The sequence below is a fragment of the Dama dama genome, chromosome 15, assembly GCF_033118175.1.
Source record: "Dama dama isolate Ldn47 chromosome 15, ASM3311817v1, whole genome shotgun sequence".
In the NCBI taxonomy this organism is placed as follows: domain Eukaryota; kingdom Metazoa; phylum Chordata; class Mammalia; order Artiodactyla; family Cervidae; genus Dama; species Dama dama.
The window spans coordinates 12404741-12693098 of NC_083695.1; the positions used below are offsets into that span (position 1 = coordinate 12404741).

Below are 288358 nucleotides of genomic sequence, written 5' to 3' on the forward strand. Positions count from 1 at the left end.
TTTTTTTTTTTTCTAATTATTAAGTGGGTTTCCTCTCAGCTCCTGGGGATAATATATGACAACAGCACACTGTTTAATGACTCTACATTATTCTACTGGGTTCCATTTGAAGAGGAGAGGAACATGTGCTTATTTTTATTAGCACTATTGGCACAGTCATGACCAGGGTCAGTAACCCAGCTTTTTGAACTGCAGCTTAACTTCTTTTGAAATTGCTGCAGAACTTGGCACTTCTTGTTTTGCTTCACAAGGCCATATCCTACCAAGTTTCTGATTCCATTTGGAAAGAAAGGTGAAGCATGCCCAGCGCGTGTCCACACGGGAGGGCTTCTCCTCTAAGAAGAAAACAGGCCTTGGCACAGATTAGCCACCCTATCTATACGTGTTTGTTACTGAAGTGAATCAGCCTGTGCTAGACTTCAGGGCGCAGCTGTCTCCACGGCGCGCCTCGCACAGCCACTTCCTGCGGGCTTGCCCTCCGTGCTTCCTCTTGCTGGGCGTGCACCCTTTCCCCCTCCTGGCTCAGCCAGTCTGATGCCCTGGGTGAAGCCTTCCCCGTGTGGCCCAAGCTTTTTTGCCCGCAGACAGTTGGCTCTCTTACTCTGCCTCTGGGCACCTCTCATTGGTGGTCCTGGAGCAACCTCTCATGAACTTCATGTGCTCCAGTGTACAGCCCTTTGGAACCTTCCAGTCTAACATAATGCACTGAGTATAGCACGCAATTAATACTTATTTGTTGCAAATTATGAATATTCATTTGACTTGAAATACTTAAAAAAGAGAGTTGACTTTAAAAGAAATACTTTTAAAAACAGAGTTAAAAATACTTTTAAAAAGCTAGGGAAGGGAAGAAAAAAAGAAATGAGGGTGGGACCCGAAAGCTTTACTTAACTTAGACTTAGCTATTCAGGACTATTACAGTACATGCATATCATCTGTAAGCAGAATCTTTCTGGAGTGTGTCAAGGAAGTCAAACTCCCGTTCCGCTCAATTCAAAGGTAAATAGATCCGAGTACCAGCCAAGGTCAGCCAACAAGCTCAAAATCTTGGAATGGGGTAGACAGCTGGTATGTCTTTGAACTGTGGGCTTCTTTTACACCTTTTAGAGGAAGATAGGTAAGATTGATGTTGGAGTTATTTCAGAGGGAGTTGATGTGCTGATTCAGAACTGTAAAGAGCATTACTCCCTTGAGTTTGTTGCTTTAGGAACTCTTAGGGTATTATGAATTCATAGGAGAAAAAAGACTTGAAACACAGAAGTGAGGCTTAGAGAACAAGGGAGTCTTGACCTGAGGGAAGGTGGAGGTAAAGTGATGAAATTCAGGATTGTTCACTCTGGCTTTTAGGCAAATACATTTTCATACTTCAGAGTTGATATTCTTCTTTAAAACTTCAGGGAAGTTTATAGCTTTAATAGAAAAAAGAATTTTTTTTTCAGTAAGATATTCTAAGGCCAAAATGATGAAGTGATGTATTAATGCATGCATGCATGCGGGCTAAGTCGCTTCAGTTCTGTCCGACTCTTTGTGACCCTATAGCCTGCCAGGCTCCTCTGTCCAAGGCAAGAATACTAGAGAGGGTTACCGTGCCCTCCTCCAGGGGATCTTCCCTACCCAGGGATCGAACCCAGGTCTCCTGCATTGCTGGCAGATTCTTTACCAGCTGAGCCACAAGGGAAGACCAAGAATACTAGAGTGGGTAACCTATCCCTTCTCCAGCAGATCTTTCTGGCCCAGGAATCGAACCGGGGTCTCCTCCATTGCAGGTGGATTCTTTACCAACTGAGCTATGAGGGAAGCCCACTTAGGGCATTTCAATTTGAGTTTGCAAGACTAAAGACCAAATCACTTTGCTGTACACCTTAAACTAATACAACATTGTTAATCAATTATACTCCAATATATAAAAGATGTTAAAAAACAAACTAGCCTACGGCTAACGTTTATATATATATATGAAATTAACCACTGATGTCCTCTCATAAGATTTTGGACATGCCTGGATTTCATATCTTTAATAGTTCAGTTATGCTTGATGCACTAATAAATTTCGTCTGTAGGCACTTTGCTTTAAACTTACTGTAGACACATTTTAAACTAAGGTATGTCAGAGCAGTCCCCTCATCACTGGTTGTATTTATAGCTTTTTCATAAGCATTGTTTATTTTCTATCAAAATAGGTTTTGGTTGTTGATCAAAAATAAAATACAGGCTTCCTTATTGGATCATTATGGACCTTAAGGAGTAAGTCAAAGCTTCTTCCTCATCTATCAGACAGTGGACGGTGCAGCCTCAGCACCAAGAGCCACCTTGGAGACAATCTGCAGCCTGGCGCAGACACTGCCTTAGGAGTCCAAAGGCTGAGGGGGTGTGGCTCTTTTCCTCAGGGCCCTTAGAACAGTGGGGAAAACGAGGACACGTGCAGTTCTGTGAAGAGTGAGAAGCACCGTGGTGTGAAGGCGGAGGTCTGTTCTCCCTCGGCTCCTGCAGGAGGTGTCCGTCCGTGGCTGCTCCCGTGTCCACACCTCTAGTAGAGTGTCTGCCATGTGTGGGCATGCGCACAGGTGAGAGGCAGAGCTGATGAAAGGCAGGGCCTAGTCCTCTGCACGTGTATATCCCCAGCACCTGTTGGAACATCACAGGGTCTCCACACATGTTTGTTAATAAAGCGCAAACTTGGTATATACTGCTAATGAGGTGACAGGAGAACACAGAGGTTTGGTCATGTCACAATATTGCTCTCTGGCATGTCTTATTAAATGCATTCCCATATTGTATAGCCCTCTTTTACAGAGATATAAAAGGCTGTACAATGTTTACATGCTTTAGATCACAGAGAAATATAGCATGGGAGGGACCGCCCCTAACTTTTAAGAGGGTTATGTTCTAGGGTGTGTTTGGGATAGGGAAGTACTGAGAACATTATCTCTCCAGGAAGAACCTCCAGAAAAGGAGGAACTGAAAACTCTGAATCCTGTGTGTCTCAAGGAACACAATCTGAGCAGCTGGGCCACGGTGAAGCCGGCTCAGGAAACCCAGCGGTGGGACTGGAAGGTAAAGTAGCCTCTGCCTAGCAGTCTATTCCTGTTACTGAACCTTTAGGCACAGTCAGCTCCAATATAGCTTCAGAAGTCCTCAGAGGTCCTTTAATCTTTTAGCAACCAATTCAAGTGTCGAGCAAATTACATAGTTTCAAGATAGTTTCAGGTAAAGCTTCCTGGGTGATCAACATGTCCTAGCAAAGTAGAAAAGGTGGGTATAAAAAGTTCATTTTCTCTTCATCGAGATCAAGATCTAAGAGCATTTCTCCTTTGGGTGGAGGGCGGCCTGGAGGCGGAGTGGGCGGGCCCGGGGGCTGGGCTGGGGAGCCTGGACCGCACGCCTCTCCAGCCCTCTTCCAGACTCGGAAAGGTCTGTTCTCCGCAGCATTCCTGCGCGCTGGCGTCGCCCGACCTCCCTTATGTTTCTCAGGGCATTCTCCCACCCCAGCTCCTGGGGGCACAGGGCCGCCGGGGACGTCTGGGGAGCCCTGGGAGCGGGCGCACGGTAGGCTCGCCCCTCCGGCCGTCTTCTGTGATCCAGCGATGCGGCGATCCTGGGGCAGGTGCCTGCGTAGGACCCGGCAGCTCTGTCGTGGGCCGGTGACGCCCAGCCTCTCCTGGGAGGTGTGTGTGTGGAGGGGGGTGGGGGTTTGGGAGTGTAGGGGGTGGGGACCCGGCGCCGTGGGGGTGGGGTGGGGTGGGGCGCGATTCCGGAGAGTGTACCGGCAGGGACACTGCCAGAGGGCGGCGCGGAGCCAGATTCGAGGGTGTCTATGTGTGTGTGTTTCTCACTGAGTCTTTGATCAGGTCTTTATTCAAAATGAGCTGTCCAAAATGAGTTGACCTTCAGGGGGTAAACACAGACAAGTTTGTGCAGCCGGATTCTTCTCTTCCGTGGTGGGTTTTCTGCGGGGCTTCCCAGTGGCCGGAGTCTTGCTTTCTGCAGCCTCCCCCACCCCCACGCCTCCGCCGACCCCCTTCCCTTCCTGCCCCCGCCCCCCGCCCAAGACTTCTTCAGTTTCTTTACAAATACAGCCTCCTCCTTTCTTTTCTTTCCTACTAAAGTCTTCTTGCCTGGAACCCCTCCCCATCTGATCTGGCTTCTAGGGCCACTGCTGCCCTAGCCTCCTGGAGGTTTGATTCTTAGCCTGCCCAGGTGCATGGCTTTTGCACGTGGGTTTAGTTAGATTCAACATAATTCTCAGGCTTCTCAGTGGATTCTTTTTCAGGACCCTGCGATGACTCTCCTTGCGTGGTGCTCTGGGACTTTTCAGAATTCTCCCAAGGTCTGTGTTGAGCATCTCGTGCATGGGAAGGTTGTAGTTACTCTTGAAAGAGTCAGGTGCCACACAGATCATTTCACTTGCTGAAAGCAAATTCGAAACGGTGCCCACCAGGCGGAAGTTTCAAAACGTTCAGTTTGTCTACATTAAGCAGAGTAATTCCTTTATGAAGCGAAGGGAGAATTAGGGAGCCAGCGATGTTCCTCAAGGCCTTGATACCATCTTCCCAATGATACGAGATGCCGGGTCCCCTGCCGTTCGCACACCATGGTTTCCCAGTTTGCGATTGCCAGCGCTCATCTGCTCAAAGACAGAGACCTACTGATATTATTCCAGGCCTTACGTTTCTGAAGAAGCCAAACAGCCCCCTTCCTCCTCTCATCGCCTTCAACATCATCTTCAACCAACAAAGGAAGTTCAGACTTCCTCAACACGGTGACCTTTAGCCGTGACCAGCCCGGTAAGGCCGAGGCAGCCAGGGAAAAGCAGATGGCACACCACTGCGGGGCCACCGTGCCAGGTTTGGTTGGCTCAACGTGCGGGCCCCACGACGCGTCAATTTCCCCAGTTAAGAATCACATTTCTCAAATTGTAGGAATTAAAAAAAGATTATGTCTTGCTCAGTAAGAATTTTCGGCAACTGTCGCTGAGAACCCAGTAAGACGCCAATTACGACATCACTGCAACAGATTTCGGGATTTTTAACTTATCGCTGCCAGAGGGGCGAAAACAAATCCCAAGGAGGACGGCTACAGCGTTCCCGGACCGCGGGTGCAGGTAGGCTGCCCCCCGCCTGAGGCCGCGGGCGCCGCGCCGCTCGCAGCCCCCTCCCCGCAGGAAGAGCGCCGAGCCCCTCCCGGCCGCGCCGCTCCAGTGCACCGCGGGGCCTGGGAACCGCGCACCGGCTGCGCCCGGAGCCCCGTGGGGCGGCGGGAAGGACGGCGCCGGCTCCCAATCGCGGGGCGGGGCCGAGGGGGCCGGCGGGCGGGGGCCAATGGGAGGCCGCGGAGCGGACGGGGGGCGGGGCCGCAGGGCGGGCGGGCCGCGGCGTCGGGAGCCGGCGCTGCAGAGTGGGAGCCCGGGAGGAGCCGGCGGAGCCGGAGGAGGACGGAGGAGGAGGAGCAGCGCCGCGCCCCCGCCCCGACCGCCCGCCCGCCCGCTCGCTCGAGCGCAGGCCGATCGCTCCAGCCGCAGCCGGCGGGTCCCGGCCGCCTCCCGCCGGAGCCCGGCGCGGGCAGGGTCCGGGCCGATGGGCAGCCCCGGGCAGCGGCGGGCGGCGAGGAGGCGGCCCCGGTAGGCGCCGCCGCGAGCTCGCGGGCTGCAGCAGGTCGCGGCGGACTGCGTCTCCGAGGTGCGTTCCGGGCGACGAGCGACGGGAGGCGAGGCGGGGTCCGCTCGGGAGTCTCCGGGTCGTGTCCCAGAACCGTCCCGAAGTGAGGGGCGGCCCTTGGGGGCGCCTCGGGGGGCCAACCGCGCGGCCGGGGCGCGGGGCGGGGGTCCGACTTGGCAGATGCGCCCGCGCTCTGGAGCCCGGGGTGAAAGAGAAGCTGTCGCCGTTCGTTCTCAAAGTTATCGATCGGCTGAAAGGTTATCCCGGTCTCGTTGACGCGAGCACTAAACGAGGACTCTCCGGGCGCGCAGCGACTCCTCCGTGACTAACCCGAGAAAAGAGAGAAAGGTTGCCCGGCGCGGCTCCCCGGCGCGCCGGGCGGGGTTACTTGCTGAACTTGCTGCGGGGTTTATTCCCCGGGAAGGCGGTGTGCCCGGGGCGCGAGCCCTCGCGGCGCCCGCCCCTCTTTGTAAGGTCCCTAGCGGCCAGCGAGCGCCCTTCCCTGGGGCTCGACGGCTCCCAAGCTCCCCTGGGTCCGCGGCTCGCTCCATCCTCTGCTCCCGGTCCTGCTTGGGGGCCCGCCTATCCTTGAAGCTAGTTTGGCCAGGTCCTGGGAGTATCCCCTTGAGCACCTACAGATTAATTTCAACCGCGCCGCAAACCCAAAGAATCAATCTCGGTTCATCATCTGTGAGAGAGAGCCGATGCTTCTCGGGAAGAGAAAACAAGTTGGCATGGCCCCTCTGGGAGATATTTGTCATCATTAACCTGCTTCAGTTAAATTAATTCTGCCCAAGATGACTCCAGCGTGAGTATTGGAAACATCAAGTGCATTGGCCACGGAACTGTGGTCACCAAAAACCTGATTTTGGCCAAAACGCGATTGTAGACTTTTTGAATTTTGTTTAGATTAGATACGGTTTTTTGATAAGGATGGCCTTCTTTTTTAAACAAAGAATTTTGGTGATTCTCATAGGTTTGCTCAGTAAGTTCCAAATAGTCACTTAGATTTTTCTTTTCTTTGCCTCTTTTGTCTGCAGTTTTCATTTCTAAATGTTAACACTAGATGGCTTTCTTATGACAGGCATTTAGTAAACTGCGCTTTTGAGTTGGCTGTCTGCAATCCAATCCAGGTTGTAATTTTTCCAGTTTTACAATCAGTAATGGGAGAAAAAAAAAATCTCCAAAACTGTTGCTTTCTTTGAAATATATTACTTCCTGTAAAACTAATATTTATGTAGATGTCATAAAGTGGTCTGTTACTTCTGGTGTTTCTAAAGATGTATTTCAGGAGACAACTTGGCTACTGTTTTTAGTCACAAATTTAAAGGATGTCTGTTTTTACTTGAAAAATTTAAAGTTCTACGGTGAGACTTATTAATTCTATTTACATAACATTTCTACTAAGGATGTTTTCTGCTTACTTTAGTAGCTGGTTGCTTGATTCAAAACAGTATAAAAGAATGTAATTCATGAGAAAGTGCAATCTTTCTTGAGTTTTTGGTACGCGTAATATTGATTCTTTCTAAAGACTCTGTTGATGCATTTTAGGGAAGAGATGTTGTTGCATTATACATGTGTGGAGTCAAACATTGTGTTGGGGCCATTTTTATTTCCCCAACTGATATTGGGTGTTTCATTTCTAAGCACAGCCCTTTTTTCCAAAGTACCATGACTTGTAGTTGGCCATTTAGGTAGCAGCAGGTTCTTCATTTTGTGTTTTCAGGACTTTTTCCTCTGAAGTAAGACCATGGCAGCCTGTCCAAATCTTGCCTAGGTAGGCAGACTTATTTAGAAGCTGGAGAAATATCTCAACATTTCTCATAGCTGTTACTTATTGTGTGTGTGTGTCTTACCCAGCTTATAATATGATGTTAAATTTGTTGGTTCTAAATTAGAGCATATTCACAAATAGCTGAAGAGAAAAAAAATAGACCTCTCTCTCGCAAACATCTGGGAAGTAGGGAATGAAATGAAATCAGAAACAGCTTTTATCAGTACCCACATGCTACCTATAGATGGGGTGAAATGAACTTGGATAAGAAGCAGTGTAAGCATTTGGTGTCGAAAATAAACCAAGAGATAAATTGCAGGTGTGGAAGTGGAGCTTCTGGCTTTATAGTATGGGCTGCACATTTCCCCTGGTTGATTTAAGTGTAAATTTTCCATCAAGTGCTTTTGATGTGTTTAAATCTTAGCCTTTCTCAAAGAGCTATAATTTTCTGGAATGAAAGAAGGAAATTGTCAGCATCATGATTTGACTTTTATGGTACTTATTGTAGTTAAAGCTGTGTAATACAGTTTGTAAGTTTTGTTTTATTTTCTTTTGAGACTGGAATGGTATTTAGAAGGGTTCCCTGATACCTGAGCTTGATAAACACCTGTCCACCTTGAGGGATCTCTTTACCTGAGGTCAAAGGGTTATAGGGTTATTCTTTTTGGAAATCTTATCTATTCTTCAAAGTGAAAATATAATAGCGAGATATCTTGAAAGGGCAATGGTCTGGTAACTGAAACTGGTTTTAGAGTACTGTGTTTGGCCATGAAAACTAGTTTAAAGGGGTTGTGTTTCCTGCATACTTTCCAAAGAACTGTGTGTTTATGTAGATATAGCCCCCTAGTCCCCAGTCATAATTGATAGATGCAAAGGGTTTTTGTGTGTGTGTTTTTTTCTTTTTTGAGATTGAGGAAGGCATTGTGTCTTTGAATTTATGATCTGCTTAAGGTGGTGGTTTAGGATTACAAATCCCTTCAAAGATTTGAAAGATTTGAATGTTGAATTTGAAGAAAATTTCTATTATTGTCAACTGAAAAGCAAAGTTTTTTTTTTTTTCTCCTCCTGTTTTGAACTTGAATGAAATATGAAGTACATGCCTAAAGAATATAGGGAACCATGTTCCAGATTTTCTCCTTCTATTAATGAACCTGTTCCCTTGCAGGGCGAAGTGACAGGAACCTCTGGCTTCCTGCTTCTAGGGTCTAGCACTGATGAGTTTGGATAAAGTTTTTCCATGATCCCTTTCAGCACCAAAATTTTAGGTTTCTTTATAATGTTTTAAATAAATGTATATATAGAGTAATGAACATGACTGATTGGGATAGCTTATATTTTTTCATGCTTGTCTTTTCTTTCTTTGATTTATAATAAGTTGGCATGGTGGTTTAGTGCCTGCCAAGCAGGAGACCTAGGTTCGATCCCCCAGTTGGGACGACCCCCTGGAGAAGGAAAAATGGCAACCCACTCCAGTATTCTTGCCTGGGAAATACTAGGGACAGAGGAGCCTGGTGGGCTACAGTCCATGGGATCACAAAGACATATATGACTTAGCAACTAAACAACAAAGCTGGCACATGAACATTCATGAGAGTTATACCTTACTTAGTTTACACCTGAAAATCAAGGATTCAGAAGTTGCTTTTCTGTTACAGACACATTTAGCCATGACTTCCTTTTGAAGGAAGGATAACAGTGTGATAGGAATTAAATGCCTCGTAAATTCAGAGATAAATTATTTTGATCCTTTGTGAACTTGATTCATAAACTTTGGTTCCAAAGAGTGGTCCAAGGAAGCCAGATCTTACAGTAGAGGTTCTGTTTCTTGGGAGGTTTCACATTTAGTGTAACCCAATTCCTTTATGTATGTGTGTATGTGCACGTGCATGCATGCTAAGTCGCCTCAGTCGTGTCTGACTCTTTGTGACACTATGGACTCTAGCCCACCAGGCTCCTCTGTCTATGAGATTCTCCAGGCAAGAGCACTGGAGTGGGTTGCCATTTCCTTCCCCAGTGGATCTTCCCAACCCAGGGATCGAACCAGCCTCTCTTATGTCTCCTGCATTGGCAGGCAGGTTCTTGACTACTAGCAGCAACTGGGAAGCCTCTTTGTGTGTCTGTGTGTGTTGTAGTAGTATTAGTTGCTCAGTTGTGTCCCAGCCCAGGGATCAGGTGAATTCTTTACTGTCTGAGCCACCAGGAAAGCCCCATGTGTGTGTATGTGTATGTATATGTATATGTGTGTGTGTGTGTGTGTGTATCTTTTTTTGCTCCCCATACAACATTGTATAGCTAATTTGGGTGATAGCAAGGAAGAAGATATGTGGTAAGTTGAGTTTCATTGTCATAGTATCTCTTTACCACAAAAATCCATAAGGTTATCCTTTCATGTCATTCCTATACTTTTTGTTTCTATCTACTTCTAAAATTAAAAATCAGAGACAAAAATTAAATTTTGCACGTTGTCAGATTTGCCACTTTTTATGTTGCTACATATATTGAAAATTAACAGCAGCAATTCCTGTCTACTGTCAAGGTATTTCATCAAGGTACACTGATATACCAAGAAGAGAAGAACAACAAAAGGGAGGACATGTATGTATGATATCATTACAGACGTAAGGAAAGTTCTTCGACCAGAGAGCGCATAGGTTAAATTACTCCCACAGGCGTATATACCACCATACACAGATACTTTTCCTTTTGCAAAGATCAGTGAAAACTTCACTGTGGACCAGGGTTTGGAAATCACTGACCAACTCAACTAAGCCTTCTTTGATGTTGGGGTCCCTTTATATACCCACACGTGGCCTAGTAAGGAATGGAGAGTTCCACCCTTCTGATGTTTTGATCACTGGAAGGTGGTATTTTACCTGTCGAGTTGAATTCTAATTCTGCCTGTGAATAGGAATTCCATCCCCTTGGTGGCCTCCAGAACTAAGCCTTCTGTAGAGGTGTTCTAGTTACGCACGGGACAGTACCCGTCCAGGTGAGGCCTGGAGCTGGTCTTCCCACTCACGACCTGTGCAGAGTAGAATAGGGGTGCCCTTCCCTCAACTTGCAGGTCCTATCAAGTTCACATTCACCTTTTTACTCAAACTCAGAGAGTTTCCTGTTCATACGAACCTCTGGTTCTTAGTCACATGCTGTCTTGAAGCCATGTCTTCCTGTCCTGTGCTAATGCAAGACTTAGCCTTCATTGGACTTTGTCTAATTTTATCTTGGCTGATTCTTCCCATAGTGCTTTTGGGAATTTGATGCTACTATCAAAGCACCTTTGCCAACCTTCCCAAATAAATGCTGTCTGCACATTAGCTATCTTACCTAAGTTGCTGGCTAAACTGTGAATGGTGTCTCTGGAAGTTTCCTTCTAGGATTGGTTGTGAAGTGAAAGTTGCTCAGTCATGTCTTAACTCTTTGTGACCCCATGGACTATATAGTCCATGGAATTCTCTAGGCCAGAATACTGGAGTGGACAGATATCCTGAAAGATCATGTCAGGCCTTCTTTGTTGGTCTTGCTGACCAAGGTACTCCAAGAACTGAGTTCATTTTCAATGTGTCCCTAGTAGCTTGAACCATGCTCTGCATGGTGGGGAATTGAGAAATAGATGTTCAATGATTGACTGAGGCAGGGACTGAGAAGCTAGGGCTATACTGTGACCTGTGACCTCTGGAGTCTTAAACACCAAAAAGATGGTGGGGAAAAAGCAGAATGTTGTGGACTTTCTTAAACACATCTTGCAGTCTGGTATTGTCTTATTTTGAATGGCTTTCAGATATTTGGGGACAGGGACCATCTTTCCCCAATTCCCTGTGTCTTAATTAGTTGATACTCTTTTCTTCCTGTTTCATAAATAATCATTTAGCCGTTAAGGGTGTCTTCAGTGCTGCCAATTGGATTACCCTATACTTTTCACTTTCGTGTAGTTGCTAAATCTTCCAGGACAAGCCCCCAGTTAGTTGAGCTGTTTAAGAAATCAGAGTAGTCTAAAGTAGGCTATTTAGTAATGTGTTCAAGTACTTTGAAGTGAAAGAAAAAAAAATCCAGGTAAAGAGCCAGTGTTAAAAATGGTTACTGTGGAAAGTAATTATGCTTGGGTGAACGCAAAATTATGTATGCTTAGATGAACCATCATGTAGACATTTTTAAAAAATCTCTGACTGTAATGCTTAGGGCACAGTAGCAGTGTGGTCTGCATGATTGCTTTCACTATCTTCAGGGGACTTTGATAATTGTTGTACCCTTTGGGACAGTGGATATTCACATGGTTTAGAAATAGGGTAGGGGTACAGTCCTCTTTGTATTGAAGTTTCTAATAAGTAATTTTAGGAATTATGCTTTGGGTTCTTCATACAAGACACATGCTGTTGTTTTGGAGTGTTTAGTGACTTAATCTAAAGAACAGTGATTTCTTTGTAGTAGGGTCTCTAAACTTTTTCCAGTGTGCATCCCGACTATCCAGAATATCCTGTGCTTAATATACATATGTGCACATACACGTTTGTCTATATGTGCTTGTGCGTGTGAGTGTTTAATATAGTGTGTGTAAAGAAGTGAAAGTGTGAGCTGCTCAGGCGTGTCTGACTCTCTGCAACCTCATGGACTTTAGCTCACCAGGCTCCTCTGTCCATGGAATTCTCCAGGCAAGAATACTGGAGTGAACTGCTGTGCCCTCCTCTAGGGGATCTTCCTGACCAAGGGATCAAATCCATGTCTCCTGCCTATATATATATATATATATATATATATCAAATGGTAAAGAATCTGCCTGCAACACAGGAGACCAGGGCACGATCCCTGGGTTGGGACGTTCCTCTGGAGAAGGGAATGGCAATCCCCTCCAGTATTCTTGCCTGGAGGATTCCATGGACAGAGAAACCTGGCGGGCTATAGTCTGTGGGGTCGCAAAGAGTTGGACACGACTGAGCGACTGACACACACACACGTATATATATGTGTGTGTATGTATATATACGTATACGTGTGTATATATATATATATATATATAAAACTTTACCATGTTAAATACAGACATTGTAAGTGCGTGCTCTGTTGCTCAGTCATGCCGACTCTTTTGCAACCCCATGGGCTATAGCCCACCAGGCTCCTCTGTCCTTGGGATTTTCCCAGCAAGAATATTGGAGTGGGTTGCCATTTCCTCCTCCAGGGGATGGACATTATAAAACATAATAATACACATTTTAAGAAGTCTGATAATAAACCTAAATGAATGTTGGAGTGTTTTGCATCTTAAGAGTTTGCTTGTTACGCTTTGAAATGTGTGGCCCGGGTCCTGAGACCACTGCTCTCTCACCCTCTCTGGTTATAGTTCAAGGTTGTTTGGAAACAGCTTCTCTTGGGCCTGCAGGGTCTTGTGAATGGAAGCATAAGACAGATGCTGCCCTTCATAGGTCTTCTGTTTACCGTAATTGTTCTTCATCCTGAGGACAGTTTTTACTTTGGCCGGTTTTCTTCCAGAATTGGTTGTGAGTTGCTTAGTGAAGTCGCTGAGTCATGTCCGACTCTTGCAACTCCATGGACGATAGCCTACCAGGCTCCTCTGTCCATGGAATTTTCCAGGCAAGGATACTGGAGTGAGTTGCCATGTCCTTCTCCAGGGGATCTTCCCACGCAGGGATTGAACCTGGGTCTCCCACACTGCAGTTGGACTCTTTACCATCTGAGCCATCAGGGAAGCCCAGTGGGTTGCTTAGCTTGAGGTTTCACCTTGGGGGTGGGGTGGGAGACTGATGACGTGGTGGAGGATACCATTCTCCTTGCAGAGTTTCTGGGGAGCATCATATTATTGAAGCATAGCTGACAGCAGACCCAGAATGAGGATAGAAGGACATCACTAAGCATGTGGTCATCTAGAAACTTCTAACTCAGAGAAAACCATAGTTCGGAAAGATACATGCACACCAATATCCATTGCAGCACTGTTTACAATAGTCGGGACAAGAGAACAACCTAGATGTGCATCAACAGAGGAATGGATAAAGAGGAGGTGTAACATAAACAAAAGTGGAATATTACTCAGCCATGTAAAGGAAAAAATTGGGTCATTTGTAGAGACGTGAATGGACCTAGAGACTGTCATACAGAGTGAAGTAAGTCAGAAAGAGAAAAACAAGTATTGTATGTTAACATGTGGAATCTGGAAAAATGGTATAGATCATCTTATTTGGAAAGCAGAAATAGACACAGGTTTAGAGAACAGATGTATGGACACCAAGGGGGAAAAGGGAGGGGTGGGAGGACTTGGGAGTGACACATATACAGTGTTGATGTATAGAATAGGTAACTAATGTGAATACAGCGTGTAGCACCAGGAACCAAAGCTCTGTGGTGACCTGTATGGGAAGGAATTCCAGAAGGGAGGGTGTAAATGTGTATGTACAGCCGATTCACTTTGCTGTGCAGTGGAAACGGAGACGGCATTGGAAAGCAACTATGAAAAGTGAAGAAAGTGAGAAGCAACCATACTGCAGTAAAAATTAATAAAAAAAAAAGAGCAAGAACAATTCTGAAAGTGCAGGTTAATATTGGCTGGGACTGAGTGCGAGGTCATGCCAGGTGCACGAGGGGCCAGGGTCCCAGCTTCTGGAGAGCACCTGGGCTGGAGGGGACGAGGGGAGCAGGGGAGGGCCTGGTAGCTGCCAGCTCTGTCCGCACTGCCCGCCCCACCCAGCCTCCCCGTGCGCTGAGCCGTTTTAATCTACCATCTACCGTGCTTCTCACTGCCTTACCTGATGGCACATTGGTTTTCCTGTGTTTATCTTCTGCCTCCCCTCCATGGAATGTAAGTGCCATATGAGCAGGGACATCTCTGGTCATTACTGCTGTATCCTTGTACTGCCCCGGTTTCTGCCACGTAATAGCCTCTTAGCAAACAAATGTTTGATAAAGGCAGGATTGAAAGCCCCAGGTTTAAACATGAAAGCACTGTGTGTCTTGGCTTTTGTTGAACTAAGGAAGTGTTGCCTTGGGGTTCTCATTATTTCTATTGTAAATGATCTACCCAAACAGCCTTTTATGCCTCATTTTATATCTTTTCTGGGTCACTTGAAATGACCTGTAATTGAACTCTGATATCAAAGTGCTGAAAATGGAGAAGTGGTTTCTGAAGAGGGTGAAGCGGAACTCCATCTGTTATATCATTATTGCCCCATTCCAAGGGGTGTGGTTCGGGGAGGATGGGCACCCTGGGGTGAGAAGGCGTGCTTTACACCTTTCCCAGGTTTCAAAGTCTGATACCAACTCACAGCTGCACGGCCTTGGCCTTATTGGAATCAGATGAAGCTGCAATTCACCTACAAGTCTGGTTTGGACTCCTTAATAAAGATAACTGGAAAGAGAGGATTTCTGAATTCTTTAGCGTTAACTTTTCTCTCTCAATTGATGATAATTTCTACAGGAAATAATGATTTTGTAAAACCCAAATAATGATTTTGTAAAACCGATCAGTAGTATAGTGTACACCTTCCGTTAACATAGTCCTTTTACTTTGAGGATTGCGGGGTATGTTGGAATATTACTTATGCCTTACGTGTAGTAGGTGCTCCCTAAGCATAGGTAGAAGCCTTTTATCTTAATATCCTGACCTAGTACTAATTCCTATAGTGCATGAATTCAGGGGGATGTCATTGTAACTCCTGCTTTATTAAATGGGTGTATTAAGGTTTGCTATGAGAGTTGCGGGTGAGGCTGAGAGATTAAATAATAGTAAAATCACCTAATTTACCAACAGCTTTGTTTATTTGAAGATCATTGGAAGTCATTTGCTTGGGATAATGGATCTGTTTAAAAGGTTTAATTTTTTTATTTTAAAAAATTTTATTGGAATTGTAAGTTGATTTACAGTGTTGTGTTAGTTTCAGGTATATAGCAACGTGAATCAGTTTTATATATACATATATCCACTCTTTTTTAGAAAAAGTTTTAAGTGAGAGGAGTGAGTGAGGGAGGTTAATGTTTTTGACGTAGGAACAGGATAAAGAACTGGGAAGAGAGATTCCTGAAGGTAGATTTCAAAACAGCCATTGTGCTTGAACTTTTATTTGTGGTCTCCTACAGACTGAAGGAGAACCTTACAAGGCTGATGCGATTTACAACCCCCCGCCCGCCGCCCCACCAACGATGTGAAAACTGAGAGTTCAGAGAGAACACACGTGGTTTTCTGAATCTTAGCTCTTAAGAGTTTAAACTCGCCTTTCTGCCCCCATGTGGGACCCTACGTACCTTGTGGGGTCCTATTGATCTCAATAAATCATAAAAGGAAAGGGGGACATGGGTAAAGAAAGTGTATTCAGAGGAAATAGCGAGAATTATCTCACTTCTGCCCCTGCAAGTGGGAAGTGGTAGCCAGGAACAGGCTGCAAAGCTATTGTTCTAGCCTAAAACCCTTCTATCAGCCAGTGGATCTTCTGTTATTCATGAGAAATTTTGTAGTTTAACAGTTCTGCTGATTGAACCAGGCTCTCTCCTCTCTGCTGGGAAGCGAGAGGGCTCTCCTGTGATCCTGTGGAGAATATTTCTTTCGCTCCTGAGTCTTTGCCAGGATGAAAAGAAGGATCAGAGGAAACCGATTTTCATTTTGCATTTATACTTCGCCCGATTTGCATTATCTTTGTTTAAGCCAGTTGAATGTGAAGCCCTAAATAAATTTCAGGCATTTAAATATTTGAAAGGATTCCTGCACCATACTAAAGTACTCATCCAAAGAATGAGTGCTTGCAACAAAGAAAATAACCCCCTCACAGACGTAGCCCATAGAGGCTCTGCTCACCTTGTCACTGAATTATAAAACATTAATAGCGGAGCGAGAATGGAAACAGCCGCAGAAATGCTTGGCTGGCTCTGTTCCAAAATATTGTTTCCCTGGTAGAGAAAGCAGGACGATTTGTTTAAAACTGGCAGTCGGCCAGTCAGAAGAGCTCTGACGCCATCCGTGCAGTAACTACTCTGCTCCGACTGCTAATTTTAGGCTAGTTAAATCTGGGTGATGTCTGATGGCTGTTGTCGCTGTGTGTCTGGCTATGTGGAGCTTTCTAAATCTATCCTCTCGGCCTGGCATCACCGCATCACAGCTCACACTTCTTTCCCAGACGCGCTGTAGCACAGAGGGGATGTTGAGTTGGCCCAGGATTCGTGGACGGAGTGAGGAGCAGGCCCTGGGAGGGTTTCAGGAGGCTCTGCCTTTCATCTCACGGTTTCCTTTGCCGCTTGGTCCACAAACGCTTATCGCGCTTGCCTTCTGCTGTGGGAGGCGTGGAGGAGGATGCAGAGAGGCCGGCCTGCAGGCAGCAGCCTAGGGACAACATTTGCTTGTTTTCTACCTATTCCTGCAAGCTCTGGGGCTTTCCTGGTGGCTCAGATGGTGAAGAATCTGCCTGCAATGCGGGAGACCCAGGTTCAACCTGTGGGTCAGGAGGATTCCCTGGAGAAGGGAGTGGCAGCCCACTCCGTTATTATTGCCTGGAGAATTTCCTGGACAGAGGAGCCTGGTGGGCTACAGTCCATGGGGTCGAAGAGTCAGACACGACTGAGTGACTGGCAGTTTCACTCTCACTGCAAGTTTTCCCCTGTTTAAAACTGACCTTTCTGGGAATTCCCTGATGGTCCAGTGGTGGCACTTTCACTGCCATGGGCCTTGAGTTCGATCACTGGTCAGGGAACTAAGATCCTATAAACTATGTGGCGTGGCCAAAAAAAAAAAAACACAACAAACAAAACACCTAAAAGCCCCCAACTGAACTTTCTGGAAAAGGTAAAACTAAGCAGGAAGATGAGAATTTTTGAAAAAGCCTTTGGGACCTCCCATGGAAGCGCAAAGCAGCATTTCTTTGCTGCGGAAGACGGAGGTGGGAGGGGTTCAGTGTTGTTGGCTGCGCCTGATTCTTTGGAAGTCGTGGGTCCTGGCAGGCTCCTCTGTCCATGCGTTCTCATTACATGACTGGAGTGGGTTGCCATTACCTTCTCCAGGGGATATCCCTGACCCATGGATTGAACCACACTGTAGTTCAGATTCTTTACCATCTGAGCCGCCAGGGAACGCTGGAGTGGTTCGGTGTCTTTGTCTGTCTTACTTTGCTTCCAGCCAGTTTTCAAATGGGGATGTGGAGCCACACAATCTTAGGTTCTCTTTAAACTCTGGCATCTGAGATTTCCAGGTTACCAGGGGGCTTCCTGGGGGGTGAGGCCCTGAGGGCAGGGATCTGGTAACTCCATCCCAGGCTTCTGGCCTGGGGAAGTGCATGGCACACTCAGCAAATGACCAGACTCAGTGTTTCAGGCCTCAGGGGAACCCTGAGATTATCTTGGAATCAGTCTTCCTCTTGGTACCAATTTATAAATAAGAGAATTCGAGGAGAGTGATTTGCCCCCTAGGCCCACTGTTTTTGGTAGAACGGGCTGCCGTGTTGGTGACCTGGCCTGGCTGATGGCCATTCATCACAGATATTAGAAGATTCCTATGTAAGAGGGACTCTTGGGTTGATGGGCACTGCAGCTTCTTTCAGAGTAAAGACTGTGGGTGATGGAGTGCGTGGTGTTTGGACGTATAGTCAGGAGAACATTCAAGGAAACGGTAGGATCTGGATTAGGCTTTGGAAAATGGTCAGGTTTGAACTTTTGTTGAAGGGCTCTTGTATGCAAAGCCACTCATGGCTCTGTATGGACCAGCAGATATAAGTTAAACCCTCTCTCTGTTAGTGGTTTCTCAGATCATAGTACTGTCTCCATCAATTTACTCTGCCTAGGACCAAACTTAGATCCCAGCCTGGTTTGGGTTTTGCAACCTTTCAACTGGATTTTATTATCAAAAGAAACTTTAGGAAAAGTGATGGACAGTATTTTCAGTGGTTGATTAACTTACTTGTCATGTAAGATAGTCAATCTGATTCCCCTCCCCCATTGTAATTTGCTAAAGATTATAGAATGTGTCTGTAAACCTAGAGGAGAAAATGCTTTGGACTCATCAGAGATGAAAAGCCAACATTTTAAAACAAATTGAGATGTAATTGACATATAACATGAAACTAGTTTCAGGTATAGAACATGATGATTCATTACTTTTTATGTATTGTCAAATGAATATCACAGTGTCTAGTTAAACATAGTCTGTTGCCATATAGAGAGATACCGATTTTTTTCTCTTGGAATTATGACTTTTTTTTTTTTACTTATTTATTTGGCTGTGCTGGGTCTTAGTTGTGGCACTTAGGATTTTTAGTTGCACATTTGGGATCTAGTTTCCTGACCAGGGATTGAACCCAGGTCCCGTGCATTGGGAGTGCCGAGTTTTAACCACTGGACCACCAAGGAAGTCCCAGGGCTTTTAAGATCTACTCCCTTGGCAATTTTCAAATATACCTTACACTGTTACCAACTATAATAGGTGCCTTGCCATACATTAATTACATCCCCTGGACTTATTCATCTAATTAACTGAAAGTTTGTACCTTTTAGCCACATTATTTTGGTATGAAATCACTGACTTTGTTTCATTTGTTTGTTCAGAGAATACCACACAAGTATTATATTTGAAATTCAAGGTCACATTGTTTTAAGACTTTCTATTTAGAAACTTATAACTTTTGGTAATTAATATACCAAAGTCATTTACTTTAAAATTATTTTGAGCAATCAAAGTGTTCAACTGAGGCAGCCTGAGGAAGCATGGCTGTGGACAGTGAGAGCTTCGGTCGCTCAAACACCTCATCCACCACTCTGGCATCCCTGGGACAAGTGTTCAGTTGCTATCCACAAGCTCTTGTTATGTCCTGTGAAGTAGTAGTAAGTGCTGAGTAAGATTCGCGTACTCCTTTACACTCTAAAACAAGACATCTCAGCATAATTAGCATATACTTTCCCTCAGCTTATTTTCATGCCAAATTTCACATAGGTAAGATGAAAAAATTATGTAGTATCCTGGACACGTATACTCACCACTTAGATTCTACAGAGTGTTAGCATTTCATTATATTTGCTTTGTATATTCCTACCCATCTCTGTCTACCCATCAATCCTTTTTTTGTGTGTGTGTGTGTGGAAGTGTTTCAAAATAAGTGGCTCATGTCAGTGTACTTCACTGCTAAGCACTTCAGCATACATGTCATAATTGAGTCTAAAACTTTAAAATTTTTTTGAGGCAAAGTTTATACAGTGAAATGCATGCATTTTAAGTGTATCATTCTAGGAGTTTAGGCAAATGCATGTATCTGGGTAGGGCTTCCCTGGTGGCTCAGAAGGTCAAGAATCCATCTGCGATGAAGGAGACCCAGTAGTGGTAAAGAACATTCATCCCAATGCAGGAGACATAAGAGTTCGATCCCTGGGTCGGAAAGATCCCCTGGAGGAGGGCATGGCAACCTCCTCCAGTATTCTTGCCTGGAGAACCCCATGGACAGAGGAGCCTGGAGGACTATGGTCCATAGGGTTGCAAAGAGCTTTGCGTGCATGCACACGTGTACCTGTGTAACCCATACTTCTTTTAAGATGTACCTGCCACCCCAGAAAGTTATCTCAGGTCCTCCCCAGGGTTCCCTCCCGACCCCCAACCTGGGCAGCCACTGTCCCTTTTTTTTGTTTTGTTTTGAGTAAGTTTTGCCAGTTCTTGAACTTCATATAAAGGGAATCCTGCCATAGGTACTCTTTTGTATAAGGCTTCTGTCTCTCAGCAAAATAATTTCTGCTTTCCCATCCACTTTTAAATATATTATACCAGGCTGGCTTACCTCTACCTTGGTCACATGCTCTTTTCAAAGATCCTGTTGTCAAGTGATGTTAGGAACAAGTTTCTTTGGGTGTTTGTATACTTTTCTTAAGTCTCACCTTTCCCAGCAGGGGTGTGGTTTTCACATCTGAGATGGCCGTTTTCTGAGTGGGTCTCTTGAAAACCAGCTGCTGCTTCTGTTGGTTTGCTGGCCGTGCTGCAGGGCTGTCGGCCAGCTCCAGGCATTCAGCCGAGCTCTCTGGCTTCTGAAGAAATGGACCCAGACCCATCATACGCATCATCCATTTATTGTATTTGCTACTTGGAAAACTTTAGGTAAAAGAAAGCACATCTCTTTATTTTTGCAAATCTATCCTTAGATGTGTGATTAACTTTTTAAAGAAGTTTGAAATAGAAAATAAGTTTTTGTAAGGCATCTTTGAGGAACAGAGTTGATCTTCTGTATTCATAGGGATTGTTTTCAGGACAATGCCCCCCACTCAGATACCAAAATCCAGGGATGCTCAAGTGTTGTATATGAAATGGTGTAGTATTTGCATATAATTTACACACATCCTTCCATATACTTTAAATCATCTCTAATTTACTTATACTACCTCATCTCTAATTTACTTATACTATCTCTAATTTACTCCTACTACATATACAGTGTAAATGCTATGTAAATATTTGCAGGTGTTTGGCAAATTCATGTTTTGATCCTTTGGAAATTTAAAAATATTTTCAATTTGCGATTGGTTGAATCTGCACGTGTGGAGCCTGGGGAGGCAGAGGGCCATCTGTAATTTCTAGCTCAAATGCCAGAATTCTGAAGACTAAAATTTCCTGACTTTTGTTTTATGACACTGTATAGAGGAAACTAACCAAATAAGGCTGAAATATTAGGAGATTTTAAAATCATCAGTGTTGAGGAGATATTTGCTGGCAAAATGAAATCCTAGTTGACCTAAAAATAAGATGCCAAGATTAACTGCCCCCTTTGCTCTGCCCACTCTTACTGGAGTTTCAAGTTGCTAAACCTCTCCAGCTATGATCAAAACCAAGGAAAAGTTTTCATCAGTAGTACTGGTTTAATATTTATATACAGTGTACACACATCCCCCCACACAATGCTGTCAATGTGTGAAGATTTTTTTTTAAAGCTGTGTTTAGTAGGGTAGTTCTACCTGCTCTAAAAGAGACGCCAGAATGCAATGTCAAACCAGAAAGAAGCTGACTCCTTTCCTGAGTGACAGCTCGAGGTCTGGGCAGGTGGACTCCTGACACTCAGGGACCCGGGTTCCCTGCCTCTTGTTTCTCCGCTTCTGGTCTTGTCCTCACTGGTTGGTGGGAACCCACTGGGCACGTCTGCACTCAGGCTGGCCGAAGGGGAGGGGGCCCTCAGGACGTGGTCATCCGAAGACCGCAGAAAGAACCTGTATCACTTCTGCCCTGGTCCTCCGGAGAGCTCAGTGACGTGATCATGGCTCACAGTCAGGGGTCGCTGAGCAGTGTCCCCGTTGATGCTGCAGAAGTGGCCGTGCCTTTGACATAGCGCATGCTCAGACTTAGTCACTTACTTGTCAGATACTTCCTGCCTACTCTGTCCTGCCAGGCACTGTCCTAGGGAGGGACTCAGGTTCCGGGGTGGGTAGGCAGAAGAGGGTGTTGCTCTTATGGCATGTTCATTCTGGAAGTAGAGTCAACCTCCTAGTAGTATTTGCTCTTGGTGGAATTCTCTTTAAATTGGAGCCAGTGCTGTCTTCTATTTTGATTTCCACTTCTCGACCAGTTACCCTTATTTTTTTAATGGCGTATCCCTGCTTTGCAATGTTGTGTTAGTTTGCCCCCTGCAGTGACATCAGTCAGCCGTGTATAGACATGCATCCCCCCCGTCTTGAGCCGCCTTCGCATCCCTGCATCCCGCCACTCCGGGTTGTCCCAGAGCACCAGCGGGGCTCCCTGCGCTATGCAGCTGCTTCTTCTTAGTGCAGTTCTGGGTGGAGGGTGGGAGGGAGAAAGTCTGATAATAACGAGGTTGCAGACAGATTCTGTAACTTGGAAAGAAATGTTCCTGGGGACATGGATTAGGGAATGTGATAAAGGACCCAGTTCCCCGTTTAAAATTCAATCTCATAATAGAAGGATTAAGAGACACTTGATGACTGGAACCCTGGTAATCATTTATTCAGGAGCCAGAGGGTTTCTGGGGAGCAGAAACCTCCCCAGCGAGTGCAGGGGCTCTGGCTCATGTGTCATTCAGAAGGCAATGCCATGGGGTCCTGGGGCCTCTCCAACTCAGAGAGGAGCTGTGTTGGGGTCTCGGGTGAAGCCTAAGGATGAGGTTGTGCTTGTGATTCCCCCTCTTCTAAGGAGCTAACATCACACTGTGTGTGCGCGCGTGTGTGTGCGTGCGCGTGTTAGTTGCTCAGTCGTGTCCCAACTCTTTGAGACCCCATGGGCTGCATTGCTCTAGGCTCCTCTGTCCAAGGAATTCTCCAGGCAAGAATACTGGAGTGGGTAGCCATTCCCTTCTCTGGGGGAATCTTCCCAACCCAGGGATTGAACTTGGGTCTGCTGCATTGCAGACAAATTCTTTACCATCTGAGCCACCAGGGACGCCTGAACATCACACTGCTTTCCCCTAAAATAACTCTGGTAGACTCTTTGCGAGCACCTTGAAAGGCTCTTCAAGTGATAATCTGATCAATGGGATGGGCAGCCTGAGGGACCCAGGGGAGCAGATGTGAGTCTGTTTGGACTCCAGGGGCCAAGGTCACTGCCCCCTGGGTGCCAAGCGTGGTGATGGTGGGGAGTGGTCACCCTGCATGGGCTTTGACTTCTGTGTTCTCTAGCCATCCTGTGGGTTTCCAAGGATGTGCAGAGTGATCCTGGGGGTACCAGACATAGCTGTTCCTTCCATGCGGTCACCTGATGACACCTGTAATGTGCTGGGACCGTGAGAAGTTCAGGGACTGCAGCCAGCTTTGAGTTTATTCACACTTCTGTATTTTTCCTGGAGGTTGGAGCGTTCATGTTCTTGAATGACAATCTGAGTGATAGAATTGCCTTCGTCATTTTCCAGTAACCAATGAAAAGGGGGGAAGTGAAACTCCTGGTTGAAATAAATGATGCTTGACTTTTTTAAGGCTGGAGAGGCTGAGCGGTTTTTCTTTCAGCAGGAACATCAGGGCCTCTTGACAATCTGGGAGTCGCCTTGGTTTCCTTTCACTGGCTGCTGTCTGTTCAGGCTGCGGTGCAGATGGCTTGTGCTGAGTTTGCTAGTTTTTGCCAATAACTTAAGCGTGGAAGGAATCAGGGAACCTCCCGAGCGATGAGAACACAGCTGCTGAGGATAACTTGGAGCGAAGAGGAGCGCTCCTCAAGCCTTTCACTGGCTTTGGGGGCAGTAGCTGTGGCTGAGCAGCTGCAGATGGTGTGTTTGCAGCTTGCACTGTGGCAAGTTTGGGGTTGTTTTTAACATCTTTTTGTTTGTAGTGAACAAAAGAGCCCCATGTGGAGCCTAATCAGCTAGATCAAGTGTATATAACTTCAGAGGACGGTGTCTCTCTCTTAAATGAAGTATTAAACTCCTGTGTAAGGGAGGAAAACTAGCCTGGTGATTTATTGGCATCTGGCTAAACCTGACATGCCTCCAAAATGTGTGCACTTTGACTTTCAGTTAATGGGTAAACATTTGCATCAGCCTTTGCTCTTATAAGTCACTATTCCGTCCACCCAAATCCTTCATTTTTTTCAGCCTGCACTATTGCACGAAGTATTTGGCAGCACCTGCAGGGAGTGTGGGCCTGTATCTCATATATTAAGTGAGTTTGATTTGAAGGTAGAATGGTTTGAAGGAAAAGGGAATGCTTCTGGAGAGGGTGCTGGTGTCTCAGGGCTTATGTCTTTCATGGGAAGAGTGGGAGAAGATGCCAAAAAAATTGTAAATATCCTAATAATTCTCACAGAAGTGGTTTTTTTTTTTTTTAACCTCCCACCTCCCACTTAGTTTCTTCTGTTATCTTTGGACTCAAAATAAAGACCTGTCATGCCCTGCTTTGAACCCTGGGGACAGTTCTTAACATTGCTGTGTCCAAAACCATCGTGGCTTCCTGGTGTTCAGCTGCTGTGGATTGAACAGGCACACAGCACCTGAAAGGTCCTGTTCAGTACACGGTTACTGGAAATTAACTAATTTGAGCCTCATCAAGAACTTCTTTTGCCATTATGTCTTTTCTGTTCTCGAAGTATAACTTCATTTGGAGGTGTCCAGATCCTTCTAACATTGTCTCTAAAGTAGTATCTTGATTTTGTTCACAGTTTTATATCCTTGTTGCTTTCTTCTGAATGTTTATTTTTTATTTTATTTAAATTGTTTTTAAATCTTACTAATTTCTTAACATTTGATGACTTGTTAAAATTTTGGATGTATTAGGTTAAAATGAATATATTATTAAAATCAATTTGATCTTTTAATTTACTTCAAAATTAGTAAAAGTTTAAACTTGGTTACACATTAGGCTCACTCTGTATTTATATGGACAGTGCAAGGCTAGGCTTGCTCATGATCCACAATCGTGTCATCTCTGAATGTTTAGATTACAGGTAATATCCCGAATTGTTGGAAGACAGTTCTATATTTGGTGCCTTTGGAGAACGTATAGACCCTTGTTACACCTAGAGGTCATCCCCCTTGACTCCACTGGAGGAGTGGATGACTGCTAGAGACCACCTGTAACTTTGCTTTTTGCCTCTGATCTAGGACTTCTGAAGCCTTGATCAGCATAGGTTTGAAGAAAATCTAGTATGAAGAGTCTTACAAAAATGCTATATTTTCAGCATAATACCTTTTGGAATAGAGACCTTGTCAAGTTCATTGGGAAAGTCCTGCTTACCATCCTGCTCATTCAGCTTCTCAGCTGAAGTTTAAGCTGAAGGTCAGAGAGCATCCTTGGCCCTCTGCGTTTGGGTCTTATTTGTTAGCTCATATAGCTTTTTTTAAAACTCCTTTTTAGAAGTGTGAGCCAAAGTTGCTTTCTCGACAGAGGTGCTTCCCCCAGTTGTATTGCCTTTATTTCCCTTTATGTATGCACTTTATTCTGCTTTTATCAGACACTTGCCTTAGTGGTGTGATGAGCTCAGGCTTGTGGAGACTGGTGTTGGAGGTGGGGGGCTCCCCTGAGGAGGGGGCCTGAGCCCTGAGCTGATCCTGGGACCTGGCGTCCCGTCCAGTTGCCAGCGTTGGTCCTTGTCAGTGTTGTGTGTGGCGTTGTGTCTGTTTGTGAGGTTTGAAGGCAGACCCCAGAGAGCTTATACATATTTTATTGTTCATTAAACTCAGTAGAATTTCTCATGTATTTCATTTTAAAAAATCTGTAGATATAAGCAAATCTCTCTCCTTCCTGTCATTTTTGATAGTCCTTAGACTTAACCCAGAAAATGACACTCCTATGAATGCGATCACAGTACATGTAGGAAGAAAGAAAGGCATTTAAAGAATTGTGCAGTTCATTCACTTGAAACTGAGCATTAGGGGATTAAAATGATGAGTCACAATTACACACGCCACATTTTCTTGTTCTGTAACTATGACCAAACAAAAGTAATGCAAAAAGGAGCAGTTTCCCATGGTAAGTGCAGTTAATTTCAAACAGAGGCCACTCGTATCAGTATTTAAAGGTTGTGATGTGGTAAGTGGGCTTGCCTATTTCTTATTAATTTATCTAGTCAGAGTCAGATTGATGACATACTATTTGCAGGAGATAATATATATCTAAATAGTTTCTGCTTTAAAAAAAAAATAGATTTATTTATTTATTTCTGGCTACACTGGGGCTTCCTTGCTGCGCGTGGACCTTCTTTAGCTGCACTGCATGGGCCTCTCATTGCGTGGTGTCTCCTGCCGCAGGGCCAGGCTCTGGGTGCTCCGGCTTCAGTGGTTGTGGCGTGTGGGCTCTGGAGTGAGGCTTAGTAGTTGTGGCGGGTGGCTGCTCTGTGGCCCGTGAAGTCTTCCCCAACCGGGGATTGAACCTGTGTCCCCTGTATTGGCAGGTGGATTCTTAACCTCTAGACCACTAGGGAAGCCCTCGGTTTTGTTTTAATAACACTGGTTATAGAGAGACCCTCTCATGGAAGACATGCATTTTTGCATTGATAGAAATGAAAGAAGAGATTTTAAAGCACTTTCAGTAAATTCAGTATATTCACTTTAAACTTTTATGCAAAAAGTAATCAAATTATGTATTCCACAACTTATCATTGAATCTGTCACTGGTGGCCAGTTTATTCTGTAAACGTATGGTTCGTTTGTCTTTTGGTGAACAAAACGGATTCTGGATTTTGTGTACGTTTATGTCACAGTTGACAGCTAACTATAAAATATCACAGCTCTAATATGCGTAATGGTCATGATTAGTCATGAGTCTCACCATACCAGTCCAGCAGCTTCCCAACTGCACCGAAGGTAGCTGACGTGGGTCATTACCCTGAGTTAGCTTTCAGAGAAGCGAAGTTAAATTGTGGAATACAATCCATTAGAGAGGGTGTCACTTTAAAATCAACCGCCTCTTTTAAAAGTGGGGGAATAGCATTAGGTAACATCTGACTTCATGAAGACAGGTGTGTAGTGCGGGAGTAGTTGGTGGATAGGATAATCTTTGGAAGAGTTCTTTTTTTTTAATTAAAATTTTTTTTTTTAATTTTTAAAAAATATTTAGCTGTGGCTGCACTGTGTCTGCATTGCTGCACTGGGCTTTCTCTAGTTGTGGCGATTGGGGGCTACTCGTCATCGCAGCGCGAGGGCTTCTCGTTGTAGTGGCTTCTCTCGTTGCGGAGCGTGGAGTCTGGAACATATGGACTTCAGTAGTTGTGGTGCACAGGCTTAGTTTTCCTATGGCATGTGGGATCTTCCCCGACCAGGGGTTAAATCCGTGTCCTTGCACTAACAACCTGTCCTGGTAGGCAGGTTGTTAACTGAAGCAGGCAAGTTCTGGAAGAGTTCTTTTGTGCTGGGAAATGAAGGTAGGGCAGAGGGACGTCATAGCGCTTCTGGCCAGGCTGGCCTGCCTGGTACTTAATGGGTATTTCTGGCTCGAGGGCTTGTCTCACCAGGAGTGCTGGTCAGCCCCTAACTGCACATGGACATCCTCGTGTTTGCGATACGTGCATGGGGATACAAATGTGCAGCAAGTACAGAAAACCTTTATTAACTTGGGTCATCTGACAGTACCCAAATGCAAAGATAATGTTTTAAGTGAGAGGAGGATCATATATAATTGGCTGAGGCTGTGTTAAGAGGGTAGGGCAAGAGAGATGATATTGAGAGCAGTGCACAGCCCACTTGTTTGTTTTCTGATATTTCAGTCTTTCGTACCTGTTCCAGGTGGTCTGTCCTCTGTGCCCCTCTTGCTGGACCTTTGTCCCCTTGTGAGAGGCTGGACCTGAGATTCTCTGTCTGTTCCCCTCCAGAGATGAAAGGTGGGGTCTGGGTGGGAGATGGAAATGGAAACATTCCCAGGTAACCCTGCTCCTGTGCTGGAAGACTTCAAACAAAGCTGCTCCTCCAGGGCTCTGGGTCAGATGTTAACAGGCCAGAGGGAAAAAGGGACCATGTAGGTTTCCTCTGTATTCCAGTCACTCCAGGCTGGTAGGCCAAGCTCTGTGCAGTTTTTAGTGAAGTAGGAGGTTAATAACTGTGTGGGGATTTGAGGTGGGGAATTTAGCCCAATGACATAATCACCGTTGCTCTAAAAGACTTATGTAGAAAGATGCTCATTTAGTATTAGTTACAGCGTGAGAAACTGAAAAAATATTGGCAGTAAGACATTAAATTATGATTCTCCATATGATCAAGTAATTTAAATCAATTAAATAGCTTGTTTTATAAGGCCGCTTAATGACATGGGAAAATGTGCATAGAATATTAAATGAAAAAATTTATTGCTAGGCAGTATATATAATAGATCCCCATTTCACAGGAAAATTAAGTATGCATATGCATTTACAGAATAGGATACATTAAAAAATTTACAGTGGTTATTATGATTGTGTCATGTCTAATTATCATTTTTTCTTTTTTGCCTTTTTTCCCCAGTCTTTTCTAAAATGAACATACTAATTTTATAACAGGAAAAACATAATATTAAAATATTTGAATTATAGAGACAGGTAAATGGTGGTGGTGGTTTAGTTGCTAAGTTGTGTCTGACTCTTGTGACCCCATGGACTGTAGCCCGCCAGGCTTCTCTGTCCATGGAATTTTCCAGACAGGAATACTGGAGTGGGTTGTCATTACCTTCTCCAGGGGATCTTCCTGATCCATGGATTGAACCCAGGTCTCCTGCATTGCGGGTGGTCTTCTATATTGATGGTAGATTCTTTACTGACTGAGCTGCGTGGGAAGCTCTCTGACAGATATATGTGTCCTTTAAAACTATTAGTATGTTTCTGTATAGTTTTTTTGGCTTAATATGTAAATTTGGTTTTATTTTATTATGTAATCTTTTTTGATTTGTATTTTTGAGTTGTGTTTAACAGAAGTTTTCATGACAAGTAATTAGCAAACATTTATTAGATACTTTTATGTCTAATAAATATGTTTTCAGTACATGTTCTTTACCATAAAGGCATTTATAATCTAAGTTGAGTATCATGTAAGTAGATGTCCTTTGAAAATTATTTGATCTCCTATGTTAGAGTTTAAGCATTAGATTTGTTTAAATCCTTTGACTGCCTTCTTTCATTTAAACTTGTTGCATAGGAAAAAATATGTACACTTTAAAGGCATTAAATTCATTCAGGGAATTTACTTTTTAATATTAATAATGTAATTTATTCATATGGCACTGAATTACTTCTGTTTATGTATATTATTTTATTTAGTTCTCACAGCTATCTTTCCATGACCATGGAGACATTTTCCTCAGTTGTCATTAAGAGTTAAGTTAGAGAGTTTGGTGTTTACTTTAAAAATACCATTCATACTCTGCCTATTTTTGGGAGGGAGGCTCTGGAGGGAGGGGGTATAAGTACACCTGGACTGATTCATGTTGATGTATGGCAGAAACCAACACAATATTGTAAAGCAATCATCCTTCAGTTAAAAATAAATAAATTAAAAAAAAGCTCTTTGCCTATTTTTGAGAGTAGTGATACCTTGACTCAGATAACATCCATGTCTTTTTTGGCATTATATTAGTAATTACTGGCCCTTTGATACTATGCTTTTTGACATTTACATTAAAAATAAAAATTAGCTAATTTGTAAGTTATAAGGTCTCAAAAAAAATAGTTCATTCTTCTTTCATGCCTGTTAGTGCTCCTATTAAAATTCTGAAATGACTTATTAAATTAAGTGCAGTGTCAAAGGCTAATTGTCTCTCTGTGAATTAGTCTACATGACTTATGAGAGCATGATTTAGGAATTATGTTTGACTAGCAGCTCTTGGAGTCAGCTTTTAGTATCTATCAAATTGTAATGATTGTCGATGAAGAGTATTAATCAATTATGAAGTCCATTCTCGTGCTGTTATGAAAGATGCCTCTAAAATACGTGCAGTGTTAGTGCCCTTGAATTTATTTCACTTGTGAGCATGCCACATCTGTGGCACAGATGTGTGGTCTGAACATGCTGTGTCTGGAGCAGCCTTCCCCAGTGGTCAGAACGCAGTGACCGTCTCTGGCTCTGAGAACAGTCAGTACCTGCATGCATGCATGTGGGTGTGTGTGTGGGGGGGGGGTGGTGATGGATTAGTAGAAAATCAGAGATCCTATATCTAAGTTTTTTTTAAAATTGTAGTTTCTGAAATTGTATTTAGAAAATCAGTGTAATCTCAGTGGGATGAGTGTGAAGTGTGGTGCACCTTTATTCAGCCTGTCTCTTGAGTACCTACCACAGTGGTTTGGGCGCTGTGGCAACCCTGAGTTTCAAACTCTGAGTTTGAATCAGAGTTCACTACCACCTTGGTGAGTTGCAACTTGGTTTGCACGTCTCTTAATGTTTTTTTAATTTTTTTTTTTATTTTTGACCATGGCCTTGGCATGTGGTCTCTTAGTTCCCTGACCAGGAATTGAACCTGTGCTGCTTGTGTTGGGAGTGTGGAGTCTTGACCACTGGACCACCATGTCTCTAAATGTGGTGGAACGTGGCCTGTTGTGAAAGCTGGTTTTGACATCACTGAGGATGCTTGTGCAAGTGTTTTGCCTGGCACATGGTAGGTGCCCAGTGACTTCAAGTCACTGTTCCTCATTGGCATTACTGAGTACCTAGTGTGAGCTGAGGCACCTACCTCATGTGTGGGCATGCTAAAAGCACAGGAGAGGATGTTCTGGCGAGGAAACAGATACTACTGCCTGCCAGCTTAAGCCAAAACACCCAAAATCAAGGATCTCTTCAAGGATTAGTATTCCTTTTATGAGTGATTGGGTTCTAGCGCTAGGTTGGGAAGCCCCTGGAGGAGGGCTTCCAGTGTTCTTGCACTCTAGTGTTCTTGCCTGGAGAATCCCATGGACAGAGGAGCCTGGTGGGCTACAGCCCATAGGGTCTCAAAGAGTCGGACACAGCTGAAATGACTTAGCACTCGTGAGTGATTGGAGGGTTGGAGACAAAGTTGATTGGAAGAAACTTGGCTGGAATCTTGTGGGGGAGGTTCCCTCAAGCTGAACAGCCTTCTGGAGTCCTTTGAAGAATCTTGAACTTGGCTGAGGAAGCATTGTGCACTGCGTTCTTCTGCTGGCTGGAATTAATCCCTGTATGGAGTCAAGTCAGTTAGCTTGAGGAGTACCATTCATCAGATGTAAAGAGAGAGTAGGTAGCTGACAGGTATAGGATGACCAGAGACATTTTGTGGATGGAGTTTCATGTTCATTCCTGTTAAACTTCCTGGTCACTTAACTTCCTGGATTTCAAAGGTGTCTTTTGCTGGATACCCTTTTACTTAGTCGGAAACAGGTAGCTACCTACCTTTCTGAATGCTTCTGTTAGGACCTAGAAGAGGAAGTTACGCTGATGAGAGTCTTGTGGCTGGTGTTAGGGTGGGGCCTGAGGGCCCCAGGTGCATCTGGGTATCACTGTGACCTCCCCTGTGACCCCATGACGGCAGTGCCAGGGCCTGGCCGCGCTCCTGGCATGCACGAGTGCTCCCATCCCTCTGGTCCTTCCCATCCAGCGTCTGTCCTCCCCCACACTCTGCAGCTCCCAGCCTCACGAGAAGCCCCAGCTTGCCCACAGGCCTGTCCTGTGTGCTTCCGCTGCTTGACCCCGGTGGACACCCTCATGTGTTGGCACACCTTCATCTTCCTCCCCTCAGCTTCCTTGGCACCCCTTTCTCGCCTTGCTTCTCTGGGTACGTCTAGCCATTTTCCCTCTGCCATTCATGCACTCTCCTGCCCTCGGTACCTTTGAAGTGTTGGGAGTCCTCTGGTCTTCTCCCTCTGGGGGACCCTACCCTCCTTGTAGCCTGTCTTACTGTCTCTGTGATAGAGACCTCTACAGACTTACCTGTCTGACCTTTTTCTTGCCACCTTCTTGCCATCTTCCCTGGAGAATCTTGATACATTTCAAAGTAGATGAGCCCATTCTGGAGCTTTTGTCTTCCCCATAAACCCTTTGTACACTCTCTTCTTCCCAGTACTCTGCTGTCTGCACCAGCCTGGTCTTCTGGTTAGACCAGCCTTGCTGTCCTCTTTAGCTCAGTCCTCACGCCACTCAGTCCAGTGGGTCACCATCGTCTTCTGCTTCAGAAGTACTTCTTGAATCTCTTTCACCTCCCCTGCTCCTGCCTTACTTCTGGACAGATTTTTCGTCTTAGAAGTAGCTCCTTAGCCTCTGTGTCCGCTATAGTACTCACTAGTCACATGTCCCCGTTTACATTGAAAGTAGTTAAAGTTGAAAATGGAAACTCAGCTCCCCAGCCTCACGAGCCGTGTGTCAGCTGCTGGGGAGCCGCGTGTGGCTGGTGGCTGCCGTACTGGCGGGCACCGCAGGACACTCCCGGCTGTGCTGGACGTCACTGTCCAGCTGGTGGACGGCTCTCTTGGACATCACTGTCCAGCAACTGACCTCTCTGTTGGGAGTTCTCACCCTCTCCATCTCATCCTTCTTATGGTCGCCCAGTGCTTGCTTTGTAGAAGCAGCGAGTCAGTTACGACACACTCCTGCCTGAAAACTTCTGTTGGATATTGACATGTGGTCTGTGCCCCTCAGCACGGCGTGTGAGTCCTTCACTGCCCACTAGCCCGCTCCGCCCTGACCTGCCCTCCAAGCTCAGAGACCCCCGCTTCTCTCCCTTGCCTCATCCCTCTCTGCTTGTAATACCCCCCTTCGTCTCCTTCAGACTTACAGGCTCATCGTCTTTTTCTGGAAGTGACATTTCCCCAGTGCCCTGCAACCTGTGTTTGCTGCCCTGACCCCCTCATTTGAGGGGTGTCTCTAGGGCACCATCTTCCAGTGTTTTTGTCCATGTACCTTCTGAAATAATCTTTTATAAACTATGTACTCCTTCCCATGGGAGTGCATATGTGTCTTACGTTTTATGTAAGTAATGTCAACTTACATTTTAAGTTGATTTCCGACCTTTTTTTAAAAAATCACAGGTTCAAATGATTTATTTTTGTGAACAAGAAGTAGAAAATATTAAACATTAAATAAGATGAAAATAATATGAGAATTGACTTAGTTGGGATACATCTTTGGCAGTATGACTTGAAAGAATTTTTGCATTTTGATTTTTAACCACCTTATATAGGTGATTAACCAGTTGTATGTACTTCAAGTATGTTTGTTATCTGTGCTATATCTCTAGCTTGGCTTTAACAGTTTGACATTTTGGGAAAAAATTCCAGGTATTCTTAGGAGAATTCATATCATTAACCTACTCTTCTCATTTTTTTTTTTTCCCCCTCTGAATCCAGAGCATCTCCAAATGGGCGAAATTTTGCTCCTAACAGAAAAATGCTTAGGCATAAAATTGGGAACCTTTCTGAGTTCAAGCAGTTGTGGTTAATCATTAAAGAGACTCCCTGATAATCATTATTTTGAATTACCCCCTTTGTTTGGTGTCTCAGAGGTTTCCGAACTTTGGAACAATGCATCAGGATAAGATTTCTGTGAGAGGGGAGCTGTTGGGAAGATAGGAGTGTCCTTTCATTGGCAGGTGGAGATCTGGAAATTGATTCCTTAAATCCCCCTTCAAACTCCTCCTTGAACTTTGCGCATGGACTCTTGAGAGTCTTTGGGGCCCTTGGGGCTTTGCGCCTTGCTTGGAAGACCACAGCCATGGGACAGGGTGGTCTCCATCATGCCTGGCTTTGGCAGGGCAGTCTGGTGTTCAGATGTGGCTGAATCCCATTTTCACTGGCTCTGGCCTGCCCTGGACTCTGCTGTTTTCCTTAGCAGCGCTGCTGGGGACCACAGCTGAAGCCCTCTCCCTCCCTGTGGGTTTGTCTCGGCCACCGCCAGCCGCAGGAAGCAGGTTCCTCGCCTTATGCTCAGGGAGGAATGGAAGTATTTTTGTCGTGGAAAACAACTGTGTTTATAGAGGCCTGCACGATTCTGTGGAACGTTACATAACCAGCCTGAGAGGCCTGGGAGGATGATCGTGTTCCCTCCGGCTAGCTGCAGGGCTGTGGTGTGTCCTGAGGCTTCTGTTCCTTCCTGATGTGACCCTGGGCCTCCTGTTCTGGCACCAGTAGGGGCTCAGGACCAGCCTCTGCTTGCTGCTTGGCCAGCTCAGACCTGGCTGTGTCGTCCAGCAGTCTCTCTCGTTAACATAGATTGTCATCTCTTTTAGGAAATTGTATAAACACCGCCCCCCCCCCCCCCCCCCCCGGCCAGGCAACAGAGAAAAAGCAAAAGTCAGTTTCAGGCAGCGAGAGTTTGATGCCGTCATCCTAGCAACTCACCCCCTCACCCTTCCCACTCACAGCTTCCACCTCACCGGGGGTCGGGCATGTGCCAGGATGAGGCGGTCTTGCCCTTACAAGCACAAAGCAACCAGAATACGTTAGAAATGCCTGATTGAAAATAAAAGGGCGTGTTGATTTTGGCCCTACCTTATTAGGGAGGGTAAAGTTAATTGTATGCTTTTTGTTTCCAGATTGTGCCTTCTAATTCTGTTTAACACAGCACCTCACAGATAGGCAAAGAGACGTTGGTTTTTCTTGAGGTGGGGGATAGCCGTAAGCAACACTGGAAACTCATAGTGGCTGTCCTGCTTATAGTTCCTTCCAGAGCTGAGCTGAAAGTTCTCCGCATCCCTGGCAAGGCTGATGAGGGATTATTGTCTTGCTTTCAGAGCCAGTTGAGGCCAAGAGAGGCGATAAACTCTGGCCTGGATTATTGCCATGGTTCTGGCAAGAGCCTTGCACAGATGCAAGCAAAGCCCAAGCGTTTGCTTTCTAATTCCTAGTGCAGTTTGTTGTTAGATTTTTCATCCAGTACATCTCACCTACCTTTAGGAAGGTGCTTCTTATCTCAGACAGGAGATGCCAACGTAAAGATGGGATTACTGCATGGTTTGGGGAGGACTTTTCAGTGGTGCATTTCTGCAGAGCCTGCTGAGATTGTGCTGTGGCCTCCCTCCAGCCTTGGTGCATGTGGTGACATTCGTTTTCCTGGGACACTTAGGCCTTGCACACAGGAAGCTGTTTTACCTGGATCTGCTTGCTGGGAGTCCAGGGGGGGTTATCTTAGGGCCCAAAGGGATCAGAGCAGCCACCCTTACCAGACAAGAAGCGTTCAAGGCTGCTTCTTGTTAGCAAGCCACTCAAAGAGTGGGCACCCAGGGACGCACACCATGGATTGTGGGTCCCCCCAGACCTGCTAGCACGTTGTGATCTGATAACATACAGAGGGGCTTCCCTGGGTCTCAGTGGGTAAAGAATCTGCCTGCAATGCAGGAGACTCAGGTTCGATCCCTGGATTGGGACTATCCCCTGAAGGAGGAAATGGCAACCCACTCCAGTATTCTTGCCTGGAGAATCCCACGGACAGAGGAGCCTGGTGGGCTACAGTCCAAGGGGTCGCAACAGGTCTGACACAACTGAGCACGCATGCATTCATTCAGTGTACAGAAGGTGATGCAACTTCCGGCAACAGGTAAAAGTTTGCCCTTGGCCAGAATTCTTGGCAGAGCTTTGCTGAAAAACTGTCTGCAATTCTGTTGTCCTGAATCCTCCTGCCAAGTGGTGCAGTTCGTGGGAGATACAAGGTGTCAGGAAACAGCCATTGGATGAGGTCCACCATGGAACGTGGAGCTGTTACTGGCTTTGGCAGAGTAGATAACTCTGCAGCCTGCTGTGCTCCAGGTGACCAACTGCAGCTCCCTGGGTAATTTATAAACAATGGATCTGTAATCCACGTCTGGAACCCCTACCCCCCAGCTTTCTGTTGCAGTCCAGGTATTAAAGCCTGTGACCTTGTGCTGTTCGCCCAGCGGACAGCTTGTACCCCTTGTTTGTTCTGCGAAGTGATGTTACAAGATCTGATAGATTTCAGGTCATCCAGGAAATTGCCCAGTCAGCAATTGTTGAATTAAATTTAAATGAGCAGGCTAAAAATCCCAAGGCTGAGAAGTCTTTTATTTGGGGTGGGCATGTCACGTAACTCAGGGACCAGCTTCTAGCCAGAGAATAAACTTGTTTTACAGAATGCATCACACTGACCACCTCCATCCCAAGAGGTCAGGGACAGTTTCAGAGTTGAGATGCTTCTGAAGGCTGATTGTCCTGGTTCATCTCTGAGTCTGGCTCACCAGTCTCTACTGATGCCTTTTGGATGAACCAAAGAACAACAGGTGTCTTTGAGTTGGGCACAAGTTGTCTTTTGAAGGGACAGTGGCACAAAGGAGCAACAGGTCTCTTACCCTTTGAGAGCCAGGAAAAGACAGTTGGGAGTTCAGGGCCAGGTTGAGGATGAAGGTGCAGTGATCAGAAAGCCTTGTCAATTTCAGGACTGGTGGCAGTGCACAGGCAATGTGTCTGGCTTTAAGAAAATGGAGGGGACTTCCCTGTCCTTCCAGTGGTTAGGATTTGACCTTTCTCTGCAGGGGATGCGGGTTCACTCCCTGGTTGGGAGCTAAGATCCTACATGTCTCCAAAAAACATCCCACATCCCACATGTCTCCAAAAAACCCAAACATAAAACAGAAACAGTACTGCAACAAATCAATAAAAAACTTTAAAAGTGGTCCATTAAAAAAAAAAATAAACCCAAGAAAATAGAGATGTGAAGATCTTATTGCAGAGAACAGTTTTGTGAAATGAGGTGTTTATTTGCCTTACAAAAGTTTTCTTTCAGATACCCCAGATTTAGCCTGTCTAGAAGGAATTCAGTTTGGAGTTCTCCTCTGAAATTTCTAAAGTCTTCACTGCTACTACAAAGCCAAGAGGTTATCTCTCTTGCCTGAATGGCTGTACCGGTATCCTGAATTCTTTTGACTCCCAGATCAAATCCTGAAGTCCAGACGCCTCCGGGCCAACCCAGAGGCCGTTGTTGCCTAGCTTCTGCTGAATCCATCCTCCACACTTGCACCTTCTCACCCAGAGCCTTCGTCCTGCAGTGCTTCTCCCTGGGGGTGGCCACTTCTCTGACTTTTCAGTCTGTGCTTGCTTGCTCATCTCTGCTCATCCTTCAGTTCTCCAGTGAGACCAGTGCTGACCACGCTTTTCTGACCCCCTTCCTGGCTTTGGACTCAGTCCTGCCCTCACCACGCGTTCTCGTCTTCCTCACCTGGCACATAACTGCAGCTCACTCTGCCTGCCTGGGGCTTGCCTCTCTTCCCAGGCAGCCTGCAGGCTCTGGGGGCCAGAGACCAGCTGACCGCCTTACTGGCCCGGTTTTCAGCACAGTTCTTAGACCTAACAGTCAGGTTTGTGGAATGAATGAGGATATAAGTGTTTCTTTAAAATTGTAACCTTTTCTAATATATTTTAACAGCCAACTTGCAAATAAACCAACCGTGATGCAAATTCAGCTCCCCTGATGGAGCGGTGTGTGTGTTTATAGATACCACATGTTAATTTTAGCTGTGTTCCAAGGCTCAAGAATGCTAGATCTCAGTGTCCTTTTGGAAAATGGAATCGCTGCTGTCACACATTCACAGATGTCGGGGTCTCTGACAGACAGTAAGTAGCGCCCTCTTCTCCCTCCCAGGCTTTGATGGAATTGGGAGCTATACACAAAGTAATAGTAAAGGCCAAAATACTCATTTGTCACTGGTGGAGGTTAAGTTGGAGGGCTCAGCTTGGGGTGAAAACCAAGCGGTTCTGCTTAGAGAGTCTCAGGGTTAGGCCATGTCCCCACAGAGCATGGGGCCCACCTGGGGCCCTGGGTCTGGGGGAGCTGCTGCCCCATCTGATCAGCTGCTCCACCTCAGGAGGAAAGAATTCCAGAGCCATATGGAAGACGCCCTCCTCACTAACAGTAGGCCTCTTCCAAACTCTCCTTCCCTCTAGCGATTGTTTTAATATCTTGAAAGAAAATGTTAGGCTCTGAGTTGTGTCCTACTCTTTATAACCCCATGGACTGTAGCCCGCCAGGCTCCTTTGTCCATGGGATTCTCCAGGCAAGAATACTGGAGTGGGTAGCCATTCACCTTCTCCAGGGGATCTTCCTGACCCAGGGATTGAACCCAGGTCTCCTGCATTGCAGGCAGATTTTTACCATCTGAGCCACCATGGAAGCTCTTTAATATCGTGTTTTTCCAAACAGATAAGCTTCGTTTCATAGGTTTTTGTTGAAGTCAAATAGTCAAGCAGCATTCCCTTTCTCCGTATGAACATAGCTACTTTAGAAGACGTTAGTTGACCCTAAAAAGGTGAAACAGCAATGTTTTTTATTTATTTAATTTTGGCTGTGCCGGGTCTTCGTTGCTGTGTGCGGGCTTTCTCTGGTTGGAGAGGCTTCTCTTGTAGGGTGGGAGCTCTAGGTGCATGGGCTTAGTTGCTCCTCAGCATCTGAGATCTTTCCAGACCAGGGATTGAACCTGTGTCCCCTGTATTTGCTCGCAGATTCTTAACCATTCAACCACCAAGGAAGACCAACAAGCAATGCATTAACAGTTTATTTTTCTGGGACCGATTTTAAATGTTTCCTGTTCGCACGAATAAGTTCAGTGACCAAAGAACGATGTTAAGGTCCTTCCCGATTTGCCATTTGGGACCCAGCCGTACTCTGCTTCGGTCCAGTGCCGACTTTGAGTTACTTTTAGCAAACCACGCAGCAGCGGCTGTGGAAATACAGAGTTCATTTCACGTAGTAAACACGTGGGACAGTTTTCCCGGAGCCGTGAGAATGTTGGAAGACTGTTCCCAGGAATGCTGTTCATGTTTGGCGCTCTCTCATTAGGGAAGACAGGTGAGTAAGACAGAGAGAGGTGAACTCAGAACACGGCACCGTGCTCTGGGCTTGTTCGAATGGAGCATGAGTGGGTCTGCTTCCAGACTCGCTCCTTGACTGACTGGAATCTGGTGGGTGTTAAGGAAGACCTTTCTGGCTTTTCTCCCCCGCTTCCTCTGTGTGTGGGCACCTCCCTCACCCCCACCCCCAGCTTAAGACCTGGTGTTATAAATAACTTTTCTTCATTCAAGTAGCCCTCTCTGAGCATCATTAGGGAATCAGAGCAGTTGTAAAAGCAGCGGTGAAACTTGCAGACAGTGGAATGTGCCAGCCCCCATGGAAGGCAGTGTGCACATTTACACTGACTGAGTCGGTGCTGAGGTTGCTAGTATTTGTGGATCCATTCATAATGAAACTAGGAGTTTTCCTTTGCATTTTTAAAAAGAATACAACTCAAATTGCAAATGTCTCTGAAAGTCAGATGTTCCTCTTTTATTTTGAGAGCATGTTCATTGAGCAGGGAAAAGGTCGTTGCTACACAGACTCTAGTCTGATGGATGGAAATATATATGAACATAGTCCCTCCCCATCCCGCAGCCCCTCATGGAAAACTTAACTTTAGACAGTGTATCTTAAAGTCAGGATTCTGCCAACCCCTATTGTGGTGGGAGCACAATAGATTACTCTCAAGCCCAGCTTGAGTTGGAGAGAATGAGGTTAGTTAGCTTGCAGGAGAGTGTCCGGCCACCCGGCCTCTCCCCTTATGAGGAAGGTGACAGCTGAGAAGAGCCAGGATCCACCCTCTGGCAGCAGTGACGGTTGCGCACACCGAGTGGTGTGCTCCTGACCTCTGCCTGTCCTTGGGCCCTGCTCCTCCACGTGGTGTGGGGCGGGGGGTGGGGGTAGGGGGTGGGGGTGGAGGGCAGTTGTTTCAGGTTGAAACTTTTCACTACATCTTCAGTTGTGCTTAGGGACCCAGACTTGGGCATTTTTCTCTTTGATGGTGTAATGTTTTTAGGCAGTTGATTAGAGTAAGTCTTCTGCTGCCCCAAGGCTTTGTGCTCTCTGGAAATTAAATGCAAGGGAGATAGTATTCTTTGTATGAATGAAAGGGACTGTGGCCAGAAACAACCCTGAGACCCAGCCTGACCCCTCCCTGGCCAGTCAAGCAGTGATTTCCACCAGCAGGGTGGATTTGTACGAAGTGAACAGTGGCCAGTGAGGTGACTCAGTGATGGACAGTGTGAGTGCCAAGCAGGAACCTGTTGCTTTCAGATCGGAGCTGGGCTTTGCTCATGTTTCTTTCGTGGGACCGCCCTTGGCCGCACACTGGAATCATGAGTGGGATGCCCAGGCCGCGCCCCAGAGACTTTGATTCAACGGGATGAACCCTGCCCTGGCCCCGAGGGCCACACTGCCCCAGGACTGCCTGAGGGAGCTTTGGGCGCTATCTGCTCTGAGCATCCTGGCTTACTGCCTCTCTGCCTGGTTTTCAGACTGGAAGCTTTTCTAAAAGTTAAGTGGTATTAGGTAATTTTAGGAGGCACTCTGACTAGCTCTCAGAGAGAGCTTATTTGGGACTGTTCTGATGGCCCAGTGGTTAAGGACCCATGCTTAATGGATCAATCTGCTAAGCAGGGGGCACGGGTTCAGTCCCTGGTCTGGGAACTAAGATCCCACATGCTGTGCAGTGTGGTGAAAATAAAAAGAGGGCACTTATTAAATTGAGGTGGCTGAGGGCATTTAGGGTCGTCAGCCTGGGAGAAACTGGAGCTGTTGAACAGTGGGCTTGATGTCCGTGGGCTCTGTGCCTGTGGGGCTCTGTGGGTGCGGAGCACTGTCTGGGAGAGCCTTGAGCATCCATGGATTTGGGTATCCTGGGCAGGGGACTTCATTGAACCTGCACCCCGTGGTGTGAGGGGTGACTGGTTAGAGCAAAGGTGGGAAACGGGGAATTGAACTCCTCTCCCTTCGGCCCTGATCCAAGGCAGTTCTTCCAGGAGGAGACTGAGGATGGAATTTGGGGAGCAGCAGTCAGTTATACTGCATGGTCTCCAGACAGAGCTGTTGGGATGTGTGGCCACGGAGCTCAGCGTGGGGTTGCCGTGGGAACCCCTGCGCCGGCCCCCCGAGTGCTAGCCAGCATCTCCCCTGATCCATGATCTTGGACACCAGCTCCCACACTCAGCTTCGTGTGTTTTCATTCTCTTCTGAGACCAGCTATTCAGTTTTATTCATTCCCTTTCCCCCTGTGACCCACTTCTTGGACTTTGCTGCTTTGGGCTCTAGCTATGATTTCCTTTTGCGTCTCCTTTGGTTCATGTTTTACACTCGCTTTTTGTGTAGATAGGGGGAGGTCGTGGGAGGGGGCGATGGAGTGAGGGGTTTGGAAAACCAAAGGGGAGTGGGGTATTGAGAAATAATGGGACTGGAACCAGCCTGGTGCTTGATGGGAGGCTGGGGCCGGAGGTCAGAGGTCCCGCCCTTGGGCAGAGGGTCAGTCAGCAGCAGCTGAACGGGGTTGACAGAGGGGCCTGAGTTTCCCTGTGTGCGCTGGTGCTGACCATTCCCTTGAGCTCAACGTGCCTGCCTAGGCGGGGTCTCTGCCCTTGATGTGTCCACAGAGAGAAGACACCCCTTGGGTCAGGTGGTCCAGATATTTGCTTGCTAAAAGTCAGGTTTTCAAAAGCTCATCCTTCTAGCTCTGAATATTACTTATTTCACAGGGAGGAGTCTTTTTTTTTTTTTTTTTCTTTAGTGGGATATCTTTATGTTGTTCTCTGTTTGGCTGAGAATTTCTATCTTTTCCTTTTATTTTGACAACTTGTTGGAAAATTCTTGCCGCTCTGATAACTTTCAAGATGCCTAGAAACATTTTATAGACAGTTTGGAACGTTTCTCTCTGACCAGTTTAGTGAAACCATAAGAGATCACTTTATGAAAAGCACCCTGGAGATAGTAAACCTTTCCTAAGAGTGATTTCAGAATTCCTTAGTTTACAGAGCTACTTTTTACAAAACTGTAATGTAGTCTGTGGGTCAGACCTTGAAAAGAACCCCCCTAGTTAATGTCCTGCTGATGCTCAGAATATCTCAAAAGGAGGGCTGACGTTTTAGCCATAGGCTGAATGCGTAGCCTGGCCCAGGCCACAGCAAGGACCTGGTGTATTCAGCCCATCATTACTGCTGTCATTAAGCAGACTTGCATGTCTTGACTGTCATATGAGAGTTTGACCAGATAATTCGGCGTGACATTTTACAGACATCTTGGTGAGAGGGTAGAATGTTCGATTTTGAACTTTCTAGAAAGCCATCGCCTTGTTTTTCTTAAACAAGTTGTTTTTGTATTTGCTGTGAGTGTGTGGGATGAAGTGTGACCCTCTAAGTAGCCCCAGAGAAAACACGCCTTCAGAGTCATTTTGGAACTGGTGTCTGATTTTCCGAAGTCAATTTAGATTTACCTGTGTAAGTTCAGCCCTAGGATTGGGCCGCTATCCTGAAGGTCTGAAGTCTTCAAGAAACGGAAAGTCTCTTGATGTTAAGAATTAAAAGGAGCTGGGTCTTTCCTGGTGGTCCAGTGGTTAAGACTTTGCCTTCTGAAGCAGAGGATGTAGGTTTGATCCCTGGTCAGGAAGCTAAGATCCACATGCCTCACAGCCAAAAGTCCAAAATGTAAAACAGAGACAATATTGTAACAAGTTCAATTTAAAAATGGTCCACATAAAAAAAAAAAAATCTTAAAAAAATTACAAGGAACTTATTTTATCTGTAACTGTCTTTGTCTCCTCTTCTGTTTTTCTAGTTGTAAAACAACAGAGAAGTCCAAACATGATTTAAGGAGAGAGGCATTTTCATTTCAGTTTTTTTTCCTTCTTTTTCTCAGAACATACAGAAAGGATAAACTCAAGTTTGAAATATTAGTGCTCTATTTTATATCAGAAATTAGTTGTTGCTAGTTTCCTAAGGTTCTTTAAGGAATAGTTGGAAAAGTTCTGAAAAAGAACATTTTTTCCCTAAATTCTTGAAGACTTATCAATTGACCAGTTTTTCCGTCAACAATAAACATTCTTTTCTTTGATGATTCAGGAAGTTTTTCTTAGTCTGCTGATGCCATAGGGCCAGAAGTGCAGAGACAGCTTGCTAAACCAGCTTTAGTTTTACTTTCACATATAAACCAAAGGCTATTTTGAATTAAGATCAGCAGTCTTGATTTATTATAGAATATGACTTATTTTTTAGATGTGAGCATTTTAGGTGGCCCACAATTGTTTTGGAAAACAAGTGGCAGGTGGTCCCTTTCAGCTTTACCAGTTTAGACGCGTTTACCTCCCTGAGATGGAGCGAAAGTAATTGTATCTGGCAGAGAGCAGAGTCAGATTGTCTTCATTGCTAATTATTCACCGACTTCCATCTCTGCAGCTTCCCATTTTAATTCAGACAGTAAGTGTCTGCAAATGTCTGTGCTAAATATTCTCTTGCTATCAGACAGCCTCTAAGAGTGTGTGTGCACGTCTGTGTCTAAGAATTGATAATTTTACTTCTTTTCCTTCTCTTTCTCTGCTGGTTTATTTGCAGTAAGTTAGTGGAAATAGATAATCACGTCATCTTTTCCCCCTGATTCTGGTGGCCACTTTCCAGCACTGATTAGTCCACTGAATTAGGAGGATGTCCCTCTTCTAGAAGCACCCATGGAAGTGGCTGCTCCCGGCAGGCGGGGCTTGGAGACCTCAGCTGTTACCATTTCTATTTTCTTAAAGAAGAGTCTCACTTAATATATTCTAGTAAATGAAATTCTCCTGTGACTTTGGATCCTCTGGAGTAAGGATCATTTAGATTTGTAACCCAGGCCCATTGGTAGTTTAAACGAAAATCACCTCCATCACTGACTACCTGCTCAGCTTGGAGTCTTGGTGCAAGGACCCTGAAGCATTTGCTCATCTCATGTCTATCAGGGACCATCCCTTTTTGACTTTCTTAGACTTAGTCCTTTTGTGGCCTCTCTTAAGGAGACTCGAAGACTGAGGGAGAGCCACACCAGTGTATAAACTGCACTGAGACGGCTTAAGGCCAAAAGGCAGAGGTGCCAGACAGCCAGGCAGGGCCAGGCTAAAGGTTAAGCTGGTGTCTGTCTGGAGACCCAGCTGGAGGCAGCCGCAGCCTTGCGCCCTGGGAGCGCCTTCGTGGCAGGTCCCCACACAGCCTGCTGTCCTGTCTGGGCCGATGGGAGCCCCTGGCCCCCACCCCGTCCCCCTGGTCCCCACCCCATCCCCCTGGCCCCGACCCCGTCCCCCTGGTCCCCTGCGCCCCGGCAGACCTGGGGTAGAGAAAGGTGACAGGCAGCACAGGGCCAACTTGTCCCCTTGCTTAGGACTGACTCCAACCCCATGCTCACCAGCGTGGAAAATTTCAGCTCTTCTTTTTTCCTTGTTTTTTTTTAAACCACCTCCCTGAAATGTAAACAGTTGAACTATTTTCCAGTTTGGTCAGGGAAGCAGAGAATCACGTGTGTAGTATTTTTGTAATAGGCAGTGTTACTCATTTTTGTTTTACTAAGTCTTTCCAGTCAAATGCCCTTGGCTGTTTTCTCCTCCTTCCCATTAGGGCTGAAACCTTCACACAGGACACCGGAGGGGCCAGCACGTCCAGGAGAGATGGAGACCACTCTGCCACCATCTCTGAAAACAACCCCAGTCCTTTAAGTTCTGACTCACCGGCTTTGCCTTTAAGTAGACTTTCGGCTTGTTCAAGGGTTAGTCCCTCTTTGTGAACTGTATGGAGGAGAGCTGTACAGAGCACAGCTGGCCCTGTTTGTACTGTTGTGGTTTAAATGATGCATTTCAGTTCTCTCTTTCAGGGCTTGCTTCTCTCTCTACTCTGCTTCCTCTAGTGCCTGGTAATGAGTTTGCTGTTTGTGACTTCGGTATGCTGTTAGTTGGAAGAGAGTTTTTCCTCTTTTGCGATGGTGCATGTGTAGGAGGGAAGGCAGCCATGACCTTGTGTGTGACAACTTCTGTGACCTGGGCCAAATCCTGCCAGCTTCGGGGAGCCAGGCTCCTTTTCAGGAAGTTGGTAGGGCTGGGCTCTGCATTAGCATCTGACATCAAGTCCATTGTGTTTTTCTCTATACCTTCCTCTTTCTAGAAAAGAATGTGTATGAACTCAAAATGTCCCTCTCCCCCTTGCAGTTTCGTTGATATTGATGCTTTCGCTGAGTTGTATTTCTTTTTCTTCTTCTTTCTCTTTCTTCAGGTTTTGAACTGTGGCTTAAATCATTTACTTCCTCCACCCTCCTGTTGGGCACAAAAGTAAATCGAGCCTTATGGAATCTCACAGCTCAAACTGGTGACAGCCACATTTTAGAGAACTTGAGAAGAGCCACGATGGGCATTCTTGAGATAAATTGTTGGGGCTGTGAGTAGCAGGCCTGATCAAACCCCTGCGATAGGGGTGGGAGAGTGTAGGGCCACGAGGACGGCATCTTGTCCCACTGTGTGGTCCCATACAGTGTCGGGGGACCTTGTTGCCTTGGCGTGAGGGGGTGGAGAGATGATGTTCCAGGCATGCACGGGGCTGGCATCCCTGGATTGCAGATGCTCTACGTGGGCTACAGAGACCTGCAGAGGAAGCCTCTGCTTGTGCAATGATGACCTTACTGTATTGCTTGAGGTTCTCAGTCCTAAAGTAGTGAGTCTTGAGCTGCTGCAAGAGTGTCCACTTAGCTGTGGGAGTATTATTTCAAGAATGTTCTCTTGTGTGCCTGTGTAGTCGCTCAGTTGTGTCCGACTCTTTGTGACTCCATGGACTGGAGCCCATTAGGCTCCTCTGTCCGTGGGATTCTCCAGGCAAGATACTAGAGTGGGTTGCCATTTCCTTCTCCAGAGTATCTTCCCCGGTCCCCACCAGAGACCCAACCCCAATCTCCTACATGGGCAGGAGGATTCTTTACCACTGAGCCACCAGGGAAGCCATGCTTTCCTAAGATAATGAATGTTCTTTGTTAATCTTCACGGACTTAAAGCATCCCACTTTTACCAGTGAAAACTTAGGCACATGCTTATAGTCTTGGGCTGAGTTTAGTACAACGGATTCATTCTAAGATCCCGTAGTGACGTTGAATTGTCAGAGAACTGAGAAAAGATCTAAGTGAAAAACAGCCAAGTCTGAAATCCAGTGGAAAATAGGTTCTTTGCCCAATTAAGTGTCTGACAACTGAGTTATTTGTTAGTTATATCAAGGGTATTTTTAGGATTCAGTATCTATTTCATCCTTAGATTTCCAGTTATTGTTTTGATTCTTCAACAGATGCTAACGGATACAAGCAACTTGGGACTGGAAAAAATTTTTTTCTACAGAGATTAGCCTAACTGAATCTTACTATGGTAATTAATTGGCAGAAAATCAATAATTCAACAAGAAGTCTCTCAGCCTGTGGTGGCAGAAGACAGTGCAGTGAATGCTGGTGAATTTAGGAGAATGTACAAGTGTCAGTGAGCTAATTGGGTGAATTTACATACAGTGTGCTGTTTTGTCAGACAAGACTAATCATTTGGGAAATTTGTAGGAGATTACCGGAGACCCAAATATTTAAATACTTTAACCATTTGTCTGTCCCTAAAGAGAAGCCTCAGTAAGTGCGTTATTTGGCTAAATGAGTAAAGTGGAACTGCTGTTTTTGCATTATTCTCTGATGATTAAGAAATGTTAGTTTATTTGCTTTAAAGAAAGCAAGTAAATTTTTTTCTCAACTTTGTTTTCTTGTGTGAGTTGCCATCTAAAGGTTACTTTTATTTATTTATTTTTTAAAGAAATTTTTAAAAAGTGTTTATTTTTGGTTGCGCTGGGTCTTCTTTGCTACGTGCAGGCTTTCTCTAGCTGCGGCGACTGGGGGCTCCTCTTCACTGCAGTGCGCGGGCTTCTCAATGCTGGGCCTTCTCTTAGTACAGAACTCAGGCTCTGGGCGCGTGGGCTTCAGTAGAGGTGGCTCGTGGGCTGTAGAGGGTGGGCTCAGAACTTGTTTCAGACAGGCCTAGTTGCTTCGAGGCATGTGGAATCTTTCTGGACCAGGGATAGAACCTGTGTCCCTCACATTGGCAGGTGGATTCTTATCCACTATACCACCAGGGAAGTCCTAAAATTTTTTTTTTAAATGTTTTAGTCTTAGAATCTTTTTATACTCTTAAAAATTATTGAGGGCTTTAAGGAGCTTTTATGTATGTAACAAATATCTTTTGGTATTTATTCTGTTAGGAATAAAATCCAAGATATTTTAAAGATCATTATTAAATTTAAAAAATAATAAACCAACTGCTTGTTAATGTAAATACCAGTTTTATGAGAAGTAACCATTTTCTGAAACGAAAGAAACCTGGTTGAGAAGAGCGCTTTATAATTTTTTGCAAAAATTGCTAATATCTGGCTTAATGGAAGACAGCTGCATTATCTCATCTGATACCTACATTCATTCTGATATAATGATTGTTTTGGTTTTCATGTATGAAGAAAATCCAGTTCCACACAATAATGGAGATGCACAGGGGGAGTGTTTTAATATCTTTTTAGATAAATGTGGATTCTTTAATGCTATGCTAAACAAGTGGTAGTTTCTTAAAGGTTGGTTGGGATGTAGATTTTGAAACCTGATCTGTGAACTTTTAAAACCCTATTCTATATACGATATTGAATATCATGCGTTGGCCATTTGGAAAATCTCAAATGTTGATATATATTATTTTTCATATATTTGCAAAAATATCATTTTGCAAAAGTTATATCACCAGTGAGAAAATGTATACAGGGAAGTTGTCAGTTCCACGTTTTTTCACCTTTTGGCTGTACCACATGGCATGTGGGATCTTAGTTCCCAGACCAGGGATCAAACCTGTGCCCCCTGCATTGGCAGCAAGGAGTCTTAACCACTGGACCGCCAGGGGAGTCCCCCTGGTTTAGTTTCTTTTCTAAAAATGTCTTCCAAAGAGCCATGTCTGAATTGCCCTGGTTTGTATATCATGCCTTCAAGTAAAAGCTGACGTTTCTTGGAAAAGTGGCTCATTTGCCCCTTGGTGTGGTCTCCCAGATGTTTTTCCTGGGAACCCCTGCTGTATGTGGCATGCAGCTTTTGCTGTGTGCTGCCCTTTCACGCACAGAATGTTGAAAAGCTTGCACTCCAGGACTGAGCTTTGATAAAATTGTTTTTCTTCTCTATCAAGGAGCCCCTCCTTTCACTGACCATTTTAACTGCAGCTGTGCCGTATACTTACACAGTTTGGCGCCACTGCCTTGCGCTGACGTGCCAGCAGCTTTACATGCTGTTGCTTCTGTACCGTGGATGCTGCCAAAGAGGCACAGAGTGTCTCAGAGTCATCATGGAAGTATTTTGACCTCGCAGATCCCCTGGACGAGCCTGTAGGATGCCAGCAGGGCCATAATTTACACTTTTGAGGGTTGTTGCCTTAAGACCTTTGGGAAAATTGCCAAATGCAGCAGGAGCTAGACCTGGCTTGTCCTAATTGAGGATTCCAGAAATGAGATGGATCACAGACAGTATGCTGGGTGGTGTGGGGGCAGGTGAGGCATGCAAGTTGCTGAAAAGTGGAGCTTTCATTGGGGACATCACCTCATGCATCCTCAATATCTAAGTCAGTGCCTGGTACCTTATGCAAGAAATATAGGTGGTCCTTTGAATAATTAGGCTGAGCGTAAATAGTTGCAGACTATTTTTTTGGGCTCCAAAATCACTGCAGATGGTGATTGCAGCCATGAAATTAAAAGACACTTACTCCTTGGAAGGAAAGCTATGACCAACCTGGACAGCAGAGTAAAAAGCAGAGATATTACTTTGCCAACAAAGGTCTGTCTAGTCAAGGCTATGGTTTTTCCAGTAGTCATGTATGGATTTGAGAGTTGGACTATAAAGAAAGCTGAGCACTGAAGAATTGATGCTTTGAACTGTGGTGTTGGAGGACTCTTGAGAGCCCCTTGGACTGCAAGGAGATCCAACTAGTCCATCCTAAAGGAGATCAGTCCTGGGTGTTCATTGGAAGGACTGATGTTGAAGTTGAAACTGCAATACTTTGGTCACCTGATATGAAGAGCTGACTCATTGGAAAAGACCCTGATGCTGGGAAAGTTTGAGGGCAGGAGGAGAAGGGGACGACAGAGGATGAGATGGTTGGACGGTATCACTGACTCAATGGACATGAGTTTGGGTAAACTCTGGGAGTTGGGGATGGACAGGGAGGCCTGGCGTGCTTCAGTCCATGGGGTCGCAAAGAGTCGGACACGACTGAGCGACTGAACTGAAACTGAATGGGTTTATAAATTCAGTGTTGTTTTTTTTTAAATCAAGTTTATCAAAGTACGTACGTACATGCTAAATTGCTTCAGTCATGTCCAACTCTGTACAACCGTAAGAACTGTAGCCCACCAGTCTCTTCTGTCCATACGATTCTCTAGGCAAGAATTCAAGAGTGGGTAGCTGTTCCCTTCTCCAGGGCATCTTCCCAACCCAGGGATTGAACCCGTGTCTCTTACATCTCCTGCATTGGCAGGCAGATTCTTTACCACTAGTGCCACCTGGGAAGCCCTATCAATGTACATCTTTTACTTGTATTTTATAGGTAACAAAAAAGTTGAGACATATTAGTTGCACGCCCTTCCCGTCCCAGGCTCTCCTGTGATACCATAATCTTCCTTGTCCCCTGGCCTTCGAGGTCTGCTTCCTGCTCCATGGAGGCCTCCATCCCAGCTGTGCAGACCCACCTCAGCAGTGATAACTGCAGCCTTGGTCGATTTTAGCTTAAACAGCTGACGGTTGTCTTTCCCAATTGGGAGATGCACCCCAGTGTAAAGGCTGGGTCAGGCTGCTCGTGAAGTCGGTTCTGCTGCATAGCAGTGCCCTTCTCCTGTGTCCCCGGTGTTCTTGCTCTGTGGCTAGGTGGCTTGGCGGTGTACTTTGTTTTCTGTGTGTGAGGTATCAGAAGTGTGTTTTTCTTGGGTGTTTCCAGAAGAGAGGGATTTCCCTGCCCAGAAGAATACCTTGTTGTGTCTGTCAATGCTTTTCTTTGTTCTCCCTTTAAGGAAGTTTATCTTGGTGATAATGAGGACGAATTTATACTGTCATGGGTTAGAATTCCTGCCTTTGGAGGCTTATGTGTGTATGCATGTGTGTGTGCTAAGTCACTTCAGTCGTGTCCAGCTCTTTGTGACCACATGGACTGTAGCCCGCCAGGCTCCTCTGTCCGTGGGATTCTCAAGGCAAGGATACTGGAGTGGGTAGCCATGCCCTCCTCCAGGGGATCTTCCTGACACAGGGACTGAATCCACGTCTCCTACATTGGCAAACGGGTTCTTTACCCAATGAGCCACCTGAGAAGCCCTATATATATATGTATGTATATATGTATACATGTATATGTGTATACATGTTTATGTATACATGTATGTGTATGTATACACGTATGTATGTACATATAAATATATGTATATATGTGTGTATGTATATATGTGTGTGTATACACATATATGCATATGTATGTGTGCATATATGTGTGTATGTATATATATGTGTGTATATACATATATATGTATGCATATGTATGTATGTTATTGTTGTTTAGTTGCTAAGTCATGTTTGAATCTTTAGGAGCCCCTGGACTGTAGCCTGCCAGACTCCTCTGTGCATGGGATTTTCCAGGCATTCTTGGAATGGGTTGCCATTTCCTTCTCTAAGGAATCTTCCCAATACAGGGATTAAACCTGTGTCTCATGCATTGGCAGGCGAATGCTTTACCTCTGAATCACCTGGGAAGCCCAATGTATGTATGTATATATAAATAAATAAATTTAAATCATCCAGGATAGCTGGTTACTAGTGAGTTGGTATTTTGCTCCATTTTATTTTTCTCTTCAGCTTTCTGATTTTGTGTGATGATTTGGGGCGCTCTTCCTGTGAGCCAGGAATACTCAGGTTGGAGTGAGTCTTTTAGAGCCTGTTGAGATGAGGCCCCATTTCCGTCTGGTCTTCTTATTAGGAATCCCCAGTCATAGAGGCATCATGAGATGATGCTGTTGTCTAGATAAAATTAAAGTATCCAATGAAGTATGAATGAATACCTTATTGGATGTCAACTCCTGAAGATGTGTACAAGAGAAACCTAGACATGCTATGTTATAACTGTCTTTTTAGTTGATTTCATTGTGATAAAGACAGGACCCAAGTGATGGAGAAAATAGCAGAGGACAGTGTGGACAGAACTGTATCGAACCCCACTGTCCTGCCTCATCATTGTCCTAAGCAAACAGACAAGGTTTTGAGGAGGAATCAACTCTTGTGTTTTTCTTTCATATGAAAATTTTCTGAATTAGCTGATGAAGCCAAGCTAAGTAAATATTATCTTCATTTTGGGTTGGTCTTTTGTTTTGAAATATCATTCCAACTGTATTCCCTATGTAGTTTGCTCTTTATTACTATTATTATTTTTATAGATTAGAGGTACTACCTTTTCCAGGCTCGCTCACCACATTTTTCTTCCTTTGAGCCTATAAAAGGTTTCATTCAGTCCAGCGAACCTGTGTGAAGTGTGTACAAGTCAATAGCTGTGAGTGACCAAGCCCCGCATCTCTGTGCTCCACTATTTCTGCAAGCCCTGAGATTTGCGTGTTCAGTACCAGCATCGTTTTGTCTCTGCTTTTCCCCTCATTTGGTTATTGGGATGAAGGGAACCTTGTTATAGAGAATGAGTCTCCCAGAACAGTTTCTTCCTGCTTGTTCTCTTTGTATTGTTTCATTGTTGTAGTTATTTACTCTTTCATTTGTGCACAGGGTCTCAGGTATCAAGTCGTTGGCTCCTTTGGAGTAGAAAGACATTTTGGAGGTGAGAGAAATAGTATGGAAGGGAGAGGAGGAGAAAGGATATTAGAGAAAAAAAGATTATTCCTCTTTGATCAGTTTCCATTTATGCAAAATTCTCAACCTTTGGCCTGTCTCTCCCCAGCCCACATTCCACTTAACTTAGAAACTGTACCTCTTCATCTCTGCTTGTATAATAAAGCCTATATTGTTCTGTGATGATATATAATATTATGATGACTTCCATAGATATGCTTGTAAAATAACTTCTTTATTGGAGAAAATAGAGACTTAGCTAGAAAATAAGCATTAGCCTCTAGAAAAGCACAGTTTTCTGACTCTTCTAGAAGTGTCACCTAAATATCTGATATGTTGGACTGAGAAAACCAATAGATGTTAGGTTTTCTTGAATACAGGGGATAAACTAAGCGGATGGGTAGAGAGGGTAGTCCCTTTTGTTACATTTCAAGTGGTTTCAGTGGATGTTTTTCTCAAAATTGTGTATCAGTTACAGGAGTTAGCTTTTGCATTTTCTATTTTTATGTATATAAAATAAAGATCTATATCTTGGTTGAATAGACACATAGCTGTTTAAAATCTGAACAATTTGAAGTAATGGGGCTTTAAGGAAGTACATCCTTATCACTTAGTAAATATTTGATACATATCAGCTATAATACTTTCCTTTTCTCTCCCAAACATGACAGCATAGTTATTATGTAACTTTGCACTGACAGATTTATTTCTTCTGTCCTAGATATGGCCAAACCTATAACAGATACATCTACACCAATTTATTTTCCCTCCCTCATTTTCCTTCTATCTGGTTTGCCCAGCTCATCATAGATTTGCATCTTGTGCATTATGTTAGTAATAATTTAAATATGATTCAAGGGATTTATCTGATAATGGGTTCTGTCCCTTTCAGTGGAGGAGAATAGAGACAGCACTCCTAGCAAAGTTATCATTTGGGACATTATTATCTTTTATGGATACCTGTAGTCTTTTGTTTGAATGTAGACTTTCTTAGCTTATTATGCTTGCTAACTGTATCTGTTTTCAAAAATAGAGAATGTACTTGAATTTCACAGGTTTGTTTAATTCTTTCCTTTCTTCATTGATTTAATAACTACTATTTCACCTGGCTTCCCAGGTGGTGCAGTGGTGGAGAATCTGCCTGCCAGTGCAGGAGATGCAGGAGACGCAGGTTTGATCCCTGGGCCGAGAAGATCCCCTGGAGAAGGAAATGGCAACCCACTCCAGTATTCTTGCTTGGAGAATTCCATGGACAGAGGAGCCTGGCGGGCTACAGTCGATGGGGTCTCACTGAGTTGGACACAACAGAGCATGCAAGAGTGTGCTTTACCAAGACACCAAGTTTTCATAATAGAGGATCCCCCAGTCTTAAAATGACATCCTAACATCATTAATGAGAACTGTGTTCTACCTGTAGAGAGTGTAGGAAGTCATGGGACTGTGAGTAGGCTCCATTTGGTCATGGGTGCTCCTAAAATTGGATCAATATTCAACTCCTAAAATAACTAACATAATTCATAGCAGTACTATTCACAATAGCCAAGACAGGGAAGCAGCCTAAAAGTTCATCAACAGATGTATAAAGAAGATGTGGTAAGGACTGCCTGGAGGTCCAGTGTTAAGACTGTGCCTTCCAATGCAGGGGGTGCAGGTTTGATCCCTGGACAGGGAGCCAAGACCCCACAAATCTTGTGGTCCACGTGAAACATAAAACAGAAGCAGTACTGTAACAGATTCAGTAAAGACTTTAAAAGTAGTCCGCGTTAAAAAAAAATCTTACAAAAAGATGATATGTATATATGTATATATACAAGAGACTATTACTCAGCCATAAAAAACAATGAAATAATGCCATTTAGAGATTATCATACTAAGCAAAATAGGCTAGACAGCCTAATACCTTATGATATCAAGTATTAAGTTATGTTAGAAATACATGTATCTACAAAACAAAAACAAACTCACAGATACGGAGAATAGACTTGTGGTTGGTGATGGGGAAGGGATGGATTTGGAGTTAGGGATTGGTATATGCAAACTACTATGTATAGGATGTATAAACAAGATCCTGCTATATATAGCACAGGGAACTGTATTCAGTATCCTGTGATAAACCATAATGGAAAAGAATATGAAAAAGAATGTATATATATTTACAACTGATTCACTTTGCTGTCCTGTAGAAATTAAACAACATTGTACATTATACTTCTGTAAAATTAAGTTCAGCAAAAAGATAATGAACATAAAACACCACCTTAAGAAATGATGCTTTCTTATTTGTAATGTCTTGCTTGTCTTCATGCAGATGATACTGCAGACTAGCCAGTGATAGAACAGGAATCTGCTTCAGTTGAACATACCGAGTTCCGTGTCCCTATTTTCCTGAATAGGTATCCTTGTGGGGATGCACATGAATTCATCATGTACGTCTTTCTGATAGTAAAGTTGTTTCTGGTTCCTATGTTAATATTATTTTATTATTCATTATGTTTTACACACTGGGTCGAAGAGAGCAGTGTTCATGGAATAGTGTCAGGACTTTCCGCTGCTGAACCCTCTACCTAAGCGATCGGAAAACAACTCTCTGCGTGTATGAGCAAGGGTGGAAGCGCAGGGGCCTGGAAAGCTGGCTGGAGAGATTGCTGGTGGCTTGGCTGCCTTGGCTGAGAATTTGGACTTTGTGGTGCTATGGAGCAGTTCAAGCTTTTTAGCTTTAATTAGCAGGAGGTGTATTGGCTCCCAGGGATCTTCCTTATTTATCTTATTTGTGGGAAATACTGAAAGATCCCGGATAATTTCCTCTACCACATCAAGGCCATTCTAGTAGTCATGGTAATTTTTTCTTCAAAGTTACAAAAAAATTAATGTAATAAATGTATGGGAAGGGATATAGACTTTGAATTAATTGTACCATATTCCTTGGCAAATGTAAGCTTATCCACTTTTGAGTATTCATTTCACCAACTGTTCATTGATTACCTGCTATGCCGAAGGCTTCTGCTCATCGAAAACTCACAATTGAATTTTTTGTAAATAAATCACATATGAGACAGACTGAAAAATGTTAAGAACAAAAGCAGAAACTATAAGCAATGATCTTCGGGAGGCATAGAGAGGAAGCACTGTCTAGGAAGCTTTCTTGGAAACTTTCCCCCCAGAGGTGTCTGAAAAAGTTCTGTGAGAGTGAAGGCTGCCGGTAATTTGGATGATGGGAACAGTTTGATAAAAGGGGCAGAATCAGGAGGCCTCAGGACATATTTGTTTGGGAAAGGTCGTTTACCGCAGGCTGTGATGGTCAGATCAAAGGTGCTTGGGTCCACCTTATATAATTATTTGAAGGTTATTTTGAGGTTGAAGTTCTGCATGGGGCAGTTTTGAGCAGGTACATTCATCTGGACTGTTGGTTATGAATGACAGAAACCCAACTCAAGTGATTGGGATGGTTTGGGAATAGCATGTTTTAGATGCTGTTGGATCTGGGGTCCACCACTGGCTTGGAGACTCTTTCTCTATTGTATCTTGACTCCCCTTCTCTGTTTTGCCGGGTTCTTCAGCGCTTTCCATGGGATCAGTAGGATGGCGGCCAGCAGCTCATATCCTCCTGGCTTAGCTTCCTCAGTAGAAACTGACTTCCATCTCTCAAGATCTCTGCGTGATCCCAGAAAACATGTAGACAGCTTGCTTTGGTTCTCCACCCTGATCTAGCCACTGAGGTGAAGGGGAGAGGTTGTTCCCTGAGTGGCTGGCCCAGGGGCAGGGGTCCCTTTTGGAGCTAGAAGATGGGGTGTGGGGCCAACAGAGCCAGCAAGTCTGTAGCGTAGGTGGTGCAGGCAGGCGTGTGAGGGACAATAGGACTGATATCCAGGCTGTGAGCAGGGATGGAGCAAGGGCTGGTGGGAAGGGTGTGAGCTCTTTTCTAAGCCTTGTTAGGGGTACTGGTGGGTCTTTCATGTGCAGCTGACGGGGCTCAGAGAGACGGGAATGGCTGGTGGTGTCCCCAAATAAGCCATTGGTGATAGACATAGATGTAGAGTAGGCAAGCCCACTGGGGTGGAGCGGATATTAGGGTGAGTCATGTGCAGCCTTTTCAGGCCGTAGTGGTGATTTCCTGTGGCTTAGCCTGTCCTGTGGGAATTCCATTTGAAAATGCCCAGTGTTTTCCTTAGGTGCACACCTACCCCTGTTCTTACTCTCCATTGCGCTCAAGCCAATAGCTTTCTCCTTTCCTCTTTCCTGCCTTTTCTCTTCTTTCCCCCTCATGCTACTCCTCCCTTCTATCTTCTCTGTCTGGAAAATATTTACCAGCTGCTTCTAGAGTGAAGAACATGGTGCTTAGTACTGGCTATGCTGTCATGAAGCAGACCTGACCCCTGCCCTCCTGAGGGCTTCCCAGGCGGCGCTAATGGTAAAGAACCTGCTGGCCAGTGCAGGAGACCTAAGAGACTTGGGTTTGACCCACGGGGGAGGAAATGGCAACCCACTCCAGTTTTTTTGCTTGAAGAATCCTGTGGACAGAGAAGCCTGATGGGTTACGGTTCATTGGGTTGAAAAGAGTCGGACATGACTGAAGTGACTTAGCACGTACGCACAGTCCCCTGAAGTCTAGACTCAGAAGCGAGTGTTTAGGGCCTGATGGAGTTCTCTATGAGGAGTGGTGGTGTGGGGTTTGTGGGATTTTCCGTGAGGTTTGCAGAGTCATTCAAGTCCTGAATTCTTCCTCACTCACCATTGGGCTGGGACAGGGGAGAGGAGAAGGCCTGCATGAATGTGGGATGCACATGTACGAATTTTCCTGACAAGATTGAGGGGTGAGGGGACAGAGCTCCCCTGGCTCCCCACACCTTTGCTGTGTTTCAGCTGCCTCAGTGTTACCTGGTTTCCCCCTTTTTTCTACATGTCTCTCCTCCCAGCTGAAGTTCGGCCTCCTCCTTAGTCCCCTCACAGTACCTACTAGAGACTTTTCCATTATATGCTGTTGACATCTGGTCCCCGTCTCCTGTGGAGTGGTCAGCTCCCTCCATCAGGCAGGAAGCTTCATGTGGCAACAGCTCCTAATAGCATTGAGGAAAGGGTTTGGGTGCTGGAGGTGTTAAAGGAATATTGTTAAATGTTAAAGTAACTGCGAAGGGACTCTGCTTCCAGTTTCTTTCTCTCTTCATATCTTTACCCAACTTAGAAAAAACAAAACAAAACACTGGGGTAAATACACAGTGGAATACCACTCAGCCTCAAATAGTTAGGTCATCCTGTCCTGTGACTGCATGGATGAGCCTAGAGGACATCATGCTCAGTGAAATAAGCAGAACCTGGAGGACAGGAGCTGCATCATTCCACTTAAAATAATCAAACTCGGAGAAACAGAGCAGGATGGTGGTTGCCAGGGGCTGGGTAGGAGAGGAAATGGGCAGGTACAGTCCAGTGGCTATAAAGGTTCAGTCACACACATACAAGGAGTAAGTTCTAGAGTCTGCTGTGCAGTGTTATGCTTGTAATTCAGTGTTGGACTGTGCACTTAAACATGTGTTGTGATAGTTGATCTCATGTTAAGTGTTCTTTTGTTGTTTAGTCGCCAAATCGTGTCCAACTCTTTGTGGCCCCATGGACTGCAGCATGCCAGACCTCCCTGTCCCTCACTATCTCCCAGAGTTTGCTCAAACTCAATGTCCATTGAGTTGGTAATACCATTCAACCATCTCATCCTCTGTCGACCTTCAGCATCAGGGTCTTTTCCAATGAGTCAGTATTCTTAGCACAGTTAGAAAAAAATATATATATATATATGACCAACCTAGATAGCATATTAAAAAGCAGGGACATTACATTGCCAACAGAGGTCCATCTAGTCAAGGCTATGGTTTTTCCAGTAGTCATGTATGGATATGAGAGTTGGACTGTGAAGAAAGCTGAGCGCCGAAGAATTGATGCTTTTGAACTGTGGTGTTGGAGAAGACTCTTGAGAGTCCCTTGGACTGCAAGGAGATCCAACCAGTCCATCCTAAAGGAGATCAGTGCTGGGTGTTCATTGGACGGACTGATGCTGAGGCTGAAACTCCAATACTTTGGCCACCTCATGCGAAGAGTTGACTCATTGGAAAAGACCCTGATGCTGGGAGGGATTGGAGGCAGGAGGAGAAGGGGACGACAGAGGATGAGATGACTGGATGGCATCACCAACTCGATGGTCAAGAGTTTGAGTAAACTCTGGGAGTTGGTGATGGACAGGGAGGCCTGGCGTATTGCGATTCATGGGGTCTCAAAGAGTCAGACACGACTGAGTGACTGAACTGAACTGGTGTGTGTGTGTGTGTGTGTGTGTGTGTGTGTGTGTGTGTATAAACCAAGGGGGGAAATAAAAAGCCCCTGATTGACAACAGTGCTTTGTGTTGGACACGCTGAAATCAGTGTGATTTGAGGGGTGAGGAAATGTCTCGGGTTGAGAGTCTCATTGCACTAACCTGATTCACAGTGAACACAGGCTCCTCTGACCAGCCAGTCATTTGCTCAAAGTTTGTAGCACATGTTTTAACACTGAGCTGACATCTTGTTTGTGATTTAGACATTGCTGTGGCCTGGACACTGGTATTAGACAGCACTGAGGCTGTGTGTGTGTGTGTACAAGTATCGAGACAGGCCTGGTTACTGGTACTGGTGAATGGTCACTGGTGTTGAATGCTGGACATCGACAGGTGAGCTGATGTCCAGAATGCATTTCCTGGAGCAAGTGGCATCATCTGACATTCATCTACAGAATCCCCCATGATTCAGAAGTTCTCTCCCTGTGTGATTGGCTGTTTGAATCTGGACCTGGGTGCGTGTCCATGTGGAGTGGGTGAGGTTTGGGTTCGGGTTCTTGGCCTACTGATGATGGGGAGGTGTGACCGTGGCTCCTGGCATTGGTGGAGGCGCTCCTACTGGCCCCTGGCCCGGATGCAAGGCAAGAAGAGGCGGGAACCCTGCTGCTCAAGACCAAAGGTCGCAGGTGCGTGAATGGAAATCTGCGCTGATGATTTGGCCCCCGGAGGCATCTCATTATTTTGAGAGGAGTTTTTATTTTTAAGTTAAAAATGCAAGAATAAAACTTGGTCATTCTCTGATTCTGGCTGGCTTGCTTGCCCTGAGTACTAACAAACGTGTCCTTATAGTCAACAGAGAAATGGTGATTTTTGAGCTGGAGAGAATATTTGTATTCTTTACAGTGGAAAGAAGATATTTGCCTTCACTTTCTCAGAAGCCGGTTTCACTAGGGAAACAGCTGAAGAACCTGCTGGTCGGGACAGAGGGCCGGGCCGCCCTTTGCCTGCAGACACAGTTTTGTGGCAGAGCTTCCGGCTGAGGTGTGAGGGGCCTCTCTGGGCAGCGGGTAGAGGAGGAAGGTCCCCCTTCCTGATCCTCTGACGGCCCCCGCCCAGGTCTGCGGCTTGGGAAGGCCGCGCTGCAAGAAAAATGTACTTTTTTTTTTTCTCCAGAGCCAAAACAATAGCTAGTTCCCTCATATAAACCACCTGCCTGGTAGGAAATGGAGCAAAACTCTCAATTCCCCAGTGCCACTCAGAGGATTTGTGGTTTCCCTTCCTGTCTGTAAACAAAAGCAGCTGGTTACAAGAGCCGGGCATTAATTGTTTACAGGATGTTTGCTGTACCAAAGGAAGGAAAAGTGCCTTTTACAGAGTTGCAGGCATTGTGTGGGGGGTATTAACACATAATTTAAGGGTGAAGAGAAATTAACTATATGATATTTAGTCATGAGACGCAGATGGTTTAATCAGGAGGATTTTTGAAGACTTATTTCATACCCTGAAGTTCAGGGTTTTATAGTAAATCAGCAGAAAAAATGTAGAGCCTCTGTAGAGGAAAAAAAAAAGATTCTTAAAAGTTTGAAAAATCGTGAGGCTCAGAGACTTGAAAATTTTTGTCATTGTACAAGTTCATGCTTTGTTAGCAAGAAACTTAGCATTTGTGGGGTAGTTGTGTCTCCCATGCAGGCTGCCTTTGGTACTTTTTGGTGTAAGGACTGCTGTGCCTGGGTGGCCTGGTGTGTGTGTGTGTGTGTTAGCGTGTGTGTGTGTGTGTGTGTGTGTGTGCCCCAAGGTGTAGACTGACTGTCTCCTACACCAGCTCCTGCCTAGCATGGGAGCTCATAACCAGGAGATGGGTGGTGAACATTTGCTGAGTGGATGAATGCATGGGTGAGTTTAATACATTTAGTGAAGATCGAAACCATATGATACCCATGAATACATTGTTTTCTGTTTATCTGATGAAGCCTTTTTGATGAATGCTGTTTTTGTTTTAAATTTATATGTATAAATTCCTTCATTTATTTAGGCTGTGCTGGGTCTTTGTTGCTGTTCACGCATTCTCCAGTTGCGGGGAGCGGGGAGCTACCCTTTACTTGCAGGGCTCCGGCTTCTCGTTGCTGTGGCCTCTCTTGCTGTGGATCATAGGCTCTAGGGAGCACGGGCATCTGTATTTTCTGCACGTGGGCTCAGTAATTGCGGCTCTTGGGCCCTGGAGCACAGGCTCAGTAGGCGTGGTGCATAGGTTTAGTAGTTGCTTGGCACATGGGATTTTCCTCAGAGATTGAGCCTGTGTCTTCTGCATTGGCAGGTGGAGTCTTTATCACTGAGCCACCAGGGAAGCCCGATGAATACTATTTTTTGGATTGTGGTAAAATAGATATGATGTTTTACCATTTTAAGTGTACAATTCAGTGACATTAATTTATATTCACTATGTTGTACAACCATCACCACAATCTGTCTTTGGAGCATTTCCACCTTACCAAACAGAAAATTTGTATTTATTAAACACGAACTCCCCGTCCCCCATCCCCAGCTTCTGGCAACCACTGTTCTTCCTGTCTCTAGAAATTTGACTCCTGGTTACCTCCTATAAGTGAAATCATGCAGTACTTGTCCTTTTGTGCCTGGTTTATTTTATTTAACAGAATGTCCTCAAAATTCATCCATGTTTTGGAATATGTCTCAATTCCCTTCCTTTAAAAGGCTGAATAATGTTCTGTTGTATGGATAAAACATAATCTAATGGTCACTTGGATCGTTTTTACCTTTTAGCTGTTGTGAATAGTATTGCAATGAACCTGGGGGTATAAATATCTGTTTTAGTCTCTGTTTTCAATTCTTTAGAGTATATATCCATATATGTCCAGAAGTGGAATTGCTGGATCATATGGTAATTCTTTTTTTTTTTTTTTTGAGGAACTTGCCATACCATGCTTTAGATTTTTAAATGCAGAATTGGTTATATTGGTTGCATAAGTTACATCAGTGAGAATTTCTTTCCTCTCTTCCTCTTGCACATAATCTTAAATTCAGCTACAATTGAAGGACAAGTAATAGTACCTCTTCACCCACTGTTTCAATTCTTCATGCAAATTGAGGCAGATTAGAAAAGGAGGCTTTTAGAAGCCAAGACCTATTACAGCCTTCTTGATAGGTGACCCTAAAATGTGTTATGGACACCACTCATACTGTGTGGGGACAGCAGGTGTAAGCCTGGCGTGGAGCGGGTGTCTTGCAGGCAGCAGAGAAGCCCAGTCAGTAGTGTTTCATCCAGGCTGCACTCACCTTGGTGCATATGGAGGCCGTTCAGTGTCATGTGGGAGAGTGGGCCCCAGCCACTTTGCCCCAGTTTAGTTTGCAGAGATTCTCTTGATTCCTTTTCTTTTTTTATATAAAAAATTATGTAGAATAAGAGATCATGGTCTTAGGAGCCAGGCTGACTTGTTCTCTGTGACTTGCTGACTTGATTTGGGCAAGTAACCAGTCTTTAGAGCACCAGTCTCCACTCCAGGGGTGAGGTGGAAAGGCTGGATTTTTTTTTTCTTTTTTAATTAAAGTGTACTTGATTTACAATGTTGTGTTAATTCCTGCTGTATAGCCACATAGCTCAGCTATACATGTATACTTATTCTTTTTTATATTCTTTTCCATTGTGGTTTAACAAAGAATATTAAATAAGGTTCTCTTGAGTTTTTTTTTTTTAAGATGATTGTGAATGTGTAAGTGACACACATATTTAGTAGGGCACCTGGCACATAGTGCTCTGTACTGACCACTGCTGTTCTTAAAAGCAGATGCTGTTTAATAGAAAGTGAAAAAAGTGAAAGTGTTAGTTGCTCAGTTGTGTCGGACTCTGTGACCCCAAGGACTGTAGTCCGCCAGTCTCCTCTGTCCATGGAGTTCTCCAGGCAAGAAAACTGGAGTGAGTTTCCACCTCCTTCCTCGGCGGATCTTCCTGACCCAGACAGAGATCAAACTGGGGTCTCCTGCATTGCAGGCATATGAGCCACTAGGGAATCCTGCTGTTTAATAGAAGTTGGCAGCAAAATAGTTACCTGGAGTAGCAGTTCTCAAAATTTTGGTCCTAGGCCCCCTTGACACTTAAAAATGACTCAGGATCCCAAGGAGCTCTTGATTGTGTAGCTTATCTCTACTGATACTCACAGTATTGTATCTAAAGTCAAGACATTTTAAAATATTTCTTCATTCATTTGAAACTGCAATAACCCCTGTACATTTTATTATAAATAATGTCTCATGAAAATCACTCTTTTTCAAAACAAAAGACATCAGTGAGCAGAATGACCTTGTTTTAGATTTGTTGCAAATCTCTTACATATCTGGCATCAGAAAATAAGCTAGATACCCCTCTGTTTACACTGTGATGTGTCTGCCTCTAGGAGACTGCACTACATTTTGTGTCCGGGTTTTGGATTTGGCTTTGAATTTGGCTTTTGGATTTGGATTTGAAAATGGCTTTGACCTGCGAACCTCTGGAAGGGTCTTGGGAAGCCCAGGGTCCTCAGATTACACTCTGAAAACTTCAGAGCAGGAGTTTCTCTGTGAGTCTGAGCTGGGTCTCTTTCTTCTTTTGCAGGATCTTGCTCTTGGCCGTGTGAGCAGGAGCCCACCACCCCCAGCCAGGTAAGCTTGCCAGCAGGCCGGACCTGCAAAGCCATCCTTACCTCCACAGCTGCCTCCAGTTTGAAAGTGTGCTTTTCAAAACAGATGCTTTCTGTTCCCCTTGGCTTGCAGATTGAATGTTCTGATCTGTTCCTCCCCCAGAGCAGACCGGACTGCCCAGGTGGCTCAGTGGTAAAGAACCCGCCAGCCAACGAAGAAGACATAGGAGACATGAGCCTCGGGTTCAGTCCCTGGATCAGGAAGATCCCCTGGAGGAGGGCATGGCAACCCACTCCAGTATTCCTGCCTGGAGAATCCCATGGACAGAGGAGCCTGGCGGGCTGTAGTCAAGGGGTTGCAAAGACTCAGACACGACTGAAGGGACTTAGCAGGCCCGTACCGCAGACGGGGGTGAGCATTCCTCTGAGAAGCCTCTTTGGTTTGGAGTTGCCTACACTGGGGGCCTCAGAGGAGTCGCTTGCAAGTTCCAATTAGTTTTCTTTCCTTCCTTCCTTCTTTACTTCCTTCTTCCTCCCTCCTTTCTTTCCTTTTCCTTCCTTCCTTCCTTTCTTTTCTTTCTTTCTTCCTTTCTTTTGGCTATTTAACTATCATGTGGATGCAGTTAAAAAAGTCTGTGTTGAAATCCTCATAGGGTTGTTTTAACATGGTTTATCTTTATACCCAATTGAAGGCAACATTGCAAATCTAATCAACAAATCTGTTTTAAAAAAATATGAGTGGAGTCCATTTGTTTTGACTCGTTCATTTTCTCTTTTGCATTTTTATTTTCTCTTTTATTCTCACACATTTATATGTAATGAGAACATTGTAATTGATGAGCTGCTTTGTTGTTTAGTTGCTAAGTTGTGTCTAACTCGTTTGCAACCCCATGGACTGTAGCCTGCCAAGCTCCTCTGTCCGTGGAATTTTCCAGGAAAGAATACTAGAGTGGGTTGTGATTTCCTTCTCCAGGGGATCTTCCCGACCCAGGGATAGAACCTGCATCTCCTGCATTGCAGGCAGACTCTTTACTGCTGAGCCACAAGGGAGGCGTTGCATAATCCTGTATAGATCATTTTATCATTCCATGTCCTCGTTTCACATTGATGAAGTTAGGACTTACTTAACCCTCATCCAGGCTTAGAAGCCTGTTTATCAGAGGATTAGGAGACTTGTTATGTGGGATAAGTCAATTATGATCATTAAGGGATTACTTAGAAAAATTTGGGCTGAGCTCCAAATTGTTATTCTTACGAAGATGAATAAAATTTTTCCGAGACAGCTGGTACCATGGTGTGATATTGGTGTGCATTTCATTTGTCCTTCAGATTTCTAGTAAGAATTTTTTAACTCCTTTGGCGTCTTCTTATCAGAAAACAGCTGTTTTGATGCCTGGACTGTTATCTTGTTCCTCCTTTCTCTACTCTCAGCTTCACATTCAACCTCCTGCCTTTCTGGAAGGAAAATAAATATTGTCAGGGTGGTGCTAGGCTTCTTTGTGATCCTGTCCTTTTTTCTTTTTGGCCAGTTTTGTTAAGGTCAGTAGAATTCTAGGACTCCATGGACCTCCAGAGGGACCATCATTTGTCTCCATTTACTTAAAATATTCTCAGACTGTTAAGTTCCTCATGATCTTGCCCAAGTTTCTGAATCAAAAGCCTAGTTTCTCAATTTGATGTTAGGAAACAGCACTGGTGGGTGCAGGGGGTGGGGGGCGCCGTCATTTGCTTGCTGACGGCAGCAACAATACCATATGTTGTCAGGATCCAGATGTCAAGAGTGAGGTGAAACTGTGATGCTTGGGCATCAGGAAGTGCATTAGCTTATGTGGAAGACTAATCTCATCCTCAGGTTTGTCTTTTTGCTCCTATATTCATGAAAGTTAATGAGGCATTAACATTTTCCAGATCATGTTTAAAAACATTTCATTTCACATCCCACTAGCAGCCAGATTTAGAAAGGCTCACCCACCTCAGGGAGATAATCTTAAAATCTGAAGACCTAAGGGGAGAGAAACCCTGGATCCTCCGGTTACTTGTGTCCTGGAGGGTGTTTGGTTCAGTAATTGTTTATTGGATAATTTCTATAAGTGGAACCCTCTGGTAGGTGCCAAGGGGAAGAAGATGATTAAAATGCTGCCCTTCCCTTTCAAGAGTTTACAGTCCTAACGGGAAGGAAAAAAGTATATACAAGTAGCTCTAACACAGGGTTCACATCCTGTAGGCATCAGATGCTGAGATGGTGCTGGTGAGCTGAGATGACCCCTCCAGGATTCCTGGCATGTCCTGGGCACTTAATACGCACATTTCAGTGGACAAATGATTGCATTTAGACATGTCCATTTTGGTGTACTTTTTTCACAGCAAAAAAAAAAAAAAAAAAAAGGATATGCAGAAAGAGAGGATTTGACAGATTTCATGCAACCCAGAGATTATGAGAATTTGCTGAGGTCTCCAAGGGCTTAGGGCAGGCAAGTCAAAGTCCCCCACATAAGATGCCTTGCTCCTGGTAGCCCAAGACCAGTCCTACTGGTTCCTGGCCTCCTCTTTCCAAGCCTGGGAGAACGCTTAATAGTTTTCTGTGTTCCCTGAACCCATCACTTGTTTTCAAATGATGACTTGAATAGAATAGGATTTGGTCCTGAATTTGATAGGTCTAGCACCTTGGTTTCTCATGGACTGGTTCATGGTAATCAGATTTAAAACACAAAACCAAACCTGCTTTGTACTAGGAATTCTTTTTCTTTAAAAAAAAAAAAAAAAATCAGTCACTTAATTAAGTCACTTCTGGCTGGGTGGGTCTTTGTTGCTGCGTGGGTTGCTCCGGTTGCTGCAGCGTGGGGTGCTCACTCGGCACGTGTGCGGGCTGCTTACGGTGGTGGCCTGTCTTACTGTGCGGCGCAGACTCTAGGCTGTGTGCACTTGAGCGGTTGCGGTACTTGTCCATGGCTCAGTAGCTGCAGCCCCCGGGCCCTGGGGCACAAGCTCAGTCATTGGGGCACACGTGTAGTTGCTCCGCAGCATGTGGGATCTCCGCAGAGCTGGGAGCAAACCCGTGTCTCCTGCCTTGGCAGGCACCCCTGAGCCACCACGGAAGCCCCTCGGAACTGTTCTTTTTAATGGACAAAATGACACAACTAGCGATTTCTTTCTTTCTCTATTTTCCAATTTCTTGTTCTTCCCATTAATTTCTGTCTGGTTGAATACATGACAGTGTGCCCATTATATTACAAATGATTTTTTCCCTTAAAATGTAATTCTGATCAATTTGATCACATGAGGGGGACTTCATGATCGAATAGTCTTATTGCAATGTATCTGCAGCCCATTCCCTTTTTCTTCTAATAATTATGGTTATACATTCTTGCAGCTTTATCTGCTTTCTCTTTACTATGTGGCAGGTACTGTTTAGTACTCATTTCATGTTCCAACAGCTTTGAAGTAGGTATTACCATTCCCCTTGTAGAAATAAGGGAACTGGGTCCAAGGGAGCATAAATGGTTTGTTCAAGGTCACAGAACTAGTCAGTTATGGAGCCCTGAGGACCTGGGCTGTCCCAACTCACTGTGACCGTGGCCCCAGGCAGGGTGTCCAGTTCAAGGCTGAGTCATCCCTTTAGTCTTATAGAGATCTCCCAGTGTGATCTCTTCTGCAGGCAGCTATGAGAACAGAAAGAAGAGTTTGTACAGTCGGATTGATAAGATGGCCATATATTGATCATCTGTAAAGATAAGCCTACTGATACTGTGTAAAACCAAATGGAATCCTAACATCACGTTAAGGATGTGTGGTGGAATAACAGAGAACAATTTTTGCATGTTCTGAAACTGCAGTGAATGCTGAGTGAATGACCCGCCCACAGCCTGAAGACCCACTTGTATCAAGCCTCTCAAAACACACTTGTCCTTACGGGTGATGAGGACCAGACCTTTGACAGCTTCGCTGGGCTTTTGGTGGCTTCTCCGTTTAAGTGATAATTCGGCACAATTTCTGAAGGGTGAATGTGACCAATATGAATGTCAGTGTATTAGGGATTATCATTAGGAAATATTTAAAATGCATTATGTCAGACATTGCGTGTGCTATCTACAGCGTTACTACTCAGAAAACACCCACAGTTCTGGGCTGTAAAGACTTTATTCCCTTGGTGACAGGCTGCTCACACCCATCTTGGTTCAGGAACCTGAGAGTCAACATGGCTTTTTTAGAGAACATGTAGTTTTGTAAGTTTTCTTTCCTTTTGTTTATTAAAAAAATTTTTTTTTAATTTATTTATTTGGCTGTGTCTGGTCTTGTCTGTGGCACACAAGCTTCTCTCTAGCTGTGGCTCGCAGGCTAGGTGTGGGATCTTATTTCCCTGACCAGAATCGAACTAACATCTTCTGCATCGTAAGGCGAATTCTTAACCACTGGACCACCTCCTTTGTTTTCATTAAACATTACTCTTTGGAGAAAATATCAGTGGAAGATTTCAGTGGAAGTGTTCCACATTGGAACAGTGGATGGCGTTAAGATCTGGATTCTAAGGTAAAATATTGTTTTTCCTTGATAAAAACAACTTTCGCTGGTAATTAGTAGAATGTCTGATAGAAGCAGAGAAGCAAAGCAACTGTCCCCTCTGAGAATCACTCCAAATTCCACAGTCCTCCTGCCCTACATTTTCTGTGACCTGGGAGGCTGTAGATGAGGCCCCTTTGTCCCCTTACACCTTGAGACACAGTAGGCGTCAAGGCATGGCAGCCTTCCCTTCTGGAAAGGAGTTTAGAGGAAGGAGGAGAGCCCACCCGTTTGGTGAAATGTCCCAAGTATCTGTATTTAGTAACCTGCTAACATGTGAACGTGGTTTTTCTTGGCTGTTGCGGCACTAAAGAGTCTCTCTGGTTGTGATGCTCTGGCTTCTCTAGTTGTGGCCTGTAGGCTTAGTTGCCCTGTGAGGCATGTGGGGTCTCGGTTCCCTGACCAGGTATTGAACCTGTGTCCCTTGTGCTGGAATATGGATTCTTAAACACTGGACCCCCAAGGAAGCCCCTGAACGCATTGTAAGAATCAGGTTCCTCGGTTCTGTCTGCTCCTCAGTGTGGTGAGGCAGCTGCAAGCCCTTTCTGTTTCAAGCTGCTCTTTCCTTCAGTGGGAGCAGCTCTGAGGTTGCTTCCCACCCTGTCGGTAAGGGTACTCCAAGGACAGAGGTGACCCAGACACCTCAGGAAATTCGAGCTCTCAGTTGCCCGAGCCGACTCCCGTGGATTTGTAGACAAACATCTGGAAAATGGACTTGGTGGAAAAACACAGTTTAGTGACAAGAACCCTAAAGAACCTTCGTTTTAAGGTTGGACAACAACAGGGTTTGCTGTCCAGGTGGTGAGCTTATTAACTTAATGTCACTGTTGCTGAAAAGACAGAAGGATGGTCAGGTTCCAGCTCATGTCAGAGTCCCTGGGACGGCTGCCAAGCGTGGTTTCTTGGCTTTGTGTGGGAAAGAATTCAAGAGTGAGCCGTATTAATGTGAAAGAAGATTTATTCAGGGAGGAAACACCCTGCATAGACAGTGTGGGCCACTGCAAAAGCTGAGAGCCGCACCAGGGTGTGGGGCTGTCACTTTTTATAGGGGTGGCTAACTTCATAGGCTAATGAATGGGGGAGGCATTTCAGCTATTCTGAGGAAGGGGTGGGGATTTCCAGCAGTTGGGCCACCACCCACTTTTTGCCCTTTTATGGCGGGCCTTAGAACTGTCATGGCACCGATGGGGGTGCCCCTTAGCTTGCTGATGGGTTACAGTGAGCATATACTGAGGCTCAAGGTCTAGTGGGAGTAACTCATCTGCCATCTTGGACCTGTTTGGTTCTAGTCAGTTTGTGTTTCCTTGGGTTAGGTCATTCTTTCAAAGGTTGTGCCCTGCTACCACCTTGGGCAATTCACTTAACCTTTTACATGTCACAGTTTGGATATGGGCAAAATGGAGATGATAACTTATCATAAGATTTTTATTTGAATTCATTGAGGCAGTGTTTGTTATAACTGATTTAGCTATTTTATTAATTTCCTTTTGATTTTATCTGATAAATGTACTTAAGTCCCTTTGTAAAACACTATTATTTATTTTCCCCCTCTCAGCTTTATCCTCCCCACAATAAAACTCTATGGTTGTTGTTGCTCACTGTGAGACCCCATGAACTGTAGCCCGCCAGGTCCCTCTGTCCATGAGATTTTCCAGGCAAGAATACCGGAGTGGGTTGCCATGCCTTCCTCCAGGAGATCTTCCAGACCTGGGGATTGAACCTGCGTTTCCTTCACTGCAGGTGCGTTCTTTGTTGTCTGAGCCACAAGGACGCCCTTGTAGAATCCCCTTTTTATAAATATATTGAGAAAAAAGGAAGGAAAAGGCAAATGCCAAATTAAAATCAGAGATTAAGGAGAATTAAAATTTGGATTTTAGTTTTTTCATGTTCTCATGATATTATCTGAGTTTTTGGAAGCTGCCTGTTGTGACTTGATTTTTATTCTGTCCAGCAGTGGTTTCTAGAAGAGCAGCACTCGTGGCCTCTGGGTGGCCCATCCTTTGCAGGCTTCATCCCTGGTGCTTAGGTAAGCAGAAGGGTTAGGGGTCCCTGGATAAAGAGAGCCAGGAATGCTATTCTCGACATGAGAACCCATTTTCGCCTAACCTAGTTTGTGATCTAAGCTGGGCCACAATGCTTGCCCTTGAACAGGCCTCAGTGATTAAGGGAGGAGATGCAGAAACTAGGGAAGTGAAGTGAAGTGAAAGTTGCTCAGTCATGTCTGACTCTTTGTGACCCCACAGACTATAGCATCCATGGAATTCTCCAGGCTAGAATACTGGAGTGGGTAGCCAAAACAATAGTGTCGGATTTCCCTGTTGGGAAGGACCTGCCTTCCCAAGGATGCAGGAGACATGGGTTCCATTCCTGGTCCTGGAGGACCCCACGTGCTTAGTGGAGCCACTAAGCCTGTGTGCCACAACTACTGAGGCCGCCCGCTTCAGAGCCCGCGCTCGGCAGCCAGAGAAGCCACCACGATGAGGAGCCCACTTGCCAAAGAAAGCCCTCACGCAGCAGTGGAGACCCAGCCCAGCCCAAAATAAATACATTAAATGTTTTAAAAAGAAAAGAAATAGTCGTCTCCCCTGGGGCAGGGTCCTGGTTCCTTATGCCTTTGAGTTCTGCAGATACTAAGGCCCATTCAGTTGGAGGGTGGAATGCTGATGCTGACCCTTCAGACTTCATCAGTTAAAGCTTGGACTCTCTTGACTTTTGCCCCAGTTCTATGCTGAATTCTCCTCTACTCAAGCCCCTTCATGAACTTGCATGTACCCTTGGCTTAAAATTTCTCAATTTTTCTCTCCAAGGAGACACTGATTTGGGAAGGATCCCAGTGTTCTCTTTATTTCTTGTGAGTAATTATAAATCCTTCCTTCTCCCATGCTTTGACTTGATCGTGTCTGTACTCACAGAGGTGAGCCCAGTTTGGGGATGACACTTACCCCCGCCTTCTAGGGTTTTGTTGGCTTCCCCTCACCTTGGGTGGCTTCCCTGGTGTCTCAGTGGTAAAGAATATTTCTGCTGTTGTAGGAGACACGGGTTCAATCCCTGGGTTGGGAAGATCCCCTGGAGAAGGAAATGGCAACCCACTCCAGTGTTCTTGCCTGGGAAACCCCATGGACAGAGGAGCCTGGTGTGCAATGGACCTGACTTGGCATAAAAACTTTGTTGTCTTAAGCAGTGGTTCTTAGCCTCACCAGAGAAGCTTTTAAAATTGTCAGGTATTTAACACTGATACTTAAAAACTGAATTGGAAACTAAATTTCTGATATCTGTATCTTTCAAGACTTCCACAGATGATTCTGATACACTTAAAGTGAAGACTGAGAACTCTGCTTTAGTGTAAGGGCCTATGGAAGGAATACAGGCAATAATCGCGATGATGTGGTCCTCACTTTCATGTCTGTGTATATGGGGGAAAAAGATCTCCTAGAGGTGACAGGTGGTGCAGTGCTAAAGAGTCTCCCTGCCAGCGTAGGAAATGCAAAGAGACACAGGTTGAATCCCTGGGTCGGGAAGATGCCCTGGAGTGGGAAATGGCAGCCCACCCCAGTATTCCTGCCTGGAAAATCCTATGAACAGAGGAACCTGACTGGCTACAGTCCATGGGGTCGCAGAGCCAGACACGACTGAGCGAATGCACACACGTAAAGGTGACCCCCCCCCCCCCCCCCCATTTTCCTGTACAGGTTCTTGGGCTAAATTGGTTTGCTGGGTGTTTGGACAAGGTGAGGAATCCAGGGAGGGAGGCAACCGCGGGGGCTTGTACTGCTCCGGAGTGCATTTGGTGTTCTTTCCACCACTTTGTCTATTGTTTGGAAGTTGAATGTGTAGAGGTGATTCCTCCATGTGATCTGCTTGCTGAACTGTACTATTTTTAGGCACTAACCCACACAATAGCTTTATAAAAAGGCTATTGAACCTTTTGAGGCTGCTGGATTTTGTCTGACAAGGGCTGAGTTACAAGTAGGCTCTCCCGCCTCCCAGTTCAGGCATGTTGGATTTTTTTTTGTTGTTGTTTCTTCTTTAGAAAGCGTCTGAATAGCTTCAAAATACAGTGGTTTGGCAGCCTGACAGGTGATGCCAGATGTCTGTGTAGTTCTCCTCCCTGCCCCTGCTCTCCAGACATAGAGTTTCGCAGGTGTATGTTGGGTTGCTAGTTTTTATTTTTTCTCCTTTTCCTTTTAAAATGTGCTAAAATATGCATAGTTCATAGTGCTGGGGGGAAAAGTGAATTCATGAAGCATTTTCTTATTTTTGAGTCTGTTTAAAAAGATGTGTTTTCCTCCGTCGAGGGGATCCCCTTGTCTGGGTCTGCTTAACAAGTGGGATTAAACAGATCAAGCCAGTGTGATGTTGTTGTAAATTTGTTTTAAAAATGACAGTCAGAGCTTACTGGTTCCTAATCCAGTCTCAGGAGTATGCATCCATCCATTATGAGGCAGAAGCACAGGTTACTATGTAGTGGAAGAACAATTACTCATTGTGAAATACTGTGATCCCCTCCATGTGTCCGCATAATAGAGTGGATATTGTTTGTGATTCTTTTCTTCCTTTTCTCTATCTCTCTTCATTAAAATGCTATAATAGGCAGTGTATTAGAGTTGCCCCTAGATGGCTTTGACTTTTTAAAGTACGTATCTTCGTAAAGTTCACTCCCATACTCCTTTTCTACCAGGCAGTTAGCCAAGTGAAGATTCCCTTCCCTGGTGCTTGGTGATGGGTAAACTCCAGCTTATCTTTGACAACATGCATGATTAACAGGGATGGTGTTAACTCCTTTGTGTCAACCTTATAAATGTGTGATTCTTCTTGGCACTCGAACTGTGCTGTTAGGATCCATGTCCTAGGTCCTATCCATGTCCTATCCTTAGGGATAGGCCTGGCCTGTCTTGATAAGGGGAGTGTTTTGGTTTTCCCAGATACATGTGGGTCACTTCCCCTACTGCGTCTCATCAGTATTGTGCTAGGATCTGGTACCCTTCAAACCTCCCTGGGGGGTTGTTGCCGATTTGGGCAGCTCTCCCCTGTTAGCGCCATGGTTATTCTATCAGAGTCTCTGGAGAGGTAGGAGCACTGGAGCCTCTGCAGGGGCTGACTTTCTGGTCGCCTTTCGCCTCCATCCCTGAACGGGCCTGCTTGCCTGCTAAGTCGCTTCAGTTGTGTTGACTCTCTGCAACCCTATGGACCATAGTCCACCAGGCTCCTTTGTCCATGGGATTCTTCAGGTGAGAAGACTGGGGTGGGTCGCCATGCCCTCCCCTAGGGGATATTTCCAACCCAGGGATTGAACCCATGACTCTTAGGTCTCCTGCATTGGCAGGCGAATTCTTTACCACTAGCGCCACCTGGGAAGCCCCTGAAGGAGTCTAGTCATTTCCAATCTTGCTCACTACTTGAGGTCTTTTTTTTGTCTGTGGCGTGTGGGATCTTAGTTCCTGACCAGGGATTGAACCCATGCGTGCCCCCTGCAGGGAAAGTACAGAGTCTTAACCGCTGGACTGCTGGGGAAGTCCCATCTGAGGTCTGTTTTGAACTAGCCATTTCCAGGCCCCCTCCCCACACTTCCCCATGTCTGCTTCTCTCCTGCCCCTGGATTCTGGTTGAGGAGGTTAAGATGGAGGCTCATATTGTAAATAGGATCCTTCTCCTGCAGTCATCCGAGTGGACCTTTGCATGTTTGGGAGTCGTCTTGTCATTCGGAGTACCATTGTATAGCCGGGGCCTTCCGAGCCCAGGGTGATGAGGAACTTAGGCAGGGTCCCACCTAAGCTCTGCTGGTCACAGGGGAGGACTGTCCGCTGTTCCTGTGTTTGTAGATGTGGCAGAAACAACCAGCAGGATCACTGGGCTGTGTCTCCTGAATGCACACAAACTGCTCTCCTGCTCATTTATTTTCCATCTCTGACAGGGAGGGACGTGGGATGACTATGTGATCTCTGTATTCAGCCAACCTAGGACCAGACTCAAAGGTAACCAGTGTAAGGTCCAGCTTGAATCCTTGTACAATGAGAGACTCACTGTCGAGTGTATTACTTGGTCCTTGCTGTGGTCTCATGTTTGTCTTGAGTGGGGACTTTGGTTACTTTGCCTGCTGAAGGATTCAGTTGCTAAGTTGTGTCCAACTCTTCACAACCCCGTGGACTACAGTATGCCAGGCTTCCCTGTCTTTCACCATCTCCCAGAGGTCATTAGCAAGTTTTATACAATGAAGCAGGATCATAACAGGGGCCCTTCAGAGTCCAGCCAGTCAAGGCCTAAATGTAGTCCTTATTCTGATGACGTAGTGACAGACCAGGTGCATATTTACAAATTCACTTAAAATAAGCAAAGCTTACTTCTTGAAATTTATGTGAAACCTCTATTTCCTTTACCCTATGACGTGGAGTTGGGAAGACAGTCTAGGAGGACGAGGTGGGCATTTATGTCATTAAAAGGTGAAAGAAAGGTCCAGGAACTCGTATTTGCCTGACTTGACCTTGGTAACATGGAGATTGTGATGTAGCTCCTAGAAACTTGGTCCTTATAGGAAATGTCTGTATCAACTGACTCCTTATACATGTGAGGAAATGTGTAAGACTCACAATGTATTTTTTATTTTATTTTGGCTGCCCTGGGTCTTCATTGTGGTGGGCTTCTTTCGTTGTGGAACGTGGGCTCCAGAGCGCACAGGCTCTCTAGTTGCGGCTCGGGCTCAGTAATCGTGGGCTAGTTGCTCGACGGCATGTGGTATCTTAGTTCCTTGACGGGGGATCGTACCTGTGGCTCCTGCAGTGGATGTGCAGAGTCTTAAATGCTGGACCACCAGGTAAGTCCCAGGGTTGTACTTCCTACCAGGCCTGTCCATTTGGCTGTGGAATGCAAAGCACTCTGCACCTATTGGATCCGGCTGAGCTGAGTTTATCTCATTATTTGCCTGTATCTGGAACATCCCTTTTGTATGAAAATGTCGAGGAAAAGTTTATCGAATGAGATGCTGGTGCCCAGTGATGGTTCTCTGCATAATGAAGTAGTTTTCCTCACTGGGCTGATTTCTGTGTCACCTTTTCATCCCCTGTGGGCTGGCAGGAGGGAAGCTGGGCTCTGACTCCCTGTGGGGCTTGGACAGCTGATGTTGCAGATGTCCAGAAACTTGGATGAATTCAGATCCTCCCCTACTTTACAAACTGGAGATCACTGACACCCCTTTCCTCTCGCCTCCCCCCTCCCGCCCCCGCCCCCCACTGGTAGGATGCGGACTCTAGAGTGTGAAATTAACACATCAAGGGAATTTATATCATGGTAGCCTTGGGCTGGTTTTTGCAAATTAAATTTTGCAGAAATTAGCCTCAGCTCAGTCCCAGCACTATTAATTTCATACTGGTGAAGCCAAACTTGTTTCAGTGACGTTTCTACACTGAGAGGTGAAGAGTCTGGTTTACATTAGGATGGTGAGTCTTGCTGAGCAGATTGTTGTCTCTTTTGTAAAAACTACTGTTGACTGAGAGTGATTACCCTTAGTAAAACTCCTTTGACACGGTGTAGCAATTTGAGGAGAACATGCGAAAGTATGCAGAATGGTGCGTCAGCTAGCCGAAGCGCCCGCCAACTCTTTCAGAGGACTCTTGTGGGTAATATTTATTATTTGGCATTCAGGAAAAAGACAAAACAAATTTTTCCCAGCACACTCTCAGACCCAGTTTTTTCATCATCTCAGACCCATAATCACATTAACCATGTTCACTAAGCTGAGTATGCACCAAAGATGCCCAATTAGTAATTTACAAAAGTAAATATAACCGTCATGGGACCCTGAATGCTGACCTCTTCTTGGTCCCCATGTTCACTGCCTGCAGGTAGGCAGAGGTCAGAAGGTTGCTGGGCACCTTTGCAGTGGGAACAGGGGAGAGGGGTGAACTGAAGGATTGCTGAATCCTGTAGAGACAATTAAGAGGGGATACCATGTCTAGTGGGCTTCCCTGGTGTGTCAGATGGTAAAGAATCTGCCTGCATGTAGGAGACCTAGGGTTGGTCTCTGGGTCGGGAAGACCCCCCTGGAGAAGGGAATGGCAACTCACTCCAGTATTCTTGCCTGGAGAATTCCATGGATGGAAGAGTCTGGTGGGCTACAGTCCATGGGGTTGCAAAGAGTCAGACACGACTGAGCGACTAACCCTTTCCACTCTGATTAGGTCCTTTGCCCATGGATGCTAGAATTTGCTATAGGTTTCTTCTTTCACCATATCTCCATTCCTTGACCAAAACTCTTTCTTTAATTATATTTTGACATTATTTAGACCTTTAACAGTTAAATTTTACAGGCCTCAAGGCTTCTTGTTCTTTTAAATTTGACTCTTGGTGGTGGTGGTGGAGTGGGGGTGATGGATCCCCTTGCTTCTCATGTCTCTGGGAAAGGTTCTGTGTTCCAGATGAAAGCCCATGACTGCCAGTTTCCAGGTAGGGTTCTGTTGGAACAATGTTGTTATGACGTGTCACTTTTTCCAGTAGGGCCATGCCTTTGTTTTGGCTTACTCTCCATACCAACATTGCTTCATTGATGTGGATGTGACAGTTTATATAAACACATTCTGCCTGAGTGTTGTGAATGTGGGGTTTGTCTGTCATCTGGTCACGTAGCGCTTCGTGTCCTGCTGGTGCAGGGTGTTTGGCTTGGTGACACTCGCCCGCTCTGAGCTGCCTGGCATTGTTTCGTTCAGCTGACAGTTTTTGTTTGTTGGTTGGTTTTTGTTTTTGCATTTTCACTGTGCCAGGTACCTTGTTAGGCACAGTGAGAGAATATGAAATTGAATAGCTTTCTCTGCTTTCTAGATTCTTAGTCTAGCAGGGGGACAGATAACATGTAAATAAATAAGTAATGATGTTGGGTAATGTTTGCCAGGATACAAAGTGGGTGAGAGCCACGGTCCCAGAGGTAGTAAGAACACAGGAAAGACTCATTGCCTGGAGAGAAAATGTTCCTGCCAAATATAGGGAAGTCTGAAGTGCCTAGGGTTTGGGGTAACCAGGGCTCAATGGTAGCGAGTGGAGATTCTTTTTTTAAAAAAGATCTTTATACTTATTTATTTACTTGGCTGTGCCAGGCCTTAATTGCAGCATGCAAGATCTTTAGTTGTGGCATGTGGGATCTAGTTCTCTGACCAGGGATCGAAGTCAGGCCCCCTGCATTGGAAGCGCAGAGTCCTAACCACAGGATTACCAGGGAAGTCCCTGGGATTGGAACTTCTGATTGAAGTCATAGTCTTGTAGGGTCTAGTAGCATCCTATGGGGTTAGGAGAGTCAATGGCATGCATATTGAAGAAACACACAAGAAGAATTTTGTAGACCCTAGACTAAAATTAAACACCTACCTCTGGAGTATAGTATGTCGCTTCCACAGCTGAAAAGCTAACTAAACTCTCTGAGTCCCTGATCTCACATTTAACAGGGATGTTGATAAGTACGTCATTGGATGTCCTACCTAAAATAGAATGCCTTAAACGGAGCCTGGACCAAAGCTGGCATTCAATGTGTTATGTCCTCCTGTCCACCTTGTAAGCCTCCTGATTCTGTTCAGTGGACTTTACCACCAGCACCTCTGGTGGATTTGATAGGCACTGACCTTGCCAGCCTCTCACGTCCTTCTGCCCTTTTCCTTTATTTAGCGGTTGTCTTTAGTATTTGTTCATCTTTTGCTGATGGAGCACAGGTGGAAACTTATGTTTGTTGGATGTAGGATTTTCTCTCCATTCTTGACTGTGGTCCCAGAATGGTCATAAGTGACTCTCTTGTATCTCTTTTGGCTATTCTGATTTCCTCCATTCTGTACTCTTTGAAATTTGGTGTCTGGATCTAAAAAATGGAAATGAAGTGACCTTTAAAAAAAATTATTTATTTAATTGGAAGATAATTACTTTGCAATACTGTGATGGTTTTTGCCATACATCTGTATGAATTGGCCATGAGGTAAATATGTGTCCCCTCCATCCTGAATCCTCCTCCCATGAAATGAACTTTTTAAAAGAAGTGTGCTAACTTTTTTGGCTAAGTCATCTTGTCTGTTGTTTTGCAGACCTAAGTCTGAGCCCCGTGTTCGTTAGCTCTGGGCCTTTCAGTCTTCTATTTTTAAAAAACTGTTTGTAGAAGAGACAGTAAAATGTTTTACAAAGCAGAAGTTCCAGATTCTCAAGTGTGATTGAAAATAGCTCCTGGTGACACATCCTTTCTCTGGACTTTATCTTGTTTCTGTCTCTGAACTACACACTTACCTACCCAGTTTTTCCCTATCTGGATGAAGTTTGTGTCCCATATATAGCTGCCTTCTAAGTGGCAGGGGTCATATTCCTGTTAGGGTCTGCAGCATTTCGAGCCCATTTACAGAGTTAATTTTCACCTGGTGCGTTAACACTGCACGGTGGCCCTACCTATCACTGGGGAGAGGGAAGGGAAGTTTTGGGTTTCAGTCTCTCTTTTTAAAGGTAAGTGGAGGAACTTCCCTGGTGATCCAGTGATGCAGACTCCCCGCTTCCTTTGCAGGGGGCCTGGGTTCTGTCCCTGGTTGGGGAACTAAAGATTCCACATGCCGTGGGGATGGCCAAAAAAGTAAAACTAAATTAAAAAAAAATAAAAAGTGAATAATGTTCACCAGTTGGATATCTCTGCTTGAGCAACAGTGGCAGCCCCACCACCTATAAAAAGCCTTGGGGCCCCGACACTGACCTGGGGCCGGCATTGAAATCGATGTGGAGGAGAATTGGAGGGTCTACCAGCTTAAGCCTTGATGATAGAGACTCGGTTTGGCTTAGTTCAGTTCATTCTTTTGTTGGTACATTGGTAAAGAATCTGCCTGCCAGGGCAGGAGATGCAGGAGATGTGGGGTTGATCCCTGGTTTAGGAAAATTTCCTCTGGAGAGGAAATGGCATCCCATTCCAGTATTCTTATCTGAAAAATCCCATGGACAGAGAAGTCTGGCGGGCTACAGTCCAGGGGGTCATGAAGAGTTGGACACGACTGAGTGACGAAGCACACACATTCCTTTTTTAGTTTCTAGAACAGGCCAGGTTATCAGCTTTAATCACAGGCTGCACATGAAACGTCTTTGACAGCGCAGCGAACCCTGAATTCTTGAGGCCAGTGCTTCAGACTGAGCGCTCGTGCTATCTTGGGTTGGAATGTCGTGGCTAAGAAATCCCATGTTAGCTCCTCAGGGACGCTCACCATGTGGAGGCGATCCTTGACCTGTTGGCAGTCCTCTGCTTTTACTTGGGCTTGTCTCTGCTGCAGAATGCTGTTCAAGGACATCGTTGCCAGGGAAGCAGGTTTTTAGTTAATACCCTTGTGATGGATGGACACCACCCACCCCCCCTTGCCCCCACACTCTTCTACAATGGAGAATTCATAGAATGGCTTCATTTAGAAATGGTTTTTGGTGTTTTCTAGGACTGAGACTGTGGTCCACTCTCTCCTGCTGTTCTGTCCTTTTCATCCTTTCATTTATTTGGAATTCCCAAAGACCCAGTGGGCTAGTTGGTGCTTTTTCGAATCTGCTGATTTTCTGTGAGGCTGATGTCATGGTCTAGAGCTTTATCCTTACATATGCTAATTATTAGATTACATTGGCAGTTGGGCGGCTTTGTTGGAGGGCGTTGAAAAAGCTGGATTATATATGGCTGTCTTCTCTGTCTTGGAGGTATTTCCGCCAGAGCCTGTGTATGGCAGAGCAGTGGAAGGATCTGCGGACTGCGGCATGTGGTTAGAGCCTGTCTTAGGACGTGGGCAGAGTGGGGTCTCCACGCTCACCCTTGTAGGGGCGTTAAGTTTGGAGAGTGTTCTGTGGATTCTCTAGCCCCAAGTTAGCATTAGTTAGGATCAGGGTCGTTGTGAATCGGGTTACCTCCAGAAATGCCTGCTTTCCAGCCCTGGCCTGCATACCATAGGGGTGCGTTTTTGAGTCTAAACACTTTCCTGTTTAAATTTGTCTTGGGGGTACCACAACTACAAGACAACACACATTTCTCTGGACAGTTTCCTTTGTTCAGTGCAGTGTTGCCTGTTTCCCCAGTACCGATGAGCACGTGCTCTGCGATTTAGAGCCTTGAGTTTTAGAGTTTGTGTTATATCTGACTTTCAAGCAAAAGCCTCGGGCAGCATTGACTGTATATCCTTTTGTTTTGTTTTGGGCCACGCCTCGGGGCATGTGGGATCTTAGTTCCTCAATCACGGACTGAACCCTCACCCCCTGCATTGAAAGCTCAGAGTCTTAACCACTGGACCGCCGGGGAAGTGTCTGGGCATCCATTTGTAAGTGCAGTTTCTCGTTTAACTTACGTGCTTTTCTTCCATAGGCACTTATTATTAAGGACACAAGTCAAATACTTACTAAGGAGAGAAAAGAGGACTTTTGGTTTTGCTAATTACAGACACTCGTGGATGCTTTGCAGCCTCACTCACATAGACTCTCATTGTTGGGGCAATTATTTCCTCATTGCTAGTTTAATAAAAATAAGTGGAACTTTTTTAGTCTGTTAGTTAAAATTAAACTGAGAAACTGTGGAATGCCTGGGGACGACATCCAGCTCACTATGACAGCTGCAGGGCCAGGGTGCACCCCAAACATGCCTGGCTGCAGATCCCATTTCTAGAAAGAAAAACATCCCTGCGTGTGCCATAGTGTCAAAATATGTCTGCATTACATAAATGGCACACTCCTTGAAATAAGTAATTGTTTCATTCTTCATTAGACCAGCCTTCTTGCAAAAGCAAACTGCAGAGAAATTGAAACATTATCCTGAGAGAGAATAAAGGAAACTAATTTGAGGTAAGCTTTGTAGAAAGGGTTTTCTATTGAAGGCGTCCTTATTTGAGAGGTTGCATTAAGGTAAATTTGTAAAAAATAGAAGTTTGAATGTAAATATTCTATTTCATAATCCCTTCTTTTAGCAGAACCCCTTGCTGTGACTTCTCCTGTGTGAGCCAGTCTCTCACTGGAACATCTTTGTCCTGTTACTGAAGTTCCAAAGCAATCTTGCCACTGATGTGCTTTATTTTACTTAGAGATTTCTCCTTTTCTGACTTTCTCTGATAACTGCATTTAAATAATTTTTGCATTTGTTAACATCGGTCACTCAGAAGTACAGAGAGGAAATCAAGATAGAAACTGAAAATCGAATGTATCCATTTCGGTCCTCAATAGTTACTCTGTTGGGGGAAAAAAAAAAACCCATATTCTCTAGAGAAGAAACTGAAAGTAGTGTTGTGGGAAGATTCCTTTGTTCATCTTGCCTGCTTGAGTGGATTGCAAGTTTCCTTAAGTCAGAGCCTTTGGTTTATGTAAATTGTTTACAGCTTGCCATGGGGCCTTTCCCATTAGTAAATGCTTAATGAATGCCCGATTTCAGGAATGAAGAGGTTAGTGGAAGTTTGACTTTGTTGATGCCTTATCTGTTCTTAATCAGAAAATTTTTATTGTGGTCACTCATTGATGGCTCCAGCTCCATAGTCAATGGAAATGTTATGTGTATGCTAGAAATTCAGAGTCTGATAACAGGGGGAGGAAATATTTACAGAGGTCAAATTTTAAAGTGAGTTTTATAGTTCAAGAGGATTTAAACATATATATTCTCTAATATTCAAGAAAATTAGAGATCCCAAGGGACCATTTCATGCAAAGATGGACATAATAAAGGACAGAAATGGTATGGACGTAACAGAAGCAAAAAATATTAAGAAGAGGTGGCAATAATACACAGAAGAACTGTACAAAAAAGATCTTCATGACCCAGATAGGCACGATGGTGTGACCATGCACCTAGAACCAGACATCCTGGAGTGGGAAGTCAGGTGGGCCTTAGGAAGCGTCATTATGAGCAAAGCTAGTGGAGGTGATGGAATTCCAGTTGACCTATTTCAAGTCCTAAAAGATGATGCTGTGAAAGTGCTTCACTTGATATGCCAGCAAATTTGGAAGACTCAGCAGTGGCCACAGGACTGGAAAATGTCAGTTTTCATTCCAATCCCTAAGAAAGGCAATGCCAAAGAATGCTCAAACTACTGCACAATTGCACTCATCTCACATGCTAGCAAAGTGATGCTCAAAATTCTCTAAGCCAGGCTTCAGCAGTACGTGAACTGTGAGCTTCTAGATGTTGAAGCTGGATTAAGAAAAGCCAAAGGAACCACAGATCAAATTGCCAACATCTGTTGGATCATCGGAAAAGCAAAACAGTTCCAAAAAAACACCTACTTCTGCTTTATTGACTAAGCCAAGTCTTTGTGTGGATCACAACAAACTGTGGAAAGTTCTCCAAGAGATGGGAATACCAGACCACCTGACCTGCCTCTGAGAAATCTGTATGCAGGTCAAGAAGCAACAGTTAGAACTGTACATGGAACAACAGACTGGTTCCAAATCGGGAAAGGAGTACATCAAGGTTGTACATTGTCACCCTGCTTATTTAACTTATATGCAGAGTACATCATGCAAAATGCCAGACTGGATGAAGCACAAGCTGGAATCAAGATTGCTGGGAGAAATATCAGTAATCTAAGATATGCAGATGACATCACCCTTATGGCAGAAAGTGAAGAAGAACTAAAGAGCCTCTTGATGAAAGTAAAAGAGGAGAGTGGAAAAGTTGGCTTAAAGCTCAACATTCAGAAAACTAAGATCATGGCATCCGGTCCCATCACTTCATGGCAAATAGATGGGGAAACAGTGGAAACAGTGGCTGACTTAATTTTTCTGGGCTCCAAAATCACTGTAGATGGGTGACTGCAGCCATGAAATTAAAAGACGCTTCCTCCTTGGAAGAAAGTCTATGACCAACCAACAGCAGAGACATTACTTTGCCAACAAAGGTCCATCTAGTCAAAGTTATGGTTTCTCCAGCAGTCAGGCATGGATGTGAGATTTGGACTGTAAAGAAAGCTGAGTACCAAAGAACTGATGCTTTTGAACTGTGGTGTTGTAGAAGACTCTTGAGAGTCCGTTGGATTGCAAGGAGATCCAACCAGTCCTTCCTAAAGGAGATCAGTCCTGATTATTCATTGGAAGGACTGATGCTGAAGCTGAAGCTCCAATACTTTGGCCACCTGATATGAAGAACTGACTCATTGGAAAAGACCCTGATGCTGGGAAAGATTGAAGGTGGGAGGAGAAGGGGATGAGAGAGGATAAGATGGTTGGATGGCACCACCGACTCAATGGACATGAGTTGAGTAAGTTCCGGGAGTTGGTGATGGACATGGAAACCTGGTGTGCTGCAGTTCAGGGGTTTGCAAAGAGTCAGACTGGACTGAGTGACTGAACTGAACTGATATATATGTATATTATATACATTTATAAGGGGAGGAAATGGCTTACCAGGTGCTGCTAGTGGTAAAGAACCCACTTGCTAATGCAGAAGACTTAAGAGACATGGTTTGATCCCTGGGTCTGAAAGATCCCCTGGAGAAGGGCATGATGACCCACTCCAGTATTTTTGCCCGGAGAATCCCAAGGACATAGGAGCCTGGCAGGCTGCAGTCTATGAGGTCGCAGAGTCCAATTCAACTGAAGTGACTTAGCAGGTATGCATGCCTGCTTTCGAGAAGAGGAAAACATTGGATAATTGCCAGAGAGGGGAAGAATGTAAATATAGTAACTAGTGCGGCCGTGCCTGTGTCACCATCTGGGTGGGCTTCTTTCCCTGGGCAGTGCGGCCACCTTCTATCTCGAGCTGGGCCTGGGGTGAGGAGTTGCACTGTTGTGTCCCCTGGAGCGTGTTACTACCAGGAATTCACTTTCCATTTCATCAGTCCTGCTCTTCCCCTCCTCTTTCTCCTGTTTTCTTCCCCTGACACCAGTTCCTGGGATAATCCATTTATTTATGCATTCTTTTACTCAGCAAATGCTTACGAAGTCCGTGAGAGCCACACTCTCTTGGTTTCAGCTTTATACCTCAAGAGTCAAGAAAAATGTGATGTTATTTATAGGCATGTTGTTATTGACACTGATGAAAGCTTTTTTTTTTTTTTTTTTTTTTGATGTGGACCATTTTTAAAGTCTTGAATTTGTTACAATATTGCTTCCGTTTTATGTTTTGTTTTTTTGGCCTCCAGGCATGTGGTATCTTAGCTCCCTGAACAAGGATGTAACCTATACACCCTGTGTTGGAAGGTGAAGTCTTAACCAGTGGCCTACCAGGGAAGACCTTGAAAGCTATCTTTTAATCACTGATTCCTCTTTGTCAGGTACAGGGCTAAATACTGTTTATAACTGAAATGCTTCTCTGACTTGAAAACCTGGGGCTTTCAAGATAAAGTTAAAATTCCTTGACCTTGCTATCAATGCTCAGCGCTTCTGCTAAATAGTCTTTCTAGCCATAGCTTTTACTGTTCGCTTAAACATGAATCATTTGCTCTGGCCGGACCTGTTTATCCATCCCCCTCTGTGAGGCTTTGCCCAGCCTGGAGTGTGCTGCCCTTTTTCTCTCTTTGAAGGCAGAGTAGAACCATTATTTGAGGCACCCTCCCATCTCCCTGCGCCCCAGGACCCGTGCCTCCTTCCTCTCACGGCTCGCGCTGTGAGGACCGCCTGCCTCTCCAGTCTGGCCCCGGGCCTTGTTCCCACCACCTGCTCAGGTGCTTGCTGCCAGGCGCCCAGGCTTGTGGCTGCCCCCAGCGCCTCGTGGAGCAGTGAACACGCCAGCACCCACGCTCAGCGTCCCTCTAATCTTTGGATACTAAAGGTATGAGAGACCCTCAGCTGTTTAGTGTTTCAGATCTCACCTTTCCATCTTGTAGGTGGAGAAGAATTTGTTCTGGGTCATTTAAAAAGCACAACATATTCAAGGGGAAAATGAGAGAAGAAGTCAACTTAATTTTTTCTTTGGCGGGCCAAACACAGGCATCATATTATCTCATTGAATCTTCCTGCCTGTCATACCACATCTTTTATTATTCCTTTATGAATGGGGAAGCTGGCTCAAAGATTCAGGGTAGTATCTCCAAGGCCACCTGGGTAATAGGTGGAAGGAAGAGGATTCCCCTTCCTTTCAGTATGCTTGTTTTCTGAAGTCCTTGCACAATTTCCGCTTGTCTTTGCCTGTCTCTCAGTTTTCTGTATTTGTGTAGCTGTTCCTCATCTACACTCACTACTGTAAGCTGGAGCCTGATTAATTGATTTAACAACACCTCTTCCATGTTGCCCTTTCCCCCCATTTCCATATTCTTGAATCTTTTTTCCTGAAGTCTTTTTTTTTTCGGCTGCACTGGGTCTTTGTTGCAGCGTGCAGACTTTTCTCTAGTTGTGGCACGTGGACTTCTCTTGTTGCAGCACGAGGGCTGCAGTGTGGTGTTCAGGCTTCTCTACTTGTGGGCCATGGGCTCTAGAGCATGCAGGCTTTGTTGTACCATGGCATGTGGGAGGGATCTTATTTTCCTGACTAGGGATTGAATCTGAGTTCCCCGCATTAGAAAAGTGAAGTAAAATGTAAAAGTGTTAATTGCTTGGTGGTGCCTGACTCTTTGCAACCCCATGGACTGTAGCCCACCAGGCTCCTCTGTCCTTGAAATTCTCTAGGCAAGAATACTGGAGTGGGTAGCTATTCCCTTTTCCAGGGTATCTTCCTGAACCAGGGATTGAACCCTGGTCTCCTGCATTGCAGACAGATTCTTTACCATCTGAGCCGCCAGGGAAGCCCTCCCTGCATTGAAAGGCAGACTCCTAACCACTGGACCCTCAGGGAAGTCCCATCCATGTTTTTGAATATTTTAAAGGACATTTTGAATACGGGCACTTTGGTTTGTTGTGGTTTGTCTGTTTTAACCCATTTACCTCTTGAGTTTTCTTGCCTGTACCACTTGCCCAGGTGGAAGAGAGTTTGCCCAGCAGTGGGTTCTATTATCTGCATTACGAAGATGACAGGGGTGTTGGATTCCTTGAGATGAGACCAGCAGAGCTGTGACGGCAACTGATTTTGCTTGTAGCGGCAGCAACAATGACCACAATTATTAATGCTGAGAAAGGCAGAATCAGCTGTTTTTCTAAAATGTTTTTGTGCTTTGTGTAATACTGTTGAACTGCTTTTCTGGTTGAAAATACTGCTGCTGTTAGGATTATTTCTTGTCTAAATGAAGTGGCTGCACAGACTCTTGTGACTGGCAATCCTGTTTGCCTGAGTGAAAGCTATCCTTGCCATTTCTATATTAGTTTGAAAATATAGAGAATAAAAATAACAAAAGAAAAGAAAGAAAAGGCATAGTAATTAAGGCTGACTAGTGATAGATGGCAGGGTAGGAATGTTCATATTTAAAATACTGAGAAATGTAAATATTTGACTTGATATAATGTGACCATACATTCTTCACTAGATTGTGATTATTTAAACCTTCTGTTGAGCTCTTAGACAGATGGTCTTTTGAGTAATGAACACGCCTTTGAATACAGCAAGATGCCATTTGGTAAACTGATGAAGTGGCATTATTAATATTTTATGCAACAAAAAACCCAATGTGAGAGTAGGTAGCTACAGATTAGAAAAATCCTAAACTCCATCTTATACATAGTTAAGAGTTGTCAGGCGTCTCAGCAGCCCTTCTGTTTCTGTGCAGGAATGAAAAAAAGACCCATTGTCACAGTCACCGTTATCCCGCTGTATTTACTAAGAGCCTGTGTGTGGCTGCTTCGCAGTGACCCTGTCTGCCTTCCTCCTTGCAGGTTATCATGATAAGACAACAGGATGTAGTGAGTTAGGAACATAAGGAAACAAAACTAAAATGATCAAGAAGAACGACAATACTGAAGAACAATAAAGAAGAACAACAAAATAACAATAATTATTTTCATACATTTCAAGCTGAAAATGTAAGCTTGATCTTTAGCTTAAAAAAAAAAAAAAAGGCTGTTTCTCTTCCCACGTTTGTGCCCAAGCCCCTTCCCTTTACCTCCTGTAATTTTAGACACGTGCAGAACCTCAGTGTTTCATAATCGTTAGGAAGAAGTGTCCTGTTTGAGTTTCCCAGATTATAGAAGCTCTCATCAAATACCATGCCCATCTTAATCACTTGGCGTGGTTTTTTAAATGAACATCGTCATGTTTGTTATAATTTATGAATACATTAGAAATTGACGTGGATCCTGTTACTCAGATATCTGGGCTCTCAAGGGCATCTGCTTTCTTTGTTTAGAAATAATTTTTATTCTGACCGTGCTGGGTCTTTGTTTCAGTGCACAGGCTCAGTAGTTGCAGTTCATGGGCTCTCTCGTTGCGGCTCATGGGCTCTCTATTGCAGCTCATGGGCTCTCCAGTTGCGGCTCGTGGACTCTCTAGTTGCAGCACGTGGGCTTAGCTGCCCCATGGAATGTGGGATCTTAGTTCCCTGACCAGGGATTGAATCCTCATCACCTGTATTGGAAGGTGAATTCTCAATCATCGGACCACCAGGGAGGTCCTCGGCATCAGCTTTCCACTGTTGTGTAGTTAGAGAATCCACTGCTTACTTGAGAAGGGTTTAAAAAGGCCAAGCCATATCTTGGTGTCATTGTGAGAAGTTTTCACCTGGTAGGAAAGCTGGAAGGGTCTCCGGGCGTTCCTGGTCAAGAGACTATAAGGTTTTCGGAGACCTGCCCACACTCAGGTGCCCTCTGTGATTCCTCATGAACTGCAGTGGGCACGTGGCCAGTAGAGTGTTCTGTTCCTCTGCTGATGCTTAAGGTGCAGTTCCAGGGTTCACCACTGTTCTCAAACTGAACATTTTCATACTGTCCAAGCTTATCTTCCAAAAACAGTGTGCTTTATCATGCTCCTGCCCGAATAAAGAACCAAAAGCTCTAAGTGTTAGCTGCCAAGATGTTAGATGAAGTTCCTCTTCTCTGCCCATGTCAGCTTACTTGCAATCCTGAGCAAATGCTATAAAACAAGGCAGGTAAGAGCTTAATCCAGTAGTGCAGCAAAACTGATTAAAACACACTCTCATTCATGTTGGACCAACCTGGATCCAGCTAGATCCAGCCCCTGCATGGACCAGACTGTCCCCTTTCCTGCCTCTGCACACTCCACTGCAGCCAACGCCTTTGCTTATTTAGCACCTGGCCCAGGTGTCGGGAGCGGCCCCACCAGGACCTGGCTGGGTTGCTGTCCAGACTAGTTCAGGGAGCTGGAGTCCCGTGGGACAGTGCGTTCCTGTCGTCACCAGACCAGACAGAGAGGCCTGTCTGCGTCCCTCTCCCCATTGTTCCTGTGGGGCTTAGCTACACCTGCCCTACTCTAGGTGCAGAGTGAAAGTTTGCATAAATAATACATGGATGAAGTATGTCAGTTGAGCTGATCACTCTTGGAGGTTATGAACCAAATGTTTTGTCCTCCATAAGCCTTAATATTGTAGAAAGGCAAGCGCCAAACAATACATCTATTCTGACTTTCGTCCTGATTATGAGTTGAGAAAAGCATACATAGGGTAGGGAGCAAATAGAAGTGGTGAGTGAGGTTGTTTGTTGTGTCTCTGAGAATATTTCCCGGGGAGGGGGTGGCTCTTCAGCTGTGTTTGCTTATTCTACCAAACCCCGATCTTGTGAGCCTGCTCACAGGGCGGATGCAGGAGGAAACCATCCGGTTCTCGAATCTGTGGTTTACAGACTCTGTGAGCACCCTTGTGGTTCGGGCTCTGCTTCCAGTGTACGCGTGATTATTAATAGCAGTGTTCATACTAATATTTATTTTCCTTTGCTCGAGTAATTGCTCTGTAGAAAAACTTGTCTGTAAAAAATGGATTGTGTAATTACTTCTCTAGAAAATTGCCTTCTTACTTACTCTTAGGAGGATTGACAAGAATAGGAATCACATTTGGGGCCCACCAATCAAGTATCAGGGCTTCCCAGGTGGCACTAGTAAAGAACCAGCCTGCCAGTGCAGGGGACATAAGAGATGTGGGTTCGATCCCTGGGTCGGGAAGATCCCCTGGAGGCAGGTATGGCTACCTACTCCAACATCCTTGCCTGGAAAATCCCATGGACAGAGGAGCCTGGCAGGCTACAGTCTGTGGGTCACAAAGAGTCGGACACGACTGAGCCAGTAACAACACACAGTTTGTGTCAGGCCCTAGTGCAGGCCATTCTATGTGGTCTTTGCACAGCACAGATGTTAAACCACTAGCAGAGTAGTTTGTCCCTTCATCTGATTCACAATCAGCCACAACCCTGCAGGTGAGAGATCTCAGCCAGATCTGTAGTGTTTTGGAGAAAACTGCATGAAGACTGAGGAATTTGAAAATGAAATGTGGACTGTTGGTTCATCACTTATCAACAGGAATTGTTTCAATCAACACTGTAGAAGGCCTCCAAGAAAATCTTGATAATAATGTAATTCAGATGATGGAGGTGCTGACACTCTTAGATTGATCATTTTCATGGATTTTACTTTCCATCACTCCGCTCTGTCCACCCTCACCAAAGTAATCCTCAAAACACATTTTGAAAACGAGGTTCTAGTTACACATAACTAGAAAGAGACCTGTGATTCTGTCCCTTGCAATGACTGATGATCACACAGTGACCCCTCATCCAGAAAGACCTTGTGTCTTACAGGGGCTGTGTTCCCACATCCTGTGGTCATCTGGATGTGACTCAGAGAAGCTAGCTTCTTGCTAACCTGTGGATACTAATCTCCTGTTGTTATTTATTCCAGTGATGGATCCTGCATACAAAAATCTGTTTTCTTTTAGGTGAGGCGAGGCAAGGTTTGGGGCAAGAGTTTGTTTTATTTATTACTTATTTATTTAGCATTTTATTTATTTGGAGAGATGTATTCCCATGGTCCCAAAGCGTATTTGGTGAGATGTTTTTCTCTTACTTCCCTTCCTTGCAGCATCTGGTGCTGTCAGCCTCTCGCCCATCCTTCCAGAGATGTGTCACGCACATTCACGCAGATACTAATATTCTGTATGTCCAGTCCTAAAACGGTAGCCTGTGAACAGTACCTTGCATCTCTGTTTCTTAAATTTCTTAGCTTTATATAGAAGGTAAGTTGATTTGGAAAAAGGCATTTGTTGACCTTCTGTTTAAACAGTTCCGGAAGGCCAGGTGAGACCAGGCTGACTGCTGTCTTGGCAGGATACCTGGCACTTCTGGGGGTGAGACAGACCTGGTGCCTGGTGTGGCAACAAACCGTCAAGTCCAGGAAGCATTTCCTGACTAACCAGCCTTCTTACTCTCTCCTTGCCCATTTACTCAGACATTGTATGATTCATTGGCACACAGACAGAAAGTTCCAGACCATTTTCCCCTCTTGCCCCTGCCCCTTGCCCTGGAGAACACACCTCACCCAGCATGTCCTTGCCCTTGCTGACTGCCCACTCGTCTCTGACCACACTAGCCTTATCCAGTCTGTTGGCCCAAACTTACCGTTTAACTTTATATGGACCTTTATTGCCACCTGACTCATCAAAGCTAGACTGTGAGTTTGAGGACAGACACCCCAGCTTACGCGTTTTAGAGTTGGGTGATTTGGGGGTAAGTGGCAGTTTATCAGTAAACCTGTATTGGAATCGAGAATCCTGTCTCTGAGTCCCTACAGAAGACTTCCTGAATATTTGTTGGGTCCCTGTGTGACGTCTCCAGCCCCCAGCTTCCATGACCCCTTCCAGCCTCCACTGCCCCCCTCCGTCTCCTGAGGTGCCCTGGTGGCCTCCTCTTTCTGGTCCCTCATCTCTGGCCTCTTCCTGTCTCCCGTGCTTCACTCAGCCACATGTTCGTTCATTCATTCTTTCAGCAGATAGCACACACTTTGTGATGATCAGTTTAATATGCCCTGTGGCTAGACTGTGAAGCCTGGTTATCCAGTCAGGGGTGTGGCCCAGTGCTGCTGAGTAGGTATTCTGTAGACGTGACCCACTTCTACGGTCTTAGCTAAAAGAGACTTGAAGTGAAGAAGGTGCTCTGGGTGGGCCTCATCCCATCGGTTCCAAGGCTTTCAGAGCAAACCCGAGGCTCTGTGGAGGAAGAATGCGTTCTGTCTGTGGACTGCAGTCTCCGCGTGGCTGTCCTCTCCAGTTTCTAGCCCATCCTTGGAATTCACACTTGCCAGGACCCACCCCTCCCCCCAGCTGTGTAAACCAGCTCCCTCCCCTCCCCTATGTGTCTGCTCACTCTCTTCCCCGGGTGGAACCCTGACTGATCTGCTGCTGGAGGCCTCCTTCAAGGAAATATCCAGTCCCCCTGTTTTCCTAATAGTCAGTCTCCATGGACTCACCATTGCCTATGAAAGCACACGGCACAGACATGGATACAGCCCTGGGCCTTATGGCTTCAGCCTCCTTTTTTAAATTTTTTTAATTTTTTTAAAGGATTTTGTTTGTTTGTTTTGGCTGCACCACAAGGCGTGCAAACTCTTGAACTCCAGTTCCCCAAGCAGGGATCGAACCTGTGCTTCCTGCGTCGGAAGGCAGATCCGCACCGCTTGACCGCCGTTGAAGTCCAGTCCTCTCTCTTGAGGACCCTGGTCCTCGCAGTGGCAGCCAGCCCCCAGCCCTGGCCACGTCTCTGCTGCTCTGTCCTGCCTCGGGGCTGCAGCTGCTCCTACCGCCCAGAAGGCGGTATCCTTTGCCTCCTGCTCCTCCTTTATGTGAAGGAGCAGCTTTCCTGACCAGCCCCATCTCTGTTTTCTCCTGTCAGTTTTCTTCTCAGTGCTTCCCTGGTGCCATGCAGCTTGCTCTCCTAATACCCACAGCAGTATTGTAGAACTCTGTGCCTGTCTCCCCCTTTGCTGGACGGCATACTGTTTTGAGGAGCTGAGTGTGGTCTTCCAGAATGTCCACTGCCTGAGACTGGGTGGAGTGGCTGGTGGCCATTAGAGTGTCACGCTTGGGGCTTCCCGTTACCCCACGAGGAGCAGGCTGAAGTGCGTTGCATCACACCGGGTCGCACCTGGCACCTTCCTGAGAGCCAAGCGTGGGGCTGTCTGGGGCCGTGTGACCAGTCCTGTCACCAGTTGCTGGTTGGGCAGACTGCCTTCCACATCTCTCACCAGACGAAGCAGCAGGTTCATAAAGTCAGTGACTAACCAAGGAGGAGGGGGCCGTGGAAACCCTTTCGTTAAAGTAGATGAGAAGTGATACGTCGATGAGGGAGGAAATCTCAGAATAAGAGTGACCTTTTAAACGTTCTCTCTTCTCAGGGCAGTGGGAAAGGAAAGTCTTGTATCAAGAGTTGAGATATTTTTTGAGGTGAGAGGGACATCTTTACAGGCAAAAGTGAGATCATGTTGTGGATCAGCTGGCGGCAGGGAGCCTGGGAGCTGCACCCTGCACTTTTCTGGTCTTCAGGAGCATGGGACCACTCCATGCTCCTTGTCTGGATCCCTCCAGCTTCTGTGAGCCCCAGGATTTAGACCTGGCTCTGGGTCTGCTGGCAGATCAGAAGGATTTTTTCATTTTTGTGATCTGAGAGTTCCTAACCGACCTGCAGTGGGCCACATAAGGACACCGTGGCTACTGGTCTTCTCTATTAGTGACACCAGAAAACGGAGGGAAGAATGAAACCGCCATGGAGCCTGTAAATAATTTACGTTCTGAAATGTTACCCGACAATTTCGCATCATAAACTTTAGCTCTTAAAGGAAGCCAACAATCACTTATTAAAAGAAGTAATACGGCTGTTTATTGACTTGGAAAGAAATCATGGATATACTAATTGAAAAGAGAACACTATTGTGTCTATAGTAGTTATATAATACTGTATCTGTAGTGTGGTGAAATTCTATTATTGTTACATTGTGCACATGTAAATCGTTATTAGAAAACTAGAAGGACATCTTCATAATAGTTGAAAGTTTTTCCTTTTTCTGGACAGTTTAAATTTTTTTAGAAATAATATCAGAATCAAAAGGCATTATGACTTCTCAATTTTGGGGAGAAGGGAAGACAAGAGGTTAGAGGAAAATGGACAAAAATAAAAAGCCATTGCTTCCGTAAGGGTGGTGATCTTATGTATGATTACTGATTTTTCTGTCTGTTCCTAATTTTTTTTTTTACAGGTAACCAAGTTACTCATGAAAAACCAAAGTCAACTAGTTCTCCTAGGGTACCTAGCTCCCACCTGAGTCTGTTAGGTATTTGAGCTTTAATTTAAACTCTTGAATCACATGCCAAGATTAAATGAGAAATGTGTATGAGAAGTGAGAAGTCGGGAATCAGTTACACTGTCTGTGGCCCCAAATTCGCAGTGTTCCGCCGTAGGCAGCTTTGTACCACTGCATGCTTCCTGAATCCCTGGGTTGTCTGGTCAAAATCCTGGGCTTAACCATTGCTGCAGACTTCTTGTGACTGTAACACCTGCTTGCAAGTGGAACTACCGTGGTTTTTGTTTTAAGATTTGTGTACTTAACTTTTTGGCTGTGGTGGATCTCTGTGGCCGCGCGGGCCTTCTCTCGTTGCCGTGAGCACGGGCTCCTCCCCGGTTGTGGTGCACAGGCTTCTCGTTGCGGCGGCTTCTCCGGCTGCAGAGCACAGGCTCTGGGCGCACTGGCTTCAATACTTGGGGCTGGCGGGCTCCAGAGCGTGGGCTCGGGAGTTGTGGCTCACAGGTTTAGCTGCTCCACGGCATATGAGGTCTTCCCGGGCTAGGGATTGAACCGGTGCAAAGTTGATTCTTAACCATTGGACCACCAGGGAAGCCTGGAACTACCTTGTTGTAAAGTGTGAGAGTTTGAAAAGGAGCACACAGCCTTGTTGCTGGGCCTGGCCTGTGTACGGATGTGTGAATCCTGATAATTCCTTTAAAAGGAATGCACATGCTTACCCAGAGTGCAGAGGGCTCCCTGCTCACATAAAGGGAGTGGGTACACTACAGCCTGAGAGGAATGGGGCCTGTTTCAGGAGCTGTTTGTGATTGAGCTAAGAGCCTGAGAATATGCCAGGCACTGGGGTGCTTTTGTCTCTTTTCCTCTAGGAAGACTTGGTACCATTGCTGTGGTTGTTATTAGGTGCCTTTTGATAGTGAAATAGGCTGACTCAGCAGGTGGGGATGGATGTTTCCAGCTATCGTTATGATTCCCACTATCATACTTCTTAACTGCAATGACCAAGCTTGTTTTATGTTTGTCGGGATAGATATTATGTTGGAGAGATTAAGGTCACTATTGTCATTTAAGCACTTTTATATTTAGAAAATAAATGATGTAAAACATTAAATCGTGTAAAACATTCCCTGTGTCCCAAGATGTCCCAGAACCTGGAAGCAGTTCAGTGCCTCTTCCATGTAGACGAGGATAAAAATACAATTTTTATAGCAGAAAGAAGGAAGATTTGTGATGGGGGCTGGGTTTACATAAATGAATGCATATGCTTTTCTGTATCCCTCTGCATGTATGGTGATGGTTTAGTTGCTAAGCAGCTCTTGTGACCCCATGGACTGTGGCCCACCAGGTGCCTCTGTCCATGGGATTTCCCAGGCAAGAATTCTGGAGTGGGTTGCCATTCCCTTGTCTCGGGGATCTTCCTGACCCAGGGATTGAACCCAGGTCTCCTGCATTGCAGGCAGTCTCTTTACTGACTAAGCCACCAGGAAAGCCTGTAAAATGTTTGTTAAGAAAATATTAATGGCGAAGTTAGACATTCCAATCTTCTGAAGTTTCAATTCTTTTATTACATGGTAAACAGTATCTTTCAGTAAATCATTCAAGTTATGCTTATATATGGTACATTTTTCTCTTGTTAATTGGATGGACCTCAGGTGAAAACAGAAGAGGGCTGCTGTGGCTTTGCCGTGGTCTCTAGAGTCTGGTCGCCCAGCAGCCGACTGCAGGCCTGCCTTCGGACGGCAGTGGCGGTCGGCTGCTGCTGGACAGAGATCCTGGGGAGGGCTGCCGCAAGAGCCGCGCGAGCGTCCTGGAGGAGCGCACATTTATGAAACGGACTTAAAATAGCTTCTTGCAGATTCTTGGAAAACATAGCTGTTTTGCTGTCGCCGAGGGAATTAGTGGGTGGCAAAGCCCGATTTTTGTCATGTGCAAATGCCAGTGTGTACAAACAAGTCTGTTCTGTTCTCAGCCTCAGGCAGTTTGCATAGGCTTTGGGAGGACTACTTGGGAGCAGGAGAAAGGGGCAGTTCCTGGGGGGGCTCAGCGGCTTCCTGGAAATGAGGTGGGTATGCCCAGACCACCAGACACTGGCTTGATCATTTCCTAGTCATGTGATCTTAGCTACTTTCTTGCTTTTGGTCTGTTTCTTCCTTTGTACACATGATGTTAATTGTTTCTGCATTAGATTGCTGTGTGAATTAAATGAGATGTCTGTAAATGCAGACACCTTGATAGGACTTATCATAGATGGGAGGTAACTGTGTCTTTTTCCCCATCTCTCTGTGCCGTCTGGCTTAAGTTCCTTTGACTGATCCTCTGGCTTCTTGGATAGCCAGGAATGCGGTAGGTTGGGGTTGGGTTGTTGGGGCTCTGTATAGCCACTCTGAGAAATTTGTGTTCGATCTGTGGCAAAGGGAAGCAACCAGAGGTTTTAATAAGTTCTGAAGGACTGGGGTGATCAGACATGTGCTTCATGAAGGTTATTCTGGTCCTGTGTTTATTATTAGAGGTTTATGATTTAGAACTTTATGACAAAATAATTATGAACCATATATAAGAGAACTTCTCGAAAGGTGCACTTTGGTTCCAATGAATCATCATATGTTTGGACCTACTAGAGATGACTAATTTCTAATGGATGAAGTGCCCACACTTTCAAGCATGACATAGGTTTAAATTTGAATTAGTTAACTGCAGGATCTGTGTTTACATTGCATATCTTTGAAATGATCTGATTGCAGCTTAACTTGCTATAAAATGAAATTTTCCCTTTTTAAGCAGTAAAAAAAGTAACAGTGTTAGTTGTTCAGTCATATTCTGTTCTTTGCAACTCCATGGACTGTAGCCCGCCAGACTTCTCTGTCCATGGACTTCTCCAGGCAGGACCATGGAGTGGATAGCCATGCCCTTCTCCAGGGGATTTTCCCAACCCAGGGAGTGAACCCAGGTCTCCTGCATTTCAGGCAGATTCTTTACTGTCTGAACCACTTTCCCACGATGATGTAAGTGACTGCTATATATATTTATCATAACAGTTTTAAATTATCACATCTTTTTTTTTTTTTGGCTGCGTCATTCAGTACACAGTATTTTAGTTCCCCAACCAGGGATTGAACCAGGGCCCCCTGAATTGGAAGCACTGAGTTCTAACCACTGGATTGCCAGGGAATTCCCAAATTACTACATCTTTAACTACAAATGCGAACTATTCAGAGGCTATTTTCTTAGATTCAACATGATCTAAAAAAAGGAATGACAGTATTTTGTGTCGTCTGTTATAGGTTTGGGAGGGTGTTTTTTAAACAGTAAACAGAAATAGAGATTAGAGGCTCAGCTGAAGCCTGCACATTCCTTCCTGCCCGGTTTGCTTTTTGTTTATCTGCAGTATCAAGGTTGTCTTTCCTTCAGGTCAAGCAGATGGGCTCTTCTGGTCAAGCAGATGGGCTCTTCTTAGATAGGAAGTGATCCTGGTGATCCTTGTTTGTGAGGTATGCTGAAGACTGGTTTCTCAAAGTGTTAATGTGATTTTCTTTCACAATTTCTTTGGTTTTCGAGATTTCCCTCTTCCCTTCTACATTCTTTTGGTTGGTCTAATAATCACATTGACATAAGAGAGTTTAACAGGAGAAAAAGTAATTTAATTTCATACACAGAGGCCCCATAGGTATGGGACCTAACAAGTGACCAAAACACGCTGTTTACATGTCTTTTTATTTTATTGTTTTAAATTGTATTGGGGTATAGTTGATTTACAGTGTTGTGCTAATTTCTACTGTACAGCAAAGTGACTCAGTTATATACATATAAATATATTCTCTCTCACATTCTTTTCCATTGTAGCTTATCACAGGATATTGAATATAGTTCCCTATGCTATACCGTAGGACTTTGTTGTTTATCCATCCTATATGTAATAGTTTGCTTCTCCTCACCCCAAAGTACCAATCCTTTCTTCCTCCACTCCCTTCCCCCTTGGCAAAGTCTGTTCTCTATGTTTGTGAGTCTGTTTCATGGACGTGTTGATTTGTGTAGTAATTTAGATTCCACAAGTAAGTGGTATCATATAGTATTTGTCTTTCTTTGACTGACTTCGCTTAGTATGATAATCTCTAGGGCCATTCATATTGCTGCAAATGTACATGCCTTTTTAGACAAACAATTATTTGTGAAGGTTTGACAGGACAAAAGGAGTCTGGGCTTGGAGTAGCAGATTAATGAAGAAGTCACGCAGTTGTTTATGGAGCTTCCTCTGCCCGAGTTCCCGCTCTCCAGCGATAAGGATGCCCTCGATCCTCCGGGCACAGGGAGGGTGTTTCCCGTGGGAGCTTTGTTTCTTGCTTTACGGGGGACAAAGGAGGGTCAGAGTGTCCTTCTTGCACTGGCTGTTTCTCAAATAACTTTAATTCAAAACAATAAAATGCCGAAGTGACATATTTGGGGGCAGCCTGCCCTAAACTTTATCAACATCATTTAGAAGCATCAAAGGAGCAGGTAAGTTGATGGAGGAATAAAGACTAAATCCTGCTGAACACTTTTACTGTCTAAGAATTATTGTGTTAACTTATTACTTTAATTCATAGATGCAGATATGGGCAAGAAAATAATTTAGGGGTTGTCCACTGTCAGTAAACCTGATAGTGTTTTAGATGAAGAAAAAAATCAATACTTGATATCATTTCTTAAAGAAACTCTTATTGGCACTGGGACCTTAGAATTCAGGAAACTGTTAGGGGTTTTACATGTTCAGATGTATTTTGGTTAAGCTTATTTGGTAGGCCTCAGAGCTGTTTTCTTGGAACTCTTCTGTGTATCAGCGGGAACACCCTGGCCTCTGTCCTTATACTGCTTATCCTCATTCACTTCAGGGCCCTTGGCCTGTGGGGTTTCTGTCTTCAGGGAGGGCACAGGTGGCGTCTGAAGCTGCAGTGCAGGGGTGCAGCTGGGGCAAATGAAAGTACGGAAAAGGAGTCAAGGGAATTTAGATTCCTATGTAAAGTGCATTTCATTGCCCTTTGGCTCTCCCAGTGGGTGCTGTTGATATGACCTTGTGAGTTACAGGGAGAAAAGAGGCTGGTGCCATGGACTGCCCAGCTCCGGCCTTGGCAATGGGCTTGGCTGGGCTTTTTCTGCCATGGTGCACCCAGGGAGCACATGCAGGCCTTCAGGTGCATCATGGGTCTCCAGATCGGTCCTCTTTGGGCCTTCCCCTCTGCACAAAAACAGCAGTTCATCACAGAACCCAGTAGAATCAAGGCAGTTCTGGTTGCCAGGCCACTGGGGCCTTCTGATGCCCGAGCACCATCCTCAGGCTCCTGGTGGGCGGACGCGGGGCCCCGGGGTGCGGCTTGGGGCCTCCCAGCTCTGCCTGCAGAAGGCTGGGGGTGGGGCACGCAGAGTGAACGTGTTCTGCTCTCCGTCCAGCTCAGGGTTGAGCGCAGTGATGCACAGGCTTTCTAAGGTCATGGTTCAAGGGTAAGGCCATCTGGGCCCTGATGCCTTCCGTGGAGTACTGAATCGCCCAAGAAGTTCCTTCCTGAGTAACATAGAAGGGAAATCTCTTCTTAGGCTCTCACCACTCCTCATAAAAGGGCTTTCTGGGTTCAGCGTGACTGAGGAATCCACTTCATTTCCACCTCATCTATCAAATGAGGAAGTTAAACTGAGATTGAATCTTCTGGCCTCACCTTTGACGAGACCCTCAACCTCAGCACCTTTTCACCCCTGGATGGAATACTGGGAGGGACTCTTCTTGAACCCTCAAGGCCTTGCTTGAGAAGTCAACTGGTCACCCTGAACCAAGAGATGTGATTCATAGCTGGGACCTTTGTCCAGGGCTTCTGCTGCTTTCCTTACAGTGGCAAACACAGTAGAGGGCTGGAGACTGCAAGCCGAAGATGCCGAATGGATGAGCTGCCTGTCAGCTTTGCAGAGGAGCCCAGAAGGAGGGGGCGGCTCCTTCCAGGTGCCATAGACAGAACTGTGTAGTTGGTGCTCCCGTCCAAGGTCAGACAGTTTTAGGATGCACTGAAAACAATGCAGACAAAACTCATATCCCTGGAATATCTGTCACTGGTCTGAGTGGATGACAAAACTAGGAAAAATTACTTAATATTTTACACCTTGCAGATTTAAACACCAAGATCAGATTTTGTCTTTCTCATGCCTGGTGAGTCAGCCCGCCCACTATGGCATTCTTAGCAGACTGGTAAAGTAAGTCAGGGAGAGGTTGAGCTCTCTACCCCAAATTTAGGCAACCCCTGGGTCTCATTCCTTGTGACTCCATGGACCGGAGCCCACCAGGCTCCTCTGTTTACGGGGTTTCCCAGGCAAGAATACTGGAGTGAATTGCCATTTCCTTCTTGAGGGGATCTTCTCAACCCAGGGATCGAACCCACATCTCCTGTGTCTCCTGCATTGGCAGGCAGATGTTTTACCACTGAGCCACAAGCCCCTCTAAGAGCCACAGAGGTCTGGAAAATAGCTTTTCCTTCTGAGTTGTGTGTGTGTGATGTGAGTGTGTGTGTACATTCTGGGTTATGTGCAGTGGTAGCACAGTAAACGCAGGGGATTTCAAGTTTATGCAGAGTAGATACGAGCATAAAGAAAGCTCTGACAGGTTTTCTAGAGTGATTCTCTTTGTCTGGGTAGCTTGGCACCAGCAAGATTAGATACTGCGTTTTAGGTGATGCTGTTGAGTACCACTGGTGGAAGGTGGCTGTGGGTTTTTCGAAGGGCTGTCTGTCCTTCCCAGAGGTGTGTTCTCCTGGAAGAAGGTGCTTGGAAAGGAGCAGAAATCGCTGTGACAGCAGCACTCTTCTTCTGAGTCATTCTCTAGGTGTGAGCCCTTACTCAGCTCCGTTCCTCCCCTCCGCCACCTTTGAGAAGGAGGTGCCTGTGTGTGAGGTTCAGAGATGAGCCTGGGCCACTCGAGGCTGGCTGTGCTGGAAACAGCCAGAACCTCCTGTGGGCCCCTTCCTCTTCCGCCTCACGTGTGGAGTCTGTCCTGTTACCCTCATAGCAGACAGGTATGCCAAGCCCTTCCTGGCAACCAGTGCTGGAGTGGAGTGTTTGAGCTTGCACTGCTGCCCGTGACGTTACTGAGGCTTTTTTGTGGTTCATATTTAGCAAGTGTTTTAGCAAGTGTTAATGAGGGCTTCCCTGGTGGCTCAGTTGCTAAAGAATCCGCCTGCAATGCAGGAGACCTGGGTTTGATCCCTGGGTCGGGAAGATCCCCTGGAGAAGGGAATAGGAACCCACTCCAGTATTCTTGCCTGGAGAGTCCCATGGACAGAGGAGCCTGGCGTGCTTACAGTCCATGGGGTCGCGAGTGTCAGATATGACTTAATGACTAAGCTAACACCCGCAGTGGGGGTTGAACCCAGCATTTAGTCATTGACGGGGATACATGAGACTGTCACAAATAACTTCAATGATATTTGTTACCCAAAAGGGTCACACCCAGAATACTTTTGCCATATTTTTGCCAGGGTGACTTTAATGGAACCCCTTTTTTTAGTGGTAGCTTGTCACATGTTAGGTGAGTGTAAGGTTCAGGAGGAAACTGAACTGAGGACTGCTGAACTCATCGCCCAGGGGAAGCACTGTTCTGAGCTCCATTTGCATCACCAGGTTTAATCTTCAGGTCAATTCTGTCCTTACCTCCATTTTACAGATGAGAAAACTCAGGCTCAGAAGCTTCGGTTACTTGCCTGAGTCACGCAGTTAGTGACTGCAGAGCTGGGGGTCTCACCTCTGCTGATACCACAGCCGTTCTTCACTAAATCTCCTATCAAACCAGGGTGGTGGGCAGGAAGGTTAAGTTTTAGGAGTTTTTAAGTCAGGAAAATTAAAAATCTTCCAAGTTCAGGAAGTATCCTGTTTTACTTCATGTTTTATATCTGTGAATGTCAGTATATATTTAATATAGGAACTATAAAAAGAAGGATGAGGGCTTCCCAGGTGGTACTAGTGGTAAAGAACCCACCTGCCAATGCAGGAAACATAAGACTCGAGTTTGATCCATGGGTCAGGAAGATCTCCTGAAGGAGGGCATGGCAACCCACTCCAGTATACTTGCCCAGAAAATCCCATGGAAAGAGGAGCCTCGTGGGCTGGAGTTCATGGGGTCGCAAAGGGTTGTGCATGTCTTAAGTGACTTAGCGTGAACACAAAGATCGGTGGATTGCTACTTTTGTTCTTTTTAAGCAACTCAAGTGTTTTTGCTGTTATATTATTGGTTTTGTTTTGTGTTTGTCTACACATGAGTATTTCTTAATTCTATTGATCAAAATAGGATTTGCTCCAAGAAACAGGACCTTCTAAAATTAAAAATTGCTCGGCACCACCGTATTAACCTCCAGTTAATATTAAATTAAAGCACAGTCTTTGGAATGCCAACATTTAAGCCATTAGATCTTTAGAGATTTGCACACAAGACAAATTGGTTTTTAATGTTTCCATCTATGTCACTTTAACTATTGCTCCTGCCAGTCAGCTCAGGTTTTTGTTTTGTTTTGTTTTTAGGCAAAAGAGCTTTTTATTTCATTTGTTAAAGTGCAATCACTCACAGGAATATTGCAGTTATGAGAGAAGGGACTTAGAACTCAGGTTTTGGGGTTTGTTTTGATAACTTTTCACTAGTCTGCATACAGATTTTTATCAGTGTTGTGAGCTATCAGTCAAATGGCTTGTTTATTTTGTAGCCCAATTCCTCTTAGGTTTGACTTTTGCTTTCCGTCCCTGGGTTTCCATGACTGGCATTGAGTACCATTCGAAGTAGCATGCGGGGAGCGTTTCTTTACAGGCTGTGACGGAGACAGGGTGGGGAGGGGCTTTGTTTTCGTCCCTTAGATCTGGTTCATGGCGTTGACCGTCGTGAACTCCTTGCTGTTAAGTTGGATTCCCTTCAGTTTTCCTTAAAAAATCTTCTGTGTGTGGAAACCATACTCGGGTGTAAGGAACTGGTAGGGACACCTTACTTCCCGAGTGCTGAGGCAGAGCCGAGAAACCATCCTCGTGTGTAAGGAACTGGTAAGGACACCTTACTTCCCGAGTGCTGAGGCAGAGCTGTGACACCATCCTCATGTGTAAGGAACTGGTAAGGACACCTTACTTCCCGAGTGCTGAGGCAGAGCCGTGTTGCCGGTGCAGGATGGGGGTGATGGTGGGGAGCCTGCAGGATGGGGGTGATGGTGGGGAGCCTGCAGGATGGGGGTGATGGTGGGGAGCCTGCAGGATGGGGGTGATGGTGGGGAGCCTGCAGGATGGGGGTGATGGTGGGGAGCCTGCAGGATGGGGGTTATGGTGGGGAGCCTGCAGGATGGGGGTGATGGTGGGGAGCCTGCAGGATGGGGGTTATGGTGGGGAGCCTGCAGGATGGGGGTGATGGTGGGGAGCCTGCAGGATGGGGGTGATGGTGGGGAGCCTGCAGGATGGGGGTTATGGTGGGGAGCCTGGCAACAGGAGCGAGATGGTGGCACCTGGTTCCTGGGTCCCATCATGTGATTTTCCCCCTTTCCAGTCCCCATCTCTCCCATGGAGGTCTGTCCTCTGGGTCTGGAGAGCGCCGGCCTCGTCCGCAGGTCCAGGCAGCACGTGTGTGCCCTTAGCCTTGGCTCCCATCACACGCTGGGTGTGAGTGTCAGGGCGTTCTCTCCTGCTGGAGCTGCAGAACATGTCCCTCAGGGAAGACACTCAATACTGTGGTGTTTGTAATTCTGACTGGATGTTAAATCACTTTTATGTGGAGTGTGCCTGACTTATTTTTCTGCTTTAATGTGTGTAAAACTAGGGCTTCCCAGGGGGCACTAGTGGTAAAGAAGCCATCTGCCAGTGCAGGAGATGTTAAGAGATTCGGGTTTGATCCCTGGGTTGGGAATTTCCCTTAGAGGAACGCGTGGCAACCCACTCTAGTATTCTTGCCTGGAGAATCCCATGGACAGAGGAGCCTGGTGGGCTATGGTCCATGCAATTCCAAGGAGTCAGATATGACTGAAGCGACTTAGCATGCACACATGTATAAAACTGGTAACCCTGATAAAAATGACTAGTAGAGGTTTTGTTATTGTTGCTTTTCAACATTTGTAATGCACACTGTACAGAGTACTTGTGAAAAGAACTGTCACGATGATGTGGTGCTGAATTCATTACTGCTAGGGATGTGTTTGATGCGAAGAGTCATGACTGGCATCTGGCATCACTGGGCCACTGTTTCATGGTGCATGACATACCTAGCAGAAGTTTGTTGTTTGTTTGTTTGTTTTTTTAAGAATGAGAAAATTTGCAATTGAGGAATACTTTATAGAATTTTATTTTTTATTTTGCTTTAGACTAACTTTCAGACATTTGGTTTGCAGAAAACTGTGATTTTGGTTTTGTAGTAAAACCGTTTTGCCAGTGAAGAGCATTAACATGCAGGCTTCTGCTCATGTCATATTTCAGACTAAAGACGTTTTACAATCAAACCAGAAAAATGTGAAAATAGAGATTTATAATAGAAATGTTGATTCGATTTGAGCCGAAGCCAAACGTTCATGAAGGAAAATTAGATTAAACAGTAGATATTTAGAGAGACTTTAAATTATGACAGCTTTAACAAAACACATGCTGTGGATGTTTCCCAGGCTCTGGGAGTCCTCTCTCTGGCAGTTTTGGAACCTAGCTTCTTGATGTTACAGCCGTTTATTAAATTCTTTTATCTTTCTTTGGACTCACAGACTCACAACTTACAGCTTAGAGTCTGGTGATCAGGAGCTCTTATCGTGCACATTCCTGTAGGATCAAACCCTGGTGTTGTCAGTGGAAGTAATTCCCTCCTTCCTGTCATATCATATTATATTTATGAGGGTCAATTGCCATTTTAGACTGTGGGTATAAAGCTACCAGTTACAACTGATTTATTCCGTTTGTCAAAGCTCAGCAGATACTCTATACAACTAATTTATTTTCATATACTGTTCAGATGTGGGGAAGCTCTTGACATTGTAAGAAGGCGGAAGCTGGGTTCAGGAGCATGTAATGGGAGGGCTCATCAAGTGGTTGCGTGTAGATGCTGGAACAGAGCGTCTTCTTTCTGAAAGCTCCGTAGCCCTGGACTCCGCCCTGCCAGATGAGCAGGGCCCCTCTGGGGTGGTGATAGCCATGCCGAATGCCAGCCTCTGGGGTCGGTGCGGATACTGTGTGCTGTTGGCTGTTCCTCATCAGATGTGTGACTTGCAGATACTTTCTCTCATTCCTGGATTGCCTTTTCCCATCAGTCTGCTGATAGTGTCCTTTGATGCCCAAACATTTTTGGTTTTGATAAAGTCCAACTTCATAATTTTGCTTTCATTGCCTCTTTTGATGTCCTATCCAAGAAATGGCTAAATCTAGTGCTGTGAAAATTTTGACCTGTGTTTCCTTTAATATTCTGTGAATTTTGTAGCTCTGGCTCTTGATGTTTCTGTCTCTTGTCTATGTTGAGTTAATTTTGTTGTATGGTGTGAGGTAAGGATGACTTCATTCCTTTGCATGTGGGCGTCCAGTTGTCCCAGCACCATTTGTTAAGGAGACTCTGCTTTCCCTCTTGATCGTCTTCCTCTTGAAAGGTCATTGGGCCCATATCTGAGGGTTTATTTCTGGATTCTGTATCTGGTCTGTGGATCCACGTGTCTTTCTATCAGAACCACACTGTATTGATTATTGTAGCTTTGTAGTAAGCTTTGAAATTGTATCTATACGAGAGCCCTCCAGCTTTCTTTTTCTTCAGGAAGAAAAAGAGGCTATTTGAGGTCCCTTGAGATGCCATATGAATTCCAGGATGGATTTTTCCAGTCACAGAGCACATCATTGGGATTTAGATAGGGACTGAATTATATCTTTAGGTCACACTGGATAGAATTGATATTTTAGCAATATTAAGTTTCCTAGTTTATGCACATGGAATGTCTATTTATTTGAATCATACACTTTTAAATATGTATTCTTTTTTGGCAGTAGTGCAGATTTGGGTATAGCCAGGCAGACATGGTTAGACTCTTGCTCTGCCACACTTAACACATTGATGTCAGATGGGTCTCTTTGGGGTCTCAGAGCTGTGGCTTCCTCTTCTTTAAGTGTAAGTTGTGTAAATATTTACATATTGGGTATCAAGGGTCTAGCAGAGTGTGTGTGACATCTTTTCTGTCTCTTTGTGCCTCTCTGCCCACCTTGGGCATCTGTACGTGCACCAGCTTTTTCCTCTCTTCTACCCACCACTTTGCCTGTTCTTTCTCATATTTTAGGCCGAACACTGACCCCTGGACACCTAACTCTGATTTAAAACTTGCTTTCATTCTTTAGCTTTCTGTTGAGGTCATTCCCTGCCATGCTCTTTGGTGTATAGGCCTGGACCAGCTAGGATCCAGCCCTTGGAGAAGTATGGACTTAGGTGAATGTCATTACTGGAGAGAAGGGAATGTGTGGGTGGCTTTAAAAGGCAGCCACTAACACTGCTTTTGAATTCATGGTTTAATAACACCATATGCTTGTGTCATGTTTTAGATTTTGCAAAGTGCTTTCCTACCCCATGCATCTCAAAGATGAATCAACATGAAAAACACCTGATGAACTTGTTAAAAACAGTCTGGAGGCCCCACACCCAATTGCATGAGTCACAGTTCTAGGATAGTGGCTAAGGGATTTGGGATTTTAACAGACTCTCCTCAGCCAATTTTCCAGCAACTGGTCTGGGGCAGATCCACAGACAGCCTTTTGGGAAGCCCTGACTGTCCTCTCTGCCAGTTCTGAAATCTCCAGTTCGGAATCTGACAGGCCAGACCTGGGCACAGACAGAGCCCTGTCCCCAAAGGCAGGGTTGGCCCTAATCAGGCTCATCTCCTGTTTTTTACTCTGGGGGCCTTTCTTCCAGAGTCCTTCCTAGTGTTCCCCTGTGAGAAAAACAGAAAACCCTAACTTGAAGGAAAAAAAAAGATACACTACAATTATAACATTTATTGAGCGCTTTCTAAGTACCAGGCACAGACATGAAGCCTGGGTATTTGTTCAGAGTATAGCAGCTAAGCCTCAGAATCTTTTTTTTGCAGAATATACACCCCAGTTCCCTAGACACTGCAGTTCATTTTCACAAATATTATGGGGTGTGCTTTATCACCCTCAAGAAGCGTGTGAACAATTTTGGAAGCTGAATTTACTTTTCATCCCCTTCCCCGCCATCCCCAGGAAAACTGCACAAAAAATGCAAGGCAGGTCAGTGTGTATCATGTGCCCAGGTGAATAGGACATGTAACTGGTTCACAGTTAAGGAGAGACTGGCCTGAGCGGGGTGGGCAGAGTTTGAAGCTTGGCCTGCAGTGTTGAAGGCAGCCACAAAAATCACTGTTGGTGTGGATCAGGTTCTCAGTGTGACTCAGGCCTGTGCCGATAAGAATTTTGTGCACATGATCACATTTGACCCTAGAATTCCTGCTCCTCTGATGATCGTCTCCATCTTAGTAACTTTTTGCCTTCCTGTTAGTCAAGCCCCACATCTCAGTCATCCTTGACCTTTCTTGCTCAGCCCATTTATCAGCCGTGCTGCTGGGTCTGAGTTCTCATTCCAGATCTCCCCTCCCAGAGCCTGTCACTCTCAGCAGATACTCTTGCCCCATCACCCTGCCGTGCCTGGTGATCGCAGTGGCCTGACCTTTGTCTACTGAAGCCTGTTCTTACTGGAAAACAGGTTATCTTCTCTCCTCTGCTCAGAACCTTCTGGAATAAAAGCCCCTCTTGATCCAACCCTGCTACCTCTCCAACTCCTTTTCCAGGCTCCTTGGTCGTCTTAGAGTCTGCGCTCAGCCCCAGTCTTGCTGCCCCTGATAGGAGACCCTCTCCCTGGCCTCCTCCTGTCCGCCGTGTGGGCCAGGCCCTCATCCTTCCCTCTAGCTCTTCCCTGCAGCCACCTGACCCTTCTGGTAACATCACACCCACCCCTAAATGTCCCAGTCGTTTTAATCCTGCCCTTATGGCACTCACCACTGACAAGTTATGTGTTTATTTGTCCTCTTTATTATGTGACTTCCGAGACTAGATACTCTGTGAAAGCAGGACCTTTTCCGGTCCATTCATCCTGCAACAGTACCCGGGACAGAGCCACTCACCTCTCTGGGCAATAGGTAGAGTGAAACCTCCTTTACAGATGCTGGACCTGAGACTGTAGGGGTTTCGGGAGTTTGCCCAAGGGAAACGCTGTAAGTGACTCAGCCAGGCTGAACTTTAGTCTAATGTCAGCGTCTCAGTTCTTAATAGGAGGGAACTCTAAGAGGAAAGCACGGAGGTGGGAATGTGGTGGTGTTTTGGGGAGACAGAGGCGATTCTAAGGGTGGTCTTGGTCAAATGGAGCTCAGTTTGGGAAGGGTCATAAATTTCATATTGAGGGGCTTGAACAGTTTTGTTTTAAATTGGGGACAGAAGTGCTTCCTACCACTTAAAGATATTGGAGTTAATACTTGATAAGAATGTGCTTGGCACTTAAAAAGTGCTCAATATATATTGTGATTAGCATATATCTTTTTAAAAAATGTGACATGGTATCTTTACTGGGGCTTCCCAGGTGGCTTAGTGGTAAAGAGACCAACTGCCAATGCAGGGGACATAGGAGATGTGGGTTCAATCCCTGGGTTGGGAAGATCCCCTGGAAAAGGAAACGGTGACCCATTCCAGTAATATTGCCTGAAAAATCCCATGGTCAGAGAAGCCTGGTTGGCTATAGTTCATGGGGTTGCAAAGAATCAGACACTACTGAGTGAGCACACATGCGCTATATCCTTGTTATTTTTTATTGGACTGTAGTTAATTTATAGTGGATTAGTTTTAAGTGTACAGCAAAGCAATTCAGTTTTATATATGTATATATATAGCTATATGTGTGTGTGTGTGTGTGTGTGTATTCTTTTGTAGATTCTTATCCATTGTAGGTTATTACAACATATTGAGTGTAGTTCCCTCTGCTATACAGTAGGTCCTTATTCTTTACCTAGTTTATAGTTTATCTCCCCCCCCCCCGACACGCACACACACACACCTGGCCCCGAGTATATCTTCTCAGCAGAGCAAACCTGGACTCTGGTCACCAGAGTAGAAAACTTCTAGTGCTTTGAACTTATGTAAATGGTTTCTAGAGTTTTCTCAATTTTAATTTCATTTATCTTCCTTAAAGCTAACTAAAAAATATTGTGAGTAAATAAATTACCAGCTGTTACATCTGAGTAAGATATTAGTACCTGAGAAAGGGGAACATAGGAACATTTGAGAATTATGCATTTAGCTTTATTTTTCATCCTTTAAAATTGTGTTTAAGCCGGTAACTTCTGATCCTAATTGTGTATGAGAATCACCTTTTCAAGCTCCAGACTGAGACTCCCCAAGGCCCTCTGAAACAGGATCTTGGGGCAAGAGAATCCAGGTATCAGTCTTAGGTAATTTTGAAAAGTAGGAACTGCACCCGCAATGTGTTCTTAGAGAGAAGGAATATTTTGCTCAGAAAGGGGTTCTGAAGTTTGAAGAAACCTTTCTAGTAACACTGCATCTTTATAGAGGGACTTAGGCCTGTGCCTAACAAAAAAAATGTGTGGCTAAAATAAGACTGGATCTATAAGGGCAAGTAGAATCAATGGTGACTCATGTTGAGAGTTCTGGTTCAACAGGACAGAATGCAGGAAAAACAGGTCGGCTCCCCTCAGTGACAAAGAAGTCAGAGGGGTTCTGCTTTAATCGCCATGACGACTCATCCCTGAGTCTGGGAACCAGCGCTGCTTCCCCGGGGTCCCCCAGCCTGGTGGTACAGTGTGGCTCCCGACACACGGCCCTGAGAGGAGAGGCTGGGCTGCCCTCGAGATGTCACATGGGCCCCTAGGGCTCACTCTTGCCTTGCGTTGGCCAGAATTGGCAACACCTACTTTTTTTCCCACGAGAAAAAATATAAAATTTGCAACTCTTTACTCCTTGTCTCTGAGGAGAGCTAGAAAGGTGATACTTTGCCCACCATTCTTACCCACGTCCCCTGCTGCTTCCCAGTTTTAGGGATGGGTGGGCTTGACTGGAATAGGAAAGGTGCACAGCTCTGAACATGATTTTAGGTCATCTGAACCAGGAGCAAAAGCAGGAGGTCCTCAGTGGGGCATCCTCTTGGCTCTGCTCCTGAGCCCTGGCTCATCACTTGCTTTCCTTGGAAGCTTTCATTGGTCTTCCCAGCCAGGAGCTATGTCATCCATCCTTCTATGCCCAGCTTGGCGCTTAGTAGGTAGATAGGTGGGTGTTTGTCACATGGATAAATCTAATGGAGACTATGATACAATGAAGGAACAGAGCATCCTTTCAAGGTAAAGTTTCAGGGTAAACAAGAGTGAGTTGTAGGTGGATGGAGTCCTAGGCGGTAGCTTTGAATGAACTAGATTTTGTTCACATCTGATGGAAGAAGAGAGACTTTGCAAGCAAGGGGATTTTATAAGCAAAAACATAGTGTCAGGGGGGTGATTGTGCAGAACCTAGCCTTAGTGAGATGCATGAACCAAAATTGATCATTTCTGTTAATATCACATTCAACTAAAAGAGGAAAAAGAGCAGCTGCTAGCAGTGAGTCTTTGGAGACCCCAGTAGGAGATCCATTTTGCTCTGAACTAGTTGTGGGGCCTTTGGCAAATCAGTTAACTTCTGGGTTTATAGAGTGGGGGTGTCAGAATAGATTCTACGTCTCCCTTAAGATCTAACGTTGTGACCATGAAGTCTGAGTGGGCGGTTGATATTGAAAACACTAGGCAGTGGTCTTTGGTGTAACAGAAGAGAGGATGTTTATTTGCAACAAAATCTAAAGGACCAGGAAAAACGCTGTTGGTGGTGGTGTTGTGGAAATTTTGAGGTTATTATTTGGTGGTGTTGTGGCTAGATTATGTGAAATCTGCCCTAAGAAACACTGGAGATTCCCTTGGGATATTTAGTAACGGGCAGGATGAGATGGTTGGACAGCGTCATCAATGCAATGGACATGAGTTTGAGCAGACTCCAGGAGATAGTGAGGGACAGGGAAGCCTGGTGTGCTGCAGTCCATGGAGGTGCAAGTGATCGGACACGACTGAGAGACTGAACGACGAAGGAACCAACGAGGACCACGAGCTTACGAGCTGGGCCCGTGCACAGGCACCCTTAGTACAGCTGGGCTCGGGGCACGGCCACCTTCCTCGAGGCCCGTCACCCGTGCCCCCTCTCCCTCAACCACACCTTCCCTTAGGCCGCAGAGCAGGGGAGATAGGTACTTTTATCGTGCTTGAAGTTAGCAAATTTGCCTTAGGTTGAGTTCTTTTGTATGAAGCCAGTGATTTTGTTTTTATTGCTTTTTATTAAGACCATATGTAACTTTGAGAAGCTAGCAGCAATGGTGGAAAGAATGAAGACACCGGAATTCTAGTTCTGATCTCCCTGACAGTCTTTTGATTATACTAAGTTAGCTGACCTAAGACTTTCTTCCTTATCTGTGAAATGGGAGGGCAGTCTCTCTCTTTTGTCTTTTCACAGGTCTTCCTAGGATCAAATGAACAGAAAAGGATTTTGGAAATGGTAAATCCTTAAATAAATGTAATGCATTCATCTTGACATTTTATGATAAAGGATATTGGTTAGTCAAACAAGTTCTCTGGGCCCACCCAGGATTTCTAGGGCGCCTCTGGTGATACAGACGATTGCCTTACTTACAGTTGTGAGGTCAGTTTTCCACGGCTGTCGCTCTGGATAGGTCTCAGAACAGGTAGTCATCAGACCTGCATGTCTTCATCTCTCTCTTACTCGTTAACCTAGAGATTCAAAGAAAGTAATGATTTCTGTGACCATCATTTTTATAAGGAAATAGGGTTCCTAGTATTCTTTCTGTTATTTTAATAAACTGTTCTATATTGTATTAGGTGGTCGTTCTCTTTTTAAGAAGATACTTTATTTACTAATTTTAAATTAATTTGTATTGGTGTACAGTTGCTTTACCATGCTGTGTTAATTTCAGCTGTACAGTGAAGTGAACCTGTTATGTCTATACTTATACTCCTTCTGTTTTAGGTTCTTTTCCCACACAGGTCACTATAGAGTATTGAGTAGAGTTTCCTGTGCTATACAGTAGGGCCTTATTCATTGTTTGTTGTTTTTGTTCAGCCGCTCAGTCCGGTTCAACTCAATGGACCCCATGGACTGCAGCACGCACGCCAGGCTTCCGTGTCTTTCACTATCTCCTGGAGTTTGCTCAGATTCGTGTCTGTTGAGTCAGTGATGCCATCTAACCATCTCATTCCCTACTTCCCCCTTCTCCTCCTGCCTTCAGTCTTTCCCAGCATCAGGGTCTTTGGTAGTGAGTCGGCTCTTCCCATCAGGTGACAAAGTATTGGAGCTTTAGCTTCAGCATCAATCCTTCCAGTGAATATTCAGGTTGATTTCCTTTAGGATTGACTGATTTTGTCTCCTTACAGCCCAAGGAACTCTCAAGAGTGTTCTCCAGCACCACAGTTTGAAAGCATCAATTCTTCGGTACTCAGGTTTCTTTATGGTCCAACTCACATCCCTACATGACTACTGGAAAAACAATAGCTTTGACTATACAGACCTTTGTTGACCAAGTCCTTATTACTTACCTATTTTATATGTAGTAGTGTGTATATGTTAGGTGGTCATTCTTTTACTTTTTTCTTCAGATAAAGATCTTGGGTCTTAGGTACTTTATTAAATAAATAATCAGCCCAAAGTTAATTATTATGCATCTATAATTGAAAGTGGTTTATAGACTTGGCATTCACTTCATACTTTAAAAATTCCAAATGAAGTATGTTGAGGGAGTGTTTCCTCTTCAGTGCACTGGAATCCATTCTTTGGGACTAGTGATGAAAATGTGTCACCCTGGAAGCAAGTGCCTTATTAAAGAAGTATATGATGGGGAACAACTTCCTGAAGGAGTCATTGTCGCATCACCCCTGACTTTGAGTTTGCAGGGATCTTTGTTTCTTAGAGTATTTTTCTTTACATTTTATTTATTTTTTGCTTTGCTGGGTCTTTGTGGCCTGTGGGCTTTTTTCTCTAGTTGGGGAGAGTCGGGGCTACTCTCTAGGTGTAGGGTGCAGGCTTCTTATTGTGGTCGCTTCCTTCATTTTGAAACACAGGCTCTAGGGCATGCCGGCTTCAGTAGTTGCGGCTGCTGGGCTCCACTGCACAGGTTAAATAGTTGTGGTGTGTGGACTTAGTTGCTCCGTGATGTGTGGGATCTTCCCGGATAAGGGATCGAACCCATGTGTCCTGCATTGGCAGGCAGATTTTTCACTACTGAGGCACCAGGGAAGCCCCAGAGTCTTGAGTGCGCTTCCTGGTTTCGAGCCAATGACATTGGGACACTTCGGGGTGAAATCAGACAGTGTGGGGCGCGAAGGAAGCCTCCTCTGTGGTCATCCCCTTCTCTGTTTCATGATACCAGTGTCTGTGCTGCAGGGTTCCTGTTTTCTCTTAGGATAAACTTCTTGCCACATGTAGATGGAGAATTCGGACTGGACACTGGTGTTTGCAGTACTTCTCCTTACCCGCCAGGTCCTGGGTTTGTCATGGCCCAGGCTTTTGGAAGCTGAGCTGTTTTCTGCTGGGGACAGTCTCCCCTCCCTCGGTAGCTTGGCTTCATCCCTCTTCCTAATCCTCCATCCCCCAGTCCGCCGCCCTGCAGGAGACTCAAACAAGCAGCATGGGCTCTTCCTCCCGCCTCCTTCCCGCACGGCCCGGCGGTAATACTCACGTCTTGTCTTTATGTGGTTCAGTGTCTTATGTCGGCCCTCACTTGGTCTCCCGCTGCCTGTCTGAGGTGTGCAGAGCAGACTGGACCCCCGTCATATACATGATGTGAAGTCTCAGTGGATGCCTGGATGGTTGAAGGGCCCACAGTTGATCCTGTCCTCAGAAGTGGACACCGCTCTCTTAATCCTGAGCCCTTTATGCTGTCTTCCACACTGCTGCCTTGCAGTGTACCCAGGGTCACAGGGGGTTGTAGGGATATGAAAACAGATGCAAATGTAAGCCATTATTTTTCTAACCAGAGTAATTTCCAGTGTGTGAGAATGGAAGGCACCATCTTTGTGAATATTTGCTATAAAAAAGCCATATGCTGTTTAAGTTAAACAACAATAGGCATTGCTCATCTAACATTAATATCTGTTTCCATGTTTAAATATTTTACTGTGAGACTTGAAGGAAAGGAAGTTGACGGTCACCTCTGCTTATGTAATAGAGTAATATGCTCTCTGTAACTTAAACATACATGGGTGTTATAGGGGATTGTTTTTAAAGTATTCTATTTATGGAATTTAGGGCTTCCCAGATGGTCCTAGTGGTAAAGAATCCTCCTGCCAATGCAGGAGACCCAAGAGACTTGGGTTCGATCCCTGGGTTGGGAAGATCCCCTGGAGTAGGAAATGGAAACACACTCCAGTATTCTTGCCTGGAAAAATTCCATGGACAGAAGAGCTTGGCAGGCTACAGTCCATAGGGTCACAAAGAGTCAGACATGACTGAGCATACAATGATGATTTATGGAATTTAAATTATGTATATTTGGATTTACATATATATAGTTATGTAGTTTGGAACTTTGAGAAAAAATGCAAAGAAGAAAGCAAAACCCAGCTATTAGCCTACCTGTAATAGACGCTCACTGTCAACCTATGGGGACTTCTGTGGTGGCGCTAGTGGTGAACAACCTGCCTGCCAATGCAGGAAACATAAGAGATGCAGTTTCAATCCCTGGGTCGGGAAGATCCCCTGGAGAAGAGAATGGCTACCCACTGCAGTATTCTTGCCTGGGAAATCCCATGGACAGAGGAGCCTGGCAGGCTATAGCCCATGGGGTCACAAAACAGCCGGACATGACTTAGCAACTAAACAACAGAATTTCATTATAATATGGGGGTGTTTCTTTGCAGTATTTCTATGTCTGTAGATTTTTAACACGAAGTTTTGTATTTGACCCCTTTCACATCATATGATATTGTAAATCTCCAATGCCATCCTCGTTTTTCACAAATCTGGGCATTGTGTAATATTTTGTTGTACCGTATTTACTGTATTTACCGTGTTTACCCCTGACCACTGACCGTTAGGCTTCCCAGGGGGCTCAGTGGTAAAGACTCCACCTGCCAGTGCAGGAGACACAGAAGATGTGGGTTTGATCCCTGGGTCAGGAAGATCACATGGAGAAAGAAATGGCAACTAACTCCAAAATTCTTGCCTGGCAAATTCCATGAACAGAGAAGCCTGGAGGGCCACAGTCCATGGGGTCACGAAGAGTAGGACAAAAGTTAGTGATTGAGTGTGCATGCACACACTGGCTGTTACACTTATATCATAATTTTCAGTCTTAAAGTTCTGGAGTGAAAATCTTTCTGTACAAGTCTTCTCCCACATCTCTTATTTCTTAGGGAGATTTTTCAGGTGATGAGTGTGAGTCACATGTATTGTACAGTTGTCTTTATTGGTGTTCAGAGAGGGTGCCTTCTGCAAATAGTGTCAGAAGTGGGGTCCTGTTTTTTAGCTGCATTTCTCCTATTGCTTGTTATGCATGTACATTTCTCACCCAGCTAAGAAGCTTCTTGAGGATTAAGAAGCTCTGTCATTCATGTTTAATGCTCCCCCAGGCCCCCAGCATCCAGTCCAGGGCCTAATAAAACTGAATACGTTTATTTACTGGAGTAACAAAAGGGTTTTTGTATCACACAATAAACCTCATAAAGCTGTTCAGCAAAACTCAGTATCCTGTAATTCAAATAAACGAGCACAATGAGAAGATAGCTTGAAGAGTGTGTGATTACTGAATGGAGTTTGTTGTGTATTTGCTGCTAAAATTACTATTTCTAAAAAATCAAATACTAGACTATTGTCTAGGTTGGTGCGGTTTTCTTTTCATGCCCTTTATGTTCAGTTGAAAGGAAGCATCCTCAGATTGAATGGTTTTCTGGTCTACTTGTTGGGTTTTAACAAAGAACGCATTGAAGGTAGCTGCTTTGTACGTTTAGTTCAGTTTTCAATAGTATTGATTGATTTGAGTTTTGTTGGGCGAGGTGAGACAGACCCTTTGCTCTGTAAGAGTTTTCACTGTGGATTCATTAGAAAATACCAGGAGTGAGAAGAAAGTGAGAGGATTACTTCTCTTTCAGGTAAACAATAGGAAAGATCCCTAAATGTAATTTTTAAGGCTCCAGCCTCCCAGGTTTTTATTATAAAATGCTCAAGTCCCTGTCAAGGTCACCTAGTGTCACTAACCCTTCGTTTAAAGAATAGAACAGATTATTTTCTATGATATTTAAATGCAGATAGCAGAGGTACAGTCTAAATCACATGGCACCAAATAGGAATTCTTTTCTTCTTTTACTGTGTTTTCCTAAGACACAAATGCCTCAGCTTAAATTATTAATTGGAATGTCTGATTTCCTACTGTGTCATCTGTAAGTCAGGGGCCACATGACTGAAAAATTGCCATAACTAATAACCTCCTGAGGGAAAGAGGTGCAGAGCCATCTCTTCTTATCTCTTTCTGATTTAAAAGATTTAACAGGAAATAGTCAATACCCACAGCTGTTCATCTGTCTCCTTGGAAAAATTCCATGATCAAGATATTCCATTTCAGAGAATGGTTCTTTGTTTATTGTCTCTTGACCTACACATACATGGATGGAGGGATGGCTGAAAGTAGCTTACTATACTAGGAGTGAGTTCCTATTTTTTATTGACAAACTGGAAGTTCCAACTCCAGAATAATCTTGTTATAATATAGCTGTGAATCTTCCCAAATGGTAAAGAGTCTTCCTGCAATCCAGGAGACCTGTGTTCGGTCCCTGGGGCGGAAAGATCCCCTGGAGAAGGGAATGGCAACCCACTCCAGTGCTCTTGCCTGGAGAATTCCATGGACAGAGGAGCCTGGTGGGTTTCAATTTTGTTCCTTAAAATAATTTTTAAAATATTTATTTATTATTTATTTGGCTGGTCCGGTTTCAGTTGAGGCACCCTGGAATCTTTGATCTTTACTGAAGCATGTGAAATCTTTCATTGTGGCATGTGAACCCTTAGTTGTGGCATGTGGAAACTAGTTCCCTGGCACCCTGCACAGGGACCATGGCGTCTTAGCTACTGGCCCACCAGGGAAGTCCCCCTAAAATTGTTGTCGTTAGAAGTTGTAGTTGCGAAGCGATTGGCACATGACTGAAGACTGAGCTCATCTTCTGGAAGCTTCTGTTTGTCTCTTGGAGAATCAGCTTAGCTGTTGCAGTTCAGTTTCTGCTTTGTGTTCTGTTAGTCTTTGAACATAAATCTGTTAGCAGTAGCCATGTTAGGTTTATAAACATGACTGTACTCTTTGGGGACAGGGATGTGTTGATCTCGTTTTAGCTGCTTGATTTGAAGTCAGTTAGTTTATCAATAAATATTCATTCATACATAAATCAATTCTTCCAACTAATATTCTTTCAAACTTTGAATTTAGGAAACATAGAGACAAGCACTTGGCATTTGGATCTTATCAAATCTTTAGGCTGATACTTTGACATCAAAGGATTATTCCCATTATACAGATAGGAAACTGAGGGTCAGGAAGGATAAGTCACTTTGCTGTGGTCTCAGCTAACCTGTGGTAGAGCCTGGCTGCTTGCTGACCATCACGTGCAAAGCAGTCTCTCTGCCTGCCCAGAACTGAGAGTCTAGAGGGGGTTAGTGACATGTGAGCAGGCTGGTATAAAATTGTGTGTGTGGTGTTAATGTATGGTGAGAAAGGAGGCAGGCTGCTAGGGGAGCCTGCGTTGAGATACTTTAGAACCAGTGGTAAGATTTGAGAAGGCTTCCGGAGAACTAATCTAAGAACTGAGATCTCGCTTCTGACACCTGTTAGTAGAGTGGAGGGAAGAAGCCTTGAGGAGCGTTTGGGCAGGGGGCACTCTGTGCAGAGCCCCCTGAGTGAAGTTGCACGAAGGGCAGAATGCGTGGGCCTGGGGTGGGTTTCGAGCAGCAGGACGAGGGGCTGCATAGCTACTCGTGGGCCAGACCCTGAGTGACATGTGTTGGGGAATCAGTGGAGCATTTTAGGATAATCTAGAGAAAACAAGAGTGGTGGTGGCAGTTGAGACATCACGGTCTGCATGGATTCGAGAACAGGCCAAAGGTGAGGTTGCCAGGTCGCAGTTTACACGCCGACTGCGAGCGGAGGGCAGGATGAGTCCCGGCTGCTTGGCTTGGGCCCTGGGGGCTGGCGGTGTCATTCCTGAGCTGGGCGTGGGGTGGCGGGGGAGCAGATGCCAAGGGGTGGCGCTGGAGGGTGTGAGCTGTCACAGCTCAGAGTGGCCCTGTGGTCACGGAGACATCTTCAGGCTGTGGATAGATTTTAGAGTCCTCAGCATAGAAAGTCACATGAAACTGCTAGAATTGCACAAGAAAATGGACAGAATTAAAAGAGAAGGCAGTCTCAAATAGTCCATGAGGAGCATCAACTCTTGAAGAAAATCAGAGGAGGGGCCAGCCATGAAACCAAAAAAAGAGAAGAATTCAGAGTCGTTGTGTCCCTATAGGTATGTCATGATAGTATGTTGAGTCAGTACTTTGGGGTAGTTTGATTTGCAACCATTCCAGTTTAGATGAATGGATGAAGCTAATCATGAGTGCCAGCTGCATGCCAGGCCCTATTGAGTGGTGAACAGTGTGGGCCAGAACCCTCCTCTGGTGGAGCGTATGACCACTTCACTTAGAAAGTCACATAAGAGCTCCACCTAAGAAACCTTTGGTTTGACCCTTTTATGGAGCACAGATTTTTTTTTTAAATCATTAAAAGTCATTTTTATTGATTAAAGAATTTGAGGAATTAGAATAATTACAATTGATATAATCTTATTGAAGCATAGTATATTTACAAAATTATGTTAGTTTCACATATATAACATAGAGATTCAGTGTTTTTACAGATTATAATATATTAAACTTATTATAAAATAATGGCTGTGACTCCCTCTGCTATGCAATATAGCCTTGTTTCTTAACTAATACACAGTAGTGTGTATCTCATGCCCCTGATGTGCCCCTCTCCCTTCCTCTTCTCCATTGGTGGCCGCTAGTTTGTTTTCTGTGTCTGTGAGTCTGTTTCTGTTTTGTTACGTACATTCATTTGCATTATTTTTTATTCTGTATTATATGTGGAACATGGATTCTGATTCAGCATCAGGTAGACTCACAATACAGGGATCCAGTGGAGACTGAATCCTTCAGACACTTTTTACTTTACCCTGATGAAGAAGTCATTAACTACACCAAGGGCATTGCTTTTCTAGGGCCATCAATTGAGAAATTCTCCCAAATAGCAACATGGAGTGCTTTGAAGAGTCGTTTAACACCAGTGTGAAAAGTCCACCCTCCAAAAGAATTTTTCTCCACAAATTGTAGGGTACTCCTATGTTACGAAACCTCAAGGAGATGAATTTTGCTCTTTTTTAATATTCTCATTTCCCCAAATATTTATCTTTTGTACCATCCCAATGTTTAATTCAGTGGCTGCTGCTGCTGCTAAGTCACGTCAGTCATGTCCAACTCTGTGTGACCCCATAGACGGCAGCCCACCAGGCTCCTGTCCCTGGGATTCTCCAGGCAAGAGTACTGGAGTGGGCTGCCATTTCCTTCTCCAGGGCATGAAATTGAAAAGTGAAAGTGAAGTCGCTCAGTCGTGTCCAACTCTTCGCGACCCCATGGACTGTGTAGCCTACCAGGCTCCTCCGTCCATGGGATTTTCCAGGCAAGAGTACTGGAGTGGGGTGCCATTGCCTTCTCCAGGGCATGAAATTGAAAAGTGAAAGTGAAGTCACTCAGTCGTGTCCAACTCTTCGCGACCCCATGGACTGTAGCCTACCAGGCTCCTCCGTCCATGGGATTTTCCAGGCAAGAGTACTGGAGTGGGGTGCCATTGCCTTCTCCGTTAATTCAGTGGAAAACACTGGAAACAGTGGCAGACTTTATTTTGAGGGGCTCCAATATCACTGCAGATGGTGACTGCAGCCATGAAATTAAAAGATGCTTACTCCTTGGGAGAAAAGTTATGACCAACCTAGACAGCATATTAAAAAGCAGAGACATTACTTTGCCAACAAAGGTCTATCTAGTCAAGGCTGTGGTTTTTCCAGTGGTCATGTATGGATGTGAGAGTTGGACTATAAAGAAAGCTGAGCACCGAAAAATTGATGCTTTTGAACTGTGGTGTTGGAGAAGACTCTTGAGAGTCCCTTGGACTGCAAGGCGATCCAACCAGTCCATCCTAAAGGAAATCAGTCCTGAGTGTTCATTGGAAGGAATGATGCTGAAGCTGAAACTCCGATACTTTGGCCACCTGATGCAAAGAGCTGACTCATTTGAAAAGACCCTGATGCTGGGAAAGATTGAAGGTGGGAGGAGAAGGTTATGACAGAGGATGAGATGGTTGGATGGCATCATTGATTCAATGGACATGAGTTTGAGTAGGCTCCGGGAGTTGGTGATGGACAGGGAGGCCTGGAGTTCTGCAGTCCATGGGGTCGCAAAGAGTCAGACTTGACTGAGCGACTGAACTGAACTGAATGTTTAATTCAAGATAAATGGCTAAAAATGAACTTTCATGTCCATGCATGCTGTGGTTGCTAAGTCACTCAGTCAAGTCCGATTCTTTGCGACCCCGTGGACTGCAGCCTGCCAGGCCCTTCTGTCCATAGGATTCTCCAGGCAAGAATACTGGAGTGGGTTGCCATGCCCTTCTCCAGGTCTACCAAAATATGGTTATTATGGACTATCTATATCCATTTATGACCATCATTATGGATAGTAGTCCATTTGTCAAATTTTTTCATATCCTTGGTGTTCGTGGTCTACTATGATAAAGATCCAGGTTAATGGATTGTTTTATAGCTCCTTAGTCATAACTTCATTGATACCAGGCTGAATATGCTTGAACATAATGATATCATGAGACGTGTGCTTCAGGTGCTTAGACCTTGCGCATGAACTCACCTCACCCCTATCGTCTTCCTGGCCACAGACAGGATGAACCTAGGGAATGTTTTTTCCTGTTTTTATTCCCTACTCAGATATACATGTTAGTGTTAGAATCGATAGAATATGAGTATGAAAGATGCATGTTTTTATGGTAGTTATATTTTATTATAACTCTGTGGTATAATTTTAACCATTTTTTCCCCTTGAATGAGGCTCCTAATTTGTGTGTGTTGTGGTCTTCAATCCATTTGCTACAGCTGCAATCCTGGTAAGTGGCTCAATTGTAACTATAATGTTGCTCTTGAAGACTCACTGATGTCTCATGGAAAACTTGGAAAAACGTTCTATTTAAACACAATTATTCTTAAATATCACATTTTCTCCATTTCTGTCCTTGAAAAATTGTTACCAAGACCATTAGAATGAGAACACCTTGGTCCTTCCGGCTCTGAAATTCTTTAGTTTCTCTGAGTGGCCTTTTGTTGGGTCTTCAGCCCTTCCTCTCAAAGCTGCCCCACCACCTGTGAAGTCACACAGGTTCCGGTGTAGATTTTAAAAAGCTCGCAGAGTACTGGTTACACCTTCTTATTTTATTTTTCCCCCTCAAGAGCAAAATCCATAGAATTTAATGTAGTGTAAGAATAATTGGAAACTATTAGGGGAAGATGTCCTTGACATTAAAAACGAACTCAAGGAAAGGGAGAGCACTGTCTGAGGAAACAGGGTCAGAAGAGGGTAAGTTCATTAAGTGATGACAGAAGTCGAAAGAAATGGGTTGGCTTCTTTGTCCTCTGAGAAGTAAGAAGCTGCAGTTTTTGCTGAGATGCTGAGGCAAGAAGGTCTTTCGGCGGCTGCTACAGGGAATGGGACAGGGGATGACAAGGACAGGACCAACCCTGATAGTTGGCTTGTATTTCACACTAGTGTCACAGACGTGCTTTGCGGATTGCATTTTCCCAGTCCTGAAGTGGTGCCCGCCTGTAACTGTGCGCTCTCTGCTTTGTCTGGAGGCCAGTCAGAGCGCCCTCATTTCTGCAGACTACGGTTTCAAGACTCTTCTCGGAAATGTCATCCTCTTCCTATCCCTTCCATCATTTTGGGAATCATAACCAGTCAGCTGCATGGCACGCTGCCCTGCTCTTGTCATTCATTGTAGGTTTGAGCACAGAGGATTATAAATATCTGATCAGTACAAAGAACAGAGCTGTTTACAGGTGTTTGCAGGATGCTTCCTGGATTACACCTTCACTGCTTCACTTGCTACCAAGAGTGTGAATCCCTGTCTTTTAGAAACTTCTCAACTGCATGCTGCATGAAAACAAGAAGAAGGTTAGAACTAGGGAGAAAGCTAAAAATAATGAGAAACACAGAGAGGTCTTACGTTTCAGGCTGCTGTAAGCCAGACACCTTGACCCGGGACCCTTCCCTGTTCGTCCCTGGGGTGCGGGACACGCAGGGCTGGCTGACTGGTAGAGGGTGTCCTGCGTATGTGCACACACTTGTGCCCGGCTCTGTCTCCCTCTCACCCAGAGTCTGAAACCCAGATTCTGGATTGTTCCAGAGGCCATTCCAGCTCACGCTTCAGCTTTTCTTTCTCTCCATTGTTTCTTTCTGCCCTTCACCCTCTTCAGCGCCTTTGCCATTCCGTCTTGACATCTGCTTTTCAAAGACACTGATTTCAGTTCTTCCCGGTGAACCACAGTACTTTTTAAAATTACATGATATAACTATTTCTAACTTACCTTACTGAAAAACAAATGCTGTCATTATTTTGAGGTGTTTTATTTTTATCACAGTGTTAAAATATATGAGTATTTTAGTAATACTTTTAAAAGAAAGGTGCCCTCTATAATTCTGTCATTAGAGATTCATCTGGGGAGCTATGGCAAGCTAGAAAATGTGGGCTGGAGTACGAGGTGGCAGGAAGGGATTTGCAGGAGTTCTGCTGCAGCTTCAGATTGAGAGTGTTATCCAGTTACGCTGTCAAGAATGTTTTGACTTTGAGCACGCTGAGTTGTTAGTGGTACACATCAAATGTGTTGTGTGTGTGCACGCTCAGTCGCTCAGTCGTGTCCAGCTCTTTGCCACGCCATGGACTGTAACCCGCCAGGCTCCTCTGTCCATGGAATTCTTCAGGCAAGAATACTGGAGTGGGTTGCCATTTCCTTCTGCAGGGGATCTTCCCGATCCAGGGATTGAACCCGTGTTTCCTGCATTGCAGGCGGGTTCTTTACCACCGACCACCAGGGAAGCCCCAGTGGGAGAATAAAGGGGTTGTTATGTTTCTGTCCTCTTCAGTGGTAATCACATTGTTTAAATTTTCCGTGCTTGGATCAGTTTGGGGAGTTTCTATTTTGCCAGGGAATCTTAGTTTCTTCTATGTTTCTAAATTTGTTACTGTAGAGTTGTTTGTGGTATATTTCTTTTTCATTTAGTTTTATTTCACTTAGACATGTCTGTGTGGTCATGTCTCCTCTCTCATTTCCAAACTTGTGTAAGATTTTTCTTTCTCTCTTTCCCTTATTTCAGATTTGGGAAGGAGTGTATCCATTTTCTTACTCTTCAAAAAAAGCTTGGGGGAGAATGGATACGTGTATATGTATGGCCAAGTCCCTTGGATGTTTACCTGAAACTACCACAAAATTGTTAATTGGCTGTGCCCCAATACAAAATGTTTTTGGTGTTAAAAAAATTAAAATTAAAAAGAAAATAAAAATTTAAAAAAATCCCTTGTTTGGATGTGTCTGTTTTTTCTATCCCCATTCCATTAATTTCAACTTTTATCTCTTTCCGTTCCTTCTCTCCTGATTTCTTTTGGTACATTTTGTTATTGTTGAGGTGATGAGCACTTAGTTCCTTATTATATTTCTAGAAACATCACAGTTCGGTGCTTGGAACTAGATCCTTAGTAGGGCATGGTTCTTTCTTCTGTAACAGGGATACAGACTAGTGATAGATAATAAAAAGGAGTGTCACATTAATGCCTCGAGAATTCACATAGCTCTGTGCCAACCATTAGACGTCATTCTTACCCTTTGAGATTGTGTTGAGTGTTCTGTAAGCAGCGAACTTCTCAGTAGAATGTATACATCATGTAGACGCCTACTACAGTGAATCAAATACCATTTCAGCAGAGAGCTAACAGGCCAGAAGTTGTTTTCCTTCATTTCTCAGTTGTCATTTTTCCAGTTTCCAGGAAAGGATGTGGTGATAATCTAAATTATAGAGGGCATAACTATAATTCTGAATCATCTGTGGTTCTTTGAAATATAATACTTGTATGTGAAATAGATAAGATGCTTTCAGCTCTGGTCCCTCTCTGAGCACCCTGGGCAGATCCTGGTCTGTTGAATCCACGGAAGCATCTGTCTGCTCGCTCCCTATTGGTTTCCCCATCCTAAAATATCATTATTCCCTCAGTTATGAAGCTGCCCTGGGTGCAGACAGCATGTTGTCATGCCCACTCTAACTTCTTGTTATTTTTCTCCAATGGAGAAGAAAGCAGGCTGCCGTCATAATATCTGCTATTTCTGGAGATTACCACATGGTCATCAGAAAGTCGTTAAGAACCCATTGGAATGAGTCCTTACACTGTTCAGCTATTTGGAATTTTAACATTACTCCTGACTGAACTACAGTTGTTTTTTATGCTTTGGTGAAGGCTGAGGGAAAGCAGCTAGCTATATTATACCTTTATTCTCATCATTGTTTTCAGAAGAAGTAAAATCATTCTTTTTTTTTATTCCTTATGCAGCAGCAAGATTCCTTGACAGCCATGAGCTCAGGAAATATGTAGTACCTGGAAAATATTTTTGTTTAATTGAAAACAGAATAAATTGAAAAATTATTTATAATTAAAGAGGAGAGTTAGTGAGGTCAAGTTTTCTACCGGCCACAAAGATGAATCGTATTTTAAATCGCTAAGCTTCTGTTTTCCCCACACATTGTCAAGTTGCTGTTGGCATAATGAACTAGAAAGTTGTACTTGTTTAGGCACCAGATTCTTTTTTTTCCCTTAACATTTTATTTTATATTGCAGTATAGTCGATTAACAATGTTTTGATAGTTTCAGATGGGCAGCAAATACCATTTTCACAGAGAACTATCAGCCAGAAGTTGTTCTCTTTCATTTCTCGGTTGTCATTTTTTTCAGTTTCTAGGAACAGCTTTGGTGATAATCTAAATTATAGAGGAAATAATATATGTATTACATTACATATATTGCATACATGCCATATATATACATGTATCCATTCTCCCCTAAACTCCCCGCCCATCCACGCTGCCACTTGACATTGAGCACAGTTCTCTGTGCCATACAGTAGATTAAGAATCTGACACCAGATTCTTAGAAACTCCTTCTCACAGTCAGGAGGATCTCTGTGAGTTCCTATCTGCTTGCAAGAAAACATTCTGAAAACTCATTGTTAATGCCTGATACTGACCTTTTTGCTGCTGGACATTTTGAGTTTACCTGTTTCAGTTTAAGAACACTCAAACAATTGCATTACCATTGTGTTACTCTTGTAACTAGTTGAAATGTTGCTTGGTTAACTGAGTTAAGCCCAGCTACATCCTTAGATAATGTTGATATGGAGTTGAAGGGCATGGCTCCTGGCTTAGGGGAGCTTCCAGTTCACTAGTGGAGGAGAGTGTTCAGTAAACCAGAAGAGTATAAGAGAAACTGCTATGGCAGTGTGGATGCGGGCGCTATGGAAACACAGAGGAGGCACTCTTTGCTCAGATGTGGGCCCACGGTGGGAGGGTGCTGCTCGATTGTGTGGTGTAAACTCTAGGCTGCCAAGTAGAGTGAGAGGGCAGAGTGTTTGGGGAGAAGAGGAGCATGATGTGGAACCATGAAACTTCCTGACAGTTTGGGGGGAACTGGAGAGAAGGGCAGATAAGAAGCTGTGTGGGCAGTGTGTTGAACTTGAGCTGCAGTGATTGTTAATGGCTATTTTCTGTTTTTTAATTCAGGTGAAGGAAACACTCCTGGCCAGACGTCTTAAGGGATGCTGCTGGAAAGGACGGAGGTGGACAAAATTATTACAGACTGAGAAGCAAGTTGGTTTTGGGGGAACCATACTCTGAGGATGTTGTTTGCGTTTGGTTAACAAGAGGAAATACAGCTCTAGAAGAAGCCTTTGTAAATAACAATGTAATTAGGTTTACAGCAGTCTTCTGGTGAGACTGGGAGCTCCTTGCCTTGGCAGACATGAGTGACCCCAGGCAGTCACAAGAAGAAAAGCACAAACTCGGCAGAGCCTCTTCAAAGTTCAAGGATCCTCCCCGAATCATGCAGTCAGATGATTATTTTGCTCGAAAATTTAAAGCCATCAACGGCAACATGGGACCCACCACTTCTTTAACTGCCTCCAGTTCCAATGAGAGTGGTGGTCCAGCTAATGGTACCCCAGCCGTGCCCAAGATGGGTGTGAGAGCAAGGGTGTCTGAGTGGCCTCCTAAAAAGGACTCCTCCAAGGAACTGACCTGCAAGACCCTATGGGAAAGCCGATCCCAGACCAGCTATGAAAGCGTCACATCCATTATACACAATGGGCAAAATGATGGGAGCGATGGCCAACAGGAGGAGCCGCTCGATCTGGACTTTGTGGAGGCAAAGTATGCCTTCGGAGACATCTTTGTGCACTCCCCACAAAGAGGACTGCACCCCATAAGACAGAGAAGCAATAGTGATGTCACCATCAGTGACATTGACGCAGAAGACGTCTTAGACCAAAATGCAGTGAACCCCAACACAGGGGCTGCCCTTCACAGGGAGTACGGAAGCACATCGTCCATCGACCGGCAGGGCTTGTCGGGGGAGAACTTTTTTGCTATGCTTCGAGGGTATCGGCTGGAGAACTATGACCACAAGGCCATGGCCCCTTTTGGGTTCCCCGAGTTCTTCCCCTGCGACCCAGCGATCTCCCCCAGTCTTCACGCTGCAGCACAGATTTCTAGAGGCGAGTTCGTACGCATCTCAGGATTAGACTATATGGACAGCGCCCTCCTCCTGGGGCGAGACAGGGACAAGCCTTTCAAACGGAGGTTGAAGTCAGAGTCAGTGGAAACGTCCCTCTTCCGCAAGCTGCGGGCCGTGAAAAGTGAGCATGAGACGTTCAAGTTCACCTGCGAGCTGGAAGATGGGCGTCTTGAGAGGGGGGTCCGCCCTTGGAACTGCCAGCGCTGTTTTGCACACTATGATGTCCAGAGCATCTTGTTCAATATCAACGAAGCCATGGCCACGCGGGCGAACGTGGGCAGGAGGAAAAACATCACCACCGGGGCCTCGGCGGCATCCCAGACTCAGATGCCAGCCGGCCCGCCGGGCAGCTGTGACTCCCCGCTGGGGAGCAAGGAGGACCTCAACTCCAAAGAGAACCTCGATGCCGATGAGGGTGACGGAAAGAGCAATGACCTGGTCCTCAGCTGCCCTTACTTCCGGAATGAGACAGGCGGGGAAGGCGACCGGAGGATCGCCCTGTCCAGGGCCAACTCGTCGTCCTTCAGTTCTGGGGAGAGCTGCTCCTTCGAGTCTTCGCTGAGCTCTCACTGCACCAACGCAGGCGTCTCGGTCCTGGAGGTGCCCAGGGAGAACCAGCCCATCCACAGGGAGAAGGTGAAGCGTTATGTCATTGAGCACATCGACCTGGGGGCCTACTACTACCGCAAGTTCTTCTACGGCAAAGGTAAGGACACACCTCTGTCCCGGGGTCCCTCCCCGACGCGACTTGTGACATGCGGCTTTGCGTCAGATCATCACCATCAGGGTGTCTGAGGCCGTTGTCTCCCGGGCTTGGGCTTGGTCTGTATCATGGAGCCTCCACCATTGTTGGACTGATCCTTCCTTGTTTTTTTTTTTTTTTCATTTATTTTTATTAGTTGGAGGCTAATCACTTTACAATATTGTAGTGGTTTTTGCCATACATTGACATGAATCAGCCATGGATTTACATGTGTTCCCCTTCCCGATCCCCCCTCCCGCCTCCCTCCCCATCCCATCCCTCTGGATCTTCCCAGTGCACCAGCCCTGAGCACTTGTCTCATGCATCCAACCTGGGCTGGTGATCTGTTTCACACTTGATAGTATACTTGTTTCAATGCTGTTCTCTCGAAACATCCCACCCTCGCCTTCTCCCACAGAGTCCAGAAGTCTGTTCTGTACATCTGTGTCTCTTTTTCTATTTTGCATATTGGGTTATCATTACCATCTTTTTAAAATTCCATATATATGCGTTAGTATACTGTATTGGTCTTTATCTTTCTGGCTTACTTCACTCTATAATGGGCTCCAGTTTCATCCATCTCATTAGAACTGATTCAAATGAATTCTTTTTTAATGGCTGAGTAATATTCCATTGTGTATATATGTACCACAGCTTCGTTATCCATTCATCTGCTGATGGGCATCTAGGTTGCTTCCATGTCCTGGCTATTATAAACAGTGCTGTGATGAACATTGGGGTGCACGTGTCTCTTTCAGATCTGGTTTCCTCGGTGTGTATGCCCAGGAGTGGGATTGCTGGGTCATATGGCAGTTCTATTTCCAGTTTTTTAAGGAATCTCCACACTGTTCTCCATAGCGGCTATACTAGTTTGCATTCCCACCAACAGTGTAAGAGGGTTCCCTTTTCTCCACACCCTCTCCAGCATTTATTGCTTGTAGACTTTTGGATAGCAGCCATCCTGACTGGCATGTAATGGTACCTCATTGTGGTCCTTCCTTATGTTTTAAAAAAATTTAAAACCTTTTGGCCACACTGTGCGGCATGCTGGATCTTAGTTCCCCAACCAGGAATTAAACCAGTGTCCCCTGCAGTGGAAGCTCAGAGTCCTAACCTCTTGTTGTTTGTTGTTTAGTCACTAAGCCATATATATGGGACTCTTTGTAACCCCATGGACTGTAGCCCTCCAGGCTCCTCTGTCCGTGGGATTTCCCAGGCAAGAATACTAGAGTGGGTTGTCATTTCCTTCTCCAGGGCATCTTCCTGACCCAGGGATCAAACCTGCTTCTCCTGCATTGGCAGGTGGGTTCTTTATCAACTGAGCCACCAGGGAAGCCCCCTAGCCACTTGACTGTCAGGGGGTTCCCTTATCTCTTCTTTAGAGATCCCCAATTCCCTTCCGTCATTGATTCCTGGTCCCTGATATGGAAACACCTACTCTTGCCTTCTCTCGGCCAATTTGTGAGCATCACAGACGTCAGCCTCCATTTAGGTTACTCCGTTTAGGGTGTCTTCATTGGTGAAGTCTGTTGCTCTTTCATCCTCTGAATAGTCTTTTATACTGTGAACAATGAATACTTCTCATTCTTTTGCCTCTAGTTTTTCCTGTATTTTCCTCTGGGTACCTTGGCTTCATCTTTTAAATGTTATGTCTTCACAGCTCCTACTGCATTGTTGTGTGTGTTGGAAGTGTTAAGCAAATCTTGTTCAAAGAATGTATGAATGTATAAATTAGTAGGATAGATAGGTTTCTTGTGTTTTTACAAATAGGCTTAAAGATTAAGATACAAATAGTTCTTTGCTGTTGTTATTTTAGAAGTTCTTTAAGTACATGTAATATATGACAAATGATGTTTGCTTTTGTTTGTGTGTCCTTGAAGGATACATCCCTCGGAGGTCATGTAGTTGAGGACTTCCCTGGTGGGCTAGTGGTTAAGGCTCCATGTTTCCAATGCTAGGGGCATGGGTTCGATCCCTGGTCAGGGCATTAAAATACCATGTGATATTTTAGGATGTGTGGCACAGCCAAAAAAAGTACAATAAATTATGTGATTCAGTCTTCAGCCTTTCAATGTGTCCTCGATTATTCCAGAGACATGAGAATCCACTCTGTGTCAGAGACAGACCTACAGAGAAGCGTGTTTTACACACACACAAGTAAAACACATGAAATGAAACACCCAGGGACCCTCACCCCACCTTCTTAGTGGGTGTGACTGCCTTCCTTTCCCCTTCCTTGGTGACATACTCTTTGGGGCTGCTTTTTCTGTACGCGCTTCCCCGGCCACCCCCTCCACCCTGACATCCCCCTTGGAGCGCTGAGCTGGGGGAGGCGCTTCTCCTGTTCCTGCGGGAGGGAACCATCCTGCCACCGGCGTGGATAAGTTCGAGCTGACTGCACTCTGCATTTGTTCAGTATTGGTTTCTGTCTTCAGAATGCTTGTCTGCAGTCTGACTACAGCTGTTTCTTTTTGGGGTTAGGTTTGGGGTTAGGTCAGTAAATACTTACTGCCAGCATCTCATTTGCGTTCCTTTTACATATCTTGGTGCAGTAAGTCTACACAATGTATACATAGTAAAGAGCCGATGTTTTCTGCACCCAGGGTTGCCACCTTCTCATCCATTTAATGTCCTTAGGATCTGTTCCACGAGATAATTTAACTCTGACCTCGGGAGGTCACTCCATCCACATAGTCCCTGGAGCCTTCTTACGGACTACAAGCTTACATTTATTAAATGAATAAATGAATTATTAAATGAGTAATTATTAAATGAATAAATTTCCCCCACTTTTGCATCAATCTAAATTTAACCTATCATCCATAATCATATTATGAAATCATATAAATTAATGAAGTGAATATAATGTTGATAAGCACCCATAGCTAAATAAGCAGACACTGGAATGGTGACTGGTCAAATACTTTGAGTTGATCTTGTATTGACGATGTGATGGGACTGAAATAATTTTGTCAACATCTTGGTTCCCCAGCTGTGTCCCATGCATTCCCATCTCAGCCCTGGTCCCTCAGTATCACCAATGTGAGCTGTTGCCTTGGAGCCAGTGAACTCACAGAACCCTAGACCTTCTCTTTAGTCTATGCCAGAAATAAATCACGATCCTCAGGATTGCTCATCCAGGGGCAGTGCATTATAAAACTCTGCTCATGGATGCTCTCGAGGTAGAAGTGTAGTTATTTTTGGAAAGGGATACCATGAAGAAATAGACTTCCTGCTTAAGATCTTTTTTTTTTTTTTAATTGATGAAGCTATGGCTGTCGATGCTAGTGATAAAATAGTCTCTTAGAATTATTATGCCCTGAAATCCTTATGCAGTGAGTCGTAGTAAGTAGTTTTTGTGATTCACCCTTTAAAACATCAGGATGTAAAAAAAGGATATGTATGTGTTTATGTATAATGCATATTTATACAAACACTTACTGCTAGCATCTCATTTGCATATCTTAGTGTAGTAAGTCTACAGAGTGTATACAGAATTAAAAAACCAATGTTTTCTGCACCCAAGGTTGCCACCCTCTGATCCATTTAATGTCCTTAGGGTCTATTCCAAGAGATCATTTAAGTTTCCCAGATTCTGTTAATCCTCTTAACTGCTTTTTGTAGTTTTTCTCTTGAAGTCTTACTGTCACTTCCTGATGGTTAGAAAGAGCTGTCTGTGAGTGGCATATTTTTTCCACTTTTTCTGATTTGTTCATGAGGATTTTCTTGGACTTTAGAAATGACATCATTAAACTTGGTGGATTTGAGTGTGAAATAAAACATAAAAAAGAAAAAAAATCTGAGCACAGAGGACCTGTGGGTGAGTTGTAGGTCATTGTAGACATGTGGTTTGAAAGTTTGGGGTTGCTGGGCTCCCTCTGGGTCTGTGAGTGAGCCAGACAGCTGGATCCTAGACTGCTGAGCAAAGCCTGCACAATGCGGGTGCCGGGCAGCCGTCCCCACCGTCCTTTGTCTGCAGTTCTGTACTGGGCACCCTGACTGGGCACAGCTAATGGGACCTGGAGCAGGAGGAGACAGAATCAGAGCCTGCCCAGCCCTGCTGCTCAGCTGTATCCATGGACGGTGCCTGCTTCCTCCTATATTTAGCTCTTTCCTGTGGGCCCATGCAACTTCAAAATGCAGTCAGCTACAATAGTAGCTGCTGCCCTGGCTGGTCTCTCTGTCCAGCCATTAAGGACTAAAGGCAGAGGCAGCAGCCTGGGTTTCTGGTGGCCAGGTGGCTAAGGCTTCCTCTCTGTGGGAATGGAGCCAGGATTTTTCCAGGGACCACAAGCTTAAAAGCATGTATCTGCCAGATAAAGTGCAATGATTGAATTAATGATTTCCCCTCATTTTTGCATCAAACCAGATTTGTACCAGCTTCAACCTCTGGAATAACTCCCTACACATCACACGTTGGAGGAACAGCATTGTTCAGGAACAGGCCCTGGGCAGACTGGCACAGATGGGGAGGGTGTTTTTGCAGGTAGCTTTTTTCTTTCCCCTTTCTCTTTTCCCTTCGCTCAGTTGTTCTCTTTGGAAGAGGGCTGTCAAGGAATCTTTTGACACTTTCCAGAATGCCTTTTATTTGCCTTCATTATTCTTCATTGTTCTCTGTGCAACTTCATTTTCAAAAGAATGACATGGCTCCCAGTCTCTGGGAAAGGTTTCAAGACCCAAGCTCTAATAGGGCGGTGGACTCTCTACTGGGTAGTTAACATGAAATGGCTGTGTTTTGTGCCGACGTGTATTCCTGGGACACAGAGTCACCGAACGGCTTTGAATAACTTTGTAAAAGGATTTATGGAGGGGAGTGGCCTGCCATGGTGCCCCGTGGGCAGCATTGCTTGTCTGGGCAAATCCATCTGTAGCCTTCAGTGAAGCAGCTTTTTGAAAGAGCATGGGGATTGTGGCCAGCCTGCTGAGTGCTCCGTAATGGCCCTTCCTTCCACTGGCGATGACCGTGGTGCTCTGTGCTAGGCTGTCTACATCGTGGGACAGTGTTGAGCTTGTGGTTTCCTCCTGGGAGCTGAGGCCCCCTGGATGGAGGGAGAGTCCCGCTGTGGACTTGGTGGGAAGTCCCCTTAGCTTCCCTGGGGGCGTTGAGCCACATGGAGCCGCTGGTCGGCGACTGGCTGTCCCCAGGTGGCTGGAGCCACAGTCACGCACCCAGCCCAGACAGGCTGCGGATTTCTGTGTCCTGTGCTGTTTAGGAAGTTGTGTGCCTCCGAGTTGCTCCTGAGTTCTAAAGCTGTTCAATGCCTTCATTCAGGTCACACACACGAGAATGACTCCAGAAGGTGAAATGAGTCACTTCGGGGTGAACAGAGGTCAAATAGAAGGATAAATCTGTACCTCTTTGATGACTCAGGAGTGAAGAGAAAAATGACAGAATTATGTCTCAGCCTTTGGGAGCATTGTCTTGGGAGAGCCACTTGTCTGGTTTGGGGACGTGTGTTTCTATGAATGTGGGGGGAAAATACTAAGATTGACAACATTTATTCTTTTTTTGTTTGTTTTGTTGTTGTTGTTCAATCATTAAGTCGTGTCTGACTCCCTGTGACCCCACGGAGTGCAGCACACCAGGCTCCCTGTCCTTCACTATCCCGTAGTTTGCTCAGATCCTGTACATTGAGTCGGTGATGCCATCCAGCCATCTCACCCTCTGCCGCCTCCTCCCTCTGCCTTCAATCTTTCCCAGCATTAGGTGTTTTACAGTGAGTTGTCTCTTCTCATCAGGTGGCCAAAGTATTGGAGCTTCAGCTTCAGCATCAGTTCTTCCAATGAATATTCAGGGTTGATCTCCTTTAGGATTGACTGGTTTGAGCTCCTTGCAGTCCAAGGGACCCTCAAGAGTCTTCTGCAGTACCACAATTTGAAAGCATCAATTCTTGGGTGCTCAGCCTTTTATATAGTCCAATTCTCACATCTATACATGGAAAAACCATGGCTTTGATTGTACGGTCCTTTTTCAGCAAAGTGATATCTTCACTTTTCAATATGCTTTTTTGGTTTATAATTTTTAAATGACATATAAATGTTCCATGATCATTGTGGGAAAATAGGAAGAGGTAGAGTAGCAAAAGAAAAAGAAAGAAAACTACTCCAGTCCATGAGAGAGGATCCCCAGGAACAGTTCCTCTTTATCCTGCTAGGCTTTTTCTTTTGCAAATAAATGTATGTAAATATAACCTTCTCCACTGGGGGCTGTGGAGCTTGCCTTGGGTGCCAGTGCTTCCTTCGTGGACACTTTTGTCACTGTGTACAGAGCTGCATTAGCACGCTCAGAGTCATGGTCAGTGATCATTATCCCCCATGGGTGCGTGGGGAGATGCCAGGTGTTGCCCAGCCATGCCCTGGGCAGAAGAGTTAATGACTGTATTTGCTTTATGTTAAACAAAAAAGACCTATGAACTTGACAGGAGCACAGAAATAGACATTTATGTCTTACATCTATAAAACTACTCATGTAAAATATATTGATGAATATTCATTTTAATAACATCTTTACTTGGAAAGCAAGTTACTATAAAAATGTTTACATTTATAAAATTTGGAAAATTATAAAAATTTAAGTCATAGCCTTCCCCTTCTCCACTTAAATGTGGGCTGTGCTTACTCATGTGCAAAGGACAGAGTGTGGGAAGAGGGGACCGGTCTGGCAAACACTTGCCCAGCAGGTGATCCAGGTCAGCATCAACAGCAGTAAACCGTGTGGGTGGTTTATACCCTTGATGTGATAGGAGTGGCATTTCTGTGATCTTCCTCTCCAAACACATAACCTCAGTCAGGTTAGGGAAAAACATTAAACAGATCCCAACTGAGGTACATTGTAGAAAAATCCCTGCCCAGTACTTCTCAAAACTGCCATGGTCATCAAAAAAGGGAAGTCTGAGAAACCATTACTCTGGAGGAGCCTAAAGAGACAGGATGACAATGTCATGTGGTGTCCTAGGTAGGATCCTCAAACAGGAAAAGGACATGGGTAAACAGTAAGAAAATCTGAGCAAACTATGAACTTCAGTTAATAATGATACATCATTGTTGGTTCATTAATTGAACAAATAAACCAAAGTATGTAAGATGGCAACAGCTTGAGAGCTGGGGGAGGGGTATAAGAGAACTCTCCTATCTTTGCAACTTTTCTGTAAATCAAAAAATTTTTAAATTGTTACCTAATTTTAAAAAAAGTTTATAAATTCTCGTGATATATTTACAATCAGAATGTTTAAAATAAGAAAGAAAAAAACATATAATGGTTCTTGAGTAGCAACCCTACAGGTTTTTGTTACTTTATCCAACTACCATAGGATTCTGCAAACTGCTGACTCCACTGTTTCAAATAGAGTGAAGACTAACAAGAAGTCAGTTTTGTACAGCCCTTCCTGTATATCCTTGCCATGAGTGTCCTTCTCAAACTTGAGAGGCAGGAGGATTTCCTGTTTCTGCTGTCTGTATTGAAATGCACAAGACGTCCCCTTTAAATCCCACCCCCCCCCCCCCACCGCCACCACCCCGTGATCTTCAGGTTTAGGTGAGGGACTGTTTGGGATGTCCTTGGTTCTGTAGCCCCCACATCTTCACTGAATTCTCTGAAGGAGGCTTTTGTGCCTACTCATTTCTTCTTATGATTTTTGGTGACAAGTACAATGAAAGAAATATGTATCTTGTAGAAGTCCTTCGTGAGGAACTGAGTGGGTTTTACAGGGCAGACTCTGTAGTGAATATGAAAGAGTCTTAGTTTCCCGCATTTTCTCCCCTCTTCCTGGTTCTTAGGGGTCCTAGTGTTTATAGTTCCATCATGTGCTCCTGAATATGACAGAGAACTTCTTCGATTTCCCCTTCCCATCTTAGATTTACAAGAGTTCTTAGGTGTAGGCAGATTGGAATTCTTTTCAAAAAGGTTGGAACTTTCCAGAAAATAGTGTTTAGCTGTTTCCAAGTGGACCAGGTATCCAACGAAAGCTGTATCCATACAACAATGTAGGGTATTTCCTGGCTTTTCCAGGGTCCATTTCTGCCCATTTGTGGAGTCCAGGCTCATACAGCTTACCACACAACAGGCTAACAAATCAAGACAAGTTGTTAGGGCAAGGAGTAGTGACTTTGTGCAGAAAACCAGCAGGCTGAGAAGACGGATTAGTGTCCTAAAGATCCATCTTAAGTAGAGTAGGAATGCAGGGTGTTTTAATACTAAAAGGTGAGGGAGGGGTTTGGCTGTTGTCAACTTCTTGCTGGGAATCCTTTGTCCTTGTGCCTGTCCAGGTTTCTCAGGTTGTGACATCCTGTAGCCCTCCAACAAGATAAATGTTGTTCTCTCTATTCTCTGAATGAATGGGGAAGTGTTATATCCTTAAATGTCAGAGCCTTGAGCATGGGCTGTCCTGTATATGTCCGGCTATAGGCCACATTCTTAACTTGTAGCAAAAGCAATAAGATACAAAGGTTAAAGTAAAAGAAACAGTACAATATGAAATCAGATTCTCTCACCTGTTACACCTTAAGATACCAGCTCTTCAGCTTTGAAGGCCCTTCCTGTGTCTGGCCCAGCCCTGGCCAGTGGATCTGTCATACCTCCAGCTGATCTTTCCAGGGTCCCTTTTCTATAAAAATCTTTAAGTTCACTTATTTTTAAAACTACTCTTACCCTGATCTGTGAAAATTTACCCTTTTCTCTGATGGTAATCTTTGTCATTGATGTTTTAACTGAAGAGTCATACTTGTTTTGTACATCTGCTGAATGAGCACATAGTGAGAAAGGATTCTGCTAGAATATGTGTGACTGCTAACTCGCCCCTCTTGATATCAGCTGATGATTTTATGGCAGTGGGATTGTCTTTTTGCCAATGGGCAGAGGCGTCTGTCCACTCTCGTAGTTGGGGGCCTATGACTGGTGGGCAAAGTGCTGTATCTTTTTTTAAGAGACTTTTTATTTTGTGTTGGGGTTTAGCCGATTAGCAGTGTTGTGATAGTTTCAGGGGAGCAGCAAACGGATTTAGGCATGGATACACATGTGTCCACTCTCCCCGAAACTCCCCTCCCATCTAGGCTACGAGATGGCCTATCTTGATGGAAAGAGCATAGACTGAAATCAGGCTCTTGGGTTTATATCCCAACTCAGTTTGGGGCAAATTCTTGAACTTCACTGTACCCTACAAAATGAGATCATTAAAAAAAAAAGTCTCCTATAAAGAAAGGACTTAGAACAGTGCCTGTTACATTCTGTGCATCGTCGTCTTCCCAAGAGTTCTTAAATAAATGTATGAGCCTTTCCTCTAAAAAGGAACTATTATCCCCACCTCTGGTACAGCAGTTAAAGGGCAGTATTTTATTTTAATTGCTAAAAGATGAGAAAAAAGTAGAGAGAACCAGATGGGAGAGTGGGCCCCAGGGAAAGGTATCTGGTGAAGTCTGCCACTCCATTCCAAACACATTCACTTAAGTTTCGCTAATGTGGCAGTTGTGGGCATGAGGATAATTTTACATATGAAATGAACCCCATGCCTGAGTGATGCATGGCTGCATTTGCTTTGAATTTCATGCCTGGTGGCTTCTTTTTTTCCCCCTCCTCTTGTTTTATACAGTCGCTGAGGAGAATTAATAGGGACTTGAACACTATTATATTCATATGGGTGAACTGAGCACCAGCTAACAATACTACTATTCTAAGATGCAAATTCCTCCTTGTGGACAGAATCAGCTCAGTTCTTAGCTTCAGTGCCTGGCCAGTGCTCCCACAAACAGAGTTCCCATTGACGTCCAGAGGGGCTCTTAGCAGGAAGGAATCACCAGCTACAGTCGAGATTTAGCCTGTGTGTTACGGTCATATGGGTTCCATGTGGCAGCTGGGGTGGGGTTGGGCGGGGCATGGCTGGAGAAACATACATACTGTGCTGGGGAGGTCATAGTTCCTACTCACTGCAGCATCTTAGAACTGTGTGCTGGTTCGTCCTATCCATCCTTTGGCCTCAGGAGTGTTCTCAGTCAGCTACTGAGGAGTAACACTCTCATATTTCTCTTGGATGAGGTATTAATACTTTAATATTTCTGTATAGCTTGACCAAGGTGGCAGTTAACTGGGAAAACTTTGCATTTTGCTACTGGTTTAACAAGGAAGAATAAATCTGCCCCGGTGTTAGATTTGTTTCTTTTACTTTAACCTTTGTATCCTATTGCTTTTGCTACAAATTAAGAATGTTACCTAAAGCCTGAAATATACAGGAGAGCCCATTCTCCAGGTGCTAATCTTTAAGGGTATAATACTTTCTTATTCCTATAGAGATAAAAAGTTGCAGAAGAGAGAATAGCATTTGTCTTGCTGGAAGTCTATAGGAACATCATGATCTGACCTATGTGGACAGCTGTAAGAACAAGGGATTCTGAACCCGGAGAAGTTTACAACTAACCACACCTCTCCCTCACCTTGCATTTAAAAGTGCTTTTCTAAACCCCTTTGGGGGAGTTTAGAACTTTTTGAGCACAAGCCTCCCGTCTCCTTATGGCACTGCAGTGAACCTCTATTCACTGTGCATAGGTCACATGAACTTATTTGTGGTAACACTGGTACAGTAAAGTTGGAAATTAGGATCTTTGGAACATTAGGTCTCAGAGCACCTAGGAGCTTATTAAAACCCACCTACCCTGTATTTGTTTAGATCCAAAATTTATTTCATTCTTTGCCCCACTGAAAAAATGAAAGGAAAGCTGGACAACTACTCCCCTCAGCAATGGCTGGCTCTCTCAGCTTTTATGCAGAAACCCTTTCTTGCTTTGTAGTATTTTCTTTCTCCTTCCCATTCTCATAGCAGATGATACTAAAATTTATACCTTATCAAAGGAATCCATTGGTAGCTACCTTACTTCCCAAGTGACACTTTTTATTCAAGGCTTTCTTAAAATTGTGTCTCCTAAGATACCATCCTTACATTCAGGAGAGGTTTGCTGTCTCATCTTTAAGTTGTGTTCATTTTGCTGTGTATGAGTTGATTTTTGCAATGTAAATCTTTACAGTAATGTCATCACCCTTGAGTTGCCTTATTTTTTTTTAACTTTTTATTTTGTAATGAAGTATAGCCAGTTAACAACATTGTGGCAGTTTCAGGTGGGCAAAAAGGAACTCAGCCCTACATATACATGCATTCTTTCTCCCCCAAACTCCCCTCCATCCAGGCTGCCACAGAACACTGGGCAGAGTTCCCTCTGCTACGCAGCAGGCGCTTGCTGGTTATCCAGTTAACTATAGCAGCGCGTACACGTCCATCCCAAACTCCCCAACTAGCCCTGCTCCCCATCCTCCCGCTGGCAACCAGAAGTTTGTGCACACTTGAGTTGCTTGACGTGAAGGAGCTCTAAAGCCAGACTGCCTAGGTTTGCATCCTGACTCAGTCACACGGGCTTCTGACTTTGAGCGTGTCATTAACCTCTCAGCTTCAGTATCACTTTCTGTGAAATGGGAATACCTGCTCATAGGTATGGAGCTGAATGAGTTAATTCATGTAAGGTATCCTTAATACTGTTATTTTCACTGTAATACACTGGATTTTTTAAGCTTCACTGATGCTTTGGTTAAATTTTGGTCGAAAGAGCCTCATATAACCAAAAAGCATCATTTTCCTCATCAAATTTGATAATTTAATCCATTAAACATTAGCAGGGAGTTTGAGGTTCCTTGAGGTTCTCTAATGACTCTTAATGTTATTATCTGCAAAAGCAGGTCCTATTGTTTTCTTCATTCATTCATTTATGAATTTGTCTTTCCTTATTCATGTCTGTATAACTCCTGGAACAGAGGAGGTGATTAAACAGTGGTTTGGAGGGGAAGATGACAGAAGATACATCATAGGTAGGAGTTTAGGCAGCAGCCACGGGTTTAACCCAGGTAGGCAGTGAGCTGACAGGGAAATCATCAGCTGACTAGTGGAAGAACACAGAACCATTAGAGGAAAGCTTTGCTGTGTGTACTGACCAGTGCAGAGGGAAAGGGCCCGACCCAGTCACTGGTGGTTCTGGTGGACTTGCTGATGGCATCGTGACCAGGGTGAGAGACCTCGTGAGGCAGAAGCACAGGGCTTCTCTTCCACACTGGGTTCGGCAGCCTGGAGCATTGGGATCCTCACCTCTTCAGTCCATGAGATGAACCCAGTACATCTACCATCCGAGATTTCACAGTGCCTGGAAACAGCCTTTGGACTAAGGTTCCACATGGCCCTTAAGGAAAAAAAAAAAAACTTCCAAATTAGAATTTTTTCTTTTCTTTACTGAACAAAGTGCACCAGAGAGATGTGCTGAATCTCATTTCCTACACTGAAATCTTGTTAATCGATTTTTTTTTTTTAATCTGGCCTTGTATTTGTATGATATGTGGATTTTCATTCAGCTTTCCCACAGTCTTTTCACAGCTTCTGTTCTGCCAAGGAAGGATTTTATTTGATTCTCTCCTGAAGCAGTTTTATGGAAATCAGGTGCTTGGGATGAAGATGGGCCCCTTGGGTGAGGGGCTCATTGTCCTGTCCCACAGAGGGCAAGGCTCTTGTGATGCACATGAACGGGCTGCACTGTCCTGAAAGGGCCTGGGTGTCGTTTGAGAGGTTACCTCGGCTCCCTCCTGGTGACCAGAGGGAGCACCTTCCCTGCGCTTATCTTCATGATATGTGGAATGCCCTATAGAAAAGCTAGACAGAGTGCTCCAGGGTGCAGCAGAAGATAATGTTATTTCCTTAGAAAGGCATTCAGGTAACCTGCTGTATTCCTTGGTGAAACTGAAAGCAAGGAGAGAATCCTTAGAAGATGCTGCAGGGACTCGGGACTGGTGAGTCCAAAGGTGTGGTGGTTGTACGCAGCCGAGAAGTCGCCTCAGCTTGCATTCAGAAGTGTGTGCCTGCACTGCTGTGTTCAGAATGGATAACCAGCATGTGTGAGCATAGCACAGGGAGCCCTCCTCAGCGTCATGTGCCAGCCTGGCTGGGGTGGGGGCTTGGGGGAGGATGGCTTTATGTGTATGTATGGCTGAGACCCTTTGCTGCTCACCTGCAACAACCACAGCATTGTTCATTGTCTGTACCCCGACACAAAATAAACAGTTTGAAGTTTGGGAAGAAAAAGATAGTGTATGTCTGTGAGAGATGGAGAAAGGAGTCAAAAGCAAGTGTGGGGCATGGCTTGGGAGGATAGACACAAAGGAAGAAAATGTGTTTCGCACTAATTGGCCATCTTTGGTGGAAAGGGTAATATACACATTTTAAAAAAATTAATTCCTGATAGAAATTACTCAGTAAAATATTATGTACGTCACTGCTTTCTTTAAAAGACTATCCTGAATGTAATGGAACCTCTGATTACAGATTAACTTTTGAGATTAAAAGTATGAATCTCCTTCAGTTTGACTCTTAAGCTGTGTTGGGCTCAAAAATCATAATGCTGTCCATTTTATGTTTGCTCTCTTTTTGTTTTTCACTGAGTTTTTTTGTCAGTGGGATTCCTGCCTTCAACTATAGTGCTTTTCTCATGTTATTGATGATACATGTATTATATATATATTTTGAAGTGGGGGGCGGTGCTGAGGTTAAGAACTACCCAAGGTTATTAAGTATTAAGTAGGAAAGCTCAGATTCAGAAACTGATTATCAGGCTCGTTAGACTTATAGATGCTCATGCTAAGTCGCTTCAGTCATGTCCAACTCTGTGTGATCCCATGGACTGTAGCGTGCCAGGCTCCTATGTCCACAGAATTCTCCAGGCAAGAATACTGGAGAGAATTATAGATATTTAAGAGTAAATGAATTTAGGGGTGTTAATTAAACTTAGCCATTTGAACATATATGTTCTCTCTCTTCCTTCCAAACACCACTAAAAAACTGATGGTGAAGGAGTACATAAAGGGCATAAAGCCACAGAGGGACAAACTAGGCAGGTGCCACATAAGGCAAGGTATGCCAGCGTTAATCGATGAGCAGGACGGTTCTGCAGCCTGGAGGATCCCAGTGCTGGAGGGCAGTGTGTGGCGGGGACAGGCCAGCAGAAGATAACCTACTGCACAGAGCAGGTTGGTGGGGTGAGCTGTGGTGGAGCAGTCTGCAAAGAGCTTTGGGCTGCTTCTAAGATTCTGCTTGAGTGAATGCCAGCGGTGACTGCCGCCCCACCCAGGCTCTGGACTTGGGTCACCGCTGCGTCCCATCGCCCAGGCTTCTCCCCAGTCATGGCCTCCCCACATCCACCTAAAAATATTAGAACTAATATGTGAAGTCAGCAAAACTTCAGAATACAAAATTAATATACAGAGATCAGTTGCTTTTCCATAGATTAATAATGAACTACTGAAAGAGAGAGTACAAAAAAAAAAAAAAAGTCCTGTCTAAAATTTCATCTGAAAGAATAAAATATTTAGGAGTAAACTTAACTCTGAAAACTATAAAACACTGATGAATGAAATTGAAGATGATACAATGAAATGGAAAGATACCCTGTGCTCTTGGATTGGAAGGATTTTGTTAAAATGGTCCTACTATCCAAAGCAGTCTGCACACCCAGTGTAGTCTTTATCAGGATACCCATGATGTTTTTTTGTAGAACTAGAACAGATAATTTTAAAATTCCTATGAATCCACAAAACCCCCTAAATTACCAAAACAATCTTGAGGAAAAAGAACAAAGCTGGAGGTATCACCTCCCCAGACATCAGATTATGCTACAAAGTACTAGTAATCAAAACAGCATGGTACTGGCACAAAAACAGACATATGGATCAATGGAACAGAATGGAGAGCTGAGGAATAAGCCCACATATTTATGGTCAAATTATTTATGATAAAAGAGGCAATATACAGTGGAGAAAAGACAGTCTTATCAATAATTGGTGCTTGGAAGACTGGACAACTACATGCAAAAGAGTGAGATGAGACTGTTTTCTCACGCCATCTGCAGAAATAATTCAAAATGGATTAAAGACCTAAATCTTGCAGACCATAAAGCTCATTGAAAAGAATATAGGCTGAACACTCTTTGACATAAGTCATAGCAGATTTTTTTGAATCTGTCTCCTGAAGCAAAAGAAATGATAGCAAATATAATCAAGTGGACCTAATTAAACTTAAAAGCTTTGGCAAAAGAATCCACTGACAAAACAAAAAGACATTGTACTGTATGTGAGAAAGTATCTGTAAATGATGACAAAGAAGGGGTTAATAATGAAAACACATAAACAGCTCATCCAACTCAATATCACAAACCAAACAGCCCAGTCAGAAAATGGGCAGAAGACCTGAACAGACATTCTTTCAAAGAAGAAATACAGATGGGTAATCAGCACGTGAAAAAATGCTAACATCAGTAATTATTAGAGAAATCAAAGTAACAACAGTAGATCACCAAACACTAGTCAGAATTGCCAATCACCTAAAAGTCCACAAATGGTGTATGTTGGTGAGGATGTGGATTAAAGGGAGCCCTCCTACACTGTTGGTGGGAATGTAAATTGATAACAGCCAGTATGGAGAATAATATAGAGGTTCCTCAAAAAACTAAAAATAGAGTTGCCCTGTGATCCTGCAGTCCCAGTCCTGGGCATATACCTGGAGAAAACTATAATTAAAAAAGATGCATGCACCCCAGTGGTCCTAGTAACACTGTTCACAGTAGCCAAGACCTGGAAACAACCGAAGTGTTCATCAGCAGATGAATGGGTAAAGAATTGGTACATTCTTTATTATTCAGCCATAAAAAAGAATGAAACCCTGCCATTTGTAGCAATGTGGCTGTACTTAAAGAATATTATGTTTAGTGAAATAAGTCAGAGAAAGACAAGTAATTATCGGTTGATATGTAGAATCTAAAAAATAAAACAACTGAGTATATATAGCAGCACAGAAACAGACTCACAGATATAGAAAACAAACTAGTGGTGACCAGTGAGAGGAGGAAAAGGTAGAGGGTCAGGGTAGGGGATGAAGAAATGCAGACTGTTGTATATGAAATAGATAAGCAACAAGGATATATTGTACTGCACAGGGGATTATAGCCATTATGTTATAACTTTTAATAGAATAAAATCTATAAAAATACTGAATCACTATGCTGTATGCCTAAAATGAACATAATATTGTAAATTAGCTATACTTTTTAAAAAATGCAGTTGAAAGCATGTGGAATCTTCCTGGACCAGGGATTGAACCTGTGTCCCCTGCATTGGCAGGTGAGTTCTTAACCACTGGACCACCAGGGAAGCCCTTGAATTCCTTTTGATTCATGTCACAGATTTTATCAAATGCCTACCAAGAAACTGATTTGAGCATTTTTGCAAGTAACTTCTTGAAATATGTTCTTAATGCATCAGGCTGTTGATAAATAACTCATTGTTGGTAAATAATTCATTTTTTGCAATGTATTTTTAATTTCACTGGAGTTGTGCATGTTTGTAACAGTTAACCAGACTACTATCAGTACATAATTTATAAGGATGTGGTATCCATGAAAAACAAAGACTCACTTCCTATTGTATAAGCCCAGGACTGAGGCAATAATTCACCTTTTTAGTCCCTAAAATAGGGGACCTGCTGCTTCTAGTCCTGACTGGTTCAAAGGGAAATTATGTCAGTATTTATCTCATTTGATTGCAAGTAAAAAGTAAATGATCTGCCTTTGAAGATGTAGCCAGTGTTCGTTAGTGGCTTTGGATAATGTTTTCCTTGAGTGACACAAGTACTGTTTTTCTTTGTTGAACTTCACCTGTTTTCTACTTTATGAATAACATTCCTTATTCCTTCAGAAATTACTGTGGCAGAAGATGTTAGCATAACCCAAAGCCTTTGGAATACCTATGGCTTTTTTCAAGCTTACAAACATGTGATAGAGCATATTTCTTTTTAACCGAAAACTATACATCAGAAAGATTGGCCCAAACCACTAAGGTGACATTGAAAAGGGGTAAAAGTGAAAAAGCGGGAGGTTGTTAAAGTGATTTTGCATACAGGGTGAAAAAACCAGTTTTATAAGTGTGCGCCTTGGAGAATGGACTGGGCAGAAGTTCATTAAGGAATAAATGAATAACACCTGGGGCTTTGCATGGAACACTTGCTAAGCATGGATTGTTGGTATGAAGGTTTGCTAAGATTGAGAAGCAGCATGAATAAACATTTGGGTAGTTGCACCCTCTGTGTTGTATGGCTGGACCACATCTGAGCGTTGTCTGGGTCCTTGCAGAAGACAACACTTAAAAAGTGTGGTTGGAGTGAAGCCTTTATACTTCTTTCAGCAGAGCTCACTTAGGCATCCAGAAGGGCTCCTCCCAGAGCACTGAGCTTGCTGTCACTGGCAGCGTTCAGACTGGAATATTTGCTTCATGATGGGGAAGTTTTTCTGGGTTGTGACCCCACGGCCAAGAGCATGTCTGGCACACATGTGTTCTGTGAGTAAGAGACTAATGATCATCTCTTAGGAAGAATGTGCTTGGAGGTAACTATGCTAGGTGTCTCATGGTCACCTACCAGGTGAGCACTCAGCCCAATGCTCTGTAGCATTCTAGAGCACTGCCTGGTGGGATGGGGTGGGAGATGGGAGGGGGATTCAGGAGGGGGCAGACATATGTGTGTACCTGTGGCTGATTCGTGTTGATGTATGGCAGAAACCAACACAATATTGTGAAGCAAGTGTCTCTTCCAATAAAAAAGAAAAGTGCATCTAAGTTGGAGACAAAAAAAAATTGATCACATTTGTGGGAAATCCTGCCACAGAGACACTGGTGCATCTTCTGGACTAGATACACAAGTTGCAAAATCCCCATCCTCTACCTGCTTCCTTTCTTCTCATGCCACCACTTTCTCCATCACAGAGCATCAGAACTACTTTGGAATCGATGAGAACCTCGGCCCTGTGGCAGTCAGCATCCGGAGGGAGAAGGTGGAAGACCCCAAGGAGAAGGAAGGGTCCCAGTTCAACTACCGGGTGGTCTTCAGGACAAGTGAGGTACTGGGCACACATGGTATCTGTCCTGGGCTGGGCCTCTGAGTCACTGCTTGGGTTGTTTCCCATAATGTGTTGCTTTTATTGTCAGTGTTGATCACACCAGTTAAGATGACTGAAAGGGCTTACGCTATTTGGTTCCGAGTGAAGTATTTGAAAACTTGTGATGGATGTGAAGTGTCAGTGATTTTACTGTCATCTTAAAGGACAGAAAGGATAAAATCATCAGAATGCAAGGTTCTTGGGCGTAAGGCAGAGGACAAATCTGAACTATATGATTCATATTAAAATTGAAACCAACTTTAGAATCAAATGCAGAAAACCAAGGAAGCCACCCATGAGGTGAGTGCTGGCTCAGCGTGTCTGTGGGCCCAGCATCGCTGTGGACCCACGCTTCCTCCCACCAGCAGCCAGCTTACTCCCCCACTGGCCTTGCTTTGAGTGAAACGTGCGGCTGTCACACAGATGATGCACGTAGATGGGAATGTTGATTTACATAAAGGGCCAGATCTGATTTGCACTTTAGTTTTTATCCTCTTGACCATTGTAATTAGATGGAAATGTGTTGGTCACACAGCCCTGAGTATATATTTTGGTGACTCCTGGACCTGAGTTCAGACACCCCCTCCAAGGCTTTACCCAAGCCTGGTACTCAGTGTCTACTTGCCCCTGCGTTGGTATCCTCATGACCCAGGTTCTGTGCCGTAAGTAGGAGAAAAAAGCCCTCTCTGAAGATGGCGTGTTTTAAGTTATGGACCTGTGCCATCCAGTTCAGTAGGCTGCTAACCACAGGTGGCTATTTAAATGTCAGGGAGCTGAGTAAGAAACACGGTCCCACTGTCACGCCTGTCACGGTCACTGCCCTACAGCCAGTTGGGGCAGGGCAGTTACACAGGCCAGCCAGTGCAGCGGGAGGACAGTCTCATCACTGCAAATAGTCATGTTGGACAGCGTGCCCTGGACGCTGCTGTTACCTCCCCCACCACGGCGCATGGTAGCGGGCATGGAGGGTAGGGCATGGGGCGAGATGAGAGCCAGGCCTCTAGGCCTTTCTTAGCACATTAGACCTGGGCTTAGATCTGTTGTGTCCGAATAGTGGCTCCATGCAGTCACAGCTGTTTGAGGACATATCGCAGATAGGGAGGAAGAACCTGGTCTGGACTTCTTGGACCTGAGTCACCTGCCCCTGGGGGTCTCAGAGTGGCCCCGCCCAGCCTCCGGAATTGTCAGCAGTGGGAAGTTAAATAGAAGAACATGAAGAGTAGAAGAGAGAAAAAAATAAGAAAACAAATAAAAAGGAAAAATACAAAAAGAAACAAAAAACAAACAGAACAAGAAGAGCAGAAGAAAATAAGATGATGGACCGTGGGAGAAAGGAGAGGGGAGGATGGAGGAGGTGGCCGTGACTGGCCCGGCCCTGTGGCTCCTGGCCCGTCGTTACTGTTGGCTCTGACTGTGGCGGGTGTGTCTTTATATCTCCCTGGTGGAGCATTGCCTCCTCCTCCTGGCGCCTCGGGCACATCTGGTTATGTCAGCCCCATCCAGCTCCTTCCTGACTTCTGTGTACCTCTGAGTAAAGACTGACTGATGAAGGCTTAATCTGCTTCTTCAGACTGAGAAATGTCATCTCTTGTACTCAGAAAAGAGCCTTCTCTTTCTTCCTCCTTTTTTTTGAGGCAGTTGAAACATGATGCTTTAAAGAGTCAAGGTTAACTGAACTGTGCTATTTTGCCCCACAGCTGACAACACTGAGAGGAGCAATTTTGGAAGATGCCATACCCTCTACCGCCAGGCATGGGACTGCACGCGGCCTCCCGCTCAAAGAAGTTCTGGAATACGTCATTCCTGAGCTCAGCATCCAGTGCCTGAGGCAAGCCTCCAGCTCACCCAAGGTCTCGGAGCAACTGCTCAAGCTCGATGAGCAAGGGGTGTGTATCCTGTATGAGACTGAAGCCTGTGACGCTTGGTGTCCATGGTCCTGAATGTTTCGGAATTTCCCCATCCATCTTCCTTTTAAGATTATTTATTTTTAATGCCTTAAAGCATTTTCTCTCCAGTTTTTCCCAAAGGTGCCTCTATTACTAGTTAAGATGCCTTTATTATTAAGAAATGCACCTCCTGCTGAGTTGTGACTGGCATTGTTTTTTTTGAAGATTTTATTTATTTATTTTTGGCTGTGTTGGGTCTCTGTTGCTACACGGGTTTTCTCTGGCTGTGGCCAGCAGGGACTACTCTCTGGCTGTGGTGTGAGGACTGCTCACTCCAGGAGCAAGGGCTTCAGTAGGTGCCGTCTGTGGGCTCGGCGGCTGTTTGCAAGCTCTAGAGCGCGGGCTCAGTAGTTGTGGCTCAAAGGCTTAGTTGCTCTGCAGCATGTGGAATGGTAGTTCCCAGACTAGGGACTGAACCCCTATCCTCTGCATTGGTAGGTGGATTCTTAATCACTAGACCACCAGGGAAGTCTGTGACTTGCATTATTTTCATCAAGGTCTGGTATGTCCCAGCCAGCAGGAGCAGATGTGAATCATGACTATTAGAGATCACTGGTGTCTTTCCCCAGGGTTTTTGTAGTTGTTGTTTTTAAATTTACTTATTCCATTTGTTTACTTGGCTGTGCCTGGTCTTAGTCGCAGAATATGGGTCTGTGATGTGGCATGTGGGATCTGGCTCCCTGACCAGGGGTCAAACCCAGGCCCTCTGTGTTGAGAGCGTAGAGTCTTAGCCACTGGGCCATGAGGGAAGTCTGTCCCCAGGGTTTAAAGAGCTCACATTGGACCTTTCCCTGACCTGAGATTTATTGTTGTTTACTGTGTGCAAAGCATCAGGTTTACGGATGGCAGTGAGTGAACAGCATGCATCAGGAGAATCAAGAAGCTAAGACCTGGTCCTTCCCCTTGGGGAGATCACTGTGACAGAGAGCACAAAGGCCCTTGCAAGGCAGAATGTGGCCGTGGTGGGTTTGAAGAGGCAGAAATGCAGTGTGTTCTGGAAAAAGAGGAAGTAACCTCTGAAGGAGGTGGTGTTGTGACTGGGCCTTTAGATTTGAGTAGAAATCCAACAGGGAGATATGAGTACTTAGCTCTTTTAGAAACTATGACTCTCTTCTTTACAAGGAAAGGGCACACGCAGGGAAGCTGAGAGTTAAAACAATGACAATAAGCATAGGAGAGTGAATGCTGGGCTAAGGCTTTTGCACTTGATATGGAGGCAGTAGTAGGCATTGAAGGTTTTCGAGTGGGACATGACATGCTGGTAGTTGTGTTTTAGGAAGATTATTCTGGTAGAAGGGAATTGGACAGTCAGGTGCAGGTAGAGCTTCATGGTGGCCTGGAGTCCGGGAGAGAATTAATGATGGACAGGATGTAGATGGTGGCCCGGAAGATGGAAAGAGGTCTTTTAACTTCAGATGCAAGATAATTTGTAGGCAAAACTGAGAGGTAGGTGCCCAAGTGTATGCAATTTCTTTTAAATGAGTGGATTTGTGTTTAAGTCCCTTATGGCTTAAACAGTTAAGAATCTGCCTGGAATGCCAGAGACTGGGGTCAGGAAGATCCCCTGGAGAAGGACATGGCAACCCACTCCAGTATCCTTGCCTGGAGAATCCCATGAACTGAGGTGCCTGGTGGGCTACAGTTCATGGGGTCGCAAAGAGTTGGACACAACTAAGTGACTGGCACTTTTCATATGCTTTAAACAAAAGAAAAAGACAATTGTGATGTCGTTCCCTTTGACACATTTTGGAGGGAAGATGTGGTATTTCCTGGTTGATCCAGTAACATTCATTGTGTTGTATTGGTGGAGTGTTTGATACTTGGATGGCTGGAATTCTAAAAGAGATAAAGTTGTAATTGTTCTAGCAAATTAACACTGCGTTCTCAGCCAGAGGAAGCAGACACCATGATATTCAGAGTGGATAATCGTGAGATCTGCCTTCCACAGCATTGAGGCCTGACAAAGTCAAACGAACAGCTAAACCTGAGTAGTTGACTTCTAAAATTGCACAGAAGCATTCAGCGTGGTTATCGCTAGTAAAGTGTATGGAGTGCATGTAATGGCCGTGAGGCAGCTGAGGAAATCCTGTTGTCGTGGAGGGGCAGAGCAGGGTGTCCCTTCTGGTCTGGGGACTCGGGGTGCAGGTGGGCTTGGTATGAAGCATTTGTCACTGAGCCAGACTTGGGTCCGCTTGCCTGCACAGAGTCAAGCCAGGTTGTGGTGAAGGTGAGTGCAGCGTTTATTTTAAGGAAACCAGTGCATCATATAGCTCCAGTCATATGTATTCTGGTGCTTTTTCTTTTGAGATTATATTTATTTGACTCTGCTATACTTTATTAATAGTGTACAATATGATGTCTTGACTTCGCACAACTTTTAATGTTACCTAAAGGTATCTTAGTGGTGTCTTATCTCATATTCTAGTTTCTAAAGGGTCTTTAAAAGTTTTACTCATCGGTTGGGGTGTTGGAGTGTTTCTTCCGGTTAGTGCTGTTTTTATCCACTTTCCTAATAAAAAGCTGCTCAGAGAGGGAATTGGCCAATTTTATGTTACTATTCTTAAGGGGTTTTAATCTCAAAAAATTACTTAAAAAGGATAGATTGTTGTTTTCTGCTTTCTTGGAGTTTGGAATCTCTTCATGGTTTGACACTGAGTTTATTTTATCTGCTGTGTGCAAGAGACTCTGTAATAGCGGGAGGTTTAGTAGGTCCCAGATCATTCATTCCCTTCTTTACATTTGCTAAGGTGTGTTGAGCAGGAAGACGCCATGCCATGGAGAATAATAAAGAAAGTAGTACTGAGCAGTACTTTGAAAGTTTTGTTAATTAATCTACATAAATTCACCTCTCAACTTCTAAGAGCCCATTTTTTTAAGACTATCCTAGTTTTTGTAACAAGTGAGTTCATAAGATTATATAGATTGACTTTTTAAAAAAAACTGGAGTATAGTTACAATGTTGGATTAGTTTCAGATGTACAATAGTGATTCAGTTATACATACATGTTACATATGAATATATATATTCTTTTTACTATAGACTATCGTGGGCTATTGAGTAGAGCTCCCTGGCTATACAGCAGGTCCTTGTTGTTTATCTTTTTTATATACTGTGTATGTGCTAAGTCACTTTAGTCGTGTCCGACTCCTTGTGACGCTGTGGACTGTAGCCCACCAGGCCCCTCTGTCCGTGGGATTGTCCAGGCAAGAATACTGGAGTGGGTTGCCATGCCCTCCTCCAGGGGATCTTCCCGACCCAGGGATTGAACCCGTGTGTCTTATGTCTCCTACGCTGGCAGGTGGGTTCTTTACCACTTGTGCCTCCTGAGAGGACCACATATAGGCGTGTGTTACGTTAATCCAAAAGTCTTAATCTGTACCTCCCCACTAGGTTGAGTTTTTAAAAAAAATAGTTCAGGTTGTTTATGACAGCTTACTGACTTAGAATATCATGGCATCTTTGGATTAGTTTGTTCTTAAGTCAGCTGCCCCTCCAGATGCATGTTCACTCATGCACCGGGTTTCCTTGCAAGGAAGTCAGAGAGGTCTGAACACACGAGACTACACGCTTAGAACAGGAGGTTGAGTTTAGAGAGTGCAGTGGCAGGACTTCCCTGCACACTTGAATTTACTTTCAAGGCCATTCTGAGACTTTGTCTTTTGCTACCTTCCTTTAAATTTAAATCTTCTGGTCAGTAATTATGGAGTTCCTGACCTTGGGTACAGAGCGTGCGGTTTTGATCCATTCTCAGGAGGCTAGGGATCGTCTGCCTGTCTATGCAGGGTCTGTGTGTTCAGCTCTGGTCACGGAAGCAGTATAGAGTTTTGACAAGTGGGTGTTTTTAGTTTTTGACTGTGGTGATGCCTGAGGCTCCCCTCCAGGGCTGTGAGCCTGGTGCGATTCGCATCAGAGCAGTTAAGCAGGGTCAGTGGGAGTGGAGGTGTGGTTAGAGGTGACCGAGGTGTAGGTGGAGAGGCCTTAGAGACGACCCTTGTTCCAAGAGAATTGGGGGTTTTAGTTCATGGAGATCTGGGGTCTGTCCTCCCCTTGGAATCAGGCCAGCTTTCTGATAAACCGTGGGTGGGAGAGGTCAGCCTCGGTATGTTGCATTGCTATTGATTTCACGAGGCTTCTAAGAGACCGAGAGCTGCCTCTTCCTCCACACAACGTGCCATTCTGTTCTTTTATTGGAATGGTGCTACACTGGCCACAGCGGTTAATTCTCAGTCGCTGGAGATGGTTCTGTCTCCCGAGTCCCATCTCATGTCCTCTCCCACTGGTACACAGGTCACAGGGGCCAGGCTGGTGGGGGAGGGGGGCAGGCCTGAGTGGTGAGTGGGTGTGTGTGTGTGTGTGTAAGAGGGCATCTCCACTGGAGCAGACTTCTGGGGGCCGGGAAGGACACCTGGGGGCTTTGAAGTCTCTCCTAGCCACATCCATGGGCCCAGGGCTTCTTGGGTGAAAGGCAAGTCCTCTTCCCAGTTGGGATGTAGATGTGCTGGTTTGTCTGGAGGCTGCAAGAAAGGATATGTGAGCAAATAGACCTGCACTCAGCACAGAAGCCCCGAGGGGATTTCAGTTATCTGGGTATTTTGGCCACTGCCTGGGCTTCCCTCGTGGCTCAGCTGGTAAAGAATCTGCCTGTAATGTGGGAGTCGTGGGTTCAATCCGTGGGTTGGGAAGATCCCCTGAAGAAGGGAATGGCTACCCACTCCAGTATTCTGGCCTGGAGAATTCCATGAACTGTATAGTCCATGGGGTCACAAAGAGTCGGACAGAACTCAGCAACTTTCACTATTCACTGTTTTTGAGTCACAAAAGCATCATGTCCATAAGGGTAGGGACTGGGGAGAAACTATGTGTGTCCAGAGAGGGCCCTGTTTCAGCCACCGGGGCCATCCCAACCCCAGCCCTGGGGCCAGAGACGGCTTTGCCCCAGGCCTGCTCCCCAGGAGTGGCTGCTGGGAATGGTGCGGCGCCCTGGGACAAGCTGCAGATGTGGGAGAGCATTTGTTTTGGTACTTGAGTTGATCAGAAAGGTTTATTCCTCAGTCCCTGGGTGCATGGAAATGTTTTTTTTGTCTTGATGTTACTAAAGACCTAGTAAGTAAATGTTAGTCGCTCAGTCATGTCTGACTCTCTGCCAGGCTCCTCTGTCCATGGGATTCTCCAGGCAAGAATACTGGAGTGGGGAGCCATTCCCTCTCCAGGGGATCTCCCCGACCCAGGGATTGAACCCACATCTCCTGCAATACAGGCAGATTCTTCACTGTCTGAGCCACCATGGAATCAGCACGATTCATAATACAAATAGCTTAAACCCAGCATCTCACAGTGTGATTTGGGTGATTTGGGCTCAGACGGGAACATCAGGCCTGTGTGCTGTCTCCCCGTCCCTCCCCCCGAGCCCCAGGAGCCTTGCCTGCAGATGGTGAGCAGGGAATCGATGTCTCTTTGGCTCCTCCCCACCCCCCCTCCCCGTAGCTCTTAGTCAGGGTACAGCGTGAGTACTGGTGCTTCTGCCTGCTCAGCTCTGAGCTTCCCCAGCATCTCCAGTGAGATGCATGACAGGCGGATCCCTCCCTTTCTTGGATTGTAAGTGTCATAGGTCACTTGGATGAGACTGCTGTCATCACTTTGCTACTCAAGAGAAATTAATACCATTTTGCCTTATTTCACTGATACAGTCAGCTCTGAGTTTTGATTAAAGGCTCTGTTTTACAGTTTGGTAATAAAAGTGAACAATGTTATGGACGGATGCCTTTAGGGAATTGGGCAGGGTTGATAATCCTTCAGCCTTCGAGGCTCAGATTGCTGCTAGTAGGATGAAGTGCCCTGCTTTTGTGATTGACGGGTAGTTCCTCTTTAGGGAAAATAAAAAAGCCGTAAAGCTGTAAAGGTCTCCCCTGCCTTAGGAGGAAGTAGTGTGGTAACCTTCCATCATGGCATGGATGGACAGAGAGACAGAATTATAGCAGGAACCCTTCAGTTGCTATTAAAGCTCTTTATGGTCTATTGTATATTTAGCAAATGTTTTCAAGATAGTCAAAAATATAGAAATGACTGTAATGGCTCAGCCAGAGTCACTTTTATGGAAATAAGACATTATTCTATCAATATACATGGATCACAATTTTCAGTGGGAGTCTTTCCTCCCCAGACCTTAATTTGATTTGTTTTTTTCATTACAGTCTTTCATATTTCCATGAATGTTCAAATAACGACAACAAAAAAGCATTAAGAACCAGACAGGGAAAACGTCTGAAAATATACAGCTTTTTTCCGTTCTAACTTAGAAGATAATGCTATTTACTATATAGAGGGTATAAGATATTTCCACAGCTCTATTTTTAAATAAATGTTTGAACCTAGCTGTCTGTTTTGGAAACCTGCAAACTCCCATGTAGGCAAGGCCATTCACTGTATTTCTTAGGTTGTCTGACATTTCTCCAGCTGTTATTTTCAGGTCTCTGGGTTTGTTATGATTTTTGTAGGGTTTTGCAGAATGATAGTTGATTACTTTTTTTAGCTTCTGGAAATTGTCCTGGCATGCTTTCCTATGAACAGAATTCTCGGCTCCTATAATTTTAATTTTACTGGAAGTTAGCTTGTGTGATGCTTTTTAATTTTTTAAATTTGTTTTGTGTTTTATATCGGAGCATGGGCTTCCCCGGTGGCTCAGATGGTAAAGAATCTGCCCGCAATGCGGGAGACCCGGGTTCATTCCGTGGGTTGGGACGATCCCCTGGAGAAGGGAATGGTACCCACTCCAGTATTCTTGCCTGAAAAGTCCCATGGACGGAGGAGCCTGGTGGGCTGCAGTTCACGGAGTCACAAAGAGTTGGACGTGACAGAGCGACTGACAACATAGTTGATTTACAATACTGTGTTAGTTTCGTGTGTGCTCATCTGATGCTTTCTGCCCAGTGATTTTCCTTTCTCCCCCATTTCAGCTGAGCTTTCAGCACAAGATCGGGATCCTGTACTGCAAGGCTGGCCAGAGCACCGAAGAGGAGATGTACAACAACGAGACGGCAGGGCCAGCTTTTGAAGAGTTCCTGGATCTGCTGGGCCAGAGAGTGCGGCTGAAAGGGTTTAGTAAATACCGAGCCCAGCTGGACAACAAAAGTAAGCTTCAGACTTGGGCGTCTGCACAGATCTAATTCCCCAAGGGCAGGCACACCGCAGATATCTGAGTGGTCCTGACCCCAGCAGCGGCTGAGCCAGCTCACTGGGGATGGAGTTGCGAGTTCCTCAGATGAGCAGAGGGCTTCCTTGGTGGCTCAGGTGGTAAAGAATCCGCCTGCAATGCAGGATACCCTGGTTCGATCCCTGGGTTGGGAAGATCCCTTGGAGAAGGGAATGGCTACCCACTCCAGTGTTCTTGCCTGGAGAGTTCCATGGACAGAGGAGCAGGGTGGGCGACAGTCCATGGGGTTGCAAAGAGTCAGACACGACTGAACGACTGAGCACACCCATGCACTCAGATGAGCAACAAAAGCACACTTCTCAAGGGCATTGTGTCCCACATAATCTCAAAAGGTCAGTTCTTCTTCCTTTGTAACAAGAGCAGAGATCCCCCAGGATTCTGTGAAGAATCTTTTAGTATGTTCTTTTTTCTTTTCACCTCACCTCTCTGTTCCACTCTGTCCCACTGCAGCTTGACCAAACCTTGCATTCATTTCTGAGTACTCTGAATATTTCCACATCCATGCTTGCAGCCTTATCTTGTTTATAGCCTTTTTCATGGTATTACCTGGGGAGCTGAAGCTCTGATTAAAAAGCTAACACATCCTGTTTTCCAAAGACCTTAGTGAGGTTCTCTCAAGTGGGGCACCTGTGCATTCCCTCCTATGTGTGAATTTGTCTTGTCCCTTCATTTCGGTAATCCTATTCTTATGGTCCTCATAAATTCTAAATATTCAACCTTTGTATCTGTGTTGTTACTTAGTTGCTCTCAACACACCTGAAAATAGCAGGTAGGGTAATTTTGTGTATTTGGGAAAATTCTACTTATTGTCAAGCAATGATTTGCTTGCCCTTTTACTGAAGAGTGAGTAAAAGATGGATCTGCAAGGGCATCCATTCCTCTAGGAGGGGTCAGTGGGAACCTGTCCCAGGGCAGCATCAGCCAGGCTTGAAACCAAGGCCCTGTGGCCCCAGGTCTTCTCACCTTGCGACCGTCAGTGATACTTACCTACAACAGAGGGGTGCTGCTCTTCCCATGTCTAGCTTATCATCAGTTCTGGGGTTTCAATCTTTTCTTTTTTTTTTTTTAATTAAAAAAAAAAAAAAAACAGTTTTCCTGGCAGATAACTGCTTTACAGTGTCGTGTTGGTTTCTGCCATACAACAGTGTGATCAGCCGTAAGTATACGTATGTTGAGCCGCCCTGCCTCTTGAGCCCCCCTCCCGTCCCTCCTTTCTAGGTCATCACAGAGTACAGGTTGAGCTTCCTGTGCTGTAAACAACTTCCCTCTAGCTATCTGTTTTACACATGTGCTCTGCTGCCTCAGTTGTTTCTGACTCGCTTTTGAGTCCATGGACTGTAGCCCGCCAGGCTCCTCTGCCCATGGGATTCTCCAGGCAAGAATACTGGAGTGGGTTGCCACTTCCTCCTCCAGGTGATCTTCCCGACCCAGGGATTGCACCTGAGTTTCCTGCTTGGCAGGCAGATTCTTTACCACACGTCACTGTATGTATGTGACAATGCTACTTTACCGATTGCTCCTCCCCTCTCCTCTCAACTGTGTCAACAAGTCCATTCTCTACATCTGTGTCGCCGTTCCTTCCCTGCAAATAGATTCATCAGTACTGTTTTTCTAGATTCCATATATACGTGTTAACATGCAATATTTGCTTTTCCGTTTTTGAAAGTGACACTTAGAGGATAGATCACAAGATCTGGAGAAAAGTTGGCTCACGTCCAGGCCCTGTGTCTTCCACAGATTTGGTCAAGGTTGGAGCTTGACTATTAAGTTGAATGTGCATTGCTCATGCCTCAGAAATGTAAAGGTTAGAAAATAATACGTGATACCTGTTGTGAGTGTCCACTTGTTTTGAGAAAGATCATTGAGGCCTTTTCTGAATTTTCTTTCTTTTTTCTCTGCCAAACTCCCCTTACCTACAGACTACCATACAACCGTTGGCAGTGCCAGCATGCTGCCCTTAGGGATGCCTTCCTGAAGAGTGAGCACCAACATGGGCTCATTGCTGCCCTGCATGTCTGCTGTCCTTCTGCTGTGGGAGGGATGAGGGGACATTTTAAAAGCCCCTGATGTATACGTTCTATAATGCTACAATGTAGATAGTGCAGATATTTTTTTTCTATGTACAGAATTGACATCAGCTTTGAGTTTTTATTTAATGCATTATAGATGTCATGCTAATCATGTTAGCTCAAGGGAATAACATGTTGATTTTGACATGTTGATTCATATTTTTATGACCAAGGCATTCTGTGAGAGACAAAGAAATCATGGCACATCTTCAGTTTAGAGGAACTTTCTAAGAATTGTGTTTCATAGAATGGTCAGATGAAAGTTATGCCTTTTACACAGTGGGCAAGAAAATCTTAAGTTCAGGAGAATTGTGTTTAACTTTTTAATGTTTGTTTGTTTATTTTTGTCTGCGTTGGGTCTTCGTTGTCGCGTGTGTGGTTGGAATGTGGGCACCTGCCGTTGTCGCCAGTGGCCTTAGCTGCCCAGAGGCATGTGGAATCTTAGTGCTCCAACCAGGGATTGAACCGGTGTCCCCTGCATTGGAAGGTGGACCTAACCACTGGACCACCAGGGAAGTCCCCCACTGTTTCAGTTTTAATTTTGCCTGCTGCAGGACCTTGGTGAAATCTGGGCCTTATTTTCTTCACAAAGAAAATTCAGAGTGTTGGGGCTAGAGTAGTTGAGATGTCCCTTCCAGCTTTAAAATGAGCCATTTCTCTCTTGAGTACAGAATGACGTGGGGTAGACACAGAAGGGCCATGAGCTGCTAAGTTGCTTTGCTGACCTGTAGAGTACAGACCCCAGGCTGTGGCCTCTTTCTTTGGTTAGGTGCAGAGAATGATAAAACCAAAGACTGCCATAGATGGCCCCGTATCTCTTTTTTAGTAGAAATATTTGCAGCAAATCCCACCAAGCTTGTGAGTTTACCTTTTCCATTGCCATACTGATAGTTGAGATGAAAAGTTTAAAAATGCTTAATTTCTGAAATTCATCCTTTAGTATAGGCTTGGGATAGACAAGCTACGACCACATTTCTGAAAGTGTTTCTCCCCCTCCCCCCTCAGAATTGCACTTTTCTTTTTTCGTTGCAATTTCCTGCATCTGAAGCCCACTGACCAGACTCTTAAGCATCTGTCAGCATTTCTCTCACTGAATTTTAAACATCGGAGTAAGTGTTGTAATGGGAGTCCTTGAACCTGCAGGGTTAGTTCATCCTCTGACCTTCACTATTATTTCTTCGTGGAAAGAACAGACATCGTTCTTTCATGACTAGGCTGCCCACTTCCAAAGCCACTTTCACGGTCAAGATCCTGAGATAAGACAGTTGAAATGAAGGATTACTCCCTAAAAAGTCCTATGAAAAAATAACAAATATGCATCTAATGAATAGTTAAAAGAGAAAATGTCTTTATTTGGTGCCTAGATAGTATACAGCTTAATAGATGAATATACTCTGACCGTCTGCAAGTTGATCTGCCAATATCCATAGATAGATTCTACATACTCCTCTTACTCATGAAATTGCCTTCTATGACTACTTTTTCGGTGCAAGACTGTATATTTTTTTTCTAGAGGATTTTCAAGACTATTTCTGAATTGGATATAAATGCTGGAAATAAAAAAAAATTACAGGATTTAGAAAGAAAATAATAAATGCTCATGAAGACTGTTTTAATGTTTTTAAAGTAAAAAAATTTTAATTTCAGATTTTAAAAGTTAGCCCTAGGTAACTATTTAGAGTTTTCCTAATAAGCCCAGTGGAATAAACTTCATTTTAAATAATATTGAATGGTATTGTTCCTTGTTCTTTAAAAGGTGGAAAAATAGATATAGGTCAAGGATTCAGAAAGACAGAATTGCTTACCTCTTAATTTCTGTTTATCTTTTTATCTTTATCCAGATGCAAGGTGGTTCAAAACCCCACCCTAAAATCATTACTTAAATGTGTTATAGTCTCCGTGTTGGCTTGGTGTCTGAAATTCTCAGTGAGGTAATCTGTTGATGATACAGATGGGTCTTGAATTTGCAAAGAATCATTCTGCTTTTGAAAAGATGAATAGCTGTATGATTAACAGGGATTCAGATGTCATAGTTTTTTAACATGTGTCAGTGCATAATATACAGCGAGAGATCTCATTCATTCTCCTTGGTCTTAATCATGTGACTGCATCGTCGCATTGCCTGTTGAGAAGAAAAGAAAATTAGTTCCATCATTCGGTAGAGAAGTCCTTAATATCTTTTGTCCTCATTTCCATACGAAGTCAATCCTGTTTCATTTCTCTGAGTTGTGGAGGGTCAAGTGCCCAGGAATAACTAAGAATTGACTGTAAACACACACACACACACACACACACACACACTCTATGGACAACTTCTGGCTAGCTCAGCCCCATCTAATAATTGCACCCAGACCTGCACCAGACCATACCTCCTCCTCTTCTCGTCACCTGTACCGCTCGTGGCAGAAGCATCTCTCCCATCTGGGTCATCAGCCCTGGGAAGGCAAGAATGCAGAAGATACGAGAGGGGAAACCATGTGTTCAGTCGAAAGCACGTGTGAGAGCAAATGAAGAAAACCCAGGCAGCGGCCATGGGCTGGAAAGTGGGAGAAACTGCCTGGCGTGAGGGCAGCAGGGCCGCCACCGAGACACTGCTCCTTTGTAGTTGGGCCGTCTGTTCTTTTCAGTTGGATGGCCTTTTGTGATAATGACCTTCTAAGTGTTGAATTGCTAATCTGCAGTGGCCTGACTTGTTCTTGTAATTAATCTTTGTTTTCAGCGGATTCTACGGGAACGCACTCGCTGTACACGACATACAAGGACTACGAGCTCATGTTCCACGTGTGCACCATGCTCCCCCACACGCCGAACAACCGGCAGCAGGTACGGCCTCCCCGCTGCTTCCACCGCACGTGCCAGCTCCAGGGCCAGCTCTTTGATGGTATTAGTGTATTCAGTTTGCAAAGAATTGCTAGGGTTTTTTTCTTTTTTTTTCCTTAAATGGCATTAATAATCTTTGACTCTTATCATTGGGAAACATTTGGGCTTTAAAGTGATTATTACTGCACAAGTTTCATTGCACTTTTTTCTGACAAAATTTAAATGCTCTCCCACACTCACCTGAATTGCTTCCCAAGCAAAACCTTAATGAGAACCAGTGTCAGCTGTATTAATTACAAATCACAAAAAGGTCGACAGAAAAGGCGACAGATGTAACCTGAACTTTGGTTTCTGCATGTGGGTAGATAAGTTATTGTAAGAAAGTATGTTATAACTCACTTGTGGCATTCTTTAATTTTAGGAGTTTGATTATTTTGGGGGGCAAACCCAGAGTTAAAGCAAAGTTTGTTTTCATGTTTAAGAAAACTTCCTTTTCCTGATGTTACTTAACCACACTCCTTTGCTCTAAATTAAAGCACCAAAGACTACATAGTACTTGTTCAGTGAGTGTTTGTCAAATGAATGAAACAATTGTTGCAGAGAACTTGCCTTTCTTTTTCACATGTTTGCTGGGTGCTCATGAAATTCCATGAAGGGAGTCAAAGGATGCTTCTTTCCGAAGAGGCTACTTGTCCTGTCCCCAAGTGGCAAGAGCCACCTTAGATCCCACAGCCAGGAAGAGAAGGAGGTCCCGGGGCCCCAGACTCATTTGTCCTGTTCAGGGCTGCAGTTCCTCTGTTTATTCATCATCTTGCAGTAACTGCTAGATGGGTTTTTTCTTCCTAACACTTGACCTCAGCCCCTTGTCCATCTTGTATATTCTACAGGGTTTTCTAGTAATCCGAGCTCTGCCCACTACCTTCAGAGGATCTATCTTTTGATCACATGTCTATGTTTTTTATGAGATGGAGTTACAATCCCTAGATCACATGTATGAATTTATATACATATATTGTAAACTAAGGGATGTCCAGCTCTTAAAACATTTATTTGGAATAATGCCATGTGGACTCACTAGATATTAAGAAGCTCAATTTAGACCATGTAGTTGTCCTGCAGATACTTACGAATCATCCAGTAATTAAATTTGGGGCGAGTTGCTGCTCAGAAATGTCATAGGGCTTAACTCAGACCCAGAGAACCTGTCAGCACATTAGTAGAAATAGAACGAGTGCCTTATGGAGCATTTGAATCCTAAGGTCCTGCCAGCTCCCTTATTACCTGAGTCACTTTAAAAAAAAAATTATTTATTGACTTGGCTGTGTCCTACTTACAGTACTCTTGACCTTTTGCTGCGGCGCGCTGGATCTCTAGTTGTGGCATGCAGGCTCAGTAGTTATGGCCTGTGGGCTTAATTGCCCCATTGCATGTGGGACCTTAGTTCCCCGATCAAGGATCCAACCCACTTCTCTGCATTAACCACGGGACCACCAGGGATTCCCTGGTGGACTCCAAACTGAATCCACCCCATTGTTTCTCAGATGGCAACCTCTGGAATTTCAAAGCTCATTTCACTTTGCTCTTATCAGAACTCAATACTAGATTCTTCTCCCCCCTTTTTATTGAACTGTAATTAAAATGGTGGTTTTATGAGTTCTTTATACCTGACTTTCTTTCACTGAAACTATCCCTGAAAAGTCCTACACACAAAAATGTGAATGGAAGCACAGGGGATGGGGAGTGGGATACATGAGTGCTTTCAGCTTCCCAAATGGGAGATTAAAAAAAAAAAAATCCTTTGCATTGAGACAGTACATCACACACTCTATAGCCTAAAGACTTACTTGGTTCCATTTTCATTTTCTTTTTTAACTTGAGTGAGAATCCATGGCATTGAATAAGGTATGCTGATAGATTAGAGTTAGAGAATTGTTAAAAAAAAATGTTTTGCTTTTTTCAGTTGCTCTTATATATATGGAATATGTATGATCTTATATGTGGTTCATTGGGAAATTTACATACTCAACATAGGTAATCATGTAAAAAGGATGAGGATGTAGGGTGTGGGATAAAAATCACTGGACTTGCATTCTGAACTTAACCGTGGCCAGTCACTTGTCTTGTGGCCTTGACGAAGATCCTTAGTCACTCAAGAAATGTGATAATTATATAATGAGGATGGAGAAGGAAATGGCAGCCCACTCCAGTGTTCTTGCCTGGAGAATCCTGTGGACGGAGGAGCCTGGTGGGCTACTGTCCGTGGGGTGGCACAGAGTCGGACACGACTGAAGTGACTTAGCAGCAGCAGCAGCGTATAATGAGGATGTGGTCTAGGTGGCCAGTCGTGGGTGCTTGGAACCTTATGCTGAGGAGGAAGGAGTCCATACCCAGGCTCAAACAGAAAGGATGCTGTATTTTTGTGCTGCCTTCCAAAGGTTTGGACATGAGGAGATTTGACACACATGAGTATATCTGGGCAAAATGATACATAACATCTTCCTCTTGGTGTTAGAATTCTGTGATTCTACGGCTTTCTGTGAGGCTTCCTCCTTCTAGGTTGGAAAAAAGCTTCAGCAGAAAAATATAGTTCTTAAGAGCAGGAATTCTAGAACCACATTTCCTAGCTACTATCTTTGTGACCTTGGCAAAATTTTCTATGCTTTATTTTCTTTTATTGCTGAAGACAGAGACTTTTACTTCTTCTCTTTCCTGAGTATTGTATGCGTACAGGGGCATGCCCAGAATGCAGAGAGCCGTCAGTTACCATTTGTGGGATGAATTAATGAACGTTTCCTAGTTGATAGAATCAGAGGAGTTAATATGTATAAAGCACTTAAAATAGTGCCTGGCACACAGTGTGCTCAATAAATTTTGGGGGTTATTACAATTTATAACTTATGAGATATAGAGGACAAGTATTTTAGATGACTTAATTTGCATTTCATCTTCCTGTTCCAGTCCTAAAGATTTATTATGAAGAGCTAAGGCCTGAATAGCTAAGAAAACAAGGGACTAATTTATCAACAATTTCAGAAAACTCTTTTAACTTTGATACTTAATATTTTGCTAATTGTGAGTTGTCATCAGAATATTCTGGTCATAGATCAGTGATGGCTCTGTGCAGTCTTGGAACATGGACTTTTCAGATTTCTTGTGGGTTGTGCTGCTTTGCCGTATCTCTCACCCACCCAACCCGTGCTCACGGATTGTGTTAATACCAAGGGCATAAGTGTCTGAAATGACCATCTGGGCTCATGAATGCTCTTTGAGGCCACAGCTTAGCACAGTTTACTGTCTGGACGTGAATTGTGCCTCTGACGTCGGCCTCATTAACACCATGATATCTGTGACTATTTAACTGGTCCAGACGTGTCCACATCACATAGAATTTCTTGTGTTTGTTCTTATAATAAATCAAGCTGAAAGCTTATTCCAAGATGTAGTAAAAAGTATTTAGAGAGTTCACCACAATTGCAGAAGAGTTTAATCTTTGGAATGTCTGACTCTTACAAAGAAAACCTCGCCAGACCTTGGGAGTGATGAGGAAGCCGATTCTTGAATGTTTTCCCTCTTCAGTGGAGTCCCCCACGTCTGTTTGGCAGGCAGTCCGCTTTTCCCAGGGCTGTCTCCCCTGGGCTTCTTCCTCTCCCACTTGTCCTATAGACAAACCATAGTTAAGCTATCCTGGGGTGTTATCAGTGGAAAGATCCCCACAAGTTAGCTTCAGACTTCACTTTGGCAGAGACACCTTTTTCTTCAAGCTAAGTATATAAAGCATAAAGGTAGCATGGTCCTGGCGCAGAGTAAACCTCCTTTTTTTTTTTTTAATGCTTTGTAATGTTAGAACTGCTCTGCTTGGAAGGGGTATCTGAGCTCCATGGAGGACCCTAAGGAAAAAGGCCAAACCCCTGGGTTTCTGAGATTCCATCTGAAGAATCCTGGTCTTTTTCTAGGGATGGACTTGACATCTACAGAAGTAATAGCGACAGAGCTTCTTAGGCTGGAACCCCTTCACGATATAATTCAGGCACGTGGTCAGCCCCTGCCTTAAAAGGTTTGTGTACATACTTCTAAGTTCCTCATTGCTACTGCTGAGGGAGTGAAATGAGAGTGTTAGTCACTCAGTCGTGTCCTGCTCTTTCGTGACCCCACGGTCTGCAGCCCACCAGGCTCCTCTGTCCATGGCATTCTCCAGGCAAGAATGCTAGAATGAGTTGCCATTTCCTCCTCTGGGGATCTTCGAAACCCAGGGCTCCTGCATTGCAGGCAGATGTCTTTACCGTCTGAGCCACCAGGGAAGCTGAGGAACCATTCAGATCTTAGAGGACTCCACTGCATTAAGTTCTGTACAAGCAGGTCCTGACTGCTCTTGCATTCACCTATAAATAGTCATCTAGACTGTTTTGGAAGCGTAAGGTGCTCATTCAGCTTTTCATGATTAGCATTATTCCCAGGCCAGAAAAAGGGATATATACTTATACAGTAAGAATTAGTGCTTTGAAAAGGGGCTGACACTACTCATTTTCAGAAGAGAAATACTTGTATCTTCATAATCGTTTCTTATCTTCACTTTGTTATTGAATCATTAAAAATCCACTTTCATGGTTTGTTTCTCCATTTCCAAAATGGAAATGCTTCACTGGTTTGTACATTTATTCTCATTGTTGGTAAAATATTGTATATAATATTTTTACATTCATTATATGGTGAATCAGCAAATGCATCTTTGAAATGGCGATTAAATTTGGTATCTTCTTGCTGATCTGAGATCAGAGTGGTTAATTGTGGTCACTTTTTTATGGGAGTGAAGAGGCAAGGTTTTCCTTCTTTAAGTATAGATCCTCTGTATTTATATGGTAACGTGTGTGGGTTTTCACTGTCTTTCTTATTACTCAGACTACTATTTCATGTTCACTTTTTCCATTTCATTATACAGGAAGCTCTATAGAAGTCTCTTAAAAACGAAAGGGACATTCTAAGCACTGGTACATGCTTCTCTGAGTGTAGAGTCTATGGGTGGGGCAGTGTTTTGTTTGCATGCGTGTGTGTTGTGTGTGTTCTGTGTGCATTGTGCAAAATTAGGGGAAGTCTCTGAAGGAGGAGAAGCTAGCCCTGCATGTAAAGAGGAGACACTTCTATAAAAATTATTTGGTGGCACTGGGTCTAAGTTGCAGCATGAGGAATCTTCAGTTTCATTACAGCATGTGGGATCTCTGGTTGCAGCATGTGGAATCTAGTTCCCAACCAGGGGTGAAACTTCCCCTCACCCCCAACTGCACTGGAAATGCAGAGTCTTAGCCACTGGACTTCCAGGGAAGTCCCAGGGGCAGACACTTTCTAAGCAAAGTTAGCAAACAGAAGGTGCCTGCTGCAGCGACTAGCAACAGGTGGCTCTCTAGAACGGGGGTTGTGACCAGTCAGACTGTGGGAAGGATCAGGCCAGATCAGTCTTTGTCAGCCCTGCTCATCCTGCCGGACTTTCCGATGACACCTGAAGGACTGAGATCCAGAGTTTATGATTGTTTCTTTGAGTGGGAATACATTTCATATTTTGCTCCCTTCTGCACTCATCTCTTTGAATTTCAGAACTTGTAATCATTAAACAATGCAGTTTTCTCTTTGAAATCATGCTCATTTTCACCTGTTTGCTCTTTAAGACAAGAAACTCTCTCTGGAGATCTGCCTTCTCCAGTCTCAAATTAAGCTTTTGCATCACTGACATCTCACCTACTTTCTCTTTCTTATGTATGTGTAGCCTCTTCTCCCCTTTCTTCCAAAATTAGGTGTAACGTGTTTTGTTTTTTGTTTTCCTATCTTGCTAGGTTTTTTAAAAAAGAATGTAACAAATGAACCTATTTGCATAGAGGCTCGTAGATCTAACCAGGTTCAACTTTATGCCATTTTTGATGCATACGAGACTGCCTAGAGATTGTTTGTTTTCACTTGCTTCTGGTTGTTGCACCAAGTTAAAACTGGACCTGTGAAACTCTGTAATTCATTTAAGGAATTGAAAATTTAAACCCACAGGTTGCTATTTCTGTAGTATCTGTATGCTTTTTCATCATAGAATTGGGTGAAGAATCACATTTTCACTTCCCTTGTCATAACAAGAGCTTATTCCTGTCTCACAGCTTGAATCCAGTGTTGGGAATTTAGCAGAACTGACTATGTAAATCTAATATAATATTTATTAACTCACTTTTTCAGTTGAAGACACTGAGTTGGCAGTCTTGGAGCCAAGCAAGTGTTAGGAGCTTCTTATGTCTAGAAAGGCCTAGAAGACGCCATCATTCCTTAATTCCTGAAATAGTGCCAGGGACCTCTTAGTGACTAGCAACTTGCCCTCCTGTCTGGACCACTGAGGTTTATGTAGGCTGCCATGCCCTTCCCCTTCCACTTCTGGAGTCCATTCTACAGAGTTTCATTGACCAGTTACAACAGGATATAATTAACTACTAAAGAGAACCCTTACCTTTATATAGGAAGCCCAAGAATCACTTAGGCTAATTAATGTCCGACAGTGACTAATGTTTCTGAGAACTTGCCAGATGTATTACTTTAGTCTCTGAAGAGATTCAGGTATCCTGTTAATGGGCCAGGTGTTCATTTTCTTGGGCTATTCTCTACAAAGAGCTTGAGCTGTTATTTTCCTCCTCTTAATGAATCTCCATGTTCCCCACCCCCACTTGTTTTACAAAATGCATTCTGTGACCATGGGTAGATTAACCAGAATTTTAAAAATATTTCTAGCCCATTTTACAAAGCAAGAGAATACATTTTTAGTGGTAACAAATCTGTCTACCATTGCAGGAGATGTAAGAGGTGAGGGTTCTATCCCTGAGTCAGGAAGATCCCCTGGAGGAGGACATGGCAGCCTACTCCAGTATTCTTCCTAGGAGAACCCCGTGGACAGAGGAGCCTGGCAGGCTACAGTCCACGGGCTCGTAAAGAGTCAGACACGGCTCTGAGCATCTGAGCACAGCCCATTTTATGAAGCAAAAGAATATGTTTAAAAAGAGACAAAAGCAGACTGGCACATTATCAAAATAACTAGCCTTAAATTTTCCTTTAACTTGAGCTTTAAATATTGTGCTTCCCGAAGTGAAGTATGGGATTGGACCCAACATCTTCCTTCAGAGGGGAGAGAAATGGGTAGGAATAGCTACCTACACTTCACTGAGTAAAGCACCAGACCACCCTGCAAGATTAGCCAGGAGGGTGTTCACTGGGGAAGAGGGGCCCAGAGTCCCCCCCGTGTGGCCTTGGCCACCATGAGCCCTATCTTCTCACCCATCTGAGAATCCCTGTGTTTCGAAGAAAGTACAGCATAAGCCACTGTATCCGTGCTCAGCAAGTACACTGAACACATTGTGAGATATTTTTGTTTATTTTTTTAAACTTTTCATTTGTTCCTGAGTTTTCTTGTCCTATTACAGTACATGTAAATCATATGTTACAGTTATTGGGGAGACGAGGGAAGAATATCTTAGCCTTGTACCATTTTCAGCTTCTCGTGGTGGTGGTTTTATTTTTTTACTTTAATAAGTTTTAAAATGTTTATTTGTTTCCTTACTTATTTGACTATCTCGGGTCTTACTTGTGGCGCGAGGACTCGTCGCAGCATGAGGATTCATCATTGCGTCCTTTGGGACCTTTTGTTGGGGTGCTTGAACTCTCTCTAGCTGTGGTACGTGGGCTTAGTTGCTCTGTGGCATGTGGGATCTTAGTTCCCCAACCAGGGATGAAACCTATGTCCCCTGCATTGCAAGGCGGATTCTTAGCCAATGGACCACCAGAGAAGTCCTCATTTTATTTATTCTATTTTTTTTTTTTTTTTCTGGCTGCACCACTTAGCATGTGGGTTCTTAATTTCACAACCAGGGATCGAACCTGAGCCCTCTGCAGTGGAAACACAGAGTCCTAACCACTGGACTGCCAGGGAGTCCCATGGTGCTTGTTTTAGATATATGTCCCTGCCTTCCTTTCTTTTCTTTCCATGAAAAGTTTATTGTAGCTAACATCTGTGTCCACGATTGAATGGGTAAATAACACAGTGAATATATGACTAGTTTGCTACTGATTTTTTTACATGCTTCTGAAGTGGCACCTCATACTTAAATATCCAGCAAACATATTTGAAACAACAGATGGCTCATTAATGGATATTAATATATCTTTCAAAACTTCACTTGGGCAGCAAAACGATTCTCGTGTGTTTGTAACTTTAACCATCACGATTTAAATAGGAATTTTCCAGCATATGAATCAGCGATTTAACTGGCAAGCAGTGAATTCTGGAAGAATGGACATTTCGTTCCCACTTTTCCAGGCCTTTTATCATGCTAAATCACAAGTCAGGGGCCTGACAATGAAATCCTTTTTGTATCTGGGTTTAAAAGGTTTTAAAAGTCGAACTTAATGCTCTTTACAGTGAAGTATGTTCTGTAGGTGCCAAATAAATTTGAACACAAGCTTGTTGCCTTTGTTATTGCTCGTAAAGAGAGATTTACTACCTGAGATTACCCTGTTCCTGCAATGACATCACCGCCTCATGTAAGGATTACTGTCTCTATGAAAACCCAGGATCACAGACTCTGTGAGCACAGATCCTAGTGGCTTTAGGTGCATCAGCTTATGGAGTGTATGGGTTTATCGGCATGGATTCGGAGGTGTTCAGTGTTTTATTGTGCAGTATTGCGTGGCTGTGATTGTGTATTTGTATCACTTGTTTATTCACATTGGGTAGGGGGTGTCTGCTGTGTCCCAGGCAGGCCCTTAGAACCCAGGAGACCAGAACTCAGTCAGACATGCCTCCTGCCCTCCTGATGATTATGACTTGATACAGGAGAAGTAAGCCAAGACTTAGAAGAGGACGAGACAGCTAACGTTGTTGCCTTGGGCTTAGAGTGTGGGTGCAGGGCATGCACAGTGTTGCCAAGAACATTTTTCCTGGTGTTGTGGTAGCTCAGACCTGAGTGATCTAGGAGAGACTTGGGGTGAAGGGGGTGTTCTTGGCAGAAGGAACATCTCAAGTAAAAGCGTTCAGTGTTACCGCTATGGGGTTCTGTCTCTTCTGCTGCATATGTCATTCATTGGGCTTTCCAGCTCTTAATCTGGTGGATTCTGTGTTTCCAACATACATTTTTATAGAAGGCCAGATTTCAGTTAATCAGTTTGCAAATATTAGGCACCAAAATAACAGTCTTCTGTATTGTTTGTAAATTTTTAAATATGTATTTCTGGCTGAGCAGGGTCTGCGTTGCTGTACAGGCTCTCCTCTAGTTGTGGCGAGCGGGGCCCACTCTCTAGTTGCAGCACACGGGCTTCTCATCGAGATGGCTTCTCTTGGGCGCACGCGCTGCTGCAGTTGCGGCCTGGGGCTCAGTAGTTGTGGCTCCCGGCCTCTGGAGCACAGGCTCAATGCCTGTGGCACGTGGGCTTAGCTGTTGTACAGCATGTGGGGTCCTCCCGGATCAGGGATGGAACCTGTGTCTCCTGCATTGGCAGGCAGATTCTTTACCACGGAGCCAGCAGGGAAGCCCCCAGCCTTCTGTACTTTTGTTGCAGAAATGCACGTGTCTGTGGAAGCACGGACACAGCTAAGCCCCCTGATGGACAAGTGGAGGACTTGGAACCACTGTACCTTCCCTTGGTTGCCATGCCATCTCCTGCCGAGCTTAACCTACAAATCTCCTTAGAGTGATTTTAGCTCTAATGGGCTATTATTTCAGGGTTAAAAAAAGTGATAAAGATGAAAAAGGGAGAATGACAGTTACATTTTACAGTAAAAGATGAACTTAAATATTGAGGCTTTTCTCTTCATTGGTCTTTCAGTGTGGCCACATCAAGGAACCCAAACTTCCTAAGAACAACTCTGCTTTTCTAAAACAAACTCCTTGAAATTGAAAGCTGAGTGCATTGTATATATTTACATATCTTGTTTTTACAGAAAACCTTGTCTGTAACTCTGTGTGTGTGTGTTCACTTCCCTGACTGCAGCTCCTGCGGAAAAGACATATAGGAAATGACATCGTGACCATTGTCTTCCAAGAGCCCGGAGCACTTCCTTTTACTCCGAAAAGCATCCGGTCCCACTTTCAACACGTCTTCGTCATCGTCAAAGTGCATAATCCATGTACCGAAAACGTGTGTTACAGGTGAGTCAGCCGCCCCTGGCGCTCCATGCTCCCAGAGTTGTTCCAACAGGTCCTCTTTTCCCTAAATATCTTTGTTTTCCAATTATTCTTTCTCAGCCCCTAATTATGCTTTTTTCTTTCTCCCTAATTACATTTCCCATAGTCATCACTCAGGTACTTTCTGTAGGAAGTAATTGCCTTCTTCCCACTTTGAAACAGTGAGATTCCTAGCAGCTCAGGAGTGTAGGTGACACCTTTCCTCAATATTCAGGACGTCATCCAGCCCTGCCACGCCATCGCTTGGTTGATGGCAGCCCCAGAGGTGGATGATGGGGCCACGTCAGTGCTTCCCTGAAAGAAACATATGGTGGTGGTGCAATATCTCTTCTTGTCCAAGGTCTTGGAAACACCCACATCTCTGGGGCTCTCAAGATGGGAGTTTGATGCTTTGGTGCTTTCGAAAGGCCAGCCAGGTGCCCAGGAATCCCAGGATGGTCTGACGGGGCCTGCCTTTCCTCCACCCCTGCTCTTCCTCAGGAAGCAGATGTCATGGAAGTGCCTGTCTAGTGGGGTGTTGTGAAAGAGTGGGTCTCTCACCTGAGTGAGGATCCAGTTCTCCTGCCGTGTCTACAACTTAGCTTATTTTTGTGTGTTAGTCGCTTAGTCGTGTCCAACTCTTTGCGACCCCATGGACTGTAGCACACCAGGCTCCTCTGTCCATGGGATTCTCCAGGCAAGAACACTGGAGTGGGTTGCCATTGCCTTCTCCAGGGGATCTTCCTCACCCAGGGATCGAATGCAGGTCTCCTGCGTTGCAGCCAGATTCTTTGCCATCTGAGCTATAGAGAAGTCCTTATTTTGGGGGCCCTTCAATTCCTTCTCTGAAAACTAAGGATAACAGTATTGACTTCAGTGTGTAGTTAAGAAGAATGAATAGCAGGAATTATGCACGACACGTGTTAGCACCCCTGGTGCTCATGCTGAAGCAATGGCACACTTGAGCTGCCTCCTGGGCCTGGGTGGGGACCAGGCCTGGGTGTGTGCGAGAGGTGGAGGGGCCTGTGGCCTGCGGTCGCACCCTCCTGGGGGCAAGGATACTGGCCTGTGTGTTAGGTGCTGCCAGCTTGCCTCCTTGCCCCCGGCCCCTAATGCCCTCTCCATCCGCATGGTTCTGCTATGATGCTTCTGGTATACACCTTGGTTTACAACCCCTAGCCTGAATGCTCAGAACGACTTTTTATTTTTAAAAGTGATATTTGAAAGAAAAAAAAAAGAAAGACATCTAGCCTGTATAAAGGATATGCGCTTAGTTGCTCAGTCATGTCCAACTCTTTGCGAACCCATGGACTGTAGCCCGCCAGGCTCCTCTGTCCATGGGGATTCTCCAGGCAAGAATACTGGAGTGGGAAGCCATGCTCTCCTCTAGGGGATCTTCCCAACACAGGGATTGAACCTACGTCTCCTGCATTGCAGACAGATTCTTTACCATCTGAGCCACCAGGGACGATATGTCTAAATCCAATAACGTTAGTGCAAACATGCTCATTTGGCTTATTCTTCTGGGATCTCCCCCATGAATGGTAATTATAAAGAATCATCTTAAATGAACTTCCCTAATGGATTGGAAACATGAGCCTAGGGCGTTCTTGTATTTGGTGTTATTTTATCTGCTGCTATTTTTAGGTCAAATTGGGTATTTTTAATTACTTTCTATTTTTAGTGTATTCTTCTATCATGAGGTGGTTGATTAGCACAAAAAAATCTTAAAAGATAAGTAATACCTTTTCATTTTTGTTTCTTTAGAGCTTCCTGGGTTTAATTAGATTACTGGGGAGCAGGGATGCCTTTGATATAGATCTTGCTTATAAACAAAGTGGCTTGCGTTATGTTTTCTGTGGTAAAAGACAATGTATACGAACGGTCCAAAGACAGGGTCATTGCCTTTTGAGAAACCACATGTTATTGCTAAGTTATCATTTACTAATGAGGTTCAAGTGTAAAGCAGCGGAGTGCTTCAGGGTTTTAAAAGTGCCTCAATAAACATTCATGGGCTTCCCATGTGGCTCAGTGGTAAAGAACCTGCCTGCCAATGTAGGAGACGTGGGTTCGATCCCTGAGTCAGGAAGATCCCCTGGAGGAGGAAATGGCAAGACACTCCAATATTCTTGCCTGGAAAATCCCATGAACAGAGGAGCCTGGCAGGCTACAGTCCATGGGGTCACACAGAGGTGAACATGACTGAGTGCACACACAGGACAGAGTTTGCTCATCTGTCCCAAAGACAGGCAGTCCTTCCCTGTCCTTTCATACTAGCTGAGGCCCCGCCCGGACTGTCTTATAGCTCATCTTCCCAGAGACAATTAACTCTGCTAAAGGGTGTGCAGGTTACGGCAAAGGTGGGAGATCCCTGGGGACTATTTAAAGTCTCTTTAAAGTCCCACCGGCTACATCCCAGAAGAAGATTTCACACCTGTTTTCATTTCTTAACTCATTTCTTCCAGGATTTTCTACAGTGAAGAAAGTGAAGCATAGATGACTTCCTTTGTTTATCTCAACACAGAAAATATCAGCCTGAGCAGATGTGGGGTTGGTTCTCATTCTTGGTCTGCAGAAGCTGCTCAGTAGTTGGGGAGTAGATGCTGGGGTGGGGGGGTTCATTCTTTCACTCACTCCAGTCTTTCATCTGCTAATTTATTAATTCACTCTTATTCCAAAACAGATTTGAGACAGTGAAAGCTTCTGTCTGATACAAGGGAACATTATTGGTTTTGCCATATTAAGATGATTGCTATCACTGTATGTTTGAAATATCGTAAAACTTTATTTCCATAAAATCTTCATTTAGACTTCCAAAATGTGATCAAGTGAGCGTTTCCTTAAAAAAAGGGATATTCAAAAATTTTGGCTCTATAAGGATGGTCACTGTGCCCAGTAGCTGGCCAGCAGGGCGGATCTCAGTATCAGGTGTTGGAGGGTCACTGCCTCTCAGTGGTGATCAGCCACAGAATTTGAAGAGCGCCAACCTGGCTACACATCCATTGCCCTTGCCTTAGTCAGCTTGCACAGTCATGGTGCAAACCAAAGAACTGGTAGTTTATACGGCAGACATTCATTTCTCTCAGTTCTGGAGGCTGCAAGTCCGAGGTCATGGTGTTGGCAGGCTTAGTTCTCCCTGAGGCCTTTCTCGTGCCTTGCAGATGGTCATCTTCCTGCTGTGTGTTCACATGGTCTCTCTTCTGTGTGTCTGCATCTCTGGTTATCTTTCTGTGTGTTCATGTTTCATTTTATAAGGACACTTGTTAGATTGGATTAGGGCCCCACTGTTATGATCTCATTTTGACTTAACTATCTCTTCAAAGAAAAGACCCAGTCTCCAAACACAGCCACTTTCCCAGTTACTGGGGTTTTGGACTTCAGCATACAAATTTTGAAGGGAGGCTACTCAGCCTATAACTCCCCTCCCCTGCACCTACTAAATTTGAAAGTTTTGCTTAAAAACAAAGAACAACTTGATATCCAGAGGTGTGGAAAAGAAGAGGCTGTGAAGTATATGGCTTCAGTTGAAAGTGTGGTCAGCAGTTACATTTCTGAAGGTAACTGTTATGGCATCGCAGTTCAGCTTGTTTCTCTTTTTCCTCCCTCAGCGTTGGAGTTTCTAGGTCGAAAGATGTGCCACCATTTGGTCCACCAATTCCCAAAGGTGTAACTTTCCCCAAGTCAGCAGTATTTCGGGACTTCCTTTTAGCGAAAGTCATCAACGCAGAAAACGCAGCCCACAAATCGGAGAAGTTTCGAGCGATGGCCACTCGGACGAGGCAGGAGTACTTGAAGGACCTGGCGGAGAACTTTGTCACAACTGCCACCGTGGATACCTCCGCAAAATTCAGCTTCATCACTCTGGGCGCCAAGAAGAAGGAGAAGGTGAAGCCCAGGAAGGATGCCCATCTGTTCAGCGTAGGAGCCATCATGTGGCACGTTGTGGCAAGAGACTTTGGCCAGTCTGCAGACATCGAGTGTCTCCTTGGGGTTTCTAATGAGTTCATAATGCTGATCGAGAAGGATTCCAAGAACGTGGTCTTTAACTGTTCCTGCAGGGATGTCATCGGGTGGACATCTGGGTTAATGAGCATCAAGGTGTTTTATGAACGAGGAGAATGCATCCTTCTGTCCTCAGTGGACAGCTGTGCTGAAGACATCAGGGAGATTGTCCAGCGCCTGGGCGTAAGTACAGGTTTTGTTTTTCCACCACCCTTAGGCCTTCAACTTCATATTCATAGCTTCTGCTGTGGAAGTTCCACCCCAGATGTGTTACCTGGGGAAATACTCTTTCTCTAGGTAGAACTGAGTTTAAACACTGTGTCCTTGTGAGCGGTTGTCCCTGTGAATCCATGAATGGTGGAGAAGCATCCATTAACAATTGATTAGAGATGAGAAGTGAAGCCAGCTTTCCAAAGGGAATATTGGGACTTATTTTTATAGTATTTGAAGGAAGGACAAGAGAATTGACTAGATGTTATGTGTGTTTGTAGAGATTTGCATGACAGTACCTTGCAGGAGGAGGTTAACAGACATAGAATCACCGTTGACCATATTGATAGTCAGAATAAGCCGTATTTGCCCCTTCAACTCTGTGCGTTTTTATGCAATATTTCTGTTTAGTCTGCCAAATTAAATATGTTATTAATCTTGCAGCCAGTTTCTTGCAGAGGTTTTATAGAATTACCTAGTAAATTAGAAAGATTTAAAAGAAAAAGTCATAAAAGAGACTGTTATTTGGCGTACAAAGCAAAACCCTTCAGTGATGCCCATGGTATTTAGCAGTTGTATTTATAATTCTTAGTATAACAAGGGGAGATACAGATTTTAGTTTGAGTATATACAATAGAATTATAAGAATAAATCAAATAAAAGAACAAAATATGATTTGACAAAAGAATTTTTCATGTGTAAATCTTCCCCCAAGGGGATGTGTATATGATTCATTAGAAAAGATTTAGTCGTTATGGATCATGAGAAAAAGGAGATATTATACCCATTTCCTGCCACCAAATATAAATCTTTTGTTATTCCAGACCACATAGAAGAGACAATGCAATCAAGGCAGTGTCTGCTGGCTTTGGAGAAATAATATCATTATTTGCAGGCACTCTTTACAGTGTTCAGCAGTATTGAGGGTGTATGTGCACAAACCACAATGTGATTTGGGGATGATTAAGTGTGTGATCAGTGTATGTATCTGGAGAATTGAATTATCTGGTGAGTCTCAGGACATGTGCTTTTGGTAATCCTGGAAATACTTCTTATTTCAGAGACCCACTGAGTCATTATAATCTGTGCTCTGGAAAATACAACACAAACACATGTCCCTTCACCAACCAGCAAAATGCACGTCCCAGAGGGTCTGATACATTCACTATTCCAAGGAACCTATTCTGCCATCTTTCTAGAAAAGTGACTGTATGACTAAGCTGCCTGAGAGCTGGAATACATTGGAGGAAATATTGAGTTAACCAAAAAGTTCCTTTGGGTTTTTCCATTAGATATTGCAGAAAAACCTGAATGAATTTTTTGGCCAATCCAATATGCTGTATCTAGGATGACTTGTAGCGGGAGATGGTAGGAATAAACCAAGCCAAAGACTGTTGGGGGCTTAGAACATAAGGCTGGCGCCAGGCAGAAGTAAAAATGGGAAGGAAGAAGATGAAGCTCTCCTAGTAGAGAGATTTGGAAGGGGCACTGTTGGACAGATGGTGAACTCTGCATTTTCTAGTGGTGAAAACAGGAGTGCCTGTTATGCAGGTAGAGACACAGGTGGGAAATGAGCACTCCTGCCTGAAGGGACAAGCAGGCCCGACCACTCTCCGAAGAGCCCAGGCCTGGTTGAATGCTCTGCTGTTACCATCTTGAAACTCAGAAATTTTTGTCTAAGGGGCCGTACATTTTAATTTTGCACCAGATTTCATAAATTATGTAGCCAGTCCCAGGTTCATAGGTAGGAGGCCATCATGTGATTATTGATCATGTAATTATGTGAGGAACTCCCAAGACAGTGAGAGCATGATCCTTCAGCCTTTATAAATGTTAAGGAGCATGGAACAGAAGGGAGAAAGAAACTGCAAAAAGTAGGAGACGTGGCAGGTGGTTGGAAGAAATAAGAGGAAGAGACAGAACATGTAGGACTTAGGAAAAGCTTGACCTTTCACTCTTCAATCTGATATGTGGATGTTAAATTTCAACTGATAATTGTGTTCCTATTGCAAAGAAGGCCGGGCGCATGTCCTATGTGGTCTTTTGGTCAGCGAGGTTATTTGAAACAAAGCTGAAAAAAGAAGTGAAACAAAAATGTATTCAGGTTGTATATATTAAAAAAGTACTTGTTCAACAATTTTGAGTTAGTTCAGTTCATAACTTTGGAAACTTCAATCTTTCAAAACTTCACCACTAAGCCCAGCAATCCCTTTCCCCATTTTCCTATGCCCCAGACCGTCACTGCACCTTTGAGAGACTGATCGACAGTGTGAGCACTGGGGTGGTAACCGTGGCAACGCCTGCCACACGGGTGATAACCTGCACCAGGCTGGGTCCCACAGCTGTATATACAGTCAGAGGTCTTATTAAATAGGAATCTGTGTATTCAGAGCATGTTTCATGGAGAATGTATTTTTAAAACTGAAACTTCACACATGAGCTCTGTGCTTTGGGGGATACGGGTATGATACCTCCCGGTTTTAAATTACCCACAAGCAAGTGATGCCTTGGTCATCCAAGAGCTTCTTTGGTGGCTCAGTGGTGAGGAATCCGCCTGCCAATGCAAGGGACACAAGTTCGATCCCTAGGTTGGGAAGATCTCCTGGAGAAGGAAATGGCAACCCACTGAAGTATTCTTGCCTGGGAAGTCTTACGGACAAAGGAGCCTGGCGGGCTATAGCCTGTGGGGTCGCAAATAGTCCAACACAACTTAGCAACTAAACAACAATGACAACATGTCATCAAATTATATCTTCAATGACCCCATGTTTCTCTTTCCATTCATGTGGGCTCTTCTCAGTATGAACTTATGAGGGTGGCGTTAACTAATTATTGGTGCTTTAGATTACTTAGTGAGACACTTCCTGCAGGAGTGCCTTTCTGCATGCTGCCCTTGTCCAGAGACAGTAAGGAAGCTGGCTCGCTGGCCTACTTTTGATCTGAATGGTCCTCGCCACCCAGGCAAGCACGGGCAGGCAGTCCCAGGAGAGGGGCCCCAGGGTTTAGAATAGGATGTCCACAGGTTGCCACGGAGAACACTTCCAGTTTCTAACCATTGGACTTCCTGCTGCTGCCCATCCTGGGGGGCAGGTCACCAAGTGTTAGCTTGGAAAGGCATGGGGCCATTTTTTTTCATTTGTTTGTATATGCCACACTTTGCGTATCCATTCTTCCATCCATAGGCACTTGAGTTACTTCCACATTTTGATTATTGTAAATAACACTGCTAAGAACATGTGTGTATCCATACCTCTTTGAGACCCTACTTTGAGTTCTTTTGGGTATATACCCAGAAGTAGAATCGCTGAGTCACATGGTAATTCTATCTTATATTTTTGAGGAACTGCCATACTGTTTTTCATAGCCGATGCACCACTGGGCTATTTTATAAGTAGAATTACATCGTCTAATAGGGAATTTCCTGGCATCTAGTCGTTAGGACTTGGTGCTATGACTGCTGGGGTCCTGGGTTTGACCCCTGGTTGAGAAAATAGGATCCTGCAAGCTGCACAGTTGGGCCAAAAAAAAAAGTAATTGTCTAGTAGGCTTTATTGCTTTGATGGCTGACAGGCTTCACGTTTTTTCAGTTGCTTCAGTCTGTTTGAAACAATGCAATTTAGATGCTTAAGCACCAAGTCAGGTGATGTAGCAAGGAGAAGGGAAGGTTATTAGAGCCCATCTTAAGCTCTCAGGCTCTGGGTCAGTGGCTTCTAGGAAAAAGCAGGACACCTGTGTCTGATTTGGCTTTGAAGCATGAAACCATCATTTTACTTGTGTTATTTTCTCTGCGGCTGATGCCAGGGATAATTACAATAAAATTTGGGTTGAACCGTGTCCCCGTCTTGTTTTCTTGTCACTGGGATAGCTGGAGGGCTGGGCCTTGGTGCCCCCTGTAACCCTGCCTCTCATCATCCCCTTCCCCCTTAGATCGTGACCAGAGGCTGCGAGACCGTGGAAATGACCCTGAGGAGGAACGGGCTGGGCCAGCTGGGCTTCCACGTGAACTTCGAGGGAATCGTGGCAGACGTGGAGCCTTTCGGTTTTGCGTGGAAGGCCGGCCTTCGCCAGGGTAGCCGTCTCGTGGAGATCTGCAAGGTGGCCGTGGCCACACTGACCCACGAGCAGATGATCGACCTTCTCCGGACCTCGGTGACTGTGAAGGTGGTCATCATCCAGCCCCATGATGACGGCTCACCTCGGAGGTAAGTTTCTCATACATGAGCACTCCTCCTTGGCCTGGATGGCAGGTGCTGTCCTGTAAGACCCTCAGAATATGAGGTCATGTGCATCTTCCATCTAAGTTGTTTGGACATCCACCATTAGCACAACTTAAAAGAGCTATAAAAAAATCATTAGTATATAAAAATGATAAACTCTCATTTTCTAAGCTCTCCTTTGGTACATTGAAGCCATTGGATTCAGAATATTTATTTGCATGTGTGATGGAATATTGGGAAATCAGATACACTGTTTGGTGACCACTCCATTCTGGCTGAACTGGTTCAGGGCTTTCTCATAGCGATCATGGGAAACATAGAAGTGACTGGACTTGGAAAGCTCAGAGATGGATGGGTCTGAGGAATAGGGACAAGAGTGGAGTTAGAAAAGGATACTGTGGCATTGGAAATAGAAAGTTCTCAGGCTCAACATCACAGGAGTATTAGGCCCAGAGGAGAAAGAACAAGCCGCCCACCTGCTCTTGCCTGCCTTGTAAGGTAGGTAGTATGTATAGTGGTATCTGGAGCATCCTTTCTCTGCCTGCATCTCAAATGGAGGTCCTACTGGCCCCCCAAGAGCTCTGGCTTAGGAGGGATAAGCATGCTTGAAATCCAGGCTTTAGCTATGTGATTTGGGGTTTGTCACTTGCTATTTCTTATTGGTCACTCAGTTGTGTCTGACTCTTTGCAACCCCATGGATTGCAGCACGCATGCCAGGCTTCCCTATCCTTCACTGTCTCTTGGAGTTTACTCAAACTCATGTCCATCAAGTCAGTGATGCCCTCCAAACATCTCATCCTCTGTTACGCCCTTCTGCTCCTGCCCTCAGTCTTTCCCAGCATCAGGGTCTTGCTCTCTCTAAGCCTCACTTAGTATCTGTAAGGTGGGATTATTATATTGCCTACCTCATACTGTTGATGAAGGTTAAATAAGGTGATAATATGTAAAGCAATCTGCACCTCTGGCATAGTCAAAACCCCACACGTTTAGTGAAAAACAAACACCCAAAAGACTGAATCTTTAGGATAGTTATTTGAATTTTTTCGTGCTGTAAGAGAAATTCATACTCAAAGATAGCAGAATGACAGTGCCCTCCTCCTGATCTTGTTTCTGTGGTAACTGAGGTCCCTCTTTGTACTCTGTCCATCTCCTTTCTCCCAACCCCCAAATCAGCACCATTGAAGAGCAGTTTCTCTGATGACATGTTCTGTATCTGTACCATCTAAACAGTAGCCACTAGCCGCAGGGTAGCACACACTTGAAATGTGGCTAATGCAGCTGAGAAAATGGAGTTTTTATTTTAATAAATGGACCAAGACTGCATTAGCCACATCTGGCTTGTGGCTGCCATATTGATTGGGTGGTATGTGTGCCTATGTGCTCCGTCACGTCTGACTCTTTGTGACCCCTTGGATTGTAGCCCACCTCTGTTCATGGGGTTTTCCAGGCAGGAATACAGAAGTGGGTTGCCATTTCCTACTCCAGGGTGTCTTCCCAACCCAGGAATCGAACTCAAGTCCCCTTCATTCAGAGGCTGATTCTTTGCCACTGAGCTACCTGGGGATACACCAGCTCTAAACCATGATCTTTTTTTAGAAAATAAGCCAGTGGTAAACTGCCTTCCTCTCTGGTTAAGGTACAGAATTTTACAAAATTGTGTTTCTGTTGGTTATCTTACCTTTTGCTCCCTGCTTAGCTTTCTATGGTCTGATTTCCTATATCTGCCCAGTAAGATTATAGAGTAAAGGTCAATGAGCTGAAATTCTCAAGAGTAGCAGCCACATGTCACAGGAAATAACCAAGTTATTTCTTGCAGCCTTGCCAGATTCTGTCCCATTGTGAATCACTCCTAGGGGTGTGAGTACAAGGAAATCAGAGACAAAAATTATTTTCCTAAAAACAAGACTTGGATATAACAGAAAGCAAATCCTTTAATCTTTGAAGCTGAAATATTTGTAAGTGAAAGTCTTTTAATAAATAGATTTTATTTATTATAAATAAATTTTAAGCCACTTATTAGAAATTTTTCCACGTGGTAAGATTTTTTTCTTCACTGACTGGAGTTATAGATTTATAAATTTTGTGGTGAGAATCAAATTTTGTGCTGTCTTCAAGGTTGATTACTTCTATTGAATTTGACAAAACTGTTACCATGTTCTCCCCAAATTAAAAAAAAGCAAAACATTTTTCTCCTATTTTTAGTTTTGGTCTGCTGTTACTCAGTAAGACGTTTTTTTAAGCTTCCAAGAGATATGGTTAATAAAAATGTTAGAGTTATCATTATATTTGGTATTTAAAACATATGATTTACAAAAGTAGAATTTCTTAAGTAATGCTGAATTGTTTTTCAGCTAAAGCAAATAAAAACTACCACTTAAAAGTTCTGCCTGCTATTTTTCTATCCAAGGATTTGTTATCTGCTTTGGTCTGCACATAATTAATTCTTTGTTTGTTTTAAATGTAAATTCTCTTACTGAAACTGTTCAAGATATTTAGAGATTTTGCCTTTGTCTTCTCAGAATCTCCTTAATGTCATTCCCTGAAGATACAGATTTTTCTCCTGATTAATCTGAAATACCTATCTTCTATATTTTTTACCTTAGCCAGGATGAGAATAATCTGTTTTCCTGATGGTGACTCTCCAGAAATGGTCCACTATCATCCACATTTCCACAAGTCAGGAAGCTTTGAAGCCCAGCATGTATCATTTATGGTGCTTTCAGTTCAGGCTTCCAATTTCCTGTGAATCTGAATCTGTAAATTTGCAGATCTACATTGTTGTTAGTTTTGGATTCACGTTCTGTGCCAGCAACTCTCTGGACACCCTGATAAAAGAACTCATCATTATCCGGCAGCCTTACGTCACTGAAGTCATCCTTGAAGTGACAGCCCTTTGCTTTAGACTCCCATGCTGAGTGTGAGGGCTTCCCGGGGCAGTAGTGGTAAAGAATCCACCTGTAGTGCAGGAAACACATAAGATGCAGTTCGATCCCTGGGTTGGGAAGGTCCCCTGGGAAAGGACATGGCAGCACACTGCAGTGTTCTGGCCTAGAGAATTCCATAGACAGAGGAACCTGGCAGGCTACTGTCCATGGGCTCACAGAGTCAGACATGACTAAAGGGACTGAGCATGCACACGTGCATGCCGAGTATGAAATGTCTTACCTTTCATCCCCACCCTAAGCAGGCTTGGGCTTCCCTGTTGGCTCAGAGGGTAAAGAATCTGCATGCAATGTGGGAGACCTGGGTTGGATCCCTGAGTTGGAAAGATCCCCTGGAGGAGGGCATGGCAGCCCAGTCCAGGATACTTGCCTGGAGAATCCCCAGGACAGGAGTCTGGCGGGTTACAGTCCGTGGGGCTGCAAAGAGTCAGACGCAACTGAGCAACTCAGCGCAGCACAGCTAAGCAACATCAGCCTCTGCATCATCAGATTTTATCAATGACACTGCAGAGGAGGGTATAAAAGAGGAAATGAGCAATGCTCCACTCACTTTGAAAATTAAAGTGCAAACCTTTTTAAAACTTAATTTTTATTTTATATTGAATTATAGTTGATGTATTAAATACAATGTTTTGCTAAGTTTCGGGTGTACAGCTAAGTGACTCAGTTATCCATATACATACATCCAGATTCTTTTCCCGTTTAGGTCATTGCAGACCTCTACAGAGTAGAGTTCCTTATGCTGTACAGTAGATCCTTGTTGATAAAGTACAAACCTTTTAAATGAAGTATCACTTAGTACCTTTATTCCTACAGCAAAATATATAAAGATGGCCCTTTAGGTAAAAGTACTCTTTTGATTTGTGGCGTGGGAAAAGACCCCATCTTTCTCAAATTGGCTCTTACTTGTCAGCGAGGTGGCCAAAAGAAAATATTAATTTAAATGGACGTGTGTGTAATTTTTCCTTTTAAGTTGTCTTCAGTGTAAGAGCCATAAGGACTACTAAAGTGGCCAAGTTCATGAACTGCAAGATATTTCAGCCTTTATAAACATCATGAATAATAGAGTGAAAAATGCTTCAGTTAATTTTTGCCATTTGTCAGTTTTTTTTTTTTTTTTTTTGTCCTGCACAATATCAGGGAGAAGAAATTCTCCCCAGAGCCCATCTGCTTCTGTCAGGAGTGGGAGAGGCCTGTCATTTAATAGACTCGCTCCTAGTTGTCTGCAGGTCAGAAGGTATTTGCTTATGACTCAGAAGCTGCTGGATTAAATGAAGTCTTTAGTTAGGAAAGTATTTATGTGGAATCAAAAGGCATCCCACGTTTTGAAGTCCTTTTCTCAAGCCTCGGGGTGATGATAACTCAGCTGTCCCCAGGCTTGAAAGGAAGGCAGAGCCCAATTTTATTCTCCTTGTGGAGTTCCAGGAGCATGGAGCAGGAAGGTTCCCTCTAGGAATGCTTATTAGCTGATCTCCTGCTGCGACTGGATCTGGGAGAGGCCTCATAGAGATTGGGAATGAGTGGCCAGGAGCAGGTAGGGACCACTGCTCTTCAAATGGAAATGAGGTTTGCGAGGGAGTGAGGGCTTTGCCCAAGCAGGCAGTCTCTGTGGCAGAGATGAAGAAGAGTTTCCAAGACGCTTAATTAAGCATTTCTTGGTTTTGCAAGGCAGGGCATGGCCTCAGTCCCTAGCCTTCAAAGGTGACTGACATTCTATGAGTGTCATTTTAAGGAAAGTGCATCAACTTAAAAGGCTGATATAAAGGAAATAACAGCTCATCAGAATTATGCATGAGTTGTGATACAATGTGAGTGATTTAGTAAATATGTCCAATAAAAATGGAAATGAAATTCCATGCTGCGGTGCATCTGTTTTGTGTGATTTTTCATACTTCGTTGATATACTGGCCAAGACGTATTTTTGTATATAATGCAAAACAGTGGAAATTATCTCATGTTGTCATGAAGCTAAATTCTTGTTCTCTGATCATTCTGTAACATTGAAGCCATAGCCGCCAGGACCTTGACCATTCAACTCCCAGAAGTACACGGAGTGGGGCATAGAAATAGAAATGCAGAAGGAAACTCAATTTTGTCAGGTTAGCAATTGATAGATGGGTATAGATAGATGAATAATATAAGTAGAAACATAGATTATAGGTAGATGGGGAGACAGGAAGAGATGATAGATAAATAGATAGGTGATGAGTTGAAATCTAGATTAGAGTGAGGTTTTAGATTAGGGTTCCATATATTTGTTTGGATAAGTAAAACCACTTCTACCTGGTATTGTCTCATGAACTCTAAAGTAGTGAATTTTAATGTGAACTGTTAAAAAAAAAAAAAGGTATGAAACTTGAGCTTCTCACAGTAACCTGAAGCACAGCCACTATATTGTGTCCTCCGCCCAGTCCTCTAATACAACGTTTAGATGACCTTCTCCCTCCTAGAAGTGAGAACACTGGATTACAGACTGAATGTAAGGTAGGTCATTTACTATTCACTCATCCCTTCACTGGGACCTAGCTTGTCCAGGGCTATTAAACATGGAAAGAACGGACACGATCTTTGCATTCTTCATCTCCTTTTCATTTGTGGCCTTCTGAAGTATAGTACTTCCGGGACCGCCCTGGTGGCCCATTGATTAAGACCCCACACTCCCAGTGCTGGGACCATGGGTTTGAGCCCTGGTTGAGAGACTAAGATCATGAATGCCACAGTGTGGCCAAAAATAAATAATACACTTCCCATTTGTATTTTGTCCTGATCCTTGGCCAGTGACGCTGGGCCATGGTGATGGACAGCCAGTGAATACAGTCTCTCATGGAAATTTATTTATCAGAAACCAGGTACTACATAGCTATTGAGTCTTCTGTTGAACTTTGTAATAGAATGCTTTTCCTCAGCAAGCTTTCTCAGAAAGAGAAAAGAAACAAAAGGAAGTGGTTGGCTTCATGAAGAACTTTTTGTCCCTGTTTTTGTTTTTTTTTTTTTTAATATTTTAAAAAATGTATTTATTTTTAATTGGAAGGTAATTACTTTATAATATTGTGTTGGTTTCTGCCTTACATTAGCATGAATGAGGTTCAGAAGTCACCTCCCTTTTCATCCTCCCTCCCACCTCCCACCTCATCCCATCCTTCTAGTTTGTCACAGAGCACCAGATTTGAGCTCCCTGCATCATGCAGCAAATTCCCACTGGCCCTGTTTGATGCTGAGTGCTGTGTTTGGTCTGGGGTGCAGTGGGTGAGGACACACTCCACCCCATGTCTGCTGAGAAGGAAACAGAAAGCTGATGACTTACTCAGTACGAGCAGCCTCACTTCCTGTGTCGTAGACACACACCTTGTCAATTCAAAGACCTTATTCAAAGGGCTTGGTCAAGTAGGTTTCTGGTTTAGATATCTCTTTTACTGTAGTCTCAGGGTCTCTCTATTTCTGTCTATAAATTAAAGAAGTTGGTAAAAAAGTGAATTAGTATTTCATCGAGCGCCTACGTATTTCAGATGTGACGCTGCCCTTACCTTTACAGTCAGTTACACTGTGTGGTTATCTCCCTATTGGAAGCATTTGATTTTTTTATGCAACAGAAGGAGTTTGTGATTCGAGTGAATGAGCACCAATTATCCCTGTCACCTTGTTGGATAATTTGGAAAGAGTCTTTTAGCTATTAGCAGGCTATTAGCATAACAGACATTAAAATGATGAAAATATCGGTGATTACTTCAATCCCTAAGGCTCTAAGGTCTCTTTGACAAAGTGCATAATATAAAAAGAAGCACATATTTTGTTTGAGGGGATCTATCTGCCTTTGTTGCCAAAGAGAATCCTTTAGCTCCTAGTGGAAACTGACACGATGTGGGCTCATTAAATGTCCTTTGATAGTTTCTGAAGGAGATGGCTGAGTGCGTTGGAAAGATTGCTGAGCTAGGAGTCAGCTTCCGTGTTCCAGGGTGAAAGCTGTCTCACCTTTCCAAGCCTCTGAGCCTTCTGCAAATTGTAGATGTCCTTTGTGCTACCGCAGACATTTCTGTGAAATTGAAATGGTGTAGTGTAGGTGGAAACCTGCAAAGTGCCGTACAAGGGAAGTGTGGATTAGAAGTAAAGGACTGCATTGCATTATGTTGGAAGACTTCATGAGATTTGTGGGTTGAGGTCAAGGTTCACTGAGATGCTCCCAACAAAGTGAAACCAACAGGCAATTTCAGACTAAATGCAATTGCAATTGTAATTACGTGACTTAGCTGTGCTGTGGGTCGATGGTTTACCCAGTCCACACCTTGTTAATTTGTTCAACTCTTCTTTTTTTTTCTCCTGGTAAGAATGCATCTCATTCCTTTAAACTTTCTCAGTTCTCTTTCTCAGTTCTTTGGGAGTTTGTTGTTGTTGTTGCGCCTCAAGAGTGTTTATCCCTATTTATTATCCTTAGGATTTCTCCTACTTCTTCATTTTTGAAAGTCATACATCCAACCTTGATATGAGTAAAGAACAAAGTATCAAAAAAATGATTCATTGTTCTATAGATGAATGTACATGGGGAATTTTACAGCTCTAAAATTTTCTGTGCTTCTGATTACTACATAAAGTTAAACTTCCCCGTTCTATAGTTCTGTAAATATATATTATCTAGAAAGAACTTTCAGCAAAGTATATGAGCCTTTTGCTGTTTTATATTGTCTTTCTTTATGGAAGCAAAAAGTCATACTGTCAGTTTGAAGCTAATTTCTTTCCTTGACGCTTTCGCTTTGGGAAGCTTGCATACTTCCATAATTTAATCTTGACACATCCTCCGCTGTTACTGTTCCACTGGCAAGAGGTAAAACATGGGTCCAAAGAGTTTCTCCCCTTTCTGAGCTGCGTGTTGGCAGATCTGGGTTTTGAGCCCAGGGCACTGACTTCTCTCTTCGAGGGAAAACAGTTTGACTGCTGTAGAGCATTTCTACTGATAATGAATAAAGAAAACTGTGCAGCTTGGCTGGGCTCCGACAGTGAGAGTCCTGATGGTCAGGTGGTCCAAGCTGAAGCTCCTTTAGAGCTGAGTTCACAGCCTGGCCAGCAGTGATTTTGGTTTCAAGCACCCATTTCTTAGTGGTAAAGGGAGGGTTCTCTTCCAGAAAACCGGAGGTATCACTTGGAAGGGATGATGATGCCATCGTGGCGGCCGTCCCGGTTGTCTCTGAAGTCCTGGGTCCATGCTATGGTGCTGGACCGTGATCGTGACTGCCTGTCAGCTGTGAGCCAGAGGGCACACAGCCTCTGCTCTGCCTGAGCCTAGAAGCTGGGGAGTGGGAGCAGCTACAGACCAGAAATTTACAGGTGGGAACCCCTGGTGTAGGCAGCTTCTGGAAGCAGGGAGAACATGAAGAGTGTGGATGTAAGAAAGTTCCTCAGTGTCCCTGGTAGAGGAGTAAGCTGTCGCACGGAGTCCACGATGCCAAGTGTAGAGGAACGAGAGGGGCTGTTTGTCAGAATAAAGCAGTCAAACCTCAGATCCTCTGAGGGCTCCAGCTAAGGGAGCACTCGTTATTCTGATAGTTTTACAGCATCACATTTTTTAACCAGCACGTTACTTTCAATGCTCTTGGTCTACAGAATGTTTTCCCTTCTAGGACAGCTGACTGGGAGAGATTATGAGACTCAGAAAAGTTATTCTCTAGACAGTCAATGTTAGAAATTAAATTTGTTTTGATCCCTGAAGCTGAGTTTGTTTTGATCCCTACCTAGCATGGTAATTAGAAGCATAAGTAGATGACGTTTGTTATGGAGCAAAGAGGTAGTCGTGTAAGTGCTCACGTGCTAGTGATACCCCAGCCTTATCTATGCCTTTGAGTGCCTTCTTTTGGCAGGCACACCATGAAAACGGTGCCAGAAACTAGAAATGCAGCTCAAATCCACTGACTCAATTCGGCGTGTTGAAAGGAGATGGAGCACGTTTATCAGTGAGGTCTGTGATTCCTCCACTAATATAGGAAAGCAAAAGATGGAAATCTTCAACAACAGCTCAGCTGCACACAAGATTAGCAGCTCACTTGTTCAGAAATGGGCTTTCCTAGTAGCTCAGTTGGTAAAGAATCTGCCTGCACTGCAGGAGACCCGGGTTCGATCCCTGGGTCAGGAAGATCCCCTGGAGAAGGAAATGGCAACCCACTCCAGTACTCTTGCCTGGAGAATTCCATGGACAGAGGAGTCTGGCTGCGACAGTCCATGGGATCACAAAGAGTCAGACATGACTGTGCGACTCTGTTCAGAAATGACTCCTTGGATCTTTTTTGTATTTGGTCAGTTTGGGTTTGAATTGTCCTTTGTTCTCTGGCCAGAAATGTGTACCAAGTGCCTTCACCAGTGCCGGATGCTCCGATGGGTGGGGATCTCGCCTAGCACCCTGTGCTCAGGCCACACCAGCTGGACAGAGCAGTGTGCTCTAGGGCGGGTACAGTTTCTGGTACCTCCTGCAGCCTGAGCACCTCTGAAGGCTCATTTGTAATTTTATTTTACACCTCTTCCCATTTCCCTAAAAATTGGCTGAATTTCCATATGTATCCTTCAAGGATTTCCTCATACATATGGAACAGAACTGAGTTTGACTAGGTTTGATGATATGTTATACTTGGTCATATTATTTGATGTCTTGGTCATAAGAAGTGAACAAAGCAAATATTTAGTTTGTGAGAGTAGTTACCATAAAAGTGTCATAGCAGAATTAATTTTGATTTTAAAATCAAGTCATTCTTTAAGCTTATTTTCATGAGGGTAAAAGAATGCCCGTGTTTAGTATTAAAAGATCATTTACATATGACCTTGTGCAAGAGGATGGAAATGAAATATTCAGCCCCCATTCTCTCTTCAGCCTAATGTGTGGCACAAGTTTTTGTCAGTGGTCTCAAAAATATTAGTCATGATTATGCATTTATATAGCATTTTTTTCATCCAAGATTGAAGCTAAATTACAGCCTCTTACTAAAGACTACAGTCTGTGAGCATGAATTAAAGACGCTGTACTACCCAGCTGTCTGTCTTTTCTTTTTTCATTCTTTTTAAACCAAACCCCGTAAACTGGAAACACAAAGCCACTGCTGGAAATGCAGGGTGCCCTTTGTCCCCTAAGATTCAGGGTTCACATGCCTTTCATTCAAAACACAACTCCAGGACTCGTCACTGCTAGAGACTCCTGGACTTGAATGATTCAGGCAGCTTTAGCCTTTGAGACCCCAAAGCCTGAGGGTCACCTGAACATCCAGTGACTTGGTTAGGGTGGAAGACAGGATTCAGTTTTCTCTATGTTTTCATGTATGCTAATATCCCACCTTTATGATTTCTGGTTAGGTCATTGGCCATATGCATGAATCAGTAGTCGCAGGGGATGTTGTATCTAATTAAATAGAAAGACACTTGGAAACAGTATGAATCCATGAGCAAAAAATTGTAGCATCTTAGCACTTTATTTTAAAAAATGCAACTCAATGTAAATCTTAGCTTATTAAATTTGTCCAGTTATTTAGCACATTCATTAAATCCAGAGTAATTTAAACTTGCCTAGGTAAAAGAACCTCAGATATGCAGATGACATCACCCTTATGGCAGAAAGTGAAGAGGAACTAAAAAGCCTCTTGATGAAAGTGAAAGAGGAGAGTGAAAAAGTTGACTTAAAGCTCAACATTCCTAAAACTAAGATCATGGCATCTGCTCCCATCACTTCATGGCAAATAGATGGGGAAACAGTGGAAACAGTATCAGACTTTATTTTTGGGGGCTCCAAAATCACTGCAGATGATGATTGCAGCCATGAAGTTGAAAGACGCCTACTCCTTAGAAGGTAAGTTATGACCAACCTAGAGAGCATATTAAAAAGCAGAGACATTACTCTGCCAACAAAAGTCCATCTGGTCAAGGCTATGGTTTTTCCAGTGGTCATGTATGGATGTGAGAGTTGTACTGTGAAGAAAGCTGAGCGCCGAAGAATTGATGCTTTTGAATTGTGGTGTTGGAGAAGACTCTTGACAGTCCCTTGAACTGCAATTAGATCCAACCAGTCCATCCTAGGGGAGATCAGTCCTGGGTGTTCATTGGAAGGACTGATGCTGAAGCTGAAACTCCAATACTTTGGCCACCTCATGCAAAGAGTTGACTCATTGGAAAAGACCCTGATGCTGGGAGGGATTGGGGGCAGGAGAAGGGGATGACAGAGGATGAGATGGCTGGATGACATCACCAACTTGATGGACATGAGTTTGAGTAAACTCCGGGAGTTGGTGATGGACAGGGAGGCCTGGTGTGCTGTGATTCATGGGGTCGCAGAGTCGGACATGACTGAGCAACTGAACTGAACTGAACTGAACTGAGGTAAAAGAGATGAATTTTGCTTTGGGGGATGGAGAGTTAAAAGATAAGTCAAGTTTACTGATAAAGAGATAATCCCTACTCCTTCTCTGCAACAGACATCATATCTTTTTATGATGCTTCCTTTAGTTCATCCCTTCTATTCTCAAAGGGTAGCTAGCACCACCATTCATTTGGCTTCCTGATCCAAAAAGCAGAACACTGTTTTGATTTCTCTCTCTCTCTCCATCCCAAACTCCAAGTACTGTTGATTTGACAGATTAGAATTTTTACCCCATTTTGCTGTTTTGCGAAGAATGAACTTTTCTGTGTCCCACCTTTGTGTGGGGCCTGCACCCTCCCCTGCCTTCTCCCCTCCAGACACTTAGGATCTCTGCTCTAACCCAGGAGTCTGAATTCTACCATAATATGTCTTGACACATCTTTTTTTCCCTTTAGTTCTGGAAATTTTTGTGTATTATTTGTTGATCATTTCCTCCCCACCTTTTCCTCTCCTCTTTCTCTGTTAGGTGAATTTAGACTTCATAGATTGAACTTGGATTTTCTGGCTTTTAAGGAAAAGCTCCTCTATTTACCTTCCATCTGTCCTACTGGATTTTTTATTTTGAATTTTCAGTCATCCTCTTTTTAAATTTCGGGCTTCCTTGGTGGCTCAGTGATAAAAGAATCTGCCTGCAATTCAGGAGACCTGGGCTTGGTCCCTGGGTTGAGAAGATCCCCTGGAGAAGGGAGTGGCAACCAACTCCATTATTCTTGCCTGGAGAATTCCATGGACAGAGGAGCCTGGCGGGCTGCTGTCCAGGGGTTGCAAAGATTGGACACGACTGAGCGACTAACACTTTCACAGGTTCCTTCTCTTTCTCTGAGGGTGGGGAGCCCCATGGCAGGGCGATGCGGTGGCTTGCACCTGCTTGCCTTTATTGTGGAGGAAGATCCCTGTGCTTTGCAGGATGATCCTGTAGCTGGGTTTGAAGGAATGAGGAGTGACTCGGGGATCTCGTTTCTAGCAAAGCTTTTACTTCACCTTTTGTTTTAATCTCTGCTTTTCTGGGTGCCTCCTGGCCTTGAGTTCCTCCTTTCAGGTTGTGTTCCCTTGGCCATTGCTGCTGCCCGCTATTGCCTGAGGGGCCCAGTGCTGGCTGGGGGCTCACTGTTCACTCCTTCCCTTTCTGTTCACTCTTTCCCTTTCTCTTCCACCCTCTGTGGCACCTGTTGCTTCCTGTTCCTGCCCCTGCTCAGGTGTGCAAGGGGGTGGGCGTGCTTCTCCTTGTCTTTCTCTTTGTACATCTTGGGTTTGCCTTTCTCTGCTCCACTATTGGCATTCACCACTTGCCTTCTATCTTTATGTACTGTGTTTTGGTGTCTCCAAGCTTTGTTGATGATCAAGTTTGTTTTTGGTTTTTGTTCTCTTTGTTCCTTTGTAATGATTCTGAAAAGTGCTACTCCACTGTCTTGAGGATGCAATTCTCCTTTTTAAAGAGTGACACCTTATTGCCCTGATAGATTTCTTAGAGGGTGCATATGAGAAAGTTTTTCTGTTGACTGCAGAATGTCTAGGGAGAGGCAAGGCTTCATCCACATGCTAAATTGGGACAATTTACCCTGACACTCAAATTTGAGATTCACCCAGTCTTCCTGTGTCCTCGCCAAACACCAGTTGGCTTTGCAGGTCACTTTAGTCAAGTCAGTAGTATCAGCCATGTGTGCACAATGGTATCTGGAGGGATGTCTGACTTGGATCACATTTTTCAGGCTAAAGGGTCTTACATCCCTGACCAGTCAGTTGAGCCCGTGGGAGATGACCTTGTGGGGAGCCATGACACGAGTTCAAGGGAGTGACCATGGCAACTAAGTGACTGACTAAGTAGTGACTAAGTGATAACTAAGTAATAACTAATGTGACTTCAACAGGATGGGCACTCAGGCTTTTCCTTGACTTGTGACAGCTTTTGTTGAATTTGTTTTTCACTTTTCTCAGATTCAGGGGAAACAAGTGACATGTGACTCAAATTCCTGATTATATGACTGTACTTTTATGTATCTGCTCAGATTATATTTGAGGTGTTTTTAATCTATTAATGTTTATTTATCACCCAGTTTCAATGCAAATAATTCCGTGTATGCAGATTGGTTAAAGATCAATCCCTATCTGCCCAGGGAGTTTGCAAACTACTTGGAGAGACAGAGCCTATGCATGAAACCCCTGACAGCCAAGGTTAACCAGAGCCACAGGCTTGAGACCAGATCCTCCTGGTCTGTGCTCGGTGACATGCAGACAAGGTAACCGTCAGCCAGGTCTGCTACTGAGGGTGGATGGCCTTGCACCATCGCCCGTGAGCCCCAAGAAGCACATGCGAGGCCGTGAGTGAGTCGGGCTGATGGCTCCGTGCTCAGCACCCCCTGACCATCTCTTCTTGGCTCACAGAGGGTGTTCGGAGCTCTGCCGGATCCCTATGGTGGAGTACAAGCTCGACAGCGAGGGTGCCCCCTGCGAGTACAAGACTCCTTTCCGGAGGAACACCACGTGGCACCGCGTGCCCACGCCCGCCCTGCAGCCCCTGCCCAGGGTCTCCCCGGTGCCCAGCACGCCCGACCGGCTGCAGTGCCAGCCCCTGCTCCCGCAGAGCCAGGCCGCCATCCCCCGCAGCACCTCCTTCGACCGGAAGCTGCCCGATGGCACCAGGTAAGCTGGTGGCCCTGGTGAAGCCCTGACTTATAACTTCACGTGGTTGGGGGACTTGTGTGTGGCTTAGTCATTTCTGAATTAGCTTGTTCAGACCACGTGGGCAGCAGGGCCGCCAGGCAGGCCCCGAATGCTGGGGCACTTGTGGTCCCAGCCAGCAATGGTGCTGATGGCATACAGATCTCCCCCACGGACACCACCCCCCAGGGCCACCACTGTACCTCTCCACGATAATCCTCCTGTCAACTCGCTCTCCAAAGCACGGTGGGAAACCATTCTACAGGAGCCTCTGGATAAGCATGAACAGTTTTGTGTATAAAGAAAACAAAGCCACAGAAAGCATTGATGAAAGCCCATCATCCTAATAGTCGCAGTATTTTCAGAGGTCCTAAGATTGTTGGCATCTCTTTGCTTTTCTCTCTCATTTTAAGCGGAGGGAGTTGAGTTTAAAATTAAGTTTTTCCCTGAGAAGGTGCACCTGTTTAAGAGTGAAGTCCAATAGCCTTAGAAGCTGGTGAGGATTTCAAGACATGTCACAGAGGGGCAGTTTTAAGCAAACAACATAGTAGGTTTGTTGTTGTTACTGGTTTTTACTCCCTTTCTTTTAACTTTCACATAACTTCTGGGCTGTGGACACACCAAGAGGTTCCTCAGAATTCCCTGTTAGGCTTTCATCTAATAGAGCATATGTCGTAAGCAGACACTGAGCCAGGCCGCCCGCTGAACGTGTCATCACCTCGTCCTGTTACTCGGCCTCTCCCATTCTCCAGTTTCCTCCTCTGAAAAGTGAACTTAGCAATAATGGAGACCTCCACAGGGCATTATGATGACTGAATCAGTCCACAGAGGTTAACTGCTTAGAACACTCCAGGCCCATAGACGTAAGTCTCTGTAGGTGTTAATAATAATTACTAGGATTAAAACATATGGTCTTCCTCTGACTTCTCCAGTCTGTTTTTCCACGAATGAGTGCAGGAATGGTGTAACTCTAACTTGACAGTAAATCATCTGGGCTCTGGATCTCCCTTCTCAAAGGTCTGCTGAGTTTATAATATTCAGAGAAATGCATACAGTAGGTAGCCTGGGTGTAAAGGGGTGACATCTGGAAGGGAAGGGGTCTATAGAACCTCCCTTATTAACATATAATTTAGTAAATTATAAGGAATTCTTTTGGGCTTCCCAGATGGCTCTAGTGTTCAAGAACCCACCTGCCAGTGCAGGAGACGTAAAGAGACTTGGATTCAATCCCTGGATTGGGAAGATCTGCTGGAGGAGGGCATAGCAACCCACTCCAGTATTCTTCCCTGGAGAATCCCTTGGATAGAGGAGCCAGTCCATAGGGTTGGCAAGAGTAGGACAGGACTGAAGCAACTTAGCATGCATGTGCACACTCAAGGAACGCTTCTAATAGCAAAATGGAAAGTTGGCAAGCATGTCTTCATCAAATGAGTTCTTACAAGTGTCACTCATTTTTGTGTGTCTGAAATAAATAGGATTACATTCAATACATGTGCAGAAATAAATGGTTTTGCCAAATTTAGAGTTTTCTCTCTGCCTCAGTTTTAAATATAGAACTGCAATGTCCCTTGCATTGTCTCATAGACCAAGTAGTAGTGATGTTTTCATAATTCTGTGTATTCTATTGCTGTTCCCCATGTTTACTGGGATCATTAGCTGTGCTTTCAATCTTTAGATGCTAAAGCTTTGTTTCTGCCACATCTCCTTCCTATAGTAAATTACCATAAAACCCCTGAAATCTCATGGTGTCACCAATTCTCAGTTTATTTGTCCATGATCGCAATGTATGTTTCGCCTTTTCTTCGTCATTGAGAAATGAATTCATTTGTGAGTCAAAACGAGCCAGGTGCAGGTGTTGGCAGCCCACCTCGGTGCCTGTTACTGATTGTAGTCAACCTTTCAGAAGTTCGCCCAGCAATCAGTCATCGTCCAGCGACCCCGGACCCGGCAGCAGCGGACCCTGGAGACCACAAGCCGGATACGACGGGTACCACTCCTTTCCCTTCTGTGGGCTCCTGGGGGGACATGTCTCCAGGGCACATGGAAGCGCTTACCATGCACGAGGCCACTGGGGGACAGGGAGACTCAGAGAGGACTTTGTTAGGACCAGTGCTTCCAGACTGGGTGGCCCATCATTTCTGTGAAGGTGGGCTCATTTGTCTATATTCTGAGCTTGTCTGTTTTCTTTTTTTTAATAAGGGAGAGTCTTTTTGAACACATGAAAATTAAGGATTTGGAGACTCTGTGGGTGATGGCCCTTGGGAGTTTCCCTTCACTTACATTGCTGACGAGGAATAAATTCACAGCCTTTCTTGAAAGTGTTTCTCTCTCCAAAACACAGCCCAAAGTCTAAGGAGGCAGATTTAGCATGTGACACATTTCCTCTGCCTCCTGTGAGAGCAACTGGAAGCTGGGTGCAGGGCCGTGCCTGCCATGTGTGCACACAGCGCCCAGGGGCCTGAGGGCACCTGTGGACAGGACCCAGGATGAGCGGACACCGTAACTCGAGGAAACAGCCATACACTGTTGGAAAGAGGAGGGCCCCGCCAGGGATGTGGCTGTACTTTTGCAGGGAAATGCAGGTGTTGCCCCCAGCAGCGGTGTTTCTGTGCATTGTTGCAAGCCAGTGTCGCCTCTGCCACTTGAAGGAGTTGGGTGCACTGATGAGGTGATGGCCGATCCAGGCAGCCGGGGGGCTTGCACCAGATAAGAGACGCTTTGTTCCTCCTCTCACATGTCCCCAGGGACACCCTCTCCTGGCACCTTCTCTCCTGGTTTGAGCTGAGAAGTAGAGATTTATACTCTGAGTTACATGCATTCCCTACCTTAGGTGCTGGATGGGGTTCTTAAAAGTTGTACTTTTTTTTTTCTTTAATTTTTGAGATGGTTAGATAGCATCACAGATTAAATGGACATGAATTTGAGCAAACTCTGGGAGATAGTGAAGGACAGGGGAGCCTGGTGTGGTGCAGTCAAAGGGGTCACAAAGAATTGGATATAACTTAGAGACTGAACAACAATAACAAAAAAGTTGTACCTAAAGAAATCTTTCTCCTTTGAGTTGCATTTTTAAAGTAGATGGGAGAGGCTTTATGTCACTGAAAAAACCACGTCTTGGCTTTTTCTGCAGATCAGGATTTAGAACTGGGATTCTGGAAGAAAGGGTCCCTTTGTAACATAAATAAGTTTTCTGCAGTTTCCTTTGGAAGAGTAAATTGTCCCATTTGGGGATTTTCATAAAACAAAAGTCCGGCTAGATGTAGTCTAGTGGCAAATGGATCTGATTTTCTTTTTCCTTAAAAAATTTGATATAAATGAAGCATCAGTACATGTATTCTGGGCCCAAGAGAAACAGTGACGGCAAAAGCAGCGAGCTTGTGCTCAGTCCATCAGGGATCCCAGCAGTCCTTTCAGCCCCTGGCGTTGGCCTCCTCCTTTATCTGCAAATGGTGTCATCCAGGTGCCTCTTAGGACCCAGCGGTGACAGGGGAGCCCCCAGGTGCAGATGCTTTAAGCTGCTCTGTCCGCAGGGCTGCGGCCGCAGAGCGCCTCTGACTAGGGACCCCTGGGAGTGCCCCTCTGGGGAGCAGCGCCCGCGGGGGACACTGGCGGGGCAGCGTGCGGGCGAGACTCAGCTCTGTGCTCTCTCCAGGTGCCAATCTCCCCTGCTGCTGGAGCACCAGGCCTCCGGCCCTTTGGAGTGTGACGGGGCCAGGGAGCGGGAGGACACCGTGGAAGCAAGCAGACACCCCGGTAATACGGACCCTGCCCCTCCCTCCCCCTCACTGGCTCATTCACCCTTTCACGTCTGGTCAGCACCATCCCGCCATGTGCACGGTGGCTGCTGGGCACCCCAAGGTCCTCTGGGCTGTGCCCATAGCTGGTGGTGCCTGGGAAACAGACCGTGGGCATCGTGGGGCAGTGTGTCTGCTCTGAGGGCCTCTCTCTGGGTAGGACCAGAAGGTCCTACAACCACAGTCCTGATCATGGTCACTGAACCATGTGTTTGGCCCCTGAGTTTCTCTGCTCCTTTGTTAACACTAGAAATTAGATCTTTAAGGCTTCTCTCTCTGTGTGTGACAGAAACCAAATGGCATGGGCCGCCTTCCAAAGTCCTGAGCTCCTATAAAGAAAGAGGCCTGCAGAAAGACGGAGGTTGCAAGGATTCTCCCAATAAACTTTCTCACGTGAGTCCTGTCATCATGAACTAGCGCTTCTGTTCGTCTCAGCACTCGTGATTTATTAGCTTTGTTGCCAGGGATTCTCAGTGGCATCTCTTATCTCATAAGGCTCTTGGGTGAAGTTAAAAAGGAAAAAAAAAAGGTTTTCTTTTTCTCTCTCTCCTTTTATAAAGAAATACTGAGAAAAGTCATCCAGTAAATTATTGGCAAAGCCAGGATTGTAACCTCAGCCTTTGATCCTTGGTAGTTTTAGTCTGTTGACTGTTATCCACGTGTGGGCAAAATCCAGGAACAGAACCTGTGCAGCAGGGTATGCGGTGGGTGATGCTCTGCCTGGTGCTGGCCACTCAGGGAGCAGCTGCAAACAGCACACAGGGACACCCGAGAGCCAGCCGACAGGCATCCCATGGTCCCACCGCGCCCATGTGGTTCTCTTTACTTTTTGCAGAAATGAAAAGGAGCCATGTAGGTGACTGTAGCTCAGTGAAATGAAACTACCAGTTAAATGTGCAAACAGGAATTTTAGTTGTTGCCAGATGAAGCCAACCTTATAAAGTAGCTCATTTTTCAAAATTTGCAGACATCTTATCAGGTCCTGACCTGAGTTGTTCATTTTCTTCTCCTCCTCCACGTGTCATTGGCCAGCCTTGGCAGCTGTTACCTGCAAACATGTGGCCACCATCTCTCAGCTGTATCCTAACCTTGTCTCGAGCTGGCCTTGTGGAGCCAATTGATGGCACCAGGACAGGGAGAGTTGGGGCGGGGGTGAACTTGAGAAGATCCACTTGTGATAACAAAGGGCATTGGGATTTGCTTAAGGATCTGATGGGGTGGAGGGAAGGAAGGAAGAAGAGAGGGACGGAAGGAAGAAAGGGAAGATGGAAAGAAGGAAGGGCCAAACCACTTGAAAGTCACAGGTGGCTGGGTCTCATGACTCCACAGCCCTTGGCTGACCATCCAGGCTGAGAGGAGGGGTCATGTCTGTACCAGGACATCATCAGATGGGACATTTAGTCTGCTCTCTTGGTTTCATCTTCCAGGGACCTCAGTGCACCCCCAAGAGCACCCCATCTCATCATCCCCGGGTCTCCCTGATTGGGGCTCTGGGAGGGGGGGTGTGGCTCATGCTTACACAGTCCTTCTGCACATGTGAGCTGGTTGGGTCTGCACAGTGACCCCTGTGCTCAGTATAATAAGCACAGAGAGGAGCTGAGTGACTGGCCAAGACCCCCCACTGTGATTCACACCCGGGTCTTCTGCCCCACACCCAGGACCGGCCCTGTCCATGTCACAGAAGTGTTCTCTGAAGAGAGGCTGCTTTCCTCCTCTTAATTCCCCATGTACTTCCCAGCTTCTAGATCCTTCGTTAACTACCTTCCGATTAGTGACAGCGTGGCAGTACTTCTGTGTTCATGTACAGATAATTGAGCAAAGACTTGAAAAGATACCCATTTAACTTAAGATGAATGATGGGAGGAATTGTGACTCAGGGACTTTTGCGTGAAACCAGGATGTTTTTGAAAAGTAAATTCTTGTCTTGCTTCCCACTGACAAGCGAGTAGAAAGGGTTCGGGTGAAATCATCAGGTTTGTAGCTTCGTGAGTCTGGGGAGAATAATCGCCTTCGTGTAGAAGCAAAGTGTGGGGTTTGTCTGAAGCCTCCCCGTTTCTCTTTTCTCCAGATCGGAGATAAAAGCTGCTCCAGCCACTCCAGCAGCAACACGCTGTCCAGCAACACCTCCAGCAACAGCGACGACAAGCACTTTGGGTCTGGGGACCTCATGGATCCCGAGTTGCTGGGGCTGACGTACATCAAGGGGGCCTCCACGGACAGCGGCATCGACACGGCCCCGTGCATGCCCGCTGCAGTCCTGGGCCCCGTGCACCTGGCGGGCAGCCGGTCCCTGGTCCACGGGCGGGCAGAGCAGTGGGCCGACTCCGACATCCCGGGGCCCGACGATGAGCAGGCCAAGATGTACGCGGTCCATGGCTACGCGCCTGGCATCTCCACCAGTGGTGCTGCCGACGGCAGCCTAGGCGACCTCAGCGAGATTTCGTCCCACTCCAGGTAAGGACCTCCCCACACTGTGACTGGCAGCTACTCGGGGCACCCTGGGCGCCATCATCTGCTGCTGGGGTGGGGGCAGGGGCCCGAAATAGGACCAGAAGGCGCCTGAGAGCATTGTCACCTGTGGGCCACACTGCCTGACTTCAGATGGAGGGCTTATGTCCAGAGGCTCATTTGAAATGTGCACGTGAACAAGTTTGTGATTACGTCTTCCTTTCTCTTTAAATCTGAGAGAAAATGCAACAGAGATGCTCACGGCTGTCATCAGGCCACTCGTGTTTCTCTGTCAGTTCCATCTGTTGTCCCTGGGACTTCCCTGGTGGTTCAGTGGTTAAGACTGCATGCTCCCACTGCAGCAGGCATGGGTTCGACTCCTGATAAGGGAACTAAGATCTCATGTGCCCCCCAAAAAGTGAAAAGTTCAATTTGTTGTCCCAGATTTTCAGGAGGTGTGGTAACAGCTGGACGATACTCAGATGATGACGGACAGTAACAAGGGGTGGTCTCTGTGCTGTCCGCATAAATGCCTGTGCCCCGGTCTCCTGTTCCACGGGCCCCCTTACACAACCGTGTGCTGGAAATGTGTTCAGATTGATGGTCCACTTTCTTTTTCAATATAATAATGACTGGTTACATTTAAAGGAATTACGTTCTAACTATAGATGTTTAATATATTTTTATGAGTGGTTTTCAATTCCTATATGACAAATGTGTACAGTGACTTTAAAACTCATCACTGGTGATTCCTCCCTTCAAAGACTAAGCAAAGAACTGCATTGATACAGATTTGGCCGTGGCTAGAATTTCCTGCACACCAGTGACCCCTGTCATTTTCCTTCTTGTCTGCAAGGCCTTCCCTCCTTCAGCTCGGAGTCATCATCTAACTTTCCCCCAGAATTCTTCCAGCTGCTGGAGGGTAGTCAGATGAACAGTGATAGGACCTTCCCTCCCGGCATCCAGGGCCATGGCCAGTGACGATGCTCAAGGCCAGCACTGGGTTCAACACGCGGACCTCTTGGCCTCCTTGGCTCCTTGGCCCTGCCCTTCACTCCACCTGCTCCTCATCCTCACATGGTCTCTGCTGAGCCTGGAGGGATGAACCGATGGACCACAGCGAGGCTAGCTGTGACCACAACAGCAGACCCGGGAATTGCATCGGCTATCCTCTCAGTTGAGACAGAGATCTCATCAGCAGTGCCTAGATTTTCATGATTGATATCATGGGATATGTCTCCTCTTGTTTGAAAAACCTTTTAGACTTCTTAGTCCTGGAAATTAACAAATTAATTTTTTTACATAAATTGAAAGCACAGAGATGCCTGTTCACACAGACATGCTCACTGCTGCCTTCCTGCTTTTCTTTTCCCGTCACTAACATCATCATCGGTGTCTTAGTAGCACAAATGATCATCTTGTAACCTTCTAATGTTTGTTCAAAGTGTAGAAGATTTGTAAAGCGGCTGGTTTTCTGACCTTGCTAGACAAGTGTAAATGGCATCACAAACAGAATTTTGCATTACTGTTGAGGAAAATTTCTGTGAAAACTGCTTTCCGAGCACCTTCATTTATGAGTAGAGTCAGGATATCAATGGGGATTTGCAGTAGGTTTTCTGGAGTACCTGAAGCCTCCATTAATGTGATGGGTCAGATGAGTAAAAAGCACTGGGCGGTGCTCGATTGCATTTCTGCTTGATGTTTCTCCTTCCCCGCCCCTGCTTTACGCTGAACACGTGCACAGTGGTTGCAGAAGGGCCATGGGCCGAGTAAGGTTCTTCTTTGTCACCCAGAAGCCTTGTTCTTGCCATTCTTAGTGGCCAGTGACTTTAAAGCCACATTTCAACTGCAGTTGCAGGCTTTTGTTCATATGGAATTTGTCAATAAATTAAATCTTTTGAGCACTTCCTCCTCCTGTCTGTCCCCTGCAGAAAGGCTAGAGAAAATAAGATTTTAAATATTCTAATTTTTTAGCTTTAAATTTTTAAAAGGATTTTTAATTTTAAAATGTTTTTAAGTGTTTTAAAGTACTATCTATGTTAATATTTTATATTTAAAATAAGATTTGAAATGTTGGTGTGTCGAGGCGAAAGGAACTTGTCTCATTAGAGCATAATCGACCTAGCTCCCGCAGCGCTGCTGAGACTTGGCAGATCCAGAAATGCCGGGGCCCGGCCTGGGGCACTCATTCTCCGTGATGATGAGTGTCATCAGCTGAGTGCTTTCCTCATCTGTTTGTGTGGTCAGCTTGGAGCTGAGGCCCACTGCCCAGGGTCTCAGTTGTGACCAGGAGTGGTCCAGGGAGTGAAAGAAAGAGAAGAGCCTCTGGGGGCTGGCATCGGCGCTGAGCGTCCTGGCTAGTCACCCCCGAGCCCGCACACTCGATCTCACCATGTCTCAGCTGCTTCTCAGCACTCCCGCCCTGGGTGATGTCGACCAAATAAAATAACTCTACTTTCAGCTTGTGACAATCCTTTTGTTGTTCGGGGAGCCCTCATTCACCTCTGGAGGCCAGAAACAGCTGATGGCTGTGATGTTTCTTGCCCACCGACGTGGCAGCAGATATTTTCATTCCACAGTGAGGTGATCTGTGCTCACAGCTTATCCTGTCCCATCCACATCGCCCCCCACCCCGGCTGTAGTCTTCGCTTCACTAAAAAGCCTGGACCTGTCTCTTCACTTGTACCCACAGCACTTAGCCCAGGCCCCTAAACGTGGTAGGCATTGCAGTGATTGTTGAATGCAAGAAGTCTAAAAAGACTGTTGATGAGCACTTGTTGACTGAGTTAGTAAACCAGTGCCTGGATAGCCTAGGGAAATCAGAGGTGCAGAGGTTGACTGTTCCCAGTTTCAGGAGCCCAGACCTGTATATGGAACACCCTTCTTCACGATCTGATTCTGGTTTTTTTGTCACCAACGACCACTGGCATCCCCACCAGCCCCGCCACACAAATGCATGCTCCGAACAGCCATCCAGGAATAAAGCAAGTGTGAGTTGTCTATGTGGTATTTTCCTAGGATTGAACTGAGAACGAAGAAGAGGGACTTAGAACTCATAAAGACAAGCACACTGGTGTGAGGGGGAATAAATAGGGGTGCAGGGGTGGGTGTGCAGGAATCACCACCCATTAAGCAGCACCAGCATGTTCCCAGCCTGTTCTCTCCTGCTGCTCTGGGCTTTTAATTCAGCAAACCCATTTGGGTTGGTTTGTTTTTTTTTCCTGCAAGGGCAGGGCACTTAGATAAGAGCTCAGAATACAAAGCGGTATTCATCTGAGCCTAACCAAGCTTTTGCAAAGTGAAATAAATCAACTGCCAAAAAAACAAGACAAAAAACCCCATGTTCTGTATTCTCCTGTAAATGGCTCATGTGATTATCTGTTGCTTACCCTTATTCATGTCATCACGCTCTTAGTACAAAGGATTGGAAGTTGGCAATGAAACTCTAAAATAAATAACTTGAGTCTAGAAGGAAAAGATTCCCCCAAATTTTATTGCTGACAGTCTAGGATGTTTACCAGCTTTAGAGAAAAATGATGCTACTGCTGCTAAACACAGGTTTTTGCCATATTGCTTGTCAAATGGATTCAATATATTTGTTCTTAGAGTTTAACTTTAAAATTTCTTACTATTGGGGTAAAAGACATTTTTAATCAAGCCTAAGTGAGGAAAATATATTTTATAAACAAATGGAAATACACATCAGGCTTGGACCATACTATTGTTATTCACAACACATTCTCCAAAAACATTCCATTTGGTGATTTCAGAAGATAAATTTGAGTGTTTTATGCATCATATTAATTATATTAGACTAGGGATGCCCTGGGCTTCCCAAGTGGCGCTAGTGGTAAAGAACCTGCCTGCCAGTGCAGGAGACATAAGAGACACAGGTTCAATCCCTAGGTCTGGAAGATCCCTTGGAGGAGGGCATGGAAATCCACTCTAGTATTCTTGCCTGGAGGATCCCCATGGACAAAGGAGCCTGGAGAGCTACAGTCCATAGGGTCACCAAGAGTCGGAGATGCCTGAAGCGACTTAGCATGTATGCATGCATGGATACCCTAGACTTTAAAATATCTCAGGGATAATCAAAGGCTTTGAAATGCACAGTCCTGCCCTGGGTTCTGAATGGGGAAACTGAAGCCATAAGCATTGTTGGACAGCTGAGAAATGAGACTATGGGGTGGGTATTAGGTAATAATATTGCATTAACGCCTGATTTGTGATTATCACATTGTTCCTCTGTGAGAGAGTAGAGTCTTTATTATTAGGAAATATATATGGAAATATAAAAATATGATGTCATAAAGTTTCCAGCTACTTCTAGATGGTTCAGAGAAAAATGATGCAGCTGTAGCCAGAGAGTAACAACTATTACATCTCGATGATGGGAAATCTCCTGTCTTTATACCATTTCTATAGACCTGGAGTTTTCCAAAATAAGAAGCTTAGGAGAAAGATATACAGGCCTTCAGAGCCCATTGCCAATAGTTTTCCTGTTGGGGGATTACTAACTGGTGTGCACCCAGGAAGTGGAGAGAGTTCATTATAATAGCACCACCTCTTACTGCCTATTTATTTCCTTGCCTGTTGCTTAGGTTACCTTGGGCCATGGGACGGCGGTACAATGTCTTTCCCAGGGCACGGACCTGGACCCCAAATTGAGGGAACCTCCACCCTACTAGAGGCTTCCCTTGTAGCTCAGGTGGTAAAGAATCTGCCTGCAATGCAGGATCCCTGGGTCGGGAAGATCCCCTGGAGGAGGAAATGGCAACCCACTCCAGTATTCTTGCCTGGAGAATCCCATGGACAGAGGAGCCTGGCAGACTGTAATCCATGGGGTCACAAAGAGTTGGACACAACTGAGCGACTACCCCACCACCACCACCCTACTAAGGGACACCAGACTTATCACCAGGAACCAAGTGATTCAGAGGAGCAAACAGATGCAATGTTTTATTTGTTTTGTTTTGTGTGATAATTTTTCAAATGCCACCATGTCTCCAACATACAAAGACCCAAAGATGGGTTATTTTACTGTGTTTTGTTTTACCTTCAGAACCTTTATAAAAGTCCATTTCAAAATCATTTTTAATATTAAACTTTTTTTTTTAGCTTCTGCCATTGAATGATGCTTGCTTTGTATACAGGTTTGATTTCAGAATAAGATTTTATGTTATGTAGGAGCTTATCATCTGAGGAACTCTGTGGTAAATTCTCCTAATGGCAAGAACTTGTGAATAATTCTTTGATGCATCACTCTAAAAAAAAACAAACTAACAGCATTTACTTCACTAATATTAATTCAGAAAAATCTTCAGAGCAGTTCTCTGAGGTGGAGAGTATTTGTCAGGTTTTTTGTTTGTTTTGTTTTGCTTTTAAAGTTTTTTTTTTTTTTTTTTTTATGTGGACCATTTTAAAAGTTTTTATTGAATTTGTTACAGTATGGCTCCTATCTTATGTTTTGTTTTCTTGGCCCCAAGGCGTGTGAGATCTTAGCACCCCAGCCAGGGATCAGCCCACACCCCTTGCATTGGAAGGTGAAGTCTTAACCACTGCACAGCCCTTGCATGCATCTTACAGATCAGAAAACTGAGCTTAGTAAGCTTGTCCAGGGTCTCCCTGCTGTCACTGCTTAAAGTCACAGCAGTCTGGCTCCAGAATCCTTGAGGCACACCTGTGTGTCAGGGTTTCTGAAAGCGATGCTCACCTGCCTTCCTGAACTCTGATGTTAGAACTGTAACTGAAACATTTACGACTTCGTAAAATAATTCCTGATCTCTATTCTTACTTATTTTTCCTAAAACATTAGAATCTTGATTTTCCTGAATTAAAAAAAAAAGATCTTAAGGTTTTTATATTTCTAGGAATGGTCATATAGCCTATGGGAGTCCTTAGTCCTTCTGGCTTCAGCTGAACCACTGACCTTTAAGTTGTTTTTAGGGAGTTTGTCTTTTGAATATTATTTCATATCACACAGTAATACAACAAGCATCCATACACCCACACTGGATTGAGGAATCGACTCTGCTGTGTCAGGATCCCCGTGTATTGTCCAGTCACAAGCCCTTCTCTTCCCCTCAGGGTGGCCCCTGCCCTGGCTTTGGCGATGACTGTCCCCCTCGCTTTTCTCTACATTTCACTACGGATTCATACATTCCCGAATAACATACCCTTCAGTTTCACCTGTTTATGAACTGGCTTTAACAATGGAGTCATGCCTGATGCTTTCTTTGTGACCTGCTCCTTTTCCCACTTGTTTGGGAAGTTCACCCCAACTGTCCACAGCCGCTGCTCACTCCTTCCTGGTGTTTTCCTGCAGTTTTTCTTTTCCTCACCCATGTTTGCTAACTGACCATCCCTTCACTGCTGATGCCTCCATGGGGGAGCCGTTAGAATCAGTGCTTCTGTCAGCACTTCTGTTGCCTGTTTCCAACTGCACCCATGCAGAGGTCTGGCTCGGGTGTGTGCTTAGGAGTAGAATTGCTGCCTCATGGTCTGTGCGGGTGCCCACCTTCACAGGTAGTGCCGAGACTGCTTTCCAGACTGTCTGCACACTCTCGCTCCCACCAGCAGTGGGAAGAATCACTGCTCCACATCCTGGCGAACACTGGGCACTCATCATCAGGCCTTCCCATTTTTGCCAATCTGGAGAACATGCCTGATACTCTGCTATGGTTTGCACGGGCATTTCCCTGGGTCAAGCTCCTTCTCTTATGTTTACTTACCATTTGAGTTTCTTTTCTTTGAAGGCATTGGTGTGGCGCCCATTTATCTCTTAGATTTCCCCTAATTGTGCTTTGAACACCCTTCTGGCCACAAGCATATAGCTTTGCACGTGAACATCCTCAGCCTGTGGGAAGAAAGGCTCAGCAGAGAGACGGCCGCATCTGCCCGGTTTTGCTCACGGAGGGCAGGAGTCAAGCGTGGCGGCTCCAAGGTTGGTGACGTGCGCTCACTGCTGAGATCTGGTCCTATCACGGCTTCTGTCTGTTTGTTTCCCCAGTGGCTCACACCACTCAGGAAGCCCCTCGGCTCACTGTTCAAAAAGTAGCGGGTCTCTAGATACGTCCAAAGTCTACATCGTAACTCACGGCAGTGGTCAACAGCCCCCAGGGTCCATGTCCAAGCCCTACCACAGGCAGGGGGCAGTGAACAAGTACATCATCGGCTGGAAGAAATCGGAAGACAGCCCGCCCCCTGAGGAGCCTGAAGTGGCTGAGTGTCAGGGGTAAGGTGGTATCTGCTGGCAGCCTTGGGTGTCTGGGGCGTGGACTAAGCTAATGTATTTTTTCCCCAGTAGAAACAAGTCTTCTCAAACAGAAAAATTGAGAAACATCTTTGTAAAACTCTTTAAATGTTGGCATTGGTCGAAAAGTCCTCTCTTTCCTTGATATTCTCATGTAACTTTAAAACAGATCTCTATTCCTCATTTTTATATTCAAAAAGCTGTCTGCAATAGAAAAGTCAGGATTGTGTGCTAGTGATGGTGTGAGTATGCTTGCTGAATCGCTTCAGTTGTGTCTGACTCTTTTGTGACCTCATGGACCATAGCCTGCTAGGCTACTCTGTCCTTGGGATTCCCCAGGCAAGAATACCAGAGTGGGTTGCCATGTCCTCCTCCAGGGAGGCTTCCCAACCCAGGGACTGAACTCGGGTCTCCTGCATTGCAAGCAGATTCTTTACCGTCTGAGCCACTAGGGAAACCCATGGTGTGAGTATAGATCCTGTAAATAACTAAGGTCAAGGACAATGTGAATTCTCACAGAGCCTCTGTGTTTCCTGAAGGTGTTGTGTGATAGCACGAAAGAAAAAAATCCCACCTAATTTTTTAAAAATTAATTAACTGATTGATTCATTTGGCTGCACCAGGTCTTAGCTGAGCGCTGGGGATCTTTCACTGAGGCACAGGGACTCTCTAGTTGCAGAGTGCGTGCTCAGGAGTTGCCGCCCTCGGGCTAGTTGCCCTGCAGCCCGTGGGATCTTAGTTTCCCAATCAGGGATAGAACCCAGTCCCCTGGATTGCAAGGTGGATTCTTAACCACTGGCCTTCCAGGAAAGTCTCTATTCCCCCGAATTTTAACATGACTTTGATTTTCCTTTCAGTTGTCACATTTGTAGGGGCAAGTAGGGAGGGATGTTTTATAATTTTTGGAGAAAAGAAAAGATTAAAAAATACTGATAACCCATTCCGTAACACACATGAAAACTGCCCTGTGTCTTTGAAGAAACAAAGCAATCACATTTTGAGAATGCAAATCAAGGCTGGTCAGGGCCATTTATAGTAGCTGGTGACTTGGCTTATTTTTTGAAGTGAAAAAAGTGAAAGTCGCTCAGTTGTGTCCAACCCTTTGGGACCCCATGGACTATACAGTCCATGGAATTCTTCAGGCCAGAATACTGGAGTGGGTAGCCTTTCCCTTTTGAACCCAAGTCTCCCACGTTGCAGGCGGATTCTTTACCAGCTGAGCCACACGGGAAGCCCAAGAACACTGGAGTGGGTGGCCTATCCCTTCTCCATGGGATCTTCCTGACCCAGGAATCGAACCAGGGTCTGCTGCATTGCAGGTGGATTCTTTATCAGCTGAGCTATCAGGGAAGCTCACAATTTTTAAGGACAGCCTTAAAAATTAACCTTCACATGCACTAAATGACGACATCATTGTCTTTTGCTGTTTGCTTTTGTCATCAGCTTGAAGGGTGCATGGGAGCTACAGCTATCTTCAGAGAGCTCTTCTAGATCTTAAGTTTAGTCCATGAGCTAGGATCACCTTTTCCCTTAAGATCACTTTTTTTTTTTTTTAAGATCACTTTTTAAATATGTCTAGCATGATATTGCCTTCTAAATTAAAATTCATTTTATTGCTAAACTTGAACATAGAGGACTTCCCTGGTGGTCCAGAAGTTAAGATTTCATGCTACCATTGCAAGAGGCACAGGTTTGATCCCTGGTTGGAGAATCCCATGTTCTATGCGTCAAAACATATATAAATAAATAAAAGATCATACACTACTCATTTTTAAAAAAAATAATAGGAATTTAAAATAAAATGAAAATTGAACAGGCAGTCTTTTTTTTTTTTTTTTCCCCAAAAAAAACCCATCATGCCAATAATTGCAAAGGAGTTGTTTAGAAAGAAATTTTTTAGAGATAACCACATTTTATGAACACGTGTTCCTGTGGTCACGTGGTACTTCTGTCTGATAGTCTTCCAGTGCTTCACAGGGGTCCGTTCTGAGACTCCTGAGTTCCTCCAGTTATTTGTAGAAGTGCTTTGCACATCATTGTGAGACTGTATCTTCCCTAGGGGTCTCCTTGAAGAGCCAGGAAAGGGTGAAGGAGCCCACTTGGACATTTCTCCCTAGAGAGCCTTAGCATTGGTGCATTGTAACACTTGTTTAGCAGCACTGAGTTCATGAAAGAGAGCCAGCATGGGGAGTATTGTGAGTAAGGGGTTCGTGTCTCTGGAGGGCAGAGGGGTTATTTCCCCTCATCACATCAGCTGGGTGCTGGGACTCGAACCCAGGCCTCCCCAAGGCTCTTCTCATGGGCCCAGTTCATCCTGTCAGATGTACCGTCCATCTAACGCAGACATGGTAATGTATCATGACTGTGGTCCTCCAGGACTTGCCAACTATATTGAGATTTGTCAAAATAATGTGTTACCAAATCACTGAAAGATATACTTAAAAAAAGATCAGCCAAGCATCATGTGTGTCCCACTGAGAATTAGCAAATATTCGTGTCTCAATATACACAAAATATAAATGTGCCCCCCTGAAGTTTCTCATGATGCAGAAATTGCCCATCTTTAAAGTTATATTCTGGGGACTTCCCTGGTGGTTCAGTGGCTAAGACTCTGTGCTTCCAATGCAGGGGGCCCGGGTTCAAACCCTGGTCAGGGAACAAGATCCCATGTGCTGTAACTAAGACCTCATGCAGTCAAATAAATAAATAAAAATATATTAAAAAAAAAAAAAAAGTTATATTCTGAGGCTTCCCTGGTGGCTCAGTGGTAAAGAACACATCTACCAATGCAGGAGACACAGGAGACTCAGGTTCAACTCCTGGTTTGGCGAGATCCCCTGGAGAAGGAAATAGCAACCCACTCCAGTATTCTTGCCTGGAGCATCCCACAGACAGAGGAGCCTGACAGGCTACACAGTCCATGGGGTCACCAAAGTGTTGGATGCGACTTGGTGACTAAATAACAAAGTCATATTATAGGTAGACCCTTGTTGATTATTTTTGTTAATAATATAATCTTATATTTTAAAGTGCAGCAAACAGGAGCTACTTACTGGCTCGTTATTAAGCAGCCGTGAATGTGTGCCTTGAGCAGCTCATACCATCTGCAGACCCTCGATGTCCCGAGAATACTCTAGACACTTGGTAGTGGTCACCACCATGCTGGGTTTACCCACGTGGAGAATTACACTAGGCATTAGAGATACAAAGCTAATTACATCCAGGATCCCATTTTCAAGAATACCCCATCTCAAGGAGGAAAGTATAGCAGTTGCTAACCGCAGTATTTCGTAGGCAGTTCACAGATGTATTATTTCACTGCACCACCTAGGAAGCCCACTTATTGACATACCGTTTGGTAATTTTAACAAAGTCACTTAAGTTAGCAGAATTTGCTAGCAATTTTTATTCAAAAACATAGGGAAAATGGGATAGTACATTTTATCAGCAACTCTAGGTATTTATGTTTTCATTCAGCAGTTATTGGTAAGACCTGGGTTTGAGTTTTTCTCCCCTGTGTCTTTCCCGGAGTAAGTAGGACCTGGACGCTTGCATGCCTCTGCCCCAGATCTCAGGGCCCACAGCTGTGCACATCTGAAGCCCTCTTCACAAAAACCCCAGGCTCAGTTTTCCCACATGGCTTTTGTGCAGAAACCCTGTCCCCCTGGGTCTTGGGTTCTTTTTTAAGCTCCATCTTCATGCCCTGCCATCCTGCAAGTCAACCAGATCTTCAGTCACATTTAGAGATTTTTATAGTTCCTGCCCCAGTCGCTATATTCCTGTCATCAGCATTGCTGGTGTTTCCAGAGCCAAAAAGCTGGGGACACCACACCTAGCTCGAGAACAAAGCAAGAGCTGTAGCAATTTCAGATAAATAGTTCTTAATTTTGAGCAGGGCTTTGTGTTTCATATCCTGATAACTTCTCAGCAGGCCATTCTCCTGTGGCACAATAGCCTTGCTTTAGAAATAGGGTCGCCTCTGTGACACAGGACAGAGACACAGGTCATCCTCTGTGGCCTGCCCCCCTGGACCAACATCACATTTCTGGGTCACGTGGCCCATCTGTCTCTGCTGATGGTCCAGCCCCTGGTTCTACACTCACCATGTCTTTGGGAATGTTCCAGACCAAACCTTTTAAAAAATAACTCCCCAGTTCTTTCCCTGGAAAAGGAGTGAAAACAGTAATTCAGCTAGTCTTTTGTTGTCCATAAATACATTTCTATACACTGATAAGGGAGACAGCTTCTTTATTTATTCAAACGGCTCTGCAAAATTGCTGATAATAAAAATGCTTGGCATGTGCCCAGATCGATTGCTCTTCAACGTCAAGTCCCCCGGGGTCCTGCTTTCTGTGTTGCTGGAAGGACGGTGGGGTGTGGTTGTCCAGCCGCAAGAGAACGGCTCTCTCAGTTTCCTGAGAAGCACCAGGCTTCCCTCAGAGAACACAGGATAATCTCTGATGAATTATTGAAGCTGTGTTTTCTGATACAGATTAGGAACGGGAAAACACAGCCTTGTTTGAGAAGTTGACTTTCTGTTTTCTCATTCAGGGCTTTGGGGATCTGATTTGCCTCTGAATTATTCAGAACCCTAACTCTGCCGTCGAGCTCACTTCACAAATATGAGATGGCATGGGGATCCGGAGGAGATATGGCGAAAGTGAACCCGTTCAATAATTAAGAGCTGGGTGTGTGTGTGTGTGTGTGTGTGTGAACGTGGTGATTGAAGCTGGAGACTGGATTTTAGTTCTTAAGGGGACAGGCACTTTACATACGCTGATGACCCATCTTCCTTTCCTCCCAGGCTGTACGGTGAGATGGACCTGCTGTCCTCGGCAGCTCAGCAGCAAGCAGTGGTGGGAGACGCTGTCTCAGAAACTCAGCACGTGCTCTCGAAAGAAGACTTTCTGAAACTGATGCTTCCTGACAGCCCCTCGGTGGAGGAGGGGAGGAGGAAGGTCAGTGACTTGTGTAGGTTTGAAGTTACCAGAAACACTGAGGAAACGCCTAAAGAGACGCCAGGACTCCCAGGGCCGTTTTCACACTGTTATTCCACCAGGAAGTGGAGTAAGGCCGAGAGAGGTCAGGAAGGGAGACTTCTGGACTGATAGAGGGAGCTCTGAGCGGGCAGGCCTGGCCTCACCTCTTAGCTGCAAGGAGAGTCGGCCATGTGGCGTGTTTTCTTCATTTTTATTTTTCTTTTTCACCGTGTGGTTTTGTACATTGGTTGTGTGATTAGCCTTTTTATTTTTTAGCCATGTGATTTTGTACATGTGACTTAACTTCTTGGCCGAGTGTCGTCCTCTGCAAAAAGGAGGCACTGATACGTGTACTGCAGAATTTATAGGCTTGTAGCAGACATAAGAACCAGCCTTGCACGGGACCCATCCATGACGGGCAGTCAGAAACGGGAGCTGTTAAAACTCCCACCACCTGACTTTTTTGCTCCAGAGCTGTAGCAAGGATAGGTTCTCTAAGCCATCCTGCTGTGTTGTCATCCTGTCCCACAAACAGGCAGGAGTTAGGTACTCTGCTGCCTGTTGGCTACCGTCAGATTACTTACTGTCCTTATTCGTTTTAGCTTTATTATTGCTACAGTCTCTCAAACCACTTTGATAATGAGTAGAAAGTATGAAAAAGAACTCACAGGTAATCTAGGCCAATCTTTTTTGGCAAGTAACTGAGGCCCCGAATGGTGACGTGTGACGTGCCCATAAATATTTGGTGGCAGTCAGCAATGGAATGCAGCCTTCTCCCTGCTAATTCAGCACATTCTTGTCCAGATGAAAAGAAAAAAGTCGGGCATTGCTGTCATGACTGTGATCAGGATAAACAGCAAGTCTTTGTGCTCCCCTATCTTCCCTATAATAAAACAATGCTGCAATTAACCTAATTGTGTTCTGAGAGTAACAGTCTAATGAGATGCTACCTCAAAGCTGCTTTAATCTAATGGGTCTGTAATCAAGTTCTGAAGAGCCTGCTGGTCGTGTGTGAAGGGGGAATCCCAGCAGAATTCAACAGAATGAGTCTTTTTTTTCTTTTTTTTTTTTAACTTGTATCCAATCATGTATATGGTACTGTATAAGCTTGGGTGCAGGCTGTTGTACCAAAAATGCAAATGGCTTTTCTTTTAATAGGAACGAACTTCTCCTTGACATTTTTTTTTCTTCTAAGACAAACCGCCTTCTTTTCATGGTGTAAACTTTGTAGTTCATACACACTCTGGTTCCCATTCATCAGTTGGACAGCATCGACAGAATGCAAGGAACACATACAATAGAAATATTTTTAGCCTTGTGGCTGCATTGGCAAACGTAAATAGCCATTTCTATATTTGCTTGATGCAAACATTCTGGCTTTTACTATTATTGATGTAAAAGGAATAAGGAATGTGGTTCAGAATATAGGAGTTGGAAACTCAGATTTGATTAAATTTTTCTTGAGTTTTTGACTGCTTGCTTCTCTAGTATGAATTTTCCTTACCCTATCTATGATTTAACAATACTTTTAATGGTTTCTTTAAATTCGATTATGATTGATTACTATAACTCAATTTTCAATAACCATAATAAACTTTTATGAGTGTTACTTTAAAGTGCGTAGACAGTAAGATTTTCCTGGACTGATACTGTCTTTCTTGAACCTGTTTGTTCAACTTAGAAAGCTGCTCTGCTCAAACACTTGATATTATTATTATTATCTAGATTAGATTGAACCTCACATGTAGGTGATTGGTACAGAAATTACCTAATATTAAAATGCAGTCATTTCTAATTAAAATCAAGCCAGCAGTCAGTGTAGTTTCAAATAACTATTGCCTGGAATGGCAACCTTCTGTATTCCCAGAAGCTGCCGTGGCTATATGGTTATGGAGCTGCCATTTAACATTTCAGAATTAATAAAGCTGTGCATGTCTAATTCCTGGTAATACTTCACAGAACGTCAGAGGAGGAAAACATCCAAATCCAATGACTGCAGGAAGCCTTTGTGTGTTTGCCTCTGTGACCCGAGTGCCTAGTACAACATGGCTGAGCCACAGCCCTGCGCCTTCCTGGGGACAGCTCAGAGATGCCCGCAGGGCAGGCTCGGGACCCGCCCGAGTTAGAGGAGCTCCAGGCTTCCAGCCTTCTGACGTCTGTTCTCCTCTCTCCCCCGTGTGAACCCCTAGTTCTCGTTCTACGGGAACCTGTCTCCGCGGCGCGCACTGTACCGCACTCTCTCGGACGAGAGCGTCTGCAGCCATCGCAGGGGCTCTTCCTTCGGCAGCTCCCGCAGCTCCGTCCTTGACCAGGCGCTGCCCAACGACATCCTGTTCAGCACCACCCCACCCTACCACAGCACCCTGCCGCCCCGGACCCAGCCTGTGCCCAGCATGGGGAGCCTACGCAGTGAGTGCCCAGGGTGGACCGCGCCGGCCTCACGGGCTCTCTGGGGTGGGTCTCTTACAGAGGCTGAGGGGCTTGCTTATTCTTTAATCTATAGATGTCATTTGGTTGGGTGTTTGTGGTTTTTTAGTAATTTTTAAAGGTGATAAAACCCCAAAGTGGACATTTTTCACAAGTTAAGCACTACTGCCAATTTTGCAGAAAATTGAAAATCCCACATTAAACATTTTTATTGAGGAAAAAACTAACCTCTCTACTATAACTGGGCTATTATGTCTATAAAGAAAAAATATCTAAAACTCGATTTTATAAAGAGAAAATGGTGACACAGGGCAGATTTCCTGGTGGTCAGCATGCAGGGAGGAAGGTTGATTTCCTTTCCTTCTTTGTCTGCTGCTTCCTAATCTTTAAGACCTGTTGATGGTGATGGTGAAGGTGGCTCCTGGGCATCAGGATATGTGGGTCCGAGTCCCATCACTTAGATTCTCTGTGTCCAGTTCACTCTTAATATATTAGCCATGGGTTGGCTAGATACTTTCTAAATGATTTTCCTTCAGATCCTAAAATCTTTTCTTTTTATGTAGTGTTAGTTCCTTATTAACGTGTCAGTACTGAAGGGTGATTTTTTTTTAACATTAGTTAGCTTCATTTTCTTTGTTCATAGTTAATTTCTGTTGTGCAGAAAGAATGAGGATCTAATCAAATACATTCATCATCAGGGGTTTTTTTGTTGTTGTTGTCTGAATTTTCTCATAGAAAGCATTATCTTTAGAATCCTTTAGAACCAATTTGAATCTCATAATACACATGTAAGTCCCAAGCTAAATGACATAAAAGCTGTAATAATCTTTCTAATGTTTAACATAATTGGGAATGAACCTGGTCTCATAAAATTCTTAATCTATTTCTTTAAGTAACTTAATATCCTGCTTGTTATGAAAAGTCCTTTTGCCCAAACTGGAGAAACCTTTATACTCTTTCTTGATAAAGATATGAAGGTCAGACAGACATATTCTAATATCCTAATATTTCTGCAAATGTTTGTCCTTTTTTGTAAATAGATGACTTTAATGGCCTCTTAAAAGCTTTCCTGAAACCAGTAAAACTATTTTCTTGCAAATGTTATATTGTTCACTTAAAACGCTTGAGGTGTGATGATGAAATCTACGGGATAAATGTTAATATAGTTCTTACATTCATTTGCTTCCACATGGAGAACGCACAATTGATTGTTAAACATCACAGATTTGAACTGCAGGGGTCCAGTTACACACAAATTTTTTCCAGTGTAAGTATCACAGTCGTGTATGCTCCATGGTTGGTTGAATCATGTGGCACCTCGGATATGGGGGCCAACTATACAGTTATACACAGATTTTCCATTGCATGGGAAGTCCACACACCTAACCACCACATTGCTCAAGGGTCAACTGTATATTCTCTTTTTTGTTTAACTTTTGTTCTTAATAAACATTAGTTACTTAGAGCCATCTTAGTGTCACAACAAAAGTGAGCAGAAGGCACATAGATTCCCACCTACACACCCCTTATCCCCCACAGGCACAGTCTCCCCATTATCAATACCCCTCACCATGGGCGTGCGTTACAGAACATCAACACATCTTCGTTACCCAAAGTACATAGTTTTCGTTAGGGTTCACTCTTGTCATTCATTCTATGAGTTTGAACAAATGCATGACGACACATATCTACCATTATAGTATTACACAGAATATTTTCATCTCCTTTAAATTCCTTTGTGCTCGCCCTGTTCATCCCTGTCTCCTAACTCCTGGTAATCACTGGTCATTTTACGTCTCCATAGTTGTATCCTTTCCAGATTGTCGTATAGTTGGGATCATGCAGGAGATAGACTTTCCAGATTGGCTTCTTTAGTATTTCATTTAGTAAAATGCATCCAGTGTCCCTCCATGGCTTTCCATGGCCTGATAGCTCACTTCCTTTTAGTGCTGACTACTGTTCTATTGTCTAGATATGCCGATTTAGTTCTCCACTTACCTACTAAAGAACTGTATTTTTATTTTACTATGCTCAAAGGCGCAGTTGAAAGCAGGCAGGAGAGACTGTTCGCTACCCAAGTTTAAAACTGCCTGACTTGAATCCATGGTCTGCTCCTCTAGGAAAAGCAGTAAGAATGGCCCTGCTGTTCTCAAGTGAAATCTTATCTGGCCATGTTGTTGTTGTTTCTTAGCTGCTAAGTTGTGTCCAACTCTTTGTGACCTCATGGACTAAAGCCCACCAGGCTCCTCTGTCCATGGGATTTCCCAGGCAAGAACACTGGAGGGGGTAGCCATTTCCTTCTCCAGGGGATCTTCCAGATCCAGAGATCTAACCCATGTCTCCTGTATTGGCAGGCGGCTTCTTTACCATTGAACCATCAGGGCATGTGATTCCTCCAATTTCTAAACTTAACAACCTACTCAGAAAAAAATTCTGTCAGTTTAATGAATAGAATGACAAAATGTCAGTAAGGTAGCTGGGAGTAATTTGAATTAGTATGTCTTCCCCCAAAAGCTTGTGATTCTCTCCTCCCTTCCCACCAAGAGGTTCAGCTCTAAGGACCTGGTCGTCTTTGGGAAGATGCTCACCCCCTGGGACCCCTGACTCCCCCTGGATACCCCAGTGTGGGATGACCTGTGTGGTTATCTCTGTTGTGTCTACTCAAGGCAGATGTCCATCATCCTTTGCTTTCTGTGATTTCTGATCACTCAGCCGAGCCCCGGTAAGCAGATCTCACTCTGAGAGTGGTTCCAACAGGTTGACCCTGGAACAAAATAGAGTGGACACATGAAATCTTGTGCCCAGCAGATGTCTTGAGCGAGAAACGAGGACTACTTGGGGTTGCCTAGGTGTTTCTCTTAGTTTCAGAGACTTAGCTTCATGTCTTGGACTGGAAGTTAGGTTAGTGCTGCCAGAGCAGGTAGCACCAGACATTTAAATAGTAACAGAAGTGGAGTTAGAATACACAGAAGGCACATGTGTTCTGAAGTTTACCATCATTATTCCTGCAAGCTTCTGACCTTCTGCTCATAGAGACTCGTTTGGATCTGTTCCTAATTTGGACCAAGGACAGTGCGAGGGAGGGTTGGCAAGTCCGTCTTTTCACAGTGAATCTCATGAGACCTCATTGCTACCCCTTTTCTCCATGTAATTACCAGTCACAGGCTTCTCCTGATAGCTTTAGCTTCTCCATGTCTCAAAATTGGGCCTGTCTCAGAATCTTTCTTCTCCTGAGACCAGGATCTTAATCCAGCCTTGGGAGACAGATGACACTTAATAGGCACATTTTTAGGTGTGATTTATGTCACAATTCATATATATTTCCTAGGTGGGGAGGACCCTGAATGTGCTATATCGTTCTGTCTTCAACTTGCAGGTACAAAAAAATGACTTGCTCAAACAATTGAATAACATCTGAGATGTTTCTGCATTACGTTTAGGGCCTTTGTTTCCATCACTGGTTTCAGAGTAAAATTCCTTTAGTGGCCCAGATAGGAAAACAAAGTGGGAAATTTTGACACAGGTCCCAAGACCAAAGCTACCGAAAGGTGCTCATAGCATCTTTCCCCTTCTAGATCACGTGCTTACCTGGCTTCACTCAGTGTAGTCCCAAGCGTTGGCAGGTTCAGAGCATGTTTAAAGAGAACTCATCATTTTTTATGTGATTTATAAAACCCTCCAGGGAATGGTAGAAATCTTCATAGGTAGGAAGACAAATAAGAATTCTTAAATTTTGGAAAATAAGAAGAGTATTAGGTTCTGTGTGTTCCAAGATACTATAGTTGTGACACCTACGCCCCTCACAAAGGATGATCCTTGAAGTTTAAAAGGCATGGGGAAGATTTAATAGAAGTAAAAGAAATCAGTAATTTCCTTCTAATTTAGTAGCCACTCAAGATGCCATAGACCCCAGCAGGAGACTCAGCGTGCGTGCCTTTCGCTTGCCCCGCAGACAGTGTCCACGGACATTAGAGGCAGGGTGTTCTCTGACTCCATGTGGCATTTCTTTCTCTATTTCAAATGTTCTCAGTCTCCCCTGTAATGAGCAGCCTTCGGTTTCTGGAGAGTAATTGTGAAACCACAGCTATTTGACCACCAGGAAATGCTGTCAGGAAGGCTCCTCAGCATTTATAACAATAGCAGTAAAGTCAGATTTAATAGATGGTCCCCAAGATTTCAGGGTCGGAATAAACAAACAGGAAGCCACACGATCAATGTCCAGGCCAGAGAGCAAGAGACCCAGGCAGCGCTGTCTGAACTTCAGCCGTCTTTTGGAAATCGCGACTTTGCTGGGTCCTTTCCTGGGCCGGCCAGAAGAGCAGCGTGGGCTCCAGAGTAGCACTGGCTTGAGAGAACTGGCCCAGAAGCAACAGGCTTTGGCACCTAAGTCATGCCTTGCCCTCCCCATCTGGAGAGCTCAGGGAACAGCCTGGTTACACCTACTGTGGTTGCTCCTGCATGTACTTCCCAGACTGCAGAGCAGCAGCTGCAGGACTCATCTGCTCCTTGATGGCTCCTCAGAGGCAGAACCCACATCTTACAGGTTGTTCCATCCCTGGGTGCTGGTGATATGGTACCTGCCAGGACCTGGAATACAGCGGGTGCAGAGCAAACATCACCAGGGTGAACCTAACGTCAGTGACAAATATTATAAAGAACTTTTGGTGGTTTGAAGCCTTACCCAATTACATGATTTTCCAAACATTATAAAAAACCAGGTATTTTTAAAAATTGTTTTATATTTATATTTATTTATTTTTTACAGTAGGTCCTTGTTGATTATTTTAAATATAGCCGTGTGTATGGTGCTTTTCAGGCTTCCCTGGTGGCTCAGTGGTAAAGAATCCGCCTGCCAATGCAGGAGGCATAGAGATGCGGGTTCGATCTCTGGGTAAGAAGATCCCCTGGAGGGGGCATGGCAACCCACTCCAGTATTCTTGCCTGGAGAATCCCATGGACCGAGGAGCCTGGCATGCTACAGTCCATAGGATCACAAAGAGTTGGACACTACTGAAGCACCTTAGCATGCACACATCCCTTCTTTCCTGGTTCTCCACCAGAGTTGGAGAATGTTCAAAGGATGTCCTGGCTTTGCCTGTGGTTGTGATGAGCCCTGCTGTGGGATCGCGGGGCCCTCTCACCCACACACACCTCACTCACTCTGGGCAGAAGCTTCTGACCACCACGCTTCAGATTTGTGCCACGTAAAATCAGAGCCTAATCTTTAGCCCAGGACGATCAGGTCTCCTCTGTCAGTACCCCGCTGGGCTCTTGGGAGAGATGCTCTTTGAGCCCACGGAGCAGTAGGGACAGGACGAGGGTACGATGGACTCTAGCCCGGCACTGCTGTCTCCCTGCACTGGCCCCTGTTCCTGTCTCTGCTGCTTTTTCCTTTCTGCCTGGCTCCTGTTAGAACAGCAGGCCCCAGCCTTTTGGGTACCAGGGACCGATTTCAGGGAAGACAGTTTTTCCACAGACCAGTGGCAGGGGGTATGGGTGGATGGTTTCAGGATGATTCAAGCACGTTACATTTACTGTGCACTGTATTTCTATTATTGTTACATCAGCTCCACCTCAAGGCACCAGGCATTCGATCCTGGAGGTTGGGGACCCCCGTGTTACAGCCAGTCGGCATCATCTGGTGGCGCTGAGGAGAAAGCATGCAGCACACAGAATGTGTATTGGGTTTGATTTTAGGCTCTAAGATGCGAAAAGCTCAGGTGAAGGACTGTTCTTTACAAAGGCAAAGAAAATCCTCAAGTTGACATTTCTTAGCAAAACGAACATGACCAAGAGAGTATACTTTCTGTAGAAATGCTCATTCACCTGAATAACTTTTCACTCCCTGATGTTTTCCTCTCCAGTGAGGGGAGGAGAGGCAGGGGGTGAGGGGGTGCCTCATGCACGCTGGGTTCCAGCCAGCCTTGGGGCGCCCTTCCCAGAGCCACCACATGTATGCAAATATATATATGTGTGTGTGCGTGTATATGTATGTGTGTGTGTGTATCCCTGACAGACTCAGCTGCAGGGAAATCAGTGGCAAGAGTAATTGCCACCAAGTCAAATAATTTTTTTACACTTGGTGCAGAAAACCTGTTTTAGCTGCTATCTTTGAGATAAAGGAAGTGATTGGCAAATGACTGAAGGTCCCCAGGCTTCCTGATCTTTCTCCCTGGGGGGTTGAACCTTAAACTCTGGGTAAGGATGGGACCTGGGTGGAGTCAGTCCAGCCTCTGCCCTCTGGTGCCTCCCTGGGTTCAGAAGGGCTATCAGGATAGGAGCAGACAAGGACAGAGAACCTTATGCAGAGAACATGCTGGAAGGGTTGATAGTTTAAAGCACAAGCAAGTGGAGGGGGAGGGGGGTAGGAGTGACCTTGATAAAGTCCCTGTCACTGGGTTCCCTTCAAAATGGAGGGGGCAGGGCTTCCCTGGCAGTCCAGTGGTTGAGTCTTCACCTCTCAATCCAGAGGGCATGGGTTCCATCCCTGGTTGGGGAGTGAAGATCCCACATGCCTCACAGCCAAAAAACCAGAACATAAAACAGAAGCGATATTGTAACAAACTCAATTAAGACTTCTAAAACATGGCCCACATCCAAAAGACCTTTAAAAGCAATAAGTGGAGGGGGTGATGGTTTCACCTCTGAGTGGGGTGGTATTAACAGCAGAGTGGCTTCACTTTAAACTGCAGCTGCTTGAGGTAGGCTAAGAGCTCATATGGAAGGTGCTGGAGAGGCAGTGTTAGTGTCTTTCAAGGGCAAATCCCAGGCTCCCTCCATCCTGGTCCAGATGCCAGCATTTCACAGCCACCCCATAGGATGTGGGAGCGGAAATTACAGGTGCACTTGGTTAATTACAGCCCCTCCATAACTTAATTGCAGGCTCAGACAGCCAGGTGGTCATTATTTTGATTGGTCTAATTAGTCAGATGTGTCCATGAGCAGCTGTGTGCCATGGTTCTGGGTAGGTCCAGAAAAGGCGTGTTAGAGAAGCTCTAGCCTTTGGGAAATGTGTCTGCAGATGCATAATGACTTCTTAACAGCCAGTATGAGTAGTGACGTAAGCACTTCACGTCCTGTGCTGAGAGTTTAGGAGAAGAAGTGTACAAGGTGTCTTTGTACAGAAGACTAGCAAATACTCAGTGCAGGATGGGGAGTGGGTTCTGGTTTAGCCACTGATCAGACCATCTCATTAAGTCAGAAGCGAAATTCAGTAACCATTTTTCTACATGGCAAAACGTACAAGAGAGATTGTACCAGACTGTTTTACAGCAGAGGCTTGCAACACTCTTCCCATGGGGAAGTCATCCAGAGGAGAACAGGAAGTGATCCTCAGGGTGGTCAGACCCAGGTAGTATCCTCCAGAGGAGCCCGCCCAGGAGGAGCTCACCTCTGCTTTTCTGGTTCGTGGGGGCCTCAGCCCTGATCTTGCCCTGGCCCCTGCCTATTGGTGACCCCTGAGTGAGCCTTGCAGTTGTGGCTCTTGAACAGACAGCGGTGGGATGTCTGTTTCTCTCCTGGGACCAGAACCCCCGTGGGCCCTTCTGAAGGCCCAGCCAGGACCCACACTGCTATCTGACTGACGCTCTGGGTTTTTTTCTGTCTAGATGAGTTCTGGTTCTCCGATGGGTCCTTATCGGATAAGTCCAAGTGTGCAGATCCTGGCCTGATGCCCCTCCCAGACACGGCCACAGGGTTAGATTGGACCCACCTCGTGGATGCTGCCCGAGCATTTGAAGGTAAAGACATTCAGCCTCCGGGGCTGGGGATGGCAATGCAGGGGTCATCTGGGTTAGTCTTTGGATGCTCTGCACATCTTCCAGGAGGGAAACCAGGGAGTGGCTTGGGCTGAGACTTGGGGCATTTCCTTAGGGAGACCCAGGCATGTGATGAAGTGAGCCCTAGGCAAAGGGACCCCAAACCTGCTGCCAGGTCAGGTACCAGCTGTGGTCTGGCATGAGCCACTTTTCCTTTTCCACCTCTGTTTTCTTACCTGGAAGGTCAAGGTGATGACCTAGGACACAGACGGTGTCTTTCTGCCCAGCGTGATGAGGTGAGACAGGATGGGAAGGCCCCGCAGAGGTCCAGGCTGCCCAGTTTGGCAGGACAGGCTCAGGCCTGGGAGTCCAGTGGCTCAGAGTCCATGCGGACTCTGGTGGGGCCTTCTTGACCCAGCAAGTCTCTCCCTGTCTGGCCCTGGCTTCCCCCTCTAACCCTGTGGTCGGGGACAGTGCTGAGCTGGCTGATCTCTGGGGCCCTCTGACTGCCTCACTGCCTTCCACCATCTCTGATGAATATTTCTGTGAATTTCAGAGGGGAAGCTGCTCCATAGCAAGCACGTTTTTTTCTCCAACCTAAAGGGGCCACAGACAGGGGCCATGCCTGTCTCCCAGGCATCCTCAGGACCTTATGTGTGGACCCAGGGGCCCCCAGTGACAGGGTTCCTGACTTTCTTCCATTTGCTGCCAAACGCTTTCCATGACTACGGCCTTGGCTCCTGGGTAACAAGCAGGATCCACAGAGGGCAGGCCATTCTGGGGCCCGGTCTGGGGATCTCCTGTGTGTCTGAGTTATAGCAACAGTGTTCGCTGCCACCACCCCCAACCCCAGAGCGGGGCAGGGCCACCTGATCAGCTCTTCTCACCCCCCACCCTTTCGCTGCCTGCTCCGGTAGTCAGTCCTCATCACCTGTGATGTGCAGGCTTCAGGAAAGGAATCCACATTCTTTTCCCAGGAGGGACAGGTGCACTTTGCAGTCAGGCTGCTTCAGGTGGAGTCTGCCCGCCCCGACTGCCTCTCTTAACAAGCTGCCCTGCTCGTCACTTTCACTCATCAGCTGGGATCAGTGCCTTTGGTCCTAAGCACCTTTTAGGAGGGTGTCTAGAAAGAAAGTGAGTTAATCCGGGCTCTGGGACGTTTAGCTCTGATAGATGGGAGGAGGAAACTGTTAGGAAGAAATTCCTGCAAAACACCTGCTCCCTTGATGGAGAGAGGACAGCTGTTTTGGACTTGCCAAGTACTTGGTGGAGTTTGCATTTGGATTTACAAAGTAGTTGTTTCGTGTGAAAACTTGAGAATGCTCCTGTCTGCTTGGTAACGCAGAGAAATATTTCTCTCAGCCGGAAGTTGGTTAGAGAGGACTATGAAAGCTCTAGTTATTTCTCAGGCTCCCAAGACTAGCCTGGTGTGACAGAGCCCCAAAAGGCATGACAGGTCTCACCTCTGTCCAGAGCAGCCTAGACAGGAGAGAGCTGCATTTTCTCTAGCATATTCTGTGTACACTTGTCTCACTGCCCAGTGAGAATCTAAGAACTTCTATTCTGTCTTCTCTGTTCCCCCACCGCATAAATATTTGCATAGTACATACCACTCTGTTCTGCATTATTCACATCTTTGTCACTTCTTATTGAGTGATGAGTTTCTTAAGGGAAAACTGTTTCTTAAATTAATCTTATCTTTATTTATCAAGCGCACAGCAAGGTAACCAGATGAGGAGAACTAGTACAGAGGAGCCAGTAGGTATAAGATGCACAGGCTCCCTGCACTTTTGAGGTGTTGCAGCTCACGGCATAGATTTTAACCTCTGAGATCCTTTTGCATTTTGTATTCTTTATTCTGATTTACAACAGTATGTGTGTGGGAATATATGGAAATCCCTCGTGGCTCAGCGGTAAAGAATACACCTGCCAATGCAGGAGAGGCAGATTCCATTTCTGAGTCAGAAAGATCCCCTGGAGAAGGGCATGGCAACCCACTCCAGTATTCTTGCCTGGAGAATTCCATGGACAGAGGAGTCCGGTGGGCTATAGTCCATGGGGTCGTAAGAGTTGGACACATGGACACAACTTAGCGACTAAACCACAACCACCATGTGTATATACATATGTCACTTCATGTCTGTCTCCACCCTTGTTTGTGTCTCTGCTGGGTTCCCTTCTACCTCTGCAGAATAAAATCACTGCTATGAAGTGGGACTTTCTAGGGAGCTGGGCTGTGGGTGGGAGGTCCAGATAGCACAGTGGCACGGACAGCAGTGGCTGGATTATCCATCTGTGGACTGTGGTTGTAATCACAGCCCTACTGCTGGGCTGCAGGCCTTTGGACAAGTCACTCAGCTACGTGCTTTATTACAACACTGAAGGTTGGTCACCAGTTCTCTGAGGTACATACTTGTGCTGGGCTTCAGCCTGCTCTTCTATGAAATGAAAACCTTTCCAGAGACCTGGCAAGGTCCTATCAGCCCTACCCTCACATCCCTTTCATCAGGGTGTTTCTGAGCTGATGTTCGAGGCCAGCCAGGCATTGGCACTGTCAGGAAGGGAGGAGAAAGCAGGGACATCCCAGCTCCCAGTGACTCAGGGCAGGGGTGCCTAAGTGGGACAGATAAAATGTGGGATGCTGTTTGCTCAGGGAGTGGACTTTGGTTCCCTACCCTTTCTGGACTTTCCAAACAACATTCTCCAGAAAATATGGAGGGAGTTGAGGTCATGTTTAAAAGTTCTAGTCACTTTTCAGTGCCAATCCATAGGGTAGTATGCCATCTTGAGACGACAGTCAGCTCAGGAAGATTCAAAAATTTGCAACTCAGACCTTTGGCTACTCAGATTCTTTTGTATCAGTGTCAGCTCCACTGTGATGTAAGTGGACATGGTGGTGACCAGATGTGATCCATCCCCTTAACCACTTATTTTTTATTAATTAGTTTTATTGAAGTATAGTTGATTTAGAATGTTATATTAATTTCTGCTATATAGCAACATGATTCGGTTATATGCATGTACATACATACTTTCTCATGTTCTTTTTGTCCATTGTGGTTTATAGTTCTCTGCTCTATGCAGCAGGACCTGTGCTTTATCCATCCTATCTATAATATAGTTTGCATCTGCTAACCCCAGCCTCCCAGTCCATCCCTGCCCTAACCTTCCCCCGACTGGCAATTCCTAGTCTGTTCTGTATGTCTGTGAGTCTGTTTCTGTTTCATAGATAAGTTCATTTTGTCATATTTTAGATTCCATATATAAGTGATACCATATATTTGTCTTTCTCTTTCTGACTTACTTTACTTAGTATGATAATCTCTAGGTCCATCTGCGTTGCTGCACATGGTGTTATTTCATTCTCTTTTATGGCTGAGTAATATTCCATTGTGTATATGTACCGTATCTGCTTTATCCATTCATCTGTTGATGGATATTTATGTTGTTTCCATCTCAGTTGTCATGAATAGCACTGATGTGAGCATAGGCATCCCTTAAAAAGAGAGGTCTTTACCGGGATGACCAGTTGCCCTGCTTGTGACTTTATCTTTCTATACCAATTCTCAAAGCTGTTCCTGAGCTAGACTCAACATCATGAAGAAAAGATAGTTCAGAAAGCCCCCATGTGCCTATTTAATCATTTCAAAGTAATCAAGGCAGTTCAAGATGCCTTACTGAGCTCAGACCCCTCTGGAAAAAGTCTGGGCCCACACGTGATTAGTCAGCCCATTTGAAGACAGGCTTTAAAAAATGGAATGTATCCACTGGGTTGAGATACCATGAGCCTTGTATAATGCCATAGTGTCATTTCTCCCTAGCAAGCATGACTCTTCCCTGCTGTTCTGCCTCATTTATGTCCCATGCCTCAACACGTGATGTGTTGCCCTTCATCTAAGAGCTAAAATTGACACTAGACACATGGGTTTAAGAATTTGGTTTTACTATCCTGTGCCAATTCCTATTTCCTTTGGTGTTTTAAGTGAGAACTAACATAAGTGAACGTTATCTTCAAGTAGTGCAGACGTGGGCTTCCCTGGTGGCCCAGCTGGCAGAGAATCCAGCTGCAACGCAGGAGACCCCGGTTCCATCCTGGGTTGGGAAGATCCCCTGGAGAAGTGATAGGCTACCTACTCCAGTGTTCATGGGCTTCCCTAGTGGTTCAGATGGTAAAGAATCCGCCTGTAATGCGGGAAACCTGGGTTCAGTCCCTGGTTTGGGAAGATCCCCTGAAAGAAGGCATGACAACCCACTCCAGTATTCTTTCCTTGAGAATCCCCATGGACAGAAGAACCTGGCGAGCTACAGTCCATGGGGTCCCAAAGAATCAGACACGACTGAGTGACTAAGCACAGCACAGCCCAATGCAAAAGAACCTATACATTGGCCTGATCCAGTCTGTTGTGACCTTGTCGGTTGGAATTGGAATTGCACCATTTTGTAGATTAAAGGAAACTAAGTGTATTCCTGAACTTCTCAGTTTTCAAATTGGTATTGAAAACTTGCTTTGTTTTTATTTTTTTTAAACTCAGTTAAAAGGGACTAAAACAGTCATTCAAAAGAAGCTTCTAAAAGTGTTCCTAATTTTGTATATGGGCTTGGGTTTTGTAACCAAGGAAAAAGTTTCTATCAAATATGAAAAAAAAAAAAAAAGAATACAGCAGCAGTACCAAGTTAATCAGCCCCAGTCTTGGTTGCTTAAGCATGTGTGAACTCTCCAGGTACACAGGGTACTCTCCGGGTACACAGACGATAACATACACAGTGTTGGAGGAATTACAGATTCTCCAAGCATCCTGTCCACAGTTTCCCCAGGGGGTCACTAAGAGGAGGTGCATTTCCCCACACTTCCCTCCACAGGTGTGAAATGGGAATTAAGTCAGAAAATAGTCGCAAAACATAAACCAAAAACTTTAACAATTCAGACAGTTCTAAATATTAGTCTAGTGATAATTGTGCTCCCCAGGTAGCTTGGCAGGTAAAGAATCTACCCGCAGATCAGGAGATGCAGGAGACATGGGTTCAATCCCTGGGTCAGGAAGATCCCCTGGAGAAGGGAATGGCTCCCTACGCCAGTATTCTTGCCTGGAGAACCCCATGGACAGAGGAGCCTGGCAGGCTACAGTTCATAGGGTTGCGGAGAGTTGAACATGACTGAAGCAACCGACCACAATTGTGCTAGGAAGAATTAGGACTGTGGTAAGAGTATCTTTTTCTTTTCTAGTAAGTGAAGATGAAGAGCTTGCCTAGTAAAGTCTTTGGACTACAGCAGGGAGTAGGCCTTAAACTGAAGAACTGCTTCAGAAACATATTTAAATGGAAAAACAAAGTGAAAATTAAGTAACTGTACTTCAAAAACATTCTACAGAGGTTGTGAAAGAAAACAAAAAAAAAAAAAAAAAGGAAAGAAAGAAATCAAATGATTTTCTTAAAAAAACTTGCAATTGAAATTTCTGTGCAGTTTGTAAATTTAATTAATGATCATTTTTTCTTTGAATATTGGTAAGCCAGTATAAATTGGTTCAGAAAATGAACACATAAGTGAACAAAATTAGAAATGAGGAAGGAGATTAGTATTGAATACATGAGAGATGATAACATGATTAAGGAATGTCACTTTATTCCTATGTAGGAATAAATCTGATGAATAAGATAATTGGATATTTCCTGCAAGAAAGTTGGGGGGAAAGAGCATGAGAAACAGTTAAGTAGAAGTCAGAGTGTGGAGGGCATTGAAAAAATTATGCAAGAATATTTCCAAATCCCAAATATCACCCAAAACTAACGTTTACAGTTAATTATTTTCAAAGTTTCAAAGAGTGATAATGCCCTTGCATAAATTTTTCTTGAAATGTATTAGCAGCCTCATTGCATAATAGGATTTATCATAGCACATAGAAAAGAAAAATTGTAAGACAATCTTAGTCATTAATGTTGATGTGAGACAGCTTAGACGAAGCTCAGTCATAAATTGAAAAAATATTCATTGTTATTAGCAGGAAGTTAGCTGGCTTAATAAAAGAAAACCTTTAGTTATAGTAAGTTATAATAGATGAAGTCATTAAAAGTTGTCATATCAATTTCTCAGAAAGGATATGTATAATAGAATTAAACCTATTTCTAATAAAAATTAAGAATTGAGAGATACTTTCAAACCCTGGTGAAGAATATCAACTTTATTCCATATTACTTTTAAAGGTTCAAGTATAGTTGATTTACAATGTTATGTTACTTTCAGCTGTACAACAAAGTGATTCAGATATATATATTATATATGCAAACGTGTGTATAAATATTTATTTTTTCTTTTTATACTCCTTTCCCTTATATAATATTACAGGATATTGAATATAGTTATATAATACTATATGAAATAACACTTAATGGGAAAAAATTTTTTAATGTTTAAAGTGTATCACTTAAGTCTAGAGACTAAACAAGGTTATCCTCAGAGATCATGTCCTTTAATTTTGTACTGGAATCTAGTATTCAAAAGAATAAATTTTGAAAGTAAGGAAATATTTGCATATATAATTCTATATCTAGAAAATATAAATCAAAAAGAAATTATTAGATATTATAAAGTAGGTATTCTAAAATATATTTCATATTTTTATAAGCCTCATTTCAAAGCATTGTTAGCATTTTCAGTTATCTATTTCTGTATAACAAACCACCCTAAAATTTATGGCTGAAGACTCTAGTTTGTTATGTCTCGTGATTCCATGGGTTGGCCAGGCTCAGCTGAGTGGTTCTTCTGTTTCCTGTTTCTTCCGTTGATGTCAGTCATGCTAGCTGTATTCAGCTGGAGCTCAACTGGGTCTGGAGCATTAAGGTGACTCCTCTTATAGGCCTGTACCTGGAACACTGGGATCTGGCTGGAGCCTTGTCTCCAGCAAAGTAATTGTACTTCTTCACATGTGACTTAAGGAGTCAGGAGAGCATAAGCAGAAGATATGTGATGTTTCAAGACCCAGAGCATTATATCCACCACATCCTATTGGGTAGGGGAAGTCCAAGGCCAGCCCAGATCCCAGGATGGAAGTAGGCTCTTCCTACTGGTGTCAGGAGTGGCACGTGCAGCCATCCACATAGCAGTCATAAAGGACACCTTAGCAAGATCAGAATAAATTCCTTGGGAGTTTACCCATCGTTGGAATCATAAGGAGAGAAAGCGCTGGGCACTTTGAAAAGTCCTGATATATGGAAGGATAGGAATGGATAGAAGCACACAGAAAAGATGAGAGCCTTTCCTGAGTCAGTTCACAGGTTTTGTACCATTTCAGTTCAAATATCTGTAGGATACTTGCATCCATTTGGAAAATAGATGAATAATGGTCAACAATAAAAGTTTACTGTAAGTCAGTCATAATTAAAACAACATAGTAATGATTCAAAAAATAGAAATTAGTCCTTTTGAAGGGAAAAAAAAAAAGAGCCTAGACCAAAATCTGTGTATATTTAAGAGTTAAATGGGAGTGGGGTGGGATTTCCATACTCCATTTGGATTTAGGAATTGAAAAAGTTGATTCTAGAAAAGGTAAAGACAAAGATTAATGTTTTAGAAGCATGCCAGTACCATAACTATGGATTTTTGAGAGAACATACAAAATGTAATGGGACCAGATAAAAGTATTTAAATCTTTTATGAACCTGGAAGAGAACATTAAAGGGGGAACTGGGGAACATGGGTAAGATTTGTAATAAATTTGACAGGTGAAACCTAAGTGTCTCCAGTGAATGAAGGAACATGAACCCAAAAAAATATCAAATGCCTGAGAAACAAATGGTCAACGCATATGACACATGGTCCAAAAGAAGGATGACACAATAAGTAAGGACTTGAAAAGTGTTCAGCCACACATGCAAATGTAGACAATAATGAGCTACCTTGCGAGTATGAAAAACCACACAGCAGTTCTGGATAGTTATGAAGAACACTCTCAGCTGGTATCGTTACAAAGATTGTAAAACAATCCATCTTTGTGTTCAAGCAGTATGACAGCATATAACTAGAGCCAGAAAATGTACCCACTCTTTGACCAGAAATCTCACTCCTGAGAACTTGCTTACAGGCAATGATTCAAAAGAATAGAAAGCGTTCAATACAGAAATGCTATGCAGCGTGGTTAAACATTAATTAATAAGTGAATAGATGGGTTATGCAACTCTGCTCCAAAACCAGTATCTAAAAATTGAGAGCTTCATAAACTTGTGAGAGAGAAGGTGAGTCAAGTGCAGAGTGCTTTTCTCACCAGGGTCCACGGCTGCCACTCCCTTCTCCTGTAATAGTTTAAAAACTGGCTGAGTCCCAGTCCTGGCTTGCTGCCATGTGGGCGGTTGTTTTGTTTTCAGGGAAAGGGGTGAGATGTGACCTCTGCCCATCAGAACTCCTACACAGCACCTCTCATCAATGTTATTATACACTGAAACCATCATCTGTCACCTTTGCATGCTTTTCACTTCCTTTATGTATGAAGTGAAAGGACAATGTAGGGTAGAGAGGGACCAAATGATATAGAGAGATCCCATCCCCCCAGTATGGTCAGGTGAACAAACCCAACTAGTAAAGCTGGCTGTGGGTCCGACAATGAAACAGGAGAAGGAGAGTGGAGTCTTTTTAAAAGTCCTAGGACTTAAGGTAGTTCTCATTTGTCATAATATCAGGGGTGGCCAATTGGTGTGTTCTTGGGCATTTGTTAAGTGGATGATGTTGTCTTAAGTGGAATGAAGCGTTAAAGGCAGCGTTATAAACTGGTGATCAGAGACTGGATGTCAGTGTCCCACACAGCTCCCTGCAGGCCTTTCCTCCCCTCGGGATTTCAGCTCTTCCCCACTGGTAGTAATTATTGCAAGCGGATGTGTGAGCTACTGGCATGTGCAGAATTAACTCATTTATCAGACACCACTGTGGAAGTGAAATAGTTCATGTAAGTGTATTTTCTGGAAAAGTACAAGTTTACACTTTTATTAGGTTACCTATGCCCTTGGTTTCTTAAACAGAGCATGAAAAGCATACATTTTAAACAAATTTTTAATTGGAGGATAACTGCTTTATAATTTTGTGTTCATTTCTGCCATACAGTGACTCAAATCAGCCATAAGGGTATGTGTGTATATATGTATATCCCTTCCCTCTTGAGCGTCCTTCGCACCCACCCCCAACCCACTCTTCTAGGTCATCACAGAGCGCCGGGCTGGGTTCCCTGTATTATATAGCGAGGTGCGCGTGCTCACTTGTAGCTAGAGAGCCCCAACTTTTCTATAAGGTGTAGTGTAGAAAAGACATTAGAGCAGCTTTGTTTGTGGAAATGGGTTTCACTTAATTTAGCCTCATACATGCATGTCCTGTATGGCATGCATCTGGGGCATATCTGTTCTCCTGTTCTGGCTCTCAGCAGACATGGCTAGTTGATCAGAGCACTCATCCCTCACGAAGCAGGCTTGGCCTTATGGGGTTCGTTGCTCCACACAGCTGGCCTGGGGTCGTGGGGATTATTTGCAGGCAACTGTTGAGTCAGCCGTCTCAGCTCAAGACTGATATGGAGGAGCCTACTGACTGTGCACCCTCTTGTTCAATGCTAAATGCACTAAGATGAGGAACTGACAGTAAACAGCAAGGCCCTACTGTGTAGCACAGGGAGCTATATCCAATATCCTGTAATAAGCCATAATGGAAAAGAATATCTATGTCTGTGTCTGTATATAACTGAATTGCTTGGCTCTGCAGCAGAACTCAACACAACATTATAAATCAACTATACTTCAATAAAATAAACTTTAAAAACAAGAAACTGACATTGCAATCAGGTTTTTTAAAGATGATTTCAAGGGAAAACATGTACACTGTGGGTAATTGGATCCTTGCTGTGCTCACCATTTACATGAAGTGCATACTCTGAGCCTCCCTTTTTCTTATAGTCTTGTCTGTGCCTTTTGGTTCAATGTCAGTAATTTCTTGGTTACTGAATATTTATTATTACCGAAATAAGCTCTGGAGGAATAAAGCTTCTACTGGAAACTGTCACTAAATTAGCCATTTTACAAAGTAGTTTAGTGTCTGTACTTAATCAAGTAGCATTCTAGTTGCATTTTAACCTCCCAAGCTTTTTGGATTCAAAGTGAAATCTTCTTTGTGAAATTACATTGTTGGCAAAAGTCTATTTTTGGCTTCTTGCCTCCTGACTGGTAGGACCTCGTTTCTCCCCAAGGAATGTTTGAATGGCTGCCAGTAGTAAGTTCTGTTTCTTCAAATATGTGGGTATTTTATCAATTAAGGTAAAAATAGATGAAGCAAGCCAAGATGTTTTCATTGAGATACTTAGACTTGATGATCAGAACCAACTATATTAAGAAAGATAGAAACTAACTGAATTATCACTGGGTTGCATAAAATGTGGATGAGTCAACAAAACTCTCTTAAAAAGTGAGAAAAATAAATTCTTTCTTTTCTTTCATTCCTTTTGTTCAGTAGTTAAATTCACTGTGAAATAAAAAATGTGTCTGCTGTTTTTTTTTTGTTTTTTTTTTTTAAGTGGTAATCATTTCCTGATTCAGAGCTGTCACAGGACAGAGGTTATCTTGGCACCCTGACAGCCCAGACCCCCCACCCTTCCCCAGAGCCACTGACCCCCAGCCTGTGCGCCCATCCTTCCTGCCCCACCTCTGCTGGTCACATCTCATCAGGCTTTGTAAAAGCAGGCAATGCCCAAATTATGCTGTTAATCTTTTTTCAAAAGCTTCTTTATTTTATATTGGAGTGTAGCCAATTAACGATGTTGTGATAGTTTCAGGTAGATAGCAAAGGGACTCAGCCATACACAGACATGTATCCACCCTGTCCCCAACTCCCCTCCCATCCAGGCTGCCCCATGGCGTGGAGAAGAGCTCCCTGTGCCTAACAGTAGGACCTTGACGGTTATCCATTTTTGCTATAGCAGTGTGTACATGTCCATCCCAAACTCCCTAACTGTCCCTACCCCCATCCTTCCCTCCCCAGCAGCCATAGGTTCATTCTCTATGTGCTGTTAATCATAATTAAATTACCAATTATTTCATCAGATGTATAAATCCTACTAGTCTATCAAATTGGGAACTTGGCCATCTCTCAGGAACATATAGTTGTAGAAGGTCTGTCATCCTATAGAAGGTGCAAAGTGTGGAATGGGCCCTTAAGCCTTTCCGGAATGTTGATTGAAGGACCCCTGAGTACCTGTCAGCAGGCATTGAGGAGTCATGATGGAGGAAAGGGACGTGCGGCTGGGAACCTGCTGTATGCTCCTTCAGGTGGGGTGCTCAGCACGGCACCCTGGCCCTGCAGCCTGGCTCCTTCCAGGGCTCCTTGGCAGCTCCACCATCCTCTCTAATTCACAGGCTGTGTGGGACCCTCCAGAAACCACCAGCAGGTAGCTTCATTAGGAGACGCAGCCAGCAGCCAGGGGGAGATGTAATAGGTTAAATTAAGCACAGAGCACCCATGTCACGGACCCCAGTGTGGTTTCTCAGCCAGTAATCAGATCATGTGAAAAAGCGGCAGCAGCGCTAACGCACCTGCTGCCTCCCTCAGAGTCCAACCGCAGGTGCGCTCGGGCACGGCGTGTGAAGGGGGAGTCAGCGTGGATGATGGGATGCATCCCTGGGCCTCACCTCCACCTTGCTGAAAAGCAGGGTTTTCTCTGCATGCCTTTCAGCATTTCTGGGCCAGTGTTCTTGTGTTCAGCCCTCAGAGCTGGGCCAGTCTGGTGCCCATTTCAAAGAATATCACCTTTCCTTTCCTGCCCAGCTCGACATTCAACGTGAAGTCACTGGTGCCAGGAACAGAAATGGCCCTGTGCTGTTTGGGGGTGGGGGCGGGGGGACAGAAAGTAGTCATGCTGATCATTGCTACCCGTGCTGCAGATCTTCCTCTAAGGGTGTTAGTGAGAATATTTGCTAATCTCTCTCACTACCAGCATCTTCACCTTCAGGGAATGGGTCATTCAAGCAGACCCAAAATGCTCACACCTTACTGCAGCTGGATTGACCTCTGTGTGGCATGCAACTTAACTGTTGTGCATGACAGCCGTGTGTCCAGCCAGGACCATCACGTGTGAAACGTACACTCTGACCACATTCTTTGGCGTTGTATTACAGCCTCTCAGGGGCAGTTCTTGGCTTCACACAACATATACACACCGGCAGACATGCACACACTTACACACATCTGCAGATATGCACACACGTATACACATGTGGCTGTCTCACACCCACACATCTATTTTTCATAGGACCCGTCACCTGAGCCTTACATGTACCCAAGAGGCTCTCAAGTGAGGAGAGATATTACTGTTCAAAGGAAAATTCTAAATCTTATTTCAGGTCTTGACTCAGATGAAGAACTTGGGCTGCTCTGTCATCACACCTCCTATCTAGGTGACTGTTTGGGGCTGACTGTGGGTGCTCCATCCTCCATAACCTTTCCTTTCTGTTTCGTTATCTGCACGTGTGCATGGTTATAGAAGCGCAGAGGGTTGGGGATGCACAGGGTGACATGTCCGGGCCATCGTGTCTCAAGAATGCTCTCCAGGTCTGGAGAGAGGTGCCTCTCCTGGGTTCTGTTCATCACCCAACGCTGTTCTTTCGCACCCAGTGACAGCTTTGGCGTTTCTTGGGATGTGCACAGAAGAAAGATTGGCTGTAGCAAACCCAGTGTCTGCTTGTTATCCCATGGCCGTGGTGTCTGTGTGCCATGCAGCCCAGCAGGACGGCCGATCTGAATGTTTGCTGATTGTCAGCAGCTTGCCTGAGTTTGTTTTTCTTTGTTTTCTTTAAAACAGGGCAGTAACTGGTCGGGGGGAGGGGCAGATTTTATTTAGAAACTATTCATTTCCACCAGGAGACAGTGCCTTGCAGCTATTCCTAACTCTTCTGTCTATGTGTCTCCCCTCCCCAGACCAGAGAGTGGCGTCCTTCTGTACCCTGACAGACATGCACCCCGAGCAGGACCTGGAAGGGGCCCAGGAGCTGCCTTTGTGTGTCGATCCTGGCAGCAGCAAAGATTTCATGGACCCAGCTGGGTATGTGACCCCTGTGGTGTGCCTCCTTCCCATGTCCCAGGCCCCAGCAATTAACAGAAGCTCAGCCCAGAGCAGCCAGGAAACTGTTCCACCTGTCTTCACCTAGTCCTGAAGGACCCAGAGAAGGGACTGAGCAGGCCTGACTCTGCTTCCTGCCCTGCTGGGCTGGATGGAGCTTGTGCTCCACGGGTGAGCCCTGCATGCCAAGACGTGTAGCCCATGCCCTGGATGGTGAGGTTGAGCTCCCGAGTGGGAGGGGGTGGCCCCAGTCAGTGTCTGCCCCCTGATCACGGCAGCAGCACTGGCCAGGGACACCTTGCTGACCACCCTTGCTCTGCCAGGCTGCACGTACTCAGCTCCTGAGCACACATGCTTCCCTCAACCCTGGGCCTCCACCCAGCCCCTCACCTGCCACTGAAGTGTGCCAGGAGCCAGCTGTCTCTACCCTTGTGTTCTTTTTGTTCTTTTTTTAAAATACTTCTTGCTGTACCACACAGCATGTGGGATCTTAGCTCCCCAACTCAGGATTGAACCCATGCCCCTTGTATGGGCAACACAGAGTCCTAACCACTGGTGCACCAGGGAAGTCCCTCTGTCCCTGTGTTCTTGATGTGTTCATCACCCACAGAGTGTTACTTTCTGTCTGAGTGCTATCCACTCCTAATTCCAACTCTTCTATCAACTTGAGTGATCAGCAACTTGCATGTTCATCTTGGTGATGAATTCCTTGATACTTTCTTAATAGAGAAAGGCAAATTGGGGAAATTGAGTTTCTTTGGTTCCCAGGACTTGATTCTGGTCTGCCTAATCTTGGCTACCTAAATGCATTTAGATCATCTTTTGTTTTCTTGTCAATGTATATGCCGATAGAGATTCTGAAGCCCCTTTTAAGTCAAAAGCAACCCAGGAGGGATTTTCCACCAAAGCAGTGACATGTTGACCTGCTACATCTGACATAATCTTATTTACTTCCTTGCTGTGCTCTCGGCACATGATAGAATGTCTTGCATGAAAACATTGCCAACTTTCTGAATGCCCTGGCTCGACTTCAGCACTCTTGAGTTGTTCTAAGTCATTCCTTCCTTGCTAGGGAGCGGTCTCCATCCACACTGACTGGGAAAGTCAACCAACTGGAGTTGATTCTTCGGCAGCTGCAGACAGATCTTCGGAAGGTAAAACAATCAATTGGAAGTTCCTGCTCAGAACTCTGTCTCTTATACAATCAACCCCTTTTAACTATTGGAATAAAAAGAAAGACACTTGACAACAATAAGTGCCCTAATCAAAGCCCAACAGTAAATGGGAATGGAGACACCCAAGGTCTGACTCCATCTCTTGCCCACAACTACTCTATTTTATTGTAGGAGACACAAGATCCAGTAGATCTGACTGAACGAGGATGTGCCTTTGGGTAGCCTGTCTTCAGAGTAAGGAAGACACGCAGCATACTAGCATTTGTCAATTCAGTGGATTATCAGTTATGAGTTGACCTAAAAGGAGTTAGTTGGTGCCAGGAAACCTGGTCTCCCCAAGCTTTTGTCCCCACAGTGAGTCAGCGTCTTTTCTACCCATCAACCTGTGTGTGCTCAGTCCTCAAAAGACATGACATTGTTTATTCCTTAGACATTTGCTGAGCTCTTGTTGAATTATCAGTGCCGGCTGGGTAGCTGCTTTGCTCTCCAGGAAAATGAAATGGGGTACAGTAGCTGGAGGGGGATAGTCGGGTGGGGAGGGTTCTGTTGGTGAAAGAAGGGAGAACTAACAGCTGGCCTGAATGCTGGTGGAAATAACCCAGTTGGGAGGGAAATAATGGTGGGAGTAAAGAGTGTAATGTCCTAAGCCTAACAAGGAGGGTGTAGCCCCAGATGCAAGTAGGGACTATTCTCAATAGTTACCAGAGCAGAGTGTGTGTGAGTGATTCATACATGAGTGCAAGTCTACCTCAGAGATTGCAGGTTTGGTTCCAGACTACTGCAATAAAGTGAATATCATGGTAAATTGAGTCACATGAATATTTTGGTTTTTCAGTGCATATAAAGATTATGTTTACACTGTACTGTACTGTAGTCTAAGTGTGCAATAGCATTATGTCCACAAAAACAATGTACATAGCTTAATTAAAAATACTTTATGCTAAAAAGTGCCAAAACAATTACAGTAGTAGCACTGAAGATCAGAGATCACCATAACAAATGTAATAATAATGGAAAAGTTTGGAATATTGGGAGAATTACCAGATGTGACACAGAAACATGAAGTGAGCAAATGCAGTTGGCTAAGTGGTACTGAGAGACTTGCTAAATGCAGGGTTGCCACAAACCTACAAATTGTAAAACACTAGGCTGCAAAGCCTAGTGAAATGAGGTATGGCAGTAGTCCAAACAGAGACAGGTTGACAAAGTTCTCCTCTGGTTTATTTCTTTATTCCAGAACTATGGGTGAGCAATGGGAAAGAGGGTGAGAGATATCAGGATGGAGGGAGGGTGTAGAATGGAGGGTAGCTGGGTATTTGGTGGGATTGTAGCTTAAATTAGATGTTTCCTCCAGCATGGTTGACCAGCTGTCCAGTTTACCTGATGGGTTTAGGACACAGAACTTTTAGAGCTGACACTGGGAACATCTCAGACCAAGTGGAATGGCTGGTAACTCTGTTTCCCGATAGGTGTTGAATAATTGGAGAGTTGAATTTAATCAATATTAGAGTTATGCAGTTTGTAAAGGATATGATTAAACTGAGGGACTCAGTCTAAGCTGGGTGAGAAGGAATAATGTCCCTGCGGTGGGTGTCAGTGGACAGTGACCATAAGGCAAGACTGGTGGATTAAGATCATTTTTGAGGGGTGGATACTGGAGAAATTATTTTAAAAAGACAACACGCAGTGATCAGGCAGTATGGGCTTGAAACATTTAGGAACATGTGCAGTTATCAATAATAGCTTCAAGGTCCAGGATATGGCTGGGGTGGGGTGAGGGGCAGTGAGGAGGGTGGGCTTAAGATCACAGAAAGGCTGAATCATATGGAATGTCTGTTGGGTCTTGAAATCATTAACAGACATGATGAATGGAGAAGGAAAGAAGAAAAATGAACCATGTTCTAGAATCTTCCATGATGGGAAGGGCTGGAGATATAGCTGACCATGGCAGAGAGCAGGGGTGCCAGGTCTTAGAGCCAGTGTCATGGGATTTTAGGGAAGAGCAATCACCTGCCGGGGCAGCAGGGGCAAGGTGTTGGCCTGCCTTGCCTCTAAGCTCTGTGCTCTTCAGAACAAGCCCTTACCCTTCTGAGCTGCTGGGAAAGCAGCATCCCCAGGAGAGAGCCAAGACTCATTTACAGCTGAAAATGAAAGGAACGCTCAGGGAAGAAGGTGTTGAGAGTATAGAAGGTTTTATTGACAGGACACACTCGGTGGGTAGAGGAGAAGGACTGGGGGTCATGAGAGGCTGGCAGCTGGGCTGCAGCAGGGATGTCTGACCTGTGTTGGGCATGAGAGCCCCAGAGCTTGGGGAGAACAGGAGCTTGAGCCTCTTGTGACCAAGAGAAGGCCAGACTTGAGTGGGCTAAGTTAGCAACCAGTCCTAATCCAAGCGTCCTCTGGAGACTGGTGTCTTTGTTCAACAGATGAGGCAAGTGGTGTTGGGGACGGGTTGTGGAGGGACAGGAAAAAGGAGCAGACATCAAGGACAGGACCAGACATGCTGAGGGGGCCAGTCTCCTGAAGAGCCTGAGCTCCCAGCTCACTGCTGCAGGTGTGTCTGCAGTGTTGACAATCAGGTCACCTCTCTGTAAAAGCAGCACTCACCATAAGGATGACCCCCCACCTCCTCTTCCTCTCTGGGTCAAGCATCCCTTTCAGCATTTGGGAGCTCAAATTTGTGTTGTACATTTTTCTTTACTGTCTATTGGAAACTCTGTATGTGATTCTTCAGAAAAATCTTGATTATTTGAACAGTTTTTAGTGGCGCACTTTGAAGGTTATTATGGAAATACAGCTTCCCAGGAAAGCTTTCAGATGAGATGAGATGGTGAAAACCAAGCCCACAGTCAGCAGCTCTGCGGATTCTGACTTGGCCAGTAAGAAGGCATGCTATGGAAGCTCTGTCCTCCTATCCAAGGCTACACCTCTTCCCAGGCCCCCTTTTTCAGAGACAGGATGATAGAAACTGGTTAATCACCTTCCTGTATAACAGCTGTCTTGGCTCCTGTTGGGAACAAAGTGGGATGAAAGGAAAGAATATTCTTAGTTACTTATTCTCACCCTCATTTTTGGAGAAGCCAGAACAGGCAGTCAGATCCCCTCTGCCCCCAAGAAATGAATAAATAAATCTATAAAATATATAAATAGGGATAGAAGTGCTCAGACTGCAGCCGGTAGGAGAGACTGTGTCTAGCAAGGGCATGACTGTTTGTCTCCATCCCCCTCTCCCAGGAGAAGCAGGACAAGGCAGTGCTACAGGCAGAGGTACAGCACCTGCGGCAGGACAACCTGCGGCTGCAGGAGGAGTCGCAGACAGCTGCCGCCCAGCTGCGCAAGTTCACAGAGTGGTTCTTCAACACCATCGACAAGAAGCCGTAACCAGGCCGCCACCCACCTCGGGCCCCTGGGGAAGCCCGGAGTCCCTTCATAGTCGCCAACATGTGGTTTTTTGCTGTGCTTCTGGCCCATCATAGCTGTGTTTGCTGTCCCACTCTGTCTAGCACCATGCCCCCAGCAGGACAGGGAGCCACCGTGTGACCGCAGAGAGCAACACCCGTGAAGATGAATGTAACGCTGGTGTCGAGATGAATGTAAACTCTGGTGTCAGTGTGGACCTTTCAGGCTCTGCTGAAATGGAGCTCTGTGTGGGCTTACCTCACAAGGGACGATGGTTGGGCTTTATGTATCAGGTGACCCGGTAGAGATATTAAAGCAGATTACCATAGTTTGGGCTTTAGAATTGTAAAATAAACATGAGAACAAATAATCAGACATATACTTTAATGTTAAAGGTGCTCTATTTTTTTGGATGTACAGTAGTTTTATTTCCACAGCCACATTATCATAGCAATAAGAAAGAAGCAGATGAAATAGTTGGAAAAGCCGTGTCGGGGCAGGGGGGACAGAAAAAGCACTGATGTGTCTAACACGAGTTCAAATGCAGTTCCTTTAGAGACTTATTTATTTGCAGGAGCAAACGGTGCCTGAATATTAACAGTGTTCTGATTTAAAAAAAAAAGATTCATATGCCTTGTAAATGGCTCACTGAGTAGTCACTTCAACTCTTAGTTCACTTTTGTATAGTTAATGCTCTGTTGAAAAAAAGCGTCAACCTGCTTACTTACGAGAGCTCTCCTGTGTGCCGTGAGCCAGCGGAATCACTTGTACAATGCCAAATTTGTTTATCTTTGTACAGAAGCTTTGATGAAGTGTCTTGTATTTAACACCCTTATTTAAGCTTATTTAACCTTAAATTGTTAATTTTATAAACTTTGGTTTCACCTGCACTATGACGGAGGGCAGTGTAGGTGGCAGAGGACTCAGAAGAGGCTGAGCTTGCCAGAGCAGAGTGAGGAGCGGGGCCGGACCTTCTAACAACTGGATGCTGCTAGTAACAAATTGTTTGTATTGCTTTACCATTTTTAACTGTTCTATTTGAGATGAACGTACATTTTGCTTTTTTTAATAAATGTTTAAAATGAGTCCACACAAGGAACAGTGTTGTCAGGTGACTGCAGACTTTGATGCTCTGATATGTCAACAATCTGAGTGTATGAGGATTTATTCTGGGTCATTTAGGACCTTAATCTGTACTGAGTACTACGTAGCCTTCTTACAGAATCCCAACCTGATTGAAAGTAGAGTTACTAGTAGCGGTAAATGGTTGCCACATGCCAGACCCTGTTCTTTGCACTTTTCATCCATCTCATTGAACCCTAGCATTACCCTTCGTAGGTAGGTGCTGGGATTCCCATCTTAAAGCTCAGTAAACTGAGGCTGAAGCCAGGCAGATGCTTTTGCTTTACAGGGTAACCAAGCAGATACAAAAGTTGATGTTATTTAGAGAAAACAAAGGAAGCTGATCGAACCTCCCTGAGTGGACCGTCTTCCCACCTCCCTAAGCCATACCTACAGACAAGACCAGAAGGTTTCTCTTTGATTTTTAGTCATGCCACATGGCATGTGAGATCCTAGTTTTCTGACCAGGGGTGGAACCCATACCACTTGTACTAGAAGCACAGAGTCTTAGCCACTGGACTGCCAGAGAAGTCCCACCAGAAGGCTTTTGTTTTGTTTTTGAAGAAATACTTCTCTGTCTATACTAGGGCTTCTCTGATGGCTCAGTCTCTAAAGAATTCACCTGTGATGTAGGAGACCTGGGTTCAATCTCTGTGTTAGGAAGATCCCCTGGAAAAGGAAATGGCTACTCACTCCAGTATTCTTGCCTGATACTAGCAATGAATGAATCATCTCTCAGGTCTTCCCCCAAAGGCCATGCCAAAGAACACGACCATGTGTTGGCCTATAGGACTTTTTTTCAAATGAATGTTTCCAGTCAGCAGCCAAGCTGTAGAAAATCACTGTCTTGCTCCCATTGTGCATGTAGTTTTGAGCAACTTGATGTCCTCATGGACACTTGTTAATTACAAAATGTACCCTTAGCAACTCAGCACAGTTTTCTGTATGGACTTACTATGTATAAACTCATTAAATATTAGACTGTATCCACTAAAAGTTATTTTTATTTCAGAATAAGTAATATCAAGTGGGTTTTTCCCTAACCATATGCAGTGGTCTATTATGTGTTAAGGCCATTTTCACATATGACAAAGTTAATTCTTATTGCATAGGCTTTATCCCACTATTCTCAGCCTTAAGGAGCAGGTTTATCATTAAAAATATAAATTACTTTGGGCATGGGCAGAGAGTATAACAATACAGTCCTGCCTTCATTGATATCACAATTATCTTTGAAATGCCAGGAATCGTCTGTCCTGCTAACCCATTAAAATGCTGAAATTGATGACATGTCATTAACTGAAGTCTTCTTCAAACTCATGAAACCATAGAGCATAGTGCTCATCTGCAGAACCAAAGATCAAAGAGATATCTATATAAAACAGTAAGAAGCATGCTCTTCATAGATTTCTTAATGAAGAACTGTGACGATGGTCAGTAGTGGAGAACATGAATATTAGCATCACTTGATCCTTGTGTAAAATGTGGGCCTGGGAAGTGTGAAGCCTGGATTGCGTTTTAAGAAGAGAACAGACATGAAATTTAGACTGACCAAAAAACTCTGGTGGTAGAGAAGCCGTGAATATGATACTCTTTTTCCCACAAGGAAGGTGAATCACTAGAACAAGCCACCATGAATGGCAAAGCCACACTCTCTTGCCACAGTCCCTGTGAACTAGACTCACGCAAACCTTTCTGAGAGACAAAGGCCCACCCCTTTTAGTCCCAGCCTCTGAAAGTTCTTGATTCATCCCACATCCTCTGAGATCAAGCCAATGGTTTGCTCTTCAGAATTTCCAAATTGGGGGATGGAGCAGGGAAAGGGAGGGTTGCAGGAGGAGGTGATGAAGATGTTTATAGATGCTCTGCCCTTTTGGGTGACTGGTTAGTAAGAATCAGTTCCAGTTCACTTGAGCATTTGTGGATTTGGTGCTTACAAATTTAAAACCACTCCCCTAGTTCTAGCCTGGGCAGTTTATGCATGTTACACACTAGCAGGAAGGAAAGTAGATAGAGTTGACTGGGTTTAATTCAACACCTGATTAAAGGCAGGTGGGAGGGAAATGTGTTTGTTTATGCTCCTCAGAGGGAACATGATAAGAGACATGCAAAAATCCCAGGAATGCATTGGGTTTCTGACCTATGACCTCCAGTTCAGTCGCTCAGTCTTGTCCGACTCTTGGCGACCCCATGAATCACAGCACGCCAGGCCTCCCTGTCCATCACCAACTCCGGGAGTTTACTCAAACTCATGCCCATCTAGTCGGTGATGTCATCCAGCCATCTCATCCTCTGTCATCCCCTTCTCCTCCTGCCCCCAATCCCTCCCAGCATCAGGGTCTTTTCCAACGAGTCAACTCTTTGCATGAGGTGGCCAAAGTATTGGAGTTTCAGCCTCAGCATCAGTCCTTCCAATGAACACCCAGGACTTATCTCCTTCAGGATGGACTGGTTGGATCTCCTTGCAGTCCAAGGGACTCTGAAGAGTCTTCTCCAGCACCATAGTTCAAAAGCATCAATTTTTTGGCACTCAGCTTTCTTCACAGTCCAACTCTCACATCCATACATGACCACTTGAAAAACCATAGCCTTGACCAGATGGACCTTTGTTGGCAAAGTAATGTCTCTGCTTTTTAATATGCTATCTAGGTTGGTCATAACTTTCCTTCCAAGGAGCAAGCATCTTAACCCAAAGACCTAACTTCCTCAGTTCAGTTCACTTCAGTCTCTCAGTCGTGTCCAACTCTTTGCCACCCCATGGACTGCAGCACTCCAGGCTTCCCTGTTCATCACCAACTCCTGAAGGTTACTCAAACTCATGTCCATCAAGTCAGTGATGCCATCCAACCATCTCATCCTTTGTTGTCCCCTTCTCCTCTTGCCTTCAATCTTTTCCAGCATTCAGGGTCTTTTCAGATGAGTCAGTTCTTTGCATCTGGTGGCCAAAATATTGGAGTTTCAGCTTCAGCATCAGTCCTTCCAATGAATATTCAGGACTGATTTCCTTTAGAATTGACTGGTTGGATCTCATTGCAGTCCAAGGGACTCTCAAGAGTCTTCTCCAACACCACAGTTCAAAAGCATTAATTCTTTGGCGCTCAACTTTCTTTATAGTCCAACTCTCACATCCATACCCTAACTTCCTGACTGCCAATAATAAGAATTACACAAAAGCTTAAGCCCAAAGGAAGTCTTCTAGTGAATTTTATAACAGGTTTAAATGAGCATCACTTCCAAAAGTGACATTCTGATATTTTAACTTATAAGATTCAGGAACTGTTACTTAAGAAAAATAGATTTTAAGTTCCCTCTAGTTCATCTTAATATCAGAAAATTCAGCTATTCAATTATCAGCAGACTCTGAAACAGACCACCCTCTGTTTTCCATCCCTAGTATCTGACCTACCAAAAATTTGCAGAGCAGCTTAGTTTTTCACAAGTAGAGATAAGAAAATCATCAACCCCTTTGACATGCAAATACCCTTTGGCCGCTTATTAGAGAGCAGCATTAAGGGTTCGATTACCCATGTCTGGGCCATCAGCATCCATCAATCAGCCCCTTCGGTGCTGATGTAAAGGAATTTTTCTTGTTTAAATATCAGCTCCTCCCTTAGCCTTTCCCCTGCATTGAAATGGGGAGGAAGGCCGCGTACAAGAGGGGATTCAGAGTCGTAGCATTTCAGTAAATCATCTGCCTCGCCTAAATTGGTGCTGGCTTGGAGAAAATGGCTATAAATACACATCTGCAGCTGGAGATGTCAGCCCCTGGCAGAGCTGCTCCATCGCTGTGCAGAGCGTCAATGGGGCCCGGGCGTCTGGATCCTAGCCCCTCTTCCCCATGACCGTAATCATTGATCGCAAACCAAGTGGGATCTCGCTGAATGCTCCATTAAACCGGAATAATTAAACATGGCAGTCATGGACTCTTCTAGGATCTGATTAAACACCTTGCAGAAGTCATTACTGAACCCCATCTGGGCTGAGAGCTTGCCAAACAGCAGGCTAAAACCCACAATTCCTGTTGCCATGAATAGAGAATTCTGAGACTGGGCTTTCTGTATCCTTGTAAATTGAGCACTCAGGGAACTCAGCACTGTTCAGAGGAAAAAGGGACACTCTCTGACAGCAGGGCACAGGGGTCTGAGGGTTTACCCTCAACTCCTTCTTGAATCTTTTTTATCACTACTCTTTATCCAAAGACCATCATTCAGTCAACAACATCCTAAAACCATTTCATCTCTTGAGTTGCTGAGCTCTAAATAGAAGGAGGCATGGTGGTGACCTAGTTAAAGAGAATAGCATATGGGGGACATGCTGCTTATACTAATTCCATTGTGGAGATGAACTCTGAAATCCAGTGTTTCCTAACTGAACAAGTTCTTGTTCTAGTCTTTCAAAGCAGGAGCCTCTTAAGAGATTTGCCCCAAAATGTAAAATTGAACTAAATTTGGCTACCCTAATGGTCTGCTGTCTCATTGTCTGTATGAGGATTATTCCTGTCAGTGACACTGATTTCCAAATGAGAAATTATATTGTTTAAATGTTCTCTAATAATGTAGCCATGTGCAGAAAGATGCTTAAAAAAATCCCACCTTCACTCTTTCAAAGAACAACTTGGGTGAATGAGCTTAGTTCTACCATATAAGTACATTACATTAATGGATGTGAACATCTAACTTATAGGTGCACATTTTATTTATAAAAATATTTGCCAATATATATGACCATTTTCAGTATCTTGCTTGGAAATTTTGACACCACCAGTCCTTCTGCAATAACCATTGCCTCTTACAGAAACCTGTTACTTTTTTCTTCTCTGAGATTTCATTATGCATGACCTGTCTCCTCTTGAGTTATACCTTGTGATGAATTGTATCATAACAGAAAAGGATAGGGCTGGAACAAGTGTTGGCAAGGGTGTGGAGAACCTGGAACTCTGATGCATAGTTGATGGGAATGTGAAGTGGTGCAGCCACTATGGAAAACTGTATGATGGTTCCTCAAAAAAGTAAACAGAAATACCATGTGATCCAGCAATTACACTCTGGTCATTACTCCCCGAAAATTGAAAGCAGGAGCTCAGATATTTACAGATTCATGTTCACAGTAGCCCAGATTCACCAGAACCAAAAGGGGAAAGCAATCCAAGTGCCCATTGATGGATGAATGGATAAACAATGTGATTTATACCGACTAAGGAACTTTATTCAACCTAAAAAATGAATGACTTTCTGGTACAGGATACAACATTGATGAACCTGAGGACATCACACTAAATGAAATAAGCCAGCAAAAAAATGGCAACTGTATATGATTCTACTAACAGGAGGTACCCAGAGTAGTTAGAGTCATAGACACAGAAAGTAGAATGGTGGTTGCCAGAGGCTGGGGGAGCAGAATGAGGAGGTGTTGTTCATGGACACGGACTTTTGATTTGGGAAGATGTGGATAGCTAATGGTAGTGATTGCACGAAATATGAATGTGCTCAATGCCAATGCACTCAGCACTTTAAAATGGTGAAAATGGTCAAGATGATGTATAATTCATCACAATTAAGAATACATTGTTTATTAAAATGTTGGGGGTGGGAACCTGAATGAGTTCGTTTGTGGGGACTTGAGATGGACAAGCATAGACACAAGAAAGTTCAATCTTACCTCAAATGCTTGTTGGATGGAACAAAGGCAGGAAAATATAAAACACCACCAATGTGCTCTCCAGATGTCAGAGAGCAGCCAGACTTTGATCAATGCCCATCTATTCAGACAGACGTCATTCCAAGAAGCTGAGTTTTGGAGGGCCACAGGAGAAGCAATGGGGGAAGAAGCCTTCTCTCCAAAGAGTGATTAATTTGGTAATTAATGCAAAGCAGAGGAAGAACGATTCTGAAATGTTTGCTCCAGGCCCTAAATTTTCACAGTTAGCTCGGCAGTTGAAGCATCTGGTAGGACAGGGAGGTTGGATGAACTAAAGGGTGAGATCAGACGCCAGGGCAGCAGGGAAGGGATTAAAGATGAATAGCTTCAGGGGTCCTTGAGGATTCTCAAGCCTGGAAATCATGCTTCAAAGGAAGGAAAAACAAAGGCTATTATGAGAAGGCCCTGGCACTGATTGGAAGGAAGAAAAGCCACAGAACTCGAAGGGACCAACCCCGTCACTTTATATAAAAAAGGACTCTGTGCTGGATGAATGGACTGAGGCCTCGGAAGCCAGGCAAGGCCAGGTGTATAACACGGTCTGCGATAAGGTAGTTCTTCAGTCACAGTGAAGGAAGTGCTGTGTTTGTGAATTTCAGACACTGTTTGCATTTTGGATAAGGATACCTGTACCCAAGATTTTTTAAATATTCTTTTCATTTCTTTATTTGGGTGCACTGGGTCTTAGCTGTAGCACAAGGGATCTTTGATCTTCATTGTGGCATGTGGTTATCTTTCACTTGCACCTCAAAAACTCTACGTTGCGGCACCTGAGATCTAGTTCCCTGACCAGAGAGGGAATCCAGGCCCCTTGCATTGGGAGTGCAGAGTCTTAGCTGCTGGACCACCAGGGAAGTCCCTGCACCCAAGATTTGATTAATGTCAGTCAAGTTAGAACAAGACAGAGAAGTAAAAATAAGGAAGCATCACTGGATACCTTTGAGATGAGGAATCATTGTGGGAGCGCTGATATCTCAACACTGCCTGAAATCATAAACTCTCCAGTATTGAACCTGCTGATAACCTGGCTCCCACTGTAATTTCCACCCTGGCCATTGAATCCTTGAGCAAAATCAAGGCACAGATGTAGAGCAGGTCAGTTTCAAGACTCCAAGGCCCCACATCACCGCTGCAGAGGTGCTAGGAGGATTGCCCAGTTTCTTGTTCCTCAAAAAGGAGAAATATCCAGCCCAGCCCTACACCGGACCTGACGGAGTCCATCCAGATAGGCAGATGGATGGCAAGCGTGCTTGTGGAGGACACGGGATCAGGGCTCCCCACTTCCACGCAGAACCTCTAGGGCTTCCCATTGATCAGTCATGACACCTTCACCTGGAGAAGTCACGGTTAGCCAGTGCCTTTGTGAGTCACCAAAGGTCTAATCAGGTGGTCTTTGTTTTCACAGAACTGCTGTGGCCAGTTACAGGCCTCGGCTAGCTGTGAGGGAGCTGGGAAACAACCCTTGGTGCCCTTGACTATTACATAAGCAGAGGACAGAGTTTTAACATGCACGCCCCCCAATTCTGCTGCTTTTCCGCTCTCCAGCCTTGGCAGGAAGAGAAAGTAGGCTGAGTGTTCACATGCCCTTGGCTGACCCCACTGCTTAGGTTGTGACTCAGTTCTGCAGGTAAGAGGTAAATTCCCTTAAATAGTTGCCTGGACAGGATATGTCACCCCACAGTGGCATACCCCGCTGTCCTTCACCAGGAACATCCCCACGCTGAGTTCTGGAGAAGGGGCAGAGCCTGCCTGAGAAGGCTGAGACTGTCAGTGAGTTCCTGTTCCAGACGTGCTCTGCAGGGACTTCCCTGGTGATCCAGTGGCTAGGAATCCACCTGCCAATGCAGGGGACCTGGGTTCAACCCCTGATCCGGGAACTAAGATCCCGTATGATAAGGAGCAACTAAGCCCATATGCCATGACTAGAATTTGAGCTCTAGAACCCTCGACCAGCAACTACTGAGCTTGCATGCTGAAACTACTGAAGCCAAGCATTCTAGAGCCTGTGCTTCCCAACTATTGCAGTGAGAAGCCTGAGCACCGCAATGAGAGAAATGCCGTGTGCAGAAACGAAAAGCCCTTGTGCCGCAATGAAGACTGAGTTCAGCCAAAATATTAATTAATTAGTAAAAAAAAAAAATAAAAGATGCTTTCTTCCCATTTTCCACCTGTAGGAACCAGGTGGCCACAGTCTGTGCTTTTTAAGAGTGGTAGTTGGGGGCTTCCTTGGTGGCTCAGTGGGAAAGAATCTGCCTGCCAATGCAGAAGACCCAGGTTTGATCCTTGATCCAGGATGATCCCACATGCTTAGGAACTACTAAGCTCATGTCCTTCAACTATTGAGCCAGTGCGCTGAAGCTGAGGAGCAACTACTGAGCCCGCATGCCACAACTAGTGAAGCCCACGTGCCCCAGAGCCTGTGCTCTGCAACAGGAGAAGCCACCGCAATGAGAAGCCCACACGCCTCTAATAGAGAGTAGCCCCTACTCACCACTAGAGAAGAGCCCGTGCTGTAATGAAGACCCAGCGCAGCCAAAACTGAAAGATAATTTTTTTTAAAAAAAAGGGATAGTTGGGTCAAATTTGTCAAATGTCAGAAAACCCTGGAAGAACCATCTCATATCAGGACCTTTTTTCCTTAGCAGAATCTGGGATCTAGATAATTTATGGATAATATTCTCATGTACAATGGTAGTACTTTTGGGAGTTTTGTCCTGCAAATGGATAATCAGTGGATCATCTCCCACTGACACATAACTCCTAACCACCCCCAATGACCCTTCTTTCCCCAGCCAACTTCCTCCCCTGCCCTGTCTGCTGTGGGGCAGACACCAGAGTGGGCGTTGAGCAGACAGCCTGAGACTCCAAGGGAAAGATGTTGTGGGAAGGATGACTTTATGACCAGATAACTCACAATTCGCTGTGGAGTCTGTAACAACACAAGGACCAACCAAGTGATATGGGGTGGGGGGAGGGCAGGCAGGGGAAGGGCTGCTAGGAGGATGGTCCCAGGACCATCAACTGGTTGGCCCTCAGCCCACAACTCATCTGGTCTTCATTCCATCTCCCACTTGTTGCTGAGAGAAGCACAGTGATAGACTCTCTTCCCAGGCATGATAGGAAAACATCTTACTCCCTGGGTACCAGAAATCAAACAAAATATGGGGTTAACTCCACGAAGTCCTTTTTTCCCATTTTGAAAATTTCTTTGTCAAAGAGAATGATCAAGGATATTTCAAGTAATAGAATCAACATCTTTTTGAGGTCATCAAAGTTGAGAATTCTTGGAATGATCCTATGATATGACATAATTCAACTGTTTTAGATCATTTCTGTCCTTCAGACCCATATGGTTGGCAATATATAGAGGAATGTACCAAAATATCATTGACAATCTTTAAGAAATAAATAAAAAAGCATAAGTGATACTTAAGATAAAAATCAATCTTGCAGCAATTATTTTTAGAAAAGAAAGAAAATGCATCTTATATCCCAGTATTTCCAATAGGAATATATACATATATTTTTAGTTGAAGAATAGTTGCTTTAAAGTCACTTTCTTTTCCTGCCAGTGTGCACCACCATGATGGAGTATTTTCTCAATTCAAACCCACAAACACCAATATAGGCGATGGCTGCTTTCAAGTTGGGCACTGCTGGTGGAAACCGCATGCTCAGACAGTGTAAATCAGCTCGTGTGTGTGTTCATGCGAGTGTGTATGTTGTCTTCTGGGACTTGATGGGCATCAGTGGCAGAAACCCAATGGGACAACGGAAGGAGGCAGGACATACCATGGAGTTGGGACCCCCCAAGGCAGCCCAGGTGCCCAGGGTGAGGGAGCCACATTACCATCCCTAGGCAGGTGGGACTCACCTGGGCCACCCCAGAGCATCCGCTCTAGGCAGCGGCAGCCCCTTCCTGGACTGGGTCACTCAGGGACAGATTAGAAGAAGGAGACTGAGCCTGGGAGGAGGCATGGGGAAGTCCCAGATGGCTGACTGCTCATCCCTCTCTGCATAGAAAACCCAGGACATGGGAGGAGACCTGGCTCCTGGGTCTCAGCTCCAGGCTCCCCTCGAATCTCACCAGGGCAGAGTGGGCTGGGGAACCCTGGACTGTGAACGGAGCTGCAAAGAGACCTAATAATGCATTTTCCCAGTGAGGCGCCAACTCATTTTAAGGGATGCCAGCCCATCCCCCGTGCCAAAGTAAACTCCTGCAGTGAAAGCATTTCCCACCCTCCTCCCAAGTTTTACATTTTTAAACCTGGCAAAGCAAAAGCAATCTGAGCTTGCGCCTGGCTCCAGCAGATGTCCAGAGCTGGTCTGCCCTGGCGGGAGTCCCTGCAGGGACCCGGGAACGACTGGCAGGCTGTTTCCTGTTTGTACTGCTCCACACAAGACTGCTGCCTCACCTCCACTGCTGGGGATTGTGCCAACCAGGTCAGCCCCATGCCCCACGCTGCAGCTCAGCCAGCTCTGCTGCGGGGGAGGTTTCCAAGCTTTTTCCACGGAATCGCATGAACGATGGAGACGACATTGTCGGTACGTGGTGAGTCCATGCCCGGGTGAGCAGCAGAGCGGGTATCTGGATGTTGGGAGGCACTGAGACGGACTTCCCTTCTTGAGTCTGGAATCCTGGTTTCCCCACTCCAGCTGAGATCTAACACATCAGCTAGGCTGAGCGCAAAATACACTTGGCTTTGGGGTCAAAGCTCCAGATTTTGGAAGGAGAACGGGAAGCAGTGGTCTGGAGCAGGTCAAGACTTGACCAGGATTTGCTGCTTGCACAGCCAGCAGTGACCCTTCCAGGAACCCTGCTGTGGGGCCAGGTGAAAAGCCCCCAGTGGTTAGAGGGAGCCCAGGGGGCTCTGACTGGTGGGGATGGGAACCAGCAGGCCTGGACCACTTTCCCCTCCCTCTACCTCAGTCTGTCCACTGGGGGCTAGAAACCTGGGCCATGGAGACTCTGCAGTAGACTGTCCCTCTGAGGTGCTAACGTCACACTAAGTACTTGGTGGTAACTTGCAACAGCCTCAGGGATTCCCCTTCCTACCTCCTCATTTTCAATGTGTTTTTCCTGCTTGTTATTTAATCGCTAAGTCATGTCTGACTCTTTGCAACCCCAAAGATGGTAGCCTGCCAGCCTCTTCTGTCCATGGGATTCCCCAGGCAAGAACACTGGAGTGGGGTGCCATACGCTTCACCAGGGGATCTTCCCAACCCAGGGACAGGTTGGGAAGACACCAGGGAAGCCCACCCAGGTGGTGCTAGTGGTAAAGAACCTGCCTGCCAATGCAGGAGACGTAAGGGATGTGGGTTCAATCTCTGGGTCAGGAAGATCCCCTGGAGGAGGGAGGGCACGGCAACCCACTCCAGTATTCTTACCTGGAAAGTCCCATGGACAGAGGAGTCTGGCGGGCTACCATCCATGGGATCCCAAAGTGTCAGACGTGACTAAAGTGACTTAGCACGTATGCAGGAAGCAGGTAAGAGGTGAGATGGGGCAGGAGCACATAGCCGGATGGGGGGAAGGCAGTTGTGCTTGTGGGCCTTGGTTGGGGGCACACAGGATGGTCTTTGCTTCCTGTGGAGTTGGTCTCCTCCCCACAGCAGTTACCAACTGCCAGGGCCACACCTGGATGTGCCCTCTCCTTTGAAATCGTGAGCTCTGACACCCCGTTCTGGCCACACCCTCCAGGCTTGGCCTCCGTGTCTCTGTGCCATCCTGGGCCTCCTTAACCTGCTCCCTTCCTGCCGTCTTCCTCCTTCTGCCATCTCAGAAGGCGAGCAGCCCCTCTGCCCTTCCCAAGCTCTCTAGCCCAGCCTCTTCCTCCTCTCTTAAGGGCACTGTCCATCCCCGCCTCCCTCTCATATTCCCACCCTCTTTTTCACTACAATCTCCTTCTACCATGCTTGTAGATGTCACTTGCCTTCTCTTTTCTTGAAAAACCCCTTTGCTAACAGCTGCCTTTCTCCTCCCCTTGTCTGATCTGTGTTTGATGTTGAGGTGTTCTCCCCAACTGTCTGCAGGTTCACCCGAGATGCCCCAGAATCGACCTCCATTTCCACTGCTGCCCTCCATCCTGACGGCTCTCACGAGAGCCACCAGTGGTGGCCAAAACAAATAGACATTTCATTTTCCCAAGTAGAGGTACCTTTCTTTATAGATTTTCCACATGCCAGCCACTGGTACAGGGAGATTTAATAGCTTGTCAGGATTTCCAAACCTTTCCTAGGACACTGGCCATGGTGTTTCTCTGATCACTGCTCTCCCATTGCCTTCCCTCAGACTCCTCTGGCCAGTCCTCCAGGAGCCATCCCCGCTCCATCCTACTGCTGCAGGCCCCGATGGTTTCAAAGCCACTTCTATGAACCACCCTCTGCTTGCGAGGACTCACTGGCTCCACTCACCTGGAACAGAATCTTTGCTCATTGCACCTCCTTCTCTATGTCAATTCCCTCTCCAAGCTCGAGATTCCCCAACCAGGCATCTGCTCTTCTATGTCACTTAGGATGCTTTCAATTATAATTAACAGAAACCCAGTTCTAACAAACTTGAACCCTAAGGGAATTTTTGGCTCACAGAACAGGGAATAAAGGTTGAACAGGCTTCCGAAGGGCTTTCATCTAGTGGCCCAGGCATGCTCCCCAGGCCCTGGCTCTTGTCCGTGTCCCTGTCTAGCTCAGCAGGTCCACCTCCTTGTAAAACTGACTCTTCTGCTGCTGCCACGGTGGCTACCCCAGCCTCCCAGGGTGACGTGTTTTTTTTCCTTACTTCCAGAAAGAAAGAGAGAAGGAGAATCAGAGGGAGAAAGAGAAAGAGAAGTCACATGTCGGCGCCAAGGATCCAGCAAGACGCAGAAGGTTCACGTCAGCTGGGCAACCTGGGGCTGCATCCCCATCTCAGAGCTCATCACAGCAGGCAGGGTGGAGTTAAGACGTTCAGAGCCCACTAGAACTGAAACAGAATCCAACTGGCCAGAGCAACTTCCCACAAAGCACATGGAGCCTAGAGAAGGGCGACTATCCAGGCTTGAGTCAGAGAACAGTCTTGCAGGGCGGAGAGAATCATCACCAGGCATCATCACCAACCCCCGCCACTTCCCCAAACAGCTCCTGCCCTACATCCCCATCTGCATCTCAGTGGGTGATGGCGTCCACCTGGTACCCAGGCCAGGAGTCTGGGAGTCAGCCTGGGTCACACTGCCTCTTCACTGAATATATCTAATCCATCATCAAGATACACTTCGAAGGGGGTGCTGCTGATTTAAAGTCCCAACCCAGAAATTGTGTCCTCGAGTTTCCATACTCTCTCCCAAGCAACGCCGTTGCCACTGCCTATCGGAAATCTGGCACCTAACTCCTGAGTGGTCCCCTGGGCTCTCCCCACCCTGTCCCCACGTGACCCCGATACCATGCTGCGGAAAGGAGGGTACTGTGAGACATCCTTCCTGCCTTGCCCAGCGCTTAGTGCTGTGCTTAGTCGCTCAGTCATGTCTGACTCTGCGACCCCATGAACTGTAGCCCATGCGGATTCTCCAGGCAAGAATACTGGAGTGGGTTGCCATGCCCTCCTCCAACCCAGGGATCAAACCAGGTCTCCCACATTGCAGGTGGATTCTTTACCTTCTTAGGCACCATGGAAACCCAAGAATACTGGAGTGGGTAGCCTATCCCTTCTTTGGGGGCTCTTCCCAACCCAGGGATCACACTGGGGTCTCCCGCATTGCAGTGAATTCTTTAAGAGCTGAGCCACCAGGCAAGCCCCCAGGCCCTAGGCTTCAGCATGAAACCCAGCCTCCCATTCCTGACTTTTCTGGCCAGCATCTCTGTGCCCACCTGCATCCTCACACACCCACTGGATTCTTAAACCCACCACACCATCTGCCTTCTAGTTCATTCGTCTGTCTCCTCCCGTCTTCTATGCCTGATGGTCTCACGCTCTTCCTTCGAAGCCACACCCAGGAAAAACTTTGCTCCTGAGCTCCCCTGATGCGTTCCTCTCTAGACACCTCCAGTCACAAGCCCTTCTTCTCGATTTTACTGCCTTTGAGCCATCATATGGACCACGATGATGTCACTCACCTGGCTGACCTACCTAAAAAAGAGACATCAAATAAACTGACTCATTTTTTCAATTACTCTCTTAATCATCATTCATTCAACAGACACTTAAGTGCCTCTCATTCACTTGACAGCACTTTTTTTTAATCCCTTACATCGTTTGACCCAGAGTAGGTGCCTAGCTCACATTTGTTGCTCCAAAAACTGAGATTATAGGATGCCCATTCACATTAACACATGCTACAGTGTGTCCTGGGCGCCCCTTTAGTTTGCCCTTGCGGCCAGGAGGACACCTGAATTCTAGAGACAGCACACATCCTCCTCTGGGTTCCCTCAGCCCAGGCCCCTTCTGAGGGGCCGTACCACGGGGCTTCTGGCCCCAGACCGTGTGCTGCGTGTGTGCACTCAGTCGCTCAGTCGTGTCCGACTAGTTGCGCCCCTGTGGACTGTCGCCTGCCAGGTTTCTCTCACCATGGGAGTCTCCAGGCAAGAGTCCTGGAGCGGATTGCCACGCCCTCCTCCAGGGGATCTTCCCGACTCAGGGATCGAACCCGCATCTCTTATGTTTCCTGCATTGGCAGATGGGTTCTTTACCGCTAGTGCCACCTGGGAAGCCCATGGCACCATACTGCCTGCGTTCAAATCCAGATACTGACACTTATGAGCCGTGAGACCTTGAACCAGCCACTTGGCTTCATTGTGCCTCAGTTTCCCCACATATAAAAGAAGGATGGAGACTTTCCTGGTGGTCCAGAGGTTAAGAATCTGCCTTACAATGCAGGGGATGCAAGTTCGATCCTGGGTCAGGGAATTAAAATCCCACCTGCCATGGAGCAACTAAGCCTGTGAGCTACCACACTGAGCCTGTGTGCCACAACTCATGAACCCAAGTACTGCAGTGAAAGATCTCCCGTGACAAAACGAAGACCCCACATGCTGCAGCCAAGACCCGATACCCCAGATAAACAAATAAATAAAAAGAAGGATGATAATATTGGGTTGGCCAAAAGGTTCATTTGGCCAACGAACAAGTGCAGGCAAGCAAAGCACTTAGAAAAGTGCCTGTCACATAAGGAACGACTCAATAAACGCTAGCTCTAAATATCATGACACACTCCTTCTAGATGGAGAGCCCCTGCCCCATCCTCTGTCCTGGCACCAAACTCCTGCCTGGCGTATGCCAGGGGCTTGGCAAACGCACATTGACAGTGTCCTGCCTTGGCCATCACACTTATCAGATTGTATTTTCATGTGCCAATCTCTGCAACTGGCATGTGAGCTTCTTATTCAAATGGTTGCTTATTTCTTAGCATCCAGTCACCAGGTATCAGGTGCTGGGTGGATGCCTGTGGGAAGGATCAAGGAAGTGAGGAAGTTAGAGTCTGACTCGGAGAATGGCCACAGAAACTGCATGACATCCCAACTGAGACCCTCTGAGCCCCTGGAGTTCTGGTGCTATCAGTTATACAACTCCTTGCCAGCCTCCTTTGTGGGACTGAAGGCAGAGTCTGGAGCTGCTGCAGGTAAGCAGATCCCAATGGCTGTATCCTCAAAAAATGAGAGGATCTGGAATGGGGAGTGACAAGCCAGCCTGTGCCAGACACAGGGCAGCCCTCCAGGCTCACAGCTAGTGCGTGCCCTCTGTGTCTGTGTGTGGAGAGGAGACCGGCAGGCCAGGCATCGCTGGGCCGCCTATCAAGGGTTCAACATGTCAGAGGATGACAGAATATAAGACAAGGGACAGAGACCTGGTTACAAAGGAAGCTTAGGATAAAAGGGAATCCTACCTGGGAATTCTTAGGTGTGTAGGGATGTTCTAGGAGCATCTACTTGCCACATTCTAGGCTATTATAGTGCATCGCCAGTGTGGAAAGAGAGCAGATGGGCCAAGATGGCATGTTCATGCTCTTGCCCCACATTTTGTGAATAATGACTATGTAACAGCTGAGACCTCCTGGAATGTGAAGTCAGGTGGGCCTTAAGAAGCATCACTATGAACAAAGCTAGTGGAGGTGATGGAATTCCAGTTGAGCTATTTCAAATCCTAAAGGATGATGCTGTGAAAGTGCTACACTCAATATGTCAGCAAATTTGGAAAACTCAGCAGTGGCCACAGGACTGGAAAAGGTCCATTTTCATTCCAATCCCTAAGAAAGGCAATGCCAAAGAATGCTCAAACTACTGCACAATTACAATCATCTCACACACTAGCAAAGTAATGCTCAACATTCTCAAGCCAGGCTTCAGGAATATGTGAACCATGAACTTCCAGATGTTCAAGCTGATTTTAGAAAAGGCAGAGGAACCAGAGATCAAATTGCCAACAACTGCTGGATCATCAAAAAAAGCAAGAGAATTCTAGAATAACATCTACTTCTGCTTTATTGACTATGCCAAATTGTGGATCACAATAAACTGTGGAAAATTCTTCAAGAGATGGGACTACCAGACCACCTGACCTGCCTCTTGAGAAACCTGTATGCAGGTCAGGAAGCAACTGTTTGAACTAGACATGGAACAAGAGACTGGTTCCAAATAGGAAAAGGAGTACGTCAAAGCTGTATATTGTCACCCTGCTTATTTAACTTATATGCAGAGTACATCATGAGAAATGCTGGGCTGGAGGAAGCACAAGCTGGCATCAAGATTGCCGGGAGAAATATCAATAACCTCAGATATGCAGATAACACCACACTTATGGTGGAAAGTGAAGAACTAAAGAGCCTCTTATTGAAGGTGAAAGAGAAAAGTGATAAAGTTGGCTTAAAACTCAACATTCAGAAAACTAAGATCATGGCATCTGGTCTCATCAGTTCATGGGAAATAGATGGGTAAACAGTGGAAACAGTAGCTGACTTTATTTTTCTGGGCTTCAAAATCACTGCAGATGGTGATTGCAGCCATGAAATTAAAAGACGCTTATTCCTTGGAAGGAAAGTTATGACCAACCTAGATAGCATATTAAAAAGCAGAGGCATTACTTTGCCAACAAAGGTCTGTCTAGTCAAGGCTATGGTTTTTCCAGTGGTCATGTATGGATGTGAGAGTTGGACTATAAAGAAAGGTGAGTGCCAAAGAATTGACGCTTTTGAACTGTGGTGTTGGAGAAGACTCTTGAGAGTCCCTTGGACTGCAAGGAGATCCAACCAGTCCATCCTAAAGGAGATCAGTCCTGGGTGTTCATTGAAAGGACGGATGCTGAAGCTGAAACTCCAATACTTTGGCCACCTGATGCAAAGAGCTGACTCATTGGAAAAGACCCTGATCCTGGGAAAGACTGAAGTTGGGAGGAGAAGGGGACGACAGAGGATGAGATGGTTGGATGGCATCACCGACTCAATGGACATGAGTTTGGGTAAACTCTGGGAGTTGGTGATGGACATGGAGGCCTGGTGTGCTGTGGTCCATGGGGTCGCAAAGAGTCGGACACGACCGAGCAATTGAACTGAACTGAGCAGCTGAGATCATTTGTAGCACTGTGCATGCACCTCACAAGGTGCTCGCTTGGTCATGGGTTGTGTGAGGAGCAACTATATAAGCTCCACCCATAAAGCAGTGCCCATTACTGCTACCCTCATGGCTGTGTCCCTTGAGTCAGCCATGAGAGGAGAGAATAATTTTTTTAAAAAATGTCTGCAGTTCCTAGGGCTCCTCCAGTTTTCTTCCAACCTCTTAGCTCATGCCTTGTCTACCCTGGGATCAGCGAACAGTGTGGACAGTTCCCAAGTCCCAGCCCCTCTCTCTATGGGCTCCTTGGAGCTCCACCCAACTTTTTCTATGTGTGTGCAAAGTTGCAGAATTATAGAAGACCAATCCTGGACTTCACACAATTAAAAATTTAAAAACTCTAGATTCATGAAATATCTAAATATAATTGGCAAATCTAGGAAGCTAGAAAATAGATTTAAAACTATAGAAAACCATTGGGACTTCCCTGGTGGTCCAGTGGTTAAGGATATGCCTGGTAATTCAGGGGGCACAGGTTCAGTTCCTGGTTGGGGCAGTAGGATCCCACCTGCTGCCGAGCAACTAAGCCCAAGCACCACAGGAGGTCTACACAGGAGCCTGTGCTCTGAAACAAGAGCGCTCACCACAGTGAGGGGCTCCTCTCCCACAACTAGAGAGAGCCCACAGGCAGCAACAAGGGCCAGCGCGGCCACACCCAGACGAAAGGTAAAAAGCCAGGAGATGGAGGTGAATCTCTAAAACCTTGATGGGGAAAAGCTCTATTGAAAAAATTACAAAAGTAAAAGCCAGAGGAGAAAAATGTGATTAATTTTGCTAATTTGAAAGTCAAGGGTGGAGGGATTTGGGATTAACAGATACGCACTACTCTATATAAAACAGATGAACAACAAGGATGTACTATATAGCACAGCTACTCAATATTTTATAATAACCTATGATGGAAAAAACCTGAAAAAGAATATATGTATGTATGTGTGTATATATATATATGTATGTATATGTACATAATTTGAATCATTTTGCTCTACACCTGACACTAAAGCATATTATCAATCAACTATATTTTAACAACCACAAAATATATATTGAAAAAAGGAAAGTCAAGATTTCTGTTCCATGACTGGGATCCGAGACCAAAAGGGAATAAAAGGAGATGGCTGAAAATATTAACAGGATAAGATCTATCCATGTTCTATAATGTATAATTGTTGGTGTTGGAAAATGTAAAGAACTCTGGCAAATTAGCCAGGGAAGAACATAACTAGAATAGAAAAATAGGCAACGTATCTGAGTAGGCAAGTCACAGCTGGGGAAACCCTAGCTAACAAGGATATAAAGAGGTTCTCAGCCTCGCCAGTGATCAGAGCCAGACAAATGGAAATCACAGAGAAATACAAATCACCCATGCTGGCTCAAAAGCTGGGTGGTAGGAATTGGTTGTGAGGGATGAACTGGGGTCCTTACGCGTGGCTGGCTGGGGAAGCATCCAGGCAGTGAGCTTCTGATGAAGTGGAGCAGGGAAATACCATGCTACACACTGTTTGCCTGTGTGCTAAGTCGCTTCAGCGGTGTCTGACTCTGCAACTCCATGGACTGTAGCCCACCAGGCCCCTCTGTGCATGGGATTCTCCAGGCAAGAATACTGGAGTGGGTTGCCATTTCCTCCTCCAGGGGATCTTCCTGACCCAGGGATCGAACCCGCATCTCTTTTGTCTCCTGCATTGGCAGGCAGATTCTTTACCACTAGTGCCACTTGGGAAGCCCATACTACACATTATACGTGTATTAATACATGCCCCCCCACAAGTGTGCACATCTGTGTGCAAGGGAACATGTCTGAGGAAAGTCATCATGGTGCTGCTTGTGACAGTAAAATTTTTGGCAGCCTTGGTGTCTATCGCTAGGAAAAGAGAAGGTCAGGCCTGATGCTGTTCATGTGGGAAATCCCTGGCAGCATCCAGAGGGCATAAGCTAGGTCTGCAGGACCGAGAATCAGGCCTCAAAGGCACAAGAGCGAGTGCAGAACAGAGAAAAATGAAGAGCATTATAGCACAATACCATTTGGATAAAATTTGCAATAAATAGTAGAAAATGACAAAGGATTTTTGTAGACTTGTTCTCAGTTATAAATGAGAATTTTCCTCGTGGTCCAGTGGTTAAGACTCTGCACTTCCAATGCAGGGGCCATGGGTTTGATCCCTGATTGGGGAACTAAGATCCCAAAAGCTGCATGGTACAGACAGGTTTTTTTGTTTGGTTTGGTTTGAAGTGTCATTTAATGAGTAGAGAATGGATTGGATGGACCTCTGTGAATCTCATGAAGGTGGATGCAAAGTGCAGATGGGAGACGGAGGGAAATGAAAATAAAAGGCCAACAAGGGGCTTTCCATGATGGAAGTCAGTCCTGAACTGAGGAGTGTGGTCACGCAGTCCTGGCCTAATGAATTCTGTTCTTCCCTGGCTGATCAGGGCTAGAGACAGGTGCTTACCAAGGCCAGCTTCCTAACGCAGGCCCGGAGCACCATGGAAATGTAGATCTCCTTGTCCAAACCGCAGGGAGACAGTGCTGTTGACACTAAAATGGAAAATTTTTCTTCTCTATTCTCTCCTTCTCTCACTACCTGCCGTGTTTCGCATTCACTAAGTAGCATCACTCCCTTGGAAACAAGAATATCCCCTGGGTGAGTACAGACCCTTAGAGCCTCCTGGGGTCTCCACTCTGGGGCTCAGCAGGGTGCCCCCTCTGCCAGCCACAGTGAGGGACCCTGGGCCAGCTCTCGGCAGCTCCTAAGGGATTACAGACTCAGAAACCAAGACACGCTTGGTGCCTGGATCAGGGCGAGCAAGGGGCTCGCCTTCATGGTCGCCTGCTGCCACGACCTCCCAGCCTGGCATTCCCCAGTGCTGCACTCAGGTCTCACCACGGGAGGATGCCAGTGGTTGTTGAGGGGGGCCCAGGGGAGGCAAGCTGGGATCTGAGGTGCAGGGGGTGGGGGGGGCCAGCATCTGAGGACCTGGCCAAGGGACACTCGACCTGCAGCCAAACCGTGCATGGGACAGGCTTCATTCGCACGCCAAAGACTTCATTTACATAACACGGATTAAAAACTTAGTTTTTAAGAATTTTCAGGCAATGACCACAGAGTAATAAACCTCTGTGCCATTCATGGTTGCATAGCCATAGAACTGACCTTAACACTCACCATGACCAATGGATTTCCTCCTCAGGATTAAACTCTGAATCTCACCACAGTGCCCTGGACACTTCCATGCCTCCTACAAGCCAGTTGATACATTTAGGGAAGTTTGCAAGATGGTTGTTGTGACATCAGCTGCTTGATATGGGCCATAATGGGAGCATCTACATCAGTTCAGTTCAGTCGTTCAGTCATGTCCGACTCTTTGCAACCCCATGAATCACAACATGCCAGGCCTCCATGTCCACCACCAACTCCCAGAGTTTACCCAAACTCATGTCCATTGAGTCGGTGATGCCATCCAACCATCTCATCCTCTGTCATCCCCTTCTCCTCCCGCCCTCAATCTTTCTCAACATCAGGGTCTTTTCAAATGAGTCAGCTCTTTGCATCAGGTGGCCAAAGTATCGGAGTTTCATCTTCAGCATTAGTCCTTCCAATGAACATCCAGAACTGGTTTCCTTTAGGATGGACTGGTTGGATCTCCTTGCGGTCCAAGGGACTCTCAAGAGTCTTCTCCAACACCACAGTTCAAAAGCATCAACTCTTCAGTGCTCAGCTTTCTTTTTAGTCCAACTCTCATATCTATACATGACTACTGGAAAACCATAGCCTTGACTAGACAGACCTTTGTTGACAAAGTAATGTCTCTGCTTTTTAATATGCTGTCTAGGTTGGTCATAACTTTCCTTCCAAGGAGTAATGCATAGATAAATCAGGGCTTTGCATTTCTAGGAAAGTCGGTTTTCCAGAACATTCTGAGTGTTCTTCCAAATTTCCTTCCCTTCATACAACCATCCTAAATAAACATCATGATGAGCTCGGAGGGACTGCAGCTTAAGATACAGCCCCATCTCCCTCTTTGATCCCAGGAGGAGAGTTACTATCAATGGGAGCCTCCCCAAGCTCAAATTCTAGGGCTAATCTGTCCAACCCAAGGTGCCCCCTTGGCCTGAGTCCTTCATTTTACAAGCAGGAACCTGGAAGCAGATGAATGAGTGATTCATCCAGGTGAACATCAGAACTCGGTTGACCTCTCAGTGGGCTTATCAGAGTCACAATTTTGTGTCGTATAAAAACATGTTGTTGTTGTTGAGTATCTAAGTCATGTCCAACTCTTTGTGACCCTATGGACTGCAGCACTCCAGGCTTCCCTGTCCTTCACTACCTCCTGGAGTTTGCTCAAACTCATATCCATTGAGTCTGTGATGCCATCTAACCATCTCATTCTCTGTCAATTGTTTGCCAGTTTCATTTCAATTACACGGTAAAATGATCATATTGTTGGATATATTTGGTTAACAATATGTATCATTAAAATGAATTTTATCTGTTCTTTTTAGTTTTTTAATGTGTGTGCTAGAAAGTTTTAACTTTTGTAGCTGGCTTGCATCCTATTTCTATTGGAGAGGTTGGTCTACAGATTACACAGGCCTATCGACCCAATGGGGCCTATGTGTGTGTGTGTGTGTGTGTGTGTGTGTGAAGTGCATGGATGTGTTTGTCCACCTGTCTGATGCAGTGATGTGAAGAGCAGGGTACTTCCCCTGTGCCCTCCTGAAAGAGGCAGCCCTCTTGAGTCCTCCAGTGTCCAGGAAAAGCTGATCACCAGCTGCACACTTACTGAGTCTCCCTCTCATCCCATAAAACTGGTGGTGCCCACAGAATCTAGGCTTCCAGTGTCTACCATGGGTCCTCCCCGCTTCACCTCTGCCTGCCTCTCTCTACATCCACTTTCTCTTCCAACCCCCTCCCAAAATCATGCCTCTGTTTTGTTCTGCATCTTCTCTGATTCAAAGACATTTAACGAGGTTCAAATTTTCACAGCCTGGACTCCTGTCTGCTAGTCAATGGCAAGTTTGCCCCAGCTTAGCCCAAGGCTGCATGCAGGGTGAACTTCCTGGGGAACCACATAGCAACTGGAATCTTGGCTCCATAACACTGTTTGACAGCTGCCCCGGGGGGTCTCCCCAGTGTAACCCTGTGAATTAGAATACTGGCTTCAGTTTCCTTCTCCATTGTCCACCCCACTGCACAAAACAGACCCGTTGCTATTTGTTCTGCAGACTGAGTCCCTGGGTAAAGTTTGGAACCGTGAGAACTGTCTACAGAAGCAGCTCTATCAATGCTGTTGCCCAGGACCAGCCCCAGCTGGGGAGCATAGGGTGGTGTGGGAGGAGGAGGGAGCATGAGCATCGTCTTCCCTCCATCACTCAGCTCTGTGCAGAGCTGGAGCCCAAGCAGCTCTGAGAGCTGTGCACACAGCCCAGCAAGCTCATTCACTTCCAACTGAACTTCTGTCTTCAGGCCCCAATCTGTGAGCACTGGCCATGGCCTTGGAGAGGCAATGAGTGCCCTCCTGACACAGCAGGGCTGGAAAAGTCTGCCTTTGTAATCCTGGGCTGAGAACTTCCAGAGCCATTGTGCTTGATCATGCATTTGCTAACACTCGTAAAATTACATCATTTCCACTCAGATGATCTTTCTTTGCTGGAATCCATAAGCAAAATTGTTTTAAGGGTAGAGATTGTGTCTTATTTATCACTGGACCCACAGTGCCTAGCATTATGCTAAATGTCCAAGAAAAGGTTTATTGTGAACTGAAGAAATGATGGTATATGGGAAAAGGAAAAATAAAGAAATATTTGAATTTGGCATAAAAACTGAGTTTCAATCCTGCTGTGTGTCTTTAGACAAATCAGTTACCCTCTCTGAGCAGTTGGGTTTCCGTGGTGGCTCAGATGGTAAAGAATCTGCCTGCAATGCTAGAGACCTGGGTTCAATCCCTGGGTCAGGAAGATCCCCTGGAGAAAGGAATGGCAAACCACTCCAGTAGTCTTGCCTGGAGAATCCCACGGACAGAGGAGCCTGGTGGGCTGCAGTTCATGGAGCAGCAAAAGAGTTGGACACAACTGAGCGACTCACACTTTCTCTGAGTTGTTGGTCCCTCAATGGAATAGTGAGTATAGTAACAGGAAATGCATCGTCCTGCGGTGGAGCTTAAATTATAAGCTCTCTTAGAGACATCCAACAAGTAGTAGGCGCTCATTGAGTAGAAATTCCCAACAGGCTCAGGTGTGTAGTTAGAGTCTCTTATGATTATCACGTTATCATTCTTTGTGTGTGTGTGTGTTGGGGGGCGGGGGTGGCCAGTTCCCCAACTCAGTCCCTTTCCGTCTGGCCGGGAGGACAACTGAAGCCCCAGGGAAGCCCAGGGCCAGACGAAAGTGGTGAGAATTCTCAAGCCTTGTCTTCCGAGGCCTGGGCTGGATATTTTGGAGGACACAGAGGCAGCTGGTTCGTGAGCATGCTGGGCAGGTAAGGCTGATGCCCAAGTAACTGGAGGCTTTAGCATGGGAGGCAGGTTAAGAGCTGGGAGTCTAGCCGAGGGGTCATAGCTCAGAGTCTGAGCCCTTAAGGAGGCCCCTTAGGATGGGACTTTTAGGGAGGGACTCCTGCCCAGCACAGGTCTGCGACGCACCTTCTCACTCCGAGGTTTCTAACTTGTACCCCAGGAGACATCTGTGTGTGTCTAGGAGTAGAAGCCAGAGGCAGAGGCGAGGCCTCGGGGAGCATCCTCTGGTGGACACACCTACTTCCAAGGCTGCCCCTGGCCTCTGGGGCATCTTGGTATGAATTAGAAGGGCGTCCCTCGGGAAGGCCCTTCTTCAGATCAGGCTCACAGCGAGGCCCGAAGCACCAGGGCTGGATTCCAGGGCCCTCTTGCTGTCGTCCCAAACTGCACCACACCCGGTGGGAGGGTCAGTCTGCCTCCCAGACAGCAGCATGTTGATCCGTTCTGCCCACAGGCAGCATTTAGCCCGCCCACATGGTGCCAGCATCCATCCTCATGCCCTGGTGACCATTCCTGACTCCAAGCCTTGGCCTCTGGCTTTGGACCCTGACCTTAACCATTGGTTCTCACTTGGCCATGTCTGCTCCTCTGTGGGCCCTGGCCTGTCCCCTATTCTCTCTCCTCTTGGATCCTCTGGGTGATAGAACCAGCTCTTCTGTGATTCAACCTGAGTGCCCTTGAGTCATGGACGGCACCCCTCTGATCCAAGGGTTGACATAGGGTTAGATCAGCTGCAACACCATCTGTGTAAGGACTCCACTGATGTGGAAGAGGCTTTCCCCCCCTTACCTCCTGGTCTCCATTGTGGCTCCACTTCCTGTCTGCTGCATGCAGCTCTGACCTCTGACATTTGCAGGCAGGGCAGCACCTTCCTAATCTGGCAGGTGCTGGTGGTGCTGGAGGCCATGTTTATGCCTGGCATTAGAGTGACATGATTGAAACCACCAGTGGCTGACAGTAAAAGAAAGCAGGACTGACAGGGGGCACTCTGTGACCTAATGAGAGCAAAACTGCAGCAAGGGGACTTGAAGAAAGTCACCACCCAGCCGCGTTCTGGCAGGAGGGCAAGCTCCCGTCTGCAGGGTTAACAAGGGGACGTGTGACTGCAGCTGTGGGATGCTCATGCATCTGTGGCCATGAGCAGGGGCAGTCCCAAGTCCTGCACAGGCTGATCCCACTGCCTCTTTAGACTTTTGCTGGTCTCAGGGCAAAAAAGTTAAATCTGCAGCATCACATCCCAGCTCTGCCAGCTACGGGCATGTTCTCTGGGCCTCGGTTTCCTGATCACTAAATCGGGATAACAACCATTTAATTCACAGAAACACTATGAGAATTGAGAGGATATATTTTGGTGCTCTGAACAGCATAATGTGTTAGTAGCTCAGTCGCACCCAACTCTTTGTGACCCCATGGACTGCAGCCCACCATGCTCCTCAGTCCACAGGATTTTCCTGGCAAGGATACTGGAGTGGTTTGCCATTTCCTTATCCAACATAGGAGAACAGCATAATAGGGAAGAACAAATCTGACTCCAACTTGTTGCTACAAGTTAAGAATGTTGCCTACAGCCTGAAATATGCAGGATAGCTCATCCTCAAGTCTCTGATCTTTAAAGGTATAATACTTTTCCATTTAAAATTTGATTTATTCTTTATTTTTGGTTGTGCTGAGTCTTCATGGCTGTGCACCGGCTTTCTCTAGTTTCGGAAAGCGGTGGCAATTCTCTTGAGTTCTGGGCTTCTCATTGTGCAACTTCTCCTACTGCAGAGCGCAGGCTCCAGGGCATGGAGGCTTCCGTAATTGGAGCACATAGGCTCAGTTATCCTGTGGCATGTGGCGTCTTCCCAGACCAGGGATCGAACCGTGTTTTCCCTCCATTGGCAGGCAGATTCCCAACCACTGGACCACCAGGGAAGTCCTACTTTTTTTATTTATTTATTTTTTAAATTTTATTTATTTATTTATTTATTTTTTAATTTATTTTTTTTTATATTAGTTGGAGGCTAATTACTTCACAACATTTCAGTGGGTTTTGTCATACGTTGATGTGAATCAGCCATAGGTTTACACGTATTCCCCATCCCGATCCCCCCTCCCACCTCCTTCTCCACCCGATTCCTCTGAGTCTTCCCAGTGCACCAGGCCCGAGCACTTGTCTCATGCATCCCACCTGGGCTGGTGATCTGTTTCACCTTAGATAGTATACATGCTGTTCTTTTGAAACATCCCACCCTCACCTTCTCCCACAGAGTTCAAAAGTCTGTTCTGTACTTCTGTGTCTCTTTTTCTGTTTTGCATATAGGGTTGTCGTTACCATCTTTCTAAATTCCATATATATGTGTTAGTATGCTGCAATGTTCTTTATCTTTCTGGCTTACTTCACTCTGAATAAGGGGCTCCAGCTTCATCCATCTCATTAGGACTGGTTCAAATGAATTCTTTTTAATGGCTGAGTAATATTCCATGGTGTATATGTACCACAGCTTCCTTATCCATTCATCTGCTGATGGGCATCTAGGTTGCTTCCATGTCCTGGCTATTATAAACAGTGCTGCGATGAACATTGGGGTGCACGTGTCTCTTTCAGATCTGGTTTCCTCAGTGTGTATGCCCAGAAGTGGGATTGCTGGGTCATATGGCAGTTCTAATTCCAGTTTTTTAAGAAATCTCCACACTGTTTTCCATAGCGGCTGTACTAGTTTGCATTCCCACCAACAGTGTAAGAGGGTTCCCTTTTCTCCACACCCTCTCCAGCATTTATTGCTTGTAGACTTTTGGATAGCAGCCATCCTGACTGGCGTGTAATGGTACCTCATTGTGGTTTTGATTTGCATTTCTCTGATAATGAGTGATGTTGAGCATCTTTTCATGTGTTTGTTAGCCATCTGTATGTCTTCTTTGGAGAAATGTCTGTTTAGTTCTTTGGCCCATTTTTTGATTGGGTCATTTATTTTTCTGGAATTGAGCTTCAGGAGTTGCTTGTATATTTTTGAGATTAATCCTTTGTCTGTTTCTTCATTTGCTGTTGTTTTCTCCCAATCTGAGGGCTGTCTTTTCACCTTACTTATAGTTTCCTTTGTAGTGCAAAAGCTTTTAAGTTTCATTAGGTCCCATTTGTTTAGTTTTGCTTTTATTTCCAATATTCTGGGAGGTGGGTCATAGAGGATCTTGCTGTGATTTATGTCAGAGAGTGTTTTGCCTATGTTCTCCTCTAGGAGTTTTATAGTTTCTGGTCTTACATTTAGATCTTTAGTCCATTTTGAGTTTATTTTTGTGTATGGTGTTAGAAAGTGTTCTAGTTTCATTCTTTTACAAGTGGTTGACCAGTTTTCCCAGCACCACTTGTTAAAGAGGTTGTCTTTTTTCCATTGTATATCCTTGCCTCCTTTGTCAAAGATAAGGTGTCCATAGGTTCGTGGATTTATCTCTGGGCTTTCTATTCTGTTCCATTGATCTATATTTCTGTCTTTGTGCCAGTACTATACTGTCTTGATGACTGTGGCTTTGTAGTAGAGTCTGAAGTCAGGCAGGTTGATTCCTCCAGTTCCATTCTTCTTTCTCAAGATTACTTTGGCTATTCGAGGTTTTTTGTATTTCCATACAAATTGTGAAATTCTTTGGTCTAGTTCTGTGAAAAATACCGTTGGTAGCTTGATAGGGATTGCATTGAATCTATAGATTGCTTTGGGTAGAATAGCCATTTTGACAATATTGATTCTTCCAATCCATGAACACGGTATGTTTCTCCGTCTGTTTGTGTCCTCTTTGATTTCTTTCATCAGTGTTTTATAGTTTTCTATGTATAGGTCTTTTGTTTCTTTAGGTAGATATACTCCTAAGTATTTTATTCTTTTTGTTGCAATGGTGAATGGTATTGTTTCCTTAATTTCTCTTTCTGTTTTTTCATTGTTAGTATATATAGAGATAAAGAGTTGCTGAACAGAGATTACCATTTGCCTTGTTGGGGGTTCATAGAAACATCCTGACCTGATTTACATTGACAGCTTCAAGAACAAAGGATTCGACATCTCGAAGTTTGCAACAAGCAACCACACTTCATCTCCTTTTGGTATAAAAGAAATCTGAATTCTAACTCAGGTAGGATGGTTCTTTGGGAGAGTAGTCCAACATCTTCTCAGTCTGCTGACCTTTCAAATAAAGTGTCTATTCCTTGCCCCAACAACTCATCTCTTGATTAATAAGTCTGTCATGCACCAAGCAGTCTGAGCCTGGACTCGATAACAACAGAAGGTATTACCTGTTTCCTCCTGGAGTTAGTTGTGGCCATTTGACTAAACTCTGGCTAATGAGATGCAAGTGGAAAGATGGAGGGTGTGGAAGAAGATCCCCTTCTTCCCACCTGGAGCACATGCTCAGACGGATGTGCAAAGAATTGAAGTAGGACCCCCACTATCGGCACAACCACTAGGATTCTTTATCATGGGAGAGTTTTTGGAGCTTATTTAGGTTTTTCTGTCATCCTGATCATTTCTGTAACTGATATACAAGTAGGCAGTGTGAGACCAGGAAGGAAGAACCTGTGTGCGGACAGAGAAGACTGAAGGTGAAGTGAGGAAGGCAAGATTTGCCTACTTGTGCAAGGGCTGGCTCCATGAAAACATCCTACTTTTACATCCTTATACCTTTATCTTGCACAGACTGGCCAATTTCAAGGTCTCCTTGTACTGGGAGGAGCTCTCCCTACCAAGATCCTGGAGTCTCTGTGCTGATGGCCTCACTTACCTGGCTATTGTCTCTGCACCGATGTTTTCAATTTAAGTCTGAATTTGGCAATAAGGAGTTCATGATCTGAGCCACAGTCAGCTCCCAGTCTTGTTTTTGCTGACTGTATAGAGCTTCTCCATCTTTGGCTGCAAAGAATATAATCAATCTGATTTTGGTATTGACCATCTGGTGATGTCCATGTGTAGAGTCTTCTCTTGTACTGTTGGAAGAAGGTGTTTGCTATAATCAGTGCATCCTCTTGGCAGAACTCCATTCACCTTTGCCCTGCTTTATTCTGTACTCCAAGGCCAAATTTGCCTGTTACTCCAGGTGTTTCTTGACTTCATACTTTTGCATTCCAGTCCCCTAAAATGAAAAGGACATCTTTTTTGGGTGTTAGTTCTAGAAGGTCTTGTAGGTCTTCACAGAACCACTCAACTCCAGCTTCTTCAGCATTACTGGTCGGGACATAGACTTGGATTACCATGATATTGAATGGCTTGCCTTGGAAATGAACAGAGATCATTCTGTTGTTTTTGAGATTGCATCCAAGTACTGCATTTAGGACTCTTTTGTTGACTATGATGGCTACTCCATTTCTTCTAAGGGATTCTTTCCCAGAGTAGTTAATATAATAGTCAACTGAGTTAAATTCACCCAAGCTGGATTTAGAAAAGGCAGAGGAACCACAGGTCAAATTGTCAACATCCGTTGGATCATTGAAAGAGCAAGAGAGTTCCAGAAAAACATCTACTTCTGCTTTATTGACTATACCAAAGTCTTTGATTGTGTGGATCACAACAAACTGAGGAAAATCCTTAAAGAGATGGGAATACAAGACCACCTGAACTGCCTCTTGAGAAATCTGTCTGGAGGGCAAGAAGCAATAGTTAGAACAGGACATGGAACAACAGACTGGTTCCAAATCAGGAAAGAAGTTTGTCAAGGCTGAATATTGTCACCCTTTTTATTTACCTTATATACAGTATACATCATGAGAAACGTTGGGCTGGATGAAGCACAAGCTGGAATCAAGATTACCAGGAGAAATATCAATAACCTCAGATATGCAGAAGACACCACCCTTATAGCAGAAAGTGAAGAAGAACTAAAGAGCCTCTTAATGAAAGTGAAAGAGGAGATTAAAAAATCTGGCTTAAAACTCAACATTCAGAAAACTAAGATCAAGGCATCTGGTCCCATCACTTCAGCAAATAGATGGAGAAACAATGGAAACAGTGAGAGACTTTATTTTTGCGGGCTTGAAAATCACTGCAGATGGTGACTGCAACTATGAAATTAAAACATGGTTGCTCCTTGGAAGAAAAGCTATGACTAACCTAGACAGCATATCAAAAAGCAGAGACGTTACTTTGCCAACAAAGGTCCATCTAGTCAAATCTATGGTTTTTCCAGTAGTCATGTATGGATGTGAGAGTTGGACTATAAAGAAAGCTGAGCACTGAAGAATTGATGCTTTTGAACTGTAGTGTTGGAGAAGACTCCTGAGAGTCCCTTGGCCTGTAAGGAGATCCAACCAGTCCATCCTAAAGGAAATCAGTCCTGAATATTCATTGGAAGGACTGATGCTGAAGCTGAAACTCCAATGCTTTGGCCACCTGATGCAAAGAACTGACTCACCGGAAAAGACCCTGGGAAAAGACCCATTGTAAAAGATGCTGGGAAAGATTGAAGGCAGGAGGAGAAGGGGATGACAGGATAAGATGGTTGGATGGCGTCACCGACTTGATGGACATGAGTTTGAGTAAACTCTGGTAGTTGGTGATAGACAGGGAGGCCTGGTGTGCTGCAGTCCATGGGGTCACAAAGAGTTGAACACAACAGAGTAACTAAACTGGACTGGAAGTCTGTGAGTTGGTGGTGGACAGGGAAGCCTGGCATGCTGCAGTCCATGAAGTTGCAAAGAGTCGAATACAATTGAGCAACTGAACTGAACTGAACTGGTGTTTTCATCTTCAGGTAACTGGCATAATCCATGCATGAGCTTCTCATCACCAGTGCTGGACCTTCTAGACAAAGGGAAGCAGGTTTGGGGGAACAATTATGCAGCATAACTTCTGTAACATTGTTCCTACTGAGAATTTTGTCTTGGGTTGCAAATACTGACCTGAAAACCCCATTGTAGAACTGGACCTTTGTGAGATGGAAATTGCTAAAAATAATAGGTGTTTCATTGTGCTTCATGCTGACCTTCTCTTTAGAGTGTTGAGACTGTGTACACCACAAATGTGTCTGCCAGAGTTCCTTGAAGACACATGACCTACATGGCATGTTCTGAATCAACTGGCTCTGAAGGGGGATGTTTTATTCCAAACTTTCTCTCCCCTCCCCTCTGAAAGCCATACTTGGGGAGGGTGATAAAGGGTATTTCTTAGGACAATGGAAATGGTTATGATTCTGGGACATCTTGGTCTGAGAAATCACATATTGCAATCAGTCCCCAGAGTTTTCTTTCTTGGAATGTGTGAAAACAGCCTTGAAGATGGTTCTTGATGATACACATTTTAAATGATGAAATCTGCACAGGACTGAGCTGTGTACAATCAATTGCAAGAACCTGAAAGGCTATCATGCCAAACAGTGTGGTCTATGCCCTGATTAGATGTATCATTGTACCTAAACAAGGACCATGTCCTTCAGAACATGGTCAGGAAAGGTATAGAAAGTCAGAAAATGCAAAGTCATAGAGACATATGTTGGTAGTGACCATCTGAGCACTGTCAGAGAACATGCTCAAGTGGGCAAAGGCAAATCTCAACTGGGTATATCCTTATTTTCTTATTATGGATACAGATTTACTGGGCTTCTGGAGACTGATGCTAAACTATGAGCTCTAATAAGGCAGGGGTAATCTGTACAACTTATCCACAGTAGGCAATGTTAAGTCAATAAATTTACTGAATCTATTAAACATTCAAATCACTCACAAACATACATAGAAGATTATCTATTATATTAATCATGCCTTTTTATTCTATTATTCCATATTCTTAGCTTTGATCTCTTGGGGCCTTAGTAACCCTGGATGGACTGCTTCTCCATCCTCTCCCAGGGTTTAACCCATTTCTAAGGAAGATGATCAAGATGGTTGATGGTCAATTTTCAATACCGAAATCAGATTGAGTATATTCTTTGCAGCCAAAGATGGAGAAGCTCTATACAGTCAACAAAAACAGGACTGGGAGCTGACTGTGGCTCAGATCATGAACTCCTTATTGCCAAACTCAGACTGAAATTGAAGAAAGTAGCGAAAACCACTAGACCATTCAGGTATGACCTAAATCAAATCCCTTATGACTATACAGTGGAAGTGAGAAATAGATTTAAGGGACTAGATCTGATAGGCAGAATGCCTGAAGGACTATGGATGGAGGTTTGTGACATTGTACAGGAGACAGGGGTCAATACCATCCCCAAGAAAAAGAAATGCAGAAAAGCAAAATGGCTGTCTGAGGAGGCCTTACAAATAGCTGTGAAATGAAGAGAAGTGAAAAGCAAAGGAAAAAAGGAAAGATATACACATTTGAATGCAGAGTTCCAAAGAATAGCAAGGAGAGATAAGAAAGCCTTCCTCAGTAATCAAGGCAAAGAAATAGAGGAAAACAACAGAATGGGAAAGACTAGAGATCTCTTCAAGAAAATTAGAGAAACCAAGGGAAAATTTCATCCAAAGATGGGTTCGATAAAGGACAGAAATGGTATGGACTGAACAGAAGCAGAAGATATTAAGAAGAGGTGGCAAGAATACACAGAAGAACTATACAAAAAAGATCTTCATGACCCAGATTATCATGATGGTATGATCACTCACCTAGAGCCAGACATCTTGGAATGGGAAGTCAAGGGGGCCTTAAGAAGCATCACTACAAACAAAGCTAGTGGAGGTGATGGAATTCCAATTGAGCTATTTCAAATCCTAAAAGATGCTGCTGTGAAAGTGCTGCACTCAATATGTCAGCAAATTTGGAAAACTCGGCAGTGGCCACAGGACTGGAAAAGGTCAGCTTTCATTCCAGTCCCAAAGAAAGGCAATGCCAAAGAATGCTCCAACTACCGCACAATTGCACTCATCTCACACACTAGCAAAGTGATGCTCAAAATTCTCCAAACCATGCTTCAACAGTACGTGAACGATGAAATTCCAGATGTTCAAGCTAGATTTAGAAAAGATAGAGGAACCAGAGATCAAATTGCCAACATCCATTGGATCATCAAAAAAGCAAGAGAGTTCCAGCAAAACATCTACTTCAGCTTTATTGACTATGCCAAAGACTTTGACTGTGTGGATCACAACAAACTGTGGAAAATTCTTAAAGAGATGGAAATAAAAGACTACCCAATCTGCCTCTTGAGAAATCTGTATGCAGATTAGGAAGCAACAGTTAGAAGTGGACATGGAACAACAGACTGGTTCCAAATTAGGAAAGAAGTACGTCAAGACTGTATGTTGTCACCTTATATGCAGAATACGTCATGAGAAACGCTGGGCTGGATGAAGCACATAGCTGCTGGGAAAAATATCAGTAACCTCAGATATGCAGATGACACCACCCTTATGGCAGAAAGTGAAGAAAACTAAAGAGCCTCCTGATGAAAGTGAAAGAGGAGAACAAAAAAGCTGGCTTAAAGCTCAACATTCAGAAAACTAAGATCATGGCATCTGGTCCCATCACTTCACGGCAAATAGATGGGGAAACAGTGGAAACAGTAACAGACATTATTTTGGGAGGCTCCGAAATCACTGCAGATGGTGACTGCAACCATGAAATTAAAAGATGTTTGCTTCTTGGAAGAAAAGCTATGACCAACGTAGACAGCATATCAAAAAGCAGAGATGTTACTTTGCCAACAAAGGCCCATCTAGTCAAATCTATGGTTTTTCCAGTAGTCATGTATAGATGTGAGAGTTGAATTATAAAGAAAGCTGAGTGCTGAAGAATTGATGCTTTCGAACTGTGGTGTTGGAGAAGACTCGTGAGAGTCCCTTGGACTGCAAGGAGATCCCACCAGTCCATCCTAAAGGAAATCAGTCCTGACTCTTCATTGGAAGGACTGATGCTGAAGGTGAAACTCCAATACACTGGCCACCTGCTGTGAAGAGCTGACTCATTGGAAAAGACCCTGATGCTGGGAAAGATTGAAGGCGGGAGGAGAAGGGGATGACAGGATAAGATGTTTGGATGGCATCACTGACTCAATGGACATGAGTTTGAGTAAATTCTGGGAGTTGGTGATGAATAGGGAGGCCTGGAGTGCTGCAGTCCATGGGGTAGCAAAGAGTTGGACACCACTGAGAGACTGAATTGAGCTGAAGTGAGGGAAGATGAACAACTCACCTGGAAATGCACCTTTCAAATGCAAATCAATGAATCTAGAGCTCATGTCCCAACCACCTTCTCTATCAGGCTGTAACCCTAACCCTATCCATCTGCCCTAATCATCCCAGGGCCAGAGGACCAGGCACAGACAACTAGGGCAGCCTGTCTGCCCCAGAACCTGCTGGGAATTAGCAAACTAGCCAAATCTGAGGTTTCTGAGTCTGCCTCACTTGTTCCTTCCCATGGAAATCACATTAAGGCTCTTGCTCACATTTTCCCTCTCCCCTTTTTCTCCTGATCAGCCCTGGTCTTTCTCTACATGTCGTGCTGTGGCTCCTGTGTCTAGGGATCTGTGGGCTCTATACTTATAGTTTTTATAACTTCTTCCTTCATTCCTTCATGAGAGCCATTTTTGTCTGTGTGTGCTATCATACCTGTTTGTACATATATACCTCCTGCTCTAACTCTATTCCCGCTGAACATCATTTTCATATTTCACTTCTCATATAACTTGCCCATAGGGAGATAAAAGTGTTAGCACTCAGACCAGTGTGAACATCTGGTCTACCTGACAGTTCAATTTCTCATTCTAAAATTAAAAACAGACATTCTGGTTGTATACTTAATTTTCTAGTGAGTTTTGTTAGGATGAGTCAACCTCCCCAGACCAAATGGTTCTCAAGATATAGGTCACAACAAGAATGGTGGTTAATTTCCCAAACCCAAAGCTCCTTTGAGAAGACAGATCTGCATAGTCATCTGCCCTCCTCAATAGCATCCATGCTGCCTGGGTGTGACCTTTCCTCTACACCCTATTCTGAGCTGGTTGATGTATAAAAGTCAGCACCATTCTTGTTGGCCCTATTACATGTCCAGAAATACATATGCTTACTAAGAGCCCTGCCTGTGGTCAGCCTCTTGGATCTGTACATCGCTCTGGTTGTTGTTTAACCTCTAAGTTACAGTGTCTGACTCAGTGTAACCCCATGGACTGTAACCTGCCAGTCTCCTCTGCCCATGGGATTTCCCAGCAAGAATACTGGAGTGGGTTGCCATTTTCTTCTCCAGGGCATCTTCCTGACTCAGGGCCCACAGCTCCTACTTGGCAGGTGGATTCTTTACCACTGGGCAACCTGGGAAGCCAAGTTGCTCTGGGTGAAACATCAAATGAAAGAAAGTCTGACCAGTGGGGAGAAACTTAGACTTGTGAAGTCATCTGAATGGTGGTTCCGGAGAGGAGCAGTGAGGACCAGAAAGCCCAGCCAAGACAGGAGTGGACCAGCCTTCCTCCCCATCCTTGTCTCAGCAGCAGGCCCTTTGTTTCCTGGCCACTGGGTCAAGGTCAGTCCCAGAGCCAGAGGCAAACATGCCCTACCCAGCTGCCTGGAAACACCTCCCCCCAGCTGTTCAGCAAGTTCATCCAAACTGAAGCCTCCAAACAGAAGCTGCTTTGTCCCTGTGATGCCATCACTGTGGAACAGTGTTGGAGCCACTGAGCAGCCTTATGGAGCTAGAGGGGACAGGCAGCTCTCCTGGAAGTTAAGGGAGGGAGCCCTCTGCCCTGCACACCCTGGCCCTCAGTTCAGTTCAGTCACTCTGTCATGTCTCTTTGCGACCCCATGGACTGCAGCACGTCAGGCTTCCCTGTTCATCACCAACTCCTGGAGATTGCTTAAACTCATGTCTATCGAGTTGGTGATGCCATTCAACCATCTCATCCTCTGTCGTCCCCTTCTCCTGCCTTCAATCTTTCCCAGCATCAGGGTCTTTTCCAATGAGCCAGTTCTTCACATAAAGGTGGCCAAAGCATTGAAGCTTCAGCTCCAGCATCAGTCCTTCTAATGAATATTCAGGACTGATTTCCTTTAGCATTGACTGGTTGGATCTCCTTGCTGTCCAAGCAACTCTCAACAGTCTTCTCTAACGCCACAGTTCCAAAGCACAGCCCTCCCCCATCTGTGGGCAGGCTTCCATCATCACTCCTCCCTTTGCTGGCTGGTAGCCTTGGGAACCACCCTTCCGAGTCTCATGGGCCCTTTGTGAATCTGGGCTGTGGCAAGACCCCTGGGGCCCAGGGCTCCGGGTCTGTTTGTGCACAAATAAAGCCCCAGCCACTGAGAAGCTGCTCATCTCACAATGGGGCTGCCAGAGTCTGGGTGGAAATGAACAGAGATTTCTTTGGGCCAGGGACCTTCTGAACAAATAATTAACAGGATGGGTAGGGGCTAAGGGTGCAGGGGGACAGGAGGAAGTGTGACAGCTCATCTAAGCTTTGGAGGCCAGTCTCAGTTAACATCACGAGGGAAGAAAACAGACATGTCCAAGGCAAGCCTGCAAGTCTGAGTCCCCCACCTGGGGATCCCTGTTAGTTATTGTAAATGCAAAATACTGGACACACCCAGGTAGGATCTGCATCAGCTTCAGGAAGCTCTAGGACCCTTGAGACAGGCTGTGTCAATTACCTTTCATTTGTGGGCTTGGATGAGATGAGAGAGGGGTGGTCTGGTGCAAAGTGAGTGGTCTGGAATCCCGGGCCCTGACCCTGCCTCCTCTGTCCCTCTGCCCTGCCTTGGAGAGCATTGGGTTCACCCTACAGGCATGCAGCTCCAAGGACCACCCTCATATTGGGCTGCAGCTCTGAGCAGATGGGTTTTGATCAGCTATTTTTGAAGGTGTCACTATTCATTATCAGAGTCGTGCTCTCATGCATCATGATTCCTACACTGGGTTCTAATTAGAAATCGGTCCCGCTGACGCTGTCACAGAACCACCACCTACTCCCCCCAGGAGGCCCAAGAGCCCGGAAACTCATCCGCATGGACAGATTACTCCCAACAAAGAAGTGAGGGAGGAGGAAAGTGTAATAAAACGGTAGTTTCATGGAAACACGGTGGCTGGATTATGGAACAGTCTCATTTCCTCCAAACGCTGAAGACAAACACATTTACTCAAGACATGTTATTCACAAAATGATTGTCTGCATTTTGATTGTTCCACATTTATAAAATAGTGAAGAATTATCCTATCCACTGGAATCTTAGTGAGTTAGGGTTTGCTTTTCAGCAATACAGCAAAAGCTGCCCACAGAATTCTAGTTAAAATTACCACAGACTTCAACTTAGGCATTTTTTTCCATTTAGAATTTTGACATCTGTATTTGGATGTTTCCCAAGCATCTCTTACATATTGGGGCCCGCACTGAATTTATGACACATCTACACTGTTACCGTTCTTTGTCTCAATATAAATGACTCACCCCCTCCCTCCCCTCCCAATCACAAAGTCCTCTGCCTTCAAAATCTACTGAATTTGATGTTGTTCAAACTCTACTGTCTCTCCTGCTCCCCACCCCGCTGGTCCAAGCAGCTCTCTTCTAGCGATCCAGGGTCCTCCCATCTGCCCTTCTCCTGCCCACTCTGCCTTCTCTAATTTACTCTGCACAGCAGACAGGGTGAGCTTGTAAAATAAAAAATATGGCCACTCTATTCCCCGCTTGGAGCCTGGCAGTAGCCCTCCCCGTTCCTCTGGCTGTGCCCTGCTGACTTTGCTGGCGGCCTCCTCTCTCCCCGTCTCCCTCTCACTCACTAACCTCCAGGCAGACTGGCCTCTTCCTCCTGCCTCAAGTTGGTCAAACTCCCGCTGCCTCTGGGTCTGCGCAGGCTCCTTTCTGTCCCAAAAGGCTTCCCTTCCCACTGTAAATTATCCTGCCTGCTAGTGTCCACTAGGGCTTCCCTGGTAGCTCAGACGGTAAAGCGTCTGCCTGCAACGTGGGAGACCCGGGTTTGATCCTTGGGTCGGGAAGATCCCCTGGAGAAGGAAATGGCAACCCATGCCAGTACTCTTGCCTGGAAAATTCCATGGACAGAGGGGCCTTGTAGGCTACAGTCCATGGAGTCACAAAGAGTCGGACATGGCTGAGCGACTTCACCTCACTGTCCCTAGCCTTGGCCTCACTTCCTGAGAAAAGATGTTCTGATCACCCTGACCCAGCTGGTCCCTCTCTGCTACCAGCGCCCAGCACCTGGTTTTTCTTTCACAATTCTTTCATCCTATGAATGATATATGCAGTTCTTTTTCTTTTTCATTATTGAGGTATACTCAATTTATGGAGAAGGCAATGGCAACCCACTCCAGTACTCTTGCCTGGAAAATCCCATGGAGAGGGGAGATTGGTGGGCTGCAGTCCATTGGGTCACTAAGAGTCGGACACGACTGAGCGACTTCACTTTCACTTTTCACTTTCATGCGTTGGAGAAGGAAATGGCAACCCACTCCACTGTTCTTGCCTGGAGAATCCCAGGCACGGGGGAGACTGGTGGGCTGCCATCTATGGGGTCGCACAGAGTCAGACACAACTGAAGCGACTTAGCAGCAGCAGCATACTCAATTTACAATGTTTCTGGTATACAGCAAAGTGATTCAATTTCACACACACATAAACATATATGCACTTTTTCAGATTCCTTTTCATTACAGGTTATTACAAGACACTGAATCACATTCCCTGTGCTGTATAGTAGGTCCTTGCTGTTCATCCATTTTATGTATAGAAGTGTGCACCTAATTAATCCCAAAGACCTGATTTATCTCCCCTCAGAGAGGCCTGGTGTGCTGCAGTCTGTGGGGTCGGAAAGTGTCGGACATGACTGGGCGACTGAAAACATCCCGGTTGGTAACCATAAGTTTGATTTCAAGATCTGTGAGTCTGTTTCTGTTTTGCAACAGAGTTCATTTGTATCATCTTTGGAATTTTTATTTATTTATTCCTTTTGGCTGTGCTGAGTCTTCGTTGCTGTGAGTGGGCTTTGTCTAGCTGAAGCGAGTAGGGGCTACTCTCCAGTTGCAGTGCATGGGCTTCTCCTTGCAGTGGCCTCTCTTGTTGTGGAGCATGGGTTCTAGGTGTTGGGTTTCAGTAGTTGTGACATATGGGCTTAGTTGCCCTGCGGTATGTGGGATCTTCCTGGATCAGCAATGGAAAAAGTGTCCACTGCTTTGGCTGGCAGATTCTTAATCGCTGGACCGCCAAGGAAGTCCTGTATCCTTTTTCTATTAGATTCCACATATAAGTGATATCATATGGCATTTGTGTTCGCTGTCTGACTTACTTCACTTAGTATGATAATCTCTAGGACCATCCATGCTGCCGCAAATGGCATTATTTCCTTCTTTTTATGGCTGAGCAGTATGTCATCTTCTTTATCCATTCCTCTGTTGATAGATGCTGCGCAGCTCTTTGTCTAACACCCTTCTCTCCATGAGGACAGAGGTATGTTCCCTGGTCAAACTCTGTGCCTGGTGTCTGCTACCGTGCTGGCCACATAGTGCTGAGCTGTGCTTAGTAGCTCAGTCACGTCCGATTGTTTGCGACCCCATGGACTGTAGCCCACCCGGCTCCTCTGTCCATGGGGATTCTCCAGGCAAGAACACTGGAGTGGCTTGCCATGGCATCCTCCCGGAGATCTTTCTGACTCAGGAATCAAACCAGGGTTTCCTACTTTGCAGGTGGATTCTTTACCGGCTCAGCTACCAGGGAAGCCACATGGTAGACATGCAGTAAATATTTGTTGAATGAATGAACGTATGCCTGTGTGAATTAATGAATTCCAGTTCAGCAACGAGGCCAACAGTCCTCCAAGCGGACTGAGTGTCAGGATAAAGGCGTGTTAAGAACTGCCTAGACAGAAGGGGTGCTTTTCTACACTGATTTCACACTGATTTGTGGAAATGCAACTTTCAGGCACATGCTCTTACAAAGCCTTCCAAGAAATGATGGTCATAACTCTCAGGAGCTGGCGTGACTCCCATAGAGAAGGTAGAGTGCAAGGCTGGCAGGCGTACACGAGGAAGGCTCAGAGTCAGTATCAGGACTCTAGTCCTGGTCAGTGTTGCTTTAAACTGAGATTCGCTGCAGCAGGGAGGCCCCCTTCTGGAATATTCTGGCAGAGGCTAAACCACAAATGTGAGGAAGGTCACGTAGGAGACCCTGGGGAGGAAGCTGTGTTAGTCCAAGTGCCCTTTCAATCTGAGACTCTATCGTGTGGACTGATCCAGCCCTTTTCTAACAATGGCCTTCCTCCCAGAGACTTTGAGCCCAGGCTGCCCACTGCTCTTGCTGCCTGCCTCTCTTGCTTCCTTACTGCTCAGATGAAGAGCAATTACCAGGACCTACTGAGGCCCAGTTCCTAAGCTGGTCTGAGACAGCCAGATCTTTCACTTCTGATTTAGAATTTGGATATCAAAGGCTGAAGTCATGGTGCTCATCTGAAACAAATGGCTACTATGGGCTTCTGAAAGCGGAAGGCGCCCACTGAGAGGGAGAAAAAGAGAGTCAGACAGACGGATGGACAGAGAGAAGGCAGGAAGAAGGAAGGACGAAGGAGAAGGAATATTTGGTCCCTCAGAAGGGATAAGAGCTCTGTGTGTGTGTGTGTGTGTGTAAGAGAGAGACAGAGAGGAGAGGAAAGGGTGGGGAAGGCGAAGTTGGTCCCAACTCCTCACCTTCGTATTCCAGTTTTATTCTCTATGTGGCCCAGATATAATTTTGCATTTTGTAAGTTGAAGTGTGAAATGAAAGCTTGAGAATTTTTCTGTTCTTTGCCATCAGTTTCCTAACCAAGATGGTCTACGTATGTTGTGCATTTAAAGTCTCTGCTTAGATTTCTGGTGACACCGCCCAAGAGTCTACCTTAGACATGGTTGATGCTATCGGATGGGATGGTTGCCCTGCTTTCTCTCTGGAGCAGGGGCTGAAGGGCAGGCGGGAAGGGTCAACAGCACCCCCATCCCCTGTCCACGATTTCCTCTTTGGCACGTGTGTGTCCAGTTTCCCACAGCCGATACAGCTAGAGAAAAGCAAAGTGCGCACTCTCTTCAGCCTCCAGGCGCTCCACTGTGGACCATCTCCTGGGTCATGCCATCAAACACACAGGCTGCCTCTGACACCAAGATAAGCTTACTGTCTCAACAGTCTGACCTACAACCAGATGTGTTTATTCTGGAAGGTGTCGGTTAAAGCAAAATTGCTAAACCTAATCAGATGGGAGATGGCTTCAAGTCACAAAGTCTAGAGCTGGCAAGGTTATCTTGTCTGCCTCTGCCAAGGTTAAGGTAGATTGAGGCAGCAGCCACAGATACTTCTACGGAGTCGTACAGTGGGAGAACTGTAAAGAAACTGAGAATTGATCTAACCTGTGTCCCTTATTAAGCATCAATTGAAATAAATTAAATTATACGTAAATATAGCTTCATTGAAGGCAAGTCAAAAGTAAGAGAAACTTTTCCTTATATCACAAGCTGCACAGCAATTGTGCTAAGCACTACTAATTGTTTTGTATATTTACAAAGACATGTTATATAAATGGAATCTTTCCATGCTTATTGTTTTGAGATTTGCTTTTCATTCCTTAAGAATTTATCTTGGATGTCTTTCCATTCAGTATACATTACTCTAACAATTGCAAAATATTCCACGGTAGGGATGTACCTTAGTTTATGCAATAATTCCCCAGCAATATAGTTCTTTAGTTTGTTTCCAATATTTTATTATTATGCACAGTGTTGCAATTTTCTTTACTTAAAATTTTGTGCAACTGTGCGAGCACTTTTTCAAGGCTAGATTTTTATTTATTTATTTATTTTTTATTAGTTGGAGGCTAATTACTTCACAACATTTCAGTGGGTTTTGTCATACATTGATATGAATCAAGGGCTAGATTTTTAAATTGGAACTACCATGATGGCATAAATAAAAAATTAGATCTATATGGCCAAATTTTGATCCCTCAAAGATTAACAATTTATCTCCTAGGAATATTGAATGAGAGTGAATATTTTATCACCAAAATTAGGTATTTCCAGTCTTTTTTATTTTTGCCAATCACACAAGTTAAAAAAAAATGTTGTTTATATTAACTTCTATGCATATATTTCAGGTGTTTATTGGCCTTATATATAAATTATATATATATAATATAAATTTCTTTGTTAGTTAATTATTTGCTCTTATCTTTTCTAAATTTTTTTTTCTATTTATTCATTTGTAAGAACTCCTTCTATGTATCATTCATTAAATATTCGTCCATAGCAACATTTTAAATAGTCTTGCTTGTTTTTAAAATTTTTACCATTTTTTGTCATAAATTGTTTTAATTTCCAAGTATTCAGAATTGCTTGCCTTTTTCTTTAGAACACTCAGTTTTATTTCTTGTTTAGAAAGGCCTTCTACATGACAAATTCTTTGTCTAGTTTTTAAACACTTGTATATCATTTTGTCCATTTACCTCTGAACCCATTTGGAATTTGTTTTTATATTGATATTGTGAGCATAGTATCTAACTTTATTGTCTTTCACAGATGGTTGGCCACTTTCTTTGCATAATTTACTGAATAATTAATAAAATAATTTCATTATTTCACTATTGATTTGGAGTGCAAATTTTATCACATATTGAGCTTATGGTACATTTCTTGCCTCTTTTTTAATCCATTGATTTCTTGTTCTAATTATCTAGTCTAGGCTGTTAACATTCTGAGTTTTTTCTGGGTTATTTCTTTTTCTTCTATAACAGTTTTATTGAGATATAATTCACATACCATATAATTCACCCATTCAAAGTGTGCCATTTAATGGCTTTTAGTATAATCATGTATGCTTAGTCTCTCAGTCATGTCTGAGTCTTTGCAACTCCGTGGACTGTAGTCCGCCAGGCTCCTCTGTCCACAACATTCTTAAGGCAAGAATACTGGAGTGGGTAGCCATGCCCTTCTCCTGGTGATCTTTCTGACCCAGGAATAGAACCCAGGTTTCCTGCATTGTAGGCAGATTCTCTAACATCTGAGCCAGCAATCATAAGCTTGTGCAATTGTCAGCAGAATTAATTTTAGAACATTTTCATTACCCCCCCAAAATTCCCCCACCCAGTAACAATCTCCCTCCATTTCCCCTGAGCTCCCCAGTCCTAGGCAGTAATTGTTTTGCTTTCTGTCTCCATAGATTTGCCTGTTCTGGGCATTTCATATAAAAGAAATCATACAATTCAAGGTCTTTTATGCCTCTTTTTTCACTTAGTATAACATTTTTCATTCTCATCCACATCATACATAGTATGCATCAGTACTGCATTTCTTTTTCTTCTTTTAACTTCATCACCAAATAATATTGCTTTATATGATGACTATGCCACATGCTATTTAACCATTCATCAGCTGATGATCTGCTGAGCTTATTTCCAGATTTGGTTATTATGAATACACTGTGCTAAGTTGCTCAGTCGTGTCCAAGTCTTTGCGACCCTATGGCTGTAGCCCGCCAGGCCCCTCTGTCCATAGGGATTCTCCAGGCAAGAATACCTGAATGGGTTGCCATGCCCTCCTCCAGAGAATCTTCCCAACCCAGGGATCAAACTCAGGTTTCCCACACTGCAGGTGGATTCTTTACCATCTGAGCCACCAGGGAAGCCCACGAATACTGGAGTGGGTAGCCTATCCCTTCCCCAGGGGAACTTCCCAACCTAGGAATTGAACCAGGGTCTCCTGCATTGCAGGCAGATTCTTTACCAGCTGAATATTGCTGCTAATTTAAATTTTATTATTTTTTAACACCAAAAACATTTTGTATTGGGGTATAGCTGATTAACAATGTTTTGATAGTTTCAGGTGAATAGCGAAGGGACTCAGCCATACAGATACATGCATTTTCATTTTTTCTTGAGTATATTACTGAAAGTGAAATTTCTGGGTCATATGGTGATGCCATATTTAACCTTTCTGAGGCACTTCCAGACTGTTTTTCTTTAGCACTGTACCACTATCTCCAAGTGGCATGGTGGTAAAGAATCTGCCTACCAGTGCAGGAGGCGCAGGAGACTTGAGTTTGATCCCTGGGTCAGGAAGATCCCCTGGAGGAGGAAAGGGTAACCCACTCCAGTGTCGGACATGACTGAGCACTCACACAAGCACAATTTTACTGTTCTACCGGTAGAGTATGAGGCTCCCAATTCCTTCACATCCTGGCCAACATTTGTTGTGGTCTTTTTCATTAGAGACATTCTCATGGTCATGAAGTAGTATTTCACCTGGCTTTGACTTGGGTATGGCTAATGATGTTGAACATCTTTCCATGTGCTGATTGAATGGATGGCAGAGTACACACTAGATGATAGAAGATAAATACATCAGACTGGAGATGCACAGCTGAGAAGCGTGATGACTTTCATAACTGCCTGACAATAACAGCATTTACATGTGCTTGAAAAGACAAATAATGACACTATTTCCAAGTCAGGCTAGTTCTTAATTTTCAAGGTCATAATATGTTTGTGGGCCTTTGTAAATACCCTGTGATGTAAATAATTGAAAATATTGACTTAAATCATTTAATTCATTTTTACTTCCTATTCCTTCCCTCTCAATTTACAGATAAGAACTAAGATTCTGGTTTTGCTGCAGCAACTTGCCCATGACATTGGATTATCCAGGAAGAAAGACATGGCCAATGTTAGAATTTTTTTCTTTTTTCTGACCGTTTAATGTCTATGGCCCCATATACTCTTATCAGATCAATACACTTGTTCAGTCCAGCAAACCTCAAGTGAGTAGTTTCACCATCTTGGAACTATATTTTTAAGTTCAACTCTGCAAAAAACTTGATAAAGGAGGTGGCATTCGCTAACATTAACATTCGGGTATACTTATAAACTACCCATTTATGTCATTAACTGTTCTTTATCTGAGGGCTTTTTTCCCTCTTCTTTTGTATTAGAATACGATTTACAGCCATTTGTGGATAGTTGCTGAGGGCTACTCCGCCTTAATACTTTGCAAATTCTCTTAAACAAACACTGTGCCCAGGGCGAAGAGTTGGCACCTCGATCTGAGGGTGCCGAGTGCTGAAGGCTTGGTGGGCATTTAGGTAGGTCTCTTCCCAGGACTGTAGTGAAGGGTCTTTCTTTTCCTGCAAGAGAGTCTCTATCCTAGCTGATACTGAGTCACCTCATGACCACAATGATAAATTTCTACTGCCTCGGATTGCTGAGTTTGGCAAATCTCTTCAACACAGTAACAGTTGCTAAGCATCTTGCCCAGCTGTGGCCTTTTTTTTTTTTTTGGCTCCTGGAGCAATACAGTGGACATTATTCACCCCTTTGAAAAAAGCTATTAAAACATCCCACAAGACAGTCAATTACACGAAGCAGGTGCCTGCAGGAGAAGACTAAACATTCCACAGCCAATATGATGATCTGGTACTAACCCCTGTTTCCTGAAAGCCTAATTTATTTCTCATCTCTCAATTAAAGTGAAGCTTTAAGCAAAAAGTGATGCTATCCTGGCTGGGCTTAGTGTTCCAATGCCAGGGATGTTAGTCTCACTTTCTCTGCTGAGTTTGGTTGGGGCACTTTTAGTCATTAACCATAAAATTTTTCTCAAAGTTTCAATTATCATATAGTTTTTTAGTATTTTACCTCCAAGATTTAACATCATAGACAGAGATGCTAGGAGGAATTCTAAGATCATGTAGCAAAAAGATTTGCTAGAGAGAGTAAAACTGGAGTCAGGCATCTCTATCTGGTTGAGTCTGAAATGTTCCCCATTACCTGTTTATCATATTTGTCTTCCAGACAAGATGATATTCATTGGGAAGCCTGTCTACCCTTTGCACCCCTGGCAGACATTGCTAATCCATCACAGATTTCTCTATTGTCATAGAATCCTTCTCTCCATTAGGCCCAGACAGCCACTATAAATTGGTCAAATCTGTCATGCTCTGTGAAACTAACATGCTTTCAGGGACATAAATTTTTTTTGTTTTTTTGATGGAAGTATTCTAAGTGTTAAAAAGAAAGTGTAAAACCATTGTTCTATTAAAATTCTCTCATTTTAGATATTAAAAAGAAATTTCAGGTCAAGAACACACAAGTTTATGGCGAAAATAAAAATTTGAGCTATTGCCTCAGACTAGGACATTTTATCTTGCCTCTTGTCTGAAGCCTCACTACATCTTTATGGCTGTCTACAAATGATTATCTCTTTGGAATGATCTTCCCAGTGCATAGAATGCTTTTACCTGCATGGACCCTCCATATTCACAGCCTCCACATCTGTGGGCTCAGCCAACTGGACGGATTTGAAAAAAAACTCCAGAAAGCTTCAAAAAGCAAAACCTGAATTCGCAGCACGCTGGCAACTATTTACATAGTGTTTACATTGTGTTTTTCAACTGCTTACATGGCATTTATACTGTAACCCAGAGTTGATTTAAAGACTACAAGAGGATGTCCATAGGTTATATGCAAATACTGCAACATGCTATACAAAGAATTTGAGCATCTGCAGATTTGGGGATCGATGAAACAATCCCTTGCAGATTCCAGGGGTCAACTGTAAATGGTTCATCCTTTGACCAAGAGTGGTAACTGACAAAGCTAAAGATAGTTCTCCTCTTGCAGTTCCACCAGTTCAGGACATGCATTTGTTATCACAGACCTTGCACCCAGCTGACAAGAGGAAGACGTGGTGGGGGAGTGGAGAGAAAGAGGGAACGACCTCACTGAACATGATATGCCCAGCACTTTACACGTGTTGCTTCATCAAACTCTGACATAACTCCGACAGAAACTCTGAATGACCACACAGGGAGACCAATATCTCATTTAATAGAGAAGGAAACAGGTTGGACATATAAAGAAACATGCCTAAGATCACATAGCTAGTAAGATCTTTGTCTAGATTTAAACCCCAAATGATTATCACAAAGCTTGTGCTTTTGCAAATTTAAGCAATTTACAAATTTGCTTTTAGAAAAATAACTTTCGATAATTTTTAGTATAAACTCACAAATCTCCTGGTTTCTGTGGAGCCCAATTTGAGAAACCCCACATGGGAAGTGAAGTGCTATTAGCTAGTAGGACAAAATAGCAAAGCAGTTAGGAGCTACTAGCTCTGAGGTCAAATAGCCACCTGGGTCCAGCTCCAGCCCTTCCTGGCTGTGTAACTTGGGGAAGGTCACATAACATCTCTGCCTGTTTCCTTCTCTGTAAAAGGCAAATGATAATAGCCATCCTGCAGGGTTTCTGTGAAGATAAAACCAGCACCTACATTAAAAGTTATGAAGAAAGGTACCTAGTGTGCTGTGCTGTGGTTAGTCATGTTCCACTCTTTGCAACCCCACGGACTGTAGGCCACCAGGCTCCTCTGTCCATGGGGATTCTCCAGGTAAGAATACTGGAGTGGGTTGCCATGCCCTCCTCCAGGGGATCTTCCCAAGCCAGGGATTGCACCCTGATCTCCTGCATTGCAGGCAGATTTTATTTTTTTACCATCTGAGCCACCAGGAAAGCCTAAGGATACTGAGGCGCATAGCCTATCCCTTCTTTGGGGAGTCTTCCTGACCCAGGAATCGAACTTGGGTCTCCTGCACTGCAGGTGGATTCTTTACCAGCTGAGCTACCAGGGAAGCCCCATCTAGTGTACCATTAGGGAAACAAATGTATGCAGTGCTGGTGTCTAACTGGGAATCAAATGAAACACAGAAACCAGGCCGGAGTTGTGAGCTGATGATCAGAAAGTACATATGGATTACTTTTAATAGTGTTAGGGAAATGGTTACACAACTTAAAAAAAGTTAAGTATGGGAGAATTGTGACAAATAAGACAGTCTCAAGCGTTCTGATTGCTGAGAACATATCTTCCTAGCCTAATCTGAGAAATACTGCAAAGAACTTATTTGTTAAAATATTGAGCCAAACTTAGCTCCCACCCATTAAACAGGAGGCCTGCACAATTCACATCCTCTTGCTTATGACTGTGAAAGAATTCTGAAGAGACAAAGTTCAGCCCTGGAAATGAGGCTAGTCTGCAACAAACAAAAGCATAGAACTCTAACTAGTGAGCTGATTGTGAAATGTGGCCTATTTGCAGACATGGGCTCAAGCCCAGCATTGACAGAATTCAGAGCCCGAGGGAAAGGTCTGCATCCTAGGACATCCACACCAGTCATGGTGTTGGATGCAGACTCCAAGTTCCTTGCCTCTCTCTCAGTCCTGGATCCTGGAGTCTTCTTGCAAGTTTTCCAGTTCTTGGTCACCGAAGAGACACAGGAAATGTTATGTTATGCCAGCTCTATGGCTCTGATTGGAAGCAGAAATCATTTCACCTATTTGGAACAATTGATTACACAGCAAAGAAAAAATGCAAGAGGCAGGATACTGGGCACTCAATTACCCAGTAACCAGCATCATTTGCCTCTTCTTCAGCTCTCAGCCATCTCGGTTCAAACTTATTTCAAAGTGCACTTGCATCTAGAAAACAGTTGGAGAGCATCAGGAGTTTTCGCAGGAACGAGCAGCTTGTTGATGGCAGTGGGCAGAGTTGGAGAAAATCTGGGGCACACAATAGTGTGTGGAGATCGACGAGGTGGAAATGAAAGCTTCCCCATCATTTCAATCAGGTCAATCCATTCACTAAGCTAGCTGGTCATGAGGTAGAAAGGACCCCAGAAAACCTACCAATGCAATTGGCGTTTGAGAAGGTGTGATCCAGACAGCTAGCATCATCCCCCAAAGCCAAGGCCAAATACTTGTTTTTAACAGCCAGGAATAAAGGGCATGGCTCTTTATATCTTCCCTCACAAGTTGAGGGTTATTTGCCTCCTCTGTCTTCCCTATAAGGCCTCTTGTTAAAAATTCAGGAATGATGCCAGCTACCCAGGTAGACAGATCTGGAGTATATGACAAATAAAGTAATCTAGCACTATTATTCACTGCAGACATGTTGCTTCTAGGCTATTTTATGGCTCATTTTCAAAGCATCATCCTCATCCAAAAAAGGGAAAGCTGATTCTTCTGTCTGAGTTAGTTACAATGGTCTGCAGTGAATGGGTTCCTGTGACAAGGCAATCAACTTTTCCATGGTTGGCAGGTGAGTAAATTGGGTTTTACTAGGAGTTATTAAATATAGTTTTTGACTGATTTACTACCTTCTGGGTTTCCATGGAAGTCGAGCATATAAATACAGCCAGCCAGCAGCATTAATCTTTTGCTCTTAATTCATTGTCATTTCCAAAGTGCAGACAGCCAGGGAGCAGCCATGGTGATGCAGAGCATCTGTGGGTGGCAGGCATTGCCCCAGCTCTTGCAGTCATAGCAGACCTGGTCCAGTCTTCCTCTTATCAAGATGTACAGTGGTCCGGGGCTTCCCTAGACAGGGACATCCTGGGATCTTCTGGCTGTCCCTTGCATAGGTGGTCCCCACTCTGGGTCCTTGTACTCCCTGTCCCCTGGCAAGTCTGTGCTGACCCTGGAGCCCCAGTTTTCCTGATAAGATGGCCCCATGCCTATGTCGGGGAGGTTTACTTCCCTGCTTCTGGTCAGGCCACCATGCCTTTTCACCTCTGCAGCCCTCCCATCTCCAATTTCTTTCCTTATCTCTGCAGAAAGACCAATGCCAGGAGTAAGATAAAATTAGAGCTGATGTTTCATCTATTCTTGATCCCAGCTGGCCTTCGGCTTTCTTTGCCACGGTTGCTGTGGGAGCTGAGCTGCACTGTCCTGCTTGGCTGGGCCATTCCCCGTCTGACTCAGGCCCCCAGACATCAGACACCCAAGCCCTGCCCTCTGGAGGTCAGGGCCAGTCAGCAGCAGCCCTGAAATCCTGACCTCCTGTTGGACATTCCTCTATCCTCCAGTTAAAGCAGACCCGGCCCTGTCCCAAGGACCACAGATGCGAGTGGTTGTCTGTCTTCCCCGACAATCACTTGTGTCATTAGCCCCAGAGATGACATGCATACTTCATCCAATGTCCTTGACCCTGATAAAGACCTTGTAATGAATGTTTTCCAATAAACAGTCATTGAAAAAATGTAAGTGGTTGGTTGAAAGGACAAAGCAGGTGTCCCATGGTTGGAGTTTGTTTAATTAGTTTTAATGATAAAAATAATTAGAATTGTGCCAAGCACTTTACCTTTATATTTAATCCTTCTAAAAACAAGATGGTTACTGTTATCAGGCCTACTTAACAGGGAATAAAAGCACAGAGGGGCTGAATTCCTTGCCCAGGATACATGGCAGGTCCACGGCAGAGCTGTTTTGGATCCCAGGCTGACCAACTTCAAAGTTCACAACCATATGTCAGGAGGGTCACAAGTGTAACACTTCACGGATTTTCACAGCCATGGATTTTTCTGTCTTCTCCATGAATGAAACTCCCTGAGAGCAGGGACTTCAGAGGATGCTTGCTGACTGTACCACTCGCTGACTCAGCCCCGCCCACCAGACTGCTGCCTGAGCACCGGCAGGAGGAGCCGCTCCCTGGGTTTGGGCCAACAAGAGCCTGCCCAGGGCCCTGTGGGGGCCAGCCATGCCCTCCCCAGGGCCTCAGAGCGCTGACCGGCTGGCGGGCGCCGGCGCCAGGCCTTTTGCCCGGTCACAGGTTTAAGTGTTCACCTTCCCCTACATCCTCAGTGCGTGGTCCCCTCTAACAACCATTCTGGCACCAAAACACCCGTGTCTGCAGACCCATCGGTCAGCCTAATGATCTGACTCCCTCATCCAGACCCAGTGGCCCCCTTTTGGGACAGGCTGGGACTTGGAACCTGGAATGCTTGCACCTGGACAAACGTCTCCTTGAGCTACAAAATACAAAGAAACTATACGGGACTAAAGACAACTGGGTGTGTACACAGTTGAGACAAATTCTGGGCAAGACACAAAAAGACTAAAAACCAGCTGCCGCTTCCGAGAGCTGGGAGCCCAAGCAGGGTACTGAGCATGCCCCCTGCACACAGCACCACCAAAGCGGTGGGCAAACCACCAAGCTGTCCCTCCGGCCTGACCCCTGGACACACCCCTACCCTCACTGC

The 288358-nt window shown here is 44.8% G+C and overlaps 1 protein-coding gene and 1 non-coding gene across 10 annotated transcripts; both read left to right on the top strand.

Moving 5' to 3' along the window:
- Positions 1-2976: 2976 nt before the first annotated feature.
- On the top strand, positions 2977-237631 carry SIPA1L2 (signal induced proliferation associated 1 like 2). Of its 9 annotated transcripts, none has more exons than XM_061161477.1 (22): positions 2977-3054; positions 62268-62314; positions 123860-125574; positions 143432-143565; positions 145302-145490; positions 152505-152679; positions 157550-157653; positions 167650-167807; positions 171431-172007; positions 175962-176236; positions 189957-190214; positions 192136-192219; positions 193885-193985; positions 194316-194419; positions 196095-196480; positions 203484-203708; positions 208531-208684; positions 210895-211159; positions 218740-218871; positions 231821-231944; positions 233035-233116; positions 236372-237631. In XM_061161477.1, exons 3-22 carry the CDS (start codon positions 124098-124100, stop codon positions 236516-236518), a joined length of 5151 nt encoding a protein of 1716 aa, XP_061017460.1. In that variant the 5' UTR covers positions 2977-3054; positions 62268-62314; positions 123860-124097; the 3' UTR covers positions 236519-237631. The 9 variants fall into 9 exon arrangements, with proteins under 9 accessions (XP_061017460.1, XP_061017465.1, XP_061017467.1 ...); XM_061161482.1 differs by having other exon boundaries at positions 192139-192219; XM_061161483.1 differs by having other exon boundaries at positions 2978-3054; positions 210895-211114.
- TRNAG-UCC (transfer RNA glycine (anticodon UCC)) lies at positions 206312-206384 on the top strand. The gene has a single exon. It is a non-coding gene; the product is annotated as a tRNA-Gly (tRNA).
- Positions 237632-288358: the final 50727 nt, after the last annotated feature.

Bases quoted from the DNA above. Each gene is read 5' to 3' on its own strand.
- SIPA1L2 (XM_061161477.1), top strand. From the start codon at position 124,098: ATGAGTGACCCCAGGCAGTCACAAGAAGAAAAGCACAAACTCGGCAGA. The intron at 194,420-196,094 runs GTGAGTCCTGTC...TCTTTTCTCCAG, and splicing joins CTCCCAATAAACTTTCTCAC to ATCGGAGATAAAAGCTGCTC. The intron at 208,685-210,894 runs GTCAGTGACTTG...GTGAACCCCTAG, and splicing joins TGGAGGAGGGGAGGAGGAAG to TTCTCGTTCTACGGGAACCT.